Source organism: Stomoxys calcitrans, chromosome 1 (assembly GCF_963082655.1).
Source record: "Stomoxys calcitrans chromosome 1, idStoCalc2.1, whole genome shotgun sequence".
NCBI classification, from domain to species: Eukaryota; Metazoa; Arthropoda; class Insecta; order Diptera; family Muscidae; genus Stomoxys; species Stomoxys calcitrans.
The window spans coordinates 268,902,025-269,169,853 of NC_081552.1; the positions used below are offsets into that span (position 1 = coordinate 268,902,025).

A 267,829-nucleotide genomic window follows, 5' to 3' on the forward strand; every position below is an offset into this window, starting at 1 on the left:
ATTTTGCGGATGACAGTAATTTCTGCCATTCGTACTCATTCGACCATAGGCCGAATCTTCGAGAGATTGAGGACAAGAGGCGGGTTATGGATGATACACTCTGCCAGGATTTGCTGGCCATTTCTGAGTGGGGTCGAATGAATCGAGTAGATTTTAATGCACGAAAGACTCAGCGCTGCTTGTTATCACACAAACGATTCGCTGATCCATTACAATTATCTTTGTCTATCAACGGTGTAGATGTTGAGCAATCAGAAGCTCTTGATGTTCTTGGCATGAAAATACAAAGTGATGTTCGTTGGTCTAGACATGTATTTGAAGTATCGAAAGAACCATTCAAGTGTTTAGGCTTGCTTAAACGATGTAAGAATTACTTCACTCCATCTGATCTTCTTAACATCTACACCACTTTCATAAGGCCGAAAATGGAGTACAACTCACAGGTATGGGCTGGAGCTTCAAAATCATCCCTGGAGCTACTGGACCGTGTACAGAGGAAAGCGACGGCGTTGATTGGGGTCAGTGGGGTATCCAACTCTGTTGCCTCCCTTCATCATCGTCGCAATGTGGGTTGTTTGGCGCTGTTCTATCGGTATTTTCATGGTGTGTGCTCGTCTGATATTCCTCTTCTTATTCCTGATGTATGTCAGGGATACCAGACATTCGATGAACTCACTCCCGTTTGTAATTCATTGGTCAGCGGACTTTGATGTTGAGTATGTTACTAGTTCGCGCCATTTTCGTTGTCTGTGTGTGTATGGTTCTTAACTAGAATGCACACACACACACAACTAAAACTCGTTGACAGATAGTGCACTTTGCGAGAAAAAATTGTACTCAGCTGCTTACGGTACACTACCTGGTAATTTTGTAATGTGTCATATACAGACAAGCCCCCTTAAATTGAGGCATTGGAAGGCAACATTGAACCATTTATTCGTGAGATACCGGCCGAAATGTTGGAAAGAGTATGCCAAAATTGGACTAAGCGGATGGACCATTTGAGGCGCAGTCATGGTCAACTCTTGCATAAAATAATTAAGATTTCATGCATTTTTTAAATTTTATGTGTTTGTGATGGCTTTCACACAAGTGTCTATACCCTAAATGCTGTTACTACATTCTTTTTTAGGGAAAATTTTCCGAAAATTGTTCTTTCGGTGGTTTGACAAGGTTGATTTATTTCTGGGGTTCTTTGGCCAAAATGTTGCCATTTACATATAAAAAAATAATATGGCATCAAACAATTTATCAGCTGCTTACGAGCATGTATACACACAAATGTAAGTGTATGTAACGTGGTCGTACTGAAATTCATGTATGTTTTTGTAATTTCAACCATAACCCACACCTTCGTAATTAATATGTAATGAAACACAAAACAATTTAAAAAGAGACAAATGCAGAATTTATTTGTAAAAATAATTAGATTTTGTAGTAGTAGGCACAACTTTCCAAAAGCCTTTGTCAGCATCTTCCACTTTTATCCAAATATTGTTGTTGTAACTGCAAAACCAAGAGCGCAACACATTCTTTCACAAACGTTATAATTTCGTACAGAGTAACCCTGCAAACATTTTCTATCGTGCTAGTCACTAAATCTGCACTCAAGGAAGTTGAAAACAATCTCAGGCGATATCATTTTTTACACTAATTAATGTCTCGGTACGGGAGAAAACGTGCCAATTGGCGATATATACCCATGAGTGACTAATTAGGGACTAAAAAAGTTTAAAATTTAATTATCAACGAAAAACATTAGGCAAAAAAATATTTATTTTTATTAATGGCGTTGATAATCGAATTTTAAACTTTTTTTAGTCCCTAATTAGTCACTCATGGGTATATATCGCCAAGTGGCACGTTTTCTTCCGTACCGAGACACTAATTAGTGTAAAAATGATATCGCCTGAAATTGTTTTCAACAACTTCCTTGAGGGTAGATTTAGTGACTCGCACGATAGAAAATGTTTGCAGGGATGTGAGCAACATCACTAACACTAACAAACACCCATTTACAATTAGAAGTTTGACGATCGCGTTTATTTTGCGTAAGAAAATGACTTGTTGCACTTGTTTCCCTAGATGAAAAAACAAGTTATAACGAAACAAACACATTTCGGCAAATTTTTCCGTTTATTTTTTTTATATGGAGTTTCAACGCGAAAAACGAATATTGTATCGGCCTTAAATGGTCATTGCAATGTGAACAAGTAGTTTGCCTCTCAATTGTATTCATTCCCTCCAAACATTTTCTATCGTGCGAGTCACTAAATCTGCACTCAAAGAAGTTGAAAACAATCTCAGGCGATATCATTTTTTACTCTAATTAGTGTCTCGGTACGGGAGAAAACGTGCCACTTGGCGATATATACCCATGAGTGACTAAATAGGCACTAAAAAAAGTGTAAAATTCGATTACCAACGTCATTTATAAAAATAAATTTTTATTTGCCAAATGTTTTTTTTACCTTTTAGAGTGAGGCTTATTTTTATTTCTCTTTCAAATTTATTTCTTTTCCAAATCAGGATTAATAATCGAAGATTTTATTTGCAATGATTTTCCCTGACTGGGATTTGAACAGCCAACCTTACGATTGTGAGGCGTATGCTATCCCTCTGTGCTACCGGCCTTTCTTCATTACAGAAGGCTAAGTTAACATACATTCTCTTGTTTGGGATTTTTTGAGTTAGCGTCCAAAACAACAACAAAAAATCTATTTTTAAATTTGCAGCAATAACAGTTGATTATGAGAAACTAATTAGCGAAACATGAATGATAGAATTCCGACACTAATGTATTTTGTTGTTGTAAACCTTGAAATCTCTACAAACTATCATCCAAAAGGACCTAAAAAGTGACTATTCTGGGAGGGAGTGAGAAAGTCACTTCCAAATGTTTGGAGGGTTTATCTATCTATGCTAGCATGTACATTGGTTGTTATTCGTCAAACTATATCGGCTAGCTCTTACGCTGGTGTATGCGTCGACGAAATCTTTTACCTGCAATGAATTGGATTGAATTTTTGGACAAAACGGTTTCGTCTTAAGAGCATGGGAAAGAATTAACGAAGTTTGGAAGAAGATGCAATGATCTGATTTTGTAACGAAAAGGAAGAGGATAAATCACGAGGGGCAGTGTGGACTGACAAAATCATTAGCAACTGTAGTCAAGACCTAAGCGCAATAAATCTTAAATCGATTTTGAATCAGGACTGTTTGTTGGGAGTTTTTACTAAAAGAAAGTTTGATGTTTGGTGAGAACATCTGTGTTCCTTTGTGATTACGCAGGAAATAAAACAACAAATGTTTCCTTTTGATTTAACATTTTACTTATATATTTTTTTTGTTTTCTGGTAAGTATTAATTTATCATATAAGCAAATAAAAAAATTCTTCTTGATTCCTTTTGTATCTCGAATGATGGATGATGTATGTATATTTGTTTGTATGTATGTATTTATTACTAGGTATGTTTTTAGATTACTTTATGGGATGCATTTGTTTTAATCATGTTTTAATGTCGTATGTATGCTATAATTTAAATGTAAGTCTTACAAATAATGATTTTTTTGTTTTTTTTTTGTTACCCATTTAATCAAATGTTCCGTTGTGTTTGTCTTCTGGGGAGTTGCTTGCTGCTTTTATACAATGCTTGTAATAATATACATACAATTATTTATGTATGTGTGTGTGTGTGTGTGTGTGTGTAGTATATAGAAGATAGCTAGTTTTATGTAAAATAATAGTCATATTATAATAATTTCCGAATACGTATGCTAGGGGGGGTTGTTGTAGCTCTGTTTCAGTAGTGTATTTTCTTCTATTTTATTTAGGATTATTCTATACAAAAAATGGGAAACACTTTAAGTGTTAAGCTTGATTAATTAATTAAATAATTTCATATATTTTTTTCGTATTTATCCATAGCATATTGGTTTTAGCTAATAAATCTTCATTATAAAGAAATGTGGTGCAATTTTACGATTTCTTTGGGGGGTTATTTTTTCAGTTGGGATGGGGGAGATTTGAATATCGGTAACTTGAATAGCAACAATCAGTTGGGGATGTAATAAAAAAAATGTTTTTCTTATTTGTTTTTTGCATTTTGTATATTTAAGATACATACATTTTAAATGTTAACAAAAGAACACATTTATATTTATATATAATATAATCAAAACGGACACGTACATATAAAGGCATTAAAAATATCATTCATGTATTATGGTACTATTATAATTATATTACTAGCTTTCTTGCTTTCTCGCTCATTTTTTTTTTTGTGTTTACTTCTTTAAGAATTATTTTTTTCTTTATTTGTTTTTATAATCACACCCTCATTCCGGTTAGCGATGGCGTAGTCGAATTGCTTAGTTTTTACAAAATGCTATTACGGTCATTGAAGACGATTTGTTTTTTAGTTTTGGTATCACACTAAAGACGAATTCAAAAGTTAAATTTGACGAAAATCATCGATCGATAAGTTAATTGTACTCTAAACTTCTAAGTGCCTGTTTGTCGAAAGAGTTTGAAGCCTACTTTTATATTATTTTGTTATGTACCACAATACGAAGGCGAATGGGTTACAGAATACCACGAATTGTGAAATTTGCTGTCGACTTTCGCCTTCGACAACGGGAATAAGGTTGCATATATAATCATCAGCTCATCATCTTCGCAGCTGGCCTGTGTGCTAAACAGGCGAATTTCTGTCTTCTCTCTTGAAGATTTGATTTTTGATTTTTTTTTTTTTTGGAAATAGGTTTAGAAATAGTATTTGAAAACGTATATGCTTACATTACATTGTTACAACAACACAACACAGAGAACAAAAGTGTTGCGCATAAAATAAAAGTACAGGTTTTAAATTAATGCTATTTTAATTTTTTTTATTATAAAAAAATATTTCTCTCCTCTTCTCTCCTTTGGGTGATCATAAATCATCATATCAAGTATATTACAAAAGTTAGTCTATTTCTGCTCGCACAAACTCAAAGTGGGTTTGTTTGAGTTCACTTTGAACCTTTTTCTCTGTTTTTTTTTCTCTCTTGCATTAAAAAAGTAATAAAGTTTAAACTAGTTGGGCATTAGAAATAACATAAAGATAATAGTTTAATGTATATATATATATATATGTATGTATATCATTTTTTTTTTCGTTTTGATTTTGTTTCATATTAAAGACAAAAAACAAACATAGGTGTGTATAATTAATATATATGTAATATTTTTGCTTGTTCTTTAACATGTAATTTTCTCTTGAATTTTTAAATATATATTTTTAATTTTATTTTGTATTATAAATTGTTTTAGCATTAGACTATATTTACACAAAACACAAACTTGAATCGTGTCGAAGAAGAAGAGCAGGCGGCGGTGGTGGTGTTACCAACGAGAAACACCTGCTCTATCGATCGGTCGTCGCCTGTATTTAGATTTTCATGAAAAACCTTTCTCACAATATGCCATTGGTGTAATATTGGTAACCGTCGTATAACTTTGTTGACAAACTTTTCAATGAGTCCTGGACTAACTGCTCTACCTTGCGTTCCATTTCCTGTTCGGTTAAATTCATATGGAAACGTTTGCGGAGATTCTGTACGGTGCCGGAACAGCCATTCTTGAAGCAAGGTAATTGAGCATCTGCAAATACGAAGAAACGCAAATCAAATATTGAGTTATGCATCAAATGATGAAACAGATAATAGCAATAATGACGTCAATGAGAAAAAGATAAAGGACAAGCGCGCAAAAGTTCGACTGGTAGAATTCTGGTATACCTAACACCATGACCATAACACAACATAACATTAGACTAATATTAAATATTTATGGGGAACCTTGGGCAAACTACTCACCCATCAGTGAGTGCTGTCCGATTAAAATTTAAGGGACCCCTTTTTAAGGGACCCCCTTTTTAAGGCCGAGTCAGAACGACGCACTGTGGGTAATTTGAGAATATCTATAGGGTACCTTGGGCAACCTGCTCACATACCAGTGAGTGCTGTCCTATTAAAATTTAAAAGCCCCCCTTTTTAAGGCCGAGTCCGAACGACGCACTGTGGGAAATTTGAGACCTTAAAAAGTGTCGTTTAATTCAAAATTGAAATTTCAAGCTACAACAAAATACTATACCCCATTCAATCCCATAGCAGCCGGTTGTACGTACCGGATTGAACCAATCGATTCCTTCATCGGCAAGGGCGGCCGGGCCGAACTTTGGATACCCACCATCTCGGGTGTATATGTAAAGCCGAGGGTTTACATGGGCTTCAGACTCTTCATCGGCAGATCGGTCATTATCGCAGCTATATCTGAATATAGTCCGATCTGTACCATATTTAAGTCCTATATTGGGAGGCGTAAAACTACCCACTGTTTCAAATTTCAACGAAATCGGTGAAAAAGTAAAGCTTTTATGGGCTTCAGACCCTTTATCGGGAGATCGGTCTGTATGACAGCTATATCTAAATATTGTCCGATACAAACCATATTCGGGACGAAAGTCGGGAGACCTGAAACTACCCACTGTTTCAAATTTCAACGAAATCGAGTAAATAGAGCTTTTATGGGCTTCAAACCCTTTATCGGGAGATCGGTCTATATGGTAGCTATATCTAAACATAGTCCGATCTGAACCATATATGGGTCAGTTGTCTGCAAGCCTTAAACTACTCACTGTTTCAAATCGGATAATAAATAAAGCTTTTATGGTCTTCAGATCGGGAGATCGGTCTATATCGTAGATATATCTAAATATAGTCCGATCTGAAACATATTTAGCTCAGACGTCAGGAGGCTTGAAATAATTCATTGCTTTAAATTTCAGGGAAATCTGGTAATAAATAAAGCTTTTATGGGCTTCAGACCCTTTATCGGGAGATCGGTCTATATGGCAGCTATGTCTGAATATAGTCCGATCCGAACCAAATTTAAATCCTATGTTGGGAGGCGTAAAACTACCCACTGTTTCAAATTTCAACGAAATCGGGCAATAAATAAAGCTTTTATGGTTTTCAGACCCTTTATCGGGAGATCGGTCTATATGGCAGCTATATCTAAACATAGTCCGATCGGAACCATATATGGGTCAGTTGTCGCAAAGCCTTAAACTACTCACTGTTTCAAATGTTAGCAAAATCGGATGAAAAATAACGTTTTTATGGTCATTAGACCCTTTATCGGAAAATCGGTCAATATAGCAGCTATATCCAAATATGGTCCGATTTGGCCCGTTCAAGAATTTAATCAGCGTGCATCAAAAATACGTATCTGTGTCAAATTTCAGCTCAATATCTCAATTTTTGAAGGCTCTAGAGTGATTACAACAGACGGACGAACGGACAGACACACGGAAATCGTTTAATCGTCTTAGAATCGATCCGAAATATATATACTTTGTAGGGTCGGAAATTGATATTTCGATGAGTTGCAAACGGAATGACTGAATGAATATACCCCCTATGGGTGGGTATAAAAAGTAAATTTCTAAATTTGTTTTTCCCAAAAACCGTTCCGTTTTTGTTCCGTTACATATGACCGGGCGCCGCGGGATCGTGATGGCCTTGGTTATTTAATGGCGACAAAAACTAGCCTTATCACAACTCAAAGTTCCGGCGTTTATATTGGGTTGCCCAAAAAGTAATTGCGGATTTTTTAAAAGAAAGTAAATGCATTTTTAATAAAACTTAGAATGAACATTAATCAAATATACTTTTTTACAATTTTTTTTCTAAAACAAGCTAAAAGTAACAGCTGATAACTGACAGAAGAAAGAATGCAATTACAGAGTCACAAGCTGTGAAAAAATTTGTCAACGCCGACTATATGAAAAATCCGCAATTACTTTTTGGGCAACCCAATAGTTATCCCGTGCTGGGACTAAAGGCCTTCGAGTAAAGCAATGTAGCTAATGTTACCTCCTTTGGTTGCTGATCCTGGGAACGATTTAGCGGCAAGGCCGTTGGCGGTATGAAATAAGGCATCAATGCAAAACACCCTCAAATTAAATAAGGCCCTGCTTAAGGGCTTTATTTCATTTTAAAAATTGGGGCTTAATTTCATATGAAATAAGATCCTACATTTGGAAATAAATAAAGCGCCACACTAAATTTTTGTGACATTATTTCGTTTTGCTAACCTTTTTTAATAAAAAAAGAAATATCAGCAAAATTTTACAATCGGGGTTCATTTTAGAATTGGGGCTTCATTTTAAAAATTGGGGCTTAATTTCATATGAAATAAAGCGTCACACCAAACTTTTGTGGAAAGATGGAGGAGCAAAATTTTTAAATCGGGTTTCATTTTAAAACTGGGGTTTTATTTCATATCAAATAATGCCCCAAATGTTGGAGACTTATTTCTTTTTAGTTTGGAGTATTTTATCATTCCGTTGTAGCATTTTTTCATGTTTACTTTTGGGATCGTATTTCATTATGAAATAAAGCCCCATTGTCGGGTCTTAATTTCATTTTACGTATGGGGCTTTATTATATTGGGGGCCCTATTTCATACCGCCAGTAATGTATCGGGTGCATACCACTATATCGGTGTTCATGGTTCAAGAAATTGTATGGAGGGCATGTTCTAGTTTGAAAAATCCATGAAATTATTCTAGAACTATGGAGCGAATAGAGATATCTACACGAATCTTACAATAGTCAATGTTGAAATGTTTTCGATGTAAAATTTGGGGATCATAGTGGATCCAGGAGCTAACCCATGGGGCTTGCAATTTGATCACCTCGTGCATGTCAAATTTGGAGGTGCTTTTAAAGTACAGCTATATCAAATTATGGTCCAATCTAATTAATCTTGGCATGGATGTCGAGGGGTCTAATATAATTCACTGTTCAAAGTTTCAGCGAAATCGGATGTAAACCCGCCTTTTTTGTCGGCTCAGAATTATAAATCGTGGCATCACTCAATATGACAGCTATATCAACCGTACCGGATTGACCCGATGAATTCCTTCATCGTCAAGGGGTGCCGCTTCAGTGCACAACACACTGCTACAACAAGAACAACGGCTATATCAAAATCTGGTTCGATATTTTTTAGACTCAGCGTGGATGTCTACAATTCACTTTCCAAATTTCAGCGAAATCGGATAAAAAAACGACTGATGCCGGCTCCAGACCTTCAATTGAGAGATTGTTCTATATATGAAAACCGTATCCAAAAGGGGTTCCGATGTGAATCATACTCTCAGCAAGGTGTAGAGCCCTAATACAACGTACTCTTCCAAATTTCAACAAAATCGGATGAGTAATGTTCTTTTAATCGGCTCAAGGCTCTAAATCCGGACATTGCTCTACATTACAGCTATATCTAAATACGCTGAGATCTTGGCCAGGCTTAGCGTGTGTGTATGTCGAAATTTCAGAGAAATCGTGAATAAGCCTTTTATCAGCTCAAGACCTTCATTTGGAAGATCGGTCAACATGGCAGCCGTATCCAAATTTGATCCCATCTAAACCATACTCAGCGAGGATGGGCGGGGAAATGAGTCTTTAAAAACTCTAAATCGGGACATCGGTCTATATGGGCTATATAAGATAATTTTCTTCTTAACTTTTATGGTAAACAATTTTAAGATATAAAGACCTTAAAAAAGAAACAAAAGTTCTATAATTGATAAAAAAAAAACAAAACATTTTTATTGCACTTGGTAACCCTAAAATTGAATTTTCCACAAATGCGGTCTTCGATTACCCATAACTATGACTAGCAATCCCATGGCAGCCGGTTGTATGTACCGGATTGGCCCGATGAATTCCTTCATCGGCAAGGGCTGCCGCCTCAGTGTACCACACACTGCTACTACAACAACAACAACAACAACCCATAACTATGCACCTACAAAGCGTAGCACCCTTTTCAAACATTAATGATAGCATATGTCTATCATATGCCGTTTAAATTATATGAAAAAACCCGAACCGCGCCACGGTGCAAAGTTAATGGAAATAGTCGAAACGAACAAAAGAGAATGGACGAAATAAACGACTTGCTTGCGATACAACACCATATGCTTACAATTAAATAAATCCAAATGGAAAATATACTTACTGCTTCGCATTATTTCGACAAAGTTTATAATGCGATCCATGTGCTTGCGGGCGGTCATCATGCCCACTAATAACAGACGATTGAATTCTCGCCAATGTTCAGTATTTGTACCGCCCATGACGTCCACGAATTCTGGCGTTAATTTAAAAGGCGATTGCTCAAAACCTGTGGCGGACAAAGACAGAAGAGACAAGAAAAACATTTTTACTCATAAAATCAATCAATTTTTAAGTAAGGCGTTATTTAGACTAACCCAAGTTTTTAGGTGATATGCTTAGAATAAAACCGAAATCAATATGAATGATGTGGCCATCAGAGTGTAGCAGGATGTTGCCATTATGCCTGGAAACAAGTAGTGAAAAAATTGCGAAATTTAGAAATCCGTCCACACACACACAACACCATTGGTGTACATACCTATCTTTGACTTGCAATAAATACGATATCAAGCAATATGCTGCACAACTCTGAACGAAATTCTTCTGGGCCAAACGGAAGGCATCACTGTCGGATGGCCCATACTCATCAATGAAATAGTCTCTCAATGACTTATTTGAATTCTTCTTGATTTGATGCAGTGACACCGTGTTAAGAATTGGCTCTATAAGACCACTGTCATTGGAGAGACACACGATTTTGTAGGGGCGAACCCAGAGATCAACATGTTCCTCCTGCCATATTATTTTGAACATCTAGTGGTAGGTAGAGGAGGTAGAATGAGGAAAGTTGTCATAGGCAAAATCAAAACTGGCATATTTTCGTTCGTTTATACTCACGTGCAACAGCTGTGTGGCCATTAGCTCCTGCCTCAGATCATCACCACATTTGACAATGGCCGATAGCAATCGCCAGTTGGATAAGTGCCCGTAGGGGGATGATTCACGAATCTGTTTCTCCTTCTCATCCCAAGGTTCCTGTGGAAATTATGGAAACATTATACATTGTTGCCGGCTTATTATAAATGGCAATTGGATTCACCTTAAGCGCCGCCGCAGAAGGATCTTCAGGATCATTGCTAAATGATTTCGTATTTTCGCAACTTAAATTATTACAATGGCGGGTACGGACATCTCCAATGTTGAATAAAACTGGCATACCTATAAGAAACGTAACGTTACGTTAACATTATATTTGCGTTTAAACCAACACTTTGGTCAATGATGATTACCTTGGTCTCTGGAATCACACGAATCCAGTGACATTTGCGATATGGCATCCCTATCGGAATTTGCTCGCATTTTACGCATGTGCAGATATTGGGCTGTTATTTCATCATCTTCCTGGGACCAGACATCATCCTCGTTAAGTTGAGGCGGTGAGAGCAGGTTGTTTCCACCACATTGCATATGTTGTTGTGATGGCTGGTGCTGCTGATGCTGATGCTCTGCGCCATTGTTATCGGTCGATGATTCCGATAAAAGCTTTTCCTTCTTACGTCGACAACTGGAATTGTGACTGCTGCAACTGGATGTACGGCTGCATGTGGCGTGTTGCTGATTGTTATGGTTGTGTTGGCATGATCCCGCTCCCACCTCCAAATGTTCCTCAGACTTTGTGTGCCTCAGCGAGGGCATCATTTTGGGTATAAGCGAGGAGGAGTAGATGTCAGGCACTTCTACTACTTCCACATAGATGATGTAGGGAGTTTTATCCTTTGAGTTTAGAACAGCAGTCTTCTCCTCTGTAATACGTACAACATGGTGTGGAATGTCAGAATACAAAGGTAACCAAACCCGAGCGGGTAGGTTTTTATTGATTAAATTCAAAAACATTCGCAGCGCTGATGTTTTCTCGGCCTTCGAGGGCAAATTGGTGAGGTTCTTGCCCACATTCATGAGAGCTTTCATGAACTCCTTTTGTGGTGCTGTTTTCGGAGCGTTGCAGGAACACACAGTTTTATGGCCCAAGAGATCGTTCACTTGTCCTCTTACCGTCTCGAAACAAGTACAACCATTGTCGAAGGCTCGGCCGGAAGTGAGGTCTCCCAAGCATAATTTGGCGGGTGTAGCGGGCAAGGTTTGTGTCGTGTATGGTGGCTGTTGGTACAGACGGTTTGCTATACTCAAGCTCGAAGTGTTTCTACGCGAGTCAGCGAGTAAAACTGTGGCATCGGATTGGGATCTATGATGGGTTTTCTTCGTAATCGGTGATACAACTACGCTGGTCCCACTGGTGGGGAGGACCAGTTCCTTCGCCTCGGGTTTCGTCAGTTGCTTGCGCTCCTTCTTCGAATAGATCTCCTTCATTAATGCCAGCTGCGACTTTCGGGAGCCCATGGTATCAATGTGCTGATAATTATAGGCCTCCAATAGCCAAAGGCACTTTAGTGAGAAGTCTACCGACTTTCGGCATCGAATAGTCAGATAGGGATCTAACACTTCGGCTAATTCGTCCATTTGTATGTACATGACAATTAGTTGCGGTATATAAAGGTCCACCTCCTGGTCGGGAAAACTGAAAATTTTATTGCCAATAAAACTTAAAACGCCAGGTTCCTTTGAGTAGAAGAGATAATGAATTGCGAAATGGATGTTAAAAACTGGTGATTCAAAAAATCTCAACAGTCCACTGGGACCTTTTTCAGTCTTTTGTTGATTTGCTTCCTGCAAATTGTTAGGACGCTCTTTGATAAAACACTTAACGACACCGGGTACTTTGAGCTTGTTCAACGATGATATGGAAGATGATTTAGATATCGAAGAGTTGGAAGTGAAGGTGGTGGACAAGGCTGTTGCGGCATTAGGTACTTGTAGACTTAATGTCTTCTCTAAACAATCGGCGGAAGCATTTTCCTTCTCACTGGACGACTTTTCACCACCAATTGAATGCGATGATTGGTCCGTGGGCCCAACAGGCGCCAGCGGGGTGGTAGCAGGAGAATTTGTGGCAGAACTGCTAGCAGCTGCCGCTGCCAAAGCAGCCTTTTTGCTGGCGTTTGTTGAGAGTAGACCAAAAAACTCTTTCTTCTTCGAAATGTCAGTGGGTGATTTAATTTGCTCTGTGGGCGTTGATGCGGACGTACTTGCAGCAGTATCCTCTGAAGATTTTTGACTTTGCTTCGAAGCATTCTTCTTCTCGTGATTCTCAATAATGCTTTGAGCAGTGCGGAAAATAGCATTTTTGGTGGCACCAAAGAAATTCTTAAACAAAACATCGTTCTTCGACGACTCTATGGGAGTGGAAGGAGTTTTGGCGGCGCTAGCATTGGAGTTTTGGTTTGCCGTTGGCGTTGGGCAATCGACCACATCGCTGGAATCTGTCGCATTGCCTATGCCTGTGTCCGCTGGAACTTTACACTTTTCCAAAGTAATGGCAGCCTGAGACATATTCATGTCCCTGTAACGCTGGCGTTCGCTTAACGTGTCCGCATCGTTTACAACCGAAGCGGATATTTCGCCAACAGCAGGACTTTCCGTGGTTGATTTTTTAACCTCACGCTCCGCCGACTGTCTACTTGCCTTGTTTTTCTTTGATGGTCGTAACGTGCGACAGTCAGTTTCGGGCGACTGATAGAAACATAAATCCGATTGCAGCATATTGTATTCCTCATCCATTGAATTGGTCTCCAACATATCAATGCACTCTTCTTCGTTGTCCATTTCACCGGAATCTAACGATTCGTGCGAATGCCGAATGCGATTCAAAGAAATCTGATCTGAATCAGAGCCGCAAATAATTCCTGTGTTAAAAATGTATTCGAGTTAAATATTGAAACTCGACAAAAGAACAAATGTGTTCTTCAAACTTACCCGAATCGTCCGAACCCAAACTAGTTAGATCTTCCCGTTTTTTACCACCATTTGCAACTGGGCCATTGATTACGGCCAAAACGTTATGCGAACTGCTTACAAATGAAGAGTTCGTCGACGATGATGCCGTAGACGAGGCGGTAGATGCTGAGGAGGCAGCTCGTTGTACTGTTGTTGCTGATGATGTTGCGGAATCCGATGATTTAGGTCGCGGACGAGTTGCGGGGCAATATGGTTCTACTGAAATGCAAAAGGGGACAACATGAGGCAAAACATTACATGGCATAGGAATCTGGATCACGGGTGTTTTTCCATAGCCCACCTAAGCATGTGTGCAAGAATATTTGTATACATACCTATGACACTGCTGCTAATATTGTTGTGTTGTGATGTTACTACTCCTGTTTCTCCTGGGGGCGCTCCAATTAACGTTCCTCCTGGTGATGAAGATGACGCTGACGCTGCGGCTGCGGCTGCAGCTAGGCTAGCCTGTGTTGCCATTATACCCATCGGCTCGGTTGTGGATACAAATTCCATGGCGTTGGCTACATCCGCACAGGCGTCCGATGTCGACGACGCTGATGCTGCATTTAGCCCTGTGTTTGTTGATGATGACGTCAGTGCGGGTGTTTGGGTGGTTGTTAACGCCGCCGTCACATTCGCCGCTGTCGTTACAATTTTCGAGCACATTGTTGACCCAAGTATGGATGGTGTGCAAAATGTATTCTCACTCTCGGCATTGGGTGAAGAGACTTCAACCTATGCCACACAAATGAAATGTTCAAGAGAAACACACAAGTCAGAAAATTAACAAAGAGAATGCGAGAGAGTGAAAGAGAGAGTGAGATAGAGAGAGAGAGAGAAAATTGGAGATAACCATTACGGTATGTAAATAATAGTAAACATTGGAGGCTAAAAGGGGCTTTCATTGACGAGCAATACACCCCTCCAGCCAATATATCTGAGTACAAATTTGAGACCCTGCTATTATAAGAGTGCATATAGCCTATACTTCGCATTAAAGCCAACAATTGCATATCCCAGTAAAGAAATTCCTTATAAGAGAACGTTAAAGTTGCAAAAAATGCACTGGCAAAGCACCCATTTAGATGACGAATTCTAATGGTGAGAAATAATTAAAAATAAAGTCCGCTAGATAAATCAAATCAAATCAAAAAAAAATAGAACATTTTACTCGTACACACATTTGAAGTTATTGACGTGCTCCCCAGTACAAGCCAAGTAATCGAAGATAACGTTTCGAATAAAAACAAACACTTTTGTTGAAATTTCAAGGTTATTTGCATTCATATATCTTTTGGATTTTGGTTTTTTGTATACCTACCTACATACCTATCTTTCTTATGTGAAGATCGAATATTTATTTCGCACTAACAAAGACAATGAACTTCACTTTGCAAAAACTATGCATTACATGAGTATTGTACGATAATTAATATTTAAGGAAATGCAAAAGAGGAGCGGTGCCGACTATGTAGTGTCCTACACCTGCCCACCTAGAGGTTAGCATGTCAGCCTATGACGCTGAACGCCTTGGTTCGAATCATGGTGAGAACATATGAAAAAAATTTTTGGAGGCGGCTACCGCCTCCTAATGCTGGCGACATTTGTGAGGAGTAATGCCGTTTGGTATGACAGCCATGTAAAAACTTCTCCACAAAGAGGTGACGCGCTGCGGCACGCCATTCGGACCGTTATCATTGAGCTTAAACTTGAATCGGACAGCACTCATTGAGCTGTGAGAAGTTTTCCCCTTTTTTGCTTTTGAAGCTTCATCATGTTATGGATCGATTCGGGCCACACTTGCATTGGAAGTTGGAGATCATAGTAGAAGTCATTGTGCTAGATTTCAGCCAAATCGGATAAGAATTGAGTTCTATGAGGCTAAAGAAGAAGAAGAGGTTATGAACCGATTCATCAATCCCGAGGACCGGATTGACCCGATGGATTCCTTCATCGGCAAGGGCTGCCGCCTCAGTGTACAACACACTGCTACAACAACAACAACAACATGAACCGATTCATATCATAGTTGACATAGTCGTTAGAAGTCAAAGCAAAATACTTCATGCAAAATTTCAGTCAAATCGGATAATATTTGCTCCTCTAGAGGCTCAAGAAGTCAAGATCAGAGATCGATCTATATGGCAGCTAAATCAGAATATAAACCGATTTGAACCCTACTAAGCGCAGTTATTGGAAGTCATAACAAAAAAAAAAATTGACAAAACTTCAGTCAAATCGGATAAGAAATGATCCCTCTAGAAGCTCGAGTAATCAAGATCCGAGACGGTTTATATAGCAGCTATATCAGGTTTCAAAGCATATTTAGCACAGTTGTTGGAAGTCATAAAAAAACCTCATACAAAATGTCAGGCAAATTGAATAAGAATTGAGACCTCTAGAAGCTCAAGAACTTTAATCGGGAGGTCATTTTATATGGCAGTTATATCAGGTTATAAATCAATTTGGACCATACTTGGCATAGTTGTTGACAGTCTTACCAAAATACCAAGTGATTTCAATCAAATCGAATGGTAATTTCTAATTTCTAGAGGCTCATGGAGTAAAGTCCGAAAATCGGTATGTACGGCAGCTACATTAGGTTATAGACCGATTTGAAGCATGCTTGAGACAGTTGGTATTCGAAATGATAACTTAACGCAACGTGCAAAATTTCAGTCAAATCGAGTAGAAATTGCGCCTGGTTATATGACAAACACGAACCGATATGGCCCAAATAGGAAGTATTTGTGGAAAATTTAAAGCGCCTTGCTTTATTCCTTCGACAGCGTGCTTTCGGCAGACAGACAGGCGGACGGACATGGCAAAATCGACATAGAATGTCAAGACCATGTTGTTGTTGTTGTTGTTGTAGCAGTTTGTTGTGTTCTCTCTTTTGTATGCTTGATTCTGTTGAGTGTCAAGACCCAGGAACTCTGCGACTAAGATGGGGTGGAAGAGCATATTGGTCGCAGCGATCCATGTTAAGACGATCATGAATATACATACTTTGTTGGGTCTCAGATCAATATTTTGATGTGTTACTAACGGAATGACGATATTAGTGTATGGTGGAAGGTATAAAAATAGTGAAGAAAAAAATGCTTTCCGGTGAAGGACTCCATGGGGTCAATTCGGTACGTACAACCGTCTGTCATGGAATTGACCTTTATAGTAGCAACATGTCGCTTCGTTAGTAGGTATATATTTCGCTTCAATTAATTGCAATTGCCATTAAATGGTCACGAAATAAGCACCAATCAACTCTGCCTCAATGAATGCTGTTGTCTTTGTTGTGTGTTGTTGTTTGTCTTTTGTATGCGTTCTGGCGAAGAGTAGAGTCCGTCGGATTTCGCAATAGTTTAAAATTTGGTTTTAAAAAACACTGATATGGACAGGCGGACATACAGACTGGCACAGCTAAATGGAATCATAAAGTGATTGTTAGTCGATCCGTATACTCTTAGTGGGACAATCTATCTTCTTTTTGGGTGTTACAAACAAATGCACTTAGTTATAAAACCCTGTTACACACCCAGAGAAAATTTTTAGTAAAAACAAAAAAATTTTTGGCTGTTACAGTAAAAGATCTACTGAGCACAACAGTAGTTTTTTTGCTAACACAGCAAACATTTGTCCTGTTTTCAGTTAGTACAAATTTGACTGTAGCCTAAAAATGTCACGGATACTATAACAACTCTCTTAATTCAAAAGTGAAAAGAGCACAACATTTTTTTCTAATTTTCCCATGGCAGCCGGTTTTTTTACAATCCCATGGCAGTCGGTTTTACATATCGCATTGACCCTCAATGCTTGTTTAGAGCTTCATCGGCAAGTGCTGTCGCCTCAGTGTACAACAGACTGCTACAACAACAACAAAGTTCTGCAATTTCGTAATTTCTAACGATTTCAGATAACAGCAGGCAAAATATCTACTAAAATTATTATCTTTATGGCTTTAAACAAAAAAAGGAAAATGTTAAAAGAAATTGGATTTTTACTTGCAAAATTGAAAAATGTTGATTTAAGATCAACAGATAGTGTTTGCTGACATCAGCAAACTTATTTTTCTGGGTGCACAGGAGTGGTGTAAGGTACAGAAATGCAAATCTGCTATGACCCTTAAGGAACAGTCGGCAGATTAATGATTGCTGTTCGAAGGGTTTGGCCATTGAAAAGTTTTTATATTCTCGCCGGGATTCGAACCTAGGTCAGTGTTTTAGAATGACGTGCTAGAATATGGCTTGAACTCGGTATTCTGTGGCGTGCAACCCGGGCGATTGGTTTAAATAGTGATTAAAAACTTGTACTCAAAACACCTTCAGTCTCTAGACAAACCTTGTGAAAACTCTAATGCTGCAATTACACTTTGTAAACTTACCTCAGGTATTCTCTGCAAAGCACTATCCAAGCTGCGATTGCGATGGTGTTGAGTTAAATTGATGCGGGTGTTAGTCACTTGAGAGACAGGTGGCAATAAAATTCCCATAGATCTGAAAGAGAATAAAAAAAATACGGACCATTATTGTATGGGCTATGTTACACAAACATTTTACAAACTTAAGCAACAGGACAATAGATAGACATATGTTTCAAATTGCAATTTAGAGAATTTGACTTTAGCTCGAGACTCATATAGCAATGTTGGCTTGACAACAGCGTTAAGTCTTCTTGGATGTCTCAAATTAGTGATAAACAAAATAATACAACATGAGCCAGCCACTACTCTGTTGATGCATATTAGAAAAAATGGTTTTAATTTGACGATAGACGATAGTCTATTCACTCTCATTTTAGTAGAATCTCAAAAAGAACTTCAATTGTTGAATACGAGTATAGATATAGAACAAAATTTCCATACACTGTCTTCCATTGTATTAAACTGCTATTTGCCATTCATCACCATAACACAATAAAGCAAAGCAAGCAAAAACGCAAAAAAAGTTCGCAAGCTGACAAAGTATAATCAGCTGTTTTTATTGTTATCCAGTTATCATCCACTACGAAGCTAAATGCTATTCGTGCTCATCAGATGAAACGAGTTTTTTTTTTATTATTTTTTGGTTGCGTCTTCTTTTTCACTTAAAGTTTTTTTTTTCATTCGCCACAAAGCATAAACGTCACAAATATTTAGAAAAACTTCGAAGGCTTGCAATGAACTTGTTAATTTCGATATTCAAACAAACTTAAAATTGCAAATTTAGAAAAAAGAATATTAAAAAAAAACTCGGTACTTGTTTTCTCCACAGCTTTCTTTATTTTGCTTTGTTCCGCTCTTGTCGTTCATTTGTTGTAGAAAACCAAGTAAAGCTGCCCACAAAAACACAGCGCTCATTTGCTGAACGGGGACGGTGACAGCCGCTGACTAATACACCAAGCAAAAGAGTCGTGGTGGGATGCGAGGATGACATATGACAGACCAGAATAGAGCACAATAAAGAGTCAGAGAGACGTTTTTTTTTTTTTTTTTTTTGGGGGGGGGGGGGGTTGTGGGAGAGTAATATAACAGAGTATAACAAATACCATGTTCTCAGCGAAGCGGACAAATAAAAACAAACGAAAAAAGAAAAATAATAATAATAATAAAACCAAACAACAAGTTGGGAAGCACCAAGCAAAAATAGTGTGGGTATAATATTAAAACAAACAAATAGACAGACCGAACTTGGAATACCCAGCAGCATGGATCAATCATCCCCGAAATTTATGTTAATATCAAGTCACATAAGACGGCTACATGAAATATGACTTTTATAAGCTCAAAGAGAGCTTTATTGCACAGTACATCTATGTATATGATCCTATATTTGGCACAGATGTTGGCCGATATGATGCTCTGAATCGAAATCGGACTAAAGAGACGTCTTATGTGATCTGAAGAGATCTCATTAGAAGAAAAAGGCAAAATGTGTACCGATGTTTTCATTTTTGGCATAGATGTAGGAGGTATTATCACCTCCTCTTTACATCGAAATCGGAAGAAAAAAGTATCTATAGCTATGTATAGGTATATCTATATATATAAAAGAGTTGCGTGACTGATTGATAATCGCGCAGCTCAAACGGTTAAAGCTAGAATGATAGGTACGGGATAAGGCTTGATTGGGTGATATTCGTACGTTAAGGAACTAAAAAGTACCAAAAAGTACAAAATGCCACATATTTGCCCAGCACGATTAGAGATCTGAATTTTGTAACATAGGTTACATACTATGGCAACTTTAGTTGGGTGACTATAAGAGCTTTTGGAAATTTGTACATTTAGGTCCTAAAAAAAGTACGAAAAAGGCACGGCATGGGTGAACTTTGCACAGGGTGCATGGATAGAGGTAGTAGTTTGAAATTTGACTTAAAAGACATCTGGTACAAAACGATCAGGGTAAAAAAAAATTAAAAAATTTTACTCGTAACGGGAAAAAACATACGTTTAGTACCGCAATTGGTACCATTTGGTACTTTCTTTTCAGATAGAGCTAGAGGTCTGAGATTTGGCATAATGGTAAAACCAGGAAATATATAGTGGTGACTATATGATAGATTCAAAATTCGAACATTGTGGTACCAAAATTGGCACCATTTGGTACATTCTTTATAGATGGAGCTAGAGGTCGGAAATTTGGTATGTAGGTACAACTAAGATATGTATGATCGGTGACTAAATGATGTTTCAGAAAATTATAAATTTTGAGCTAGAGGTACTTTCTTTACAGATTGAGCTAGAGGTCTGAAATTTGGCATGCAGTTACAACTATGAAATATATGATATTGGACTATATAATCTATTCACAACTCGTTCATTTTAATACCATTTGGTACTTTTTTTAACATACAGAGCTAGAGGTACTTTCTTTACAGATGCAGCTAGAGGTCTGATATTTGGCATGCAGGTACAACTAGGAAATATATGATAGGTGACTACGTAATATATTCACAACTCGTACATTTAAATACCATCTGGTACTTTTTAGAACTAGAGGTCGGAAATTGAGCATGTAGGTACAAGAAGGAAATATGTAATGGGTGACTAAAATATCCATTTAAAATTTGTACATTTTGGTACCAAAAAATTAAAAAATTGTACGAAATAGCTCATCTTCGCCTTCAGCGAAGGGGCAATTAAAATTGAGCAATTTTACAAACATTAGAGTAGTTTTGACAAAAATACGACATGTGGAAGAAAACGTACTAATTGTGGTGCAATTGCTGCCTTGGAAGTATATATTGGGCAACTAAAAGATATTTTTAATTCGTGTATTTAGGTACTAAAACATACAAGATGGAACTTTCTTAACGGAGTGAGCTAAAGCTCTCAAAACTGGGATACAAGTTCACCTTGACTATACATTTTGGGCGACCAAGAGATTATTCAAAATCGTACATTTAGGTACTAAAACATACAAAATGGTACTTTATTTACGAATTGAGTTAAATCACTCAAAATTAGGATACGGTTACACCTTGACAGTAAATATTGGGCAGTTAGAAGATTTGTTTTTAATTCTTGAATTTAGGTACTAAAACATACAAAATAGTACTTTCTTTTGAGAGTGATCTTAAGCTCTCAAAATTCGGATACAGCTACATCTTGACTATAAATTTTGGTCGACCAGAAAAAGGGTTAGATTCATGACATTTTAAAGGCAATTATTACAAAACTTCATGATCTTATGACTACCTAGATTTTTGGAAGTCCTACACTAAAAAGGGGCCATCAAAAAGGGGAGCAGCAAAGCGTTATTACAACAGAAACGCTGACGCACAGACATAGACGTCCTAAGATTTTTTAATACGGTCAAGTATATACATACATATAAACTTTATAGCACCATAAGCTAATATTATGATATGTTACAAACGGAGTGAAAAAAATTATATACAGCCAAAAATAACAAGTGAGTGATAATTGGGGAATTCGTTGTTCTATTACGTTATATACAGTCGCAGTTAAAGGTCTATGTGGACTCGTGCATGTAGTATACGAGACTACATTCCGACTATCAAGAATGTTTACATCATTTACTTGATACAATTTAAGCAGCTAGCTTGAATATGTTGTCAATTTGATCTAATTTATCGTTCAATATGACGAGGGATTACATATGGAATTTATTTACTAACTTTATAACCAAACTGACCTATGGTTAATATGGGGCGTAATGGCACATTTTAGTGTATATATCAGCCGCATCGTTTACTAAAGGAAATAATTCATAAATTAGAAATGCACGCACATATATGCATGTACACCATACATGGGCTCTAGCACACAAACGCAATTAACACGAATGAAAGCAAACTTACAGTGTAAGCAACTTTATGTGGCTTTGTTCGGTTGACACACTGTTGTTATTTTACAAAGACACTTCACTTAGTTGAATGTTCGAGTTTAACGGGTTCTCATACAAACATAATGTAGTATTTCCTACTGTATTAGTGTGCCCATCACTGATGTTGACTCATGTATAAAAATCCAATGTACTCTTGTATAAGACATTTGGTTTGCATAAAATTAATGTAACTCAAACGCATAATTGTAAACATAAAAGGTTGATGCTAAACCGACTTGACTAAATACCGACTAGTTTTCATTTTGCAGGTGGTTAATGTCGTTTGAAAACATCATGGTGCAACATAAATGAATAATTTCCCTCTCTTGCCTGTGGAGTAGACCATGTTAGTATTTGTCTCACTAAAAGAAAATCAATAATTCAAACAAGTATTTGGTTAGATGATGGGTGGCCTGTTAGTGTTGTTGAATGTAACAGCTAAGGTGACTGGCGGCGGGCGGCGGGCTTGGTTTGTTTATGAGAGAAATACAATTTTAATTGACCTAGTCCTTTGGAGCATTTTACGCACCACCAAATAAAAGGAAGTGCAGATAGAGAAAGTTCCACCGTAGACAACAATCGCGCAGCGCAAGAGATTCAAGTTGAAAGAGTACATCGACAAGTTCTCTTTGTTGAAAGCTCAAGTGTTGGGAGTAAAAGAATAGCGTAAATAAACACTCGAATATTTACGTTAAGTTATATCATACACACACTCACACACGTAGATACATCGATAAAAAAAAAACACTCATAGTATCTCTCTACAAATGTGTGAATACTAGAAAGGCATAAAATGGAACCAAACAAGGGCAATTGTTTAAAAACTGTAAAGCAAATTAATATTTTTGATATAGAAAAACAAAACAAAATGATGACACTTGAGAAAAGAGCTAGAAAAAAAAATGTGCAAACGTATGCAAGGTGGTGAAAACAAAACCAATTTAAAATTATTACCGATTGGTTTCATATCACACTGTGAACGAAAACACAAATACACACGCACACATATGCAGTACAATTGTATTGTTGACTTGTACCAAGTGGGGTATTTTTGATACCACACCAGTGGGTGAGTCTTCGCCAATAATTGTCTACCATATGACAATTAAAATATTATTAATTTTTTTCCTATTAATTTCATACACACTTCCATTTGTTGTTGAATACGTATATACGGCTTGTGCTATTACATTTTCGTTTTTAAACACACTTTATGTTTTTTGGTATTCCATATTTTCAATTCTCATAAACAAACCCACGTACCACATTTTAGAAATCTTTTTATTCCTAATTTACGTTCAAGTAAACTTTTGAACATATGCTTAAACTATCTCGAAAAAAGAATTTGTAGAAAATATAAAAATTATACAGTGATTTTCTTGTTTTTCTTTTTGGTATTGATTTTTTCCACACACTTTGTTTTCCACTAGACACCAAATAAATGTACAGGCCAAGAGGCAACAAAAATCGAATACTCGTTATGTGTATTATATACCGCACCCAGGAGGAGTAAATAACAAAGTACAACTAAACTAAGAATACCTTATCACATTTTTGCTAAACCTACTGCAGATTGCTGCTAGCCACAATACCCACAAATGAATTCTCACGCGCGCTCCCTATTTTTCTCTCACAACTACTGTTTGACACTGAAAAAGCTTTCTGCTTATGTTATTTGTTCTCTTGCCATGCCAAAACATAAGAGAACAATTTATAGAGAAAATGAACTAAACATGAACGGATAAGAGCGTATCTATTGAAAATGCAAAAATAGGAGAGAAGGAGTCATAACAATAATATAACTAAAAAAATAGGTATGTTCGGGTACAAATGCATAAGAAGCCAATAACTAGTCACATATAATGGTACTATTTAAAATGAATCTTAGCAAATGGCGGGCTCTAATAAAAAAAAAATAGATGGTACCATAATATTGTTGTTGCTTTGAAAAAAAACTATAAAATATTTTTTTTATTGAACAAATAAAAAAACAGGATAAGGAGAAAGGGTTGGCTTGTAATATATGTGCTAAATACAATGACGGACAAAATTAAAGTACTGACGGAAAAAATTAAATAAAGTTCTGTCAGCCAGCATTTCCTTCAATAAACATTTCAATATGACACTTATACAAAAATGGGCTGCTATTATTATAAAAAATGGGCTTTTGCCAAGCTTGTACATAATTTTGAGAGATAACTGGCTATTTAATCCATCTCTTTAGCTCATCTTTGAACCGATATATTTGAAATATCGGACTGTAAATCAGTGTTGATCGATTTTGAATTAGTGAGAGGATCTTTTTTTAATGATCTCCGTCATTGGTTAGTCTTCAGGCTTAGTGGTACTTCGCGGCAATATAAAAAAGGCTTATAATACGTTATATTACGCGGTGGTGAATGCCATTTTTTTCAAATCTGAACACCAATTGCCATTCATCAATTATTTTTATAATTTTTCCTTAAATGTTTCACACCATTTTCTGTTAGCATTTAAAAAAACTGGATAATGTTTCAGTTTTGCTCTCCAATAAGAAGTATAAAGGCCCTTCTAGTTGATTCAAATTAGGAACTCGTTAAGGAAGTAAACAACTTCACATACGTGATTAAGTTTTGTCGCACCAGTTTTAGACCTTGGATTACTTTTCGTAATAAAAATTCAAAAATTATAGTGTGAAGTGTTTATGCTATTGTTTATTTTTCTTCAATGTGGAAATTAGGCAACAAAAATAAATAAGAAGACATTTTTGTTTAAGTGTAATATTTTTATTGCAGGATATGCTGGCTGACAGAACTCCATGCTGTAGTTTTGGAGTAAACCAATTAAATTTCAACGAAATTTTTTTTAGTCAATGAGGCAGATGCTGTGTTCCATTTCAGTATTGCAAATGCAAATTTGCCCATGAACATTCCATTAAGGAATGGGGGCAAACCTCTCACATATCAATGAGTGCTGTCCGATTCAAGTTATAGCTCAATGGAAATAAACCTGCTTTTTATAGCCGAGCGTGCCGCAGAGCGACACCTCGTTGGAGAGAAGTTTTTACATGGCATAGTACTTCAAAAATGTCGCCAGCATTAGGAGGGATAACCACTGCTGAACATTTTTTTCTGATGTTCTCGCCAGAATTCGAACTCAGTCGTTCAGTTTCACAGGCGGACATCGTAACCTCTGCACTACGGCATAGTGCAAATCGCTATTAATCGGTTATTATTATCTGTTATCGCATTACATCGATAACTATCAAGTACAACCTTGCAAGGATATTTTATTCAGAACATTTGATTTGTACTGAATAGGACTAAAAGAAAAATTAACTAAATGTTTGTAATATTTACAAGCATCCCTATAAAGAATTGTAGGTGAATTTGATTTGGGATAACCAACATTAGTTACACTGCGTTCCGAAGTATGGTTTGCCCATTCCATGATGATGTTTAAATGCCACAAAAAGAAAAAATAGAAAAAAAGCAAAAAACACAAAAATTAACGCTAATCAAAATTTTTACTTTTTCATTTGGAAGCTATTTGTTTTTTTATGTTCGTTCTGTTGCTCTATTAAAACTCCACATGAGATGAAGGTCAATCAGTCAGTCAGTTGGTCGGCCGACTACTAGAGTTTACGCAAACTAGAGTTTAGCGATTGGTTTGCTATCTGTTTTGCTTTTTTAGTACAAAAGCATATGAAAACATTTATTGCAGAAAAGATCAACAAATGTTCGAGAATTTACAAAGCGATGGGGGTTTACGATCTGGTTTTTTAAAACGTCAAACTACATTGTGTCGTTATATGTCGAAAATTCAAAAATAACGAACATCACCATCAATAGTAGAATGCCTTGTGTTGAACAATTTATAGTGACCACTGGGTCTCCTTCTAAGTTATCGACGGCCAAGAGTTTAGTTGAAATTGTGCTAATGCTTGATTAATCATATTCGCACTTGTACGAAACAAGGTCAAGTTTAAATGATCTTTGCAAATAAAATTTTAGCGAGTATATCGTGGGTATACTGCATTACCGTGAATGAGTAATGTGAGTTTATTACGTTAAGCAAGGGAGAGAACACAACCGATTGGAGAGAACACAACCGTTTGGGATTGTAAACACATGCCATTATTTGTAGCACTACCATTCATAAACATAACATTACCATCAACATTGCTTGTGGCTAAAAAATAATGACTTAAATAATGACTAATACCTCCGGTTTTAACAGTAATTCAAGAGAATATTAACGGAGAGAATAAGAATATTTTGTTTCCGCTAACAAATGAGTCAACGGTTATCGTGCGCGTAAGTACTTACTTCCTAAGCCAAAAACATGTAAAAGTAATTCAAAGAGTAATTTAGGCTTCCCTTAAAAGTAAGAAGTTGCTACGTTCGTTTTTCACCGATGAAAAACCTTTTTTTTCGCGATAACTTTTTTGAAACATTACAAAATAGCAATGATAAAATAATAATTTTATTAAAATTTTACCTTAAGTCATAAAGGAATGTCCTACTGAACTAAATCAGTTAGTTTTTTTTGCTTTAAAATAGATTTTCTCAAAAAAATAATGGGCGACAAATTTCGCGAAAAGCGAATATAGTATCAACTTTAAAAAGAATGACAGTTTTTGCTGGGTGGCGGACTTTTTTACCTATGCGCCATCTACATTTGCTAACGAAGTGAATGAAAGGACGGTATGTTAGTACAGAGCTGAAATGAGGTGGCAAACAAATGCCAACATAGATTTTAATTGGCAATGTTTAAAGCTGTGAACGTAGTGCTATGATACTAGCTATGAGGTGTTTGTATTTGCCAGGTTTTATTATGGAACTACATATGGTTTCTACACGATTAATGGTTTCTTATTATCTTTTATTGCACGTTATCGATAACTTACCAACACAGCTTTGCACTGATATTTTATCCAGAACATCTAACCTGCACTGGATAGGACTAAAATAAACAGTCCAATTGGCGTCTTTAAATAATCAATGACCATTATGTTCCCATGGCGATCGGTCCAATAGACCTAACAGGCTTGTACACCTATGGCAGCTTGACGAGGATCGCTACCTCCAAATTTAAGTATGTGGCTACTACAACAGCGGAAGAGCTCTATCGTTGAAATGTTATTGATAAAAAGTTTTTTAAACAGCTCTATGCAAATGAAATGAGCCTTTAATTCAACACGGTAGCTAAGATAGTCGCTTTGACAACAATGCCCATTCGGATGTTAAGGGATGTCGATTTAATCGGCAATGAGAAATGTTTCGTAAATAGACCACTTTCAATCAGTTGGGCTTTACCGAAGAACATAACATTTCTGTAATAATTGACGTCGGTTTAATTCACTCTTGCTTACACACCACTACAAGTACACATTGTTGGATTTTCCCTTTCTAGCGTCAGATACCTATTGCGCTTTTAAGATTAAATAACCTCTCTGCCTCTCTTCTATCAGACTTTGTTGTATTGCATTTGGTATTCTTTTAAAATACAACAACAAAATGCTAAGAACACTAAATGTGTTTTATATGGAAAAGTTGCGAATCAAAAAGAATGGCATTTTGCATGTGGATGGATATATGTACATATGTAGGTATACTCGTATGTACGTGCGTTTAAAGATAAATGCATCCCAGCCAAGCAAAACGACAAACAGACAAAGAGACAATAGAAGAGTGAGCGAGGACGGAAAATACGCTGATTCCAAACAATCTGGTTTGAGTATCAAATTGTTTGTTTGCCTTGTACGACAACAAAATAAGGCATGGCAAGAGATTGCAAACAAGGGGCGAATGAAACGAAAGTCGACTGAGAGAGGAGACGTTAACCAGTTTGCAAGTGCAAGTTTTCTCAAGCTGTATGTTGTTATCATATGGGTTTTTGTTGTTGTTCTGCATGCACCATAAAGTAGTTTGTTGTTCCATTATCTGTGTATCTCGGTTGTTGCTGTGTAATTTTCTTTAACATACATAAATGCATTAAATTGAGAGCAGAGCTTTATTAAAATCAAACCACCACTTCTACCCGCCAACACGAATGCATGCTTAAGACGATTCTAGAGCATTTTCTTGCTTCGTTGCACATTCGAATGTACTGACCTGCTACATATGCATACATCCATTGGGCTACTAGCTATTGGGGATTATTCTATGACCTGACTTTATGACCCCGTATAGAAGAAATTTTCTTTGAGGTGATCACAAATGTTACTGTGTCGTTGTGTGCTTTCGCCGATCTTTGCTTACTGAGAAATGTTTACAACAAAATTGGTTGGTAGTATGGGCAGTAAAAGTCACACACCCGTATCAAAGTGCAAAACTTCATACAAATTTGCTATAACATGAAAAATTTTGGCTAAATCGGATAGAGATTGTGCCGGAGTCAAATTGGAGATTTGCTTAAATGGAAAATACATATATTTGAATATGGACCGATTTGGGGATGTTATAATGCCAAATAATGTGCATCAACAAGAAGTATTTATGAAAAGTTCTGAGCAAGCAGCCTTACTCGTTTGAATGTTAGTTGTTTTTGTCATTCAGATTAACCAAGGTTGTTGTTCGTGGGGAATTAGAAAATCTGAAGCATATAGGAAAGAAATATTCAGTATGCTTTGTCTTCGATTGCGTTCGCCATGTTATCCGGGGTTGTACTTTTTATAAGTAAGACGTATGTCTTTTAGGGAATATGTGGGAGCCATATTCGATAATAGTTTCATTGACAAAACCAATGTTTATTGATCAAATCTCTTTTGATAATACCGCCCTCTAGTTACCCAAGAACTCGAATTAGAATATATGTATGTTATAAATGGATGCTTGTTATGAATGTTCGAAATAACTTTACATACTGGTATTTTCCGAAAGGATCAGACAATTTTAGCTAAATCAGTAAAGAATTTTTTTGTCGGGATGTGCAAGAAGTCTGACTTGACTTGACTTTACTTTACTATACCCACATTCTATGGTTAGAAAAAACGATATAAGCGTATTGCGAGTTATTCTATTTCTGCAATGTTTTAAATAAAATACAAACTCATCATCTTTTAATTCAGAAAAAATGTAATAAATATGAGGGACAATTGCTGTTGCCATTTGTTTGCATTAATGCTAATGCCATGAGATGGCGTTGCTTAGTGCCTCTGTTGGCTTTGCTTAAATTACTGTAACGTAAATCTTCAATTTAAGTTGGCAAACATTTGACGCTTGATTAACTTGCATTGATAACAATTTACCAAAATTTATTAGGTTCTAGACTTGTTGGAGTTGTTGTTGTTACTTTGCTATTGTGTTTATTATTAGATTTGTTCCTTAGGCGGTACGTGTGTGTGTGTGTTTGTGGGTATTTGTCTATTAGACCTTGGAACTACGTAACCATTACAATGAGAGAGAGAGAGAGAGAGAAAAAGAGAGAGGGGTGAGAAAACATCTTTTTTGCAATATCGCCAAATGGACGCACAAGCAGTGATGCCAACAGTTAAACAGCAAAACTTGTAAAATGGGTAAAAGAAAAGAGTAAAATCTTGTGTAAAGAAGCGTAAAACATCGATTTTTGGACAAATTTACAAATATAATATATACTTTTATATAATTTTAAATACAAATATTTACGATCGAGGATTAGAATCTGAATAGTTCTTGGAGTAGTCGAAAATGCCCAAAAAATTACAATCAGGTTACGAATGGATGCACAATACTGGGGCATAATCCTCGAATGTTTTCGCTTCTACCTCACTGCTATTGTTTTTGTTTACACATCCGCACGCCTGGGTTCAAATCACGACTAGCACAGCAACAAAAATGTTAAGGGGTGGTTATTCCCTCACCAATGCTGGAGAAATTTGTAAGGTATTCAGCCATTTTAAAATTCGGAAGTGTCTCTAAGTGGCCCGCCATTCAGTTTCGGCAAAAAATGGTGCGATCATTGAGCTAAAACTTTAATAGGACACTGGTCATTGATGTGAGCGAAGTACCTCCTGTCCCTCAAAGGATTTTTTAAGGGAAACTTTTCAAAAATTGATTCAAAATTGTCGGCAATCTAAGGATTTTGGCTTTCTCAATCCATCGTCCTTCAATTCAATTGAAATCTTGTGTTTAAAACTCGAAATTTTATGTTGATGCGATTATAAAAAATTTTAATTTGTTTTATTAAATTCTTCAAATTTTATGAAAAAGGGCTTTTTCACCAGTAGTCGGCACCATTTTAAAATGATCGGCATGACATGTTGCTATAATCGGTATATGTCGTAGGAAAAGTCATCGTGCAAAATTTCAACCAAATTGGATAAGAACTGCGACCTTTAGAGGCTCAAGAAGTAAATTTCGAGGTCTTACAAACGGAATAAAGAAATTAGTATGCTCTTATCCAATAGTGGAGGGTAAATATGCAAATTTTGCCCATGAACATTCCACTAAGGAACAGGGGCATCAATGTCCGATTCAAGTTTTATGCTCAATGTTAACGGACTCCCTTTTTATAGCCGAGTCCGAATGGCGTCACGAAGAACGACACCTCTTGGGAGAGAATGGCATAGTTCCTCAAAAATGTTGCCAGCATTAGGAGGGGAATACCAAATTTTTGCAAATTTTGCTCATGGACATTCCACTTAGGAACAGGGGCAAACTTCTCACATATCAATGAGTGAAGTCCGTTTCAAGTTTAAGCTCAATGATAAGGGGCCTCCTTTTTATAGCCGAGTCGGAACGGCGTGCCGCAGTGCGACACCTCTTTGGAGGGAAGTTTTACATGGCATAGTACCTCACAAATGTTGCCAGCATTAGGAGGGGAATGATGGTCTTGCCGGGATTTGAACCCAGGCGTTCAGCATCAAAGGCGGACATGCTAACTTCTGCGCTACGGTATAAAAAAGAAAAAGAAGCCAAAAGAAGTCTCGCGGAACAAGGATTGAATACCTACAACCACAGGGTGCAGAAAGGTCAATAATATCCTATTTTTAAAATTTCAAGGAAATCGGTTGCAACATTCGTCACTTACGAGGTCAAGAAGTTCAATCGAGAGATCCATCTTTATATAAGGTATATATAAATATAGTCTGATCTGGATTATATTCGTTGCGATGCGAGAGCACCCTCCATCGCTCTCTCTCTATTACTCTCTACAACGCATTGATTAAAATTTCATTGAAATTGGGTAAAAAATTAGACTTTAATAAGCTCAAAACCTTCAATCGGAAGATGGGTGTCTATGCAAGCTTTATCACAATATGATCTGATCTGGACCATTTCCGATTAAAGGGAGATCTTATATAACACATTCTTGCAAATTTCGAATTTCAAACAAATCGGGTCATCGGTTATACAGAGGCTATATAAATCGAACCAAAACTGACTGCGGATGGGTAAGTAATCTATGCCAAGTTTCAATGAATTTTTTTTATTTTAAAAGGCTCAATTTCTTAATTTTAAAGATTTAGAGTCCTGGTGTTGCGAATCATCATATGTTAACTTCTGCGCCAATGAGAATTCAAACGACTTTTGTCCATAGGCAGTTCAATTTCAAAAATTGGATATTCCGGACTAAATTTTGATGTATCTTTCTAATACCGATCTGCCAATTTGATTTCTGAAGAGTGCAAAAAACCCATTTTCCATGCGCCACTCAAATGCCAACACTGGAAAATTAAATTTTTTATGGTCCCTAAAGGCGGCATCAAATAAAAAAAAAATATATATATAAAATAATATTTTGATTGTGCTTTACAATAAAAAATTATTTTCGATTCAAAATTTAAAATTTTTCTTAAACTTAAAAAGCGACAGCAAAATTATGACTTTGATGGAAAAACTCAAAGGGTTCTAAAAAGCACAAACTAATAATGCAAAAAGCGTCCACTTAATGCATTTTTTTCGTTTGGCACTAGGTGGTGCTTTTTTGGGTTTTGCGCGACCTAAAAAGCGCCAAATCTAGTGCAAAAAACACTAAGTTGGCATCCCTGAACAGAACACAAATACATTAAAGCAAACCATAAAATGCTTCTGTCACTGATAGAACAGCCTGCTGCTGTAGAAGAAAATGGATATTTTTTTGTTCTCCTTTCAGCGGAAGAGCAATAACAATAAAAGCCAACAATGGAGATGGTCACAAATATTTGTGGAGGATAAGTATTTTGGACAGCTTCAGTTAGCAAACAAAGACCGATAGCATAAGGCCATTGATAACAGGGTAAATTTAAGGGAATTTTTATGTTTTTCTTAAATTATTAAAGTCAACAACAAACACTTCAAAGATGCTCTCTCTTCAATTGCCAACATATCTGCTGGGAAGCTGAACCAAATTCGAACTCAAAATCTATTTCATGCAGATTTGCCATATGGTAAAACTCTTATAAACCAAAATCCAAGGATGACCTAAAACAACATGGCAAAGAAATGTTAATAATGAATTTTCTCAACTCAACAAATAACATGAAACGAACTGAATCTTATATACCCTCCACAATGGATGGCATTTGTCGAGTTCTATGCGCGGTATTTCTTTTTAGGCAAACAAATAATATTGAATAAGAACTGTTAGGCTATTGGAGCTATATCAAGTTATAGTCCGATTCGGACCATAAATGAATGCTGAACATTGTAGAAGTCATTGTGTAATATTTCAGTTTATTTGGATAAGAATTGCGTCTTGTAGGGGCTCAAGAAGCATAATCGGGAGATAGGTTTGTATGGGAGCTGTATCAAGCTATTGATCGATGCAGACCATATTAGAAGCGTATGTTGAAGGTCATGAGAGAAGCCGTTGTACAAAATTTCTGCCAAATCGGAGTGCGCCCTCTAGAGGTTCAAGAAGTCAAGATCCAATATCGGTTTATATGGCAGCTATATCAAAACATGGACCGATTTAATCTATACTTAGCGCAGTTTTTGATCGGTTTATATGACAACTATACCAGATTATGAACCGATTTGAATCATAATTAACACAGTTGTTGGAAGTGATACCAAAACACCACGTGCAAAAATCGGACGAGAATTGCGCCCTCTAGAGGCTCAAGAAGTCAAGACCCATCGATCGGTTTATATATAATTTTACAAATTTCGCTTGTTTCTCTTTGGAGACGAGCTCAATGCAATGGAAAAGGTAAGACAGAGATCAACACGCACACCAACCGCTATGGGACGCCCCGGCACGGGATAGCTGAGAGCATTTGTGTGGAGCTACAAGGTTTTGTCCACAGTTTGCGGGTAGTGGAATGCTCCATACGGAGTAGCGGCAACGGCAGTAGCGCACAATCAGCTGTATCGAGCGGAAATAATCAGTGAGAGACCGGGCGGCACCGGCTCTTGCCCAAGTATTGAGTGCCTATGATGTTTGATATGACAAGGCGAGTTATTCGTGTCTTTAAATAACCAATGGCCACCCTGTTCCCTCGGCGATCGGTCCTTTGAACCGGAATGAGCTTGCTTACCTACAGGAGCTTGACGAGGATCACCACCTCCATTCATGAGAATTTGGCTACAACAACAACTGTGGGACGCGTTTCGTCTTTGGTTAGAAGACTTTTCAACCATATGTTGTACTCATATGGTATTTATTGCGAAAACGCCTCCATGGTACAAATACCACACTACCCACGCTGTTTCTTTTCCCAATGCATGTGTTTGTGTATTGGCAGATTTATTGTCCACACAATTACCCTACTCCCATGGCATACACATGATTCTGTGCACCCTTTTGAAGTTGTACTAATGGCTTCGAACGCTAGGTTCGAATCCTGGCAGGGCTCTGCCGAGTTTTTAATTTTCAAGTTTTTTTTGCCTGTTTTGGGGAAGATGATTTAAAATTTACAATGTTTGTTTGTTTCTTTAAGCGATGATTTTTATAGTAGAGGCCAAACGGTTAGTAGTGGAGAGGTTTTACATGGCTAAGGCGATAACTACTGCTGAAAATAAATGTCCAATGTTGCCGTCTTGCTAGGATGTGCACATCATAATATTTACGGCAAGTTGCCCTTTTAAGGTAATTTTGATTTAAGCTAATCAATCTGTTATTGGCATGTTTTGTTTAAAACGAAAAAAAAATCCGTATTTATTTAGCAGAATATAACAATTGCTCCACTGGATGTTGGGAAAAATGTTATTTGTCTGTATGTATTGCCTGTGGGTATTAGCCCATCATACAATACTTTTTTCATTTGGGAATGTGAGATTTATGAAAACCATTAAACAAATACCTTAAGCCCTTACTCAGCCCACTGAAATTTGCACGGTCAAGACCTTATGTGCGCTGTGGTCGTGTGGAGGGCACCATTCATCACTGTATTTGCAATTAGTTGCGAGCACCTACACTGCTGGGCTAGTTTAGACCGATGTTATTGGCCCGAGAAAGGCCTGTGTTGGCCGGCCACACTAACGTTTGACACCCTTTTCTGCAAATCGATGAAATTATGACATTCTGCCCAGAGGATTTCACACACGAGTCGATGACAGAAAATGCAGTGCCGCAAAATGCCACAGTGTAACCCAACGCCACACACACAGAGACGTGATATGTCCCATTACGAGACATTACCTTATCTTATTATGCAGCAGTCTTGCAGGGTATTTGATTAGCTGCTGTCTGCAAAATGATACAATTCTGTTTGTTGGTTGGCTAGTCACACATACACACACACACAGACAGACAGAGAGATAGTCAGTCATCATAATAGTCTTTGACGACGTGTGTGAACAGGCATTGGTATGATAATTGTACGTACGAACATTTTGCCAGTGCTGAAGATATATGCCAAAGTAGTATTGGTCGTTGCTTGTGGTACGTGCAAAGGTTTTAATGAAACCCATTAAGATAAAGTCAACGTTGTAAAAGAGCGCAAAACAAACAGTGTTATGACACAATCAGTAGACCCAAACAAACACCAAAATGATTCGGCAAAAATGCCCTCTTCACATTGTGAACGAAATATACGGGTGTACATATAGTGTAAATTATTATTTAATAACAAATATTAAAACATTGTTGCTATTACGTTTTAATGAATGACACACTGGCTGAATGTGAATGCCCAGTAGGGCATTTTGTCATGGCGGAGATTAAAATGTAGTTGGAATTTGTAAGATTAACAAAATGGAAATGGAGAAAAATTTTTGTTTCGCCTACATGGATGTAGGTCCCCCCTTTTCAGATTTTGAACCCCTTAAACTTCCATTTATACTCCAATGTGACCTTTTACAAAATAATTCTCATATAAACTGAGAAATTTAATGATTGAAGTTTTATATACCCTCCACCATAGGATGGGGGTATACTAATTTCGTCATTCTGTTTGTAACACCTCGAAATATGCTTATCAGACCCCAAAAAGTATATATATTCTTGATCGTCATTTTAAGTCGATCTAGCCATGTCCGTCCGTCCGTCTGTTTGTCGAAAGCACGCTAACTTTCGAAGGAGTAAAGCTAGCCGCTTGAAATTTTGCACAAATACTTCTAATTAGTGTAGGTCGGTTGGGATTGTAAATGGGCCAAATCGGTCCATGTTTTGATATAGCTGCAATATAAACCCATCAGGGGTCTTGACTTCTTGAGCCTCTAGAGGGCGCAGTTCTCGTCTGATTTGACTGAAATTTCGCACATGGTGTTTTAATATGACTTTCAACAACTGCACTAAGTATGGTTCAAATCGGTCCATGTTTTGATATAGCTGCCATACAAACCGATCTTGGGTCTTGACTACTTGAGCCTCTAGAGGGCGCAGTTCTCGTCCGATTTGACTGAAATTTTGCACATGGTGTTTTGGTATGACTTCCAACAACTGTGTTTAGTATGGTTGAAATCGGTCCATAACCTGATATAGCTGTCATATAAACCTATCTGGTGTCTTGGCTTCTTGAGCGTCTAGAGGGCGCGATTCCTATCCTTTTTGGCTGAAATTTTGCACGACGTGTTTTGGCATTACTTTCAACAACTGTGCTAAGTATTGTCTAAATCGGTCCATAACCTTATATAGCTGTCATATAACATGTTTTAACTTGTTGTATTTTAAAACCTAATAATCATTGGGCAATGATGAATCTATTCTCCATTCATGTTATCAAATATTTTCGACTCATTTCGTACAAAAAAAAGTTTGTTTGTAGCTTTTCTCTTCTAAATATTTAAAGTGGTCCTTAAAATTGTGAGAAATGTTTCTTTATGACCTCTTCCCAAAACGATATATTTAGCTTTGCAACAAAGCTAACAATGGAAAGCATTTTAATATCATACCAAGATTTACTCTGTCCAATGGCATTGTCCTGCTTTGTCATTCATTGTTGATAGCAGTACCTTTTCAAGGTATCATCGAAGCAACGACCATCATATTTTGAGCATTTGGTCTGCAACAAATGATTTGGGCAAACAAGCCACACCAAGCCAAGCCAAGCCAACAAGTAACGACAACACTTTCAGCCACAAAGTGTACAAATTGCTCGAAATAAAACAAAAAAAAAAAAATGGAATTCTAATGGCAACGAAACGAAAAGAACACCCATTGCAAGGCGGTAGCCAAGACTGTGAAAAAACTAAACTTCCTAGAGAAAGTCAGCCAACGAGCCAGACGGACAGATAGAGATGATAAAAAAGGCCGGATGCCAAAATGACATGAAATACTACAATGGATGGGAATGGCAACAACGACAATAGTACAACAACGAGTACTATCACTATTCCTACAAATCGTTGTACGTCATACAGCATGGGGAAGAGACAAGCGATGTCCGTGAGTAGAAATACGACTGTACGACTACAACAGGGAACAAGAACATGAGTAGGAGTGCGAGTACGAGTACGAGAACGAGGTCGAATGCGAATGCGAATGCCAACCCGAATACGAGTTGGAATCCTCTCGTACTCATGTCATAGCTGACGTTGTAGTACTACAAATACCATCCCCCACCCCACTGTCATCTAGGAAGTGTTTCTCTAGTACTACGAGTATCTTAGCTATATGGAAATTTTACTATACGTACATAGTTCATGGAGGATTTGTCCAACAACAAATCTAAACAATACGCCAACAACAAGAGCTATGCTGCTACAACGCAAAGCAAAATGCAAACAAACAAAAAAAGACACCATACTCGGGGAGTATGGTGAAACCGTTTTTCTTTGCTGTTTTGTCGACACAACAGAAACGCCCAACAAAAAGGCTATGCAATCATTTTCATAGACCGAATGGCACGTTCAACGAACTTGCGGCATGTATAAGACTCACAGACTTTCTTTCCTTTACGTTGCACGGACAGAGAATAAAAAAACTAAAGAATTTTCAAACAAACCAAAACAACTCCAAAGTTGTGTAGAGAAAAGAAAACAACAAAAGGGGGAGGCAAAGGACACAAAGTAATAAAGTTGAAGTGACTTAGGAAATCAATAGAAATTTTATTTTCATCACAGAAATGATGGTACCACCACTCATGGGGTGGTCTAACAAATCGGTTAGGAGGACAAGAGAAAAGCATTTCATATGGATGAGTTTGAGGAAAAAATTAAAACGCTCTTAAAGGCGCTGCTAATAAAGCAGATGAGGCAGTGCTTGGAATTTCTTCTTCGTAAACTATTTAAATCAACCTACGCAGGAGGAGAATATCAGCACCGAATGGACCTCTATAGGAGAGGGGTAGTAAATATCCCCTGTTTGTGTTTTTTCATAAAATTTTCTTTTGCTAGAGAGGAAAAGCGAAATCATTTACAACTATTGAATTGAATTTTTAAGCAAACGTCATTATATGCATTATTGTTGTATATGACTTGAAGCAGTGTACATGGATTTTGCGCCACGCGTTGTGCCCGCACCATTTGTTAATCTAATTAGTCATGGTTAGCGTATGAGCTATGCGAATTCACATCAACCATACGCTACAATGTTCCACACATCTAAGGGATACATACCCAATTGCCTAAAGTAAACCAAGTACGGGTTGGCCAGTTTGTGTTAACATATCGTTCCCTAACCGCCAAAAAGATCTAAGTGTGAAAATCAAAACTTTACAGGAGAAGGTTTTTATCTAACAAACTTACACAGAAAAAAAAATAACTCTTAGAAAAAACCAACTATCAAATTTGTATGTGAAACTTTAAAATTCTCAACGAATTTTAGCATTGAATCGAAAAATTATTGAAATTTTGTTGCAAATTGCAAATTTTGCCCATGCACATTCCACTAAGGAACAGGGGCAAACTTCTCACATATCAATGAGTGCAGTCCGTTTCAAGTTTTAAGCTCAATGATAAGGGGCCTCCTTTTTATAGCCGAGTCCGAACGACGTGCCGCAGTGTGACACCTCTTTGGAGAGAAGTTTAACATGGCATAGTACCTCACAAATGTTGCCAGCATTAGGAGGGGAAAACCACCATTGAAAATTTTTCTGATGGTCTCGCCAGGATTCGAACCCGGGCGTTCAGCGTCATAGGCGGACATGCTAACCTCTGCGCTACGGTGGCCTCCTGAATTTTGTTGACTTTCGAGAAATTCTTTAGTTGAGGTAGTTGTTAAAATAGACATACTACCATGTAGAGCACAAAACTCCCATGCCATTTCTGCCTTGCAAACCCAAGTTCGAGTCCCCCGGGCGGCCAACAAATTTTTTTTTATTTTTTTCATTAAACTTATTTTAGAAAATTCGGTATAAAAAAAAGAAATTTTGTATTCAGGTGATTTTTACCTTTTTATACCCTCCACCATAGGATGGGGGTATACCAATTTTGTCATTCTGTTTGAAACACCTCAAAATATGCGTCAGAGACCCCATAAAGTGTACATATTCTTGATCGTCATGTCATTTCAAGTTGATCTAGCCATATCCGCCCGTCCGTCTGTCTGTCAAAGGCACCCGAACATTCGAAGGAGTAAAGCTAGCCGCTTGAAATTTTGCACAAATACTTTTTATTAGTGTAAGTCGGTTGGGATTGTAAATGGGCCAAATCGGTCCATGTTTTGATATAGCTGCCATATAAACCGATCTTGAGTCTTGACTTCTTGAGCCTCTAGAGGGCGCAATTCTCGTCCGATTTGACTGAAATTTTGCACATGGTGTTTTGGTATGACTTTCAAAAACAGCACTAAGTACGGTTCAAATTGGTCCATGTTTTGATATAGCTGTCATATAAACCGATCTTGGGTCTTGATTTCTTGAGCCTCTAGAGGGCGCAGTTTTCGTTCGATTTGACTGAAATTTTTCACGTAATGTTTTGGTATCACTTCCAAAAATTTGTGGTAAGTATTATTCAAATCGGTTCACAATCTGGTATAGCTGCCATATAAACCGGTCTTGGGTCTTGACTTCTTGAGCCTTTAGAGGGCGCAATTCTCGTCCGATTTGACTGAAATTTTGCATGAGGTGTTTTGTTATGACTTCCAAAAACTACGCTAAGTATGCTTCAAATCGGTCCATTTTTTGATATAGCTGCCATATAAACCGATCTTGGGTATTGACTTCTTCAGCCTCTAGAGGGCGCAATTCTCGTCCGATTTGACTGAAATTTTGCACAAGGTGTTTTTTTATGACTTCCAATAACTGGGCTAGGTATGGTTCAAATCGGTCCATTTTTTGATATAGCTGCCATATAAACCGATCTCGGGTCTTGACTTCTTGAGCCTCTAGAGGCCGCCATTCTCATCCGATTTGACTGAAATTTTGCATGAGGTGTTTTGTTATGACTTTCAATAACTGTGCTAAGTATGCCACAAATCGGTATATAACCTGATATAGCTGTTATATAAACCGATCTGGGTTCTTGACTTCTTGAGCCTCTAGAGGACGCATTTTTCATCCGATTTGGCAGAAATTTTGTACAACGGTTTCTCTCATGACCTTCAACATACGTATCTAATATGGTCTTAGTCGATCCATAGCTTGATACAGCTCCCATATAAACCTAACTCCCGATTTTGGTTCTTGAGCCCTTACAAGGCGCAATTCTTATCCGAATGAACTGAAATATTACACAATGACTTCTACAATGTTCAGCATTTATTTATGGTCCGAATCGGACTATAACTTGTTATAGCTCCAATAGCACAACACTTCTTATTCAACATTCTTTGAGTACCAAGACCCAAATTTTAATACCATATTCGTCTTTTGTTCTCCAATAACTTTCATTTGATACCCACTTTTGATTTTTGATGGTGTGTTTGGGTAACGGGGTGGGTCCGCCCCCTTCCGAAATCAACAAATTAAAAAGTCTATTTCTCCTTCCTGACCATATTCGTAATCTACTCCCGAATACCTTTCATTTGAGTACCATATCGTCCAAAAACCCTATTTTAGGGGGTTTTGGAGTTGGGGCGGCCCCCTTTACTTACTTGGACCCCATTTTTATTATGAAATTCGTACTCTACTCCTGAATACCTTTCATTTGAGTCCTATATTGTCCCGTTCGGTTCACTTTTATTTTTGGGTAGTACTTTTAGGATAAGGGGGAGGGGGAGGGGTGGGGACGATATGTTTTTGTAGGTTAGACTCAATTTCAAGAATCTGAATGTTCTGCTTTTTTTCTCAACTTTTGTTATACCTCCCTCTTTAACTGTTTGACCATAAAATGGTAACAGATTGAATGTCGGCGGCGTCTAACTTGCTGATTTCGATAAGACAGACACCGCAAACACCCGTCCATAACCACCTGCCAGTTCATGTTCATGGATTACTTGAACATGAAGAGAGCATTTGGCGTTTTTTTTATTGCCTTCATTCGTTCGTATGTTCTTCGTTCTTTGGCATCATCAACATGTCACTGGATGTTTCTTTATTGGGTCTGTGGATGGGGGGTTTGGGCACACAATGTTCTCCCTAATCTTTTCCAAGTTAACCAGGGAAAGAAAAAAGCTGGCAAACACATGGTGAATTGACTGTAAGGGGGTGGTGGGTGGCCGCACTAACTAACAGTAGCTTAATATGAATAGCAAGCAAAGGAATTTGAATCCTTCTGGCGGCAACATAGCCGCCATCATATTTTTGCCTGTCGATATACTTTTTGCTGTCATGGCATGGTTATCTTCATCCTATTGGGTCTCTTTCTTCGTATCAGCCAACGCCAACGAAAACCTTTTTTCCTGCTTGCCAATGGGCAAATTTTTTTGCTACTGCCTATCTTATTCCTCTTTACCAAGTTTTCTTGCGGAAAGTCGTTCCAAAATAACAGTTCGCTTCCTTGTTGGGGAGGGAAGTAACACCATTCAACGTGACTAACCCCAAACAAAAGCGTGGAATTTAAGTCAAGTGTTTTGGCAAGGATTCCGCATTGAGTTGCGTCAAGCCAAAGAAGATGGGCGACGAAGGAAGATGCGGATTGCCAGCCGCATGTGATGTTTACGAAATTAAGTCTGTGATGACAAAAGAAATTAAAAGTTTTTTTTCCACGTAAGTTGATACTTTCGCTCTTAGGGATAATGAAAAGATGTTGGCACAAACACACACAGACTTACACATACAGCCGCATAGACTCTTACACATCCTTATGAATTCCATGCCAAAGTAGACGGACAGGTAGGTAGCATAGTGTGAATATTAGGTGTTCGGCTTTTCTCCTTTCTTTTTGCTGCTAGGGCGAATTTTCCTTGAATTAACTTTTTTTATGATGGTAATTTGGACAAGTTGATAAGTAAAAGTCTCTCGATGAGAACTGTCAATATGTTGGGGTCATTGCTGACGAAAAGTTTTCTTATGAATCACCAACAAGACTTTTCGAACTAAGAAAAAAAGTCTATTCAAGTCTCGTTCAAGTTTTGACGAGAGTTGTTTTCCGTTTGTTTGTGGTCGATGACGTGGTCAAGAGGAAGATGGAAGAGGGCCTAGAAGTTGGCAAGGCAAACGATGATGAATTGATAGAGTAATTATTTTTTGGATGTCGTAGGTTTTACAAGAAAATATTGGCAGCCAGCAAAGGATATGTAGAAGGTCTGGGGACAACATTTGTAAAAAAGATGGATTAGTATTTCGTGAAAGTTGGTAGTTTGCATAATTTGGGAATATCATTATAATATCATAAACAAAAGTAAAAACGTGCCACGTTCGGCCGGGGTGAATCTCCGGAGTCCACCACCATGAATTTTGCTAAAATCTTTTACAAACTTTTCACATATCAATGAGTGCAGTCCAATTCAAGCTTAAGCTTCATGATAAGGGGACCCCTTTTTATAGCCGAATCGGAACGGCATGCCGCAGTGCGACAGCTTTTTGGAGAGAAGTTTTTACATGGCATAGTACCTCATAAATGTTGCCAGCATTAGGAGGGGAAAACCACCGCTGAAATTTTTTTCAGATGGTCTTGTCAGGATTCGAACCCAGGTGTTCAGCGTTATATGCAGACTTGCTAACCTCTGCGCTACGGTGGCCTTCTTCATCTCTGTATACAAAATTTCTACGAAATCAGGCAAAAATTTAAATTATTAACCCATTGGACCAAGTATGCTGGAATTCGTAAACATTACGTGCGAAATTTCAACTCAATCGGATAACAAGGTGCTCAAAATGTCAAATGGGGAGATTCAAAATTTCATCACAATCGGACAACAATTGCGGTTTCTAGGGCCACAAGAAGTCAAATCAGAAGATCGTTTATATGGGAGCTATATCAAAATCTGAACCGATATGGCCCATTTGCAGTCTCCAACGATCTACATCAAAAAGAAGTATCTGTGCAAAATTTCTAGCGGCTAGCCTTACGCATTTGGCCGCTATCATGATTTGCACAGACGGACGGTGGGGTGAACGGACTTGACCAGATCGACTTTGCATTTCAAGACGATCAACAAGGTATATACTTTATGAGGTCGCAGATCTATATTTTTCGAGGTATTGCAAACGGAATGACTATTTTTAGACCCACCCCACTGGAATTTATCATAATTTTTCTATTTCAGATTCTTTTTTTATCCATAAGCAGGGTAATTTCGAAGATGGGCTATATCGGACTACATCTTGATAATGCCCCCATATAGACCGATCCGCCGATTTAGGGTCTTAGGGCCATAAAATCCTGATTAATTATTCGATTTTGCTGAAATTTGGAAAGTCAGTTATGTTGGGTCCCTCGACATCTTTCCGCAATTTGGTCCAGATCGGTCCAGATTTGGATATAGCAGCCATATAGACCGATCCGCCGATTTAGGGTCTTAGGCCCCTAAAAGCCACATTTATTATCCGATTTTGTTGAAATTTGGAACAGTGAGTTAGGTTTAGCCCCTCGATATACATCTGCAATATGGTACAGATCGGTGGAGATTTGGATATAGCTGCCATATAGCCCGATCTCTCGATTTGAGGTTTTGAGCCCATAAAAGGCGCATTAATTGTCCGATATCGCCGAAATTTGGAACAGTGAGTTAGATTAAGCCCATCGATTTGAGGTTTTGGGCCCATAAAAGGCGCATTTATTGTCTGATGTCGCCGAAATTTGGGACAGTGAGTTCTGTTAAGCCCCTCGACATCCTTCGTCAATTTGGGCCAGATCGGAATAGATTTGGATATAGCTGCCATATAGACCGATCTCTCGATTTAAGGTCTTGCGCCCATAAAAGGCGCATTAATTATCCGATTTTGCTGAAAATTGGGACAGTGAGTTGTGTTAGGCCCATTGACATCTTTTTGCAATTTAGCCCAGATCGGTTCAGATTTGGGTATAGCTGCCATATAGACCGATTACTGATTTAAGGTCTTGCGCTAATAAAAAGGGCATTTATTGTCCGTTTCTGCCAAAATTTGGGAAGGTGAGTTGTGTGAGGATCTTTGACATCTCTCTTCAATTTGGCCCAAATCGGTCCAGATTTGGATATAGCTGCCATATAGACCGATCTCTCGTCTTAAGGTTTTGGGCCCATAAAAAGTACATTTATTGTTCGATTTCGCCGAGTTGTGTTAGGCTATTCGACATTTTTCTGAAACTTGGCCCTAATCGGTCCAGATTTGGATATAGCTGCCATGTAGACCGATATCTCGATTTAAAGTCTTGGCCCCATAAAAGACGAATTAATAATCCGATTTCACTGTCACAGTCACAGTAACTTATGTTAGGCTTTCCGACATCCGTGTCATATATGGTTCATATCGGTTTATTTTTAGATATAGCTACTTAAAAGACCAATGACTTGAACTTATAAGTATTTGGTCCAAATCGGCACATATTTCGATATAGCTACTATGTGGCATAAGGTATAGGCATATTTTTCACCGGATTTTGATGAAAAGTGGTTTACCTATTTATCCGAGGTGGTGGGTATCCAAAGTTACTTAACGCCTTTTTGCTTGTTTAAGAAACAACTACAATAGTAAAGTCATGGATGTGGTTTTCAATCGTGACCCTTTCATGCAATCATGAAAACAACAAAATATGATACAATTTTTAATTACCCACATTCTTCTTGGTGCGGAGATTATCAAGAATATCTAAATATTGTGTGTATAGAAAAATAAAGTCCGATTAAGTAAATTATTATTCCTATAAGCTAATAACTCATCATTGATGTTTTCGATATTCATCATCAATTTTCAATTAAAAAGCTCTCTATGGGTGTTGTTTAGTCTAGAGTTTATTACACAATAAAAAACAAATTGCCACCTCAGTAAACAATTATTTGCAATAGTCTATCGTATATCGGAGAAACGTGCCAGGCACACAACACCTGGGCAAATTCAATGGCTATCTTAATTCCCAAATGAATGCAATGAGTAAATAAACAAGGAAGAATTAATTGTAATTGCAACCAAGTTGGTAGTAAGTTTTGCAAATTTTGCAAAAAAAGTAAACAAAACAATTACCCATTTGAAAATACATATCGTATGTAGCTCTAGCACTGGCCATAGGACACCCTTTTGTATTTTGGGAAGATTCCAACAACATGTGTTGGAATTTTTTTTTCCATTATTAATTTATTTCATTAATATGAATAAATTTACATATTTTGGAAAATTTTTGCTCCAATTGACGCCATAGTCATTTGCCATGTCCGAAGCCAGCTGCAGACATTCAAGACAAATTGAATTTATTGTTCTTAATCAATCAGGACAAGCCTGTCTTGAACTCTTGCTGCCATTTTCACCTGTTCAATCAATGTACGAAAAATCTGAGTGGATACATATTTGTGTGTCTGTGTGTGTGTGTGTGTGGGCTTGTTTTTGTTCCGTTTTTTTGGGCAAGGCAAATAAACAACAGTGATAACAATAAAGTGAGCGATATTTTCTTTTTATAACAAAAATTTGCACAATAACTGTCAACAATGGCAAATTAAAAGTCGAACGAATGAACCAAACAATCATTTATTTGTTCGATTAGTTTTGTTTTTTAATGGCAATCATTGAAATTCCATCATGTCCCACCGCATATGGGGATACATGTATATGTTGATACAAACAAACATTGACACGCACACACACACACACATACTAATGCATATATGCAAATTGCGAAGCTTTGGTGTTCAAACAGATATGGACAGCAACCAAGTCGAGAATTTTCTACACCAGCATTTTGACGTTGAAAGCGTGAAGTTGAACAGTGTTGCCAGTGTTTTTTCGTTTCTTGTCCGCATATTTGCAATCTTTTGTCCCTAAAATTCCCCAATTACTAGTAAATTTTCCAAAGAAAAAGAACAATCGTTTTATATAAAATACTCGCTGAACATGGCCCGCTTCGCTGCTCCTTCTTTTACTTTATATGGAACAAAATTATCCTTTGAATATTTATGCTCGACTATTAAAGAGCTTTTAGTGAAATACCTTGGCCGCCTCGGTAGCCGAGTCGGTAGCGTGCTTGGTTTACCAGTGCAGGGGTCGTGGGTTCAATTCCCACCAGAAGCCTTGACCTGTCGCTACTGTGGTATCACAATGGACTTAAAATTGTCTAAATGAGTCTGCAAAGGACTGCCACTCTTACCTAAACCTAGTGAAATACCATGCTATGAAAATAGTATATGTATATCGCTTGACTTACAGTATAACTTTATCTGAATCCGATATGATCTTTATTGGCCTATGTATTTGGGTTGAGGGTCATTTACGTTGGAGTTTTAGATATACTCCACTCTTAAAAGTCATTATTTTAGCCCGATATTGTCATGATGTCCGATTAAGGGGTGTTTTCGGGGGTGAGGTGGTCCTCTAGACAATTGGCCCTGAAAAAAAATATGAGCATCGCGCTTTTTTCTCAAATACCATTTATTTAAACCCCATATTGCCATTGGTTTAAGCGGAGTTTATGGAATGGAAAAAAATTTGCTCATGAACAAGAAACAGGGGCAAACATCTTACATATCTATGAGTGCAGTCCGATTCAATGATTAGGGGCCTCCTTTTTATAGCCGAGTCCTAACGGCAGTGCGACACATCTTGGCGCAGTGCGACACATCTTGGAAGAGAAGTTTTACATGGCATAGTACCTCACAAATGTTGCCAGTATTAGGAGGGGAAAACCACCGCTGAACATGTTTTCTGATGGTCTCGCCAGTATTTGAACCCAGGCGTTCAGCGTCATATGCGGAAATGCTAACTCTGCGCTACGGTGGCCTCCGGGATGAAGCGTACTCAAACATTTGGACCCAAAATTTGTACTCTTTGGGGGGTGTTTTGGCAAGGGGCGGTACCCCAAATACATGGTCCTACATTTGGATATCAGATTCATATTCTACTCTCAAATACCAATATCGAGATGCACTCCCTTTAAGACCCAAATTGTCATGGTAAGCAAATACGTTCTAGTTGGGGGGATGGGATGTGCCCTAGGCAGTTGGTCCCGAATGTTGATATCAGATTCGTGGTCTACTCCAAAATACGTTTCATTTGAGCCCCATATTTCCATAGTCGGCAAACATGACCGGTTTCGGGGATGGGGCGGCCGTTCAGTGACTTGGCCTTGAAAATATATATCAGATTCGTGTTCTACTCTAAAATTCCTTTTTTAACAGCCCCATATTGGAATGGTTAGCAAAGACGTCCTATATGGGTGGTGTTGTGAGGGTGGAGTGGCCTCATAGCCACTTTTTTCCGAATATTGATATCAAATTCGTGCTTTACTCCCAAAGACCTTTCATTTGAGCCCCATATAGCTATGGTCGTAAATTTTTCCTCTTTGGGGGGTGTTTTTGGTACGGCCGACCCCCAAACACTTGGTCCCACAATTGGATATCAGATTCGTATTCCACACTTAAAAACCTTTTATTTAAACCCCATATTGCCATGGTCAGTAAATAAGTCCTGTTTGGGGAAGGGGTGTACCCCCAGAAACTTGGTCCCACATTGGGATATCAGATTCGTATTCTACTCGCAAATAACTTTCATTTGAGTCCCATATTGCCATGGTCGGTAAATATGTCCGATTTAGGTGTGTTTTGGGTTTGGGGTGGTCCCCCAAACACTTAGTCCGACAATTGGATAGCAGATACGTTTGCTACCCTGATTTCATGATTGGTATATTTAACGATATATTTAACAAAACTAAGCGAGTCCTTTAAGCTATATTGCGCCTATAGAGGGCGTAATTTTCATCCAATCGGGCTAAAATATTGTACACTGATTTCTATCAAGACTTCCAACTGACTTTATTAAATTTGATTTTATTCGATCTGTGCATTGAGGTGGCTTCTAGGCAATTAACGATAGTATCGAAACTATCGATATTTTTGATAGAAATATCGAATATTGCAAATATCGATAGTTTGCCAAGTTGAATTGGATAGAAAGTTATCGATAACATTCGATAACACTTTCTTTGTACTGTGTTGTTAAAAAAAAGGGACATAATTTCTTATGGTACAGTTACTATGCTTTATTTTTGTGCTATGCAGTGCAAGTCAGATGTTCTGGATAGAATTTCAATGCAAAATTGTCCTGAATAGTTATCGATATCATGCGGGTACAGATAATAATAACCGATTAATCGTGATTTGTATTTTATAGTTATAGGAAAGTTAAAATAAAAATCCAAAATCCCCAATTTTTGCTCTGGGTTCGCACAAAATCCCAAAGCCCTGGTTAAAAAATGTCACCCCCATTTTCGAAAATTCATCCCCGATTTGAAAGAAATCCACAATATTGGCAACATTGACGATGGCAGTATTGTTATTGTCGCCGTGACTGTCTAACACACGAAGCAATTTAAAAGCCCTGAAAGCCAACAATGGTATTATTTGTTTTTCATTTTACAATTGACAATTGTTTATTTATCTTAGATTTCAAATAAACAATGTGAAATTATTTGAACGATATTTTGTAGAAAAATATATTGGCCCTGTTTTATTACAGCACTAATCACGCCGCAAGTTATGGAGAAAAAATAAAAACCGCAAAAAAGTTATCGAGTCGAAATTCGTTTATTTGTTGTGAGGATGGTAACTCTGGTTTCTCAAATTTTGTGGTATTACAATTTATTAAGATTAGTTTACTTTTGTTGCAGTTGCAGTCACATCTCACATAATACAAAAGTCAGAATTTTCAACAGTTGTGTGTCTCCAATGGATTTTGACACAAGCGACTGCCCACAAAATCCAAGTTTTTATAAATCGCTGCCTGCGACAAATTCTTTGAATTTTCCCACCAAACTGTATTTAAAATGAGGAATGGCAAATAAGAACAAACATTTTCCCTGTCCATGTAGAAATCCAGAAGAGAAAATACAGCCCATAAGAATCACTATAAATGAAAATGGACTTGTTTGGGTCATATCCTACGCCGACCCGCTCCGCTGCGCCTTCTTTCACTCTCTTATTTTATCTGAGCCCAATACGTTCACGTCAGGAAATAAGTCCTGATTGAGGGCGATGGTAAGGCCTTTCAGATATTTCGCGCCAATGTGGATATTATATTGGTGCTCTTCTCCCAAATACCTTTTATTGGAGCCTTATAATGATATGGTAGGTAAATATTTCCGGTATGGTAATGTTTTTTGGGGTGAGGCGGATCCCCCGGATCTTCTCTCAAATACCTTTTATTGAAGGCTAATTTTGCTATGGTAGGTATATATTTCCTATTTCCTATTTTATTACAAACAAACTAAATTTCGCTTAAATCGCCGCAACCATCTCCAAGATCTGGCAATTTTGAAAATAGGGTAAAGGGAGGGTCCGCCCGTTAAAGTTTGGAAGTTGGATCTACTTCAATCTCTCAAATTTAGTGGTGGATTGCAGTAGCCAAACTCTCTGCCTCGGAAGTGGATATCAGATTCATACTCCACTTTCAAAAACCTTGACCTCTGACACGTCCTTCCATTTGAGTACAATATATTCTCGGTCATCCTACATAACAGCCGACACTTGGGAGCAGAGTGTAGGTCCCCTCGACGCTAAGAACTAAACGACAATTTATTTGAGTCTTTTATTGTCGCTATCTACTTGTCCTGCGGAACGGTAGGACGTGACCCAGATACGCGGTTTTCCCAAAGATTTCGGGTGTCGGCAAGGGGTGCCGCTTAGATTTGTTGGCGTATTGAGTTTAAGACCACATTTTTCTATTTCATTAAAGAAATTGTTAAAACAATTAATTTTTTTCAAATTTTAAATCACATATTCTATTGTTAATTTTTTCAGATACAATTAAAAAATGATTTTTCAATTCAAAATAGCAAAATTTTCAATCGATATTGTGATTGAAAATTCTTTTAACAAATTTATTGATTCAAAATGGCAAAATTTTCAATCACGAATGCGATTGGAAAAAATCATATTCAATTAAAAAGATGATTGAATCAATTAAATTTTTATTGAAAAAATATTTTATTTTTATTCAAATTTTTTTTGGGATTGTTTTTTCTATGCGTGTCGTTGTATGACTTTTTTTTGTGCTACATCGTCCAATAGAATGCGGCCTATTTCGCAATCAATTAAGAGACAATTTTCGTGCGAATGAACTTAGTACTAGAGTTAATTTAGTGTGACTTCCATACATATTTTAATTGCTTGCACTGTATATTACAAAAATAAAACAGGGCTATTAGTTTTCGTTCACCAATCGGTAGCCGCTGAGTATTTAAAAATTAGCAATCACAACATTCGTATACGACGGTACACGTTTACTCGGCAATAAACGATAGCAGTGTGGTGACCATTGTTGCCGATATTTGCTAAATCACTTTATTCTGTCAATACAAAAACCCTCTCTGGCGAGACACGACATTGACGCGGTGTGTGAGTGTGGTGAATATGAATTTGTACTCTTGCAAAACAGATACAAATAAACGGCAACAGAAATTCATGGAAATTACCAGGCAAATGAAGAGCCCCAACCGTATGGTGGTGTATTGCTGCTACCTCTGAACACGTCCGATGACATCGTCAAACGACAGCGACATTTAGTTTGATATGTGTCAATATTCGCACTCTTTCATTTGATTTGATGGTTAAAGCCGCACAAAAGCAGCAAAAATGGCAACATTTTTCATACAATTTGTATTGCCTGTGCGTGTGTGTGTGTGTGAGTGTACGTACATAAATTTTCATTCACAGCATGTAACAATGAACACAGCCATGCATAAACATGTTGGCTGGTATGAGAGGCGGCTAAAACGTAGTTAAAACCCCAAAACAAGCATAACAATGTTATTTTACATGAAAATAGCAATGACACTTTGTAACTTGGAAAGTTCATAATTTAATCACATCGTTTGACAGATGTCAAAAATGTTGTTGATGCATGTATGCACATGTCTGGCTTAGAGCAATACCATTCAGTGTGTGGGTTGATACAAGACTTTAAACGACATAGTGGTTTTTTTGGCAAAACATAGGTATCAGGAGCAGTATTTGGTTTATGGGAAAGTAGGGCGAATGGTTTTGCGATAATCATACTTGATAAATTTGCAACATCTTTAAAGATGTTTGCTTTTTAAATTAAAACAAGTAAATAGGCGTTAAGTTCGGCCGGGCCGAACTTTGGATACCCACCACCTCGGGTATATATGTAAACCACCTTTCATCAAAAACCGGGGAAAATTGCATACCTTATGTCCCATAGCAGTTATATCAAAATATGTTCCAATTTGGACCAAATACTAATAAGTAAAAGTCATTGTTCAATTGTGTATAATAAAATATTGGTCTTTTTAGCAGCTATATCTAAAAATAAACCATTCTAAACCATATACGACACAGATGTCGAAAAGCCTAACATAAGTCACTGTGTCAAATTTCAGTGAAATCGGATTATAAATGCGCCTTGTATGGGGCCAAAACTTTAAATCCAGAGATATCGGTGTACATGACAGCTATATCCAAATCTGGACCGATTTGGACCAAGTTGCAGAAAAATGTTGAAAAGCCTAACACAACGCACTGTACCAAATCTCGGCGAAATCAGACAATAAATGCGCCCAAAACCATAAATCGAGAGATCAGTCTATATGGCAGCTATATTCAAATCTAGACCGATCTGGGCCAAATTGAAGAAAGATGTCGATGGGCCTAAGACAACTCACTGCCTCAAATTTCAGCGAAATCGGGATCCAGATCGTGAAAAGAGGCTATTACTAAAAGGAGGCAAGAAGGAGGTCAGTATAGCTATTGGTACCATAACGGGGCACATAGGACTACGAGCTCACTTATGTAAAATCGGTGCGGCAAGTGATAGCATGTGTAGGGCAAGCGGGGAAGATGATGAGACGTTGGAGCATTTCCTTTGTCATTGGCCGACTTTCGCGTCCGATACAGATACCAGTACTTAGGTGGAGACATCATATCAGACATGAACCAACTTAGGGGAGTGGTATTGAAAACAATTAAGGATTTTATAAGTAGCACGGAATTCCTAACTTAGAATTTTCTTTTTAGAGCTTACTTTATAGTTGTATGCCCATAGTGGCATGGGGCGGATTAATATCAGCACCCTCTTTTCAACCTAACCTAGCCTAACCTAGCATGTCAAGTCGTGGCTAGAAAATCAAAATAACTGGTGGTTATAACCCCATAGTGCTGGCGACACATTTACTAAGTGGTATCCCTCTGCGGCTAGGCTTTCGGACTCAACAATTTTGTAGCGGACACCACTCGATGATATGAGAGAAGTGTCCCCGCTGTTCCTTAATGAAATGTTCATTGGCAAATTAGCAATTAACTCTTGGGAGCAGATGCCTTATCCATCTAATAAACAAATAGAACTTTATTCCCGATTCCCGCTGGGCAATGGAAGAGAGAGAGAGAGAGAGAGAGAGAGAGAGAGAGAGAGAGAGAGAGGTCGAGGGAAGGTATACCTTTTCTATTCTCTTTACACCTCTCTCTCTCTCTCTCTCTCTCTCTGATATTCATACTGGTCCCTGGCGTTTCTTAAGCTTAACTAAAGGAAAAGTTTTTGGCAGAGTATGTTATGAATGTGCAAATGAAATCTAATCTAAGGCAAACACATGCCAAAGGTAGCGAAAAGCCATCAGCTAATCTAAAGAAAAAACCAATTAAAATTCATCGTCAGAATGGTAAACAGAAAAGTGCTAGAACTTTACAAAGAAAGTTCAGCAAAGATTTCCAGAGATATGAGAAACGATCTCAAGTACGAACATTGCATAGGTTCCTTCAATTTTTAGTCTTGGATAAAAGGCGCTAACTGCTATTGATGGGTCTTGTTGAAGAAATGACAATGCTTTGCTGTCATAATGAACTATCTACGTAATAATTTTATTATCCAATAGTTTTATTGTCATCTAGCCATACAATTATATTATTTACTACCAATGGGACATGTGACGTCATCAACAGTAACATGGTGTATTTATGAAACGAGAGTAGTGGTCTTTTAACTGTGGTCAAATGGCTTTACACCAACTTTCACTGTCTCCCCCTAACAGCAACAAAATTTGATACAAATGAAAAAAAAAAACTATCAATTAATTAGTTAATTGAAGTGAAGTTAATGACAATAATTAAAATACGTTAATGCACTTAAACGAAAATACCCATGCGATGCTGTCGGCATATCATAGACCAACAAAAATGCGGGGTCTTTAATCTTTTGAACTGGCCAACAGCCAGTCTATCATCAGCTAGAAAATAAAAATAATAAATAAAGAGGCATTTAAGCACCAGCCCACTCCATAACGAGTCTGGCTGGCAAACAAATTACCTCCCGGAAAGATGGACAGGCTGAAATTTAAACTGTTCCGCATTTCGCAGATTTTGATGTGCAACACCGGAAAAAGTTGTCGTCATGTCGATGTGCTTTGTTAGCGACAGTCGCGCTATGGTAATGGTTTGGTAGTGGTTTGGTAGTGGTTTGGTGGCAGTGGGGGCCCGACTATTGGCTCATAAACATCCATTTGACAAATTATGGGCCACAAATCAAAATGTTGCCATTTCATTTGGTGTTTTGTCCGTCCCGTGGACTGGATTCGATGGTGTTTGTCATGGTAGTCTATGTAGCACTCAACCACAATATCAATGAAACCAGTTGGCATGTTCGAATACTCTTCCCAATGATGGAACTACAACACAAACATTGCCAACCAATAAAACAAGCATTTGAGGAGGAAAATCCACACGACGACGTTATGTAAACAACACAAATTGGGTTTGGGAAAACAAGAAAAAAAAAAAAATAAATGATACAAAAAACACACATAATTGCATTTAATAAACAGCAGTGGCCACAGCCAGTATCATGCAAAACAATCAAACAAATCATAGAAAATCAATTTTGAAATTTCAGGAAATCCATTTGTTTCTTAAGAAACTGTTGGGTTATTATTTGCCAATCGCACACACGCATCCAGTGTACATGCACCACTGGTTTAAGGCAGGAATTTTCAATCACTACCGATAAAAACGATTTTATTATAACCTCCACCATAGGATGGGGGTATACTTAATTCGTCATTCTGTTTGTAACTACTCGAAATATGCGTCTGAGACCCCATATGTCCGTCCGTCTGTCTGTCGAAAGCACCCTAACTTTCGAAGGAGTTAAGCTAGCCGCTTGAAATTTTGCACAATGGGCCAAATCGGGGGGCCAAATTGGGATTGTAAATGGGCCAAATCGGTCCATGGTTTTATATAGCTGTCATATAAACCGATCTGTTTGGTATCACTTCCAACAACTGCGCTAAGTATGGCTCAAATCGGTCCAAGTTTTGACATAACTGCCATATAAACCGATCTTGGGTTTTGACTTCTTGAGCCTCTAGAGGGCGCAATTCTCGTCCCATTTGAATGAAATTTGACACATGGTGTTTTGGTATCACTTCCAACAACTACGCTAAGTATGGCTCAAATCGGTCCATGTTTTTATATTGCTGCCATATGAACCGATCTTGGGTCTTGACTTCTTGAGCCTCTAGAGGGCGCAATTCTCGTTCGATTTGACTGAAATTTTGCATGTAGGGTTTTGGTATCACTTTCAACAACGGTGTTAAGTATGATTCAAATCGGTTCATAATCTGGTATAGCTGTTATATAAACCGTTCTTGGATCTTGACTTCTTGAGCCTCTAGAGGGCGCAATTCTTATCCGATTTGGCTGAAATTTCACACAAGGTGTTTTTTTATGACTTCCAATAACTGTGCTAAATATACCGCAAATCGGTACATAACCTGATATAGCTGCCATATGAACCGATCTTGGGTCTTGACTTCTTTAGCCTATAGAGGGCGCAATTCTCGTCCGATTTGACTGCACGTGGTGTTTTGGTATCACCTCCAACAACTGCGCTAAGTATGGTTTAAATCGGTTCATAATCTGGAATATCTGCCATATAAACCAATCTTGGATCTTGACTTCTTGAGCCTCTAGAGGGCATCCTTCCATCTCATCCGATTTGGCACAAATTTTGTACAATGGCTTCACTCATGACCTTCATCATTCGCGTCTAATATGATCTGAATCGATCAATAGCTTGATACATACAGACAGGCGGATATAACAAACCGAGTTAGAAAGTGACTCTCTGCCGCTCTGTATATTGGTCAATGGTTCTATCTCTTTTCCCATTTGGGCGTTCCAAACAAATGCACTAAGTTATAGTGAGTAGTGAGTTGTCGTATCAAGCGTGAGTCACGTGATTCGTGAGTGAGATTTAAATCCAATCACGTGATCGTGAGTGACCAACCACGGTAACGAAATTTCAATTCAACCACGAATTGAAATTCTTCGTGCGTGAGATCCTGATCACGACATTAATCACGACTCAGGAGAAAATCACAACTAACCGTTAAAAAATTTCGTAAAAAATATCAGGCACGCTGTCCCAATTAATAAAAGATTAAAATACCGAATGATTTGAGACGCTTGATAAAGATTTTTATTCGGTTCATGGAAAATTTTATTATCAACCGTGAGTTGTGAGTATTTCGCGAAAGTTTTGTGAGCCGTGCGTGAGCAAAATTTTTGACTCGTGAGCGTGCGTGAACGCACTCACGTGCACATCTCTAGGGTAGGTTATACATGTGCAATTGTTATACTGTATACAAATGTGACAGTTATTTCATTGTAGTGGTGTTCGTCTGAATGATTTCCATTAACATAAAATATTTAAGTAATTGAATTGATTATTTCTTCCGCGGACAGATATGATGATATGATATGTTTGAAGCTGTTAAGTACAGGAGACTTTATTACAATGCGTAGAAAAAAATATCTGCTTGAACTGACTTTCCTTTCATAAGGTTTTTTTTGGAAAAATTTCTTCAAATTGTCTTACCACTTCCTCTAGAGTTTTATCTCTGCCTATTGCAAATGAAACACTTTGCTGAATGATGTGTAGCAATTTCTTAACAAACATTTTATGAGACTATGGCCAACAGACATAGCACTTAAAACACTTGTTTCAACGCTTACGAAAATGCACGGTTTGGTGTTCGCTGCAATTATTATACGTTTGAAAAATGTGGACATGGCATTCGAAATATTTTGCATGCCACGGCAAATAGTTTCTTTTTTTCATTTAGGGTTAATGACTTTGGCTTCAATTAGTTTTCAGCCAGCTGCTTGGTCATCAGACAGTGTGTCGGTCGGTAGGTTGCTCGGGCTTTGAAATGTAATCTCAAATGTAGACACAGCAGAAATATTAGCGCTCATAGCTTAGCTATCGCAATGGACAAAGGTTATCTAAATTATTATGGCCTGGCAGCAACTTGGGAATGCAATGACAAAAAGCTTTTAAATTAACGAATAATGGTCCGACTGCATACATACCACAGGCAAAACTCATTAATTCGCCTTAGGCCTAAATCAGGTGAAGGCTTCACTCACATACGCCCCAATGTCGTTAAACAAGAGAGTAAACTGTGGGTTTGTTACAACAAACAATATTTTTCTATGTAAACTTACCGACTTATGTTAGTAGACAAATGAAGCGATAACTCACCTGGAAAATACAATAAAAAAAACATTGATTAATTATAAAAACACTTTTTGATTTCATCATTAAAATGTTTAATATGCTCGCATATTTAAATAAAATGTTTTTTTATTGCCAAGAACATTACATTACCCGATTAAAAGACTATAAAGGATGGTCCAGCTTGAAAACACGAGGTTTAATGTTACGACAATCAGAAGGTTTCAAAGAAATTTATTGACATTTTAGGTTATGTTATTATTAACGTTGATATCAATTTAAGCAAGTAAAAGCGTGCCAAGTTCGGCCGGGCCGAATCTTGGCAACCCATCACCATGGATTCGGTTAAAATGTGGGAGCTATATCTGGTTATTGAGTGATTTGGACCGTACTTGGCATAGTTGTTAAAAGTCATAATAGAACACTATATGCAAAATTTCAGCCAAAAATTGCGGCTTCCAGGGTCTTAGGAAGTCAAATCGGGAGATCGGTTTATATGAGAGCTATATCAGGTTCTTGGCCGATTTGAATCGCACTAAACACAGTTGTTGGAAGTTACTACAGAATACTACACGCAAAATTTCTGCCAAATAGGACAAAAATTGCGGCTTCCGGGGGCTAAAGAAGTCAAATCGGGAGATCGGTTTATATGGGAGCTATATCAGATTCTTGACCGATTTGGACCGCACTTAACACAGCTGTTGGAAGTTATAATAGAACACTTTGTGCAAAATTTCAGCCAAATCGACAAAAATTGCGGCTTCCAGAGGCTCAAGAAGTCAAATCATGAGATCGGTATATATGGGAGCTATATCCAAATCTGAACCGATATGGCCCATTATCAATCCCCAATGACCTACATTAATATTAAATATATGTGCAAAATTTCAAGCGGTTGGCTTTACGCGTTCGACGGCAATGGTGATTTTGACAGACGGACGGACAGCTAGTTCGACTCAGATTAGCGAGACGATCAAGAATATATATACTTTTTGGGGTCCTAATCGATATTGCGCGATGTTACAAACGGAATGACTAGATTAGTATGCCCCCATCCTATGGTAGTGGGTATAAAAATGACCTGTCAAAATTTCACCTACTTCAAACCTTAACCGTAAGTTGGCATTTATTAAAGCGTGGACGAAACGTTTTTCAACTTGGGACAACATGATAAAAATAGGAATTTTCGTTCATTGTCTTTTAAATAAAAGACAATTGTTAGCAAATATAGCCTTGTTAATTTTATTTTTTGTTGTGATAACACCGCGCAAACAACACAATTTACCAAAATAAAGCTGGTGGTAAAACATATGATGGGAGTGTTGCCAATGAGTCTTTTTATTGCAAAAAAAAACGCTGATTTGATTTCTACATTTCTGCGTGACATTCATTTAACGTTTTTCAACTTGATCCAAAATCATAAAAAAAAGTTTTAATCGCAAACAATAGGTCTGTTCGCGTACTTTTCTAGTAAACATTTGCTGGAGTATAAGCACATCCTTTACTGTCTTTTATTATTTATTTGAATAAAACCGGTGGTGCTCATAGAACAGCTGTTCGATGCTCCAAAAAAAAACTCTAGTAGAAATTCTCTCAATTACCAAACTCTCAAAATTTTGCTCGCTCTCATGCACTTTCCCACTTTCTCCTGCTGACAAATAAAGTACACGAACGATTTCCAGTAACAATTTCTGTAAATTTGCAAACAAATTTGAGTTCGCGAACACACATAATCACACAAAATCAATATTGGTGGTGGATCATATGATGGGGTTGCCAAATAGTATTTTGCTTGCAAACAACCCTTTTGGAGTTACAAATCAGAATCAGAAATGAGAGTTGACTTCTACTATTAGTGAAACAACGCTTTGTGAAAAATGTCATTGGTGAACGAACTTAATCCCTCCCTTAAAGGGAAAAACAGAATGAGCGCGTTGAAAAATGCAACTCTGCAAACAAGTCCCACAAAAGCAAGTGAGTGTCATTCTGTGTTACCATGCGTCAAGTAGTGTAGCGTCAAACTTTTGCCCTATGCTTTTTTTGAGATTTCTCTGCGCTCTTCAAGGCGCTCATTCTGCAATCGCCTTAAGTTTAAATTATAAATTTAATGTAGAATTGTAAGTAAAAGTCTAAAGCTTTGATATTTAAACTTATTTCTGGGTACAAATTTATTGCGATTTTCTTTTTGCCTTATTTTCCTTTATGGGGATAGTCAAGTTAAAACTTAGAACTAGATTACAACATTCAATGACTGCATAATCCCCAGGCGGGGTCTGCAAAAGCGGCAAACGCAACAAGAATATCATCACACATAGCACACAAACACGCCATGATATCTACTAAACACTCGCAGTCATCATCATCTTTGTATAATCAACGTAACGGTACAACCGACAGACATTACCAAATGCCAGTGTATCTTGTGTGAGAGAGAGAGTGTGTGTGTGTATGTGTTTGAAGTTTATGCGGTAATCTGCTCAAGTGGAGTTGAGTTGGCGTAGTAGTGGCGATAGTATATTTGACTGTGAACTTCGCAGGTTCCAAGAGCAACAAAGAAATGTGGGCAGGTAGGTATAGGTGCAGCAATCGGGAGACCTAGGCGAACTAGGCATGCAATGCCCATATGAACATTTCTTTATGAACGTAGTACACATGTATGTACATAGATGCGTGTGTGCAAAGGTAGCGGTGCCCATGTGCAATGCTTTACGCATTGATGTTGGGATACCCACAGTAAATGTGTACCTTGTCACCCCACGAAACACACCCTCGGTCTTTTGTATTTTTGCATATTTCCCTAGAGCTTGGTGGATAATAAATTGCACTACTATCCTCATTGAGTCAAAGCGGGAGCAGGAGAATCGCATGCTATGTTTAATCGCATTCGAATGTATGTGTGTGTGTGTGTAAGTATGATCATACCCAAGTTTGAATGACGGTGCAGTACCGTGTAGACCAAAGAACAAAGTGCAGTTTTGCCGTGTATGTTTGTATGTACAATATTTTATGTGACGACGATGGCTTGTGTGTCCACGCACACATCTATGCTTGAATTGCTAAGTGCGGTGTATACGTGAATGTTAAAAATGCCATTGAACTTTGATTTGAATATTTCGCTACCGCTGCTGTTGTAGCTGCAGTTGTTGTTCTTGTTTTTGCAGTGCATGGTTTGTGTTTAAACTTTAAACGAAAGTTGGTCGCATATTAATAGAGAAAAAGAGAGAAAGAGAGAGAGCCACACATTTGTGGGAGAGCAACTGCAGTCCCCCACATCAGATGAACTTAAAACTTTTAATTGCAATTTGAGTTACTATATAAACATAAGTACACCGAGAGAAAACATAAGTTCGAACTGCCACGGGGCAAGGTTATTTCGTTTTTGCCTTAATTGATGTGGATAAACATGAGAGCTGGCAAAATAAAGGGGGATTTAAAGTGTGCTTCTGAGTTTTGAGATAGTTCAAGAGGACTAGGCGTTCACTACAAAATTGCAAATTGCAAACATTGCAAAGTCTATGGCAAGAGTAGGCCAATTAAAGAAAAATGTAGTACAAAATTTTCATATAAGTATGGGTTATGGATTTGCATTTCCTTCGCGGCCACTCTGGCGCATAGACTAGCATGGCCTCTTAGGACGCTAAACGCATGGTTCTAAATTCTTGCCTCTGAGTTCTCATGACTAATGCTGGCCACATTTTTGGGGTGTCCGCCTATAGATCTGAAAGCCTGGATTTGGATCCTGGGGGGAGACGAGACAATTTCGCAGCGGTGTTTATACCCACAACCTTGCTTTGTTTTAGGCCTTCAGCCATGTACAACTTCTGTCCAAAGAGGTGTGGCTGCTTGGACTTGGCTATAAAAATGTGGGTCCTTATCCTTGAGCTAAATCGGATAGTTGCTCGGAACTTATTGGGAAAATTTAAAATTCCATTTCCATAGCACCATAATTTCAGTCTGCCTATATTAATTTTTTTTTTTGTTCACACTAAAGTACAACATTCAAAGATTGATTTTCGTTTCATATTTCGTTTAGCGGCCACCCTTACTCACCTCTCCAATCGGGGTAAAGCAGTGAACCTGTTCCATGACGGTGTCACACAAACGCCTTTCGCTAGTTTCTGTTTAAGTGGTAATAAAAACACTTTGCCATGAATGGCTTTGAAAGAAAAAGTGACTTTTTGTGTGGCACCTCAGCCCCAGTAGCAGCCAGTGGCAGACCCATTTGCAATTTTAATAACATTTAAAACAAAAACTCGCCTCGAACAAACGAAACTAGTGCAGCAAAAGCACCAACAAAAAAGAGCCCGAAAAAAACTAAGGGGTTTGCTTAAAGAGTTAATCGGACTAAAATCGCTTTTGCAGCTGTCGCTGGTTGGCTAGTGAGCGAGGCATACAACAGTGGCCATAAAACAGATCACACACAGACACGATGGACCCCAGCTGGACATTATAAGCATGGCCAAAAAATGAAAAGTGCACTAATGCAGGGATTTGCAAAAAAAAACCAAAAAATATTTTAGGAGTATTTCGGACAACAATGATGTGCAGTAAGGAAGAAGTAAGGAGTTCCTTGTTTTAAAGGCAGGTGCTGTTGTTGTAGTTTGCTTGGTTGCTTGGTGGAAAGTACTTTTTGGTTATTCGAAATTGCATGGCCACAGCCACAGCCACAGCTTTAGTTGCAGGCAGCAACATTGTCGTCTGATAGAGACAATAAGCAGCTGCATTTGGACCATTATTTGCTGACCATAATCCCAAGTCGTTTGTTGCCCAAATGCCCATAAATTGCCATACAAAATGTATGACATTGTGTTTTTAATTAGATTGAAATTGTTGTTGATGTTGTGTCTGTTCAAAAAGAAAGGTGTTTCTTTTTTTTGGGTTGATATCCAAACTTATTCACCATAACATTTAACAGATGGTGGGATGGTTCATGGATTTTGCCAAAATGGGTTTTTCGTTTAGGGGTTAGTTTTGAGTTTTTTTCTCGTATCAAAGCTAAGATTTTGCATTATTTTATTGCAGTGAAAGGTTTAATTAATGGGCACATCAAAAGTCTAGTCAATATAGAGAACCAGTAGGGATATTTGGGGTCAAAGCCTACCTTTTGACCACCACCATTGTTGTTGATTAAAAGAAGTCAGTTGAATAGAAATCGGTTCTTAAAATAATTTATGTTTAGCAGTAAATCGAACAATGTATGCGTGGTGAGAGGTTAAGAGTAATGAATGCTCTTTAAGCGAAAATCATATCTAAATCTGCAGCATTTTTTGTCAACGATTTTTGGGGATCAGGGAAAGAGTTATTGTGCGAAATTTTGGCAGCATCAATTGTTAAACGGGCTTGCTGACACAAAGTGTTACCAATTCAAACAGCCCATTATTTTTTTATACAAATATTTTTTTTACTTCAAATAACAAAAATATGTGAAAGTAATCAAAATTTCAGAACCCATTCATTCAGTCTAATTTGACCATGAACTTTCCATTAAGGAACAGGGGCAAACTTGTCACATATGAATAAGTGTTGTCCGTTTCAAGTTTAAGCTCAATGATAAGGGACCCCTTAAGGCTTAATCGTAGAGAACCCTCTGTAGGGTGGGCTAAGCACCCTACCAAAAAAGTTTTAGCCCTTCAGAATTTCAAAAATTCCTTTGTTTTCGATAAAATTTGCTCATTTTATTGCTGTTCAAAGGGCTTTAGCCCCCCCAGAAATTTGAGCAGGCTTCGCTAATGGGGATGGGGCGGCCACGGAGTGACTTGGCCTTTCGGGTGGACGTTTGTAGGCTCTGCTAAGGTTGGGGGGGGGGGGGACTTAATTGTAGAAATGCCTCTATGGGGTGGGCTAAGCACACCCCCAAAAGAGTTTTAGCCCTTCAGAATTTCAAAAATTCCTTTGTTTTCGATCAAATTTGCTAATTTTATTGCTGTTCAAAGGGCTTTACCCCTTTCATAGAGCTGGGCAGGAAATTTGCGCTAATATGGATGGGGCGGTCACCGAGTCACTTGGCCCTGAAAATACTTATCAGATTCGTGTTCTTCTTTAAAAAACCTTTTTATTTAGCCCCATATTGCAGTGGTCACCAAATACGTCCTATTTGGGGTGTGCTATAGGGCTGGGATGGCCCCATAGACACTTTTTCCCAAATGTCGATATCATATTCGCGCTCTACTCCCAAAGACACTTCATTTGAGCCCCATATTGTTATGATCGGTAAATTTTACTTTTTTGTGTTTTGTGTGGTGGAGAGGCGGCACTCTAAATACTTGGTCCCACATTTTGATATGAGATTCGTATTCTACTCTCAAATACTTTTTATTTGAGCCCCATATTGCCATGGTCGATAAATATGTCCGATTTAGGGGTGTTTTGGGGGCGAAGGAGGTCCCCCGAATTCTTGGTCCCACAATTGGATACGGGATATGTTTTATACTCTTAAATACCTTTCATTTGAGTCCCATTTTGTCGTGATTGGTCTATATATATATATATTTGGTGGATTTTCGGGGTGAGTTCCCCTAGGCACCCCACCCCAAATTTGGTTACAAAATTTTTGTTTTTAAGTTACAAAATTTCGATTAAAGCGCACCACCCATATCCGAGATCCGGCGTTTCTGACAATTAGGGTCCGCCCCCCCTTCCGATATCAAAAAATGTAGTGCCCTATTTTCTCTACGGGATCATTATGCGACATCTGTGGAAATTTCAAGAAAATCAGTTGGGCCGTTTTTGAAACTATAGGGCACAGAACAACCCACAAACACAAATTCCAAAATTCGATTTCTAGGTAACACACCCTATAGCTCGGGAGCAGTTAGAAATGGACTATAACATGTATCTTAAACTCTTGTTTAGCAATGATACGCTTCTCATTTCCAATGGTTAAGATGCTTCGGAACGAATTTGTTACTCGGCTTGTTTTGCGATGAATTCCTCTCTCCTCTATGATATAGGGTAAAGCAAATAAAGCGTATAGATTGATAAAATCCACTCTAAACCATGTTTTCCCCCTTTTCCCGAGGGATTATTTTTGCCCACCGTACATAAACATTGGCCTAATTTGGCTGTTACTGTTCAATAACTCAATTGAAGAAAAGTAATGCGATTCCGTTAAATAAAAACTGAATGTTTCACTTACAACACTTGTGTGTATTCTACATTCTCTGAGCTCACTTTTCTTCTTCCTCTTCCTCCTCGTCTCAAGAACGGTGTGTCTTCCAGACTCAAGTGTTTACAAAAGGCAAATAAATAACTTTTACACACTCTCCTCCACACTTGGTAATGGAAACCTGGGGCCTCGGCTGCTGCAGAGGCAGGGAGTTGAGTTTAAACAAAAGGAAGTTTCGCTGTTGGTGTCTTGTTACAAGCGACAACAAAGGAGGTCCAGATGTTACTTGGCTGCTACTTGTGTTCCCCAGAAATTTGACATCCAATAAAAAATCTCAATCGACAATGAACACAAAAGGCAGAAAATTCTATAACACCCTGAATGAAAATAAAAACGGCAAACAAGCAGCATAAAGAGCTTTGCAAAACGAAATCGAAATAAGCTCCTTAACAATTTGTTACTTTCAAAATGCCTTGTGATGCCTGGTAAGAACTACCATCAGGGCAATCAGTGGGTCGCAATGGGACATTGGGACGAGATAGGACGAAACGAAAAACTTTTGAAGTGAAGAATTTTATCATTTTTAAATTCCATATGCTTTGCTTTCGGACAAATATTCATTATAAAAACCAGTAAAAAGGCATTAAGTTCGGCCGGGCCGAACTTTGGATACCCAAACCCCTTTTCGTCAGAATCCGGTGAAATTCGAAACGGACATTAAATGGTCTAAGGTGACTAAATGACACTATTCAATTTTGTAGAACAAAATATTGGTCTTTTTGGCAGATATATCCAATTATAAACCGATCTGGACCATTTTAAGGTCAGATATCGGGAGGCTCCGAAAAACTCACTGTTTCAAATTTCATCGAAATCGGGTAATAAATAAAGCTTTTATGGGCTTCAGTCACCTTATCGGGAGATCGGTCTATATGGCAGCTATATCTAAACATAGTCCGATCAGAACCATGTTTAGGTCAGATGTCAGGAGGCTTTAAAAAAGCCACTGTTCCAAATTTCAGCGAAATTGGGTAATAATAATAAGCTTTTATGGCCTTCAGACCCTTTATCGGGAAATCGGTCTATATGGTAGCTATGATTAAATATAGTCCGATCTAAACCATATTTAAGTCAGATATCAGGAGGCTTAAAATAACGCATCGTTTTAAATTTCAGCGAAATCGGATACTAAATAAAACTTTTATGGGCTTCAGACCCTTATCGGGAGATCGGTCTATATGGCAGCTAAATCTAAACATAGTCCGATCAGAACCATGTTTAGGTCGGATGTTGCGAGGCCTTAATCTACTCGCTGTTCCGAATTTCAGCGAAATCAGATAAAAAATTAAGCTTTTATGGGCTTCAGTCCCCTTATCGGGAGATCGGTCTATATGGCAGCTATATCTAAATATAGTCCGATCAGAAGCATATTTAAGTCGGATGTTGGGAGGGCTTAACCTTCTCACTGTTGCAAATTTCAGCGAAATCGGGTAATAAATAAAGCTTTTATGTTCTTCAGACCCTTTATCGGGAGATCGGTCTATATGGTAGCTATAACTAAATATAGTCCTATCTGAACCATATTTGGGTTAGCTGTCGGGAGGCTTAAAATAACCCACTGTTTCAAATTTCAGCAAAATCGGATGAAAAATAAGTTTTTAAGGGCATTAGACCCTTTATCGGAAAATCGGTCTATATAGCAGCTATATCCAAATATGGTCCTATCTGGCCCGTTCAAGAACTTAACCAGCGTGCATCAAAAAGACGTATCTGTGCCAAATTTCAACTCAATATCTCAATTTTTTAAGGCTGTAGAGTGATTACAACAGACGGACAGACAGACGGATAGACGGACAGACACACGGACATCGTTAAATCGCCTTAGAATTTTACGACGATCCGAAATATATATACTTTGTAGGGTCGGAAATTGATATTTCGATGTGTTGCAAACGGAATGACTAAATGAATATACCCCCTATACTACGGTGGTGGGTATAAAAAGAGAAATTATGTATAAGCCGTATTTGCTATGGGTGTGGTGTGTTTCTTTCGTCAACTGTGGTGAGAACAACACTTTTAAAATGTGTTTAAAAGTCGAAGGAAACGCTAGCCATTGTGCAAAAGACAACAACGTAGGAATGCCTACCTCAAGGTGTGGTTGACTGCATGACATACCGTGGTAAACATCCTATGCCACCCGTGCCACCCATACATACGCACTATCAACAAAAGGGGGTGAAAGGTGGGGCCGGCAATGCCAACAAACTCTCTACGCAACAAGCAGCCAGCCTCCAGCCAGTAACCAGCCGGCAGCCATAGCGCGTATCGCACATCTCTGCACTACAAAGTGAATGATGCGGCGATGATGATACGCAGTGCGTGCTATGTGATACCTTCATTGAAATCTCGGCAAGGTAGTCCCACACACAAAACAGCACACGAGCAAAGGTGTGAGAATAAAAAAACTAGGGGGAGAGGCGATGTGGTGGAGTCTTTCACACGTACAACGGGCCGAGGTGTTAAAATACATTTAACATTTCCATCCACCTCCCCCACCCTTCAAAAAATTAAGAAGCAACATGAACAACATTACAAACCCACAGTGGAATGCTTTGTATGGATTGATCAAAATATGCTACACTGCTACCCAAACAATTCCACAAAGAACACAGCTCGCTCTCCGCTCTGTGTGGTAGCAATGCTTTTCAGCCAAATTGGGTGTGGCTGCCTGGCTGTACAACTGACAGATGGATGAATAGAAGGAAGTTTTAAAAGGACTCCCCATCATCGTCATCATCATAGCCAACAACCCAGTTGTCGTCATTGCTTTCCATACTTTTTTTTTTATTATTAATAACTTCAATGGGAGTTGCAACTGGAGGCTTGGAGCCTTGGTTGTGGGTGGCGGTTGGAGCGATGGCGTTGGTAAAACAAATGCCCAACAAACGTGCAAAATAATGTAACAATTAATTGAAAAATTGTGGCTCGTTGTATTACTGACGTCCTTTTTGCCGGCTGGATGAATTTCCCCCCCAACTCTGGGTATTTAGTGGATGTTGTTGTTGCTGTTGTGATGAGTAATCTTCCTACGGCAATTTGGCGGATTATATTTTCATTACAGCAAAGTTGAGCAGAGTGAAGAAGAGGAGTGTAAGGGTGTGGTCGTTTGAAGTTGGCTTTTGGCTGGGAATGGGAGTCCAATTTAAAGCGAGAAAATGTTAAAATGCTAAACATTTTTGAGGCTTTTATGGATGGCTGCATGCGGTAGCCGGATAAATGGTTCGGCAGCCTAATGCCGGCAACAAATTACAACATTCTTTAAATTCATCAGAAAGAGTTACATGGATATTGAAATGTTTACTGTGTGATTTCCAAAAAAATCGTTTGCCCGAGACTATAAAAATTTAACGACTGCACATTAGAGCTGCAACATAATTTCCGCGAAGATGGTCAAATTTTATGATTACAATGAAATGAAGAAGTTAGGCATATAAAGAGGACAGTAACGCAGGTATGAAAGTGCTCCCCCCCACAAGTTTGACAAAGAGTAGCAATACAACCATTCCAGCGTCGTTTAAAGTTTGAAATACATTTTTGTAGATGGGTTAATGTCTTTGTTATACCAGCGAGCCTATTGTGGTGTTCCGTAAAGACTCAAGAACCGATCTTCTTGATGAAAAAAAGGCACTGGAAGTGGAAATTCATCCTTTTAAGGTAATTTGCAAAGCTTTAGACCTCGACGATAGATAAAATGATAAGAATGATTTTTACACCTCATGCTGCTCATAAAATTAGCTAACCATAAATTCGAATACTTGGTAGTTGGATCAGGTGAAGGCTACTCACTCAAAATAGGTGTGGCGGGTATGAATACCTCTCATACGGATTAAAATAAAAGTCATTTGAGAGCAGATCACCATTATACGAGGGAAATATAAATATGTTTACCCAGGAGGGAACCAATCAAAACAAAAACAAAACAAGCAAGAGCGTGTTAAGTTCGGCTGGGCCGAATCTTATATACCCTCCACCATGGATCGCATTTGTCGAGTTTTATGCGCAGTATCTCTTCTTAGGCAAACAAAGAATATAGAATTAGAACTGTTGTGCTATTAGAGGTATATCAAGTTATAGTCCGATTCGGACCATAAATGAATGATGAACATTGTAGAAGTCATTGCGTAATTTTTCAGTTCATTCGGATAAGAATTGCGCTTTGTAGGGGCTTAAGAAGCAAAATCGGGAGATCGGTTTATATGGGAGCTGTATCAAGCTAATGATCGCTTCAGACCATATTAGACACGTATGTTGAAGATGACGAGAGAAGCCGTAGTACAAAATTTCAACCAAATCGGATGAGAATTGCGCGCTCTATGGGCTCAAGAAGTCAAGATCCAAGATCGGTTTATATGGCAGCTATCTCAAGTTATGTAACGATTTGAATCATATTTAACACAGTTATTGGAAGTCATAACAAAACACTTTATGCGAAATTTCAGCGAAATCGAATGAGAATTGCGCGCTCTATGGGCTCAAGAAGTCAAAATCCAAGATCGGTTTATATGACAGCTATATCAAAACATGGACCGATTTGAACCATACTTAGAGCAGGCTTTGAAAGCGATACCAAAACACCACGTGCAAAATTTCAGTCAAATCGGAGGAGAATTGCGCCCTCTAAAGGCTCAAGAAGTCAAGACCCCACATATAGCAGCTATATCAGGTTATGTAACGATTTGAATCATACTTAACACAGTTGTTGGAAGTAATACCAAAACCCCACGTGCAAAATTTCAGTCAACACGGACGAGAATTACGCCCTCTAGAGGCTCAAGAAGTCAAGACCCAAGATCGGTTTATAAGGCAGCCATATAAAAACATGGACCGATTTGGCCCATTTACAATCCCAACCGACCTACACTAATAAAACGTATTTGTGCAAAATTTCAAGAGGCTAGCGAACACAACAAATTGCTACAACAACATATGGGAGCTATATCAAGATATGGATATCTCAACACCAACATTAATTTTTTTTATGTATTTTCAGTTATGCAAAATCAACATGAGCAGAGGCCTGACATGCAATCTACTTTCATTTCATGGAAATTCTTTGGAAACACTTAATTATAACACAAAAGGTCCGCTCTGTGTCCGTTAACCATTGCAATACAACATATCTGCTGATGTTTCTGTCACTGTCACTGTTACTGTTGCCGGTACTGGTACTGGTGATTATTAATCATAGTCGCATTCATTGCTTTGCTTGCATGCAAGTATGGGGGCACAGCATGGATGTACTCGCACAAGTATTTATTATGCCACAAGTATCTATCTGCAGATCTACAGAATCAGAAACAAGATATAATATGGCGTCTTTGGCATTTTATTGTGGCCCCAAACAATGGCACAAGCGCATATGTCGTACACGATACAATTCTCCCTGCCCATATGCCCAGAGAATCAAAAGGAGACGACGATGAACTAAACAAACAAATAGTTCAAGGATACCTTGTCCACCACACTCACAAGTCAACTCTACACACTTTGAACACATCAGCGCATCGTCCCCGTCCTCGATTTGTTGTTCGCAATGCACTTGAAATGTAAGACAAGTACTGCTGCACACAATCGTAGGCTTTACAAGCTCAGGCAGCTACTATGTATGGCTTCTAGGGGACGTGTTTGTCTCTTGGGATATGCCAGTGCCTTTCCACATTACAAGAAATTTCCATGATTATGAATGCAGTGGAAAAGTGAGAAGAGAGACGTTCTTAAAGGGAATAAAGGAAATCGGAACGAAGATGAAACAAACAAATGCCATAGAAAATAATTTTTATTATGTTTAGATCTATTTTTTGTGCATCAAATTTCCAAAATAGCAAAGCAAAAGGTTATCTCTATTCATATTCAAATATTGAAAGAGATATGAAGAAGAAGAAGATGGAGTTTTATCATCCAATTCCAAATATTTTATATGACATTTTCAAGTTGTGAGATGAGGTAGCGAAAATTCAAAATATGTGCCATTTTTTACAGAAAGATTCTATGCAAGTCTTCGAAAAACAAGTAGAAGCGGCTTAATTTCGCTAGTGTTGTAACTTGTTTACCCTCTACTAATGATCGCGTTTTAAGGTTCTATAAACGATTTAAATTTTTATTAGCAGAAACAAATGTCAAAACGGACTTTCATTACTTGGACAAAAGAAAGACCATCGGAAGATTGGTCAATATGGGAGCTTTATCAGTTGGATCATAATTAAATTCAGCAATACTAGCTATTCTTTTCCACCGCATGTGTTCTCTTTGTAGTGGTAGACTTATTTTCTACACGTCTACATAGCTGCCATGGCATACACATGTCATTTGTGCGGAAGCTGTATTGATGGTTTCGAACACTACACAACGGCATCGGCTCTCGTTGTTGCTCCATGTGCTCAGGTTCGGTGGGAACCTTAAAAAAATTCACAAAAATTGCGTTAATTCTTTTGTACTCCCACTGAGTCACTAACATGGCATCATGCAACTGCTACAGGATTCCAGTTTCCGTATTTATACAGTGTGCCTTGCATATATCAAGTGGAAGTGTATTCACATCCCCTTACCACTGTATAAATGTTTACTCGGAATAAATTTGTGATAATTTTTTTGTTTCATGCTTTAAAATGTACGAAAACCATTTCTGTTTGTTTGGACTTTTGCACCAGGATAATTTATTATTCGCAATGAAATTGCTTATTTAGCAGGTGGAAGTGGTGGTGTGTGGTTGCTGCAATTTAGAAAATGATGTCGGTCCGTTTTTAACAGGCTTCCTTTAAACAAAATGTAATTATAAACATTATGTGGCATTTAATTTATTTAGCCAATTGAATTTGAAAAATGGAAAACATGAAAAAAAAAAAACAATAAAATATATCCTGGAGAGTGAGCAAGTGTACATATATGATATTTTCCGGCCATACCTGTGCAACCACAAGAACAGAATTAATAAATAAATTAAATAAAAAAAACATTAATTTCTGTTAATTTTTAAAACATTTACTCTAAACAAACAATAGAAGTTGCTCATGAAAGCCCTTATAATGGATGACAGAGTAATTTGTGTAACAAATGGGGTTAAGGACAAAATGAAACGTTAGGAAAAAGTGTTTAATTTGCGGGCATAAGCAAAGAGTTTAAAATAAATTAGTCCATAACCTATGATCGCCAATGGTAATGGGATGAAAATGTTTACCCAAAATTGCTGAGGAACTAATGAACTACAATTTGTGGATTTCTTAATACTTCATCAATAGTGTGTTTCCTCTATTCACTTTGTCAATTATCTGTTGAAAACTTTAGTTTCTTTAATTTTTCACCAACAATTGAGGTTTTAATGTGAGCGAAACTTTGTGTGACCTTCTCAATAAATGTCGTAACAAGGTTTTTGTCAAGTCTTCCATATTACTGATGGTTCGCCTGGGTAAACTACATTAGGGAATTTGGAGGAATTCGGGTAGGTCCATTTTGTGGTTACTTATCCTATTCTTGGGCCACCCTATTCTATTGAGAATGCTTTCTGATGCTTTTAAGTGGCCACATTAACTGCTCTTCTTTATTCCTATAAATTTCCCAAGAGCAGCATTCACTAAAAGGAGGTTGCATTACTCGCGATTTATCTTAAAGTGGAAAGACCCCGTGAACATTGTGAACATCAAAATGTGCCGATTGAAAATGACACAATTGGCAAAAATTAAGGTAAACAAAGGGAAAATTGGCATTCCTAATGACGAGAACCATTATAAAATTTAAAAAATTTTTGTGGGGCGATTACTTTCTGTGACCTTATCAAGTGAATCCTAAGAAGTTGGATTCCAATATTGGCCACTGCAAGAAAAATTCAACAACTTTATTTGTATGTGCAAACAATTGATGCTCAACAAGTTTGGTAATCGAATTAATGATTTCAGTTGTTGAAGTGTGTCCATTGATACTTGACAAAGAAAATTTTGAAATTTTAAGGATCTTCAAAAAAAAAAAAAAAAATCTGTGTTTGAGTTAATCGTTGGTAGTCAAGGGACATATTTTCAACAAACAACAAATATTATTGTCAAATAGCAAATCTACGCCACAACAAACAAATATTTTACAATGTTTTGCGCTCAACAAACTTTATACAAACATTGTTGTTGAGGGTACATTTTATTTGTTGCATTGCTGATTTTTCAACAAAAGTTGTTGTTTCTTAAAAATTTTATTTTTCTGTGTATGGCACTTAGACTAGACATCAGCTTTGGTTTGAGCATTAAGGCTTATGTAGGTATTACCAATATATGTCCAAGCATTGATTAACTCCAAACTAGATAAAGCTGCAATCCATATTCTCCCCATGTTCCTTCTAAGAGACATACCACTGTCAAATAGTTTCCCATTTAGCCATTTAATTGTTGTAGTTGCAAATGCTTTTTAAACCAAAACCACAATGAGACAATTCATTAAACCGATTCGATGGTCTCTCTCTTCTGGGCAATGTTGCCCAGAATGTCGTGTATTGACATTTTGACATTTCAAATTTTCGCCCATTGCACTAAATGCAATTCCGAATATATTTTGGGCTCTCGTTACGTAAAAGGAAAGGAGGAAATGCCCTTTATTTAAATGTAATTCGGTCAACTCTATTAGACATTTTTAGATGAAATGTTAGGAATTGGGTTGTAAATGCGATCAACAAAGCAGGACAATAAACAGGTGATATTTTGAGAGTAGTTTTTTTTTCAATATACAATAATAGAAAACCCAAATTTACAACACATTTTCAACAGTTTTATTGGAGTCTTTAAATCGGTCTTTGCCATTTACTTTTTAAAAATAACTTCATGAAAATGTTGGCCTCGGCTGCGGTTCCGAAGGTCCATTCCGAAGGTCGCGTATTATGGTTTAATATCATTCGTAGTTGGCGGTAAGGTTTCTTCGAGGTCGTATTTGAAGAATAATTAACCAATGACCAGCCCATAAAACACACCATACTGTCGTTTTGAACGGTATGAGTCGGTAATTCTTATACGGCATGTGACTGAATTGCACTCCAGATTTGACAGTTTTGCTTGTTAATGTTATCCTACACCCAGATATGAACCTCATAAAGAAAGTCGTAATAGACGATGGACATTTGTCACAGAGCACGAATTTTTATAATAAATTTCATTTTGGGAGTTTCTCTATGATGAAATGGCAGAGTAAACTGAGCAGTGTTCACTTTTACAGAGGGCGTTAGTAGACAATTATCAACCCTGACTCTTAATAAGGAACATGGATTTGATCTGTCAAGGCGTTTCTCCAATGTCCTTGAGCGGCTCGTCGTGGAATGGAATTTGTATGCTCTAAGGTATTATTATTTTGAGAATTTGTTTGCAACGTTGAGAAGAAACATTGATTGATCCACCTATAGGTGTACTTCTCGTGACTAACCCAGATTAGAAAAGCGGAATTTGGTAGATTGTAAAAAAGCGGGATCCCTTAAACACAATAATAATTACAATATAATAATTACACAATAAGCATTAACAATCGGCAATCATTTACATGTGTTTTCATAAGGCAAAACAGCTGACACGCTTCTCTACATTTACGTTACGTTACGAGAGTATAACTACTTTAAAAAAATTTTTACTTAAAATGTCATCAGCATCTCACTCAACGTCCTCCCACATCGGCACTTCTTTCAATAAAATTCATTAAAAATTTGAAACTTGAGAAGATTTTTTTGTAGAGGTAATTATACCCACCACCGAAGGATGGGGGTATATTTATTTTGTCATTCCGTTTGCAGCACATCGAAATATCCATTTCCGACCCCATAAAGTATATATATTCTTGATCAGCGTAAAAATCTGAGACGATCTAGCCATGTCTGTCCGTCTGTCCATCTGTCTGTTGAAATCACGCTACAGTCTTTAAAAATAGAGATATTGAGCTGAAACTTTGCACAGATTCTTTTTTTTGTCCATAAGCAAAAAAGTTCGAAAATGGGATATATCGGACCATATCATGATATAGCCCTCATATATATCGATCGGCCGATTTAGGGTCTTAAACCCATAAAACGCGCATTTATTGTCCAATGTCGCCGAAATTTGGGACAGTGAGTTAAGTTAAACCTCTCGACATGCTTCTGCAATATGGCACAGATCGGTCTAGATTTGGATATAGCTGCTATATTGACCGATCCGCCGATTTAGGGTCTTAGGCACATAAAAGCCACATTTATTATCCGATTTTGCTGAAATTTGGGACAGTGAGTTGTGTTAGACCCTTCGACATCCTTCTTTAATTTGGTTCAGATTTAAATATAGCTGTCATATAGACCGATCTCTCGATTTAAGGTTTTGGGCCCATAAAACGCGCATTTATTGTCCAATGTCGCCGAAATTTGGGACAGTGAGTTAAGATAAACCGCTAGATATACTTCTGCAATATGGCCCAGATCGGTCCAGATTTGGATATAGCTGCCACATAGACCGATCACTCGACATAAGGTTTTGGGCCCATTAAAGGCGCATTTATTGTCCAATGTTGCCGAAATTTGGGACAGTGAGTTGTGTTCGGCCCTTCGACAGTCATCTTTGATTTGGCTCAGATCGGCCTAGATTTGGTGATAGCTGCCATATAGACCGATCCTCCATCTTAAGGTTTTGGTCCCATAAAAGACGCATTTATAATCTGATTTCACTGAAATTTGACACAGTGACTTATGTTAGGCTTTTCGACATCCGTGTCATATATGGTTCAGATCGGTATATTTTCAGATATAGCTACTAAAATGATCAATCTTTTGTTATACACCATTGAACAATGACTTGTACTTATTACTATAGATAGCAGATAGATTTCTCAACAATGCATCCAGCACTTCTCCTTTTCGGCTTTGCTTACAAATGCCTGTACCACAGTAGTGCTGTAGTGTACACAAATTTTCAGCTGCAGTTCTCCCCCCACAAATGCTGACGACAGCATCCACCTCTCTAAAAAAACGTGCTAATCAGCTAGCACCACCTCTACAAAGAGATGTAAGTCTGCATCGTACCATTCGGATTCAGCTATAAATAAAAAGGATGTATGAGAGAAGTCTCCCCGATTTCCCTTATGGACTGTTTGTGTGAAAAATGTTCAAAATCTGCCTTCAACGCTTCATAGTTAGATTTGGACCCATACAAACCCAATCATCGATTTGACTTTTTGCATCATTAGAGGCCATTTATTCGCACCACATACAATACCTTTATTGATCATAATTTTGTTGAGGCCTTAAAAACGTAAGGCCTAAAACATTTCTTAGTTTTTGGTAACCAAACTTAAAAGTCTACAATGACTTCATCCCAACGAGACACTCTTAAGCAATCAACATAATTTAGCACACGTTCATGTCTCGTGATTGCTTATTTATGTATCGTAGGTCATCAGAGGAAGGAATATAAAAAGCCAAAAAATAAACTTTAGGTAGGCATATCATCACCAAGCAATAATAACTCAACATCTTTGCAATTTATTCCATAGTTGTCACCCCGTCTCTTCGTGATGCAACGGCATACTGCTTTTTTCTACACTTTGCAACTTGGAGTGGGTGATGGTTGAAATGCAAAACAATATAAATGACATATAAGCAAATTAACTAATATGGTAGCCTATTGCCTACCACGATGAAATTGTCCTACATATGGATTTTTCTATATCAGCTCGTTTAAGCGATGTCAGTGTAAATAAACTTTAATGTACAGTCGAATCCGCTTAATTGAAAACAGCAAAACACAAGAACTTTGTTGCAATTATCCGACGTTTGCAACTATGCGAAGTCCGGATAATTGCAATTCGTTTCAATTAACCAAAGTATGTAGAGTTAAGAATGTTTTGCGTTAGCAGAATTTCAATAAGTAAACGGCCATATCTTAACAATTAAAATAATGAGCTGAAAATTTACACAAATTCGTTTTTAATCCATAGGCAGGTTAGGTTCGAAGATGGCCTATATCAAATAATATCTTGACTAAGCCCCCATACAGGCCAATCTATTGATTTAAGGTCATATGTGCTTAAAAAACGAATCTATTACCCGATTTTACTGAAATATGGTATAGCGAGTTATGTTACGGCTCTTGAGCAATTCGGATTATATTTGGACATAGCTGCCATATATACCGTTCTGCCGATTTAAGGTTGAAAGTTCACAGAAGCCGCACTTAGCCGATTTTGCTGAAACTTGGCACGGTCCTAAGCCAATTTTGCTAAAATTTGGTACGGTATGTTGTACTAGATCCCTACAGATATTTCTCCAAATGGTGTTGATCGGATCATATTTGCATTTAGCTGCCATAAACACCGATTTCGCGATTAACGGACTTTCACCCACAAATTCCGTTTCGCTTAATTTCGGAGCACTGATCTGTTTTAGGCACTCGACGTTCTAACTGGGTTTGGCCTAGATGGGATTTTATTTTGACATAGCACCTACGGTTTCATAAATGGTGCATTTTCACCGGATTTTGTCGAAATCTGGTCGTTGTTTGTTTTGCATTGAAATTGTTTTACTCATGCACTCATCAACCAAGACATTAAAACCCTTTATTTCATACTCTCCACCATAGGATGGGGGCATTCTAATTTCGTCATTCTGTTTGTAACACCTCAAAATATGCGTCTGAAACCCAATAAGGTATATGTATTCTTGATCGTCATGTCATTTTAAGTCTAACCATGTCCATCTGTCTGCCCGTCCGTCCGCCCCTATGTCTGTCGAAAGCACGCTAAATTTCGAAGGAGTAAAGCTAGCCGATTGAAATTTTGAACAAATACTTCTTACTAATGTAGGTCGGTTGGGATTGTAAATGGGCCAAATCGGTCCATGTTTTGATATAGCCGCCATATAAACCGATCTTGGGTCTTGACTTCATGATCCTCTAGAGGGCGCAATTCTCGGCCGATTTGACTAAAATTTTGCACGTGGTGTTTTAGTATCACTTCCAACAACTACGCTAAGTATGGTTCAAATCGGTTCATGTGTTAATATTGCTGCCATATAAACCGATCTTGGGTCTTAATTTCTTGAGCGTCTAGAGGGCGCAATTCTCTTCCGATTTGACGGAAATTTTGGACGTAGTGTTTTAGTATCACTTCCAAAAATTGTGTTAAGTATAGTACAAATCGGTCCATGTTTTGATATAGCTGCCATATAAACCGATCTTGGGTCTTGACTTCTTGAGCCTCTAGAGGGCGCAATTCTCATCCGATTTGGCTGAAATTTTGCACGTGTTTTGGTATCACTTCCAACTACTGCGCTAAGTACTTCCAACTACTGCGCTAAGCAATTCTCATCCGATTTGGCTGAAATTTTGCACGTAGTGTTTTGGTATCACTTCCAACAACTGCGCTAAGTATGGCGCAAATCGGTTCATAATCTGGTATAGCTCTCATATAAACCGATCCTGGATCTTGACTTCTTGAGCCACTAGAGCGCGCAATTCTCATCCCGTTTGGCTGAAATTTTGCATGAGGTGTTTTGTTATGACTTCCAATAAATGTGCTTAGTATGGCGCAAATCGGTACATAACCTGCTATAGCTGCCATATAAACCGATCTGGAATCTTGACTTCTTGAGCCTCTAGAGGGCGCAATTCTCATCCGATTTGGTTGAAATTTTGTACAACGGCTTCTCTCATGACCTTCAACGTACGTGTCTAATATGGTTTGAATTGATCAATAGCTTGATACAGCTCCCATATAAATCTATCTCCCGATTTTACTTCTTGAGCCCCTACAAGGCGCAATTCTTATCGAATCGGACCATAACTTGATATAACTCTAATAGCATAACAGTTCTTATTCAATATTCTTTGTTTGCCTCAAAAGGGGATACCGTGCATAGAACTCGACAAATTCGATCCATGGTGGAGGGTATATAAGATTCGGCCCGGTCGAACTTAGCTGGCCTTACTTGTTTTTATTTGCTATTTGCAAATAAAGTTAAGTCATTTTGCAATTGCCGACTAATGCCCAGCCAGCCTACCATTCTCCTTTGCATTTATGAATTGCTGTAATGTTGTCGTTGTTGTTGTTGTTGTTGTTAGTAAATAATAATCATTGTTATTGGACGCCAAACATTTTGACGCCAATGTTCCTTTTGCATGCGGACTTTGGGGGCACATGTGCAACTAAATTAGCCCGCAAGCCCTGCCGTCCTGCTGTTCGCTCTCCATGTTTGTTTGTATGCCAGTACCGTCTGATTGATACGCTGCTTGGTGGTGGCGGCAGCAGCAGCCTGCATGCGATAGCCGACAATTTATTGTATATTGACTGGCATAGCTTATGGGGGATTGCAAAGTGTTAGCCGTGATGGGTTGGTCTCCTCCACCATTACGCTTTTCCGCTTCTTTTCTTACATCTGCTAATGACAAATGCAGCAGACGTCTTTTTGAGAGTTGGCACGAACGTCTCGCTCTATGGTGTCTGTGTGAGACCAAAGTCGGTTATGTTTTCCTGGGCCTCACCTATATTTCCCTGCCTGTCAACTCCACGAAGAGCGTGTTTGCGTGCTAGCGAAAGGAAGGAGGCAGCCAACCTTGCGTGTGCAATGTGAATATCTTGTCTACCTTACAAAATTCAAGAGTTGTTCATTGCCTTAACATTGGTCGTATCGAGAAGGTCTTCCAAAGGCTGTGGAAGGGGCAGAAAAGGGAAGATCCTTTAACTATTAAGGATGAATGCGATATTTGGTCTGGTATTGGGTTTGGTTCTGTTTTTTTTTTTTTTTTGAGTGGAGACCTATGGCAGGCATGTTGTCCTGTGCTGGCCGTTTCGGCAGAAGCTTCTCGTCTTAATCATATTACAAATTACTGCTTGTCTCAATTTCCTTGCCAAGTCTCCAGCAGTGGGGCTTACATTGGTGGTCTGCTCCTGTCGTTTTGTTATTCGGTTGTTTGTTTAACCGTAAGTAACCTTCCTCCCCCCCCCCCCCCCAAGATTTTTGTGCTTTGCAACGATGCCTTGAATTTTCTCGATAGGAACAGAGCGAGACACAGATGACGGGCTGCCCTACAAAAATGCTCTTATCCTTTGGAAAATTTTGGTGTTGGCAAAAAGCCAAACTTAATTTATCAGCTTTTGAAATGTCAGGCTGGCAGGCAGGCAGGCGGAAAGCATCAGCATCGGTATTTGCTTGCGAAAAAGGTAGCATTATTTAAAAGGCTTTTAATGGTTCTATAATTCACTTCCTTTCGCTGGGAAGTAGGCTAACAGGCATCAAACAAAGGAAGAAGCCGGCAAATCAATCAGTTTAATTCGTAAACATGATTAAGTCGTTTGTCTATCGCCAGGGAGGGTCGCAAAGGAAACACCATTAACTTTAATGGAGCATCCTTAAATGCTTCACAAATAAATGCAACGATTAATTAAAAGAAGAACTCTGTGGCAAGTCAAAGGCCTAAGGCAATTGACCTCTGAACGAAGTGGCTGGGGGAGGGGCACAATATTCCGATGTAGCTAAATATTCGCTAATTATCGAGAGATTTTGTAAATTTCCTTCGTGGAGGAAATCACACTCATAAAAAATGCAATGCCAGTTGTAACTTTAAAGGGAATTTTTGTTATACAAGCAGACGACAGGGGGTTACCCTGTCGAATACTGGAGAGAACATTAGAAATAAGTATCAGCGGTGGTTTACCCCGCACTAAAGCTGCATTTGTAAGGGCTTCAGCCATATTAGACTTCTAAGCTCTGCTTCACACATTCGGTCTCTACTTTGAAAACCCACGATCGATGAGCTTAAACTTGTGTCGGACACCACTGATCTACACAGAAAAAATAAAAATCGGTTTCAATCACGAAATTAATTGATCCGATTAATTTATTATTGCTTCAATCACGAAAATGATAGTATCAATAGTCGTTTTCGAAGAAGTAGTTAAAAAATTCTTCAATTAAAAAAATTGTTGAAATGTTCAAATGATTGAACATGTTGAAATTTTCAATTAATTTTTTAATTGATTTAACAAGTATAGTTCGGCCTGGCCGATTCTTTTATACCCTATACCATGGATCGCATTTGTCAAGTTCTTTGCAGGATGTCTCTTTATAGGCAAACAAAATATAATGGATAAGAATTGCTATGCTATACTAAGTTATGAACATATTGAGGCAAAATTGCAGCCAAATCGGATAAGAATTGCGCCCTCTAGTGGCTCAAGAAGTGGATCATGATTTTTGAGCCGCTGGAGGGCGTAATTCTCATCCGATTTGGCTGAAATTTTGCATGAGGTGTTTTGTAATGACTTCCAATAACTATGCTAAGTATGATTCAGATCGGTTCACAACCTGATACAGCTGCCATATAAACCGATCTGGGATCTTGACTTCTTGAGCCTCTAGAGGACGCAATTCTTATCCGATTTGGCTGTATTTTTGCACAAAGTGTTTTGGCATCACTTCCAGCAACTATGCTAAGTATGATACAGATCGGTTCATAACCTGGTATAGCTGCCATATAAATCGATCTTGGATCTTGACTTCTTGAGCCGCTGGAGGGCGTAATTCTCATCCGATTTTGCTGAAATTTGGCATGAATTGTTTTGTTATGACTTCCAATGACTGTGTTTAGCATGGCGCAAATCAGTTTATAACCTGATATAGCTGCCATATAAACCGATCTGGGATCTTGACTTCTTGAGCCTATAGAGGGCGCAATTCTCATCCGATTTGGTTGAAATTTTGTACAACGGCTTCTCTCATGACGATCTCCCGATTATGCTTCTTGAGTCCCTACAAGTCGTAATTCTTATCCGAATGGGCTGACTTCTACTACTTTACATTCTTAACATTCAATTCATTAAATTCATTAATGGTCCGAATCGGACCATGACTTGATAAATAGTATAACAATTCTTATCCACTATTCTTTGTTTGTCTAAAAAGAGACACCCCGCAAAGAACTCGTCAAATGCGATCCATGGTTAGCAAGCTCTTACTTGTTTAGCAAGCTCTTACTTGTTTTTAAAACAATTTTTTTTTTTCAATAACCTTTAATTTTTTCTGGGCAGAAGAAGTCTCTTCGCCTTTCTGCAATGTATTCCGAGAGCAACTTTGTAAAAATTTCCGGAATCTTTACACTGATGCTGAAGGACCTACCTCAAGGGTGCAACAACTGTCCTCAACCTGTCTTGGAATACATTTGAGGATAAAACGCCGAAACACCGCAGATTGAAACAGGGAGTTCCCCAAGGCTGGGTGATATCTCGGGCACTGTTTAACCTCTACCTGCTTTACCATTTCACCCCCTCCAGACGGCATAGAGATCGTATTATATGCGGACGATTGTACGATCATGGCATCAAGCCCCCCACCCATTGTTGACATCGTCTACTTCAATAAACTTGCCGCCTATTTCGCTGCAAGAGATTTAAAGATATCTGCCACCGAATCTTCAGCCACATTATTCTGTACACACAAGCATGAGGTGAGTAATGAGCTAAATGGAGCAACGATTCCGACCAACAAGTGTGCCAAAATACTAGGTGTCACTTTTGAAAATTTTTGTATATTCTCCTCACATTGCACTGCAATTTGCGATAGGGTTAGAAATATAAACAAGGTCCTCAAGTGAGAACACAGTTTTCGAGATAGTGAAATTTCCAGTTTAAGTGAATTGAGACTTTTTTTTGGCGGCCATAAGTTGTGAGGGGGCATATTGAAGACAAACAATTTTGATCCCTCTAAGTTTAGACGTGGATATTTCTGAAAATGCCCCTACATGGACTCCACACAGCCTTAAAGCCCACAAAAGGAGAAAAAACTTGACAACTTCCAAAAGATGCACAGATAACACGAATTTACCATGGAGGAAAATAAGTCCATCACTACCAAGAAAAATATATGAAGTGGAAGACAAGAACTTGTGTGAAAGGTGTAAAACTTGGTTAGTGTCACGCTTTCGCGATATATCCAATATAACTTATGTGTGGCCCTTGAAGCCTCCTAATATTGTTGAGGCTTCAAGGGCCTCCTAATATGGTTGAAGTCTTCTAACGAAAGACGAAATGCGTCCCATATAGAGCTAGCAAACTATCGATAATCGCAACATTCGATAGTTTTAATCATAAATATCGATAGTATCGATACTATCGTGAGTAAAAATCAGGATATCGATTTATATACAAGCAATTCCAATGCACAGACCAAACAAAACCAAGGTTAATAAAGTCAGTTGGAAGTCATGAGAGGAATGATTGTACAAAATGTTAGTCTAATCGGATAAAATTGCGCCCTCTATAGGCGAATTGCTTATTTTTATTTAGTTTTGCAAAAAATTTAACTTTTGCGATAGTATCCATCGGAAAAGTCAATCAATCGACATTCAGTCAAAAAATTAAATATCAAGCCCATCTCTAGTCCCAGAGGGCTTGGTGTGTTGTGATCTCTGACCTTCCTTTTCCATTGCAAAAAATCTTCGATTTAGTTCGTCTCGTAAGAGAAACAAACGGAAAATTGTGAAACAAAAAATGATCTTCACCCTAACAGGCAAAAAACTCGAAAATAATTTCACTCGTTGTTTGTCCAATTTATTTACCACATGGTTTAACTCAAATCGTTTTGGGTTAGCATATTTCTTTGAGTGTATGCTTAATTTACAGCGTCGTTACAGAGTAAATCAAGGTGCGCAAGGTAATGAAGCGATAAAGCTTTTTTTACGGCCATTCGGCTGGCTATGGGGAACTGGCTGCAGAGTTGTATGCCATATCATAATGATAAAAGGCTTTTATCAATTTATTGGACCATGAATATTGAATGAATAATTCGAGCAGAACTTTTCGACAACAAAAGCAATTAGCACTAATGCTGGAAGCTGACGAAATGCCCTTAAGTTATTCAATGGAAGTTATTCACTTTGTGTAAACTTTGATTATCAAGAGCAAGCAGTTGGGTGTTTTGAAGACCTAGTACACCATGTAACAACAATGTTCATGGTTAAGAGTAACAAATGGAGAAAATATGTTGTAACTTTAATTTAAGGGATTTTGGACAGCCTTAATTGGCCGTTACAGGCCAATTGGTTGAATTAAAGGACGTTGAATACCAAGCAAAGGTTTTGATTGACTAAATTGGCAATTTTCATACACTTCCCCCCACAAAGGGGGGAAGTGTACGGCTGAACCGATTACCTTGAAGTTTTCACAGATTGTGTATGTGTTTTTGATGTCGGGAGGGGGGCGGACCCTCCCCCTTACCCTAAAAGTACTGCCCAAAAATAAAAGTGGACCGATCAGGATAATATGGGATTCAAATGAAAGTTATTCAAGAGTAGAGTACGAATTTCATAATAAAAGGGTCCAAGGACCTGGGGGGCCGCCCCAGCCCCCAAAACCCCTTAAAATAGTTTTATTTGACGATCATGACAATATGGGACTCAAATGAAAGGTATTCGGTAGTAGATTACGAATATGGTCAGGAAGAAGAAACATGCTTTATAATTTGCTGATATCGGATGGGGGCGGACCCTTCACCGTTACCCCAAAAACACCACCCAAAATCAAAATTGGACCGATAAGGGCAATATGGGTATCAAATGAAAAGTATGCGGGAGTAGATAACGAATCTGGCATACAAATTCATGTCGAAGTATAGGGGGTCACCCCACCCCCACAAAAACACCCAAAATGGGCACATTAGCCAATCACGAATACATGGGTCTTGGTTTGATTGTTCCATATAGACTTAAAAGCGGCAGAACAGATTTTCTCGAAATTTTCGCATATTGTGTAGGTTGGTCAGGAAGGAAACATAGGCTAAATTTGTCGGTATCGAAAGGGGACGGACCCTCCCCCTTATGCCAAAAACACAACCTAAAATCAAAAGTGGACCGATCGGGACCATATAGTAATCGAATGAAAGGTATTGGAGAGTTGAATTCGAATATGTTATTAAAATTTGGGTCTAAGTACCCATCGGGCCGCCCCATCCCCAAAACTCCCCAAACAAACATATTGGACGTTCATTTCAATACGGGGCTCAAATGAAAGTTATTCGGGAGTAGATTTCGAATCTGGCGTACAAAATCAGATCGTAGTATAGGGGGTCAGAAACTCAAAAACACCTTTAGACCCATTATGACTATTTGCTACTTGGCTGAACCGATTTTCTTAAAATTTTCATAGTCTGGGAGGAAACATAGGTTATATAATTTTTAGATATCGGATGAAGGCGGACCCTCCCCCTTACCCCAAAAAACGCCACCCATATCCGAAAGTGGTTCGATGGGCACAGCAAGGGTAACAAATGAAAGGTAATGTGACCAGAAAACGAATATGGTATTAAAATTTGGCTCCAAGTACCCAGCGGTCCTCCCCCAAACCCCAAAACTCCTCTAAACAGATATATTCAAAGTTCATGTCAATATGGGACTCAAATGAAAAGTAATAGGCAGTAGACTACAAATATGGCATATAACTTTAGGTCCAAGTAGTGGGAGGTCGCCCACCCCCAAATATCCCCAAATGGGCATTTAAACCGAACATGGCTATATGGGACTCAAATGTTCAAGTCTAGGTGGCGCTTTTCCTCCTTAAGATACGCCAAATGGGTTATTTGACAATATGGGACTCCAATGAAAGGCATTTGAGAGTACAAAACTAATTTGATATCCAATTTTGGAGCAAAGTGTTTTGGGGTACGCCCTAAAGCATCCCCTAAACTGAACTTTATTTTCTTTGGGAATAAAGAACGAATTTGATATCTATTGTCAGTGCAAAGTGCCAGTAGCCGCCCCAGCCTCAAAACACCCTCCAAACGGTTCATATTTATCGGCCATGGCAATATGGGCCTCAAATGAAAGGGATTTGGAAGTGCAATTTGATTTGAATTTGATATCCATGTTTGAGCCGAAATGTTAGTTCTCCCCTAATGAGAACATTACCCTAAGGAAGAACATTACCACCAGGAACCGAGAAGGGCAAATTGTCACACATCAATGAGTGCTTTCCGATTCAAGTGTAAATACGGCGTCCCGCAGAGCGACACCTCTTTGGGGAACATTTTTTAAATGACCATGCATGGCATTTTACTAAATGTCGCCAATATTAAGTGGGCGCTTGTCCGATGTTCTCTCCAGGATTCGAACATGTACAGCGTCTAGGCTACAATGGCACGAATTCGATATCCGCATTCAGGACGAAGTGTCCCCACCCTAAAAAGATATTAGAGTGTTAAAAAAGGCGCAGCGAAGCGGGCCCAATTCGGCTAGTAATAAATATAAACAAACTACTTTGAAAAAAAAGAAGAATAGTAAAATTTGATCTCCCAAAAGAGAGTCTAGCAAATAGAAATTAACTTCTGGACATCTATTATTTTATTTCGCTTTGGCCTCATTGGTGGAACCAAATATAAATTTCAGAGAAATAATGATACCATCTTCCCTACAAAATTCGTACATTGGCCTAAGCCCAAAAAGTTGCCCAATCTGGTCAAGGATAACATTTGGTTTCGCAGAATGCTTTCAAGTTTTGCAACGAAAAACAGGTATTTATCCCCATACCAAGTAAAGGGAAAATGTTAATGACAGTCTCTACGAGAATTAAGTATTCCTAATTTCCTAGTAAAACCCTACATCTTAGACAAGGCAGGTATTTCTAAACATGGTCACTTGTTACTTCTTGGAAAATCCTAATGAATGAGTTCGATTTTTGTTCGCTTTTCCCGTTCCTTTCCACCGCTCTTAGAAGAAGACTTCCGTTTTTGTTTGCAAAATTTTAATGAAATTTCTCTCTAAGCCTTGGCACGCACGCACACAATCTCTTGTTATAGCCAAAATAACCTTCGAACCTTTAGCATGAACTACAACGTACGAATAACATGTTAATGCCATATTTCCTGCAATCAGGCAGACACGGACATTCTGGGACATATACCTGTCTTGGTGGAGGAAATGAGCGAAAACAAAAAAAAACTTTTTGACAGGCGTCAATACAGCGGCCACAAAACATTGAGTGGACGTGGTAGCTACATGGCCAATGACTTGGCGAATGATGGATCCCTTGTTAAACAGTCATGCAGCTCACTTGGAAAACCCCCCTATACAATGTTTACTAATGTAAGTAATTGCATTAAATAAAAACTCCTGTGTTTGGCCCTGACGACTGTCTGCAGCTTTAGTCTGACCACAGAGCCAATATGTTGAGGGGTCATATATTTGTCATAGACAATAGTGGACAGGGTTGCCATTTCAACGAAATAAAATAATACTGGAGAAATTTTTCGAATTCGAATGTGGAGTTTCCCAGAGTCATTTACTGTTCAAAATTTCAGCGAAATCAGGTATAAAATGCCCATCGTTCTCCAATCGAGAGATAGGAATCAATAAATAAATGGCCCCTCAATTCAGACCATATGTGGCACGTATGTTGAAAGTCATGAGAGAAGCCGTTGTACAATATTTCTGCCAAATCGCATGAATTGCGCCATCTAAAAGCTCAAGAAGTCAAGATCCAAGATCGGTTTATATGACACTACGTGCAAATTTTCAGTCAAATCGGTCTAGAATTGCGCCCTCTAGAGGCTCAAGAAGTCAATATCCCAGATCGGTTTATATGACAGCTATACCAGATTATGAACCGATTTGAATCATACTTAACACAGTTGTTGAAAGTGATACGAAAACATTACGTGCAAAATTGCAGTCAAATCGGACGAGTATTGCGCCCTCTAGAGGCTCAAGAAGTCAAGCGACTAGATTTATTCCTTCGAAAGTTTGTGTGCTTTCTACAGACAGACAAACGGACATGGCTGGATCGACTTAAAATGACATGACGATCAAGAATATGTATACTTTATGGGCCCTAAAAACTATGAATATCGAGCTCCACTGTCTTGAAGACCCAAAATGTCTTGGTGAGCAAATACGTCCTACTTGGGGGTTTTTATGGTGGAGGGACGTCCCCTAGACAGTTTGTCCCGAATGTTGATGTGAGATTCATGGTCTACTCCCAAATAACCTTCATTTGAGCTCCATTTTTCCTTAGTCGGCAAACATGACCGGTTTGGACGGTGTTTTGGGGGATGGGGCGGTCACTCAGTGGATTGGCTTTGAAAATATATATCAGATTCGTGTTCTACTCTGAAATACCTCTTATTTGAACCTCATATTGCAATGATCAGCAAATACTTCCTATTTGATATCAGATATCAGATTCGTGCTTTACTTCCAAAGACCTTTCATTTGAGTCCCATATTGCTATGGTCGTACATTTGTCTTCTTTGGGATATGTTCTCGAGGATGGGCGGCCTCCCAAAGACTTGGCCCCACATCTTCATATCAGATTCGTATTCTACACTCAAATACCTTTTATTTAAGCCCCGTATTGCCATGGTCAGTAAATAAGTCCAGTTTGGGGCTGTTTTGGGGAAGGGGTATTTTACACGCAAATACCTTTCATTTGAGTCCCATATTGCCATGGTCGGTAAATATGTTCCAATTAGGGGTGTTTTGGGGGATGGGGTGGTCCCCCAAACACTTGGCCCGACAATCGAATATCAGATACGTTTTCGAATTTTAAATACCTTTCATTTGAGTCCCATATTGGCGTGGTTGGTGTATATATACATTTGGTAGCTTTTGGGTGGGGCGCTCCCCCTAGGTACCTCATCCGAAATTTGAGTACCAATTTTTTATGTAGGTTACTTTAAAAGAGCACACAAAATTTCGCTTATATCGCACCACCCATCTCTGAGATCTGGCGTTTCGGAAAATTAAGGTAAGGGGGAGGGCCCGCTCCCCCTTCAGATATCAAAAAATTTAGTACACTTATAGGAAGCACCTCAAGCACCTAGTTCGACAGATGGACAGACGAACTGACATGGCTGAAGCGACCTAGAATGTCAAGGAGATCAAGAACATACACACGTTGTTGGGTCACAGATGGATATTTCGATGGTGGAGGGTATAAAAAGAAAACTTTCGTTTTCTTAAAATCTTTTGTTGGTAACCTGCGGCCCTTTCTGTATTGTTTTTGTGTTCCAAAAGCATGGCAGCAGGGAGTTGCTGGTTTGAGGTGCAGGGTACCTTCATTTCTTTTGTGCCCATGCCTGTGCTTTGGGCCTACTACGGCTGGTGCTTTGGAGCAAAATTTGCGATCGCAGAGTGCGAGTGAGTATGAATAGTGAATAGCAAATAAATTTATGGTAAATGTGATGAGAAGAGTAGCCCATTGTTGCTGGTGCCATTTCCCATTTTCCTGGTGTTTACAAGTACTCCATTGGTTCGCTTTTTAATTAACACAAAATGTAATGGTGACGACGACAGCCGAACGACTGCAAAGGGACAGGTCTAGGCGCCCTTTTATGACAGCAGCAGGTATTATTAGTAAAGCCCAGTGAAATACATGACCATGGCAGGGCAGCACCCAAGCGAGGTGGCTGGGTATTTACGATTCGCATGTATTTCATTACTTTGAGTAGGCTTTAAAAAAAATTGAGTCTTTGTTTTGGGGAGGGAGGAGGTGGGAGACAAAAATTACACAACGACAGAGAGACTTTTACTACGTACAATGCCATCAAGGACATTTCTTTGGTCATATAAATGTTGATGTCATTGCAGTGAGTGAGAGAGAACCGAAAACAGAAACCATTTTCATTTGGCCACTGTGATAAAATCAAAAAAGGAAACCATGTTGGTTGGCTGTAGATGGCTGTGTAGCATGTGAATTATTGATTTTCTATTAGGATCTGAAAAGCCAGACGTTTTGCCTTAGCCAGTTTCTGCGGCTACATTTCCGTTTCCTTTGAATGCAGCAGCCTTTATCTCTTGTCCGTTTCGCTGTTGCTTTACAAACAGAGATGACTGGGATTTACATTTCTCTTGCTTGGCAGAGGCCTGTTTACCACGTTCTCATTGTTGGCAAGAATGGAAAATAACTCACTGACCTAGTTTGAGGATTACAAAGAAAACTTGCAACGAGAGGGATGATGCCATCAACTTGCTGCATGTTTGCTTTACGTGTCCAAAGCAAGCAGAAGCATTTCTAAAATTGGGGCCTAGGACCCCAACAAACATTAGCGATTCCTTCCTTAGCCCAGTGGGATACATTTGTGAAATGTTTTCTTCTCTTCTATTTTGGCGAAATTTAATTTGGCAACTTTTCAATTGGAGTGCCTTTACAACATTTGAAAAATAAATTCATTCCGTTGTAGTGGACTCAACCACATGCATCTATATTTTGTTCGCTCTTGCAGAGTGGCGGCTTCCTTCGGAGCATTCTTTGCTTTAATAAATTTCAAATTAGGCAAACGGATTTGGAGTGAAATTTAAGGCCATATTTTCTTTGTCTAAATAATAGGAATGATGATGGCTGTCGGTTGATTTGATGATGAAAAATTCCCCCTCCCCCCGCCCTCAAAGGGGAGTAGCGGTTTGATGACCCAATTTTTTGCCCTAGCTGGTGTGGCAAGAACCCGCTGGGGTGTTTGGTGAGGGTGCTAAAGATTCTTTCCAAAATAAATGCATCTGTTTCGAATCTCATAAACTTCCGGGTACATGCCCATCATTCATTCATCAATCTGTTGTAATTTAACAGGCGAAGAAGAAAATTAACAGCGGTTCTTTGAAATTTTATTGTTTACCGTGGCCGAACTTCAACCTAACACCACACATTTGTATGCTCCCCCTACTCTACCCTACCAAAGTGTGCCAAGACAACAAAAAACGACAACCACTAGTGACAAACTGTAGCAACAACAACAACCAGTTGATGGAAATTCCCTATTGACATAGTTGGCATGCTACACTGTCGTTTTCATCCCAATTCCAACAAATGTTAGACAAATATTTTCTCTGTCGTTGTGAGACCATGTTGCCAATTCAAGTAATTCAATATTATTTTAGGTAATTTTGTGTAACTTGGTTTAAACCCACCCTCTTCAAAGCTAAGCTAAAATTTGTTAAAATGTTAGCATAACGAATAATTACAGTGTCCAGCACAATGTGAAGCCAAAGACAAGTTATGGTCCGATTCAGGGATCAAGAAGCAAAATTGGGAGATCGGTTTACTTGGGAGCTGTATCAAGCTATAGATCGATTCAGACCATACTGCACACGTACGTCCAAAATTTGTGCCAAATCGGATGAGATTTGCGCTCTCTAGAGGCTCAAGAAGTCAAGATCCCAAATCAGTTTATATGGCAGCTATATCAGGTTATGAACCGATTTGCGCCATACTTTGCACAGTTTTTGGAAGTCATATCAAAGCATCTCATGCAAAATTTTAGCCAAATCGGATAAGAATTGAGCCCCCTAAAAGCTCAAGAAGTCCAGACCCAAGATCGGTTTATATGGCTCCTACACCAGATTATGAACCGATTTGAACCATACTTCGCACAAATGTTGGAAGTGATATCAAAACACCACGTGCAAAATTACAGCCAAACCGGATAAGAAAAGCGCCTTCGAAAAGCTCAGAAAGTCAAGACCCAAGATCGGTTTATATGGCAGCTATATCAGGTTATAAACCGATTTGAGTCATATTTAGAACAGTTGTTGTGATATCAAAATACTACGTGCAAAATTTCAGTCAAATCGGATGAGAATTGCACCCTCTAAAGGCTCAAGAAGTCAAGACCCAACATCGGTTTATATGGCAGCTATATTAAAACATGGATCGATTTGGCCCAAGTGGCTGGGCCATAGCAAAATCATGCACCAATGGTGTTATTATATTAAACAGGCCATATTATAACTAAAGGGTGATTTTTTAAGAGCTTTAGGAAAGTTTTTCAAAAAAACACATAAAATTCAGAAAAATGCATGAAACTTTTATTTGAATCGATAGTACGGTCCATATAATTTAATGTTTGAAAATTATGTCAGGTAAATGTTGACCGTGATTGCGTTTCATATGGTCCAACCGCTAGACACTAACGAAGAAGTTAAGATAAAAGCTCATAAAGTTTGCCCAAATACCTTTTATTAGTGTAAGTCCAATTGGATTGTAAATGGGCCAAATAGGTCTGACCCGTGTTTGCTCTGAATCGATGTATAACCGGATATAAGTCGCTTAAAAACCGATTCCTGATTTGGCTTCTTGCGAACCTAGGAGGTGCAATTTCGATTCTATTTCATTAACATTTTTCATATGGCTTTCTGTTGTGACACTTCAAATTTGTGCCGAGTTAGGTCCGAATCGGTACTTAACCCAACCGTTTCCCGATTTTCGTCTTAATTTGTGGCAAAAAACTTAATAAAGGCGATTTATTCGTTTTTTAATTATCAACAAAAATTCTGCACTAGACGTTGTCAGATTGTGAACATTTGTGGTTGATTTTATAACATTTGGGTGTTGATTCACTTTGATGAATAAATGGGGTCAATTTGACTACGGCGTGGTTGATTTTTACAATGGGTGTAAGTTTTAAATACTGGATTTTTCAAAATAGATTCTTTAAGACATTTAAAAAGTTTCAAATATATTTTAAAAAGTTTAACTTAATAAACATTTAAAAAATTTTCAACCTTTTTCTAACTGGGTCAATTAAAAAATTAATTGAATTTTTTTTTATTGAACTAATTTAATTACCTTTTTAAAACGGGTGGTTAATTTTATCATTTTGGTGATTGAAGCAGTTTAAATTAAAAAAGTAATCGAATCAATTAATTTCGTGATTAAACCCGATTTTTTTTTTGTGCCTAATATCGACATCGATTAAGTTGTTGAAATTGTTTCGATTAATTTCAGAAATACATAACGATTTTTGTAGTCCAAGCGGATGTAATTAAAAATTGATTGCAGAAACCATTGTGGTGATTAAAATGAGGGTTTTCTATAAAGTTTGACTTAGCCCGATTTCATTGGACACTCGTGGTGACTTTCGTTTACTATGACACTTTAAAGCATATCTTGCTACGAATTCATTCAACTCTTCTCCCCACTCTGCCTGCGATATCGGCAACAGCATTCATTCACTTTCTCAAATGGCAAACAATGAATTGCAGCAGCATGTCAAAACTTAAGCAAACAATAAGAATGCCATCCATGAGATGGCATTCAACATGCACTGATACCGGCATGTGTGAGGCATAAAAGTAAAACACACTTGCCCATGTTTGCACATTGCAAACAGAGTTTGTATCCAAATGGGGAGTACCACCGCGATTTATAGCATTACGAAAATATCCCTCCACACATATATGTAACTCACTAATACAGAATGTAGTGAACAGCTTCTGTAGTTATTACAATGCTCTATTTCTCTCTCTCTCTCTCTGTCGCTATCGCGCATACCAGGGCAAGACCCCTTGTGTGCAATGATACCATGACAATGTGTGCAATTGTGAGAGGGGCTTGTCAATGTGGGAACATTTTTTGCATCATGAAGAGAAGCTTTGCCATCAATTGGGGGGGCAATTTAGGTGAGGGCCAATGTAATGTTTAAATTAAATAAAAAGAGTTAATTTACTCGAAAAAAAGCACACAAATACTTGACGTTTGCATTTTAGTCAACAACAATGGGCCACACACTTACGAGTATGGACATATGTATGTGTGTACATACTTTAGCAATTAAAGTGTTAAAAGGCATAACTGACAAAACATTAAAAACGTTTTCATTGATGGACAGTCAAGTGATGCACCGAAATTTGTATTTATTTTTTTAACACCAACGTTTTGAACCAGTGAATGTTACCACATTTTAACAAACACAGCCAAATTAGCTTTGAAATAAGAAGTTTTTTTTTGATTTTTTGTTTTATTTTTCATGGCAAATCTTTTGTTTTTTTGAAAAGTGATTGTTGCAAAGTTATGCTATTTAGGCGATCATGTTTGAAGGTATGCTTATTGCATGGAACCCTCCAAACATTTGAAAGTGACTTTTTCACTCCCTCCCAGAATAGTCACTTTTTAGGTCCATTTGTATGATAGTTTGTAGAGACTTGAAGATTTACAACAACAAAATACATTACTGTCGGAATTCTATCATTCATGTTTCGCTAATTAGTTTCTCATAATCAACTGTTATTGCAACAAATTTAAAAATAGATTTTTTGTTGTTGTTTTGGACGCTTACCCAAAAAACCCCAAACAAGAGAATGTATGTTAACTTAGCCTTCTGTAATGAGGAAAGGCCGGTAGCACAGAGGGATAGCATACGCCTCACAATTGTAAGGTTGGCTGTTCAAATCCCAGTCAGGGAAAATCATTGCAAATAAAATCTTCGATTAATAATCTTGATTTGGAAAAGAAATAAATTAGAAAGAGAAATAAAAATTAGCCTCACCTCTAAAAGGTAAAAAAAAAACATTTGGCAAATAAAAATTTATTTTTATAAATGACGTTGATAATCGAATTTTACACTTTTTTTTAGTCCCTATTTAGTCACTCATGGGTATATATCGCCAAGTGGCACGTTTTCTCCCGTACCGAGACACTAATTAGAGTAAAAAATGATATCGCCTGAGATTGTTTTCAACTTCCTTGAGTGCAGATTTAGTGACTCGCACGATAGAAAATGTTTGGAGGGAAATAACAAATACATGACATGAATATCGTTTTATACGCTTAAAGGTTGTATGCAAAAATGGTAGATGTATTGCGATACAATCTCTGTAAAGATTTTAGTACATAGTATTAAAACATTAACCCAATAGTAGCAATGATAAATTTATTTTCTCTTTGCAGCTAATTAATTCGAGTGCTAAGAAGACCAAAATTGTTTTTTTTTTGAGAATGTATGATAGTTGGCTTGTTTGTAGCAAAATGCCCTCCTGAGAGGACATTGGTAGTCAATGGAGTCAGTCTAAAGAAAAACCCCCAATGAATAAATTATAAGAAGATAAAGCAATCGATACTTCTTTTGGTGGAGCTGGTTGGGGATTGAAAATGAGCCATATCGGTTCATATTTGGTTATAGCTCCCATGTATACCCATCAACCGAAATGGCTTTATAAGCCCCTAGAGGGCGCAATTATCAACTGATTTTGCTCAAATTTTGCCCGTTGACTATTCTTATGATTTTGAACTTACGCGAAAATTTTGTTCCAATTTATTCTATTACCCGATATAGCTCCCATATATACAGATCCACCAAGTTGACTTCGCAAGTTTTATGCCACTTTAGGCAAATCGGTTAATAATTGCGCCCTCTAGAGGCTCTATAAATCAAATAGGGTGATTATACTAAGCGTGAATCTTGAAAGCCCAAATAAATGTGACCGAACAAAACTTAAGTTAAAATGGAATATAATTGCGCCCTCTCGAGGCTCTCGAAATCAAATCGGGTGCTAGTACTAAGCGTGAATATTGAAAATTATTCGTAGGTAATTTCATTGCTGTTGAAAATATCTCAGCACTTTTTTTTTTTCTATAGGACGATAGTTGGAACTTAGTTTTGCTGCTGTGCTTGGCTTGCCATCTAAACTTTATGAAGGCTTATAAAAGGGAAATCGCTATTTCATTGGCCTTAAACTTAATTGGATAACTCATTGATATGACAAAAGTTTCCATCCCTTTAGAACATATATATTGTGGCATGATATCCATTGTAAAGTGAAACTATCGTTGCAAAAAAAAACTAGAAAATTAAATTAATTTTTAAAAAGCGCCTATTTTTAGGATTAAAACTTTTTGCATTACATTGTGAAAAACTAAACTACAGTTTTTGATTGCATTACCCTCCTCGCCTTTCGCCTCTTCTCGTGGGTTTTGTTTGGAAACTTTCCATTACAGAACTTTCCTGAATAGAGTTAAAACTAAAACTGTTTATGATTGGACCATGAAGGAAATTGCATTTCAGCTCTGAAATGATGTAGTGTGGTGTGGGTGCAGCCGTTTCTTTCGATGCTGATTGTTGTTCCCAATCTGTTTTGCTGGGAAATTGATGCTTAATACTCTTCTCAACTAAAAGTTTTTCGCAATTTCCTTTGCTTTTTGCATACCCATGGCGTTGCAGCGGGATATACGCTTGTCTATTCTGGGCTATAAAAAGATAGGGGCGATTGGAGGTATGGTGTTTCCATAAGATTGCTTCCCCTGCCGTTTCAATGGTCTCACTAATGGCTTGGAAAGGTCTGCTGCAAAGAGGAATTTCAATGAAGAACCTTCCTGTTCGTTTGCATTCGTTTGGTAGCTGAATCAAATTCCGGTTATGTGTGGTATACTGCATGAAGTCAGTTAGTCTTTTGTCTTTCCCCCACACCCTAACGTAGATTCATTCAGAGTACATTGAAATTTGTTTATTTCCATGGCTTTTAGTAGGACAAAAGAAATGGTGTGTGAGGCAGAAGCGTGCTCCTTGATTTCTTCTTTGGATGTTTTCTTTAGAACTGCTGCTGTGTGGCTATGCTGGTTTAATACTTTTATGATTTGAATTGGAAAATGTCCTGTGTGTTTCCTTCTTAGCTGTGCTAAAAATAACACACCCCATAGAAATGCGTACATCTAAGCAACGTTGAAAGAAACACTCTCACAGGAAGAACACATTTCAAATTGAAATCCCTTTTAAATTTCTAAGCTAACGACTTGCCTATGTTGCATGAGTGTGGGTGAGTCATTCTAATCACCATTAGCCCTCCAAACATTTTCTATCGTGCGAGTCACTAAATCTGCACTCAAGGAAGTTGAAAACAATCTCAGGCGATATCATTTTTTACTCTAATTAGTGTCTCGGTACGGGAGAAAACGTGCCACTTGGCGATATATACCCATGAGTGACTAAATAGGGACTAAAAAAAGTGTAAAATTCGATTATCAACGTCATTTATAAAAATAAATTTTTATTTGCCAAATGTTTTTTTTACCTTTTAGAGTGAGGCTAATTTTTATTTCTCTTTCTAATTTATTTCTTTTCCAAATCAAGATTATTAGTCGAAGATTTTATTTGCAATGATTTTCCCTGACTGGGATTTGAACAGCCAACCTTACGATTGTGAGGCGTATGCTATCCCTCTGTGCTACCGACCTTTCTTCATTACAGAAGGCTAAGTTAACATATATTCTATTGTTTGGGGTTTTTTGAGTTAGCGTTCAAAACAACAACAAAAAATCTATTTTTAAATTTGTTGCAATAACAGTTGATTATGAGAAACTAATTAGCGAAACATGAATGATAGAATTCCGACGGTAATGTATTTTGTTGTTGTAAATCTTGAGATCTCTACAAACTATCATACAAAAGGACCTAAAAAGTGACTATTCTGGGAGGGAGTGAGAAAGTCACTTCCAAATGTTTGGAGGGAGGCACTGAAAATCACGTCGAGTCAGATTAGTTTGCATTAACGATTCAACATGATTTCATGGTTTTCACACTGATACCATACAACACAAATAAACATTTACCCGATTATTAGGTTGAGAGAGACTCTCTCTCTCTCTCTCTCTCTCTACCTACCTACCTAATAATCGGATAAATGTTTATTTGTGTTGTGTAGTATCAGTGTGAAAGTATGAGAGTGAGAGTAGAAATGGAGAGGGAGCCAGCATACCATTAACGGTATTTTTATGCATATGTACATGTGTAAAGCTGATATTATGATGTGTCTAAATGTGTGTTCGATGGAACAAAAGCTCGATTTAATCGAAAAAGCTGCACATTTATTCCAAAATCCATTTGTCACATTAAATTTTTCGTACATACCACACGGTGTGTACCACCTTCAGAGTTGATATTTTTGAAATTACATATGACAAGCCTTATGGTGTAATAGCAGCTTAAGTAAGATGGGCTCAGTAGAGCCTGCAGCATATTAATTTCTTATATTTAGTTGTTCACTTAGACATTCTTTCTTTGTCCTAGTTAGGCCTTTAAATGTTTAATCATGAGGTTATTAGGGCACTTACCTAAAATCCAAGCTCAAATTTCTTTGATGTGTTGATGTCCTTTTGGGGGGATTTGCTCCGCCTGCTGCCGTTCCCGATTGGCCATTTAGACCGGCACAACTACCCGCGGCACCGCTCGCTATGCTCAAGTTGGGTCTACCATGCACCGAGGGCATTGAGTGATTTATGAAACGACTCAGGCTCAGACGTGGCTTCGAGTAGCGTGTGTGTTTGGGTGTTGTGGTCGCCGAATTGGCCGCCACTGTCTGTTGATTGGGTGGCAATGAGGCCAGACTGCTGTTGCTGTTAGGCATGATGATGGGCAATGTGACGTTGCTGGTTTTGAGGAAAGCCGGAACGTACTCTGCGTCCGTTGCGGCATTCCGAATGACCATGGTGGGCGATGAGGGTTGCGAGTACTCGTTGCCGGATACATCGCAACCGGTGGCAGATGATGAACACGAACTTGGACCGGAATTTAAAAGTGCCAAAGAATTGGTGGAATTGGAAGATACCGAAATTGACGATGACAGTGATAATGATGTATTACTACTCAGACTCAAATTCAGACTTTTGGCGGGACTTGGATGTGTCAGTTGCAGTTGTGAGGTGGAAGTCGAAGCGGAAGTTGCAGCGGCTGCTGCTGCTGCTGCTGTGGGTGCTATGGGACTGTGAACAACCGTGCTGTTGCTCTGATCGCTGGAGCTGCTGCTGGTGGTGCTGGTACAGTTGGCGGTCGAATGCTCCGATTCATCGTCCTCAGCTTCAACCAAATGCTGCGTTGGACTATTGCTTAAACTCTGCTGCCCATTAGTGAGGGCGGTGGCACAATGCTCCTCCAATGTTTCGTTGCCATTTTCCAAGGCCGTCGCTGAAATATCGCCCAACAACTTGCTGCCATTCATATTGCAGTCTGTGGCATTCGCTGGCTCAATGGGCGGCGTCAATCTAAGCGTTTGCAAAGGAACATGGTCCACAACATCAATACCATCGGCCACAGCTGAGGGCGACACTGGCACAACCGGTGTCACCGAGGCCGGTCTAAAGTTCAGCATATCCGTTTCCAGCAAGTCGTCTGGCATTACCACCGGCGACAACAGCTTGGTGGCCGTATCGATTTCTCGTATATGCCTCAGATACTGATAGCCATTGTCCTGGGCATTTATGGCGGCCTTTTTCTTCGACGATGAGTTATTTAAGCTGCTCGTGATCATGCTGAGGTTGTTGTGTTTTTCATTGGGGGCGCTGATGCCATTTTGTGTCGCCAAGCCATTTTGGCTGGAGTTCTTTTTTGTTTTAAATGCAGATATAACGGAATTCATGTTGCTTGAGTGGGTGTCTTGAGTCTTCGATGTGGTGCTAGAAGAGCAATGCAGTCAACAATGAGAAGAACACACGCACACTGAGTGCCAATGAGTATTGTTTGATAATGAGAATTGATAGTAGTCGTCTTCCTCGTTTGCTGAATGCACTCTTCTTTGTTCTCTTGTTTATGTAGGTGTTTCTCTTGCTGCAGTTTTGTTGGTAATGTGTTTTGATTTCGATAGGTTTTTTTTTTTTTTTTTTTGATTGGTGAGTAGGGAAAGCAAGTGGAAAGGTTTCAGAGCGAAAGTGAGAGAGAGAGAGAGAGAGACAGAGTTATTCTGAGAGTAGTAGTCTTATGCCATTGTTACGGAAAATCACAACCTTACGTTCTAAACTAATTCGCATTGAGTTCAACATGTTTATGACTTTTGCTTTCGGCTCGTGCACGCTCTTCTTCTACCAAAATCAAGACATTTTGCCAGCAAGCTTTTGAGTAAATCAGTTTCGATAGCAGCAATCTTTATGTGGTCTGATTACTGATTGGTGTGAATAGATCCATTATTTTTTCAATGCAGACAAACCACACTGTAACGAGAGAAGAATGCAAAAATTTTCAATTAAAATAATGTGAAAAAAATTAAGAAAACCGAAAATGTGTAGGCGCATGTTAAAATAATATCAAGTTATTCATTGTTAGAAAAGTAAGTGACAGCGAGTGGGAAAGCCACTTCGAACGAGCACCGATATATCTCAAAATTAAATTGCACTACAAAAACCTTGGGATTTTATTGCAAAAATGCGTACGAAGGAAGTGAAGAGGCACATTTCAAAACGAAATGAAGATATTTTTCTAGGTGTGGGGATGTCAGAGTTCTCATGGAAAATAGTTTCAAATTGCAAATGTGTCCAGCAATAACGTACGGAAAAGAATGTTTAATGGAAGGGGAGATATAAAAGGGGGAGGAGTTTTGTTTTAACTCTCAAAAACTGCGCCAAGTATAGTGCAAATCGGTTCATAACCTGATATAGTGCTGTCATATAAACCAATCTTGGTTCTTGACTTTTTGAACCTCTAGAGGGCGCTATTTTTATCTGCATATAAACTGAATTTGAGTGAGTAAGTTCTAACCGATTGGGCTGAAATTTTGCACAAGGAGTTTTTGTTTTGACTTTCAACAACTGTGCTGCTAAGTATGGTTCATATCGGTTCATAATATGATATAACTGTCATATAAACCGATCTTCGGATCTGATTTCTTGAGCCTTTAGAGGGCGCATTTACCATTCGATTTGGATGTAATATTGCACTTAAAATGTTGGTATGACTTCCAACAGCCGTACCAAGTACAGTTCAAATAGGTCACTAACATGATGTAGCTCCCATATAAACCGATCGGGCAATTTGACTTCTTGAGCTACTAAAAGGAGCAATTATTATTCGATGTGGATGAAATTTCGCACAATGAATGAATCTCCCATGACTTCTAACATACGTGCTAAGTATGGGCAGAATTCGTCTATAACCCGATATAGCTCCCATATATAAACCGATCTGCCGTTTGCACTTCCCGAATCAGTCTATATTCTGATATAGCGTAGCAATTCTCATACACTGTTTGCCTATGAAGAGATATCGGGCAGAGAACAAAGTTTTATTCCCTTTTGATATCTACAAACCAAAAATGCATTTCCTAACAAGCATTTCCTTTCCTTTTTGTTATTCAAGCAATGCCATGGGGCGGCCAAAGTATGTACATTAATTAGAGTACTACGCACCAAAAATTATGTTAATAAAGTAAAAGTTTTGCGAAAATAGGTAATTGAATTGATTACATTAACATGTTTTGGTTGTTTATTCAAGTGACAACATTAAATCCCAAGGATACCAGCAGTTAAAGAAGAGAGCAAATCTCAAAACTTCTCATTTCCCTCCAAAAAAACGAAAAAATGACATGACACAACCAGAAAGACACGAGAAAGTCAGTCAGTCAGTCTGTCATCAAAGTCTTAAGGAGCGATGTACTAGCCATTTGATTGAGACTTGGTGACGGCGCCAAGCTGCTGCTACTACTGTCTGTTGTGACCATTGATGGTAGTTGCCATGGCCTAGTCGGTGGGCTGGTCGGTCGAACAGACTTGGTGACGGAATGTTTTTTTTTTTCTCTTAAAATATCATTCGCTTCATTATGGGCTAAACATTGTCATCTCGCAAAGCCCACATTGTTGATGCCTAAGGAGAGCTTATGGCAGCTGACTCGGTTGGTGCTCGTTAACTGGGCCCATATTCGGTAGAATCTGACGTCTTAGCTGACGTTGCGATAACAAGAGGAACAACCAAACAGTCATAGGTACGACTACAACCTGCTGTTGTTATGGCCACCATCGTCGTCATTGACATTATCATCGTCATTATCGATGAGGGCGGGGGCAAGGTGGCAGCTCGGGGCCAAATCATATTTGCCTAAGGCAGTGACTCATTACCGCGTCTACATCGACATCTGCTGCGTTGTGCAAAAGGTTGTTCTGGCCGCCAAGCATTTGCTTGCGCCTAATTTAATATTAAATAATTTGTTGACAATTTTCATTGTTTTTGTTTTGATTGCTTTCATGTTATGCTAGCTGTGACTGTGCCTGTGCCTGTGTATGGTGTTGTCCTTGGCAATGTTCAGTTGCTGCCGCTCTTCTCGTCCCTGCATACAAGGGTCAATTTCTCCATGCGCCGTTTGTGTTTTGCGATATCATTTCAACGAGAGTCCTTTACACAGGAAGGTTGTTACGGCGTAACACTGTCCCTGCTATTTGACATGGGATGACAAATGTATTTCTTTGAAATCTTTGGGGTTTATTTGCCATTGACTACTGTGCTGTTGGACAATGGATACAGGAGTGATTTATTCGAATTTATTGATGAATGGTCATCAATAAGTGAAGATTGGTTGGCAACAGGCCTGTAATATTTATCCAATTCATAAGATTGATTGGCATGGCTAAAGAGGTGGGCGAAGACAAACAAAATTGAAAAATTAAATGCCATAAAATTGATAATGGAATCAATGCCACAGATAACAACAGTGTCTGCACCAAACTGCATAAAAGGTCGAGAAATTTTATGTAGTAGCGAAAAACAATTACATGGCGATATGCACCATCTTTGGCAGAGATTTCCAGAGTTCTTATGAACAAGTTTAGCAAAGTCGAGAAAAATGTTGTGCACCTGTTTTTTCCACTAACATTCTTAGTGTTAAAGTCATTGTACAATTATAGAAGGTAGCGTCATTTGCCCAACAACAACGAAATCCACGATACAACCCTGTGGGGATGGGGGTAAAAATGTCCACTCTTCTGTCAAACTTCTATACACTGCCAAATTGACATGAAAGTTTTGAAGTTGCCACATGCAGCAGAAAAAAGCAATAAAAAGGCGTTAAGTTCGGCCGGGCCGAACTTTGGATACCCACCACCTCGGGTATCTATGTAAACCACCTTTCAACAAAATCCGGTGAAAATTGCATACCTTATGTCCCATAGCAGTTATATCGAAATATGTTCCGATTTGGACCAAATACTAAAAAGTACAGTACTATATCTAAAAATATCCCGATCTGAACCATATACGACACGGATGTCGAAAAGCTTAACATAAGTCACCTAAATCACATTAAATCGAGATATCGGTCTATATGGCAGCTATATCCAAATCTGGATCGATCTGAGCCAAATTAACGAAGGAAGTCAAAGGGCCTAAAAGCCTACTCACTGTCCTGAATTTCAGCAAAATCGGATAATAAATGTGGCTTTTATAGGCCTAAGACCCTAAATCGGAGGATCGGTCTATATGACAGCTATATCCAAATCTCAACCGATCTGAGTCAAATTGAAGAAGGATGTCGAAGGGCCTAAGACAACTCACTGTCTCAAAAATCAGCAAAATCGCATAATAAATGTGGCTTTTATGGGCCTAAGACCCTAAATCGGCCGATCGGTTTATATGGGGGCTATATCGAGATATAGTCCGATATAGCCCATCTTCGAACTTAACCTGCTTATGGACAAAAAAAAAAAAAAGAATCTGAGCAAAGTTTCATCTCAATATCTCTATTTTTGAAGAATGTAGCGTGATTTCAACAGACAGAGGGACAGACGGACGGACATGTCTAGATCGTTTTAGATTTTTACGCTGGGTTGCCGAAAAAGTAATTGCGGATTTTTCATATAGTCGGCGTTGAAAAATTTTTTCACAGCTTGTGACTCTGTAATTGCATTCTTTCTTCTGTCAGTTATCAGCTGTTACTTTTAGCTTGCTTTAGAAAAAAAGTTAAAAAAAAGTATATTTGATTAAACTTCATTCTAAGTTTTATTAAAAATGCATTTACATTCTTTTAAAAAATCCGCAATTACTTTTTGGGCAACCCAATATATACTTTATATGGTCGGAAATGGATATTTCGATGTGTTGCAAACGGAATGACAGAATGAATATACCCCCATCCTTCGTTGGTGGGTATAGAAAGGGAACAAGTTGACATCCTCAATGCCAAGTACAGCCAAAAATAAAAAATAAAAATTGTATGTCGGCTGATCCCTTGGCTTAATCTTATTCAGTGAATCCTAGCTACGTACGGAAGCTATTGAAAAATCAAAAGACACATAGATCTTACAGAATATGTAGGTTAATAAGACCGAACATGTTGGCTGGACAAAAGCAATTTTTCAAAAATTTTGCTGTCATTCTAAACATTCTTCCTCACAATTTAAAAACTTCCATAATTCTTTTCAAAAAGTTTATCAATAGCAACTGACAGCTGATGCTCGCAGTATTTTCGTATTGGATATTGCATCGCAAAGATTTCTTCACGACTTTTCCACCCGCGTCTTGTTAAAAATCTGTTGACGTTTATATTCAATGCTGATTTAAGGCGGCTTATCAACAGAGCACCCTAAAAAAAGTGCGTGCTACAATGTGATTTAAATAAAAGATTTCCTCCAACGATAGTTTTTGGCAACTTTTGTGGCAAAAACGACACAAGAACAACCAGCAAAGAATTTATTTCATACACCAAAAGCAACATTCTACCACATTTAACCCACACGCGTGCCTGATAACAGGGTTGGCATTCTTTCTTAACTGACTCGTCGCCCCCCTGAGCTATGATGGCAAAGAATTGTTAACACTTAATCTCAGTGGCATGAGTACGAACGATCAAACGTACGAACGAACGAACAAACAAACGAGTGAGGTCTATGAATTGCCAACGAGTAATGGCATGCCAACTTCAAATCGCATTCTTGGCATGCTGGGAAAATTCATATCTCGAACAATAGCTAGCAAGAAGAAAACCAAAAACAGACTCTCAGGCTTATAGCAAAGAATGTACGAAGAAGTAATAAAAATGGCAACATTTAACCCATAACCTGAACTCTGCCAAAGTTAATTTGCCATCGTTTCAATTTGTCTCCTCTCCTGCGTTTCTCCAAGGTTCCTCTTGCTTAGTGGATTCTAACTAAGCCGCATTGTTTCCACCTTTTATTAGATTTTGCAATAGCAGGTTAAGTCTCTCGCGTCAATTCCCAGGGAAAAAACGGGAGGTACATAACCAACAAACATGCCATTAATGAAGAATACATGGTGTGGTGTTTCCTGTCTTCTTCGTTTTATTGTCATTTAAGTGTTTCAAATGTCGAAGAGAATCAATTGAACCTTGTCGCAGTGCAATCAGTTGGAATACTTGTCGCCAACTAAACTAAGAACATTGGTAAAATGTTTGATGCCATTGTTGTTGTTGGTTTTGTTGTTTTGCACTTAAATTAATTGAAGATGAAATTCAAGCTCATGCCACGCTCTTGGTTAAGGGGGGGTTGTAGGGGCGAGGAATTAAAAAGAAGACAAAAAAAAAAAGAAATACAAATACGACAAATTTATGGCGTTTTGGCCCAGCAGAAGAATCTTTGAGTGGAATTCATTGCCATGAAGAATAGAATTTTTATTGCTGATAATTATACCCTCCACCATAGGATGGGGGTATATATATATATATATTCTTGATCGTCATGTCATTTTAAGTCGATCTAGCCATGTCCGTCCGTCCGTCTGTCTGTCGAAAGCACGCTAAAATTCGAAGGAATAAAGCTAGCCGCTTGAAATTTTGCACGAATACTTCCAATTAGTGTAGGTCGATTGGGATTGTAAATGGGCCAAATCGGTCCATGTTTTGATATAGCTGTCATATAAACCGATCTGGGATCTTGACTTCTTGAACCTCTAGAGGGCGTAATTGTTGTCCGATTTGGTTGAAATTTGGCATGACGTGTTTCGGTATGACTTCCAACAACTGCGCTAAGTATGGTTCAAAACGGTCCACGTTTTGATATAGCTTCCATATAAACCGATCTGCTATCTTGACTTCTTGAGCCTCTAGAGGGCGCAATTCCTATCCGATTTGGCTGAAATTTTGCATGGCGTGTTTTGTTATGACTTCCAACAACTGTACGAAGTATGGTTCAAATCGGTCTATAACCTGATATAGCTGTCATATAAACGGATCTGGGATCTTGACTTCTTGAGCCTCTATAGGGCGCATTGCCTATTCAATTTGGCTGAAATTTGGCATGGCGTGTTTTGTTATGACTTCCAACAACTGTACGAAGTATGGTTCAAATCGGTCCATAACTTGATATAGCTGTCAAATAAACCAATCTGGTATGTTGACTTCTTGAGCCTCTAGAGGGCGCAATTATTATCCGATTTGGCTGAAATTTGACACAGTCACTTTATCTATAACCTATAACAAATGTCCCAAATATTGTCTGAATCGGTTTATAGCCTGCAACAACATCGGTCTATAGCCTGAAACAGCACAACAGAGATACCGGGAAAAGAACTCGACAAATTTGATCCATGTTGGAGGGTATATAAGATTCGGCCCGGTCGAACTTAGCACGCTTTTATTTGTTTTTTAGTATTTAGAGCGCACAACAAGCCGATTAGTGACTCAGGTGTATGTCCATAGTGGCATGGGGCGGATTAACATCCGCACCCTCTTTTCAACCCAACCTAACTGCAATTCTTATCCGATTTGGTTGAAATTTTGCACAATGGCCTCTACTATTGTCTTTAACATCCAAGCCAAGTATGGCCCGAATAAGTTCATAACCTGACATAGCTCCAATATTATAGCAATTCTTATTGGTTATCTTTTGTTTGCCCATAAAGAGATACCGGGCAAAGAACTTGACAAATGCCATCCATGGTGAAGGGTATATAAAATTCGGCCCGGCCGAACTTAGCACGCTTTTATTTGTTTCATATAAATGCCATATATGATCCACATCAGTCAACTTGGGCCCGGCTGAGCTTAATGTATTTTTCTATTGGAAGGAATTTAAAGGAAATCCCTCTCCTACAATGTCACCATCTAGCGATTTATGATGGCATCATTACTCAAATTTCGCTTTCTGTATGTACCACCTCTACCACTGAAGCTAAAATCGCGATACACTGTTTATTTATAAAAATTTTTTATTATTTTTCTTTATTCGACATATAATAAAAAAATAGTGGTTTCAATTTATTTGGAAAAGATTTAACACTCAATTATTTTTGTTACCTTTTTTTATTTTTTTTTCTTTAATTTGGAACTTTTTGCCTACTTGCAAACTACAATCTGTGCACAAAATCAAAAAAAAAACTTTTTGCATTTATTTTTACTTATAATCTCATCAATGGAATTATTTTCAAAGTTTTTTTTCTGTCTGTCTGTCTTCCCAGATGATTTAAATGACAAAAAAAAAACAAGTATAAAGGCATTAAGTTCGGCCGGGCCGAACTTTGGATACCCAACACCTCGGGTAAATATGTAAACTCCCTTTCGTCACAATCCGGTGAAAATTGGATTACTTATGTATCCAAATTCGGCACGGACATTGAGTTGTCTGATAAACATAAGTCACTGGTGAATTTTGTATTTAAAATTTCAACAAAATCGGGTAATAAATAAAGCTTTTATGAGCTTTATTCCCTTAACCGGCATATCGGTCTATATGACAGCTATATCTAAATACAGTCCCACTTTTTCAAATTTCAGCCAAATCAGTTAAAAAATAAAGCTTTTAAGGCCATTAGACTCTTTATCGGCAGATAGGTCTATATAGGCTGTAGAGTGATCACAACAGACGGACGGATAGACAGACAGACACACGACACATTCATACCCATATTGTGCCCATCAGTCCTCTTTTGGTTTTGGGTGGCGTTTTTGGTGTAAGGGGGAGGGTCAGCCACCATCCGATATCTAAAAATGATATAACCTATGTCTCCTTTTCTAGATTCTACGGAACAAACAAACAAATCGAGTCTCATATAGTCCCCATTTGGGGGGTGGGGTGACCCCCCACACTTCGATCTGATTTTGTATGCCAGATTCGTAATCTACTCCCGCATACCTTTTATTTAAGCCCGATATTGATATGGACGACCAATTTGTCTGTTTTTTGATATTTTGGGGTTAGGGCGTCTTTGTAATACCTTATTCGTATTCTACTCTTCAATATCTTTCATTTGATGTCCATATTGTCTTTATCGGTCCACTTGAGATTTTGGGTGGTATTTTTGGGCTAACGGGGAGGAGGGCCCACCCCCTTCCGATATCAACAAAATATAAAGCGTGTTTCTTCTTCCTGAGCATATTCGTAATCTACTCCCGAATACCTTTCATTTGAGTACCACATTGTCACGATCGTCAAATAAACCTACTTTAAGGGGTTTTGGGGCTGGGGCGGCCCCCCAGGTACTTGGACCCAACTTTACTTTATGCAATTCGTACTCTACTCTTGAATACCTTTCATTTCAATCCCATATTGTCCCGATCGCTCCACTTTTATTTTTGGGTAGAACTCTTGGGCTAAGGGGGAGGGTCCGTCCCCCTCCCGATATCAAAAAATTGTACAGCCTATGTTTACTTCCAGACCAACCTAAACAATCTGTGAAAATTTCAAGGTAATCGGTTCAGCCCTTTTTGAGTCTATACGGAACAAACAAACACAAATTGAATTTTTTATATAAGATAGGGTCGGAAATTGATATTTCGATGTGTTGCAAACGAAATGACTAAATGAATATACCCCCCTTTCCACGGTGGTGGGTATAAAAATGCAAAGGAATAGATTTCAAAGCTGCTACTCTATTTCACACAGACGGAATGTTGTCTACTAGTATGACATACTCATGGCTCATGGCTATTTTCGTTATGTCCATGGCCAGTCAGGCATCAGTTTGAGAAGCTTCATCCATCATGATTTTAATTAGCGTTGAAATGTTTATCTTTTGGGAAGAGAGTTGTTTGTTTCGTCCTCAGCGAAATGTGCAAATGGGATTGTTTGGGATTTTGTACAAAAAAAAAAACACACACACACACAAATATTCCGAGAAAACAAATTATTTGTAAAAAAAAGCTTAACATTTTTACGTTCTTGCCCATTTGTGGAATTCCAGATTTGTTTTTATTGTTCGAAAAGTTTAATTTTAGAAACGAATGAACGAGCACACGTGTCTCACATACAGGCAAACTATCGCATATTAGAATGTGGGTTGGTTAGGTTGTTTTTTCTGAGGCTGTCTTGCATGTACGAGAAAAAAAGTAATAATTTTTTAAAAATCAATAAACCTGGGGCAAATTTTAGTGTGATTTATCTAACAAAAACTTCATTTTCAATGCCTGCCTTTACTGTTTCAGACGTCTTGGTCTGTGCGAGATACTTGTCACATCACCTCTGAAACACCCTTTGCTTGGTTGCCAGCCATCCATGTTCCATCTCTAAATTGCTTTTAAATTGATATTTTTTTTTCGTTCACTCGTTCACTCATTTAGTCATTTATTAAAATTATTCTTTTAACGACTCTTTGCCATGAACTTGACTCTAAACGTTCTCGGATGCTAGCCCACCCATATGGCCGTTCTTCCGTTCCACCTTACGTCTGTTCCTAATGGTTCTCCAAGTTTATGTTGAAATTATTTTCAGATTTTTTCCCATCTTGCCATCGAAAGCATGTGCGGAAATATATACTCACGTCTACATATAGACATTCATATATTAATAACACCAACATTGATGTATAAATGAATGAGTGTGCTCACAAATTGAATATGTATAATAATAATAATAATAATTATATATTTATTAGAGATATTTTACAAGTGTTGCTTCACATGTGCAAATAAATTATGAAAGATTTGTGTAACATTCCAGCAGCTTGGCAATTAACGTAGAGCATGACGTAGGAAATATATTTTGTTTACTATTGCTCAACATAAAATGTATGCCACGATAGATAAACCTCCATCACAGCAAAGGGTGATATGATTAAGAAGCATTTTTTAATGGTCTTAAGTACCACCGATGCCTACCAAAGACATGTTTCCCATGGCCACAACACATGGCAAATTATGCCGCCGTTAGTGAAAGGTTCGCCACCACTGAAAGATGTTTTGTTTTTATCAGGGATTTGAGATCAGGAGTTTTCACGATTCACATTGCCTAGGTCAAATATTTGAAACACTAAAACACAATAACGTCGTAAAACCGCCCTCTACCGGCGATATTGACACAAACGAGCCATAACATGAAAATAATTCACATAGGCAATTTAATGGTTCGTTAACACGTAAAGACAATTAGTCCAGTATAGTTGTGCAATTTTTGTGAAATTATTACTTTTTTCTTCAACAAATCTAGCAATTAAAGTAGCAACGTCCATGACTCATGTTGAAAGAATTTTAATTAAACTAACAATGGGGAAAATTATTTGCAAATTTTGGTCATTTAAAAGGGGAAGTCGAGTGACAAAGAAAAATATTTTACCTCACATTTGTGGCAACGGCAGACAGTCTTTTATGGAAGTGCAAACTAACAGAGGCTGAAGTTAATCACTATCGGAAAGGAGTTTCAATTATAGAATGATCCAAATAATGGGAGTATGCAAATGATGGAACTTTTTGAACGAAAAATCAGCTTCGCCGTTCGAAGCTAAGCTAGGTTGGGGTTAAGTGGCAGTCTGCCATCAGACTCACTTAGACGTTTTCGTCCATTGTGATGCCACAGGAACAAAAGAAGGAAGATGCCTTCTAGTTCCTACCGTTGAACAATCCAGATCGCTTTATAAAGCCCAATAACTTGCCATCGTTCACATTGACTAAATCAGACAGGTTCTCAAAGAAATGAGAACCTAAAGTGGAACTGATGCTGACTGCCAGTGCGGGACACACACACAGAAGGTGTCCTCACAGCTTCTGCAAAAGTCGTTACTTCAGTCTATGAGCATGTTTTTCAATTAGACAGTGACCTGTCATGACGGACACAATGACTGAGACGTCTGTTCTAGCCAGTGACAGTAAAGCGGTAGACCTTTTCAAATCTAGATTAGGTCACATGGTAGTTTTGGTATGCTCACAGTCCCCAATTTGTGACTATCTATCATACGTTGCCCTTCGGGTCTGATGCTGAAAATTTAGTTCACATGTTGCTAGAGGTATACCCACAGATTCCAGTTTCCCTGGAAAGTGCAGATAGTTCCGAGTCTTGCAAACTCATCTACTTTACAACTAGGATATATCTGTGGCCCGGCACCCAGAATATTTGAATATTGAACTGTTCAGTTCATGGGCAAATTTGCATTTACTTTTTATCAAAAAACGACTCAGGCAATGTAATCCACACTGCCTGGAACATCGGACATAGTATCAAGGATAACACAGTGTCCGTAGCCGCCACATGACCAAAGAGAAAGCTCGCTTGGCCTCACGGCAGTCGCATTAGTTTGTCTAGCCACAATGTCCAGAGGCATTAGATGTAGCATTAAATTTAGTGGATCCGATGGTGTTGTCCTCAGTGCGGCTGCACAAACAAGCCATCCTTTGGATCCGGTTGACTATTGAACAGTAGGTGGACTTTTGAAGCGTCGTCCACCAAACCACAACACCATAAAGCATAATAGGTCTGACAACTGCAGTATATACCAATGCTTGACGCGCGGTCTAAACCCCCAACTTTTGTCAATGGCTTTGTTGCCCTTTCCAAAATGTTGGATTTGAATTTCAAATTCCTGTCCAGCAAAACATCCAGGTATTTTGCGCTTTCTGTAAATGGAACATTCTCTCCTCCCAAGGAAATAGGTGCCAGTGTAGGCAACTTGTAACTCCCGTTGAAAAAAAACTACTTCAATCTTGCACGTATTTACGCCTAGACCACTTTCGGTAGCCTACTTCGCTGTCGCACGTAGAATTTCCTGAAGTATATCCCTAAGAGTGCTGAAAAATCTTTCGCCTCCGTGTGGTAAGGATTTCCTGCTTTCGGAATGAAAATGACCTTTGTGTCCCTCCATCCCACAGGTAAATATGATATGCTGATATAAGCAGAGTATATCTCCCTATGTCAAAGAACCGGTCTATCAGACATAGCTTGTAATTCAACTGGTGATACAACATCAGGGCCTGGCGACTTAAAGGATTCGAAACTTCTTATCGCCCAAAGGATTTGCGGCTGAAACACAATTTCCCCAATTACCTCTGACAAATGCATACCAGAGACAACCTCTTTTAGAGCCACTAGTTCGCTGGAGAGTTTCCCGGGAAATGTAGGTCAACGAGTAGTTCCAGTGTTTCTTCACTAGCGATGTCCATACATTCTCTGACTTCTGAATAAATCCCACCGTAATAGGTATCAAAGATAGGATCTTCCTTAGCCTAGAGGCCTCGGATAAATCCTCCATGGAGCTGCAGAATTTCATCCAGAATTTGTTTTGAGCCTTTTTCAGCTCGCCCTTGTATTTTCTTAGCTCAGACTTATAGACGTTCCAAGCGTCTGGTGCCCTTTTGGTTTTCGCTCTGTGGAAGAGTTTTCTGCAGTCCTTTCATAGACCAACCAGTTCTGGGGCCCACCATGGCGGCCGCTGCTTGCCGCTACTGACATGCTGACACAAGCGAGTCATTCAGGGCCTTCGTGATCCGCTTGACCATTACGAAGGTCACCTTTTATATTTCGGGACTGAAAAACCCTTGTGTTGCAATCTGTCGACAGATAGCTCTATCGTAAAGCTTGACATTTTTAAGGTTATACGTACTCAGAACGTTTTGACATACGAGCACTATTTGTGTTGTTTACAGTAACATAAAAGTTTCATCTCGTCCAAAAAATGGAATTAAATCGTAAAAATTTTCGTGCGATTATTTTTTTACAACTAACTCATGAACAGTGCATCGATGAACTTAATTAAATTTTTGGCGATGAAACTCCATCAAGGACCAGTGTTTATCGATGAATTCAACCGAGGTCGTAGTTCACTCCAAGACGAATTTCGTGAAGGACATCCAAACTCGTGTCGATTGGTCGAAAGAAGTGCCCCAAAAATACGAAACAAATGCATTTTTATACCCTCTACCATAGGATGGGGGTATACTAATATCGTCATTCTGTTTGTAACACCTCGAAATGTGCGTCTGAGATCCCATAATTTATATATATTCTTGATCGTCATGTCATTTAAAGTCGATTTAGCCATGTCCGTCCGTCTGTCGAAAGCTAGCTAACTTTCGAAGGAATAAAGCTAGCAGCTTGAAATTTTGCACAAATACTTTTTATTAGTGCAGGTCAGTTGGGATTGTTAATGGGCCAAATCGGTCCATGTTTTGATATAGCTGCCATATAAACCGATCTTGGGTCTTGACTTCTTGAGCCAATAGAGCGCAGAATTCTCATCCGATTTGCATGAGCTGTTTTGATATGTCTTTCAATAACCGTGCTAAGTATGGCGCAAATCGGAACATAACCTGATATAGCTGCCATATAAACCGATCTGTGATCTTGACTTCTTGAGCCTCTGGAGGGCTCAATTCTCATCTGATTTGACTGAAATTTTGCACGTAGTGTTTTGGTATCACTTTCAACAACTGTGTTAAGTATGACTCAAATTGGTTAATAACCTGGTATAGCTGCGATATAAACCGATCTGGGATCTTGACTTCTTGAGCCTCTAGAGGGCGCATTTCTCATCCGATTTGGCTGAAATTTTGCATGAGGTGTTTTGTTATGTCTTCCAATAACCGTGCTAAGTATGGCCCAAATCGGTTAATAACCTGGTATAGCTGCCATATAAACCGATCTGGGATTTTGACTTTTTGAGCCCCTACAAGGCGCAATTCTCATCCGAATGAACTGAAATATTACACAATGACTTCTACAGTGTTCATTAACCGTGCGAATCGGACTATAACTTGTTATAGCTCCAAAAGCTGAATAATATTTGTTTGCCTAAAAAGAGATACCGCGCATAGAACTCGACAAATGCGATCCATGGTGGAGGGTATATAAGATTCAGCCCGGCCGAACTTAGCACGCTCTGACTTGTTCAATTTGAAACAACGCACTCTCTTTGATGTTCCTAAATTATAGTCTACAATTTCAAAAATATCTACAAACGTCTGTGTATCATTTTTTTTTAGGATTGAAATAACACATGTTTGGATATTAAATGTCAAAATTCATGTTTTTGGCCTTATACAAGTCCACCAAGATGTAACTCAAGCCATTTGTGCCAACTAATGGAAGATGCTATACCAATGCCTGCCCTTTCGTAATGCACACAGTTCCACACCTTTTCAACACAAGCCCTCCCTAACTTTGCTCCCCCAGATGAGAGACAAACTATGATTTATGACCCAAAATCTAAACACATCCGAAATGGGGTTATCTAGACGACTTGTTTTCATATTCCATTTTGTAAGTCAAGGTAAATAAAGATGTCGACTTTCCCCCTGCCTGCCCAACCAAGTTAGGCACAATGAACCTTTTGTTGCGTCGAATGACACAAATATGGCCACATCGAGGACGAGAGCAGCTTTTATTAAATGTTCTACTTTCCTTGCAGCGAGTGAGTGGTGGATTCACCAGCACAACGCATAGAGGGCCGCCACGAGGGCCGAGTCGACGTGGCATTTCTCTATGCAGCCTTCAGGGCTTTCCGTTTACTTTTTAATGGTGAAAATAAAAACACCCCTCATTTTTATGACTGAATTACTAATGCTCGAGAGCAGTGTTGACTAGAAAGTGTTGCTTGCCTTCATAATTTCGTAGTGCGAGTTGTGGCCTTGACCCATATTGGGGTTGTCGAAAACTCAATCGGAAAAAATTATTAAATGTCAGTTAGTCAGTGTCGAAAGCGATTTTATTTTTGTTTACATGAAATATTTATCGTGGTTATTCATTCGCTAATAGGTTGTCAATGTTTCATCCCACACCCTATACGAGATATGACACATATCAACCTGTGCGTCCGGTTTTTGTTTTACAAACATTAAACTAATTAACAATGAATTGACGGAAGTTGTTTAGTTTCATGGACATTTCAGAAGATATTTTTTTAGTTATCTAAAGGATACAAATTTTGAAATACATTTGGACAGAAATAACGTGGAGAAGTTCGGCCGGGCCGAATCTTATATACCCTCCACCGTGGATCACATTTGACGAGCACTTGCCACGGTATCTCTTTTTAGGCAAACAAAGGATAAAAGAAAAGAATTGCTATGTTATTGGACCAATATCAAGTTATGGTTCATTTCGGACCATTATTGAACTGAATATTTTGAGACCATAGTAGAAGTCATTGTGTAAAATTTCAGCCAAATCAAGTAAGAATTTACGCACTTTAGGGGCTGAAGAATTAGAATAGGGAGATCGGTTTACAGGGGAGCTGTATTAGCCGATTCATGCCATATTCCACACCTATGTTAAAGGTCATCGAGAAGAAGCCGTTGTACAAAATTTCAGCCAAATCGGATAGGAATTGCTCCTTGTAAAGGGTCAAGAAGTCTAGATCCAGATCGGTTTATAAGGCAGCTATATCAGGTTATGGACCAATATGAACTATTCTAAGCACAGTTGTTGAGAGTCATAACAAAACACCTCATGCAATATTTCAGACAAATCGGAAAATAATTGCGCCCTCTAGAGGCTCAAGAAGTCAAAACCTCAGATCGGTTTATATGGCAGCAATATCAGGTTATGGACCGATTTGAACCATTCTTAATTCAATTGTTGGAAATCATAACAAAACACCTCATGCAGAATTTCAGCCAAATCGGATAAGAATTGTGCTCTCTAGTGGCCCAAGAAGTCAAGACCCCAGATGGGTTTATATGGCAGCTATATCCGGTTATGGACCTATTCGAACCATACTTGGCGCAGTTGTTGGATATCATAATAAAACACGTCGTGCAAAATTTCATTCCAATCGGATAAGAATTGCGCCCTCTAGTGGCCCAAGAAGTCAAGACCCCATATGGGTTTATATAGCAGCTATATCAGTCTATGGACCGATTTGAGCTATTCTTAGCACAGTTGGTGAAAGTATTAAGAAAAGACTTTATGCAAAATTTCAGCTAAATCGGATGAGAATTGCGCTCTCTAGAGGCCCAAGAAGTCAAGACCCCAGATCGGTTTATATGGCAGCTATATCAGGCTATTAATCGATTTGAACTATTCTTACCACCATTGTTGGAAGTCATAACAAAACACCTCATGCAATATTTCAGCTAAATCGGATGAGAATTGCGCCCTCTAGAGGCTTAAGAAGTCAAGATCCCAGATAGGCAACTATATCAAAACGTGGACCGATATAGCCCATTTACAACCCCAACCGACCTACACTAATAAGAAGTATTAGTGCAAAATTTCAAGCTGCTAGCTTTACTTTCCTCCATGCTGTTTGAATTTGAGCAGTTCGCTGGATGTCCTATTCTTTATCATGGTGTCCACGATATGTTCCATAGTTTGGAGTAGAAAGGACGTAAAGCTAAGGCCTTTGGTGTCGCAAAACTTATCGTGCTGCACTTGGGTATAAATAACACCCTTGCCTTCTGTAAGGCTTTCGAAGTATAGGCACGCTGTGAAAATAGAGGCCAGATGGGGCGCCAGATAGTCGTCCTCCTTCTGTAGACACTTCGGAAATATTCCTTCAGGTCCGGATGATTTTAATGGATTAAAGCTCCTCAAGGCTTTCTTTACCATAAATTCTCTAATGATAAGTCTTCGATCAACATTCCACGTATCATGTGGAAAATGGATTTTCATCAAAGCCTTCGTTGTCTCTGCTCCCACTGCCATGCTCCACAAGCCCATTTACTTAAGATTTGGAAGTGTAGGATAGGCAATCATTCTAATATTGAAATATCAGCCAGTACAGAGATGGGAAACTTGATACAGCCTACCGAGCAGGGTTTCGACGATGGAACCATTACTGACTTTATCGGAATTCAGAAGACTAGGATAGGCAAAGTCTTCTGAATTCCGATAAAATCAGTAATGGTTCCATCGTCGAAACCCTGCTCGGTAGGCTGTATCAAGTTTCCCGTCTCTGTACTGGCTGATATTTCAATATTAGAATGATTGCCCATCCTAGACTTCCAAATCTTAAGTAAATGGGCACGTTGGGAGTATGTGATGGTCTCGTAGTCGGCTCCCTGTTCTTAAGGCTGCATTGAGATTCCTGTCGCTGCACTCGCCTGATCTTCACCTATCCTAGTCTTACGAATCTTGAGAAAGTCGGTGATGGGTTCGTCGCCGCATGACTGTTCGTAAGACTGTTTCTCAGAGTTCATAAATGTGATTGTATGAAAATCCTAAGCAATTTTTGCATTCCAGAACGTTTAATCATTGAATAAATATGTTGTGATCTTCCTCTTTTAGTTTTGTCATTCAGATTGAATGATGACACCATATGTTTGAATAAACGCCGATAGTAAGTAAGGCAATAAGACTAGCCGCTTGGTTAATCGTTGATAGCATTTTTCTCCATGCAAACCAAGCGAGAAAAACCGCAGCAACTATTTGCTGATATTAAAATTGGCTCGGAAATTAACTTACCTGATGACGCGTTTATATTTAAAACTAGGACGATAAATCTGTAAAGCATTTGCCTACCCCCTAGTTCCAGTCAAATATTTTACGAAATTAAGAAGCATGACTAATAGCGAAAAACATCCATATTTTAAGAGCTAATTTGCTATATTGGAAGAGCTATGCGACTTTCTTTTTCTAGAAATGGAATGTGTTTTTCATACAAAAAAAAAAAAAAAAGAAAAGAAAGACAGAAAAAAAATAAGCCAAGCTGTTTTCACAGCATTTTATGAATGTAAGGCTGGGCCGTGTAGCATAAACAAGGAGAAGGCACTTTTTCTTCTTCACTGTTCACATTGAGCACTGCTAAATAATTTCCATTTTCTTTGGCATAAACAAAACTGAATTTAATGACGTGGAAAAAGTATGCCTGCCTGCCTGCCTGCCCATCTTGACGTCGTTGGCGCAATGTTGGGAAAGCATAAAATTATTAATTTTTTTTCTCCAATGTTTTCCACGCGTTTTCTTGGGTTATTGCACAAAAAGAAAAGGAAACACATACTAGGTGCACATGTTGTGGAAAATGTCCATGTGGTGGTGTTTCACATACCCACTACATTTGAATTTGCCAGCAATGAGAACCGATCAATGGAACAACAACCAACAAAGTTCACATAGGAGAAAAGCAACCAACACCAGCTGTAGTAACAGGAAAAAGATAAACGGCCACAAATATTAACTAATTAATGGAATTTTTCGAAAATACAAATTAGGAAAGCAACAAATCGGTGGTGGAGGGATGAAGACCATCAGAATAGTGCACTGGTCTCACTAACCACTAAACCAAAAAAAACTATCCCTAATAGATTTTCAAATACTTGTAGACCGCTAAACAAAGAAGAAATTCTTAAATTGGGTCATTGGTGGGTCCTCTGGTTTTTATGTTTCAATATCTTCAACGGATGCCATGGATGACTGACTGGAGCTGTACTCACTCGTCTATGTGCCTTTGGCTATTCCATAATTTAGGGGTGTTAAATTTCAATGGCGTCTTATTCTTTAAGGCGTCTTATTAAAACTCTTTAAAGATAAGTGGCTTCAACCATGTACCACAGTAGGGTGGGTAGAGAGGGTTGCTGCTCTACACAAAGGCCATTGAGAACGAAATCGAGCAGTGGAATCGTTACAGTGGCATGCATTTTAGATAACACAAAAAATCGATATGATGGGAAAAATGTCTTAGCATTGTAGGAGGCGAGAGTGCACCATGGTCGATTGAATCTTTAACTTATCACCGCTAGATTTTGATGGCTTTCAGGAAAATTCAGTAATAAAAAATCACTTCTAAATACTTAAACACTTTAAAGTGAATGATAATAAAATTTCGATACTGCATTTGCTGTGTTCAATGCGTGGGATAATGATTTTTTTTTTGAAACATTTTGTAGTCTAGGAAAACGTAATGAACGATTTATTTAACCATATCCAAATTGATTTTATCAAAGTTTCTTACCCACCACTTTACACATGTCTCTGAAACTCTCCAAAGAACAACGTGGCATCAGAAGAGGTTATCACTGAGACTTCGTTGGGGATTGTCAATGAGTCAAGAATTTGTGTGCGATCAAAAATGCTGGGAGATCAAACATTGTATATTGTGAAAATAGAATACTACATTTTTGATATCTAAAGGGGGGGCGGACCCTCCCCCTTACCCTAATTTTCAGAAACGCCAGATCTCGTAGATGTGTGGTGCGTTTTAAGCGAAATTTTGTGTGCTCTCTTATAGTGCCCTAAAAATAAAAATTTGGTATCCAAATTTCGGATGGGGTACCTAGGGGGGCCGCCCCACCCTAAAACCTACCAAACATATATTTACACCAATCACGACAATATGGGACTCAAATGAAAGGTATTTACGATAAGAAAACGTATCTGATATCCAATTGTCGGACCAAGTGTTAGGGGGGGACCACCCCAACCCCCAAAACCCCCCTAAATCGGACATATTCACCGACCATGGCAATATGGGACTCAAATGAAAGGTATTTGCGAGTTCAATACAAATCTAATATCCAAATGTGGGACCTCGTTTCTGGGGGTCCACCCCTTCCTCAAAACACCGCCCAAACAGGACTTATTTACTGACCATGAGAATATGGGGCTTAAATAAAAGCTATTTGATTGTAGAATACGAATCTGTTATCCAAATGTGGGACCAAGTATTTGGGAGGACGTCCCTCCCCAAAGAGGACAAATTTATGACCATAGCAATATGGGGCTCAAATGAAAGGTATTTGGGAGTAAAGCACGAATCTGATTCAATATTCGGGAAAAGTGTCTATGGGGCCACCCCACCACCACAACACCACCCAAATAGGAAGTATTTGCTGACTATTGCCATATGGGGCTCAAATAATTTCAAGGCCAACTCACTAAGTGGCCGTCCATCCCCCAAAACACCCCCCAAGCCGGTCATGTTTGCCGACTATGGAAATATGGGGCTCACATTTAAGGTATTTGGGAGTAGATCACGTATCTGATATCAACATTAGGGATCTACTGTCTAGGAGACGTCCCATCACCAAAAAAAACCCCCAAAATTATGTATTTGCTCATCATAGTTTTTAGGGCCCATATCCCAAACCGGAAATATTTGCTGACTTTTCCAATAAGGGGTTTAAATGGAAGGTAAAACACCTTCTAAAAAGTAGGGTTGCCCAAAAAGTAATTGCGGATTTTTCATATAGTCGGCGTTGAAAAATTTTTTCACAACTTGTGACTCTGTAATTGCATTCTTTCTTCTGTCAGTTATCGGCTGTTACTTTTAGCTTGATTTAGAAAAAAGTGTAAAAAAAGTATATTTGATTAAAGTTCATTCTTAAAGTTTTATTAAAAATGCATTTACTTTCTTTTAAAAAACCCGCAATTACTTTTTGGGCAACCCAATATATTGTTCTACTGTTAGTCAAGCGATATACATTTACTATTTTCGTAGCATGATATTCCCTAAAAAGGTATTGAGTTGTCGAAAATAAATATTCAAAGGAATATTTTGTTTTATATAAAGTAAAAGAAGGCGCAGCGGAGCGGGCGCGGGTCAGCTAGTTTATTATAAAACCAGCATATCTCCGGTCACTTCGCAAAAAAATTGTTCTTAACACAAAATTTTAATGAAATTAAATAAAATTTCTCTAAAAACAATATTTCGATAAAAGATCGTCTAAGAAAAATTCCCCTGAACTTTTGAAGGTTTTTTTTATTATGCTGTCGAGATAATTTTCTCGACTCCGACTTCGGGCAAAAATTTCTCGACTCCGACTTCAAGACTTGGTCCGGAAATATGGACTATATCGAAGAAACGATCTAAAGTCACAAGCAAAATAAAAAACCGAGTACTTTTTCCCGATTTTAGACCACAGATATTCGTCCATCAAGGGAAATATTTACAAAATCACCATGTGAAAATGTTCAAATCTGATTAGTTTTCAGCCTTTTGCAAAACTGTAAGATTGGCTTGGATGTTTTATTTGTGGTCATGTCACAAGAGACCTATTGAATTACCTGATTGATTGACTTCTTGGCGGACCATACTGTTTCAACTTTCATACACACCTGAAAAAAAAAAATAAAACATTATTTAAAAAATGTGATAAATACGAAATTAATTGGAAGAAAAAAAACCTAATAAAATAAATAAAAAAATTTTTTTAATCGTGAAAAGGACTTGTTTATATTCTTAGCTATTCAAACAAAATAAATTTCTTCGCAAACATTTTTTTGGTTATTTAATTGCAATTAGCATGGAGAAATTCTCCCGATTCCAGATAATGTTCTTGGTATTATTCCAGCAGTAAGTTTGGATGACTAATTATACGGAACATCAACAACCTAATTTTTTTTAAGCACATCGTTGCAAGCATTTTCACAGAACATGGGCTATAATTAAATTTAGAACTTCAACAGAATTTTTATGTTTTGCGAGATAAGTTTTACACGGTTGTTTATATTTTGGCTGTTCATCACTCGGTTGAAGCTGCTGCCCACTTTGGATCTGTGGCAAAAGAAAGAATGAAAGAAAAGCAAAAAAAAAAACCATTCCAACCCATTGATAATTGGTGTCTTCAAGCAGCTTCACAAAAACACAATGTGGTTGTGGGGCCAAGCATTCATTGCTGTTCTGAGCTGTTCTCTTCTTTCAGCATCAAAGTTTTTCAGCCAGTTTTTATGATTTATTTCCCCCCCCCCCCCCCCCCCCCCCATTTCATTTTAGCTCGGTTTAGTTTACTTGAACAACTGAAGGTCTAATTACACAGTCTCAAGTCTTGTTGGGCCCTCACCTCACCTCAGCCGGTCGGGCACGGAGGCACGCAATTGGGGTCAAATAAATAATAAATGTAGAGTCAAACGCTGTACAATCTCAAATCTCGGCAAGGCAAAATGCGCTGCTACAGACCAATCCGACCAACCGACTGACTGACACAAGCCAAAAACGACGCACAGCGCCGTTCAAAATGGCCATAATGCCGTCGAATAGAAAACAAAATCAACTGCACCAGATTGATGTGGAAGGTCCAATAAACACAAATAGCATAACAACAAATAAACGATGGCAGCAAAGCCAGCAAGCAGAAGCAGCAGAAACGCCAAGAGCTATAACCACCGAAACGCTCGTCCAAATACCTTTAGCAAAAAAAGCCTGAACGGATGGATGGACGCACTAAAACGGTGCGACTGACAACATTTGCGGCTATGCCTTACAAATGGTCATAACGACACTTAATTTTTCGACCTTTCGGCGTTACAAAGACAAATTCAAAAATGGCCAAACAGCGAGAGGCATGTTTGCCTTTGTAACCAGTGGTGACATCTGAAATTATGAATGAACAACGTTGCAGAAAAACAAAAATTAAATGAGAATCGAGCACTACTACGCTTGCCTAAATGGCAGCGCTACGTGTGTGCGTAGAACATGCATAAATACCAAACGGGATTCCAATTTTTTGTAATCGAAGGGAACATGGTGTTTGAGTTGGAGTGATATTTAAGAGGTCCGCAGTGCAAGTTGGGAATAGTTCAAACATCGATGCTGCATCTAGAATCGCTTTCAAGGCAGAATGGCAACCCTTAAGAACAGATAACAAGGATTAAATGGAGAAAAGCCAATATTGGGCTACGGAGACTGACCTTGAAGCAATCTTGCTCAACTTTGTTCCAGACTAGGACTCTGCTTTGGCAATGAGGTCGTGTGTCTAAACATATCCTTATTTATTCTTTAACAGACTACAACTAAGCTAAGAGAAACAGAATTTGTTAGCAAAAATAGAAAAACAAGTAAAAGCGTGCTAAGATTGGGCCGAATCTTATATACCCTCCACCATGAATCGCATTTGCAAGCTCTCTTCCCGGTATCCCTTTTTAGGCAAACAAAGGGTAAAAGAAAACAATTGCTATTTATTGTAACAATATCAAGTTATTGTTAATTTGAGACCGTAATTGAATTGAATATTGGAGACCATAGTTAAAGTCATTGTGTAAAAGCCAAATCTAGTAAGAATTACGCCCTTTAGGGGCTGAAGAAGTACAATAGGGAGATCTGTTTATAGGGGAGCTGTATTAGGCCATAAACCAATTCAGACTATATTCGACAAGTGCGTTAAAGGTCATGAGAGAAGCCGTTGTACAAAATTTCAGCCAAATCGGAGAATAATTGCGCACATTAGAGGCTCAAGAAGTCAAGATCCCAGATCGGTTTATAAGGCAGCTATATTAGGTTATGGAACGATTTCAACCATACTTATCACAGTTGTTGGAAGTCATAACAAACTACCTCATGCAAAATTTCAGCTTAATCGGATAACAATTGCGCCCTCTAGTGGCTCAAGAATTCAAGACCCCGGATCGGTTTATATGGCAACTATACCAGGATATGGACCGATGTCAACCATATTTGGCACAGTTGTTGAAAGTCATAACAAAACACCTTATGCAAAATTTCAGCTAAATCGGATAATAATTGTGCCCTCTTGTGGCTCTAGAACTCAAGACCCCGGATCGGTTTATATGGCAACTATACCAGGATATGGACCGATGTCAACCATATTTGGCACAGTTGTTGAAAGTCCTAACAAAACACCTTATGCAAAATTTCAGCTAAATCGGATAATAATTGTGCCCTCTTGTGGCTCCAGAACTCAAGACCCAAGATCGGTTAATATGGCAGCTATACCAGGATATGGACCGATTTCAACCATATTTGGCACAGTTGTTGGATATCATAACAAAACACGTTGTGCAAAATGTCATTCCAATCGGATAAGAATTGCGCCCTCTAGAGGCTCAAGAAGTCAAGACCCAAGATTGGTTTATATGGCAGCTAAATCAAAACATGGACCGATATGGCCCATTTACAATCCCAACCGACCTACAATAATAAAAAGTATTTGTGCAAAATATCAAGCGGCTAGCTCTACTAAAGGGTGATTTTTTTGAGGTTAGGATTTTCATGCATTAGTATTTGACAGATCACGTGGGATTTCAGACATGGTGTCAAAGAGAAAGATGCTCAGTATGCTTTGACATTTCATCATGAATAGACTTACTAACGAGCAACGCTTGCAAATCATTGAATTTTATTACCAAAATCAGTGTTCGGTTCGAAATGTGTTCATTCACCGTAACGTTGCGTCCAACAGCATCTTTGAAAAAATACGGTCCAATGATTCCACCAGCGTACAAACCACACCAAACAGTGCATTTTTCGGGATGCATGGGCAGTTCTTGAACGGCTTCTGGTTGCTCTTCACTCCAAATGCGGCAATTTTGCTTATTTACGTAGCCATTCAACCAGAAATGAGCCTCATCGCTGAACGGTGAATGAACACATTTCGAACCGAACACTGATTTTGGTAATAAAATTCAATGATTTGCAAGCGTTGCTCGTTAGTAAGTCTATTCATGATGAAATGTCAAAGCATACTGAGCATCTTTCTCTTTGACACCATGTCTGAAATCCCACGTGATCTGTCAAATACTAATGCATGAAAATCCTAACCTCAAAAAAATCACCCTTTACTTCGAAAGTTAGCGTGCTTTCGACAGGCAGACGGACGGACAGACATAAAATGTCATAACGATCAAGAATATATATAGTTTATGGGGTCTTAGACGAATATTTCGAGGAGTTACAAACAGAATGACGAAATTAGTATACCCCCATCCTATGGTGGAGGGTATAGTAATTGAAATTTAGTTATATATAGCCGCTATATAGACTCATCTCCAGACTTCAAGCAATAAATTGGTAATTTTTCAAGCGATTTCGATGAAAATTGGCACAGTGAGTTCTGGTAGACCCTTACCCATTCCTGTCAAATGTGGTCCAGACTGAATCAAATTTGGATGTAGCTGCCATATATACCGATTTCCCGATATAGTCTATTAAGCCTATAAAAGGAGCATTTTTCATCAGATTTCGATAAAATGTGGCAAATTGAGTTCTGGTAGAACCCCTTCACCTATTTGTTGAATGTGGTCCAGATCGGACCATATTTGGATATAGCTGCCATATTGACCGATCTTCCGATACAAATATACCGATTTCCCGATATAGTCTATTGATCCTATAAAAGGAGCATTTTCATCAGATTTCGCTTAAATGTGGCAAATTGAGTTCTGGTAGAACCCTTCATCTATTTGTTGAATGTGGTCCAGATTGGACCATATTTGGATATAGCTGCCGATTGACCGAGGAGTGTAGTAAGCCTATAAAAGGATCATTTTTCATCCGATTTCGATAAAATTTGGCAAATTCACCTATTTGTGGTGCAAATCAGACCATATAGCTGCCATATTGACAGATCTTCCGATATAGAGTATTGAGCTCATAAGAGAAGCATTTGTCATTCGATTTCGATGAAATTTGGCACAGTGAGTTTTGGTAGACCCCTCCCCATTCTTGTGAAATGTGGTCTAGATCGGATCGTATTTGAATATAGTTGCTACATAGATCGATCTTCAGACATAGGGTTCTGACATAGTCTGGAGATCGATCTATATAGCGGCTATATATTGTAGAATTATAGTCAGATTTTTTGAATCAGAAAGTCAAGAATAAGAAATTATAAAAAAATTTTGCATAATGATTTCAATTACCAAAAAGTCTGAAAATTTATTAATACCCAAAAAATTTATTTTTCGGTTATGTACCCAATAACTACCCAGGTATTGGGTTTTTTCCCGTTAGGAACCCATCTCTATTCATAAACTGTGATGCTGCTATTGACGCTGGTGACTGCCTATTTTCCTAACAGCATCACTTAGATAAAAGAGTTTTAATTATTGCACTAAGTTTATTTTTTTTTATATTCTCATATTATTTTTAAATTTAAAATGTAGTTTAATAACAAACAGTGAGAGCCATCGTAATTTGCACCTTGAATAATTTTTTGTGTTTTGGAGTGTGAACTGGTGCGTGCGTTTTTCGACTGCAAAAAACAAACTCAACAGCTGCCACAATTTCCAAGTTAATTACGTCCAATATTTCATTCACAACCAAAATAATTTGCAGTGGTACATGGAGGAGATGGAGATCTTTTGGGCTCGATTTGAATTGTTTTGCTGCGGCAATCACGAACAGCAAAAAATTAATTAATTAAAAACAAACACCACACAAATACACGCAGCAGCAGCAGTGGTATTTTGTTGAAAAGTTATTGTGCTGTTAACGCAGCCCAGGAGGGAGACAAAGGCAAGAGAGAGAGAGAGAGAGAGAGATAGAGATAGAGAGCGAAAGAGCGAGAGGAAAGAAACACAGTAATTAAACAAGTAAAATGCTGGGCGTACGTACATGTGCCACCAAGCGATGGACATTTGTGGGTTAGGGGATCAGGGTTTTTATGTTATTCGGATGCTGTTACTGTTGATAATCACTTTTTTTTCAGTCTCAATTCGCCGATGAAGCGAGCGATTGAAAACGGAAGGGAGAACTTGGCAACAGAAAAAATGATTCACTTGTGTTTTTTTTTTGTTTTTGTTTGCTGCTTCTAACAAATTAAATTCATTTCCGTATGCAATGTTTGCTAGATTGACCTCTCGCTCTCGCTCTGATCGTCGTCTACTAACGATAAACCATTTGAATTGTAATTCTGATATGTGCTGACCTTCTCGATTGAATGAATGGATTAAAATGTTTTTTTTTTTTTTTTATATAGCGAAGCAATCTTGTCCCTCTAACACCACACACTCATACATGCACGGACTGAGTACTGGAACAATGTCGAAAGCATCATCGATAATCGATTTGTGTGAGTTGAGTTCCTAATTTTGTTTGTTTGGAAACAGCCGGTGGTGCGTGAGTGCAAAATTATTGACCAATAAATTGCCTAATGACTCCATTAAAATTGTTGATCTACTTTGCGTACGAATATCAAATATTTCATTGATACAAAGTAAACATACGAGAGTGTGGGGTTGGGGTGGGTGTGCTGAGACGTACAACGACTCATTGATCGTCGACACTTACGCATGCCTTCGCTATTCATGCCAGGGTGTTGCCACATGTGCCGGTGTTTGAAAGTTCAACAACATTTTTCTCAAGGCCCAAAACTTAGAACTAATCAGGTGTGAATATGGCAAGAAAATTTTATTTGGGATTTTTGTTTTTTCTTTTCTAGAGGTCTTTAATATTTGCTCTTAGAAGGCACAAAATATATGAAATACATCAAAGGAGGCCAAGAACCAATGAATGAATAATGAAATGTTTAAACATACATTAAAGGAATGTTCATGGGGAAATATAATTTATCATTCTCCAAGAAGATCAAAACACTTTTGCTGGGTGCTCACGCCAATTTTTGAAGATATTTGAGTTGTCCTGTGTACATGCGCAAGAAACTTAATGGTGATTGTAGAGAGACAACAAAAGCTCACTGAATGAATTGGACTATTTAACTAGTTCAGTGAACTGAAACGAACTAAAGTGACAGCTCACACTGTTTTGAGCTGCCATATATGACATTTGTGAGGGCACTTCGCCCTTGAATGCGGATATCGAATTCGTGCCATTGTAGCCTATGACGCTGAACACGTTCGAATCCTGGCGAGAACACGCTAAGTTTTGAAGAGATTTGAGTTGTCCTGTGTACATGCGCAAGAAACTTAGCGGTGATTGTAGAGATACAACAAAAGCTCACTGAATGAATTGAACTATTTAACTAGTTCAGTGAACTGAAACGAACTAAAGTGACAGCTCACACTGTTTTGAGCTGCCATATATGACATTTGTGAGGGCACTTCGCACTTGAATGCGGATATCGAATTCGTGCCATTGTAGCCTATGACGCTGAACGCGTTCGAATCCTGGCGAGAACATCGGACTAAGCGGTGTTTATACCCTCTGAATGTTGGCGACATTTGCAAGGTAATATGTCATGCATGGTCATTTAAAAAATTTTCCCAAAGAGGTGTCGCACTGCGGGACGCCGTTCGGACTCGGCTATAAAAAAGATAGGAATCTCATTGAGTTTAAACTTGAATCGGAAAGCACTCGTTGATGTGTGGGAAGTGTGCCCCTGCTCGGTTCCTGGTATTTTTAAAAATTAGGGTAATGAGAAGTGCTTTAAAGGCGAGGGGTGCCACATTTCGACGCTGGGTAGATTACACTATACAAGCCACAGATACTACCCGTGTTGTTATATGGTTCTGAAGCATGGGTACTTGTGAAAGCAGATGAGGCAGTGCTTAGAGTATTTGAGAGAAAGATTCTTCGTAAAAGATATGGACCAGTTTGCAATAATGGAGAATATAGGCGACGTATGAATTACGATCTGTAGGAGCTGTATGACGACGATAGCATAGTTAGACGCATCAAAATCCAACGGCTTTGTTGGCTAGATCATGTTGTGAGAATGGATGAAGAAGCTCCAACAAAGAAGTCTTTTGAAGGCAAACACGGTGGTACACGCAACCCTGGAAGACCAAAAGCCCAATGGAAAGATCAAGTGGTGGGAGACATCTCGAAACTTGGTGTCAGAGATTTTAGAATGAGCGCAGAAGGTCGAGGCCCTTGGAATGCTATTCTACGTTCGGCCAGTGGAACAAATATTCTGTCATAGCCAATTAAAGTAAAGTAGGTAGGGTAGACCGGTTACCAATGTAATATGGCCATTTTTGATTGGGTGTAAGCTAAATTCATAAAATGTCGTATAGTTTCATAGTAGACGGATTGTATGATGTTACATGCGTGTTCATCACCTTACAATGGAATAAACTTCAGATACTTCACCTTGAGTCAGATATGAAGAAAAGTTTCATTGTTTGATAATATTTTCAGATGGTGTAATTATTCCATTTCTTCAAATTGCTGCTGTAAACATCTGCTGCGAAAATATATTGCCCTTCATTCATAGTCTTTGTGATTACACCGTACAAAAAAAAAAGAAACGATTTCCTTTGAACAAAATGTTTGCAATAAAGATTTTACGATTTTTTTTCTCCTTTGCTGCCATTTATCAAAAGAGAAAAACGTATCATCAAACAGAAAACTTGAATTATTTTTTTGTGTTTAATGGCAACAGCAGCCTTTATTCGACAACTACGTTGTAATGGTGAAATTCAAAAGAATGGATTTCAATGAAACTCTCTTTACATGGGAGTTGGATTCTTTATGCCCGACGTGTTTATAGAGGGCAAATATCTGTCAGTCTGTTCATCTATCCATTGGTCCGTACGTCCTCCTGTTGGACGGATGTTTAGCATGACGCATATTTCCGTTTTTTTTTTGTTGATTTCATTTCGTTATGTTTATGTGAATGACTGCTGTAATCGTTGTAAGAACAAAATGTATTAACAACAACAAATATGCAACAATGTAATTGTTGTACATTTCAGCTGGGCTGCCACCACAAGCAGCAGCAGCAGCAGCAAGAGCTACAGCATGGACATATCATGCAGTTGAGCATAGTGCGAAGTGCAGTAATACCCACCGACCAACCGACTATCTGCCACCCGAACAGAAGATATATTAACTCTGGATTTTCACACCACAACCATTCACACATCAACGGAAAACTGGAAAAACGGTGACTTTGGGCCAGAGTGTTTGGATTGTTTTCAAAATCAACAACGACAAAGACAATGGCAACGGCAGCGGCAACGAAATCAGGATGTGAACCATATTTTATGATAGCATGGTGTACAAGGGGACCCTATGAAAGGGAAAAATCTTTGTTTATGTAAAACTGGTAGAACTCTCCCTTGTTCTCTGGGAGGGGACTTTGGACTTTTAGTTTTTATGTGCTTGCACAAGGGCTATGGATTTGTTTTTTTTTTTTTTTTGTACATTTGCATGTACTTCGAATAGGATGACCAGGTGTATAACTTATGAGTTCGATAATTATAAAGACTGATGAGAATATACAGCAAAAAGAGGAATTCTGAAATTTACTGTTATTACAAAAAACAAATCTCTTAAAGGATGTTCTTAAAATATTTTAAAGTATATCTATTCGCGCCTACCAATCATTCGCATTTATGTCAAATGCGGTCTCCTGAGCCCCTAAGCCGCAATTTTAACCGATCTTAAAAAACCAGTAAGGAAAGGCAAACGTCGGGCAGAGCCGTCTATATAATACCCTACACCACCTAGTCTACGTACTAATTTTAATATATAAAACTCCTATCCATGTCTAGTAAGACTTTAATTTTGCACACCTCTTGAAATATCGAATAAAACCTTATACGATTTTCTTACGATTGAACAAAAATTCGGGATATCTGCAGTCTTAAAGAGTCATATCGGATTAAAGATAAATATGGGAGCAATATCTAAATCTAGAACGTCAAATATAATATCTCACACCTAATATAGTAGAGATCTGACAAAACTTGGGCTTCTACTGCCTTAAAAGTCCATGTCGGATAAAAGATATATATGAGAGTTATATAAAAATCAGGTCCGATTTTATTGAAATTTTGCGCATGTATTGGAACGCCAAATAAAACAACTCATGCTAAATTTTGTAAAGATCGGACCAAAATTGAGGATTCTACAGTCTTAAAAGGCTATATCGGATGAAAGATATATATAAGAGCTATATCTAAATCTGATACGATTTTCATGAAATTTCGCACAGATATTAGGACGCCATATAAAACACTTCGTGCTAAATTTTGTAAAGATTGGACCAAAATTGTGGCTATTACAGCCTTAAAATTCCATATCGGATGAAAGATATATATGGGAGCTATATCTAAACCCGAACCGATTGTCATGAAGTTTTGCACAGATATTAGGACGCCAAATAAAACACTTTGTGCCAAATTTGGTAAAGATTAGACCAACATTTTTGGCTTCTACAGCCTTAAAATTCCATATCGGATGAAAGATATATATGGGAGCTATATCTAAATCTGATACGATTTTCATGAAATTTTGCACATATATGTAGACACCAAATAAAACACTTTGTGCCAAAATTGGTAAAAAATGGACCAAAATTGTGGCTGCTACAGCCTTAAAATTCCATATCGGATGAAAGATATATATGCGAGCTATATCTAAATCTGAATCGATTTTCATTAAATTTTGCACACATATGAAGACGTCAAATAAACACTTTTTGCTAAATTTTGTAAAGATTGGACCAAATTTGTGGCTGCTACGCCTTAAAATTCCATATAGGATGAAAGATATATATGGGAGCTATATCTAAAACTGAACCGATTTTTTTTTCAAAATCAATAGCGTTCGTCCTTGGGTCAAAGAAGTGATATATGCAAAATTTCATGCTAATTGCAGTAAAAATGCGACCTGTACCTTGATAACAAGAATACATGGACAAACAGACAGACAGACGGACATAGCTAAATCGAATCAGGAAGTGATTCTAAGCCCATCGGTATACTTAACAATGGATCTAGCTCTTCTCCTTCTTAGCGTTGCAAACAAATGCACAAACTTATAATACCCAGTACCACAGTGGTGGGGTATGGTATAAAATCTATCCGATCTTCAAAATATCGAATTTAAGGCGTTGCCGCTAGGACTCTCTCTCAGACTCTCCACTCGATTCCGCTGATTGTCTGTGACTGCCGTTGCAGCTACTCCGTTTACGTAGCTTTCTGCTATCCGCAACCTGTGGACCCGCCCATTAACCCTCTCAGCTGAGCTTCTTATAATAACGATGATCACAAATCGGAGCTCAGAGTTGCCGGCCATGTGAGTTACACATCTATGTCAAGGATGATCCGAATCGGTTTTAACCCATTATAACTCCCATATAAAACCATCTTCCGAAATATAAATTCTTGCACCTTCTTATACGATTGGGTAGAAATTTGACATGTGATGTCAAATTCTATGCGATAATCAAAAACCATTGCGATGCCATCGTCCGTTCCATTCCTTCAAAACAAAACGGTGTGCAATACGATGTGCAATACGATAGGCATACAACCACCATTGTATATCTTGATGTCGCACTGCCAATACATCTGTTGGGTTATTGTGTCACTGTGGTGAAATAATTGAAAACACACGGTGCAACAGCGAGAGCCATTGCCGTTGTCTTAGCGTTTGAAGCCATCAATACAACTCCCAACAGATGAACAAAAATCATGTGTAGTACGGAAGAAGTGTAATTTGCCACAGACAGAATGTCTGTCATTACACAAAAATATTCTTCTTCTTAGAAATTCTTAGAAATTAAATGTGGTATATTCTCTGCAATCAGTTTCATGAAAGTGTTTCTTGCTCAAAGCTCACTAATAGTAAATTCACTCATGAAATTCCTACTATACATGAAACTACCTTCGACCTGCGTAGATCGTTACTTTGTTGTTCGCGGCCCCGATTGATTGTAAATGAATAAATCTTTGGGCACCATATGCAGTAGTTGTAGCCTATATCTGTCTTGCAATTACTACAGCACAGCGGAATAGTGCAATGTCTTGGTGTCTCAATAATCATTCACTTTGGCCCTTTCAGCTTTCTTTATAGCTTTCATATACACTGATCATTTGATTTGATTTCCTGAGTACTTGCATCTGGTACAGCTAAAATGCAAAACTACATCTGGTCACCCCAAAAATACTTGAGTATCATTAATTATAATTCATGACAATCAACGAAGCATGCAACAAATTGTAGCAACAACAGTAGCAGCAGCATATTTTAAATCTCCCAACACTTCAAGGGTCTAAGGAAGTGCCAACTGACAAGAGCCCCATCATTACACCACCACACAACACCAACAACACCACACTACAACAGCGAATATGCGTCATACCTGGGAACCTACTGCACTGAGAAAGGGGCTTTCATGGTTTCATGGCGATTTGAGTGTTTTCAAGAAATGACCATAAACCAGACACGAAAGGATAATGGCGGCGGCAATACGACTCCACAATAATGGAGCTTCTTCTATAGTAATTATGCCGTCTTCAACGGTAGTGAAGAGTAATTTTCTTCATTGTAGTTGTCTCTGTACTTTGTGAAAAAGTCCAGCAGTACAAGCAAATGGCACAGTCAAAGGAGACATTTTGATGATTAAAAATGAATGACCATCCATGCGAGTTTCGGTTTTTTTTTTTGGAGTTTCTCATTGAAATGAATGGCAAGCATCTAAGAAGGCAACGGCGAAAACGAAAGAAGTTCTGCCAGAGAAATGGAACAATGCATTTCATGTAAATCCCTATTCTATTGCAGGAGAAAAAAACAACAACAGCAAAGTTAGCTTTCTTTGGCATTCAAAAGCTGCACAGCAAGAAATGAAGACACAAAGGCATAGTTATGTGGTTGGTTGGTTGGTTGGCTATGCAAAAATTGGATGGCGATGACGAACAAAGCCAAGTTCTTGACGCTTTTGTTGTTCGGCTCCATGGTAGTCTCTGCATTAGACTCCTTTCCTTCCCAACTTCGAGTAGACAGGCTTTTATTAAAGTTTGCTTGTATTGAACTTCTGCTTCTGTTATTCCATTGTTGGCTGCTGCTTCTGTCGTTGGCGTTCCTTTGTGGCAGCCATTGTTTTGCTTACTTTCTTCAATTAATTTTTCCCCTACCTAATTTGGATTTATTGACATGCAAACTTTTCCTACACATCATTCAATTTCAATTAGCATTCCATTTTTAGCCAATGGCAATATAGTGAACAAAAACTTTAGGCCCACTACTGAAGGGAAAAGAATCATGAAATTATCGCCAGTTGTGCACAAAGTTGGGAATTGAAAAAATAAACATAAAAAATGCAAATATATACCCGTCTTTAAATATAAGTGCAGAAGAAAGAAGACCACTATATATTAGGCAAATAAAGATGCTATAGAAATAAACATACAAAAGAATCGTTCAATATTCAAATGCGACCGAAGTACGTTAGACTGTTCCATACAATAAAAGGAGAAAAGTTTATTCGAGTACAAAAATTTATTCCCTTAATTTTCCCCCATTTTGATCCCAATGAGCAAAATACGAAATATAATGGAGATAGCTTCACGATATTCCATGCCAACCAGGGCAATTTCCCCGAAGTCAAGACAAAATTTGGAGGTTAGCATGTCCGCCTATGACGCACAATGCCTGGGTTCGAATCCTGGCGTGACCATCAGAAAAAACTTTTAGCGGTGATTTTTTCCCCTCCAAATGCTGGCAACATTAGTGAAGTACTATGCCACGTAAAACTTCTGTCCAAAGAGGTGTCGCACTGCGGCACGCCGTTCGGACTCGGCTATAAAAAGGAGGCTCCTAATAATTGAGCTTAAATTTAAATCGGACTGCACTCTTTGCAACGTGAGAAGTTGGCCCCTGTTCCTTAGTGGAATGTTCATGGTCAAAATTTGCATTTTTCATTTGGAAGACAAAATTTTAAATCAGAAAATGATTCTGAGTCGATCGGTATACTTACCCATGGGTCTAGCTCCTCACCTTCTTAGCGTTGCAAACAAATGCACAAACTTATAGTACCCTGTAACACGCTAATGGTGTAGCGTATAAAAATTCATCTTAATATTTTATGAGCATTTGGCGAAGATTTTATTGAAAAATTTTATTCATTATATTTTTTTAGTAATATTTATTTCAATAAAACTCTTTATTTTTTTAAATTTCAATGAAATTTTTGTTGAAAAAAAATATCATTGAAACTTTCGGCGAAATCAGACAATAAATGCTCCTCTTATGGCCCCAAAACCTTAAATCGAGAGATCGGTCTATATGGCTGCTATGTTCAAATCTGGACCGATCTGAGCCAAATTGAAGAAGAATATCGAAGGGCCTAACTTAACTTACTGTTATAAATTTCGGCGACATCAGACAATAAATGCTCCTTTTATGGCCCCAAACCCGTAAATCGAGAGATCTCTCTATATGGCAGCTATATTCAAATCTGGACCGATCTGGGGAAAATTGTAGTAGGGTGTCGAAGGGCCTAACACAACTCACTGTCCTAAATTTCGGCGACATCGGACAATAAATGCGCCATTTATGGGCCCCTAACCATAAATCGAGAGATCAGTCCATATGACAGCTATAACCAAATCTGGACCGATCTGTGCCATATTGCAGAAGTATGTCGAGGGGCTTATCAAATCTCACTGTCCCAAATTTCGGCGACATCGGACAATAAATCTAGAGATCGGTCCATATGACAGCTATATCCAAATCTGGACCGATCTGGGCCAAATTGAAGAAGGATGTCGAAAAACCTAACACAACTCACTGTTCCAAATTTCACCAAATCGGATAATAAATGTGGCTTTTATGGGCCTAAGACCCTAAATCGCGGATCGGTCTGTATGGGGGCTATATTAAGATTAAGTCCGATATAGCTCATCTTCGAACTTAACCTGCTTATGAACAAAAAAAGAATCTGTGCAAAGTTTCAGCTCAATATTTAAATTTTTGAAGACTGTAGCGTGATTTTAACAGACAGACGGACGGACATGTCTAAATCGTCTTAGAGTTTTACTCTGATCAAGAATATATATATTGTACTTTATAGGGTCGGAAATGGATATTTCGATGTGTTCCAAACGGAATGATAAAATTAATATCCCCCATGCTTCGTTGGTGGGTATAAAAAAGAAGACAGAACGATTTCGAGATTGAATTAAAAAAAAAAAAAAACAAAAGTGAATACAAAAGTCGAGTATTAAAATATCAACATTTTATTCTAAAAAATGTTTAGAATTAATTTTTGTTTGTTTTTTTTTGTCGATAAAACTACTTCGACTCCGACTACGGGAAAGCTTGCTCGCCTTTTTTGGAATTCAGTTGAGTATTTTATAGTCCTAGCATAAAATTCGTAGACATATCCAGGACATTCATGGTTAAAAAATTAACTTTACCCTGTCCCATCACTGTGGATTGTGATAAAATGTACGGTTCAACTCAGAAATATTTCCTGATTTAACTTAGCCATGTCCGTCTGACCATAAATGCCATATAAATAAATAAATGCTCAAAGCACTTTGAGCACGAATTTCATGCTAGCACCTAAAATGCTCAACGGGGGGATCCTTTGAAAAGTACCACATCTAACTTCGGTCGTCGTGTCGCTATGGGATATCGTTAACCGATCGTCACAATATTTCCTATTTTGCTTATTGGGATCAAAGACGAAGTGGTATTTGAAGTATTTGAGAGAAAAATTATTTTCAGAATAACAATCTAAGTGAACGGTGTCAGTGTCGTCGATTGTTTAGGCTAAGCCAAGCAAAGAGGTGGAAAAAAGATACCCAAATGACTTAGGATTTGCTTTCGTACCTCAAAATGAGGAGCCATTTACGGTCTAAGGACAAGAAGTCTTCAATAAAATGAATGCCAAAGATTCGGGTTTAAACTTAAAAGTGTTATTTGTTATGTCATCATTAAAGAAAAAAGAATAAGAACACATAAATATGAGGAAGAAATTGTGTCAATTAATAGCGTAACGCAGAATCGTGTATGAATTGGTTTGGCCATCTGAGCAACTTCGTATGCAAATGTTTAATAAACAAACAGAAAAATCTCTTAAGAGCATCCTCATTTATTGTGTGTGTGTGTGTGTATTTTTTCGTTTATGGTTTACTACCACTGTTTTCTTTGTATGAATAAATACTCGTTTGTTGTCGTTTTTGTTACTACTGGACGAAGCTAGGCATAGAGAATGAAAAAGACGCTCTTTTTAGCCAGAGCACTATGTATGGATATAGGATGAATGTTCATTTTTTTTAAATAAAAATTTATATTTTGTTTTGCTTTGGTTTTTGTAATCATTCTAGCACACTGACTGGTGATGATACACCATTGGAGTAAAGCAAAAGACCAACCCTACATCATGAAAACAAAAAACATGCAACAGAACCACAACAACAGACACAGTGTTTTGTAGGGCGGGGGGGGCGCTAGGGGGAGGACAAAAACAACAGCACCCTGTAACGAAGCTGTTTTCACTTACACTGGATGACTGGCTGTTGTTTCTATGAATGTTCATATCACACTTTTCGTTCTCAATGTTGTTGACTGTCAGACGACCGCCACCGCTGTTGCGTTGATATCGGCCATTAAAAGTGACAGACCCCAAACGAAATGCAACACAAAATCAAAATAAAACCAAAACAAACGAAGCCGAGAAAAGCCGAGTTCTTTGTTCAAAACTTTGTCTCCTGCCTGAGCTATTTTTATGCCATAAGGGGGAAGTATGTATGAACACAGAGAGGGAGGGATGGGGAGCGATGAGTATGACGGGGGTGGTTGTGATGTTTTGTTTTTAAAGGCCCACTGAATAAATGGCAGTAGGCGGGGGTTTTGGACTGCATGAAAACCACAACAGCAACAACATGTGCAGGGCAGATGCAAGTGGCGTTGCTGGATTTTCTACATTCTTTTCTTTTTTGGGACCTGTTTTTCTTTATGGAGAAACGTTTGCATGCAACAATTTTTGCTTCATAGACCTCTGCCTGCTATTGTTGTCGCATTTTGATTGATGATGAATTCGAAACGACAACTGGCATTCAGTTTCAGGGGAGTTAATCTACAGCAGATACTCACATATGTACGACTTCCTGGCGACTCCTTTAGGGAAAACACTGACTCAACCCGGTATGCAGCAGATAGGAAACAAACATGGACAATTTTTTTTTTCTTTCTAAAGGAGAGTAAATGTAAAATTTCATTATTTTCGTAAGATTGTTTACCAATAAACCATACAAATATCGGTTGTTATTTTTAGAAGTGTGAATTTCAAGAAGATATAAAACTTAAATAATTAAATGTAAAATTTTGCCCTTGTTCATTCCACTAAGGAATAGGGGCAAACTTTTCACATATCAATGAGTGCAGTCCGATACAAGTTTATGCTCAATGATAAGGGGCCTCCTTTCTATAGCCGAGTACGAACGGCGTGCCGCAGTGCGACACCTCTTTAGAGAGAAGTTTTACATGGCATAGTACCTCACAAACGTTGCCAGCATTAGGAGGGGAAAACCACCGCTGAAAATTTTTTCTGATGGTCTCGCCAGGATTCGAACTCAGGCGTTCTGCTTTTCAGGCGGACATGCTAAGCTAAGGTGGTCTCCAAAAATAATTGAATGTTATGGTCAAGTATTTGGATTATCCGTAAAGATAAGGTCTTACCATTATGTTTTCAAAATGTTTTCCAGCAAGAGGCCCAGCAGCTGGATGCAAATTTCTATTATTTTTTGCAGCATTTGGGACCTATGTCAGTCTGCATACTCATTATGGAAGGGCAAATCAAACTGAGCATAAATCAAGTTTCTGCTCTCAAAAAGACCAAACCTGAAAACAGGGTGGCCAGATTGAATATCATACGTTAAAAATAGAGTATCTTTAACAAGTAAAAGCGTTCGGCCGGTCCGAATCTTATATACCCTCAACCATGTATCGCATTTGTAGAGTTCTTTTCCCGGCATCTCTTCATAGGCAAAAAAAAAGGATAAAAGAAAAGATTTACTCTGCTATTAGAGCGATATCAAGATATGGTCCGGTTCGGGCCACAATTAAATTATATGTTGGAGACCTGTGTAAAATGTCAGCCAATTCGAATAAGAATTGCGCCTTTGGGAGCTCAAGAAGTAAAATAGAGAGATGGATTTATATGGGAGCTGTATCAGGCTATAGACCGATTCAGACCATATTTGACACGTATGTTGATGGTCATGAGAGGATCCGACGCACAAAATTTCAGGCAAGTCGGATAATAATTGCGACCTCTAAAGGCTCAAGAAATCATCCCAGATCGGTTTATATGGCAGCTATATCAGGTTATGAACCGATTTGAACCATACTTGGCATACTTGTTGGATATCATAACAAAATACTTCGTGCAAAATTTCATTCAAATCGGATAAGTATTGCGCTCTTCTAGTGGCTCAAGAAGTCAAGATCCCAGATCGGTTTATACGACAGCTGTATCAGGTTCTAGACCGATTTGAACCATTTGAATCTTATTTAGTACAGTTGTTGGAAGTCATAGCAAAATACTTCGTGCAAAATTTCTTTCCAATAGGATAAGAATTGAGCCCTCTAGAGGCTCAAGAAGTTAAGACCCAAGATCGGTTTATATGGCAGCTATATCAGGTTATTGACCGATTTGAATTATATTTAGTACAGTTGTTGGAAGTCATAGCAAAACACGTTATGCAAAATTTCATTCCAATCGAATGAGAATTGCGCCCTCTAGAGGCTCAAGAAGTCAAGATCCAAGATCGGTTTATATGGCAACTATATCAGGTTATTGACCGATTCAAACCATACATGGCACAGTTGTTGTGAGTCATAGCGAAACACTACGTGCAAAATTTCTTTCCAATTGGATAAGAATTGAGCCCTCAAAACATGGACCGATATGGCCCATTTACAATCCCAACCGACCTACACTAATAAAAAGTATTTGTGCAAAATTTCAAGCGGCTAGCTTTACTTCTTCGAAAGTTGGTGTGCTTTCTACAGACATACGGACGGACATGGCTAGATCGACAAAAAATGTCACGACGATCAAGAATTTGTATACTTTATGGGGTCTCAGATGAATATTTCGAGTAGTTTCAAACATAATGACGAAATTAGTATACCCCCATCCTATGGTGGAGGGCATAAAAAAGGTTTAAGATTTTAGTGTGGTCCTTTAAACATAGGTTACAGCCTTCAATCTGGACCCCCTCTGATCCCACCGAAATTATCTCCAATTTGAGCCATTTTGATTTGTTTTATCCCAAAATTTTAGATTACATCACAACCAATCCAGCAGATTTTAATCATCCCTCAAATAAAAATCTTGTTCATAGGTATAATCAATCTTAACTCAATTCGGTTGACCTACATTCCTTTTGCCCATGTTAAAGAAAACGAAAAATATTTTTCTTCTCATAATTAATTTATTATCAGAGGAGAAATTAAAACTTCCCTCCAAACAGCGTAGGGAAATGCATGTTTGGGACTCACTCAGCGCTCTCTTCATCACTTCCTCCAGTCAACGATGTTAGCAACACAAAAACATTTCAATCATTTTGGTAATGCATTTCTTTTCATCCCCAGCCTCTGTCTGTCTGTGCCTTGTTTTCTTTGGGCGAATGGTATGGTCGGTGCGTCGCACCTAATTAATCTGAAATGTTTACACTGTGTTGTTTCTTTTGCCATTCTCATTATGAGCATCATCCTCATTGCCATCAGGCATTGTTGACCAACGCTGGCAAGCCATACCAAGTCACCAAGAAAATTTCTCTTTTCCTAATTAATGAAGTCATTATACGAATACAAAAAAATGGGTGGATGTGCAAAACTTTGGGTTTTTGTTTTTGTTTGCATTGCGACAAAAATATCAAATTTTTGAAAAAATATTGACAAAAATAAAAAGAGGTAAATTGCAAAAAATATAAAGTTTGCTGATTTCCTCGTAGATTATGGGATAAGGTAATATGCCATTTCCCATTTCAAAACCGAAAGTATCAGTGATTAGAGTTTATGACCAACTAAGGCAGATGGTAGCACTTTTTACACAACTCGGATGTTTCCGGTACTAAAGGAGCGTATAACGTATAACAAGATGAGTAAAAAGTTACCAATGATTATTCAAACGAAAACCTGTAAAAATTATCTTAAATGACCAGACCATAGTCATGTTTATAGCCAACATAATAAAAATAACTAGCCCACGCTTTGCTGTGCCTTCTACAATACACAGAATAAAAATTTACTTACAGCGGTCAAAAAAAGTATTCATCATTCAATGTTTTTTTTTTAATAAGTCTACAAAAGACAATTGGAATAAAAACATATTAAACTAATGATGCAGTAGTGCTTGTGTGATATATATGTACACAATTTCATTGTTTTTAAAGAAAAAAATAGTATTTATTGGAACAAAAAGGGCCATTTTACAGCTGAACACAAAAAATTAAACAAAAAAAGTATTCATCATTGCAAAAAAACAAAAAAATAAATAACATAATTTAAAAAAATTAATACTTTGTTATTCGACCACCGCGTTTTATAACTTCTTTTAAACGGTTTGACATCGATTGGACTAATTTAGCGGTTATATTTTGGTCTATATTAGTCCATTCCTCCATTATCACCTGTTGCATTTGACTCTTGCTCGAAAAATTGCGCGTTCTCAATTTGCGTTCGAGATGTTCCCAAAGATGTTCAATTGGGTTCAAGTCGGGACTTTGAGGAGGAGTTTTAATGACTTTGGGGCAGTTATACAGCATCCACATCTTGGTATTTAAAGCAGAATGTTTGGGGTCATTATCTTGATAATATTGAAAGTTATTACCAAGCCCAAGTTTTACAGCACTATCTTTTAAATTCCTCTTTAAAATGTCAATGTAATACTTATGATCCATTACTCCATTAATAATTTCAAGATTTCCCGCTCCTGAAGCCGCCATACACCCCCAAACCATTAAACCACCTCCACCATGTTTTACAGTAGCAACTGTGATTCGTTCTTCAAGCTCTGTATTTGGTTTTCTGTACACTATGACCTTTCCATCGCACCCAAAAAGATTAAACTTGCTCTCGTCTGCAAAAATGACTGTTTTCCAAACTGATTCGGGCTGTTTTACATACATTTTTGCGAAGTTTAGCCTTTTCACTCGGTTTATTTTATTTATAAAGGGCTTCTTACGTGCAGTTCTTCCTCTGTAACTATGCCTTTTGAGTGTATTTCGAATTGTTTGTGTAGTAACTTCCTTCCCTAAATATTCCATAGTGTTTTTACGAAGAATGGTCGCATTTGTCTTCGGAGTTTTCTGAACTTGCCGCACTAGCCAACGCACATCTCCAACTGAAAGTGCTTTTGGTCGACCAGATCTTGGTTTATTGTCAACAGTTTTCGTTTCTGTCCACTTTCTGATGATGGATTGTATAGTAGATCGTGGTCTATTTAATATTTCACTGATAGTTTTTTGAGTTAAACCATTCCTGTGGTGTTTTATTATCAAAACTTTTACCTCATCAGAAACCTCGTTTTGCTTACGACCCATTTTGTAAAAAACTATATTTTCAATGAAATTAAATATTTGCTGTCAAGGGCAAAGCCTCCTTTACTAAATAAAACAGAAAAGGGGGATTCCCAAATAATATTTGAATTTGACTTTGATGATAGCACATCAATGATGAATACTTTTTTTGTTCTGTTTTTGGTGTTATTATATAAAATTGCATTTTTTGCGCTAATTAAATTTATTTTTTGAATTTATTTTAAAACATATTACGAAAAATAAACTATTGCATAAAACTGCATTATTTGTTTACTTTAAATTTTCTTCAATTACCCAAAATAAGTGAATTTATTATCAATTTTGCTAATGATGAATACTTTTTTTGACCGCTGTATATTTATAACCTAAACTTCTAGGTCTCATGGGTGTATCTTGACTTCAAATATACTCCACATTGTTGGCATACACAGCTTGTCAATACCTTTCGGTTGAATGCAGGGCATATTTCAAAAAGTTAAGATTCTTCAGCCGCACAGGCACTGATATAGGATTCGTACACCTCTTCTTTAATTTATGTCCCATATTGCTATTATTGGTGGGAATTGAAGTAGGTGAGTACCATACTTTCTGTTTTAAGCTTTTACATGTGGACAGAACAAATTTTTACCCCACTGCCATATAACCTTCATTTCAAAATCATATTGCCATTAGTGGGCTACATGTCAACATAAGTATAAAGGGGACTCTCAACCACTTATTCAATGTTTGATCGTACTCTACTCCTAAAACCATTTCATTTAAATCCAGATTTTTTTCTTTAAATCGGCAACATGTCTTTCGATCAGACTTGGAGGCCTCAAGGGATTGTTGGCCCAAAATTTTGAAGTCATGCATTGAATTTGAATTTTTCATAGTAAGGCTATATGTGCATTGATGCCTTTTGGGTTGAACTTCTCTGAAAGTTGAATCAATGTATCAAAGTAAGATTCCTACTCTTCTTGTAAAACCCTCATTGTCATGATAGGTGTTTTAAGGATTAAGGATGATCCCCAAGCAGCTATATGTCAGATTCGTTCTGCCTTCCATCCGAGACCCCCATATTACCAGATCTCGCTACAGGCTTCTTTGGGTTGTTCAGTGGCAGGACAATCTCTCACACAACCCCCTTTTGTTATTGAAATATAGTGTACTATTTTCTTTACACGACCATTTTACACGATCTGAATATTGCCAGTAAATCTATGTCTATACAAACATAGAAACATAAAAACAGATATTGATTTTTTTTTTACCTTAAAACATGTGGGACCCATCACATAATGTAAGCAAAAATATTGCACCCTCTTTTCTTAACTTGTTTTAACTTTTCGCCAACTATTTCATTCTTTAAGTACACAGTGTAGCCGCACACAATTAGTTAATTTGCCATCTTTTTTTAATGTTTCCATCAATTTTTTAAATAAGTGCGTTGCCAAAGTTGTATTTAACCGTTGCCAAAATATTAAACCGCAGACGTTATTATCCATAGCCACAACTTAAGCTACTAAAGAAAAGTTTAAACTAAGAACACCGAGTAGGGTCACACGCATTACATCACTACACACCCGCACCCCAAAAGCCACCTCTCTTAGCATACTCTTTTTCTCGTGCATACCAGTCAACTCTCGCCCTCTCACCACTAGTACTCCCATTTATGGCTTTGCATTCACACCAATAATGATGCTGAAGTAAATGCAAAAACTATTTGGGGTGTTTCTGCTTCTTCTAATGTTATTAAAAATTAATTCCTCATTTCATGGATTTTCTTTTCGGAAAATCAGTTTTCATATATATTGTTCACTTCTCTGGAAAAATATCTTTCGATTGATGCCAACTTCATTAAAATCCATTTAGCCGTTTGGACGTAATATGTACCACAAAATCGCCTTTATAAAACCCACCTACTGCATGTGACCTGTTGTACCAAACATATGCTCGCAACTCTATACAAACTACAACAAACTGCAAATGCCTCAAACGCTAAAGCCGAGCCTTAAGGAATTGGCTGGCGTACAATGCCAAGTAAGGCCACCCACATCATTCCTCCACAACAACCTCACCTAAATAGTGATACTCTTTTTCTCGCACCATTTGTTTTTCTTATCACTTATACTCCCACCTATGGCTTTGCATTCACATCCATAATGCTTTAGAAAAAAACAACTCCAATTTGCTGTGTTTATGCTTCTTCTTCTTTTATTAAAAATCAATTTCTCATTTTCATGGCTTTTCTTTAAGGAAAATTAATTTTCATATATATTCCTCGCTTCTCAGGAAAAACATATTTCCATTGATGCCAACTTCATTAGAATCCATTCAGCCGTTTGGCCGTAATAAGAACCACAAACTCGCCTTTATAAAACCCACCTACTGCATATGAGATGTAGTTATACCATTTTTTGTATTGTTATGCAGCTTTGTCAAACATATACAAACAACAACAATGCAAATGCCTCGCACACCAAAGCCGAGCCTTAACGAATTGACTGACCTACATGCCAAGTAAGGCAACACACATCCCACCCCCACAATATCCTCACCTAAATAGTGTTACTCTTTCTCTTGCTCTCACCACTAATACACCCGCCTATGGCTTTGCATTCACACCCATAATAATTGCTTTAGAAAAAAAACAACAACAATTTGTTGTGTTAATGCTTCTTCCTCCGTTATTTTTAAAATTAGTTCCTAATTTGCATGGCTTTTCTTAAGGAAAATTAATTTTCATATATATTCGTCGCTTCTCTCTGGAAAAATATCTTTTGATTGATGCCAATTTAAATCCATTCAGCCGTTCGGCCATAATACGTACCACAAAATCGGCTTAATAAATCCCTTGGCCGTTTAATGATATAATATTAAAGAACTCTTCTGGAAAAGTTTTATATTCGGTTTTCGCCAAAAATTGTTTTGCCTATACATTCCAAGTCTTCTTCTTTTATGGTATGATATCACTTGAAGTTTCTCTAACTATATAGAAATTTAATAATAGTAGGCATTCTAATATAGATATGGCATGGTTTACAAGTTATAAGGCATACAAAATATTTCGTTTTGCTATTTCGAAAACCGGAACAGACCGGTACATGCAATGAAATTATGTGAATGCTCCGTTGTATACACTACGTACCCCGTAAAATATGTCATTGTCGTTTTCAATGGCCTTCTTCGTTTCTTTCTTTCCCCCCAACACCATTGGTTAAAAGGTCTTCATTGTTCTTCCTTTCTCTCTGACCCTTTAAGGGTTGAACCATCTTGAAGACGTTTTAACAAAACAATGACTTTTTATCACTTCCACTTGATTAGTTGCCAATGTTGTCATTTCAGCCGAGTTTTTGTTGCTGCAAACATTTTTTATTGTATTATGAACTTCACCCTCCTCTGACCAGGTTAAGAGTTCCACTTAAACTTTTTCTTTGCCCCACCATGATCACAAAGTAAATTCAAAACAAAAAGAAACAGAAACAGAAAAATTTCCAACAAACTTTGACATTGTCATAGAGCAGACGAGCTGGCAGTTGTTTGTTAAAAAAAAACTCAAAAGGCGAAGTCAGTTCCACAATGCTGCAGTATCTTGAAAATGCAAAGAATTCCTGTTCAATTACCTGAAAGGCCTCTATGCAAAAAAAAAAAAAAGACTTCTCTAAAACTTAAGTTTCCAAAAAAAGGTCAAAGTGCCTCTATGGCAAAGGCCACCCTATTGCCAAATGAATTATAAAAGAAATGCAATTTGGCCACAACTAAAACATGAACGATCATAACTAGGTAATTTAATAAATATTTGTGATCTTTGTACAAAAAGGCAAACTCATTATCCACAAAAGCCTGAATAATTGCAAATTTCCATTCATTACTTTTGTTGTCCAAGCTTCATGGGGCAGATGTGTTTTCTTTTTTTTTTTTTGTTCAATATGTGTGTTTCTTTATTAACGTTCATCTATTTTCCGCTCCCCTCGACGCTATTACGACGCCTTTTAATTGTGCCGTATTGAAGTTTGGCATTGTTTATTTCCGCTTTGTGGCGTTCGCAGCAGTTTTAGGCCTCTATCTCTCCCATGGAATTCGGTTGCCCATCACAAGTCGAAATTAATGAACATTTTTGCACGTGCAAATTACTTTGTTAGAAAACCCAAGACCATACATCTATGGTTGTTACTTCGTTGCACTTATGACTGTTAGTAGAGTAGAAAAAATTCAAACAAAAAAATTATTTAAATTACAGGCAACAGGCAGGGATTAACCATATGCAAAAGCAGTAACCTATGGGGCTATAGACCGATTCAGACCATAATAAACACCAATGCTGATGATCATGAGAGGATTCGTCGTACAAAATTTCAGGAAAATCGGATAATAATTGCGACCTCTAGAGGCTCAAGAAGTCAAGATCTCAGATCGGTTTATATGGCAGCTATATCAGGTTATGATACGATTCGAACCAGTTGTTGAAAGTCATAATGAAAAACGTCATACAAAAATTCAGCTAAATCGGATAAGAATTGCGCCCTCTAGTGGCTCAAGAAGTCAAGACCCGAGATCGGTTTATATGGCAGCTATATCAGGTTATGAACCGATTTGAACCTTATTTGGCACAGTTGTTGAAAGTCATAACAAAGTACGTCACGCAAAATTTCAGCCAAATCGGATAGGAATTGCGCCCTCTGGTGGGTAAAGAAGTCAAGATCTCAGATCGGTTTATATGGCAGCTATATCAGGTTATGGACCGATTTGAACCATACTTGACACAATTATTAAAAGCCATAGCGAAAACGTCATGCAAAATTTCAATTCAATCGGATAAGAATTGCGCCCTCTAGAGACTCAAAAAGTCAAGACCCCAGATCGGTTTATATGACAGCTATATCAGGTTATGGACCGATTTGAACCATAGTTAGCACAAATGTTTGGAAATCATAACAAAACACCTCGTGCAAATTTTCAGCCAAATCGGATAAGAATTGCGCCTTCTAGTGGGTAAAGAAGTCCAGATTCAGGATCGGTTTATATGGTAGGTATATCAGGTTATGGACCGATCTCCCCCTTTCCCCAAAAGTACTACCCAAATATAAAAGTGGACCGATCGGGACAATATGGGACTCAAATGAAAGGTGTTCGGGAGTAGATTGCGAATACGTACAGGAAAGAGAAAAACGATTTATAATTTGTCGATTTCAAAATGGGGGCAAACCCTCCCCCTTTACCCAAAAACACCACCCAAAATCAAAAGTGTATCGATCGGGACAATATGGGTATCAAATGAAAGGTTTTGGAAATTAGAATACGCATGTGGTATTCAAATTTGGATCTAAGTACCCATCGGCCCGCTTGGGAGTAGATTACAATATGACATTAAAATTTGCGTTCAAGTCCAGTTGGCACTTTTCCTCCTAAAAATACGTCAAATAGGTTAATTGACCCATTATGACAATATGGGACTCAATTGAAAGGTATTTGTTATCCAATTTTGGAAGCCAAGTGTTTGTGGGGATAGGAGGTTCAGTTTAGGGGGTGCTTTAGAACAACACTACCTAAACTGAACTTCATATCCGACTATGACAAATTGGAGCTTAAATCAGTGGTATTTGGGGGTAAAGAACGAATTTGATCTTTTTTCAGGACAGGGTACCGGTGGCCGCACGAATTTGATATCCATATTGGAGTCGAAATTTTTGAGCTGCCATCGCTCCCCTAAAAAGAACTTCTCATTACCCTAATTTTTAAAAATACCAGATCTCGAAGTTTGCTGATCCGATTCGTTCGAAGTTTTTTTTTTTTCATTCTTACAGTCACCAAGGAGTGTAAGGAGATTAAAGCCCTCTCTGAGGATGATACAATCCGCATCGTTTGAGTGGCGGGCCATAACGGAGTAAGAGGGAATGAAACGGCAGACGATTTGGCAGTAAAGGTCAGACTCTTTCCGGTCGGCGCAGTCCGATTTAAGCTCGTGGACGACAAACGCATGTAACGCTGTGGAACACGAAACAGTCGGTAGGACGGCGAAAATCCTATAAGGTGATCCGGATTGTGAGAGGACGAGGCTATTACTGAAAGGAAGTAAGAAGGAGGTCAGTATAGCTTTTGGTGTCATAACGGGACAAATATTTCTTATTTTATAGATATTATAGTCCGATTTAAGTTTAAGCTCAATCATAAGGGGCCTCCTTTTGGCCGAGTCTGAAAGGCGTGCCACATAGCGACACCACATGGCAAGGTAGCTCACAAATGTAGCTAGTATTCGTAAGGGGATAAACATCGTTGAAAAATTTTCTGATTTTTAAGCGGGGATTTGAGCCCAGGCGATCGGCGTCATAGGCGGATATGCGACACGGTGGCTGATATAGTTCCCATATAAACAGATCTGGGATCTTGACTTCTTGAGCCTGATTTACTAGCTCCCGTATAAACCAATCTACCGGTTCTATTTCTTGAGCCTCTAGAAGGTGCACTTCTCATCCCACTTGGCTGAAATTTTGTATGAAGTGTTTTGTTACGACTTCCAACACCTGTGCTAAATATGATCCAAATCGATTCATAACCTGATGTCGCTGTCATATAAACCCATCTCAGATCATGACTTCTTAAGCTTCTTGAATGCGCCATTGTTGTCCGGTTTGGCTGAAATTTAGCATGAAGTGTTTAGCTTTGACTTCCAATAACTATGTCAAGTATGGTCTAAATTGGTTCATAACCAGATATAGCTCCCATATAAACTAACCTACCGACTTTACTTCTTGAGCCTCCTTAGGTGCGCAATTTTTATCCAATTTGGCTGAGATTTTGCACTAAGACTTCTACTATGTTCTCCCAAAATTTAAGCCAAGTATAGTCCATAATCGGTCCATAAACTCCAATAGCATAGAAATTCTTATCCATTATTCTTTGTTGGCTTATGCGATCCATGGTGGAGGGTAAACAAGATTGGGCCTTTTACATGTTTTTCTAAAATTTGAAGATTTTTTCTGAAACACTTGGCAGCACTGCTGTGATGCTACCTTAACCTCCTCACCTAACCATGCGAATATTATTTTCGTTTTTCTTGTAAATAATTGGATTTTCATTGAATTTATTTTGTGTCGCATTCATTGAGTCCTCTCTGTGGCACTTGAAAAATATGCAAACACTTGAGTAAAATCGATACCACTTCAAAATGCAGCTGTTCAGTTGGGCTTGAATGCCGAGCTGAAAATTAAACGCTTGCGGCTCATAAATTGTTTGACTACATCGTCTATGAGGCCGTTGGTGGAGGTTTCTTAAAGATATGGATGGATATTTCTATGAGGCCGTTCGTTCGTTTCGTTTTTTTTTTTCAAAGGTTTACCCAATCAATGAGATTCTCTGGTTATGGCGGATTAATCAATCCATTGTATGGAAAATGCTAAGTCAATCCGCCATAAAGTCAATGATGATGATTGCAATGCGGTTGATTAGGGACGGCAGCAGACACCAGCGAGAAGACAGTCCATGTCTAATAAATATTTCATTGTTGCAGCATTTTTGTAAAGCAGGAAATCATGAACAGAATATTTTTTGACAATTAAAAATTCTTTGATTAGCAAATCAATTGAATGCCTTGGTTTGACTTTTGATGGAAACATCTAAGTCATCCTCTGGAAAGATTTGTTTTTCTTTTTTTTTAATTCTGTAGTTGAACATAATTTTTTTTAATCCTTGCTTTCCATATAAACCGAAATGGTAATTAAAAATGGTTTTGCTTAGCAAGAAATTTCTTCAAACATAGGGTGGATGGGCATACATTTCCTAATAAGGTTTAGAGATAATTATCCGTTGTCATGGATTCTGCCACATGTTCACATCCCAAACTATGCTTCCACCGTAATTTCTTACTGAGGCAATATATTCCAGCGTCGCTTGCCACATGCTCCAGTGCGAATTTTGCACACAGTTTTGCCCTGCCTGTGGAATAGGGCTTTGGACAAAAGGTCAAGAAAATTTATTACCACGATCTGCATCAGTGCAAAGTTTGGCCCTCTTCGCTGCAAAATTCATTGCAAGTCAAGCGAAGCAAATGAAACGTGGAACCCTTCTTCATCAGCGCCAGTGGAAATGGCCGTGTTTTTGTGTTCTACTTCAAGCAGAAAATAATAAGTTTCAATGGTCTTTCGTCCTATCCCATCGACTATTTATGGGACACTATTCGAGAAGATAAACAATTTCATAAAATTTATATGTGTGTTAGCAGTTTTTACAAGATTTTTACGCTAGCTGCATATTAGGGTGGCCAGCGGTGGCAATATATTTTGCTTACGGTGGTACCAAGGGTGTTGGTAGGGGATGGGTGGGGGGCACCGTTGATACTAACCTGCAACGAGAAAAGAAAAAAAAGTTTGGAGTTTTAATCATACACATAACTTTTGAATAAAAAAAAGAATTTTCTTCCCAGTTTTCCTCAAAATAAATAAAAACAAGTAAGAGCGTGCTAAGTTCGGCCAAGCGGAATCTTATATACCCTCCACCATGGATAGCATTTGTCGAGTTCTTTGCGCGGTATCTCCTTTTAGGGAATTAAAGCATAATGAACAAGAACTGTTATGCTATTGGAGCTATATCAAGTTATAGTCCAATTCAGACCATAAATGAATTGAATGCTGATCATTGCAGAAGTCATTGTGTAATATTTCAGTCCATTCGGATAAGAATTGCGCCTTGTAGGGGCTAAAGAAGCAAAATGAGGAGATCGGTTCATATGAGAGCTGAATCAAGCTATAGTTCGATTCAGACCATATTGGACAGGTATGTTGAAGGTCATGGGAGAAGCCGTTGTACAAAATTTCTTCCAAATCGGATTAGAATTGCGCCCTCTAGAGGCTCAAGAAGTCAAGATCCAATATCGGTTTATATGACAGCTATACCAGATTATGAACCTATTTGAACCATTCTTAGCCCAGTTGTTGGAAGTGATAACAAAACACCACGTGCCAAATTTCAGTTAAATCGGACAAGAACTGCGCCCTCTAGAGGCTCAAGAAGTCAAGACCCAAGATCGGTTTATATGGCAGCTATATCAAAACGTTGACCGATTTGGCCCATTTTTTATTCCAACCGACCTACACTAATAAAAATTATTTGGGCAAAATTTTAATCGGCTTGCTTTACTCCTTCGAATGTTAGAGTGCTTTCAACTGACAGACAGACGGACGGACGGACGGACATGGCTAGATCGACTTAAAATGACGATCAAGCATACATATACTTTATCGGGTCTCAGATGCATATTTCGAGGTGTTACAAACAGAATGACGAAATTAGTATACCCCATACTATGGTGTAGGGTATAAAAAAAAAATAATATTGGGTTGCCCAAAAAGTAATTGCGGATTTTTCATATAGTCGACGTTGACAAATTTTTTCACAGCTTGTGACTCTGTAATTGTATTCTTTCTTCTGTCAGTTATCAGCTGTCACTTTTAGCTTGCTTTAGAAAAAAAGTGTAAAAAAAGTATATTTGATTAAAGTTCATTCTAAGTTTTATTAAAAATGCATTTACTTTCTTTTAAAAAATCCGCAATTACTTTTTGGGCAACCCAATACTTTTTATACTTTACACCACTTCTGTGGTACAGGGTATTATATATTAATGAATTTGTTTGTAACGCCCAGAAGGAAGAGAGATAGACCCATTGATAAGTATACCGATCGAATCAAAATCAGTTTTTGATTCGCTTTAGCTATTTCCGTATGTCTGCCTGTCCATGTTAATTTGTGTACAAAGTTCATGTCGCAATTCTCATCCGATTGTCTATAAATTTGGCACAAGCATTTCCTTGGGCCTAGAGACGAAGTCTATTAAAATTGGAAAAAATCGGTTCAGCTTGGATATATCTCTCATATATATGTTCGTCCGATTTGGAGTGAAATTGCAATTATATCGTCATTCGTTAACCCATTCTTACGAAATTTTGCAGGAGGGATTCTCCTATAATTCTCGATATTATTGGTGAATTTCATAGAAATCGGTTCAGATGTAGACATAGCTCCCATATATATTTTCGTCCGATTTTGAATAATACTCTTCCTTTTTGGGGAAAAGTTCTTAGATGGCAAAGTACCTCACAAATGTCGCCAGCATTACGAAAGGATAACCACCGCTGAAATTTTTTTGGTGATGTCTACGCCAGAATTCGAGCGCAGGCGTTCAACGTCTGCGCTACGGTGGCCTCCCGTATTAAATATATTTTTTTGGGTGTAGTTTTTTTTCTCAATACATGGCCACCTTATTAATCTCCACCTCTTTCGGCCAAAAATTATATCAAAAAATAAAGTAGAAAATCAAAAAAAAAAACTGTAAAGCATGAAAATAAATGGCTTTGTCAACGTTGTTATTTAATCTCTTTATTGTTTGTCTTGATTGTTGTTGTTGCTGTTCGTTTATTTGTCCTGCCACAGTCACTGTTCTTAAAGCTTCTGGTTTTTGTTCCATGATGAGCATGATGATGACGATGCCATGAAAAGACAATATGAAGTCTAATGTGGTTGTTGGCGCTTTCATTGTTGGTCATGTTTATTCTCCCCTTTCTATGGAGGAATGTGCACGGCTATAACCATCCAAATGGCTCAGCTCTCCTGGGATTTGCAGAGGAAATCTCAAGGATTATGGCGAATAAATTATGGCCAAAAATAGAGCAGACCAACAGGAAAGAGCCCCAATGATGCCTGATGAGAACTGAGTGGGGGAGGGGGGAAATTGTATAGCAAATGGTTGACTAGGAAACGAGGGGGGGAGGGGGAACATATTTCTAGTGGTCCCCTTTTTGTGTGATTCGTTAACTGTCATAAGCATATAAATTCAGCTAAGTGTCCTTGACAATTGCTACGTGCCCCAGCCCCAGTCGATAAAAGCAAAAGACAAATTTTTAGCTTGCAAAGGCAAAAGCCCAGTTAATTTAGCTTTGTCCTTCAGTTGACAAGCAAAGAAAAGTCCTTGTCGTCATCATGATTCTTGTTGACGGCGCAGAATTTTGGATTTTCTTTTCGTTCGCTGCTTTTTTTTTTGAATAATTTTCAAATTTACAATTTGCATTTAATGACCGAGAAATTAAAATGTGTTAAGACAAAACGGGAATAGAGGTTGGGGTGGCTGGCCAGCACACAGACAGACTTGATGATGGGCGATAACACAAGGACTTTGTTAACATAAAAATAAATGATTAACACAAATTGCTGTCTGTTGCCAAGTGGCAGGAGAAGTAGATGTGTAAGGACACTCATTGGCTATGCAAAAAACGAGAACCACAGCCACATAAACTTTTAAAGTGTCCATTTAATAGGTCGGCAGTAAAATTAAGTGGCCAAGTCAGGGGAGGTAGTGAGCGAAGAATGTGGTTGTTATCCCAACAATAGGGGCTATGTGGGAATCGAATGGTTAAATGTTCTTGCTCTCCTCTAAGTTCAGGTTAATTATAAAATCCTGAAAGAATTTTTATGACCAAAATTTCGGATAAAGTTTCGAGAATTGTTTTAACGTCTCTTCATTCTTATATCAACTACCATTTGAACAAAAATTTGCAATATTATCATATTAACGAATCAGTAAATTCACTTTCAATACACCAAGTAGAATCAAAAACAGAAAATATATTTGCTCCGTAAATTCCATTAACTTTGTTTAATGGAAAAGGAGAATTTGGAAATATCTCAAAAGGTTGGGGTATTTTAATGTTGGCACACTTGCCTCGAATACATGCCTGTTATTGAAAAATTTGTTTGTTGAGAGTGCAATATATTGATTGTACTCAAGACGAGTGTCCTGGAAGATCACAGCATCAAAAAACTTTGCGATTGTTGAAAAATTACGAATATTATTCTGGATAATCATCGAAGGCCACCGTAGCGCTAACCTACCCCCTAAGCGGCAAGTCCGCCTATGAAACTGAACGCCTGGGTTAGAATCCTGGCAAGACCATCAGAAAAAAATTTTCAGCGGTACTATGCCATGAAGTACTATGCTATCAGGCACTATGCCATGAAAAATGTTCACGGACAAAAGTTGCAATTTGCAATCATCGAATTACGTTTGAAGAACATGCAAGGAAATATCAGTACGTCGGTAACTCATGCCATATAATCAGCCCAATTCTGAAAACTCCCAGGGAATTTATTTCTCCCTCGAAAGGAAAAATTTGGTAGAGGGAATTTCGAATTATTGAAAACAGCTGTTTTATTATGCCTAAAAATTTGACTACTATTTTTTGGAAAAAAGAACATTAAATCGAAGAATAAGCAAAAAGAAGTTATAAAGGTAGTTAAAATAGTTAACAACCATGTTTAGTAATGTTTTTTTTTTTACTTTTTGTATGTCACAATAATTCTGTGGTGCCATAACAACTTTCCATCTTCATCCCACAAACGTTGGCTAAAATGAGATGCTTCCAAAGTGGTCTGGTGGACAGATAAATATTGGGTTGCCCAAAATGTAATTGCGGATTTTTTAAAAGAAAGTAAATGCATTTTTAATAAAACTCAGAATGAACTTCTGGACAACCCAATAGTTTATTTGTATCGTGTTGGCCCTTGTTGCAGGTGTGGCACACATTGTGAACGTTGGCATTTTCCCTTGCCAAAAGGAGTTTAGGTGGCTAAATCTAACGGTTCGTTCATGGGCAGAACTATTTTAGTGTGTAGTATAGAGCATTGCTTCTACTTCGTCGTCACGAATGCTGTGATGATTTGCATGATACGCTGCTTTATCTAAAGGCCTACTTTTATGGAGCTAGACTTGATGATCTAAACGATATTTTCGGTTGGGACGGCTGCTGGACATAGTGCTACCGAAAAGCGACCTATGGATTTATTCCTACTCCTGAGGAGTAAATGCTGCCAAATGGGGAATCAAGGATTTTTGAATAAATGATGGTCTCAAGTGCAACGTTGCAAATTTGCCCACGAACACTCCATTGAGTGCTGCCCGATTCAGCTTTAAGTTTAATGATAAGGTACCTCTTTTTAGTATGCGACTCCAAACGGTGTGCCACGTAGCGACATCTATGGGTCTAAGAATATTAAATATGAACCACATATTTTGATACCCACACAGATAAAAATAATTTTGAAAAACAACAACTTTGGTCGAAAAAACGACTACGAAAGTTGTTAATTTTACTGCAACAATTTATTTTAAATCTCAACGACCCAAAGTACAAATTTGTTGTTGAAAGGCACTATTTGCAAGCAAACATAAAACAACAACAATCTATCCATAAGCAAGGCAAAAAAACATTTAACCAGGCAGCACATGTGCTTTGCTTCGAGTGGTGGTGGTTTTGTTTGCCTTGTTCGGCTCGCGCTGCTTTGTCTAGTTCGTTTTACGGCTGCTCTCTGGTTTTCCTCTGTCACTCCCTACTATTACCCTTAAAAAAACAAATTTTAATAATTTTGGTGCCGCAGAGTATTGGACTCATGATCTCATGTTTGGTAGTCTTGCACGCATCCTCTAGTCTACCAACAATTAATTAAATTAAAAAAATCTAAAAACCACTCCAAAAAATTTTTCTGAAAACGAATTTTCTAAAATATGCCGAATTTTCTAATATAAGTTTAATGAAAAAAAAAATTTTTTTTTGACCAACCGGGGGACTCGAATCTGGGTTCGCAAGTCATGAATGGCATGGGAGTTTTGTACTCTACATGGTAGTACGCCTATTTTTACAATTACCTCAACTAAGAACAAGATACTTGACAAGCAAAATTTCAATAATTTTGCTTATCAAGTATCTTGTAGAGACTTACTTACGTATATCAATAAATAATGTCTTCGATTCAGTGCTAAGATTCGTTGAGAAAAGTCTCACATACAAATTTAGTAGTTGGTTTTTTTTTCAAGAATTATTTTTTTCCGTGTATGTATATTCACTCATTAATTCGAGATTTTGTCGTCTTTTATTGCCAATAAAACTGATAAACTTAGGCAAACCTTCTATGGGTACATGGCAAATGTAAACCGGGAGAATTTACTTGAGAAAAGTAATTTTCGTACATAATAAATTGTTCGTAAATAGTAAGAAGTGATATCATTTTTTTTTTTTTGTAAAAATAATTAAATTCATGAATTTTATTGAATGTTACCCTAATTCCCTACCATATGTTTGGGGAAATTTTTCCCAAATTTTGTCGTCTCATTCTTCCTTTTATTTCGAATCAGTATACCTACTTTTTTCCCCTGGGAGATATTTCACTATTTCGAAGTTTGCTTAGAATAAGGGAAAAGGGAGTAGGGAGTAGTATAGGGCTGAATATTTTCGATAATGTGACATAAAGCATGCGACAGCATGGTTTCTTGAAAAATACCTGAATTTTTAACAACAAAAAAAAAACGTCGCATTGGCATCACTTAGAAAATGTTGAACGGCGTTTACGACGATATGCCGCATATTTTATGCCCAATTTCGTTGAATTCCGAACTTGTAAATAGCTTAGTAATTTTTCCCAATTTCCCTGAAATTTTAAACAATTTTACAACTATCTACAAGCAAATATTGTCTAATTTTTATTTGGATAAAGCTGCCACATGAAGCGATCTCTGAACTTCATAAGGTCCTACAATTCACAAACTTAATGAAACTTCCGTCAACACCTTATCTCCTCTTCTACAAAATGCCACTTTTCCATTTTCGCTTTCTCAGAATTAATGTGTGCGATTGGAACTTTTGGTAATGTGGTAATGCTCGACATTTTTCTTTTGCTTTCAGTTATTAGCGTTGTATGAAGGGATGCCCTTGCTTGACGCTACAGTTTCGCCATAAATCTTCAACCATTTTTCGTAGTTGCATTCGGTGTGTCTCCTCTGATTTTACATTAAAAGATAAGAAGGAAACCACATGGGAGCATGTATCATACAACATGCTTGTCTGCCTGCAAGTGTATCTATCTATTTATCGCAGTCGCTGTATATTTTCCCCATTTTTCTTCATCTTTGTTGTGGCAGTTTATCAGAAGAAAAAATTGGTTAAGGCAACTTTTGGGAAGTTTTCATTTTCGTCTTCTGCCGCGAGGAAATTAATTTCAATTCTTTGCCAGTCCCATCGCTGGGAGAGGTGCACTCATCAAGTAGCTGTGTAATGGTTTAGAGAGAGAGAGAGAGAGAGTGTGTGGGAGTGCACGCAAGAGGAGCTAGGAGAATGTTCATTATATTGCAAATATGAAGTTGCTATGAGAGCCCCCTACATGATAATTTGTAGTGCAGTGCACAACAATGCGTTTAATTTGTGCAGGGTGGTGTGTGTGTGTGTGAGTGTGTTACCTTGTCTCTTATTTATTGTTGCTGTTTTGTTGCTATTTACAACTCCCACATTTAACCGTGAATTTCAATTTCAATGTTTTTTGTTTTTGTTGTGCCTTGCCTTTCTTTGCTACCATTTTTTCCATTTTGTTTGCATTATGGCAAACTTTTAAAACATATTTGCTGGTACATATGTTTATCAAGTCTCCAGGTTCTTGCTGGTTGGCAATGCCGAGCTAGCCCGCCATATCATCGTTACTTGCTGCTAATGCGCGATTGTTGCTGTTGTTGTCGCTGATGAAGATACATTATCTTAATGAGTTCGTACTCCCATACCTTACATAATAACTACCAACAATAATAAATAAATATAATGATGCTCTTGTTTCGTTGTTGTCTGTTGGCCTGCCCCCCGCTCCAGCTCCCTTTTATGGTGCACCCACACGGAGGCGAGTAAACGCCAATACACCGTACAGAATTCCAATGTCTGGGCCATTCGTTCTTGTTTGCCTTGGACTTCTGTTTAAGTTTTTCAAACATTCGTACATGTGTGACGCAGTGTGTTGGGTGTAATTTTTTTTTTTTTTTTGGAGGGAATCTGAGTGTGTCAGTGCGGGTTTGTCCCTATCCGCCGGGAGTTAATTTCATTTAATGTCACATTATATTTCTTTAATGTGTAGATAAGTATAGTATTTGAGCAGTGCTGGGGATGTGTGGGTGTGATGACTTGTTTCCCCCATTTGGCAAGAGACCAGTGGCAACCAAACAAAAGCAACAACTGTTGGGCAAAGTTCACATCGTTTTATGGCAAATGCATAAATGATTCAGTGTATGTTGAGTTGTGTGTCAACCTACAACTAACAGCATGGGAATATGATGAGATCAAAAAACAGGAACGCAGTTCAATTTTAAAGTGATTTTGCAAAAAGAAATCTCTTAGAAAATTATTAAAGAAGCCGAAATTATTGAAAAACAAGAAGGAGAAAATGGGGATATCGGTTTATATGGGAGCTGTATCAGGCAATAGACCGATTCAAACCATATTTGACACGTATGGGACGTATGGGTCATGGTAGAAGCAGTTGTACAAAATTTCTAATCGGAAAAGAATTGCGCCCCTCTAGTGGCTCAAGAAATCAAACTTTAAGATGGGTTTATATGACAGATTTATCGGGTTATGGAACGATTTGAACCATACTTAGCACTGTTGTTGGAACTCATTACGAAAAACGCCATGCCGAATTTTAGCCAAATCGGATAGGTTTTGCGCCCTGGAGAGGCTCAAGAAGTCAAGACCCCAGATCGGTGTTTATGGCAGCTATACCAGGTTATTTACCGATTTCAACCATACTTAGCACAGCGGTTGGAAGTGACACCAAAACACCATGTGCCAAATGACAGTCAAATCGGATGATAATTGCGCCCTCTAGAGGCTCAAGAAGTCAAGGCCCAAGATCGGTTTATATGGCAGCTATGTCAAAACATAGACCGATTTGGACCAATCTCGACCTACACTAAAAAAAAAGTATTTGTGCAAAATATCAAGCGTCTAGCCTTACTCCTTTCAAAGGTAGCGTGCTTTCGTCAGACAGACGGACGGACATATTCTTTATGGGGTCTTAGACGCATATTTGGAGGTGTTGCAAACAGAATGACGAAATCCTATGGTGGAGGATATAAAAATAAAATATGACTAACTTTTCAATGAACATAATAATCTTGAAATTCAAATTTGGGTTTAATTTTGTAAATTTTTACGAAAATTACATTTCCATGAAATTGCATTGCAAATGAAAAACTAAAAAAAAAATCGATAAAAATTTTTATGAAAATTTTATCTTGACCTATTTTCATATAAAACTGATTTTAAAAATATTAATTTGTCGAAAATTTTCTAGGCATTTTGAGTTTTTTTCCGAAACTGCCCATGAAATTCAAGTTATAAAGCATCTTCCCATGAAAATTAATTTGATGAAATTGTCAATAAAAATGTTTTTTGTAAAAATTAATAAACATTTCGACGAAAAAAAATCAAATTGTGATGGACCTTTGACGAGTTTTAGTGGTCGTTAGTTACAGAAAGACACTCGTCTCTATTTGAAATATCAACAGTGTTGTGGATATGTTAGCAAAACTTTTGTTCTTTATGTGAAAAAAAAACCTAGAATTGAATATCTGCATATGACATTTTCTTTTCAAGAAGAACTTTTTTTTTAAAACTTTCTTTTACCCACAAACGGAAAGAAAAACGTGTGCAAAAATTCAGTTTAAAAATAACCAGCTGAATACAGCCTGCCTAAGGGTTTGCTGCGACAAATATGGATTTAATAGCATTCACTTCCATAGTGGGTATGTACTTGGAAAACAACCATAGAGCGCAGAACAAAGTAAACTCCCACGTACGCCCCCATCTCTCGCTGTATCTGAAAGGAAAAAAGTTTTGTTTTTGCTCTTTATAGCAAAGTTACTTTCTTCCTGTTTGCTACACCAAACAAAAAACCCCTAAGCAGGTGCAGGTGGGTAGGTAGGTGACTGCAGTGATCGGCCATACCTTTGTGGACCGAGCTACAACTTTGCTCCCAACGAATGCAAAGTGTTTACACTCCAAAAGTTTATTTGTGGAATTCTAATGAAATGAAAATCATTTACATAACGTTTCCTGAAGTTAACAAGAAATGATGAAGCCGGAATGCGGCGAATGCAGATTAATGGGGAGATGGAGAGTTGTCGCAGGTTACGGAATCGGTCGACTGGTAGTTGGTGGTTGGTGCACAGTATCAATTTCATTTCGTTTAGTTGTGCGTTCACAGCAAATTACAGCACTTTTTCGAATTCTCACTCGCATTCGCATTCAAGGGAGTTCTGCTTGTGTGTTGTAGAATTGTTGAGAATGTGTTGGTGTGTGTGTGTGTGTGTTTTTATTGAATTCTAAATGGGCATTCGTTTGCAAAAAAACAAACACCGCAGGAAAAACATCGCTCGTCATTTCTTCTCTCATAGAAATATTGCCCGCCCTTGTGATTTGTTTAACAACTTTTGAATTTTGTATTTGTTTTGCAACGAGTTTTGTTTAGTTTTCTCTTTGCTTTTTTGCGTTTGTTTTTTGCACAACAAATACAACAAAACAAACATAATGGCATATATTTCGTGTACGTTTTTTTTTGTTATAGTAGTTGCACTCCACCCACCCACTTGCATTTGTTAATGCAGAGCACATTCGCACATCTTAACTCTATCGGTGTTGCACAGTGGGAAGAATTTAAGAGAAAAAAAATCAAACATTGCCAAATACTGTCAGTTGACATAATATAAATTTTAGTCATTCGATAGGAAGTATAGAGGGAGCCAAAGTATCTAGTGGAGTTAAGAGTCATTTAATCTTAAGGTTGGTATACATACACATTTCGAAAGGATGATGTCCACAACGGTCATTCCATGAATCAACAACGCTTGCTCACAAGATCATTCACGCTTGTTAACAATATTTCCAACAACGCCCGTGTATGATAATGGCAACGTTGGCGCATGATTTTGAAACATTTTTTTCCTATCTGTGTACTACTGCTTTGAATCTACTTAGAAACTTTGTACACAATTGACAGGCAGACTAATGGATATGACTAAAACGAATCAGGAAATGGATCCAAGTCTATCGGCATAGTTATCAATGGGTCTATATCCTCTCCTAAGTTATTATGTCCTGTACTAGGGATCCCAAAGTTGACTTTTTGTGTAAAAAAGTAGAAAAGTCGAAGTCGACTTTCAATGAATAAAATGTCGAGTAATCGATTTTGAAATCGAATATTCAAAAAGAAAGCTGCATAGAGAAACAAGTTTTGCTTTGCGTATGTTGCTGCTAGGTAAGAATTGTTTCCAAGTTTTTTTTAGATGTATTTGGATATTATATTCTCAAGTGCAACGATTACCTTTTTGGTTTATTCTTGTTGCCATAGATATAGTTTTTAAATTGGATAGTTAATCTATTCAACGTAATTTTAGAAGGAAAAGAGCCACCTTGACTTGAACGCAAATTTTAATGTCATATTCGTAATCTTCTCCCAAATACTTTTCATTTGAGTCCCATATAGTCATGGTGGGCTAATATGACCATTTAGGAGTATTTGGGGGTGGGCGACCTCCCATTACTTGCACCTAATGTTGTATGATATATTTGTAATCTACTGCCTAATACTTTTCATTTGAGTCCCATATTGACATGAATATTGACATAGTACTTTTGGGGTAAGGGGGAGGGTCCGCCTCCTTCCGATATCAAAAATTTATATAGCCAATGTTTCCTTCCAAACCAACCTGCACAATCTGCGAACATTTCAAGGTAATCGGTTCAGCCGGTTTTTAAGTCTATACGGAACAAACAATTTTAAAATTAAAAAATTTTTTTAATTTATATACAGAAAAGGTGAAGTAAATGGGAATGGGAAATCTTTTGGAAACTAGTGGTTTTGATATAAAAATGCACCAATTTTGCATTTTAAATTCTTCTCAATACACCCCTTTATGAAAATACAAGGAAATGATTATATTTTGATGGCAAAAGTCTACAAAACCTTGTAGGAAAACAGATTTTTTTTAGAAAATTTTAGACAAAAAGTCAGAACGTCTGCTTTTTCCATGAGTCGAAAAGTCGACTTTTTGCAAAAATATATGGAAAAGTCGAAAAATCGACTTTTGCAATTTTGAAAAAAGTCGAAAAGTCGACTTTTCTTTTCAACTTGGGATCTCTACCCTGTACACGGCAATTGTGGTGCAGGATATAAAAAACTAGCTTTTCTTCCCCCCTTACTCCTTTAATCAACGAGTGGTCGAGTGGTTTACCAACATCTATGGGTTTCTTGAGAATTATGTCAAAAAAAAATAAAAACACTTCTCTGTTGTAGAATTTCCATATTTTCCCTACCGCTCTCGCTTTCATGTTGGCCAGCTTTTACATTTAAATACGAGGATACTTTGCAAGCATTGAAACGCACAGACAAACCTGACATACAGACGAACATTTGCTTTAGAGATGTAAATATTACGCAGCAGCGAAATGGATGGATACATTTCATTTTTGTGGTCTCAACTATCTGAGCTGTTGTGTGGCTGGTTGCCACTGTTTGCATCTCTCACATTTTTCCATATTTCACCTGCCCTTCCCTCGCACATACATCTCCAACACCTTGTCTGCGCTTCCTTTGCGCTGACGTTTTTCCCAACTTGGCTTTCATTGGGACAGACAGTAGTCGAGAAACATCCATAACAGCAGTAGCAGTTGAAATTCGCTGGCTTTGCGGTTTCATTCTGAACTGGGGATTTGGATGCCATGGCATCCACGCCCCTCATCAGCCACCAATTTCTTTGGGAGCTGCGAATGCAAATTGCACAAAATCTCCAGAGATTAGCTCTGTGGCATTGTCGGCGTTCTCATGTTGTTGCCTTACATAAAACTATCCGATGATAAATTTAGAATCTAATTGGCATTGGTTACCCGGGGGGGTAAATTCATAACGAGTAGCCACAATGCTGCTGCTGCTACTCATTACGCAGTCTAGTTCTGACTATGACTGTTGCATCACCATTGGATGGATATTGGAAATTATCCTTGCGGGATATCAATGGATTGCCTAAGTAATTTGTTGCTGAATATGGGTTGGTAACCAAATTTTTGGAAAATAGCGTTTTTAAAAACTACTACAAAAGTTTGTAAAATATTAAAAATTTTTGTTTTTCGTCATTAATATTTTAACTAAATATTTTGCTTTGAAATCTAGAAATCGTTCCAAAATGGGTCCATATCTGAAATAGTGTTTTAGTTTAGTTCTACCAGTACAAGTCAGATGTTCAAAGAGATAGTTATCGCTATCATGTAATAACCGAAAAATCGGGATTGGCACAAAATAGTACCGAAATAAAACACAGCAATACACCAAAGTTGTTTAAAAGCAACAGGGTTACCAGGTGAATGGGAAATATGCCAACTGTGAGGACAATAATTCAAATCAAACTTTGATCGAAAGACCAAATGTCATTGATGTGGAAGAATAACATACACAAGCAATGAAAATAGAACCAAGAGTAGAGTCATTTTATAAGAGTTGACACTATGCTACAAAACTGTTATACTGTCATACATTAATAATTTTTATACTTAAATACAACTTCAAATTGTAAACAGTGTTGCCGTTTTTGTTAGGTTCCTACCAAAACTGGTAGGTTCTTATTCTCATGGTAGGTTGACCTCAATTTTTGGTAGGTTTTTCCAACACATAAATACCAAGTTAATCGAGGAGGATGACTCAAAATTAGTTCTGTGCATGTGCAGAATTTAGCCAAGGATAGCGAAAGCCCAAGGGGTTACTAAGGGTCTCATTGCTTCAAATTTCAAGAAAACTGCCATAACTGCTGGTACGAGTGTTAATGGATATCTTCCAAACTTCGTAAATTCTGGTTAAAAATACAGCTTTTGTGAGTTCAATTGCATCAATCGGAAAACAGGGCTAAATGGGAGCTGCATACAAATATGGTCAAATGTGGTCAACACTCAAAAGTTGAGCGGTACATGCATCTCGCTGTAACGGCGAAAATGGGAGGTAAAAGCTCATTCAAAATGGAAAGTAAAAGCGCATCGCTTTATTCAAACTCGGGACGGTTGTTCAATGAAGACTTCATAAAGTCTTATTTTGCCCCGATTTGATACCCATCTTCGGGACCAAGAATTAAATTCAAAATAGGCCATATTTGAATTTAAGGCTGAAGAGTGACTTCAACCAACAAACAGATGGACATGTCTGGATCCCATTTGAACAACGGCGATCTAACCTTTGTAACCTTGAAAATTCAAATAATTTGATGCGTTCCAAATGGAATGCTAAATGGCCAACTCTTCGGTGGTGGGTATAAAAATCATATACCCAATTTTTGGTTGTAGAACATTTGGTAGGTTTTGGTAGGATTTTTCTTAAATTTTGGTAGGAAAGTAGGAGATCGATCGACCGAAAAAAAAACAAAATTGAACAAAGTCGGTTGGAAGTGATGAGAGAATTATTGTACAAAATTGTTGGCCAATCGGATGAAAATTGCGCCCTCTATATGCGCAATGTATTTAAAGGAAACACACAGTGCAGGATCGCTCAAATTGAACTTTGACGATAGTATTGGTAAGAAAAATATCAATCGGTATTCAAATAAAAAATAAAATATCGATATTTTGTCATGTATGTGAAAATTATAATATAAGAAATTCACGATAGAGCGCCACCTATATGTGAAATTTAAAATTATAATACAAAAGTAATAAAAACCAAATACAAATATGGAAAAATCCTAATATAAAAAAAGAAATCCAAACACAAATATGATGAAAAATTGAATTATAATAAAAATCAAAATAAAATACAAATCGTAAAAGAAATATGGATGTCGGTTAATTCATCACTCAATAGAAGAAACAATTACACTGTGGTCAACTGAGAAAAAGTGGGATGCAACTGTTTACAGGAAATATAACATGGACCCCGCTCTTTTCGATTCTATTCAATTTGGAGCTCTTAGTATTAAAGAAACCAAGGTATTAACCATTTTTGGCAAAATTTTGACATTTTTCCATATGATGCCCCATTTTTCAGAGATAACGGCCCACTGTGGCCAACTGGGAAATAGTGGGCTGAAACGGTTTGCAGGAAATATAATATGGAACACATTCTTTCCGAATCTATTCACTTTGGAGCCCTTAGTACTAAAGAATCCAAGATATTGGCCATTTTTGGCAAAATTTGGTAATTTTTTCCATATGATGCCCCATTTTTCACAGTAAATGGCCCACTTTGGCCAACTGAGCAAAAGTGGGATACAACTGTTTACAGGAAATATAATTTGGACCACGCTTTTCCGAATCTATTCAAAATAGAGCTCTAAGTATTAACGAATCCAATATATTTGGCATTTTTGACAAAATTTGGTAATTTTTCCATTTTCCCATTTTTCACAGTAAATGGCCCACTGTGGTCAACTGGGAAATAGAGAGCTGAAACCGTTTACAGGAAATATAATATGGAACACATTCTTTCCGAATCTATTCAATTTGGAGCCCTAAGTATTAAAGAATCCAATATATTGGCCATTTTCGGTAAAATTTGGTAAATGGCCCACTGTGTCCAACTGGGAAATAGTGGGCTGAAACCGTTTACAGGAAATATAATATGGACCACTCTCTAAGGGCTTCAAATTGAATAGAATCGGAAAGAGCAGTTGACCACAGTGTGCCTATTTCTTCTATTGAGTGATGAATTAAATTCGACATCCATATTTCTTTTACGACTTGTATTTTTCTTTGATTTTTATAAATTTTTTAATTTTTCGTCATATTTGTGTTTGAATTACTTCTATTATTTTAGAATTTTTCCATATTTGTATTTGATTTTTATTACTTTTGTATTATAATTTTAAATTTCACATATAGGTGGCGCTCTATCGTGATTTTTTTATTTTAATATATATTTTCACATACATTATTTTGCCAGCTCTAGTTTAACATCGATATTTGCAAAACCTAATACAGCTTTAAAGTAATTTTATTTGACTTTTCTGTAAAGGAAATCTGTCAAATAAATCTACTTCAAATCGGCATTAGGTTTTCTGAATACCGATGTAAGTATTTTTCAACTTTAATCCCTCTCCTCCATACAATTGCAGAATACCAACCAGAGTTTTGCAGACACAACATTGAAATGCTGCCATTTTCAGACGTTTCCGTTTTGAAGGGCTTACCTGCAAATAGAAAAAAAAACAACAACAATAAAAACATTATTATAAAACCAATCTCAAGTTGAAAAGTTAAATTAAAATAAATACAACCAAGCAACTTTGCCTGGCTTGCTTCCCCTCCTTGAAATTCATCTCTATGGAGGAGCTTCGTTGTTTCATTTTGTTTATGGTTTTTTGTGTTTTTTTTTAAATTGCTATAAATTACAGATAATTGTGGTTAAAATGGAGCACAAAACACGCGCAGCACAATCAGAAATGGAGTCGAGTGTTAAAGGCATGCGACACGTCTCTATGACGCTAGGCGAGTTTCGTTGAGATATGAGTACGAAATAAAGTGAAATTTTCTGTCCCAAAAGATACTTCAATTACAAATTTTTTTTATACCCTGCACCATAGGATGGGGGTAAACTAATTTTGTCATTCTGTTTGTAACATCTCGAAATATGCGTCTAAGACCCCATAAAGAATATTTATTCTTGATCGTCATGACATTTTAATTTGAACTTGGTATCACTTCCAACAACTGTGTTAAGAACGGTTCAAATCGGTCTATAACCTGATAAAGCTGCAATATAAACCGATCTGGGATCTTGACTTCTTGAACTTTTAGAGGGAGCAATTCTCATCCGATTTGGCAGGAATTTTGTACCACGGCTTCTCCTCCAGATTTTGCTTCTAAAACCCCTACAAGGCGCAATTCTTATCCGAATGGATTGAAATATAACACAATGACTTCTACAATCTTCGGCATTCAATTTATTTATGGACCGAATCGGACTAAAACTTGATATAGCTCCAATAGCATAACAGTTCTTATTCAATATTCTTTGTTTCCCTACAAAGAGACACCGCGCAAAACAAATGCCATCCATGGTGGAGGGTATATGAGATTCGGCCCGGCCGAACTTAGCATGCTTTTACTTGTTTTACTTAACAGCGCCAAAGTATTGCAAAACGGGAAACAATCGAAACCAGAGTATAGACAATACACAAACAACAACAGCAAAACATGTTGAAACCGAATAACCACAGAAACCGCAATCAAATGCAAGAAATACGAATACCATTTGGGGTGCTCTAACAAGGAAAACTCAGATATTTTAATTGAGCACAGTAATAATTAGAGTAAAAAAAACAAATGAATGAAATGAGGTATATATGAACTGTAAAATATTTGACTAACTATGGTGAAGAAAGTGTGGCTAAATGTGGGAGTTTAGATTTTACAGTGAAACACCAAAAAAAAAATAGTGGACAAAATCTATGTAATCATTTTCATTTGTGGTACTAAATTCTTCACTGAGTAAAAATTTGACATTCATTAAAAGCGTGAGCGGAACATTTTTCAAATGCTGATGGTAAAACATGTGATGGGGTTGCCTATACGTCTCGTTATTGAAAAAACAATGTGTTCTGGAAACTTTCTACAATGAAGGAACTTAATACCCATCATAAGTTCACAAAATTAAGAAAAATGTCTTAACCTTAAAGTGGGTATTAAGTTGTTCACTGAAGCATTGTTTCACTTATTGTAGAAATTCTCCAAAAAAAAGTTTATTTTTTTCAATAAAACGACATACGACATCGTATAGGCAACCCTCCCATCATATGTTTCATAGATAAATTATGTATGGGTAAAGAATTAACTAATTTTGTCATTCTGTTTGTAACATCTCGAAATATGCGTCTAAGACCCCATAAAGAATATTTATTCTTGATCGTCATGACATTTTAAGTTGAACTTGGTATCACTTCCAACAACTGTGTTAAGAACGGTTCAAATCGGTCTATAACCTGATAAAGCTGCAATATAAACCGATCTGGGATCTTGACTTCTTGAACTTTTAGAGGGAGCAATTCTCATCCGATTTGGCAGGAATTTTGTACCACGGCTTCTCCTCCAGATTTAGCTTCTAAAACCCCTACAAGGCGCAATTCTTATCCGAATGGATTGAAATATTACACAATGACTTCTACAATCTTCAGCATTCAATTTATTTATGGTCCGAATCGGACTAAAACTTGATATAGCTCCAATAGCATAACAGTTCTTATTCAACACTCTTTGTTTCCCTACAAAGAGACACCGCGCAAAACAAATGCCATCCATGGTGGAGGGTATATAAGATTCGGCCCGGCCGAACTTAGCACGCTCTTACTTGTTTTGTTTAACAACGCCAAAGTATTGCAAAACGGGAAACAATCGAAACCAGAGTATAGACAATACACAAACAACACCAGCAAAACATGTTGAAACCGAATAACCACAGAAACCGCAATCAAATGCAAGAAATACGAATACCATTTGGGGTGCTCTAACAAGGAAAACTCAAATATTTTAATTGAGCACAGTAATAATTAGAGTAAAAAAAACAAATGAATGAAATGAGGTATATATGAACTGTAAAATATTTGACTAACTATGGTGAAGAAAGTGTGGCTAAATGTGGGAGTTTAGATTTTACAGTGAAACAGCAAAAAAAAAAAAAAACAAATAGTGGACAAAATCTATGAAAACATTTTCATTTGTGGTACTAAATTCTTCACTGAGTAGAAATTTAACATTCATTAAAAGCGATGGTAAAACATGTGATGGGGTTGCCTATACGTCTCGTTATTGAAAAAACAATGTGTTCTGGAAACTTTCTACAATGAAGGAACTTAATACCCATCATAAGTTCACAAAATTAAGAAAAATGTCTTAACCTTAAAGTGGGTATTAAGTTGTTCACTGAAGCATTGTTTCACTTATTGTAGAAATTCTCCAAAAAAAAGTTTATTTTTTTCAATAAAACGACATACGACATCGTATAGGCAACCCTCCCATCATATGTTTCATAGATAAATTATGTATGGGTAAAGAATTTGAAGTTCGCACCTAGACTGATTGATGGCGCTTGTGAATATAGATAAATGAGAGTTATCTAAGAACATGTGGTCAGCTGAATTCCTCTCTCAAAGGCTCGCTGCTTGCGTCGTTTGAATTTTCTAAATATTCATCATTTCCTTTCCCGTGAAGGAATCTATGGTAAAAAATTTCGTTTTTTTATCATGTTGGACCAAGTTGACAAAACGTTTTGACCACGCTGTTAATGAATGTCAAATTTCCACTTAGTACAGCAAATGAAAATATTTTCACTACCTGTTTTATATGAAGTTTCACTGTGAAAACTAAACTAAATATCCACCCTAACACTGAGCACTGAACCTGATATTCCTAGTGTCATTTATACGTCCTTAGGTTAAAAAAAATTGTTAAAATCATTAGATACAAATATTTGCAAGACATCTTTGTTTAGTGACACAGTTATGATAAGATAGAGAGGCATAGAAACGCCAGTAGAGCGCGTAAAAAATCTCATAGAAATCAACGTTTAATGCATTTTTATTAAAACTTGTATAAAGATAAAATGTTGTCGAAACGGAAACAAATGTAGATAAAAATTAATAGCTGAAGATGTTGTTACACTCGAGGAAAATATATGTGCATTATAATTTTTTTTTTGTTAAAGGAAATTCGTAAACAAATAATCATGCAACTTTTAAAAGTTCTTTAAAAAATCATTTAAAATAGGATTTTGGAAGAGACTTTGTGGATATTTTATGTTTTTGTACCCTTCGCCATTGGACGGGGGTATATTAATTCCGTCATTCTGTTTGTAACACAACGTAATATTGATCTGAGACCCAACAGGGTGTAAGTATAATCCCGAACATCTTGAAATTCTAAGTCGATTTAGCAATGTCCGTCAGTCTGTCTGCATGCCAACTTTTGAAGGAGTAAAGCTAGACGCTTGAAATTTTACACAAATACTTTCTATTATTCAAAGCAAGCTCTTACAGTATATAAACTCTTTAGAATTGGTGTGTCACATAAAATAGTCTGAACAATAGAGAAGTTTTGCAGCAGCTATTCGCATATTTTGAAACAAAGAAAAGCGTAAAACAAGGATGCCTTTTATCGCCATTTCTTGAAGGTCGTCCAAAATCAGTTTTTGTTCCAAAAACCATTGTGCGATGTGCGCGCTCTGACTTTATGATCAAATGTCACTGCAGATGGGTCAGTTCGTGCATCCAAAAGCGTCCACAATCTTCAAAAAAAAAACCAATTTGAGATAACTTTACCAATTTCACAGTACCAGAAGAATTTTGTCAATTTTCGATTTTGAAAAAAATTAGGAGTGCCCCTCCCAAAAAAAAAAAAAAATTCTGACTACGTCCCTGGCTGCCGATTTAAAGTCTTGGGCTTATAAAAGGCGCATTTGTTGTCTGATTCCGCTGAAACTTAGGACAGTAAGTTGTGTTAGGCCCCTCGATATCCTTCTTGAAGACGGGCCAGATCGGTCTAGATTTGGATTTAGCTGCCTATAGACCGATCTCTCGTTTTAATGTCTTGGCCCCATAAAAATTGTATTTATTACCAAATTTTGCTGAATTAAGGCTTTTCGACATGTGTGCCCTAAATGGATCAGATCTAAAAAGACCAATATTGAACCAAAAATTAACAGTGGCTTGTATTTATTAGACGATTTATTAGACCGCACTATGGCACGCCGTTCGGACTCGGCTATAAAAAGGAGGCCCCTTAGCATTGAGCTCAAAACTTGAATCGGACAGCACTCATTGATATTCGTGGGCAAACTTTGCAATGTTGAGCTCCAGATCGCTGGTCTCAAACTTCTATTTCGAAGAAAGATATGCAAAAAGCTTTTTTTTTAAGTAAGGCCAAATTTGCTGTTGCCAGTAGCTGTTTGTATCGCCTTTTTCTAAGGCTTTCCATGGAGGTCAGCCAACCTTGCCAACTGGAAAATTTTCGTAATTATTTATAAAAATAAAATTTCCGCGTCATTCATTCACTCATTCAATAAAAATGAATTTTCCAAGAAATTTAAACATCATATTCGGATTGTATGAAAGGTAATTACCTTTCATTCAAGTCCCATTCTGGCCCGATCGGTGTAAATTTCGTTTGGGGCAGGTTTCCGGGTGGGAAGCTTTGTATACAAGCTTCATACGGAGCTTTGTATACAAGCTTCAGTGTCGCATGGAAATTTTATCTGCATTACATCCTTTTGATATTTCATATTCGATAGAGAACATTTCAAAAATTTTTATTATTTTTCTTTATAAAAATAATTTTGAAATTTGATTGCTCAGGCGAAAAGTCAAAGTCAGTACTAGGCTTTATACAGACCTTTTATCTCCAGTGTTGCCGCTTTGTCACAAGAAAACAGTTTCAAACATTGACAACGGCGGCTTTGGGGTTACCGCCTTTTCTTGCTACTCTCTCTGTTTCGGCTGCTGCTGCCTCCAGCAGAAATACCTGCCAAAGTCAAAACGTTTGTTGTTCGTTCGTTGGTTGGTTCTTATTGAGAAGAAATATTTTCGCTGTCCATACATTCGAATTTTTGTTATTGTTATTGTTTTTGTTTTTTATTGCTTCTTGTTTTGCGAGAGAGTGAGTCGTCTACAACGTCGCATTGCCCATTTTGATCTGGTTATGCCCACAGGTTATGATGTCATAAAACTTGTGAACGTTTTAGTTGGCCCATGATGACGGGTTTTGGACTTTATTTTCGCTTTTTTTTTTGTTGTTGGTGCTGGCATTCATGGAAATGCAGAATTTATTCAAAATATTTGAACGTTTTTTCACTTTTGTTTTGTTTCCAACGTCTCAGATGTTGTGGCTGATACCCGTTTTCGATGACAACAAAATTACGGTGCTATGGTATGATGATGCTGTTCAAATATTTTAAGCTAAGCTGCCAAAAAGAAAAAAGAGAGCATTGTAGCTGGGGTATTCACACATTTGTCATTTATTCAAATAAAGTCAACAATCGCAAATTTGCCAACATTTTTGTGTGCTTCTGTCCAAAAAGTAACCGTCACTCACATCACAGGTATGGTTATGTAAAGTGAACACATACCAGAGTTTTGAGACCGATATTTGTATGGCAGGTCATTTGCATATCCCAGAGACAATGGGCAAAGAAACAATGGGCTAAGAGGTTTAGCGGGAATATATCGAATATTTCGAAAATTCACGCAAAGAAGCGTGAATGGTCATCTCTATTGGGCTACACCAGCCTCTTAGGCGTTAAGTCTCATTCATAGTTCGCTTGAAAGTCAATTGGTAGCAATCGTGGGGAGGGAAAGATGCCAATTGTTGTAGCCAGCCTCGAGTTATCTCTTAATGTGGTATCAGACTATATGTACTATCATCAGTATTTTTAAGTGCGTTCACACAGAAAGTCGTACAAAACGTGTGATATGTAGCAAACTTTTAATATGGAAAATGGATTTTGCAATAAATAAGCGATTCTTTCGATTACGGTACAAGGCTCAATCGAAAGTTCATTCGCACGAAAATCGTCTATTTGTTCAATGCGAAATGGACGTCAGACACACGACATGCAACGGCACACAAAAAAAGCAGCTACATTGAAAGAGAGTTGCTTGTGACCCAGTTTATATTGACGCTGCGACATGTCGCTGACATTTTGCCCATAGAATTCCTTACCACTTCTCGTCGCCATTATTATACCCACCACCCAAGGATGGGGATATATTCATTTTGTCATTCCGTTTCCAACACATCGAAATATCCATTTCCGACCCTATAAAGTATATATACTTTTGATCAGCTTAAAACTCTAAGACGATCTAGCCATGTCCGTCCGTCAGTCTGTTGAAAACACCCTAAAGTCTTAAAAAAATGGAGATATTGAGCTAAAACTTTGCACAGATTCTGTTTTTGTCCATAAGCAGGTTAAGTTAGAAGATGGGCTATATCGGACTATATCTTGATATAGCCCCCATATGGACCGATCCGCCGATCCGAAAATTCGAACTCAGTACTAGGCTTTAAGCCGAGCTCTTATTTTTTCAATTCTCTATTCGTGTTTGACGTACATGACAGGAAAGTCATGTGGATACAGAAAGTGTCAGCACCTACATATGTAAAGTACATGTCGTGTAATAGCAGCTTTATAGATTTTATTTATTTAGTTGATTTTGCCAATGTGGCAACTCTATGCACGTTTTCTTGCATATATCTATATAATACAATTAATACTGCTGGAAACACATTGCGGTCGCATATTAAATTAAAATTTGCTCTTCATCTGTTTAACCACTGACACATTAATTTTATAAGCATTCGTGCGAAAAATGGAACCAGCCAACAACATTGAGTTGTGCCACATAGTCATTTGGTGTCCACACAGGGTGGGCGCTGTGACCTTAAAAGTTCACTCCCACCGCCAAGAAGAATCAATCTTTGGCTTCCTCCTTCAGCTGCTTCCGCAGAATCACTTGAGCACGTGACATGATTTTCCAATGTAAACGCTAAGGAGTGCTGCTGCGTATGGATTCTGTCACAAGAGGAGAATTCAATTAAAAATTCTATACAGCTGAGTTCGGCTGATTACATTCGCAGTCATTTCAGCATTTATAGCCACCGAGGCTTTCGCTCTCTTTTTTGGCTTGTCATTAAACCCAAACCCGCTAACCTTCGATTATCTAATGTTTGGCAGCAAAAAAATAAAAAACATCGAGACGCCAATACCAAAACAAAACAAAAACGAAAAAAAGTAAATGGCCACTTTTAAAATAGTCCGTCATGCTTTCAAAATACGATAGTAACCAAAAAAAAACAAGGCAAACCAAAATCTAGCACACGCAAAGAGTCAATAAACGATACAAAAATTAAATTGATCTCAAAAACAAACAAAGCATGTATAGCCAAAGTTTACAACGCAATCAAAATTGTAATTAAAAAAATTTCGCCGAAAAGACCAAAGTGATGAGAGATATTTTGGAAAAATTACAAAACCCAACCAATTATTAGCCAACACCAAAAACAGTTCACAAAAGATTCGCAATGAAAGAAAGTTTTCAAGAAAAAGGGTGTAGCGAGATGTGAAAAGATATGGCAACCCAACAGTAGTTGTCAGCCAATAATCCCAAGTGGAAACAATCTCCTCGGACATCCATCGATGCAATCTGTCACCATTTTTTTTTTTTTTTATCGAAATTGCTTCCCTTTGGTATTGCATTTCAGATATTCCCAAACTCTCACACTGTACCATCACTATTGACTTGTCTTGCTTACATACGTATGTGTGTGTGTGTGTGTGTGTGCAGTATCTTACTCATTATTGTTATTATAATAATGACACAAATTTCTGTATGTATGCATGCAAGTTCAATCTCGTTTTAATTAACTGCCACAACTTTTGATTATATTTATGGCTCATTTGTTTTAAAACGTGTACGGTGGAGCATATTTGTTTTTAATTAGCAATCATTAAATAGAAATAAATCATTTACGTGGGTATATGATTAAATACCAATTTTAGGAATCTAATGTCCAAAAATTAAAACGAGTTATGAAAATCTCTGAAAAAATAACTCTTGTTGGAACAAACTCAGTGCGGAACTGTGTTTAAAAATTTGGAGGCCTTTTTTATGAAAAATTATAGGACAATACTCCCAACAGAGAACTCATATATATTTAATAGAAATCGTTGGAAAAAACATTGAGTCCATATAAGCCAAGCCACTTTTGCCTGTCACGAACTGAGCTGAAGTCGTTCGCAGATGGATAATTCGATACGGAAAGCTTTTCCTTTCACTTTGGTTTGCCTAGAAGCTATTTCTTCCTTTTTACGAAATTCCAAAATAACTCGCTTTTTCCGATCACAGATGAAATCTCCTCCGATAATAGCAACTGACAACTATAGGTTGGTAGCCAATGACAAGTCTCTACAACTGCAAATTGAAAATTTTTCCCATGAATATTCCACTAAGGAACAGGGACAAACTTCTCAATGATAAGGAACCTCCTTTTTAATGGCGTGCCACAGTGCGACACCTCTTTGAAGAGAAGTTTTTACATGGCATAGTACCTCACAAATGTTGCCAGCATTAGGAGGGGAAAACAACCGCTGAAATTTTTTCTGATGGTCTCGACAGGGTTCGAACCCAGGCGTTCAGAGATGGGCTGTCTTCTTAGTTTTCACTAAGACCACTTCTATCAGCAGACAAAGATCCTAACAGTGCAACTACATGTTGTCTTGACAATATTTTTGGGCTGTTACCACAGGGACCATCCTATTCATCACCTTGTGGACAGGCATACACCGCCCCGAAGCCTTAAGGTGGAGCGAGAGGTTCACCACTATAAGAGAGAACCTCTATGTGGGGTCTAGACAACATTCATGCAGACACGCTAGCAAATGCGGAAAACAGCTACCGGGTAAATGTGGTCCTTGGAGAACGAGGGCGTGCTTGCGTTAAGACACAGACAAAATAATCCCTTTTCTTATCCAGAAATAAATTATACTAAATATGATACAGGTACATATTTGTCAGGGAGATTAAGAGAAAAAATAATAAAAACAAAAAAAAATACAACCACACTGCCATTCATTGGGTTCAGTGATTTCCCATGTAACCCTTAATCACCCCATTGCACGACAGCAAATTGACTGAATGGCACAGGGGCAATGATCTAATATCAAGGTGCGTGTACTGACAATTTCCGACTCATCAGCCGTTTGTCGTAACAAGTTGCCATTGCTATTTGTGGGTTATTTGGAGGGAGGTTATCTTAATCGATTCCACTACACTCTTTGCCACTCTTTGCACAAATTCCAGTCCCTGCTCAGTTTAGTACATCGAAAAAGTTACATCAACCAATGGAGGTTATCGGTAATCGAGCAAACCTGAAAACGCTTTGAAACTGAAAATGGTTTAAAAGCGTGCGACACTGCCCATGCTACAAATTGACATTGAAATTTCATTGCACTGAGGCGTTGTTGAGTGTTGTTTTGTTTTTGTTTTTGTTTCTTTGCTGAACTTGAACTTTTATTTTGGAACACATAAAAATAATTAAAAGGCAGTCGCCGTCATTGTCGCCGGTTGTGTCATTGTCGCCATGACAAAAAAAAAAAATTTCATCAGAATTTATACTGAAAACAAAAAAAAAACACTAAAATAAGCCTTATACTCTGGCGAACAAATAGATGGTAGGCTATAACAGTAAGAAAAAAAAAAGCAGAAACACACGAACAAATGTAATAAAACTTGAGGATGACAAGTTAATCTGCTAGTGCACATTGGGATGAAAATTGGGAAAATATTGCAGTTCAACAATGTGTATACTGACGGTTATAGTTATTGTGTTATATGGCGAACATTCTATTCGTGGAAGAAACATACCGAGATAAAATTCAGATATCAAACTTCTCCTCAAAGAGTTGTCACCGTGCGGACTCGGCTACACCATGTCTTGGTATAAATTTCGATGGAAATCAAACTAATATTTTGTTGATTTTTAATCAGGTGTTTGAAAATAAAAAAAGTGTAATGTTGAATCGAATTGAACTTAAGAACGTTTGACAAATTCGAATGTGCACGAAATAAGTGGTTAAAAAAATACATACTTAAATAACATACGAGGGTTGCCTTTTATATTTGGGGATTGGACAACCCTTGTGTTGCAATCTGCCAACTGACAGCTCTATTGTAAAGCTTGACATTTTTGAGGTTATACGTACTCAGAACGTTTTGACATACAAGCGCTATTTGTGCTGTTTACAGTAACTTGGAAGATTCATCTAAATCGTGAACATTTTCAATGTGGATTAACTCAACAACAGTGCATCGATAAACTTAATTCAATATTTAGCGATAAAGCTCCATCAAGGGCCATGTGGCAATCGTACCACTACAACAACTCAGAACAATCAATTCTGAGTGGTACACAACCATTTGTTTGCCAATTGTCTTCCAAAAAAATTACGAAAACCAAACGCCGAAGACGGATCACTCTCCACCACGACAATGCGAGCTCTCAAACATCGGCTCAAACCACTGCATTTGTGAGCACTCAAAACATCGATTTGGTGAGTCATCCGCCTTATAGTTCTGACCTGGCACCGAATGACTTCTTTTTATTCCCGTACCTAAAAAATAAAATGAGAGGTCAATGTTTTTCGACACCTGAAGAAGCGGTTGATGCGTTCACAATGTTTTGGAGATACCCCAATCAGAGTGTCAAAAGTGCTTCAACAATTGCTTCAAATGCATGCAAAAGTGTATATATCTTAATGGGGAATGTTTTGAAAAACAATAAAGCGATTTTCGATGGTTAATACTAATCCCGAAATATTAAAGTCAAGCCTCGTACATATATACAAAGTTACGACACAAGTCCATTGAGATGCCATCTATGTTTGCTGAGATTAACTAAATTGAGCTACTTTTAAAGATAGAGAGCAAATGTCTCATCACTAGCCCAATGTGACGAAGATGCCTTAATTTTTTTGGATTCTCGTAATGTTTTGTTGTTATGATTATTGTTGCTTTTATTATTATTATTGTGCACGACATCATTGAGATAAAACAAGAGAGAAACCAAACTGAAAATAATAAAGTAATTAAACCATTTATCATCACATCAGGCGCTTCATCGCCATCTAGAGATTGTCTTCACCAATGCCATTATTATTCGCACAGTGCTAAAATCGAGAAGCTGTTGATGGCGATGACATACTGAGTGAGTGTGTGTGTGTGTGTGCGTTGTGCAGCATTACGCTGCACAATTATGCAAGGCTGGACACCAAGCAGCACGACATTTTAATGAGACAATTAAAAGAAAATTATATTTTTATTTCACTACAAAGATAATGAAGTAGAAGGAAGGGACATATTACTGTGAACTGGGTAATTGAAATGTCGTCATTTACATTAGAATTGCTTGCCACGAACACTTCAAACCTCCGAATCACAAATCGCTAGAAACATTAACTGGCAAAGAGGAAGCATTAAATTCGAAACAAAAACGACAGTTGATTTGAATAGAATTAACAACAACAATGTCCCTCTGTCTGTCAGTTGTAGTAACGACACACTCTACACCGCAACGGTGACAATCAATTAAAAAACAAATCATTACAACGCCAACAGCGGCAGCGGCACCAGCAGCAGCAACAACAACAACCATTGGTAAAACATTAATGCCATACACCTTGAGTAACTGAGAATCTGTAATTATTGTTGAAAGAAATAGAGAGAGAAGGAAAGAAAGAGAGGGGGGCAGAGAGATTATACTTGCATGTTTATTTTTTAATGCAGAATTCTCTGCTTTATTTATTCATATGCAACTCAGGCCTCCGGAAACAACATTAAAAACGGTGCCGTAATTTTAACTGTTCGAATGTGAACGCTGGTCAAGAATATCAAATTGAAAAAGAATTTATTGTGGAAAATCATTGGTAATGGTCAATTCAATTGAAAGGCCTATACTACTGTTGTATACATTAATAATAGGTATGCCAAATTCGACTTATTGTATAAATGGGGAAATTGAAAAAACCCAAAAAGAAGGCAAAATTTAAAATTTTGAAGGGTTATGCCAAAATAAGTAAAATAAGAAGTCAAAAGTTACTTTTATTAAATTTTATTGAAAATTGGTATTAAGTGATACTGTTTTTGTCAAGTAAAAGCGTGCTAAGTTCGGCCGGGCCGAATCTTATATACCCTCCACCATGGATCGCATATGTCGAGTTCTTTTCCCGGCATCTCTTCTTAGGCAAAAAAAGGATATAAGAAAAGATTTGCTCTGCTATTAGAGCGATATCAAGATATGGTCCGGTTTGGACCACAATTCAATTATATGTTGGAGACCTGTGTAAAATGTCAGCCAATTCGAATAAGAATTGCGCCCTTTGTGGGCTCAAGAAGTAAAAAAGAGAGATCGATTTATATGGGAGCTGTATCAGGCTATAAACCGATTCAGACCATAATAAACACGTATGTTAATGGTCATGAGAGAATCCGTCGTACAAAATTTCAGGCAAATCGGATAATAATTGCGACCTCTAGAGGCTCAAGAAGTCAAGATCCCAGATCGGTTTATATGGCAGCTATATCAGGTTATGAACCGATTTGAACCTTATTTGACACAGTTGTTGGATATCATAACAAAATACTACGTGCCAAAATTCATTCAAATTGGATAAGAATTGCGCCCTCTAGAGGCTCAAGAAGTCAAGACCCAAGATCGGTTTATATGACAGCTATATCAGGTTATGAACCGATTTGAACCATATTTGGCACAGTTGTTGGATATCATAACAAAATACTACGTGCCAAAATTCATTCAAATTGGACAAGAATTGCGCCCTCTAGAGGCTCAAGAAGTCAAGACCCAAGATCGGTTTATATGACAGCTATATCAGGTTATAGACCGATTTGAACCATACTTGGCATAGTTGTTGGATATCGTAACAAAACACGTCGTGCAAAATTTCATTCCAATCGGATAAGAATTGCGCACTCTAGAGGCTCAAGAAGTCAAGACCCAAGATCGGTTTATATGGCAGCTATATCAGGTTATGGACCGATTTGAACCATACTTGGCACAGTTGTTGGATGTCATAACAAAACACGTCGTGCAAAATTTCATTCCAATCGGATAAGAATTGCGCACTCTAGAGGCTCAAGAAGTCAAGACCCAAGATCGGTTTATATGGCAGCTATATCAGGTTATGGACCGATTTGAACCATACTTATCACAGTTGTTGGATGTCATAACAAAACACGTCGTGCAAAATTTCATCCCAATCGGATAAGAATTGCGCACTCTAGAGGCTCAAGAAGTCAAGACCCAAGATCGGTTTATATGGCAGCTATATCAAAACATGGACCGATATAGCCCATTTACAATACCAACCGACCTACACTAATAAGAAGTATTTGTGCAAAATTTCAAGCCGCTAGCTTTACTCCTTCGGAAGTTAGCGTGCTTTCGACAGACAGACGGACGGACGGACGGACAGACGGACGGACATGGCTAGATCGACATAAAATTTCACGACGATCAAGAATATATATACTTTATGGGGTCTCAGACGAATATTTCGAGTAGTTACAAACAGAATGACGAAATTAGTATACCCCCCATCTTATGGTGGAGGGTATAAAAAGAATTTATTGTGGAAAATCATTGGTAATGGTCAATTCAATTGAAAGGCCTATACTACTGTTGTATACATTAATAATAGGTATGCCAAATTCGACTTATTGTATAAATGGGGAAATTGAAAAAACCCAAAAAGAAGGCAAAATTTAAAATTTTGAAGGGTTATGCCAAAATAAGTAAAATAAGAAGTCAAAAGTTACTTTTATTAAATTTTATTGAAAATTGGTATTAAGTGATACTGTTTTTGTAAAGACTTAACTCTCTTAAACAGTTTTAGCTTATTTTGCAATTTAAATTTTGTATTTCATATTTCTGAAAAACATTTTTTTTCAATACAAATAAATGTAATCCCAATCTCTATTGAATCAAATCAAGAATTAAAATAAATTTATTTGTAATAAGGGGCAAACTTTTCACATATTAATCAGTGGTGTCCAGTCGGGGAAAAGCTATAAGAACACCAAAGTTCTCAAACCTCAACCACCGTGTGACAAATTTAAATGGCGATCCAAAAAGTTGTCGGAAATTAAATTGCCTTCTTGAAATCAAGGCTTCAATTTACGCCTTCCGAAACATTTACAGTCTCATTTGAAAATACCAATAATTTCAAGTTTGTCTGTCTTATAAAATTCCCGGTTTACTATGTTCATAATTATCGCATAAAAAACTTTCAATTAACTTCGAAAGTGGCATCCCTGTTTTTTAAGATATGAAAAAAAGTAATCTAATCGCTTAACTTAAACTTCATTACCGGCGTTTTAAAATTAAACATTTAAAAATATTTGAAGATAAAACAAGTAAAAAGGCATTAAGTTCGGCCGGGCCGAACTTTGGATGCCCACCACCTCGGGTGTATATGAAAACCCATGACATAATTACCAGGTAGTGTACCGGCTGAGTAAAATTTTTTCTCGTGAAGTGCACTATCTGTCATCGAGTTTTGGGACGAATATCGGGAGACCTAAACCTACGCACTGTTTCAAATTTCAACGAAATCGTGTAATAAATTTAGTTTTTATGAGCTGCAGATCCTTTATCGGCAGATCGGTAAATATCCCAGCTATATCTAAATATAGTCCGATCTGAACCATATTTGGGTCCTATGTTCGGAGGCGTAAAACTACTCACTGTTTAAAATTTCAGCGAAATCGGTTAAAAAATAAAGATTTTATGGGCTTCAGACCCTTTATCTGGAGATCGGTCTATATGGCAGCTATATCTAAATATAGTCCAATTTGATCCATATTAACGTCAGTTGTCAAGAGGCTTAAAGTAACCAACTGTTTAGAATTTCAACAAAATCGGATGCAAATAAAGTATTTATGGGCATTAGACCCTTTATCGGAAAATCGGTCTATATAGCAGCTATATCCAAATATGGTCCGATATGGCCCGTTCAAGAACTTAACTAGAGTGCATCAGAAAGACGTTGGAGTCAACCCTAGTGCAGAGGTTAGCATGTCCGCCTATGACGCTGAACGCCTGGGTTCGAATCCTTGCGAGACCATCAGAAAAAATTTTCAGCGATGTCTTTCCCCTCCTAATGCTGGCAACATTTGTGAGGTACTATGCCATGTAAAACTTCTCTCCAAAGAGGTGTCGCACTGCGGCACGCCGTTCGGACTCGACTATAAAAGGAGGCCCCTTAACCTTGAGCCTAAACTTGAATCGGACTGCACCCATTGATAGGTGAGAAGTTTGCCCCGGTTCCATAGAGGAATGTTCCTGGGCAAAATGTGCAATTTTTGCATCAATAAGACGTCAAATTTCGACTCAATATCTCAATTTTTGAAGGCTGTAGAGTGATTACAACAGACGAACGGACAGACGCATAGACAGACAGACAAACGGGCATCGTTGAATCGTCTTAGAATTTTACGAAGATTCGAAATTTATATACTTTGTAGGGTCGGAAATTGATATTTCGATATGTTGCAAACGGAATGACTAAATGAGGGGTATAATGAAACAGTAAACATTTTGCCGTATAAAATTCTAAGGGATTTTCCCATGTTTTTCGTATCGCCCAAGCTGGCCGCTTATCAAAACATATCATTGTTGGAAGCATTACAGCATTCAATGCCATCATACTTGAAATTTCGTCGTAAAAATTACGAGTACTCTTACAAAATGTAAGTGGAGAAACGTGATTGGATTATGGAAACGTACTCAAAAAGCCGACGATTCTCTTCAAGCGAATAAATGTGGCTGATACATTTATTGCGGTACAAAAGCGAAAAGAAAAATCGAAATGTCGCACTCAGCTACATATGAAGGCATAAGCATTTCAAATAAATCCGACCAATGACCTCCCAATATCATAAACACGATAAGTAGGTGTATGTAGAAAGGTAAAACCCTTTACTTTATCCTCTAGCCATCACATCTGCATAAATTCCCCCCAGCTACACAAAACTGGTTCAAGTACAGCACATTAACAATGACATATTGTCAATGTTCGGTAAGCAGGCAAAGCCAATTGTTGTATGTTGTACGGACGGCTAAGCGAAATGAAAAATTAACTGCCAGCCTTCGTTTATAGGCAACCTTGAAGTTTTCAAATGACCGTTAAATCAAAAATGTTCAAGGGTCAAATATAGATTTAGTGGTTTGGTTAAAGAATAGCTTAACTCAAATGTTATTGTTTATTAAGTTCAGAAAAAAAAACTGAACCCCATCGTTTTTTTTTTCGTTTAGCACTTTTGATCCTACACATCAAACTTTCTTCAATTGTATCGTATATTAAAAAATTAATTTAAAGAAGAATTATTATTTTAAGTCAAATGTTTCTTAAACTGAATTGAGTTGAATATATCTCAAGATCACTGAGTTGAAAAATCATCTTAAATTTTCAATTGTTTAAGGTATTGTGGTTGAATCTGGGTTTTCGCCAATTTTTGTTGACATTTAGTCTTTATTTTAGTTAAGTTTCAACTTTTAACTTTGAAAAACAAAATTCAATAGCAGATTTTTCACAGAAAATATTACACTGTTTCAGTGATTGTTCCTGCCCCAAACACCATGAATTGTCATAAACCAATTGATTTAGACATGGTCTCATTTGATGAATACCCTTGCTTGGCAAGTAGAAAAATACTCGCATCAGCCTATTGGATACTAACTATAAAATGAAAATAGCACATATTATATTAAAATAAAAATATTTATGAGATTTAAACCATGAAATTCCGGCTTTCACAATAAAACAGGACAATAAAGCCCTAGCCCTCATACGATACCGTCCAGCAAGCTGAAGAATATGATAATTTAATAATAAACAAGAAAAACGAAAGAACGCAAACAACGTTCAACGCACAACATCCAGATGTCATCCAAAAAGGACGGACAAAATGACAAGCATCGTGGTCGTCGACGTCAATGAGACGGCTCAGGCTGTCAATAAACAATAAAACTAAGCTTAAAAATTTAACAACAAGCAATAAATGGAAAGAATAAAATACGAAAATAAAGCAAGAAGCAGCACCCAATACACAATAACAACAGCTTATAAACAATAAAAAGAATTGTGTAAAGTGAAAAAATTTCGCCACCACAAAAAAAAAAAAACATTAAGCTAAAGAAGTAGGAGAAGAATGCCTTGCCAGTCAAAATGGAAATGGGCCACCCTCCTTGGCCGGGCTCTCATTTAAAAGGCAGATAAATCTTGTCTTTTTCTTTTCTTCTTTCTTTGTATGTAAATAAACAAAAAAATCCAAATGGAATGCATTATGAAATGCACAAGATGGAGCTCATACATAGATTTAATTGACAGAAATATTTTTTTCCCTCCCTTAGCTCGCCCACCACTCCCCCAGTCGTGAGACTTACACATTGCTGGTTAATTGTTTAAAGTTACAGCCAACGAAAAACGATTTTTGAGACCCACAACTGCAGCCTCCAGATGTTCACTTTGTGTCAGGGAGTTTGTTTGTTTTTTTTTTTCTTCAGTGTTGCTCATGCTCATGAATGACTTAAAGAATGTGAGAAATAAAAACACACACACACACACGCACAGTAGAAACATTAAAGACAACCTATAGAGATAATTAAGTGAATAGAGGAACAGGGTGGAGAGAATGGGGCCCCCGAGGGGTGGGAGTATGTGGCAAGGGGTCGGCAATATTTGTGCAGTTGAACAGTAACATCGTTTGTTCGTTCGATTGTTCGCAGGCAAAACAACAGCCGCAGCAGCAGCAGCCACCAAGCATGGAGCATTACCACCGGAAAACGATTCATCTTCCAGTGGCGTTTCGAGACATTAAATATTTCTGATTTGTGTGCTGAAGCTGAAGCTGAAACTTCTCCGGCATTGCCTGCTTGCTTACTGTTGATGCCTCGCTATTGTTATGGCGGCTGCGGCTGATGCTTTATGTCTGATGATTAAGTGAAATCGCCCTCATGAGGTCAGTTATGAGATATTTTTATACAAAACCAAAACAAAAGTCCAAATCAAAATGGAGACGAAGAAGCAGAGGGAAATATTATTTTTCTTTTGATATTTTCAGTGTGGCTGTTAATGTGGTGTTCAAAGCCATCTCTTCGGTGTCATTTTTCAATCTCCAAGCTATAAGTTCAGAAATCAGAAAAAGGGGGGACTATTACATTTAGCAGACAGCGGCATTCACAGTACAATATTTGAAATGTTGTTAAACAGCAGAATTCTACACTCGAGTGGTGTTGAAAGGAAAAATAGACTAACTCCAACTTTTTGCAGTTTTCAACAAAAGTGAAAATAAAAATCTTTTCCGGGTAATAAAACTATTTATTATAGAATATGATTTAAAGGTTCAAGACAAAAGTTTTAAGATATTCCTTTTACCGTTGCGTTGTGTACAAAATTATCTAATAGCTAAGTTTCCTGATGTTTTTGAAGGTGTTTTTCAATATGGGCTAAAAAGAACCATATTCCAAAGTGATAGCTATCAATAATACTTGTAATATCAACTATTGGTAGTTAAATTACTATTTTTATACCCACCACAATGGGATGGGGGAATACTTATCAGTTTGTAACACCTCGAACTATTCCTTTAGACCCCATAAAGTATATATATTCTTGATAGTCTCGTCGTTCTGAATCGAGCTAGTCATGTTCGTCCGTCCGTCATCATACCGGTCGAACGCGTAAAGCTATGCACAGATACGCGTAAAGTTTTGCACAGATACTTAATATTGATATAGGTCGTTGGGAATTGCAAATGGGCCATATGGCTACAGATTTAGATATAGCTCCCATATAAACCGATCTCCCGATTTAACTTCTTGAGCCCCTGGAAGCCACAATTTTTGTCCGATTTGGTTGAAATTTTGCATGTGGTGTACCACCAACTGTGTTAAGTACGATCCAAATCGGTCAATAACCTGATATAGCTCTCATATAAACCGATCTCCCGATTTGACCTCTTGAACCATTGGAAGTCACAATTTTTGTCCGATTTGATTGAAATTTTGCATGTGGTATTCCGTTATGACTTCAAACAACTGTTCCAAGTAAGGTACAAATCGTTGTATAATCTGATATAGGTACCACATAAAGTGATCTTCCGATTTGATTTCTGATTTTGCATGTAGTGATTTGTGATGACTTCCAAAAGCTGTGCCAAGTACGGTCTAAATCGGCTTATAACCTGATCTAGCTTCCATACAAACCAATCTCCCAAAATGACATCTTTTGCCCCTGGAAACCGCAATTTTTGTCCGATTTAATCAAAAATATTGCACAAAGTGTTCGGTTATGACTTCCAACAACTGTGTCAAGTACGGTCCAAATCAGTCCATAAACTGATATACCTCCCATATAAACCGGTCTCGCGATTATCCTTGTTCGGTTCCTAGAATTTAAATTTTTGCTAGTTTGACAGAATTTATGTAGAATTAATTATGCCCTGTATGTAGAATTTAATTATGCCCTTCAACTAAATGTAGTTTGTATAATTGTATCATTATAATTAAATGTTTGGTAGACTTCAAAGTGTAAACACCCATTTTCTTTAATCACTTTTTAGGGTGAACACTGATAACCTTATTACATTTGAAAAAACCATCTGATGAAAGTTATCGAATGTTGGAAAATGGATACATTATGATATCCTTCAGTACAAAAAATCAAATGCAAAGTCCGGGCAAGCAGCCAAATTAACGCCGAAGTGGAATATCCACATGACACCATGGACAATCTCCGGCCATATTCACAAAACTTAATGAAGCCAAGAAAAATTGGTTATTTGACAGTTCTTTAAAGTAATGACATTGGGCCGCCTTTTTATAACCGAGTCCGAAGGGCTTGCCGCAGTGCAACTCCGCTTTAGAGAGGATAACCACCGCTGAAATTTGTTTCCTAATGTTCTCGCTGGATTCGAAACCAGGCGTTCAGCGTCAAAGGTGGATCTGTATATATATATTTCAATATGAACTCCTATTCTGGAAAAACAAATTTCTTCTTTTCGCTTATATAATCGCACTTTTTTCAAGTTTCAACAAAGCATTAAAAAGCCAAAATAGCACACCCTATATTATTAACAGGGTGGCCATTTCAAGCATTTTCTGAAAACTTATATCCTCTACTCCAAAACGTTAGAAGATTGCAAAACGATTAGCTTTCTAGTTTCAACGTTATAAAAGCTTTACAACTACAAATAAAATGCTGAAATACCTTTGGCCAGAAAAACAGGGGGTTGAGACCATAGTGCAAAGGCTACTGTGGTTATACCATTGACTACAATTATCTAAGTGAGTCTATTTAGAACATAGACTGCTAATCTAACCTAACCTTCAACCAGAACCGACCTCATTATCTCCCATTATGATAACGCTCGGCAATATGTTGCAATAACGCCCAAAAACTATTTGGATGGGAATCTTATAGGCCGGAACACGGCCCTTCTGATTTTCATTTGGTTCGACTACTAATCAGTTCTTTTGCCATGGATACCAATCAGATGAGAAAATTAGTGGCTACCGCTGGACAATATATTGAATAGATGTACATTAAATCTATCAAAATATGAACTTGAATGTGTAGAGTCTCAAGATCAGTTCAGAACAGCGATGCCCAACCCTTTACAGAAACGTTGATGGCAAATCACACGTATTCATATACTCTTTGTTTCATTTGTTGTTGAAACAGCAGCGAATAAACATGCGCGGGGCTATCGTTTCTTTTTTTATTTTAGAAACAATGATTTTAATTAATTAAACGCTTGGAAGGCACACAAAATTATTTATGTTCTCTATTTTATGCTTATTTTTGCAAAACGCCAATCATTCAGTCCAAAAAATGATTTTTTTACATATTGAGAGGATTAAAAATACTTTAAGAGAGTATTTCACACACACACAGCCACTTTGTAATTGTGGGCGTCGCTGGTTTAGAATGTCAAGATGACGACGAGTACATATTCTGTAGGTTCCCAGACAGACATTTTGAGATGTTACAACTATGGAGGTGGTACTAGTTCTATTTATTTAAGTTGTTATTTCTTTGAGCTTTTTAAATCCATAATTTTATTCAAAGGCCTATATATAACCCTCTTATTAGAATATGTGTTTGTAACGTTGTTGAGAAAATTCGCTCGATTCTAAACACAAAACAAAGTCCATTTCTTTGCCTTTCATTCAAATTTTGACATGAAACTTCAAATTTCATATTGCGAATGCAATGGCAGTCCACTTGTGAACTCATCAACTGTCAAAAGAAATGATTTCTCACATACGTTTTGTGTGGGGACGCAAGCAGTACAGATTGCTGTAATATTTTGCAAATAAAGATATGCTCTAATTCATCACAAGTATTTTTTTCGGATTGTTCAAAGCGAACGCATTGAAATTTGAAGTGGGTTACTCTGAAAATAGAATAACAACCCAATATTTAAGTGGGAGTTTTCGCACATTGAAAGTGGCCGCCTTTGTGCAAGGCAACACAATTGCCACTCACATTGAATGACACAAATGAATATGGTTTGTAACTGATAAGGGAGTGAAAGAGAGAGAGAGGGAGAGAGAAAAAGAGATGGACAAAAGCGGAACAGAAATGTAAGTGGGTTATTAAAACAAAAATTCTACAGTTAGAGGGAGAATTACATTGAATGACCAGAGCTGGGATTTATGTATCAACTTGTAGATTTCTTAGGAGATGGCACATCTTAATGGACATTACAAATAATCAAAAATGATAAGTCCTCAGCAAAACCATTTTTTTGCAATTGCTTGGAAACAATTTCATTTAGAACTTGGTTTGCTATAAAGCATAAATTCAAATAAGAAAACATCTCTTGACCTTTTCTTGAATTGTTCTTGTATCAATAGGCATGTGACACATAGTGTAAGGTTAGGGTGGCATTGTTAAACGGTATTTTGTGTGTTGTTTTTTTTTTCTCAGAAACATACATTTTGCATTAACCCCAACGCTTACAACAGCATCAACAAAAAATGGCCAAAGACCATAACTGAAGACATCTGCTGCCGATAATGCTGTAGTAGAGGGTGTTGTTTTTAAGTGATTTCAAAACTCTTTTTAACTGCTGATGGATGATGGTTCATGTTTAATGGTGATGGTAAAGGCTTTATGTAATTAAAAATATTTCATTTGAGCAGCTGTAAGTAAACGAGATATTTTCACCACAACATAAACAAGCAAACGAACAAAAGAAACGGAATTTTCGAAAAAAAAACACAACAAGAGAAAATTTGTTACAAAAGCTTTTAAACTTACCCAGCAAAAAACAAACAATACCATGATGCGTCCATAAAAAGTGTTAAAAAGTGTATTTACTAACCTGAAAACAATAAACAGAAATTATTTTATTTAACAAAAAAAAAATACTTAAAAAATTAGAAAGTAATACGAAGAAATAGAGACTGTTGTTAGGGCTATAAATATGAAAATTGATATAAATGACATGTTCACCTGAAGATGAGTAATATTGGGTTACATAGTTCCCACGCAGAATAACAATTTGCTTCTTTAGCTCGCAATCATTACCAAAGTCCTTCGACCAAGGAAAAAAATCCTTAAACTTTGAATTTTCTTTTTTTAGTGTGCTTGTACATAAATTTTTTCGAGTTTTCACAGCATTCACGAATATAAGGCGTAAAGTGGATAGGCCCCATGAACATAATTAAGGATGTCAAATGTGCGAATTAAAATGCTACAAATAGAAGGCAATGTAAAAAGATAACATTTGACATCCTCAATGCCAAGTACTGTCAAAATTTAAGTCAATTGTATGTCGGCTGATCGCTTGGCTTAACCTTATTCAGTGAATTCTGCATTGTTGTGTAATATCTATGTTGCTTTAGATGTTGATCTAACCATAGTGTTTAACTGGCTGTGTATTACCCTAACCCGATACTGTAGCCAGTATTACCCAAACCCTCCTTAGTTCGGCCTATGGGGTGTATGCATCCCCACGTAATGGGAGGTGGCCCCTCGGTCGTCAGGGGCGGGTATGAGTGGCGTAGGAACGAACGAACGATAATGCTAGCGACTTTTGTGAAGTACTTTGCCATGTAAAAACTTTTCGCCAAAGAGTTGTGGCACTACCGAACGACGTACGGACCAGGCTATAAAAAGAAGGCTCTAATCATTGAGCTTAAATGAATCGGACAGTACTCATTGATAAGTGAGAAGATTGTCCCTGTTCCATAATGGAATGTTCAATTATCCAAACGAGAATCCTCTTGTTATTTTCAAGTTTTTTACCTGTTGAGCGAATATCATTCAATTTCACATTTGTTTTTTTTTTTTTGGTTTCTCTTGCGAGACGAGGTCCATGGTCGGAGATCTTCTTTGTTAATGGAAAAGGAAAGCCAGAGATCGCAACACACACCAACCACAATGGCACGTTTTTCGTCATTTGGTTAGAATAACTCATCGGCCATATTAGGTGTAAAGGCTTCACGTTGATATGCTGTACTTATACCGAAATTATTGCGAAAACGTCTCTTTGATATAAATACCACATTAACCACACTCGACAACCCTGTCTGTTAGCTGTACTTTTGCCAATCAATGTGTTTTTGTGTAATGACAGATTTTTTGTCTACACAATTACACTACTCCCATGGCATACACATGATTCATCTGCTGTGCATCTGTTGGAAGTTGTATTGATGGCTTCAAGCGAACCTCTTCTAATGAGCTCAAAATGCCTACATTTCCTTATAATAAATCCTCAAAATCTGATCCAATAATGGCAAATAATTTTAGAATGAAATTTTTTATACAATTTTTTAGGACATTTCATTATTTTTTATACCCATCCTATGGTGGACTATAGGATGGAGTATACTAATATCGTCATTCTGTTTGTTACACCTCGAAATATGCGTCTAACACCCCAAAAAGTATATATGTTCTTGATCGTCATGTCATTCTAAGACGATCTAGCCATGTCCGTCCGTCTCTCCATCCGTCCGTCTGTCCGCCCGTCTTTCTGTCGAAAGCACCCTAACTTTCGAAGGAGTAAAGCTAACCGCTTGAAATTTTGCACAAATGCCTCTTATTAGTGTAGGTCGGTTGGGACTGTAAATGGTGTAGGTCGGTTGGGACTGTAAATGGGCCAAATTTAGATGTAGCTACCATATAAACCGATCTTGGATCTTGACTTCTTAAGCCACTAGAGGCCGCAATTCCTATCCGATTTGGCTGAAAATTTGCAGCAGGTGTTCTGTTATGATTTCCAATAACTATGCCAATTGTGGTTCAAATCGGTCCATAAACTGTTATAGCTGTCATATAAACTGATCTGGGGTCTCGACTTCTTGAGCCTCCAGAAGGCGCAATTCCTATCCGATTTGGCTGAAATTTTGCGCGTAGTATTTTGTTATGATGCTAAATATGATCTAAATTGGCCCATAACCTAATGTAGCCGTCATATAAACTGATATTGACTTCGTGAGCCACTAGAGGGCGCAATTCCTGAACTGGGCTGAAAATTTGAATGAGGTGTTTTGTTATTTGGCCCGGACGAACTTAGCACGCTTTTACTTGTTTATTATTCTAATTTTGTTTATAAGCTTTCTATTACTGCTACATTTTTTTTTTTGTATTGTAGACAGACTCATTTTGAGTTCAATATTGAAAACATTTGTAAAACATATGTGGAATTATGTATGCATGTTCTTAAAATTCCTTATTTATTGTTTCCAAATGCAGCTTGTTAAAGCTTGACATAAGTTATTGGACACACACATCTTACATTAGAATCTTAAAGGCAATCTCAAAAAATTTAGAAAAAAAACATGGGATTTACACAAAAAAAAAAATCCACAAAACAAAAGATGACGGCGGAAATGTTTCTCTCAAACAAAACATGGATGGATTTATTTGTAAATGACCCATTGGAGAACGGCGATGGATGGAAAACAGGGAGAGTAGGTTAAAGGGGGTATAGAGACTAGACAACTCTACAAATTAAAGAAAATTGTAATTTTATGCTTGATTTGAGAGACAACAAAAAAAAAATACCTAATGTACATGTGAAAGATAATCAACCAACCGAAAATGAAAAGCACACTTCTTTCTCACACCAAGAGTCAGTCGGGCAAGTTGTCATGAGGCATGCCAATGATGGTCACAGGATGACGGCATAAAGTGATGTTCACACCTTCTCGCTAAAATGTTTGACACTAAAATTTTATGCTTGGGCACGTAAAGAGCTCCCCCGAGGCAACATTGTTTCAAACGACAGTCATAAGAAAATAAAGTGACCATAAAAATTCAAAGAAAAGAACATAAGAGAAGAATGTTTCTGTGCCCAACTCTTTAAATGGAGGGGAGTTGAAAAAATAAATTAAAAGTAATTTTCTTATTTTGTAAGACCCAAAAGCAAAATAATATACTTCCCCGTTCATAATAACAAACTCTCCTCCTTCATTCAGCACCCCCCTAGAAATACAAGTCATTCCAATTTGCCGATAAGGGTTTCTGCTTTCGATGAAAACAAAAAAAAAAAAACACAACACAACAATGAATTACAGAACTATTTGAAAGCGACTATATAATCTGTCTTTTACACTTCACCCCACTCCCCTCTACAGAGGGTGTTTATTTATAGAAATGCAGGCAAGTATGTAATTATGATAATTTGTATTAAAATATGTAAATAATTTCATCCGAGATTTTATGTTGTTTTGGTTGTTGCTGCTGCTGCTGGTGCTGTTTCACTTAATCTGCACCACTTGCTGGCTATGAATTCATTCATCTGCAGTTTGTTTTGTTGTTGTTTTTGTTTTGTAGAACAAAGTTCAGAGTTATTTTTTCTGTATATCTCTCGCGGAACAAACTCAAGAGCTGTGCTTTCATATATTTATTCATTTTCATGATATCTTTAGTGTCACGTTTCACCCCTTCTGCAGCTCTCCTCTCTTTTCGGTAACCATTTTACATTTACATGAATTATAGAATTACAGCGTGCGAAGCCCCCTTTCTCCTCCTCTTTGCGAGAACAATGACCGTTTTCTGTTTTGCCTAAAAGTGGAAGAGTTTCCCCAACGCCCGCCCACCATTGACTGAATGGATGGATGCTTTACAATTTCCGTTGGTTTGTTTTTCCTTTTTTTTTGCATTACATGAATGGGAAGGAAGAACAAACTATCTTCACACTCGTACATGAAATTATTTTTATGCAGGTTTATTTTTTTTTTTTTCGTTGTTTTTGTACTACTGAACAAAATAATTGCATCAAGTTGAGCTGGAGATTAAGCAGAAAGTTGGTAGATGCACCAGCGGCTGCTACACAACAAGGCGTTTCATGATTCACAACGATTTCTGGTGAATTGTTGTGATATCATTTGAGATACACTACTACTAGAAAAACATGGAAGGATGGAGTTTATCATGTTTTGAGAAATGGCCTCCACCAAGAGTTTAGGCATTTTGGTAGCCGTCACCATTCGCTTTGGTTTTGTATGGCCTCAACATTTTAGTCCAAGTCCATATATGATGTGAATAACTATGACATTCTGAGTAGATATAGCCATGTCACAGATTGTGCAGCATAGTCTGAAAACAACAATTTTACTTCTGGAGAGGCGAAACTTTCTCCTACGACAATTTTTGAAAGTCTCATATCTCGGAGATGCAAGGAACTATTTGTACCCTTATGCAAATTGCAAATTTTGCCCATGAACATTCCACTAAGGAACAAGGGCTAACTTCTCACATATCAATGAGTGCAGTCCGATTTAAGTTTAAGCTTAATGATAAGGGGCCTTCTTTTTATAGCCGAGTCCGAACGGAGTGCCGCAGTATGACACCTCTTTGGAGAGAAGTTTTACATGGCATAGTACCTCTCAAATGTCGCCAGCATTAGGAGGGGAAAACCACCGCTGAAAATTTTTTCTGATGGTCTCGCCAGGATTCGAACACATGCGTTCAGCGTCGTAGGCGGACATGCTAACCTCTGCGCTACGGTGGCCTCCAGTCTACAAACTGCACCAAAATGTGACTTTTTTTCCGGATGCATTGGTAGCTCTTGCAATGTTTCTGGCTGATCTTCACTGCTTATTTGCGTACCATTGAGCCATAAATCAATCAATAGAAGAAGCGCGCCCTTAACAGACCACGCATTTTTATAATAAAATTCAAATATTTGCACCTGTTGTTAGTTTGTAAGACGATTCATGGTAAAATTATAGCCCAAACTGTGAAACAACAAACGAAACGTGCGTGAGCTGTATAAACCAGTGTTGCCAAAAACATAATAGCTAAATAATAACCCTTTACTATTGACACCAGGTGCGATTTTATGTCAAAATCATTAAAATCCACTTTTCTTCGCCAAAAGATGATACAACGTAAAGAATATGTTTTTATACCCTCCACCATAGGATGGGGGTATACTTATTTCGTCATTCTGTTTGTAACTACTCGAAATATTCGTGTGAGTATACATATTCTTGATCGTCGTGACATTTTATGTCGATCTAGCCATGTTCGTCCGTCTGTCCGTATTGAAGATCTGCTGTTGTACAGTGTAATTAACCGGAAATTTTGCACAGCTACTTCTTATTAGTGTAGGTCGGTTGGGATTGTAAATGGGCCATATCGGTTCATGTTTTGATTTTGCTGCCATATAAACCGATCTTGGATCTTGACTTCTTGAGCCTCTAGAGGGCGCAATTCTTATCCGATTGGAACGAAATCTTGGCTCTTGATTTCTTGAGCCTCTAGAGGGCGCAATTCTTACCTGATTGGAATGAAATTTTTCACGAAGTATTTTGTTATGATATCCAACAATTGTGCCAAGTATGGTTTGCATCAGTCAATAACCTGATATAGCTGTCAAATAAACCGATCTGGGGACTTGACATCTTGAGCCAATAGAGGGCGCAATTCTTATCTAATTGGAATGAAATTTTGCACGAAGTATTTTGTTATGACTTTTAACAACTGCGCCAAGTATGGTTCAAATCGGATGATAACCTGATATATCTGCCATATAAACCGATCTTGGATCTTGACATCTTGAGCCAATAGAGGGCGCAATTCTTATCTAATTGGAATGAAATTTTGCACGAAGTATTTTGTTATGACTTTTAACAACTGCGCCAAGTATGGTTCAAATCGGATGATAACCTGATATATCTGCCATATAAACCGATCTTGGATCTTGACTTCTTGAGCTTCTAGAGGACGCAATTCCATTCTGATTTGGCTGAAATTTTGCATGACGTATTTTATTATGACTTTCAACAACTGTGCCAAAAAGGGTTCAAATCGGTTCATAACCTGATATAGCTGCCTTATAAACCGATCTGGGATCTTGACTTCTTGAGCGTCTAGAGGTCGTAATTATTTTCCGATTTGCCTGATATTTTGTACGACGGATCCTCGCATGACATATATGTTTATTATGGTCTGAATCGGTCTATAGCCTGATACAGCTTCCATATAAATCGATCTCTCTATTTTATTTCTTGTTTTTGCCTAAGAAGAGATGCCGGGAAAAGAAATCGACAAATGCGATCCATGGTGGAGGCTATATAAGATTCGGCCCGGCCGAACTTAGCACGCTTTTACTTGTTTGTTGTAAAAACATAGCAGCTTAGGAAATAATTTTTTAAATTAAATAATGACTACTTCAATATAAATGCTCCAAATAGTGAATATATGAGATTTCTGAGGAAGAAAAACGGGTGGTGTTCGAAATATTGGATTTTCAATAATAAAACAGTTTTCAAAAACAATAACATCAGTTTTTTTACAATTGTTTCCATGACCTCGAGCCGAACAAACCAAAAAAGTATATGAGTTTTCATCAAAATCGGACAGGAGAATCGAGGGTCAGGCATTAATGGGTTAACCACTGTTTCATTCGCTTTTGTGAACATTGCAGTATAAGATTATCATACCATGGGCTAAGAATATAAACTCCAATTTCATTGCCCATTGTTTTCCAATCTTAAGAAAACAACAAATAATTTTCTCAGTAATTGCATTCAAATAATTTAAAACTCCGGAGGGGCCTACAATTCTGTTGAATTGTTAAGATTTTCTTAATGATAATATGCCAGTAAAGTTGTACTGTCCAATGTGAAATGACGGATATGGTTCAATTTTAGGAAAATTATTTGAAATGTTACTTCCTTGATTTTTGCTGTCATAGGAAAAAAACAGGCGCTGAAAAACTGCTATCACAAGCACACTTGTAAATTTACATAAATATGCTAAAGCTTTCCTGTGTTTACGGCCAAAAAAACCGAAAGAAGGCAACAAAAAAAACCATAAAGCAAAAGTAGAAACAAAAACAGAAACATCAACGTCAACATCAGCTAAAGCCAAATTGGGTGCTTAATGCGGGGAACTGTTTCACATTTCAACGTTCGTGCAAATCAAGCCAAACCAATCCAAGCCAGCAGCACCTAGCACTGGAGCAGTAATGCCATGGCATGCCATGTTAATTAACCGTTCCTTTGGTTTAAACTGTTGACGTATTCCGCAAACGACCTATTATGTCGCTCAAGACAACAGACGAGCAGACCAAGGGGAATAATGGGCAAAAGTGGCAGGAATAAGGTAATTTGTAAGACTCCTGATGAGATGTCGACATGCTTGGGAGTTTATTTCACAAAGAGAAAAAGGATTTTCAAAATAATTCAAGCTCTCATTTTTGAGCATTGTAAGGTGGCCGTTTCGATTTGCAGCTTCTTCTTCTGGCATTGCGCTTGGCATTCAAGAATCGTCTTTTGCGAAAAGGATCACCAATGGGTCGCCTATAGGTAGAAACGCGACGACGTCGCGGTCTCAACCCCAAAACATTCTAGATGAGAAAAAAATATCTTTATTGAAATCATACTTGCAAATCGTAATGAGATGTCGATCAGATCCTGATGAGATGTCGACATGCTTGAGAGTTTATTTCACAAAGAAAAAAAGGATTTTCAAAAGAATTCAAGTTCTCATTTTTTAGCATTGTAACGTGGCCGTTTCAATTTGGAGCTTCTTCCTCTGGCATTGCGCTTGGCATTCAAGAATCTTCTTTTGCGAAAAGGATCACCAGGTACACCAATGGGTCGTCTATAGGTGGAAACGCGACGACGCCGCGGTCTCAACCTCAAAACATTCTACATGAGAAAAAAATCTCTTTATTGAAAGCATTCTTCCAAGTAGTAATTTTCACCTTTTGCGTAAACAACTCCTTATCATCGGCTTCTAAATTTCTCCATGCCCTTGAGCCATAGCGTAAAATCTGCTTTAAACCATAATGGGAATGTTGGGCTTTATAATAGCGCAAAAAATTTAAGTAACTATTGCGGGTCAATTCACGTGAATTATTTTCGAAAATGTGAGCAAAGTTCCGAACATGGGTACAACCAAAACTTATTGACATTGTGGACTTTGAAGCTTTTGTCGTAGTTTTATTTAGAAAATTTTCCACTGGAAAAATTTCGGGAAATATCTCAGAGGGCAAATTGCCAAAAGACTTAATAAAATCAAGTGTCACTTTCTAAATACCTAGCCGAAAAAAAAACAATTCGAAATATATAAAGAAAATATTTATAGATCATGACGTACTATGATATGGGGATACACTCAGTGTGTTTTTGTATTTCAATGATGATTTTCTAATTAAATGGTTTTTTTCTCTTGTTGTTTTACTTTTGGGGGGCATTTCTCATAAAAACGAATACTAATCACGTTTTGCCAAAATTCAAGGGGGAACGTAGAGACTAAAGCAGCAGGAGATGTACAATGTGCTCTCATGCAGTATACATAGAATGATTGACAAACATTGAGAGAATAAACTAAACGTGCGGAGAGATAATGAAGGGGAACCAGAACAGGCTTCATTATTTTCTTACACTACCATTTTGTGAAACTTCTTAACTGCTGCGAACCAAATGAACAAAACACCATCTAGCAATTGAATGATGAGTTGTCTTCTGACAGATAGGATAGTGCGAATCAAGGGGTATTTAATAAGGTGACCGCATCAGCACAGCTGATGGAACTTGATTTGTCAATTCATTTTTGAATCTGCCTTATTAAAATGTAATTTTCAAAATAAAAATTCTCTAAATTGATTTTGGTGTTTACTGCCGTTATGGTTCTTAAACTTAGGTTATATAATGGTACGCGTCTAACAACCTTTTTCGCTTTGTTGCCCCCCAAAAAAGATTCAAAAAGAACTGAAGAACACAGACAAAATTTACGGCAGTACAATGGCAGACATTAGAATGTGGAAGATAAAGAGCCAACATGCATCACAATAAATGCGGACTGGAGAAGTGCCCTCCTAACTGCCATTTCTAGCCCCTATTGTAGTCAAGAATGGTGAAAGGACTATGTGCCAGGAAATAGTTAGACAGGGTAAAATGTGTTCATTTAGCCATAGTCCTGCAGCTACCCCCGCAATTTCAGGCTAGTGCCACAATAGGTGCTCAACCGTCTATAACTCCTCCTCATCCCCGGGAATCATGTAACGTCAAAGTCCGTAACGTCAAAGTCCTGACATTGCAATGGCTTGTAAGTACCCTTATCAGTAGTGAGAGCGGCATGTAGGAGTGGTTCCCTGAACACACCAAGTTACCTCATATTGGTGAATGGCACCAAATGTATCTTTCGGTTTTTAGCATTAAACCCGTTGGTCAATCTTGGCAGCATACTATATGCACTCTGAACGGCCACATAACAAGATTAAATTGTCATCTTCGTATCCAGCTAACTTTAACCTTTAACATTCCTTTTCAAATGATTTAAAAATCCCACCAATATCCAAAAGCCTCAAAAAAGGGTAGAGAAAACGTCCTTGTGGTAATTAAGCTCAAATCACAATATTCCTATTTGAGTTCTTTGCTAGTGGTACGCTAATTATACTGCCCATCAAAATAGTATGAACTTAATTCAGGAGGAAACCTCATGTTCACCACCATGCATTTGACATTTGTGATGGGACCAGGGACCACTGGTTATAATCGAGGCACACGCCCATGAAGTTGGAAACAATTTCAGCCCAATTGGAATTGAGCTAGAACTAGCCTGGTCTGCACTTGGTAGCTATTTTATCGGAACAATAACCCAGTGAAAAACTATTAAACCTGCAATCTAGGTGGTTTTGTGGGCAAAGCCTCTGTAAAGCTTCCTCTACAAATTTTGACACATCAAGTTCCCAAAAAAATATGCTCTGTTGTAGCAATTCGCCGATGCGGCCACCTTATAAATACGCCTTGGTGCAAATGATTGTAATAGGGTTATGTGCCAGAGAGTTTTCGACTACAAACAAAGCATAATAGTGCGTTTACACTGGACGCTAAAATGTGCTTTGAGGCCCTTGTGCATTGTAAACGGCTAGCATTTGGTCGTGATTTCATTTAAATCCATGGCTGAATAATAAAGATTATCTCACTTATCAAAAATAAAAAAGTAAGAGCGCGCTAAGTTCAGCCGAGCCGAATTTTATATACCCTCCACCATGGATCGCATTTGTCGAGTTCTTTGCGCAGTATCTCTTTTAAGGCAAACAAAGAATAATGAATAAGAACTGTTATGTTAGTGGAGCTATATCAAGGTATAGTATGATTCGGATCATAAATGAATTGAATGCCGAACATTGCAGAAGTCATTATGTAATATTTCAATCCATTCGGATAAGAGTTGCGCCTTGAAGGGGCTCAAGAAGCAAAATCGGGAGATTGGGTTATATGGGAGCTGTATAAAGCTATGGATCTATTCAGAGCATATTAGACACGTATGTTGAAGGTCACGAGAGAAGCGTTGTACAAAATTTGTGCCAAATCGGATGAGAATTGCGCCCTCTAGAGGCGCAAGAAATCAATATCCCACATCGATTTATATGGCAACTATACCTGGTTATTTACCGATTTGCGGAGTTTACGGTACACTACCTGGTAATTATGTCATGATTTCTACGTTCTTGATTTTACTATGAACAGGGATAGGATGCAAATGTTTTTTTTTTTTTTGCACAAATATCTTGGTGGGTGAAGACCCCACAAATGGCAACGTCCCTGATTTAAAAACATGTGAATATCAATTTAGATATTTTTTTGTTGCCTTGATCATGATGTGGTTTATAAAAATAGCACAAATTTCGCAAAATAAAGGAGAAAAAGCAAACAACTAAACTAAATGAGTTAAACGGCGTTTTTGCATATACTCGTACGTATGTAGAGTGAAAAAGTGTGTAAGAGAGAGAGAGAGAGAGAGAGAGAGAGCGAGAGAGCAGGAGATTTCATGTTTGAGGGACAGTTAATAATAAAACAAAACAGACACATGTTTCAGCTTTTTCGAGGAAATTTATCAAGTCTACACGAAATTAGCGTTAGCTTTTAGCGTCAGCAGATCGTCATGCTTTGTTTAGGCACAGCAAGATTGGCTGTGAGTCTGACCATGAGAGTGCTGAAGATGACGATGACGACGACGCCCGCCGATGATGGATAAAATGCATCATAGCATCACAAATTCTCTTATTGTTGGTATAAAGTTTAGAAAATATTCAACAGCAACTTGTTGTTTGGTGTCTTCTCATTTTCTTTCGTTGTGGATTTCGCCCCATGAAACCAAGCAAAGAATGCTCAACGCTGATGCGTACACCTAGCGTATAATTAAATTATTATTATATGGCAGAATGTTTCATTCGTGGCCAAGGCATCAAACGAAAACCAGTCTCAAACACCATACCACTTGCCGATCGATTAGTGCTGCCGTTGTCGATGAAAACAACCAGCCTGCCACTTTGCGCCGCATCGGTCCATGGTTTGCCCATTTGGTTGGCTTTATGTTTGATTCGAAAAAAGATTTGATTTCCGGTTTCTTTTGATTCTTTTGTATCCAGCCGTCATCTGGTTTATCGGTGGCTTCGTCATAAAAAAGTGAACGGATTTGGCATTCATTTTAAGAAATGATCCACTTTAAGAGGAATTTTTTGAGATTTTTTTTTATTTGGATTTGATATGAATACCAATTTCTTGTTTTTGTTCATAATGATAATGATGATTTTTTGCAAATGTGTGTTTTGGAAATTGCATAACATCAACATCAAGCGGCAGAGAGGGTAGTCAACTATGAGGCAATAGACGGTAGTTAACTTGAATGGAGACCATACCGGTTTACCTAATCAAAATGCGTGTCATATATACCTTTCAAATGGTGTGCTCCTCAAAGAGATGCTAAAACTAGGCACCAATAAGGAAGTTACAATTGTGCCCGAATTGAATGCAACTCTATTTGAGCCTATTGGAAATGCGTGTCGCACAATAGTTGTCCTCAAACAGCTTGTTATGAATTTTTAGTTACCTACATACATGCTGGGCCCTAGTTTCCCACTGCTCAAGCATAGACCTTCATTCACCAATCAACAACAATTACCAACCATGCAAGACCAAGATTTGCCATGTAATCACAACAAGGTGTATCGCAAGTTGGCCTCCCTCCCAAAAGATCTCTCGTTGGCATATGGTATTCTCGTCCAATAAGCGGCTTAAGCAATTGTTATTGTTTGCCAATGAAGTGAGGCAACGGCAACAGCAGTGGTAGCGGCTGCGGCGGTGGCTCATTCCGTTTACAGTACAGATTTCAGTTTTCTTTACCGTTTTTTTGCTCTTTGGGGGGGGGGGGATGGTTGCTGTTTGGGGTAATTCCATTTCCGTTTCAGTTATTGTTATTATTACGGCAAATATGGTTGGCTTGCTTGTTGGCTGTTACGTTATTATTGTTGACAATTTTTTGTTGAATTTTTCTTTATTTTTATTTTTTTTTTTTTTTTTGAAAGTTAAGTATGTTATTATTGCTATTGTCATCGCCATCGCCATCATCATCACCCACCAACTAACCGAGCAGCCAACATTATCGACATTGCTGTTTACACAGTATGTATTTTTATCAATTGCCAGTGGTGTGTTTTCCATGTTTGGTTTCTTCTTTGCTTAAGAATTCTGTTTGCTGTTATTTATTTCCGTTGTCTAATATTTTTTGACAAAGGAAAAAATATTGAATAGGTATACAGAACAAAACCAATCCACAAGAAGTCGGTTTGAAAGCGCTACAAGTCAGATAGATAACCGTAACTGGTAGGGAAGGCCAAAAAAAACACAAGCAAATACCTCCTCATTTTAGTTTTATAAAGAAACAAAATAAATGCGTCAATCTATGATACGCAAAAAAAGAACCAGAATTATTTCTTAGCATGTGTTTTAAAATCGTCAAAACTACAAAAACGTTTCCAAAGTCTCCAACCACTATGGTAAATATCGTCTTACTTGATGTCGACAGTATTTAAACATTTTCTTATCAAAATTCCATCATTCTTCCTAAAGCTATGGCTAAAATAAAACTTTAAATCTGGTTGCAGAGACACTGATGATGCAAAGAACGCGGGACGTTCAACATTAAAAGAAACAAGTAAAAGCGTGCGAAGTGCGGCCGGCCCGAACCCTGAATAGGAATTAGATTTAACTGCGCGGGGTACACAGTTTGTTATTTTTAGATTGAATTTGCATTCTACTTGAATGTTGGAGACCATGCTAGATGCCATTGTGCAAAATTTCAACCAAATCGCATAAGAATTGCGCCCTATAGGGGCTCAAGAAGTGAAATCGGTTTATATGGGAGCTATATGAGGTTTTCAACCGATTCGCACCATACTTGACACGTGTGTTAGCGGTCATAAAAAAGTCACTGCCCAAAATATCAACCAAATCGTATAAGAATTACGCCCTCCAGAGGTTCAAGAAGTAAGATCAAGAGATTGATTCGGACCATATTTGGCAAGTATATTGAAGGTCACTGGAGAAGTGGTTATGCAAAATATCAACCAAATCGGATCGGATGCTCTCTCTACAGACTCTAGAAATCAAAATCCGACATCGGTTTACATGGGGGTAATATCTAAATACGGATCAATATGCCCCCTGTACAATCCCAACCCACCTACTCCAATAGGAAGTGCAAATTGCAAATTTTGCCCATGAACATTCCACTGAGGAACAGGAGCAAACTTCTCACCTATCAATGAGTACAGTCCGATTCAAGTTTAAGCTCATTAATAAGGGGCCTCCTTTTTATGGCCGAGTCCGAAAGGCGTGACGCAGTGCGACACCTTTTTGGAAAGAAGTTTTACACGGCATCTTACCTCACAAATGTTGCCAGCATCAGGAGGGGAAAACCGCCGCTGAACATTTTTCTGATGGTCTCGCCAGGATTCGAATCTAGGCGTTCAGCGTTATAGGCGGTCATGCTAACCTTTGCGCTCCGGTGGCCTCCAAAGAGCTCGCGCTACAGAATCAGCTAAAGGCGAAATCATAAATTTCTGGCTGAAGAAATTCGAACCACGACGAGGCGGAGTGAGTAAGTTAAATTTCGGTTATACTCGAACTTCAGTTTCTGCGCTTTAAATCTGAAACATACATGGAATATACAAACTTCAACGCACTTGTGTTCCCAGTCTGGCCTTCTTTATCTACGAACACCTGAAACTTTTATCGCTAAATTCAAATAAAAGTGTGCCCAGTCTTATGTGTGCGTACGAAAACAAAAATTTTTCAAATATTAAAACAAAACTACATATTTTTATTTGATTTGATTTTTTTTTTGAAAGTCGCCAACACCCTAGAGAAACACTTGAAATGATACGGTATGCGATTGTTTCTAAGGCGTTGGATAAAATGCAATGTTCCAAAGTAGTAGAAAGGCACATACCCAGCCGTATATTTCCAAATTCATGACTTAACACAGATTTTTAATAACAATTCCGATGTACCAAGGAATGGATATGAATAGGGGAAACTAAAATCTTTGTGTAATGGACAGAACAAGCGAAACAGTAATCAGATATTTACGAAAGATGCCACAACAAAAAAAAAATATGTAAACCCCATGTCGTCACAGTCCAGTTAAAATTGGATAACTTAAGCACCCAAATTCGGCACGGACATTGAGTGGTCTAATATATATGCCACTATTCAATTTTGTAGAACAAAATATTGGCCTTTTTGGCAGATATATTGAATTATAGACCGATCTGATCCATATCAAAGTCGAATATCGTGAGGATCAGAAAAAAAACTCGCTGTTTCAAATTTCAGCGAAATCGGGTAATAAATAACGCTTTTATGGGCTTCACTCCCCTTATCGTCAGATCGGTCTATATGGCAGCTATATCTAAATATAGTCCGATCAGAACAATGTGGAAACAATGAGCATGAATAAACAAATAAGGAAAATGAAAGACAAGTACCGGTACAAATATTTCCTTATTACAAGAACTACACCCAAGTACTCGTCATTAGAAGGCAGCCCACCATTTGACCATCTTTTGAATGCTACACTCAGAGTCTAAACCGAATCAAAGAGTCAGCGTCAAATTGATTTACATGCATTTTATATGGGAAAGCAAACAACCGCCGCGGCTAGAGTCAGAGTCTAGCGTCACGACGTTGTAAAAGAATCTATTCTCTTTCTTTGGCAACGTCCCTCTCAAAGTTCTCTTCTCTCAGCACATTTCTCTCTGGAATGTTGCCACATTTTCGTGAAAATTCTTTGCGTTGCCAATAATTTTCGGAGAATTTTACTAAAAATATGGTAACCTTATTTAAAAAAAATTTACATGTTTACAAAATTGCAGATGTTTGTGTTAAATTTATAAAAAAAAATTATGCAAATTCTTTTAAGTGATAAAAATTGCTATACAATTTAAATGCATTTCGTGTAATTCAAAATTATTCAGAAGTGTAAAAACTGTTATAATAAACTAACATCTTTACTAGCAGTTTCTCTTTCATCCCTCAAATTTTACTCCAGATTCCGCGTCTCTTATTTGGTTGGTTGGCCTCTAGCGATTTTTGACTGTTGACTCTTTGGTTGGGTTTAGACTTTCACACACTAATATTTGCTATTGACAACAAACAACGTGTGTCGAATGAGACGCCTACCAATCCCCCTCAGATTCTAAACAGAATCAAAGAGTCAGCGTCAAGTTGTTTCATTAATGCAAAAAAAAAAACGCCGCGGCTAAATGAGAGTCTAGCGTCTTGACGCTTATATAGATTTTATTTATTTTAACAACGTCACTACCAATGTTCTTCTCTTGGCACATTTCGCTCCGAAATTGTTAACACATTTTTATGAAAATTCGACACATTGCCAAAAATTTTCAGGGAATTTTACTAAAAACATGGTAACAACACATTACAGAATTTACGTGTTTACAAAATTGCCAATGCTTGTGTATAAAATTTACAACACATATGCAAATACTTTTTAATTACTTTCAAGTCGATTACACCATTGTAAGTAAAAACATAGATTTACCATCAGTCTCGCTGTTACTCAAATTCGATTCGAGGCTCTGCCTCCCCTATCGGTTTCGCCGCTAGCGATTTTTTTCGAATCTGACTCTTTGGTTGGTCTTACACTCTTAACTCTCACTTCTGCGAACTGAAGATTGTCGCAAGAAAAATGGTGTAGCGTGAATGGGGACTTAAGTATCTACGCAGCAATCAGTTTTTACAACTGTACCTCGAGATATAAGTTTGCTGACATCAGCAAACGCAGTCTGCTGATTTTGCATTACAATATTTTATGAGTTTGGGGGTGACAGCACTGATTGATGATTGTGTCCAAACGCCAACTATGAAGGTAAAAAGTGTTGGGTATACTCTGCCATTTGGGGCCACCGTAGCCTACAGGTTAGCTTGCTCATCTTTGAAGCTTAATGTCTGGGTTGGAATCCCGGGAGAACATGAGAAATAATTGCCAGCGGTTGTTATTCCTTCCCAATGCTAGCGACATTTTTGAGGTACAATGCCATGTAAAACTTTCCCCTAAAGAAGCATCGCATTGCGGTGGCGTTTTAAACCTCTGTAAGCGCAATAAATACCACAATTATAGCAATTTCTCCAATTTCAAAAAATTTATTTTGTAAAAAAACTAATGAATTTCCTATGTATACGTAATTCAATTTTTGGAACGATTCCCTCAAAACCTCATAACACTTCCTTGAAGTCTAGTTTATATTTTTGTATTTAGTGGCAAAAGTATTTTTATAATTTTTTATTTTAAATTAATTTTTAATTTATAACTTTATTCCCAAGGCATATTATTATACAAACGTTTATTTTTAGTATTCATTTCATTTCTGAACTTTTTTTTTTATTTCTAAAAATTAACATAATTTTCACATTAGAATTATTCTGTTTTTAGATGGTTTTGTTGCTTTTTGATATTACGTTTTTCGTCTGCCACTTTGTTTTTTTTTTCCCACTTTTTGACGGCGGCATTCTAAAAGATAAGGAAAACTTTCATTTTTCATTGGCCTTTATGGTGGCTCCTGAGTCAAAGTGTTAGCTTTTTGTTTTTTTTTTTTTTGCTTTAGTCTTGCGGTTGACTAAGAAGCAGCAGGCAGCAAAGTATATGACGGAGGAGGGAACACAAATTATATTTTCATAAATTTTACATAAATTATTCTTAGTGAAGGGGAGAATTTCAAAGCGAAGACAGCCTTTGAGAAGCCTACGTAAACGCTGGCACAAAAGAAAACGAAACAAATTGTTAAATGGAATTGGGTGCAAATGTTTGTCTGTCTGTCTGTCATCTAAATTCTCAGCGAATGCGGGCGTTCTATAATAAAAAAAAAATTTCTAAACTTTAAATGCGTTAGAAGACTAATTGTTCAGTGATTCATTGCCTTCAATTGAAATAAGCTATAATAAAGGAAAATAATTCAAAATACTTCTCAATTTAAATAAAAAAATGTATATTACAACAGAAAATAATCGTTGATAATAACAAATTGGTAGAAATGTTCCCAAACGAGAAAAAAAAAACTAGAAAAAATCGGATGGAGACGAGTACACAATACTCTTTATACTCAGACGCAAACAAAATAACACGTTTGGGACATTTTCACGATAAACAAAATACTTTTACACCATAAACGTAGCGTTATTAAGCCTAACTAACTGTGTTTATTGTAAACCCTTTAGCAGCCTCGTCTAAGGTTTGTTATACAACCTCCTCTATGGTTATATAACAAAAAAAACTCTTTAATGGCAAACATGTTTCGATAGCCGCAAACGATTATTCGTTTACTGAACAAATAATTATTCTCTTGTGTCTCTCCTACCACAGAGAGAGGGTGAGTATTTTAGCGCATAGATCAAAAATACTCACACTATTGCACATTACTGTGTACGAGAAAGTAATCCTAAGCAAACCCATGGACTTGCACATCATTGCAACTGTGTGCTAGCCACTGTTATGGATACATTTCTACACACAACATTTCTCTTTCGACTGGGCAAAGAGCGGCCAGTTTGTTGAGCAGCTCGTTCGTAGGCGAACATTTTTTAAACTTTCGCCTTAGGTACAACAATGCTGGTATGTCCAATGACAAAAATCATTGGAGCAACAAACAATGACTCTATCAGAATGACTCTACAGCACATACCTACATTGTTTGGTAATATTTACGCGATAAGGAAATATCCATTCCCAAAGCAGGTGTTTAAATGTGCCAAAAAAAAAACAACTCCCATAAGTGTTTTAATACCCACCACCGAAGGATGGGGGTATATTCATTTTGTCATTCCGTTTGAAACACATCGAAATATCCATTTCCGATCCTATAAAGTTAATATATTCTTGATTGTCGTAAAAATCTAAGAAGGTCTAGCCATGTCCGTCTGTCTGTTGACATCACGCTACAGTTTTTAAAAATAGAGATATTGAGCTGAAATTTTGCACAGATTCTTTTTTGTCCATAAACAGGTTAAGTTCGAAGATGGGCTATATCGGACTATATCTTGATATATGGTCCCATAAAAGGCGCATTTATTGTCCGATGTCGCCAAAATTTGGGACAGCGAGAGTTAAGCCCCTCGACATATTTTTGCAATTTGGCTCAGATCGGTCCAGATTTGAATATAGCTGCCATATAGACCGATCTCTCGAATTAAGGTTTTGGGGCCATAAAAGGGACATTTATTGTCCGATGTCGCCGAAATTTAAGACAGCGAGTTAAGTTAAGCCCCTCGACAAATTTCTGCCATTTGGCTCAGATCAGTCCAGATTTGGATATAGCTGCCATATAGGCCGATCTCTCGATTTAAGGTTTTGGACCCATAAAAGGCGCATTTATTGTCCGATGTCGCCAAAATTTTGGAAGCGAGTAAAGTTAAGCCCCTCGACATATGTCTGCAATTTGGCCCAAATCGGTCCAGATTTGGATATAGCTGCCATATAGACCGATATCTCGATTTGAAGTCTTGGCCCCATAAAAGGCGCATTTATAAACCGTTTTCACTGAAATTTGACACATTGACTTGTGGTAGCCTTTTCGACATCCGTGTGGTATATGATTCAGATCGGTTTTTTTTAGATATAGCCACTAAAAAGATCAATATTTTGTTATACACAATTGAACAATTTCTTGTTCTTATTATTGGGTTGCCCAAAAAGTAATTGCGGATTTTTTAAAAGAAAGTAAATGCATTTTTAATAAAACTTAGAATGAACTTTAATCAAATACATATACTTTTTTTTACACTTTTTTTCTAAAGCAAGCTAAAAGTAACAGCCGATAACTGACGGAAGAAAGAATGCAATTACAGAGTCACAAGCTGTGAAAAAGTTTGTGGGTATCCAAAGTTTGGTGGTGGGTATCCAAAGTTTGGCCCGGCCGAACTTGACGCCTTTTTTCTTGTTTTGTTCTGTTTATAGCATAAGAAATACAGGAAATTTTCAAATGATTCTGAAAGCCCTTCTTGGCAGCCGAGTTTGGTTCGCCAATCTATGACCAGTCCTCTGAAGAGAGCGATTTAATTTAAACCGAATGTTATGTGTTCTGCTTTATGAGTCGCGTATGTTAAAATTATGGACTTCTGGTTCCCAGGCGGAAACTAGAAGCGAAAGAACACATACAGCTTTAGACAATCCCTCTATCAGTGTGACACATAGTAAAAATAGATGTGTGTGAGCCACAGTACGTATCTTCTCCACGGAGATAACCATTATTGTCTTCCCAGGGAACTTTTTCTAATACTACTGAAATATTTATGTCTGTTTGATTATATTTGTCTACGAAATTATAGACTTTCCTAATGCTGAATTGCAAAAATTTTGAGAAATGATCGGCGTTCTGTTTCCAGTGGCTATTTCTTTGTTGTGATCTAGAGGGCAATGGCACTTGACTCGGCAACTTTGCGACTGTTTATCAGCGGCAGCATCCAAGTCCCCTTTAGATTTCCCACAAGGGGGACCACTGATATCGCTGCTATCAGCATTGGCACGCATTGTAGTTGAATGCATCACTCATGTGTGAGCGAGTGTAACATCTTTGCGATTTTCCTCACCATTTACAGTGCTTTTTCATACACCATTTCCACACACACACACACACACATAATCTTCAATCTCCAAATATGCTGGAGAAAATTAAAAGAAAAATGAAATGCAGTGTAAAGAAACATTGCAACAATGCTTGGCTTATGTTTCCATTGCCATTCACGGCTTGGTGAGTTTTTGTTTTCAGTTAGGGAAAGAAAGAAAAACATACTCAAAACTTACCCTCACTTCAGGTTCATTGGGTGGATGTGGAAAGAGTATTGTGATTGCCAGTGAGTAAGACTTTCACTTTTAAGTAAATAGAAACATACACTGGTACACCTGTAGCTACCACACAGATATCTCGTCGCATCCCATGCCATAGTGAAAACAAAAACATTGGGCTTATAATGGCAATATAAGTTTTGGCAACCCCCTTGTGTAATTTTTTATCCTACTACAACAGTATTATGTTAAGTCTGCTCTGCTATATTTGCAAGTGTATGTGGGAGTGTGAATGGCCCTCATTACCCTACTCATTATTTTGCTCTCTCCCTCTCATGTGCGAAAAAATAAGTCGTGTAAGTGTTGAATAACGATGTTATAATACCCACCGCTATAGAATGGGGGTATACGCATCAAGTCATTCCCTTTGTAAAACCTCAATATATTGATCTGCAACCCCATAAGTACGAGGGCTGCTATACAAATGTCTGGCCTAATAAGGAACAATCAAATTTGTATCATCAGCAAAGGGTTAAACATTTTCGACCATGCCAATATGTGGTTCACATGAAAGGTATTAGAAAACGAAATTGATAAACAATTTTGGGGCCATGTAAATCAAAATCAAAACCAATGACAATATGGGGTTTAAATAAATGGTATTTGAGAGAAGAGCACGATGCTGATAATTTTTCAGGGCCAAGTTCTCCCCCTCATGAGAATTTCGGGCTGAAATAAAGTATTTTAAGAATGGAGTACACCTTACATCCAAATTTAAATTCGTAGATCATTCAAATTTAAATTTAAAGATCATTCAGATAAAGGAAGTTATATTGTTAAACTGTTTGTCAAGCGAACATGTAGCATGGTATTTCACTAAAAGCTCTTTAAATGTCAAAAATAAATATTCAAAGGAAAATTTTGCTCCATATAAAGAAAAAGAAGGCGCAGCTACATAGGTCGCAAAGTACCAAAATAACCAGCAAATCTGTATGAGGTGGAAAACACAAAAATCGAGGATGTAAGTGAAAATATTTTAAATAATACTTGCGAAATATGTGCGGTATCGGCATACAATGCAATTTATGAAGATTTGTGCTACTAAATTTTCCATGAAGAATCCATTAAGGAACAGGGGATACTTCTTTCATATCAATGAGTGCAGTCCGAATAAAGTTAAGCTCAAAAGGTTGGCCCCTTACTCCTTTTATTCTAATTCAGTAAAGAAATACATGATTTAGAATTGAAAGATTTCGAACGATTTTACTCGTCCTCGTATGCGGTAAAACGCCCCATGGACAAGTAGGGTATTCGGTCGTGCTTTCGGAATTGTTTTGAAAAACTTTAACTTTAAAATTTGTTTTGTTCGCACACAATATTGCCTTCATGTTACACTATGTTAAATTGCCTTTAAATTCTGTCTTTGAATCTCAGGCGTAAACTAGAGTTAAAAAGTTGTTCATGTGTTAAGACGAATAGAGTGCCAACACACAGATGTTATTTTCATAAAATTTCCACTGTAGTGCTTAAATAAAACACTCCTATTAACTTCATGCCCAAAGCGAATATTTCCTTAACGAACCTACACAGGTTATGATTTGTCTTACGATTAACGATTTTGACAAATAAATCTACAAAATGGAAAAAATCGTTATTTTTCCAATTTCAATTTAACTTTATTCGATAATATTTCTTTGCATATTCAAATCTTGTCCCAACGCCTTAGAAGCTATTTTGGGGCTAGTTTAAATTTAAAATGTTATTTAGCAAAATTGTTCAAAACGCATATTTTCAAAAATTAGATCTTTTAAAAATTGTTATAAAAATTTAATTGTCCCTTCCATGTTTCCGATACATTGGAGAAAATAATGCAAGAGATCTTTTGAGAAGACTTTGGGGCTTCTTGCCAAATGTGGTATGTCTCCCATGAGGGTTTAGAAAATTTGTAAATACTGGTTTGCTGCTTTTCGACAGTTTTGGTTTATTTTCCAATAACACAATGCGTCAACTGATTCTCAACGCCGTCAAATACAGTGAGGACGATTTAAACAAAGTGGCGGAGAAGCAGTTTAAACCACTTTGGGCCATAACTGTTGCCAACATGCTGTAGGTATGACGTTCTTGAAAAAGTTCAATGACTTGGGCTACGGCTACTGCTGCTGCTGCTGGTGCTGGTATTTATGTTATGTTACAAGACGAAAAAACCCCACAATTCCAAAACACAGCCAAAACAAAAAAGCACAACAGACCCCTTAAAAAATATCTGAAAACCAAAATTCGTAGTTTTCTTCTTTGTGGAAAAACAACAACACCAGCAGCAAGCGACTTAATGGATGGGCTCCAATCACTCTCTGGCTTCGGTCGGGTCGTTGTTGATAGTTGCAGTACTTTTTTGGTTGGTAGTTTGGTAAGTTTTCGTTTTATTTGATTTACTATTTTTTTTTTCTTTTTGTTATTTTGGTTATTTTGCTGGCTGGTGCTCATTGAATTTGTTTTGGTTTCTTTTTATTGTTGTTTTGAACTGGGAGCTTTACGAAATCACCACGATTTAACAATAGACAATGACAAGTTGTAAAGTAAACGAATAAGAAAAAAAAACACACAAAATTTTCATCATAATTAAACGAATGTTAGGCAAACAAGTAGACGGTAGACGGATGCAAAGACGCATGGATGGACGGACCCACTAGCTGCCGTTGTTAGCCGACAGCAAACAAATGCATGAATAGCAATATGGCCAAATGGAGCTACAGAGCAATAATGCATTGTTCAATTTCAATCATTAATAAAAATTAGGAACATTGTCTAAAGGTATTCCGGTGGTTCAAAACCTGTTGTGTTCAAAGATATTTATTTAGTTTCTAAATTGGCAATTGATAAAATATTGCAGCATATGACAAGACTGACAAGACTTAGCAGCCTCTTGTCTGTGGCAGTCAATCCTATGCTCAACTTAAGTGGCAATTGCAGAATTGCTATGGTATTTCCTAAAAAATCTAAAACTATAACATAACATGAAACGAATGTCATTAAGAAATTGAAAGAAAACACTACGCCATTTCAACAAAAACATTGGGCGCACAACATTGGATTGCAAGTGTTGAAGAAATGAAGATGAAGGTTTTTTAAACTCCTACAAAATACGTATTGATGCTAGAAAACACAAACAGGAATAGGAAACAAAAAGAAAAATTGTAAAATTTAATGATCTCGCCCCCACAGGCAAAAAAAACTTGAAAAATTAAAAATTCGGCAGAGCCCGGCCAGGATTCGAACCTGGGCACACGGAGCAACACAGCGAGAGCCATTGCCGTTGTCTTAGCGTCCAAAGCCATCATTGCAACTTCCAACAGATGCACAAAATCATGTGTACTGCGAAAGAAGTGTAATTTGTCACAGAAAGAATGTCTGTCTTGAAAAATGTAAAAGGTTTGATTTAATGATTTCTTATTTTTAAATGGTAATATTTTCAATCACATTTTTAATTGAAAACAAACTTGGTACGATGAGTTTTTTAATTGAATGCATTATAATATTCAATTAAACTTTTTATTGATGTATTACTGAATGAAACCAAAAAATTTTTTTGCTTCAAAATCGATTATCTTAAAAAAGTAATCGCTTAAAAACCTGTCAGAAGTGGTTGGATTGTTTTGTTTCCTTAGATATAAAAGACGAAGAAGAAAATTGAAAGTAAAGATTCAACCGAAGCAAAAGAAGACTCTAAAATTATTGAGAAAATTACGCAGAACTTGGATTGGGGTCCTAAACTAGCAAATTAATTCAATAATAGATACCTGAGTGTTTTCGTTGCCGTAGTTTAACTCGGAGTCGAAGTACTAGCCGAAGTCGGAGAGTCGGGGCAAGCGTGGTCAACTCCGAACCGAACTGCGACTTCAGCTGAATATACAGATCTCCGGCCTCAAAACCTCAACTCCGGTCGAGTCCGCAGCCCTGATTATAGCTTAGTACATTTGTTTGTTATACCCAAAAGGAAGCGACCAACCCCATCCTTTCTGATTCCAGGTTGTTATGTCTGTCTGCCTGTCTCTCGTTCAATCTATCTGTCTATGTTAATTTGTGAAATTGGAAAAAAATAGCTCCCAATTTCCACTTATAGGGTAGGTGTAGGGCATTGTATAGTCGGCACCACCCCACTTTTGCCTTTTCCTACTTTTTTTTATTTGATAACCTGCCATGAGAACGTTTACAGCGATAATTTTAAAATTTGGAAAAATTACTGATAACTCGCAATGAACTTCGCATGTAGGCTTATCACAGCAAAATGTTCAATTAACGACAAAATATTCGACATTTTATGATTCATGGGTTAAGGGAACTTCCATCCTCCATTATTGATTAGTAATTAAAAAAACACACACACGCACAAAATGTTGGTCCTAGTTTTTTCTAGCCAAAGATCAGCAAACTTAATTTTAAAAAAAAATTATAAATTTTCCAACTTTTTAAGGAAACATTTACTTTGGTGAAAGATATTTTTCTCGATACCTTCTGAGGATTTTTTTTTAAATGGTAGGTTTAAAGATCCTTGAGAGAAGAAAGAATTCTACAATGAAAATCAAAATATCGTTGAAAGTTAGGAAATTGAGCTTGGGACAAGACAACAGTGTATCTTAGTTAGAGACGCAAAATAGCCTTAGAAATACGGCCGTCTATAAATGCTTACTTTTTTATACCCTCCACCATAGGATGGGGGTATACTAGTTTCGTCATTCTGATTGTACCACCTCGAAATATGCATCTAAGGCCCCATAAAGTATATATATTCTTGATCGTCATGTCATTTTAAGTCCATCTAGCCATGTCCGTCCGTCCGTCTGTCTGTCGAAATCACGCTAACCTTCGAAAGAGTAAAGCTAGCCGCTGGAAATTTTGCACAAATACTTTTTATTAGTGTAGGTCGGTTGGGACTGTAAATAGGCCGAATCGGTCCATGTTTTGGTAAAGCTGCCATATAAACCGATCTTGACTTCTTGAGCTTCTAGAGGGCGCAATTCTCGTCCGATTTGGCTAAAATTTTGCACGTGGTGTTTTGGAAACACTTCCAACAACTTCACTAAGTATGGTTCAAATCGGTTCATAACCTGGTATAGCTGCGACATAAACCGATGTCGGATCTTGATTTTTAAGCCGCTAGAGGGCGCAATTTTTATCCGATTTAGCTGTAATTTTGCACATGGTGTTTCGGTATCACTTCCAAAAACTGTGCTAAGTATGATTCAAATCGGTTCATAGCCTGATATAGCTGCCATATAAACCGATCTGGGGTCTTGACTTCTTGAGACTCTAGGAGGGCGCAATTATTATCCGATTTGGCTATAATTTTGCACATGGTGTTTTGGTATCACTTCCAACAAATGTGCTTAGTATGAATCAAATCGGTTCATAACCTCGTATAGCTGCGACATAAACCGATCTCGGATCTTGATTTTTGAGCCGCTGGAGGGCGCACTTCTTATCCGATTCGGTTGAAATTTAGCATGAGGTGTTTTGTTATAACATCCAATAACTTTGCTATGTATGGCGCAAATCGGCACATAACCTGATACAGCTGCCTTATAAACCGATCTGGGATCTTGACTTCTTAACCCTCTAGAGGGCGCAATTTTCATCCTCGATCGATCGATCTAAACCTTGATACAGCTCCCATATTTTGCTCATTGAGCCCCTACAAGGCGCAATTCTTATCCCAATGAACTGAAATATTACACAATGACTTCTACAATATTCAGCATTCAATAATTTATGGTCCGAATCGGACTATAACTTGATATAGCTTCAATAGCATAACACTTCTTATTCATTATTCTTTTTTTCTGTATGTAGGCACACACAAAACTTGGGAATTGTTTACAAACATTGTTTTATTAGCCCGAAATTTTCTTGGTGATTGTTTTATCTGTTCATAAAAATTGAATTTCATAATGTTTTGCGGACAATAGACCCACTAATTTCTGACAACAGACAAACAATCGAACGACCATGAAATTAAGGTTTTAAACAAATAAACAAATGAAAAAAGTTGAAATTTTCAATGTTATCTCCACCTTAACTTGGTTGCCTGTCTCTGGTCGGTCTGTCGCGTCTCGGGCCTTTCGTTGTGTTTATAATTGTTTAGTTTTATTGTTTGTTTGATCTTCCAAAAATAAAACAACCGCACCGCACCGCACCGCACAGCACCACTCCATTAGGAGTTGGTGGACTGCAGCCTATCCCCGGGAAACCGTGTGGTGACCCTGCACTTGTAATTCTTGAATTTGTGTAAATATTTGGAAGTTATCACTCTTATCTCCTCTGAATCTGTTCTGGCTGGTGTAAAATGGAATGAAAACAACCAGACTACAATGTCGTTATCGTCATAAGCACAGCCGCAGCAGCAGCCCCTCTTTGTCTCCCTGGCATGTGCTGGGCGGGCGTATTTTTTGACATTATTTACACTTTTGAAGAAATTATTGCTCTTTTATTTAAAATTCTAAATTCCTAATTTGTGATGGCGTCTTATCAAGCACAAGATATGGGACATAAGGAAGGAAAAAAGGGTTCGTCTTTTAATGACCAGCTTGCCACTCATATTTCCTTGGCATTCCAAGGAGGTATTCCATTTGTGATAATGTCAGCAACTCATCAAAAAGCGCGGCGTTTTTCTTAGATTTTTTTTTTTTTTTGTTATTCAGCTCCTCCATTATTTTTTGTAATCGGTTACTTTTTTTCGAAATTTCTTTTGTTAGTTTAATTTTTTGTCCATTCTTTTGTTTGGTAATTTTTCCACACAAAAAAATGTGCGCCCTGTTTTCAATTTACTTTTGATTTTCCCCAATCAAAAGCAAAGGCCCTTCCAACTTCGGAGAAACCTTCTTGGGTGCGTAATCAATTTCATAGAAGATAGATAGAGATTACCTTCATCAAAGTCATTGACGGACACAATGGAAATTTGGTCAAAGTAAGCGACAGACAAAAGTGGGTAGATACGCGTAAATGGACAAAGGTTGAATAAACAAGAAAAAGCGTCTAAGTGCGGCTGGGCCGAATCTTATATACCCTCCGCCATGGATCACATTGGACGAATATTTCGAGACGTTACAAACGGAATGACGAAATTAGTATGGGACTATACTATGGTGAAGGGTATAAAAACATAAAACCCTCAAAGAGGTTAAACATTCGAAGCTACAGCAAATCAAATAACAGCAGCATAAGGGAATTCATTGATTGAGTAGAAATTAGCTATTAAAAACTTCATTTGCTGGAATGTCCGCTTGTCATGTATCACTACTTGGCAGGCAATATGTCTAGGCGTATAAGACTTCACTTTATATAACGTAAAACATCTAACAAATATTTCACGAAAATTGTTTCAATCAAAGCAGTGCCTACCACAAAAAAACATCTACAATTGAGAAAATGAAGTATATTTTTGGGGCTGTGATTTATCACTTTACTAGATTAGGTTGTACACACCAAAAAAAGTTGGACCAAAATGTAAGATTTTTCCAATGAAAACGAGCCAAAGATCCAAAACTTTATAACTAAGATGCCATCTTCAATTTTAATTTCCTATGTATGTAGGTACTGACGGATAAACCATCTGTTAAAAATTAAAAAAAAAATCCTAAAAAAGAAGGAAAAGTGGGTTGGGACCATTTTGGGAGGTCTACTAAAATTCAAACAATCGACGTTCCGGTTTTAAACCACAAAATCGAAAGTTATCGGATACAAAAAGGTTTGTCGTTAAAACTCCTTCGATTTTGATTAAGACCCATGACCCATTGGGAAATTTTTCACAGACAATCGCTTGGTAAGAGTTATTTTGGAAAGCCATTCGGATTCGATTATAAAACGCTTTTCAGTGTCTTGCAAGTATTTTCGCACAATACACAACTTTCTCAATATAAAAACTGATTTTTCGGATTACCTTCCGCTTTTTAATTAAATGATATATTTTATTCTTATAACAAAGCTTATCTTTGCCCCATAAATATTTACAAAGCCATTCATTGCAAAAAAAAAAATTATAAAAACGCCTTTTTCGAAGCGAATTTTTCCTAACAATAAGCAACACTGTTTCGCACACGTTCGTCAAACACGAAACACAAACACTCAAAATTGCAACAACAAAAACAAATATTTAACGACTTTAGCTGGAAGGGGTGAGGGAGAGCAGAGACCGAGAGTTTGCCACAAAATGAATGGCAAAAGAGAATACCACAAAAAACAAAACATAAAACACTGAGCTCATTTGTGGGCAACGGCATGGCAGGGGCAAAGACGAAGCAACGACGAAGGATGATGAAGGAAAACAAATACGAAAATGAATGAGTAACACAAAAAGGATTCAACGAAAAAAGGAGCGGCGCCCTTTTTACAGGAAAGTAGTTGTGACAAAGGAAATGAAAGCAAAAATATTGAAAAGAAGATAAATCAAACAAAAAAGAAAGAAGTAAGCAGCAGTCAACAGTATGCTAGACCGACCACCCGAACAAAACCGATAAAAATATTGCAACAAATACAAAGGTCAACAATGTCGATAACAGACAAGCAGCAACAACGACGATAACTATGAAAGGCGTGTGTAGAGCCCCTATAAACTTGAGATGATTTTGAGAACCTACCTTTGACAAACTTGCGTGGGAATTCGGGAATTCTTGTTAATCCTTTTGGCACATGAATTTGATTATATGGTGTGGAGTGGTTTTGGTTTTTTATTTCAATGTATGCTAGATCCGATTGGCAATGGAACAGACTTTCACTTGTTTCTATTATTTTTTTGTTTAATAGGTATAATTAATTTTTCACTATGGTTTTGCTGTCTGGTTTTTAGACTGTATATATTTTTTGATTTCGTTAATATGTTTGATTTTGTATTCCTTTAATAGATGCATACAGATGTAGCTGCTAAATTGTATTATTGCTTGACGTAGCGGGCGGTTCTATATTTTGTGTGGTATTTGCAAATTTTTGTAGGGTTTCACTCACTAACACACTTTGCCAATAAATTCACAGTGATTTGTTGTCTCGTTTGTTGTCGTTGTCGTTGCTTTTGCATTGGTTTTGTATCATTTACACAGCTGCACACACTCGCACATTGAACTGGATTTTTTAATATTTTTCTTTCAATTTTTATTCAAATTAATAAATCTGTATGTCCAGAACACGTCTGGATGCGAAACATTTAAAGAATGCAAAAAACAAACACGAAGAACACTTGATTCACAATATGGCAAACCGATTTTTCTGGTTTTTATTTCGGGTTTGCGAATCTTTCTTTACGTTTACACCCAATACGACTATGACGACGGACAGCGCCTTTTTTCTGCCTTTGGGACTCGCATTAAAATTTTCTTCGTTTACTTGTACAAATTGCTTTCGTTTATTTATTTGGACAATTCTGACACATTTACTGTAGGACTTTGCAAATCGGATCACAAGAAACACTCACTAACTAGACTCCTTCAAGTTATGGAATTAAATTATTTTCTTTTAATTTTTGTTTTGTTATTATTTGTCCGCGTTCGCGACACACACGGCGGTCCCCAAGTCTTTACGCGTTGAAAAAACGTTATCGAGTAATCATGAATCGAGCAACCAGCAGAATTAACATTGTGAATCGTTAAATCGTTCGTTCAGTTTTCCCCTTCGCTCGCCTGAGAGAATGAGAGCCACTCAAACAGCCACACCAACGCAATAACAGAGCAACTGTGGCATTGCCTTCTTCGTTGAATCTTCGTCAAGTGTATCTCGTAAGATTTCCCCTTTCGCTCGGCTGAGAGAATAACATACTCACAGAGTCACAGCAACAAGAAATTGTGGATTTATTTGTCTTCTTCGTTGAATCCTCGTTATGTGTATCTCAATGGGAGTGTATGTGGAAATAATTGATGAGAGAGTGCTGCGCTCGGTGTGTGCGTGTGGGCATCTCACAGTTATCGATAACTATCTCTATTGTTATGTTTTTGTGTGCTTTTCGGTATGCGAGGAATGCATTTTCAGTGTTGTCAATCGTATGAAATAGTGTTGTATAGTGGTAGTGTGGTGTTTTATTTATGTTTACAAGAGTCAAGAGCCCTTATTTCGTCATTTATGTGTGTGCATGTGGATGAGTGCGTTATTTATTATTCACAAGTACAGTGCGCTTAACACTCGGATAACATACCAACCGTTATAACTATTACACTTCCTCTTTGTTCATATTGGACAATTATGCAAAATTGGTGTAAATAATGTAATTCGAATTATTACGGCCTTATTTATGGCTGTTACAATTTTCGGTTTTCAGCGTTTAAAACCCATAATTTTCCCGATTACTTTTTTGTAACACCACACAAATAAAAATGGCAAAATTAGAATTTTATTAAAATTTTACCATAAGTAAAAAGGGAATGTATTACTTAATGAAATCAGCTAGCTTTTTTGCTTAAAAATTTATTATTTAAAAAAGGTAATCGGCGAAAAATATGGCGAAAAACGAATATAGTGCCAGCCTTTATTCACAAAATGTAATGTGGTGGTGATCCCCTCTTAATGCTGGCGACAATTGCCATACATGGTCATGTAAAAAATTCCCCCCAAAGAGATGTCGCAATGCAGCATGCCATTCGGACTCGGCTATAAAAAAAGTCCCTTATCATTGAGTTTAAACTTGAATCGAAAAGCTTTCATTGATGTGTGAGAAGTTTGCCCTTTCTCGGTTCCTGGGTAAATGTTTACTTCATTCCCAAATATCTTTCTTTTGAGTCCTATATTATTGTATTGGTAAATATTTCCGGTTTAGAGAGACACTTGTTATAATGTTATTATGCGCTTCGTGCTCTACTTTCAAATACATTTTATATGAGCCCCATAATGGCATGATCGGTAAATAAATTCTGTTTGGGGGTGGGATGGACCCCAGGGACTTCGTCCCGAAAATAAGTATAAATTTCCCGAAAATTAATCAATTTGAACATCAAATAGCTTTTATATAATAGGGAGGCTAACCCATTTGGGGGTACTTGGGGGTGGAGCGACCTGCCATTTTTTATGCAATATTTGTAATCTACTGTCGAATATTTTCATTTGAGGCCCATATTGGCATGAACGGTGAATATATCTGGTTAGAGGAGTTTTTGGGTTGGGGAGGCCCACTGGGTACTTGGACCCAAATTTTAATACGATATTCGTTTTCTATTCTCCAATACCTTTCATTTGATACCCATATTGTGTCTATCAGTCTACTTTTGGTTTTGGATGGCGTTGTAGGGATAGGGGGGTGGGAACGCCCCCATTCGATATCTAAAAATTATATATCCTATGTTTCCTTCGAGACAAACTTACACAATCTGTTCAGCCGTTTTTGATTCTACGGAACAAACAAAAAAAACCGAGTTTCATATAGTCATGATGGGTCATATGCCCATTTAAGGCGTTTTTGGGGGGTAGGGTGACCCTCTATACTTCGATCTGATTTTGTATACCAGATTCGTAATCTACTCCCGAATACCTTTCATTTGAGGCCCATATTAACATGAACGCCCAATATGTCTGTTTGAGGCAAATTTAGGGTTGGGCGGCCCGATGGCTACTTAGACCCAAATTTGAATACCATATTCGTATTCAATTTTCCAATACCTTTCATTTGATACCCATATTGTCCCGATCGGTCTACTTTTTTTTGGGACTCAAATGAAAGGTATTCAGGAGTAGAGAATGAATTTCATATTAAAAGTTGGGTCCAAGTAACTGGTGGGCCGCCCCAAAACCCATTAAAATAGGTTTTTTTGGACGATCATGACAATATGTATATATCATGACTCAAATGAAAGGTATTCGGGAGTAGATTACGAATATGGTCTGGAAGGAGAAATAGACTTTATAATTTGTTGATTTCGGAAGGGGGCGGGTCCCCTTTATCCAAAATCGCAAGTGAACCGATCGGGGCAATATGGGTATCAAATGAAAGGTATTGGAAAATAGAATACGAATATGGTATTAGGATTTGGGTCTAAGTACCAATCGGGCCGCCTCAACCCTAAAATTCCTCCAAACAGACATATTGGGCGTTCATGCCAATATGGGCCTCAAATGAAATGTATTTGGGAGTAGATTACCTATCTGGCATAGAAAATCAGATCGAAGTAAAGGGGGTCACCTTACCCCCCAAAAACGCCTTAAATGGGAATATGACCCATTATGACTATATGGGACTCGGTTTTTTGTTTGTGGCGGAGAATCAAAAACGGCTGAACCGATTTTCGTAAAATTTTCACAGATTGTGTTAGTTTGTCTGGAAGGAAACATAGGCTATATAAAGGGTGATTTTTTTGAGGTAAGGATTTTCATGCATTAGTATTTGACAGATCGCGTGGGATTTCAGACATGGTGTCAAAGAGAAAGATGCTCAGTATGCTTTGACATTTCATCATGAATAGACTTACTAACGAGCAACGCTTGCAAATCATTGAATTTTATTACCAAAATCAGTGTTCGGTTCGAAATGTGTTCATTCACCGTAACGTTGCGTCCAACAGCATCTTTGAAAAAATACGGTCCAATGATTCCACCAGCGTACAAACCACACCAAACAGTGCATTTTTCGGGATGCATGGGCAGTTCTTGAACGGCTTCTGGTTGCTCTTCACTCCAAATGCGGCAATTTTGCTTATTTACGTAGCCATTCAACCAGAAATGAGCCTCATCGCTGAACAAAATTTGTCAAAATTTGAACACATTTCGAACCGAACACTGATTTTGGTAATAAAATTCAATGATTTGCAAGCGTTGCTCGTTAGTAAGTCTATTCATGATGAAATGTCAAAGCATACTGAGCATCTTTCTCTTTGACACCATGTCTGAAATCCCACGTGATCTGTCAAATACTAATGCATGAAAATCCTAACCTCAAAAAAATCACCCTTTACAATAATTTGAGGTATCGAATGGGGGCGGTCCCTCCCGAAAGTGAACCGATAGGCACAATATGGGTATCAAATGAAAGTTATTGGAGAATAGAATATCGAATATCGTATTACAATTTGGGTCCAAGTACCCAGCGGGCCTCCCAAACCCAAAAAATTCTCTAATCAGATATATTCGACTTTTATGCCAGTATGGGCCTCAAATGAAAATTTTCGACATCAGATTACAAATATGGCATAAAAAATTAGGTCCACGTAATGGAAGGTCGCTCCACCCCCAAATACCCCCAAATGGGCATTTTCGCCGACTATGTCTATATGCAACTCGAATGAAAGCTATTTGGGATTAGATTACGAATATGACATTAAAATTTGTGTTCAAGTCGAGGTGGTGCTTTTCTTTCCAAAAATAAATCAAATAGCCAAGTGTTTGGGGGTACGCCCTAAAGCGCCCCTAAACTGAACTTCATTTCCGATTATGGCAATATGGAGCTCAAATCAACGGTATTTGGGAGTAAAGAACGAATTTGTGCCTTTTGAAGCCTTAACTATATTCGTAGGGCCAAAGCATTACAAACATCGAGTGTCAGACTTCCATATATGATCTAAAAAACGATAAATGAACCTAATTTAGATGTTTAATTGTATTATCCATTATGTGAAGAGTAGTATGTATGATAATAGTTGTTATGGATTAGTGAACATAAACGGCATTCTTGTCACCCAACACCCACAGAAGGAAGCGATGGGCTTGTAGCACTTGGGCAGCTGTTCTAACGGAAGTCCTCATTAAATAACAAAGAATTCAATTCAATTTGCATAGCTCAATACATCAGTAACATCTGTCTAGGTACGTGTGAAATATTCCTAGTGGATCAAGTCAGTCAACGAAACTTTAAAGAAATTCCTATTGAAAAATTTGATACGGGAAACTAACAATTAACAGCCATCCATCCATCCATCTTGCCATCCATCCCAAGCATTCATTCAGTCGTTGCTACATGGTAGGCAGCAGTCACAACACCAACAACATAACCAAACTCAGCTCTGACCAGCCACCATTGATGTAGGAATCACGGATCACTCGCATGCATATTCCACTCCGCTACAACAATTGAAATTCCAATTCAGCCATTCGTATCTCATGTTTGCTGCTGTAAAGTGAACAATTCTTGACAGAGTATGATCCATTTCTTAGTCTGTTTGTCGGTCACTTAAGTTATAGTCGACAATAAACATTTTCTCCAATAATAGACATAAAATCACTCGCAACGCATAATCATGGCTGAAAATTGAGACAAAGAAGAGCACAAATAATAAGGAAAACTTTTAAAATTCCAGAAGGCATCTAGGGTAGTGTCTGTCTATCCTAAGTGTACGTATCCTAAGAGGCAGACCTTCCTGAGATTATAGAAAGCCTGAGTCAATATTTGTGTCAGGGTTCCAACAGAGAAACAGATTTTTATGCAAATGCAAATTTGCCCATGAACATTTTACTAAGGAACAGGTGCAAACTTCTCACATATCAATGAGTGCTGTCCGATTCAAGTTTAAGCTCAATGTTAAAGGGACCCTTTTTTAAGGCTGAGTCTTAACGGCGTACCGCAGTGCGACACCTCTTTGGGGAGAAGTTTTTTCATGGCTTCCATACCAAATGGTACGGTACAAGCGTAAGCAGGAGAAAACCACCGCTGATAATATTTTCTCTGACGTTCTCGCCAGGATTCGAACCTAGGATTTCATGCTAACCTCTACGCTGCGGTGGTCTCCATATATATATATATATATGTATATATAATGCTACATTCTGCCCGATTTTCTGTACTTGAGATTGGTGGGTACATAGATTAGCCACAAAGAGTTTAAATTTCCGCAAAAACATCTGAACTGCTATCAAACAAGTAAAAAGGCGTTAAGCTTGGCCGGACCGAACTTTGAGTTTTCACCACCTCGGGTATATATGTAAACCACCTTTCGTTAAAATCCGGTAAAAAATGCATACCTTATCCCGATAGATTCGGACCAAATACTTATAAGTACTAGGCATTGTTCAATTGTGTATAACAAAATATTGATCTTTTTAGTAGCTATATCTAGAAATAAACCGATTTGAACCATATACGACACGGATGTCGAACAGTCTAACACAAGTCACTGTGTCAAATTTCAGTGAAATCGGATTATAAATGCGTCGCTCATGGGGTCAAGACTTTTAATCGAGATATCGGTCTATATGGCAGCTATATTCAAATCTGGACAGATTTGGGCAAAGTTGCAGAAAAATCTCGAAGAGCCTAACATAACTCACTGTCTCAAATTTCGGCGAAATTGGACAATAAATGCGCCTTTTATGTGCCCAAAACCTTAAATCGAGAGATCGGTCTATATGGCACCTATATTCAAATCTGGACCGATTTGTGCCAAATTGAAGAAGGACGTCGAAGAACCTAACACAACTCACTGTCCCAAATTATGGCGAAATCGAACAATTTTTGCGGCTTTTATGGGTCCAAGACCTTAAATCGAGCGATCGGTCAATATGGCAGCTGTATCCTAATCTGGACCGATCTAAGCCATGTTGTAGAAGTATGTCGAAGGGCTTAACACAACTCACTGTCCCAAATTTCGGCGACATCAGACAATAAATGCGCCTTTTATGGGGCCAAAGCCTTAAATCGAAAGATCGGCCTTTATGGCAGCTATATCCAAATCTGGACCGATCAGTGTTATATTGCAGAAGAATGTCGAAGGTCCTAACACAACTCACTGTCCCAAATTTCGGCGACATCAGACAATAAATGCGCCTTTTATCGGCTCAAAGCCTTAAATCGAGAGATCGGTCTAAATGGCAGCTATATCTAAATCTGGACCGATCTGTGCCAAATTGAAGAAAGATGTCGAATGTCTTAACACAACTCACCGTCCCAAATTTTGGCAAAATTGGACAATAAATGCGCCTTGTATCGGCGCAAGACCTTAAATCGAGAGATAGGTCTATATGGACTTTATCTTGATATAGCCCCCATATAGACCGATCCGCCGATTTAAGGTCTTAGGCCCATAAAAGCCACATTTTTTATCCGATTTTGCTGAAATTCAGGATAGTGATTTATGTTAGGTCCTTCGATATACTTCTTCAAATTGGCTCAGATCGGTTCAGATTTGGATATAGCTGCCATATAGACCGATCCGCCGATTTAGGGTCTTAGGCCCATAAAAGCCACATTTATTATCCGATTTTGCTGAAATTTGGGACAGTGAGTTGAAGTCTTTCTTCAATTTGGCCTACAGCGGTCCAGATTTGGATAAAGATGCCATATAGACCGATCTCTTGATCTGAGGTTTTGGGCCCATAAAAGCCGCAATTATTGGCCGATGTCGCCGAAATTTGGGACAGTGTGTTAAGTTAAGCCCCTCGATATACTTTTGCAAGGCCCATAAAAGCCACATTTATTATCCGATTTTGCTGAAATTTAGGACAGTGATTTATGTTAGGTCCTTCGATATCTTTCTTCAATTTGGCTCAGATCGGTCCAGATTTGGATATAGCTGCCATATAGACCTATCTCTCGATTTGAGGTTTTGGGCCCATAAAAGACGCATTTATTGTCCGATGTCGCCGAAATTTAGGAGAGTGAGTCAAGTTATGTCCCCCGATATACTTCTGCAATATGGTATAGAAGGGTCCAGATTTGGATATAGCTGCCATATAGACCGATCTCTCGATTTAAGGTCGTGGCCATATGCTTTTCGAAATCCGTGTCGTATATGGTTCAGATCGGTTTATTTTTAGATATAGCTACTTAAAAGACCAATGTAAGTATTTTGTCCAAATCGGAACATAAATCGATATAGCTGCTATGGGGCATAATGTATGCATTTTTCACCGGATTTTAACGAAAGGTGGTTTACATATATACCCGAGGTGGTGGGTATCCAAAGTTCCGCCCGTCCGAACTTAAGGCCTTTTTACTTGTTTCATATTTTTACGTTTTATACAAGTATATGACGCTTACGACCTTTACAACATTTTGACAGTCGAAAACTTTAAAAATTAACTTACATACAGACCATCTCTGCTTATGACATGTAAAACTATTCTTTTTTAAATACAAATGAGAACGCAGATCTTAATAAAACTCTTCACTTAAGCAGGACTTTGAATTCCTATCTCAACAAGTAGGCACTTCAAGCTTAAATAACTTAAGCGTCCGTAGGCAGGCGTGCAAAATAAGACGCAATATCTGGAGTGTGCTGATGCCGTCCAGGCCGATAATTGTTGTACATCGTGAACTAATGCTGCAAATTGTTGTGGGCAGTTGTTACAATGCCTTCACTTTGAGAGCAAATTAAGTGAATGAATACCCCCACAACAAGGAGAGGTCAACGAACGTTTTCCAAGAGCTGTGATCGCCTCTAACTCGCACATTGTCCAATGCGTCTAGCAGAACACTGGCAGAAAAAAGCAAGTGATGTAAGTCATCATAAAAATGCAGTCTACATCAGATTGGCTATCCTTTCTAAAGCAATGCTGCGGGTAAATTGCAATCGTATATTTTATCACATACCTATTGAGTTAGTCTTTGATTGTTTTGAGCCTACTTGGTAATATTTTGTATTGCTCAGTGTGCCGATAAAAATCAGCTACATTTTTATATTAAAGGCAATTATCTTATTTTTAACGACATATTTATTTATCTAAACTAATGCTTGTGTAAATCAAGAGGACTTTGAGAGTGGTTAATCTTCATTTAACTATCTTTGCTTTAGCCGCGTCCCATGGGCGTACCAAAAATTAGGGACTGTGCCAATTTTTCATATTTCGAAGTGGGTAAAAACTCTGTTCCATTGACTTTTTCACTTAAAATAATTCTTAAAAAACCCAAACAAATGCCTTGCAAGTGTGCTGACACAGAAAAAAAGTCGGTTACAATCACGAAATTAATTGATCCAATAAATTTTTTTAATTGAAACTGCTTCAATCACGCAAATGATAATATCGATTACAGTTTTTTAAAAAGGTGATTGAAAAATTTTTCAATTACAAAAATTGCATATTTAATAAAAAAATTTATTGAAATTTTGTGAAATTTCCAATTAAAACAAGTGAAAAGGCGTTAAGATCCGCCGGGCCGAACTCGGGTATATATGTAAACCACCTTTAATCAAAATCCGGTGAAAATTGCATACCTTATGCTCCATAGCAACTGTATTGAAATATGTTCCGATTTTGACCAAATACTAATAAGTAAAAGTCATTATTCAATTGTGTATAACAAAATATTGGTCCTTTTAATAGCTATATCTAAAAATATACCGATCTGAACCATATACGACACGGATGTCGAAAAGCCTAACATAAGTCACTGTGTCAAATTTCAGTGAAATCGGATTATAAATGCGCCTTTTATGGGGCCAAGATTTGAAATCGAGATATCGGTCTACATGGCAGCTATATCCAAATCTGAACAAATCGGGTCCAAATTGAAGAAGGATATTGAAGGGCCCAACACAACTCACTAATCCGAATTTCGGCAACATCGGACAATAAATGCGCCTTTTATGGGCCCAAAACTTCAAATCGAGAGATTGGTCTATATGACAGCTATATCCAAATCTGGCCCGATCAAGACCAAATTGAAGAAAAATGTCTAAGGACCTAACACAACTCACTATCCCAAATTTCGGCGACATCGGACAATAAATGCGCCTTTTATGGGCCCGAGACCTTAAATCGAGAAATCGGCCTATATGACAGCTATATCCAAATCTGGGCTAATCGGGTCCAAATTGAAGAGTGATATTTAAGTGCCTAATACAACTCACTGCCCCAAATTTAGGCGTCATCGGATAATAAATGCGCCTTTTATGGACCCAAGACCTTAAATCTAGAAATCGGTCTATATGACAGCTATATCCAAATCTGGACCAATCAGGGCCAACTTAAAAAAGAATGTCGAAGGGCCTAATACAACTCACTGTCCCAAATCTCGGCGATATCGGACAATACATGCGCCTTTTATGGGCCCAAAAACTAAAACGAGAGATCGGTCTATATGGCAGCTATATCCAAATCTGGCCCGACCTGAGCCAAATTGCAGAAGTATGTCGAGGGGCTTAACTTAACTCACTGTCCCAAATTTTGGCGACATCGGACAATAAATGCGCCATGTATGGCCCCAAAACCTAAAACAACTTACTATCCCAAATTTCGGCGACATCGGACAATAAATGCGCCATTTATAGGCCCAAAACCTTAAATCGAGAGATCGGTCTATATGACAGCTATATCCAAATCTAGACCGATCTGGACCAAATTAACGAAGGATGTCGGAGAGCGTAACACAACTCACTGTCCCAAATTTCAGCAAAATCGGATAATAAATGTGGCTTTTATTGGTCTAAGACCCTAAATCGGCCGACCGGTCTATATGGGGGCTATATCAAGATATAGTCCGATATGGCCCATCTTCGAACCTAACCTACTTATGGACAAAAAAAGAATCTGTGCAAAGTTTCAGCTCAATATCTCTATTTTTAAAGACTGTAGCGTGATTTCAACAGACGGACGGACAGACGGACGGACGGACATGTCTAGGTCGTCTATCATGAATACATATGTTTTATAGGGTCGGAAATGGATATTTCGATGAGTTGCAAACGGAATGACAAAATGAATATACCCCCATCCTTCGGTGGTGGGTATAAAATTGGAAGGGGAAAGCACAGAGCCTTGTGGAACACCTGCGGTTAATGTATACTCATCTGATGAGAACCCATCTACAAGAACTCGTATAGTGCGATCTCTGAAAAAGCTCCATATAAATCGAACGAAGTTATTACCGACTCCAAAAGCGACTAGTTTTGATTAAAGTACACAATGCCAGACCCTATCAAATGCCTTGGAGATATCCAGAGCCACGACCTCACCAAACTGGTGGATAGAGCGACTCCATCGTTCCGACAAAAATGCTAGGATTAAGAACGCATTTCAACAAATGAAAAGTGGTGCTTTTGAAGCCTTACCTTCATAGGGAACTATTACATGCTTGTCACACTTCAATAAAACCTCAAAAGCACTAGAGTTGTCAGACTGTTATTATGTAATGTAAAAGCCTAAAACTAAAGCTTCTATCACACGATCAGACACGTGACATGAGCTGTCACTTTCTGTATTAATAAGACTTGTCTTATGTACCTCATATATTGGGTTGCCCAAAAAGTAATTGCGGATTTTTTAAAAGAAAGTAAATGCATTTTTAATAAAACTTAGAATGAACTTTAATCAAATATACTTTTTTTACACTTTTTTTCTAAAGCAACATAAAAGTAACAGCTGATAACTGACAGAAGAAAGAATGCAATTACAGAGTCACAAGCTGTGAAAAAATTTGTCAACGCCGACTATATGAAAAATCCGCAATTACTTTTTGGGCAACCCAATACAAATAGAGCGCGCTCTAATCGGCATGTATTCTCATATGTATTGTACTTGTTTTCATAGACATGTGTGTACATGTGTATTCGATGAAATAAAAATCCTTTTTAATCGAAAAAGTTGCATATTTTTTCCAATATCCCTTTGTCATATCTAATTCTTCGTACATACCACACGATGTGTAAAACTTTCAGAGTTGCTATTTTCGAAATAACATATGACATGTCTGATCGTGTAAAGGCAGCTTTAGCCTTTACACGATCTTCGTAATCCTGCTGCGAATATCAAATATTCTCGGCAAGATTCTGACATGCTAACCTTTGTCCCAGTGGTCAAGACAACTAGGGCAAAATAACATTACAGGAAACGAAAAGGCAGACAAGCTTGTGAGATCCGAAGCAAGCATTTCTCTAATGGCGGTTGCAGACATATGCCAACCTAACTCGAGAAATTTCTGGAATGAAATATCAGACTCTAAATGTTTAGCGTTGACGTGCCATCAAGAAGTAGAAGAGAAAAAGCTGCGGGTGAGGGATAGAGAAGAGAAGAGGGTCATAATAGGCCGATCCGATGGCCTCGTCAGATACCAATGCGATATGTTTATTTTCTTACATAACCCAATCTTCTCCACAATGGAGGCTTCACAACAGATAGACCGAAAAAATGAGATGGACCCCAAATGGTCCCGAACTGGTGGCCGGTACATTATAACTCCAGATAATATCAACTCAGACGAAGGGGAAAAAATCTAGCTTGGGACTGGAACCGCTTTGCCACATCTAAGCTACGCATGTGACCAACATCAGCATCAATGGAGCATAATATCGTCTCTCTATTTAGCCTATTAAGTCCCAGAAAACTGTAACATGCCACTTAGTGGGGACATGCATTGCATTGGAATAAAAGGAATGCAACACAAGATTGGCTTAATGAAATGGATGCATTGCGTTCTTTAGCACCGTTCCTTAGCATCGAAGACCCAGTTTGATTCTAAGACAATGCACAATGAAACCTCCACAAATGGTCAGTCAACCTACTCACCCACACTGTGAAGAATAATCATAAGTTCATGTGGCATCCGTTGGATAGATGTGTGCTCTTCAACTCAATTGCTTGGAATTGCTCAAAGAATGCGTCTCGTCCGGCCGTCTAAACATCATCACTTAAGAAAACACACTTTCATTGTTATTCAAATGCTCCAGGAGGAGTTGGGGCTGGAAGGGAGAGGTAATATGCGTCCCATTATGGACGTGGGACAAAAATACAAATGTAACAAAACCTATCAATTCAAATTAAGTGTGCAATTTTGATATAATGCCGGATTTCGGCATGGAAATGATGTCATTAAACACTGTAGCTATGTCATGTAGATGGCATTCATTGAGTTAAGTGAGTCCTTTGTGCACAAACAAAATCAAAATCTGCTTGTTTTCTTCATTTATGCTCCAATAAATAGGCAGTGACCTGATTCCACCACTCATACTTGCCCAAAAATACAACACCCTTGTTGGGTACAAACCCCCCCCCCCCAAATGGAGCAATTACAACATGCCCCCCTCCGTAAGATTTTGCATTGTTCTGGAGCGTGTGCCAGAATAACAAACCCCACTTGGAGGACCATTAATCACTCGTGCTCACCCACCCATATGCATTCAATAATCAAAGTGATTGCCAGTTATTCGAACAATGCCAAAAGAAAGACCAACAACAACCCCCACCAACAAGATATTCTCCCACATACCCACAGAGGGGTGCGGGCAATATTTTTGGAATCCTTAAAATTCGCAACAGTTGCTGAAATTCCAGCTACCCTTCCATTATTTACCACTGCACTCCTGCCTTCAGAGCAGGAGCAGGGGAGCGATTTTCATATGATAACGACATGGAACAACCACAACAAAGGCCATTTAATTGGTTCAACCCAGTCCGCTCATCAAAGTCTACGCCCTGGCAGGAAAGCGTAACTGATGCTCCTCTGCCGGCATACTTGAAACCCATGTTTGCGGATCCTTTAAGTTTGTTTGTACACCAAAAGTGGTACATTTATTTGGCTAAGCCAAGGATATGTGTGAGTGAGCAATGTCGTCATAAGGATTACAAGCCAAGGAATTTACATACTCGTTGTTATGAGCTACAACAAGGGCAACAAATGAAACGGCCACCACCACCATCATAGGGTATGGTTTGTAGCTGCAACCACTAAGGATAATCCAAGTACGAAGAGTACATTTCGATATAAACGACCAAGCCAAGATTATTGTCGTCGCCCTCGCCAACATCATTTTAAATGGCATCGCACCATCCTCTGCTGAACTCAGATGTGGTCTTTCTTATTGAAGCGCTAAAAACAGGGTGACCATGCGTGGCAAACGGCAAACTTTGGCATATTAGTAAAACAAAAGTGGTCGGAATTCTGAAATTAATGAGCAGTGCTGTGCGAGCAGCTTGGCGCAGAGCGACATCTCTTTATTGAGACATATATCGAGTAGTTCTTTGCGCGCTTACACATAGGTAAGCCGAGTCAAATTCAAAATCGTCTTTGCCCGAAGGCGAACTAAGCCTGCATTTGCACAAGGAAATGATCTGTACCAAGATTTACCTCTAAAGACTGAAGCGCTATGACCACATACGGACAGAGGGACAGTCAAGCGCGGCCTCTAGGCTCGGTAATTTGCGGCAAATGGAATGACAAAATGAATATTCCTCCATCCTATGCTGGGCTATTCCAAATATCTCTGGTCACCTCTGTGTTGTTACACCCAAAGTTCAATAAACAGCGCAAGGTCTTTGCAATTTCAGCATTTACAAGTTGACAAACAAAAATTATATTTATCCTCTAGCCCTCCTCCTTTCAGTCCGTCTGCCTGCCAAATGCCGCTCGGCCAAACCCAGCCCCACCACCACTTGCCAACTATGCCGTGGCGCATGAGAAAGTAGGCCGTCGGCGTTCACAGTTCATGAGTCTAGAGACGTCAGTGCCTTTGATGATGGCTGATGGCTGATGCTGGTGATGGCGAATGGCGAATGCAATGACACTACACGTCGTGGCAGTGGCTGTCATTGATGGGCTAGTCAGTCAACATGAACTTGGCAACCGGAAATAGTAAATGTCAAACAGATTCATTTCAGCCGTTAATCGTTCACTGCCTTATCGGGCGAAGGCGAAGCGAAGTTGATAAAAGGACAAAACGGTAAGAAAAGCATATACTAAACTGCAATCAAACACAAACTTTGTCCATCGATTGCCACATATCCTGTGGGATCTGTATACAAGTCAATGAAGTTAAATGGCGGCAGGATAAAAGACATGAAGTGGCATCCTAATGGCAAACTAAGCACTTGGGTCATCAAACAGATAGCAAAGAGCATTTTCCGGTTATTGACCCTATGGAAACCACAGCAAGTTGGGTGGTAAAGGGGCGAAGGTGTAATCCCATATGCACATACTTGTACAACATCACCACCCTGTGACTTTTGCCCGCTTATAAATTTAATCCTTAATATCCTGGGGTTATTGTACGAAGCTCTTGTTGAAAGCCACACCTTCTAAAGTGAAGTTTTACACCTCATGAGGTTTGATGCTCGCATACTCGCTGATTGCGGCGCGCATATCTTTGCAGCAACTTGCTCTTCCTCCATAATGAGAGTGGAGTGAAAGGGGGCCTACATGTACACGGGAGTGTAATCAAATATTGTGCTGTTTACACTTAATTGATTTTCGTATTGGGCCCTACTGCCGCCCAGAACGTCTCCTATAAAGTCAAACGACTTCATCTCTGCCTTAGGCTCATACTCGCAAAGCCAACACCACATCCTTCGCCTTCTACATTCACTTCAAACATGCGATTCCGCGTTATTAATTTTTCACATAACCATGGGCAGCAAACGGTTGGGTTGGGCAGACACTCACCTTCGATGTTTGGCGTTCCCATGTCCTTCGTTCCCTCTCCTTCAGCTTCTTGCGTTTGTTGGTTGTGTTTATTTCAAATATCGTTGTAGGTTGATTTCCTTTTTCAAAATCTTGAATATTTGGAGCACATTTCCGTTTCATTTCAAGCATCTGTGGGCTTCCATTAGCCCTGCCCCCCGCCATTCGCATAACTGTGTATGCCAAAAACAGTTGAAGTTGCACAAGTCTCCCAAATATTGCAGTGTTAGCAACAACAATCACACAATAAAATAAAAATTACTGGAATAGATTTGAGCTTGGGTTCGGCGACTCGAAAGTAAAAGTCGTCACAGCAAAACACAGAAAAGTGAAATAGTTTTGCGTTTGTGATCAGCAATTTTCGTAGAACATTTACCTTTTGGCAGCAAAAGGAAATGTTAGACACAAAAACTTCAATTATAGGATTTTGGCAAGCAAAGAGTGTTTGATCCGCCGGATTCACGAAAGTAGAGGGCATATGAACCTAATATTCCTACCACTACCACAAGATGTGCAGTGTTTTGCTTACATTTATCTTTATCAATTCGCAATACCTTCGGAATACTCTTGGGGTAATAGAGTTTTTATCCCTTCTTATTCAGGAACACACTCTGTTTTTTTGGCCGAAAAAATGTTGCATAAACTCACAGCCAATGTGTTTTCACCTGAGTGTAAGATCCAGAAATTAGAATCGTCTGTTCTCTCATTCAAATAGTTTCTAAATCAACACTACATGAATCCAGCGGATCTATCAGAGTATGCGATGAAGATTGTTTCCCTACACCCATAGAAAAAATCAAGCACGGCGTTGACAAAGCGGCCACATCTTGTATATAAATTTGAATTTGTGTTTGTTTGTTTGAAATGTTCACAGATTATGTAGGTTGATCTGGAAGGAAACATAGGCTATATAATTTTTTGATATCGGGAGGGGGGCGGACCCTCCCCCTTACACCAAAAGTACTACCCAAAAATAAAAGTGGACCGATCGGGACAATATGCGATTCAAATGAAATGTAATAAAGAGTAGAGTACGAATTTCATAATAAAAGTTGGATCCTGGTACCTGGGGGGCCGCCTCAGCCTCAAAACCCCTTAAAATAGGTCTATTTGATGATCATGACAATATGGGACTCAAATGAAAAGTATTCGGGAGTAAATTACGAATATGGTCAGGAAAAAGAAATATACTTTATAATTTGTTGATATCGGAAGGGGGCGGATAGGGGAGGGTCCCCGTTACCCCAAAAATACCACCCAAAATCACAAGTGGAGCGATAAAGACAATATGGATATAAAATTAAAGGTATTGAAGAGTAGAATACGAATATGGTATTAAAAATTGGTAAAGAAAGTCGACCTAACCCCAAAATGTCTAAAAACAGACAAATTGGTCATCCATATCAATATGGGGCTTAAATGAAAGGTATTTGGGAGTAGATTACGAATCTGGCATACAAAATCAGATCGAACTCCCCAAATGGGCATATGAACCATCATGACTATATGGGACTCGCTTTGTTTGTTTGTTCCGTAGAATCAAAAAGGGGAAACATAAGCTATATAATTTTTAGATATCGGATGATGATCCCCCTTACACCAAAAACGACACCCAAAACCAAAAGAGGACTAATGGGCACAATAGAGGTATCAAATGAAAGGTATTGGAGACTAGAAAATGAAAATCATATTAAATTTTGGGTCCAGCGGGCCGACCCAACCCAAAAACTCCTCTAAACAGAAATATTCGACGTTCCTATCAATATGAGACTCAAGTAGATTACAAATATGGCATAAGAAATTAGGTACAAGTAATGGGAGGTCGCTTCACCCCCATATCAGCTGACCATGGCTATAAAGGATTCAAATAAAAGATATTTGGGAGTAGATTAAAAATATGACATTAACATTTGCGTTGAAGTCAAGGTGGCTCTTTTCCTCTGAAAAATACGTCGAATAGATTGACTCATTATGGCAATATGGGACTCAAATGAAAGGTATTTGAGAGTAGAAAACGAATTTGATATCCAATTTTGGGGGTACGCCCTAAATCACCCTTAAACTGAATTTTATTTCCAACTATAGCAACATAGAGCTCAAATCTTCGGTATTTGGGAATAAAAATCGAATTTGATATCTTTTTACAGGGCCGGTGGCCTCCCCAACCAAAAAAAAAAAAAAAATAGTTTCAAGTTTTTTGCCTGTTAGGGCGAGATCATTAAATTTTACAATTTTTGTTTGTTTCTCTTTCGAGACGAGCTCAATGATCGGAGGTGCAAATGGAAAAGGAAAGCCAAAGATAGCAACACACACCAACCACTATGGGACGCGTTTCGTCTTTGGTTAGAAGACTTTTCAACCATATTAGGTGTGATGGCTTCAAGGGCCGTGCGTTAATATGTTGTATTTGAACATCATAAATAAGATGATGTCGGTAGGCTAGAGGATGCGTACAAGACTACCAAACATAAGATCATGAGTTCAATACCAAAATTATTAAAATTAGTTTTTAAGGATAGGAGTAGAGAGTGACAGAGGAAAACCCGAGAGCAGCAGTAAAATGAACGAAACAAAGCAGCCACCACCCGTAGCAAAGCACATATGGTGTGGCTGGTTAGTTGGTTTTTGCCTTGCTTATTGATATATTGTTGTTGTTGTTATATGTTGGCTTGCAAAGAGTGCCTTTCAACAACAAATTTGTACTTTGGGTCGTTGAGATTCAAACTAAATTGTTGCAGGAAAATTAACAACTTTCGTAGTTGTGTTTTCGACCAAAGTTGTTGTTTTTCAAAATTTGTTTATCTTTGTATATATCGGTGCAATATCCAAATCTGAATCGATTTTTTCCAATTTTAATAGGATTCGTCTCTTCACCAAAAAAAAATGTATGTGCCAAAATTGAAGACGATCGGATGAAAATTGCGACCTGTAATTGGTACACAAATTAATGTGGACAGACGGTCATAGCTCAATCGAATCAGAAAGTGATTCTGAGTCGATCGGTATACGCATCAATGGGTCATCTCTCTCCCTTCTGGGTGTTACAAACAAATGCACTAAGTTATAATACCCTGTTTCACTGTAGTGGTGTAGGGTATAAAAATCTTGAAGTCGAGGGGAGCGGATTAGGATTTTATTTTAGATACATGGTTTCGTCGGAGAAACTTCTTAGAATTGTATGTAGATTACGTGTTTGTTATAATATATTTTTTTTTTCATCCATACAAATCAATATTTACTCTTGTTTATATTTTTTTGTAAGGGGATCAGAAAAAAATAAAACCCCAATTTTGGGCCTTTATTCTATTTTCAATTTGGGCTTTATTGGATTGGGGCCTTATTTCATACTGCCGCCGCAAAAAGGGTAGGTATTTCACACTTTAGTCGCACAACATTAACAGGGCTGAGCGCGATTTTTACCCGAATTTGGAAAAAATATTTTATGTGTCATATAGAAAAAATCCTTCCTGGAACTGCCGAACGTGATACATGATAAAGGGCTACAAAGATTCTAATATTTGACCATAAGACTTAATAACTTTTATTGTGCCAGCAAAAAACCGGGGAAAAATGATTGATTTAGGCTTTAATATCAACCTTACCTTTTTTTTAATCGAATACCCAACTGTCTCTTTTTTTAAGAACGATATGACAACCGTTAAACTTTGTTGTTGGTAATTGGACATTGGGCATTTAATACTCCTCCCCCCCATTAAACAGTTAATGATCCTGCTAAACCGAGAACTAGGAGAAATTCAACGGAAACGTATTAAAGTTCCAGTTAATTTTACATCTTTTGCTACTTTACCAGCAACCGACGATTATCTTTCCCCGGAGGGAATCAATGGGGGTGGATTTTGTGCTTTAATGCTTGTTAACCAAATTAAAGGCAATGGAGTTTTGGGCCAGAAATGTAACCTTTCTCTTCACAATGCATGCAATCGCACAATCTCAACTTTTTGTTTTCACAACACTCGCAGCAACAACATTTACTAAACATTTCTTATCAGCAATGCCCATTTCGTATGGCCGGCCCCCAAAAAGGGAAAACAAAACTTTTCAATTTAATTTTGGAAAATTTATTAGTTTTTTTCCCAACTGCCTCTCACGACATTTGGGGGCAATACGGGTAGAAGACCAATGGCCACTGCCGAATTGCAACATAAGTCGAAGTAGTGGCAACAACAATCACAACGCCTAATACTACCCGTAGAGTCATAAAAGCGGGTAGCATATCTTTAAAAGCAACAAAACCAAATTGTATATCGATTTGTATTTTATTCCTTCATTTAATATGGTTATGGTACAGAGTTTCATATGATTTCCAATTTCAGTTGAATTCCAAAAGAAGAAAAAGGAAGGAAATTCTTGCAACAATATCATCCGTAATTGTTGGTTGGAACAAATTTCCCCTATTTACGGACGGACAATAGCCCTGTCTACTTTGTACCACAAAGAGACATCCCTGCCCCAGACGAGGGTCCAGCTAAGAAAGAGAAACCGAAACGTTGGAACAATGAACTGATGGCGGAGGGCAAACTGCAGTACAACAACAATTCGAGAGTAAGGAAAACAAGAGAAATAATTGAGATTTATTGACCAAAATTTCTTTCGTTGTTTAAAGAAAAGAAAATCCATTGAAATGTAATGGGTTTTTCATGCATAATAAACAAGGAAATCCAAGGTACTCCATAGCAATCCATCCCTTTGTGCCTTTTTGTGGCAACCAAAGTTGCGTCAATTGTTCGAATTCTACGAAATTGTGAATGGAACAATGATGAATCGAGCTGTATAATATTCAATGTCATATTGATGATGGAGAGTGGGGATGAATTGACGGCAATGATGTGGAGCCTACACACGATGCTAACATTGCCTTAGATTGAAAGTTGGACCCATAGACATTATGTACAAACCATCGAAATACATTCAAATCTTTCATAAAATTTTTCAAGTTTTTCTGCCTATTAGGACGAAGATCATTTCTGCAATGGAATGTAATTTTTGTATTTCAAAATCATGTTCGCCATTCTCCATTTGTGATGAGGACAACTCTAAATCTTCAACAAGAGAAAAAATAAAAGTGAAAAATGTGTGAAATAATAAAAAGTCTTGACTTGAAAAGAACGACTAAGGTCCATTAACCCTAGCCCTCTGAGGCAAAGAATTGACCCCTCGATAAAGGTTTGGATTTTATTGCATACATTATTCGAACTTAAAGTGATTCTATTTGCCAAGTAATGTGTCGCCATAATAGTAAAAATGTCGCAATGGTATGTTCGGCCGGGCCGAATTTTATATAGCCTCCACCATGGATCGCATGTGTCAAGTTCTTTGCCCGATGTCTCTTTTTAGGCAAACCAAGGATATTGGACAAAAATTTGCCATGCTATTGGAGCTATATCAGGTTTTAGACCGGTTCGGACCATACTTGGTTTGGATGCTGGAAACCATAGTAGAAGTCATTTTGCGAAATTTCAGACATAACGGAAAAATATTGAAGAAGTACCGGTTGAAAAAGTAAAGTCGGTAGATCGCTTTATGTGGGAGCGGCTATATCAGGTTATGGAACGACTCTGAAGGTCGTAGGGAAAGTCGTTGTACAAAATATCAGCTAGGTTAGGTTAGGTAAGAGTGACAGTCCTTTACAGACTTACTTAGACAATATCCAGTCCATTGCGATGCCACAGTAGTAACAAAGCAAGGCTTCTGGTGGGAATCGAAACCAAGGCACTTGCACTGGTAATCCAAGCATGCTACCAACTCGGCAACCGGGGCGCCCAAATATCAAAATATCAGCTAAGTCGAATAAGAATTGAGCCCTCTAGAGGCTCATATCGGTTTATGTGGAAGCTATAACAGGTTATGAGCTGATTTAGACCATACATGTCATAGTTATGGGAAGTCAAAACGAAACAATTCATGCAAAATTTCAGCCAAATCGAAAAAAAATTGCGCGCTCTAGAGGCTCAAGAAATTAAGAATTGAGATCGGTTTATATGGCAGCTAAATCGTATTATGAACCGATTTGGAGCATGCGTAGCACTGTTGGTAAAAGTCATAAAAAAATAGCTCATACAAAATTTTAGATAAATTGCATAAGAATTTAGGCTAAAGAAGTCAAGATCCAAGATTGATTTGTATGGCTGAAAAATCGAAATTTGGACCGATAAGACCCATTAGCGAACCTATCCCAGCTTTCTGGGGGATGGGTTGAAAACAATAAATTCTGTAAAATTCGGGGGAGTGGGAGGCTAAAACTTTTCTGGGGATGCTTAGCCCACCCCCCAGAATCCTATCTATGCTTATGATCCCAACTGACATACACAATTAGGAGGTATTTAGGCAAATTTTTAAACGCCTAGCTTAAAGTGCTTTCGACAGACGGACGTGGCTAAGTCGACTTAGAATGTCAAAAGATCAAAACAGCAAAACTTATTGCTTAAACAACAGTTTTTGACTGCTGAAAATGGAAAAGCAGACATTACTGCTGTTTCATCGAACATGGCTCTGCTATATTAGCAAACATTTCAGTCAGCTAAATCAGCAAACAAAATCTGTTGTTTTTAGGTGCAAAAGACACGTCTTTGCATATGTATTTTATTTTTATACCCTCCACAATGGGATGGGGGTATACTAATTTCGTCATTCTATTTGTAACACCTCGAAATATGCGTCCGAGACCCCATAAAGTACATATATTCTTGATCGTCATATCATTTTAAGTCCGTCTAGCCATGTCCGTCCGTCTGTCTTTCGAAAGCACGCTAAATTTCGAAGGAGTAAAGCTAGCCGCTTGAAATTTTTTACAAATACCTTTTATTAATGTAGGTCGGTTGGGATAGTAAATGGGCCAAATCGGTCCATGTTTCGATATAGCTGCCATATAAACCGATCTTGGGTCTTGATTTATTGAGCCTCTAGAGGGCGTAATTCTCGTCCGATTTGACTGAAATTTTGCACGTGGTGTTTTGGTAGCACTTCCAACAATTGCGATAAGTATGGTTCAAATCGATACATATAAACCGATCTTGAATCTTGACTTCTTGAGCCACTAGAGGGCGCAATTCTTATCCGATTTGAATGAAATTTTGCGCGCAGTATTTTGGTATCACTTCTAACAACTGTGTTAAGTGTGATTCAAATCGGTTAATAATCTGGTATAGCTGTCATATAAACCAATCTGGGATCTTGACTTCTTGAGCCTCTAGAGGGCACAATTCTCATCCGATTTGGCTGAAATTTTGCGTGAGGTGTTTTGTTATGACTTCCAATAACTAACTAACTGCGCTAAGTATGGTGCAAATCGGAACATAACCTGATATAGCTGCCATATAAACCGATCTGGGATCTTGAGTTCTTGAGCCTCGATTTGGCAGAAATTTTGTGCAACGGCTTCTCTCATGACCTTCAACATACGTGTCTAATATGGTCTGAATCGATCACAAGCTTGATACAGCTCCCATATAAACCTATCTCCCGATTTTGCTTCTTGAGCCCCTACAAGGAGCTATTCTTATCCGAATGAACAGAAATATTACTCAATGACTTCTACAATATTCAGCATTCATTTATGGTCCGAATCGGACTACATTACAAGTTATGTATAAAATTTTAACAGAAACCATGGTAGTGGGTTCCCAAGATTCGGCCCGGCCGAACTTAGCACGCTTTTACTTGTTTCTTCATCCCCCTTCATAATTAAACAGCAGTCATTTTCAGCAAACAAAAGACTTTTCAGCAGTAAGCCTGCTACTCTGAACTTGCAGTAATACTGCTGTAAAAGCAGAACTACTGCTATAATAGCAGCAAAATTAATTACTAACAGTCAGTAGACAGTGTTTGCTATTTTCAGCAAACTTTTTTTCTATGAGTGTAATTATAAGCTCTTTGGGTTGAAAATCTATATTTTTCACATAATGTAGCAGGGTTTACCGAATAAGGTTAAGTCAAGCGATCAGCCGGCGTCATTTTTTTTTTTAATTTCTGGCAGTACTTGGTATTGAGGATGTCAGCTTTGTTCTGTTTTTACATTCATTCTTTGTTTACGTTTTCTCCTATTTGATGACATTTTCATTCAGGAGATTTGACATCCTTAACGATGTTCATGGGGCCTATCCACTTTATGGTTTCGAAAATAATCTAACCTTCTATTAGTGAATCCTGATAATGTAGTATACCTTCTATTTGTGAATCCTGATAATGTGGTATATCATAGATATATGTCTATCGTATGAAAATGTCAAACTATGCCTTATAGAAGTTGTGAACAATAGAGATGGGAACTCCAAGCGACACCATAGCAAAAATATTCATTTTTTTTCAAGGCAAAATCAAACTTTTTGTAGAAATTAATTAAATAATTTCAATAAGAATTGTGCGTGTTCATGTTTGTACAACGTTTAAATCAGAACACCGAAAACATTCTGAGATATAAAAAAGGCAGTTGCTTTTAAAAACTCATTAGGTTTTCCCTTTGTTTTTTCACGGTCCAAAAATACATTAAGAATTCATTTTTGTCCGATATTTTTAGACAATCCCTAAAGGTCGCTCATGACCATGGACAATTAGCAGAAATGCCACAGAGCATGTGGTCTAATCGCACGTTGACAATGGTCCTTAAAAGTAGCTCAAATGAAATCATTACTTAATCCTCATGTAATGTTAACTACACACACACACTCACACAATCACCCACCGCAATTCCCTGCATGCACACATACACTAACACACTAGCACACAAAACCCTTATAATTGAAGTCATAAACAAGGCGAAACCCATTTGTCCTTTCGTGCCTTTGTTACACTGAGCCTTCTTTTGGCTATTGTGCCAAACAACTCGGGAAGGAAATGTAACAACCCAAAAAGTTAACTGGCAAAAAATTAAGCCCTCTCTCTCTCTCTCCCTGTTTAACAGATATGTGGAGTACATACAATAATCAAGGAGAAACAATGGCGAAAACTGGGGTAATAATAGAGCTAAGACTACAATATGACTCTGGTTTATATACCAAAAAAGTACCGTATACTTCTGTCAGTCTATCCAAATCATGATAGTGCTCGAAAGAGTTCTGACTTTAAAATTTGGACAAATACTTCATATTGCTCTAGGTCGATTTGGATTGTAAATGGGCGATATTGTTCAGTTCATGCATTAAAATAGCTCCCATATACTGAGATAGGATACAAATTAAGGCTTTTTGGGGCACAAAAATCTAGTTGTGGACATTTCTGAATCGTATTCAAGATTTGCTGTTGTACAGTGTACTTAACTGGAACAGTATCATATTAGGAACGTCTTAAATATTTGAATTCAAATCTCCACTTTGACTTTCTCTGGCACTCTCTTCACAGTATTTGACAGTATTTGTATCAAGTCGTTTCCACATTACAGAAAATCCCCCATTGTGTTGGGCCGTATTCGTAATAGACCTCTGGCTTTCGGGTATTTACACATTCCATTAATTAACTTGCAAATGACAGAGTAAAGGACCCTCAAACGTGAAAAAGGTAAACCTTCCACAACCGAACAGTGTGTGTGTTTGTTTCCTCGCATGTCTCTCTATCTCTCTCACCCTTTTTCAACGATTACCTGACCTACCTTCATATTCAACCGTCTCAAAAGCAATGTTCGAGCTTTGTTCACTTTATTACATCAACAGAGTCTATTAAGGTGCAGTTAAAGTTTCATTAAAAAATCTTGATTAAAATTTTTTAAAAATTAAACAAATGAAACAAAATGACAAAAATTGCTATACGGGTAATTTGGATCACTTGAATGAAGTATAAGCGAATGTAGCTGTGAAAAACTTCAGGGAGAAACAAATGAGAAACCCTCCAAATGAATAATAATAATAACAAGTAAGAGCGCGCTAAGTTCGGCCGGGCCGAATCTTATATACCCTCCACAATGGATCGCATTTGTCGAGTTCTATGCGCGGTATCTCTTTTTAGGCAAACCAAGGATAATAGAATAAAATTGCTATGTTATTGGAACAATATCAAGTTATGGTTCAAATCGGATCCTAATTGAACTGAATATTGGAGACTATAGTAGAAGTCATGGTGTAAAATTTTAGCCAAATCTAGTAAGAATTGCGCACTTAAGGGGCTGAAGAATTAAAATAGGGAGATCGGTTTATAGGGATGCTGTATTAGGCTATAAACTGATTCATGCCATATTCGACACGCATGTTAAAGGTCATGTGAGAAGACGTTGTACGAAATTCCAGCCAAATCGGAGGCTCAAGAAGTCAAGATCCCAGATCGGTTTATATGGCAGCTATATCAGGTTATGGAGCGATTCGAACCATTCTTAATACAGTTGTTGGAAGTCATAAGAAAAAACGTCATTCAAAATTTCAACCAAATCGGATAGGAATTGCTCCCTCTAGCGGCTCAAGAAGTCAAGATCCAAGATCGGTTTATATGGCAGCTAAATCAGGTTATAGACTGATTTGAACTATTATTAATACAGTTGTTGGGAGTTATAACAAAACACGTCGTGCAAAATTTCAGCCAAATCGGATAGGAATTACGCACTCTAGACGCTCAAGAAGTCAAGACCCCAGATAGGATTATATGACAGCTATATCAGGTTGTGGACCGATTTCAACCATACTTGGTGCAGTTATTGGAAGTTGGACCAAAACACCACGTGCAAAATTTCAGTCAAATCGGACGAGAATAGAGCCCTCTAGAGGCTCAAGAAGTCAAGACCCAAGATCGCTTTATATGGCAGCTGTATCATAACATGGACCGATTGAATGACGAAATTAGTGGAGGGTATAAAAAGAGTACAAAATTATTGAAATTTTGCATCATTTAGCATTGAAATTAGCGAATTATAAACATTTTGCAAATTTTTCTGCACTTACATAACTGTTTTGTAGAGGCACTCTGGTATCCGAGTTGGTTGCGTCCTCGGATTATCAGTGCGGGGGTCATGGGTTTGATCTGTTTGATTTGACATCAGACAGATTGACAGATTGAAATAATTTCTCAAACTGCAGCTGAAGCCAAAAAAGCATTAACGACCACGCAATGGATTTAAATGACTGGTGATATGACCGGTAATTTTTCTTAATAGGATTAAATTTGCCTCAACCATCCTGCGGGGATATTTGGAACATGGTTTTTATTTTATTTCAAATATGAAGCACTTTCCGTTTGTTCAAAATTTAATTCAGTTTGTCATTAAATACCAAAAGTGGGTAGGCGATTTTACAATGCTTTAATTTTCAGACACTTTAATATCACTATTTCAATATTATCCTCGCTCGATGGCTGCCTTTGAATCCTTTGGCAGGAATCGAAGTGAATTAACTCCTTGCCATATTTACACATAAAAATTAATACGTTTCGGTGTTTCCTTTTTTGTTGTAATCACCGCAGTAACATCGAGATAATATTGAAATAATGAAGATAAATGTTGCAGCGGGATTTCGCAAAAGCCAAAGCCAAAGCCCAAGGTTTTCGAAGTAAGGACATGTAAGCAAATGGGGAATACAATACCAACCAAAGTAGATTCTTGCTTCGGGCTTCAGACAAATAAACCAGAAATTAAATGAACGAACAACAAAGAAGAAGGATAATAAAAAACAACATTAATTGCGATTGCATAACAAGGAGCTTCAGATGGAGATAGGACCAGTTCCCAAAACTAAAAAGAGGCTGACATGTAACAGGCTGTAAATTGCCATCCTAGCAAATGATAAAAGTAACTTTTGCCAAAATGTGCGAAAAGAATGTGCGAAAGTAGATGCGTTAGCTCCCTTTTACTCAATCGAAAAATATATCACAAAGAACATGCGAGTTGAAAATAATATAGGACTTGTAGTTGAAAAATTGTTCTTAAAAAAAAAGAATGTAAGTGTTAAGTTAAGTAGGGCCGTATATCACTTACCATTCACCATATATGGCGTTTAGAAAGTTCTCAAGACGATTTCTTGCTATAGCTGGGTATGCACCTCTTGCGAAATTTTCGTTTGCAGCAAAGACATTTATGTCGCCCCTCCTAATCCTGGCAACATTTGTGAGATGCAATGGGTGCGGATATTAATCCGCACATACAACTAAGCCAGTAATCGGCTTGTTATGCGCTCTCTAGGGATTAACTAGGGAGGGATTAACCGCCACTGAAAATTTCTAATGCCCTCGCCAGGACTCGAACCTTGGCGTTCAAATAAAATCAATAAAAATTTTTTTTAATGGAATGCTCTTTCAATTGAAGGTCATCGTAGCGCAGAGGTAAGCATGTCCGCCTGGGTGCGAATCCTAACGAGACCATCAGAAAAAATTTTCAGCGGTGGTTTTCCCCTTCTAATGCTGGCAACATTTGTGAGGTACTATGCCATATAAAACTTCTCTCCAAAGAGGTGTCGCACTGCGGCACGCCGTTCGGACTCGGCTATAAAGAGGAGGCCCCTTATCATTGAGCTTAAACTTGAATAGGACAGCACTCATTGATATGTGAGTTTGCCCCTGATCCTTAATGGAATGTTCATGGACAAAATTTGCATTTTTACATTTGCACTTTCAATTATCACCTTTTGGTGATCATTACTGTAAATTTAAAAAATGAAAGAAGATCCCCACAAATAATAATAAAGAAAATATGTAGCTGCACTTTTAGAACAGAGCATTCGAGTTACTGATTTGGTTGTATTAAAGATTTTTAATATTGCTTCCCAGTGTATGTATATTGCATAAATGTAATACGTCGTTGAAAACGTCGTAAATTGGGTTTATTATACCCTCCATCATAGGATGAGGGTATACCAATTTCATCATTCTGTTTGTAACACCTCGAGATATGCATCCGAGACCCCATAAAGTATATATATTCTCGATCATCATGTCATTTAAAGTCGATCTAGCCATGTCCTTTCGTCTATCGAAAGCACGCTATCTTTCGAAGGAGTAAAGCTAGGCGCTTGAAATTTTGCACAAATACTTTTTATTAGTGTAGGTCGATTGGGATTGTAAATGGGCCAAATCGGTCGGATTGTAAATGGGCCAAATGGTTTTGCACGTGGTGTTTCGGTATCACTTCCAACAACTGTGCTGAGTATGGCGTATATCGGTACATAATCTGATATAACTGCCATATAAACCAATCTGGGATCTTGACTTCTTGAGCCTCTAGAGGGCGCAATTCCCATCCGATTGGACTGAAATTTTGCACGTGGTGTTTAGATATCATTTCCAATAACTGTGGTAAGTATGCTTCAAATCAGTCTAAGTTTTGATACAGCTGCCATATAAACCGATCTTGGGTCTTCTTGAGCCTCTAGAGGGCGCAATTCTTGTCCGATTTGGTTGAAATTTTGCACGTAGTGTTTCGGTATCACTTCCAACAACTGTGCTAAGCATGGCGTATATTAGTACATAACCTGATATAGCTGCCGTATAAACCGATGTGGAATCTTGACATCTTCAGCTTTTAGAGGGCGTAATTCTTATCCGATTTAACTGAAATTTTGCACGTGGTGTTTTGGTATCAATTCCCACAACTGTGGTAAATATGGGGTAAATCGGTACATAACCTGATATAGCTCCCATATAAACCGATCTGGAATCTTGACATCTTCAGCTTTTAGAGGGCGCAATTCTTATTCGATTTGGCTGTGATGTTGCACGTGGTGTTCTGGTATCACTTCCAACAACTTTGCTAAGTACGATTGAAATCGGTTCATAATCTGGTATAGCTACCATAAACTGATCTTGGATCTTGACTTCATGAGCCTCTATAGGGAGCAATTCTCATTCGATTTGGCTGAAATTTTGCATGGGGTGTTTTGTTATGAATTCCAATAACTGTGCTAAGTATGGCGAAAATCAATACTTATCCTGATATAGCTGCCATATAAACCGATCTGGGATCTTGACTTCTTGAGCCTCTAGAGGGCGCAATTCTCATCCGATTTGGCACAAATTTTCTACGATGACTTCACTCATGACCTTCAACATGCGTGTCTAATATGATCTGAATCGATCTATAGCTTAATACAGCTCCCATATAAATCGATCTCCAGATTTTGCTTTTTGAGCCCCTACAAGACGCAATTCTTATCCGAATGTTGAGCATTCAGTTCATTTATGGTCCGAATCGGACTATATCTGATAAAGCTCTAATAGCATAACGGTTCATATTCAATATTCTTTGTTTGTCTGAAAAGAGATACCGCGCAAAGAACTCGTCAAATGCGATCCATGGTGGAGGGTATATAAGATTCGGCCTGGCCGAACTTAGAACGCTCTTACTTGTTGTGTACTGTGGCAGATGCTAACGCTGAACTCCTCAGTTCGAATTTGCGGACATTTTTGCTAGCAAAACTAGCTTAAACTTCAATCGTACAACACTCGTTGACTTGAGGGACGTTTTGCTCCTCTTTCTTAACGAGATGTAAGTGCAATAATTTGTAATTGGTATTGCATTGATGTCTACTTTTCTGAAAGATTTTTCACAGTTAACATATATGACGTTCTCGACGTTTTCAAACGTTTAACAGCTGAAAATCCCAAGAAAACCTTCATATAGATCCTTGAAATATTTATCGGACCATGATCTAAAATAATGCATTGGCGATCCTCTGATTTGACATCTATTGGGCGCATGGAAACCCGAATTCCTAGTTAACCATTAACAGTCTCATCTTAAGGCTGGTACTACGTTTTTTGGGAGGAACTTTCCCTAAATCGTTCTTTAGGTGCTTTGACTAGGTTACCACATTTGATTTTTTTGGGTTTCTTTGGTCAAAATGTTGCCATTTACGTATAAAAACTCATATGGCACCAACCAATTCATCAGCTGTTTACGTACATGTTTACATACAAATGTGAGTGTGTGGATTGCACTCAAATTATGTTGTTGCAATTTCAACCAAAACCCACCCCTTAGAAATTAATAAATAATGAAACACAAAACTATTTAAAAAGAAACGAATTCTGCTTTTTTTTTGCAATAACAATTAGATTTTGTTGTATTTTTGTTGGTATAAGTTAAATAAAAACACCTTTCCAAAAGCCTTTGCCAGCATCTTCCACTTGTATACAAACAATGTTGTTGTAATAGCAAGACCAAAAGCTGAACACGTTCACAATCGTTGTTACTTTGTACAATAGTTTGTTATTAAAGAAACATTTATTATTTATTTTTTTAAGAAGTATATTTATTTATATTTTTATAATTATATAAAAATATTTTCTTATTTATGTATCCACAAACAATATTGTCTTTTCCACCCCGAGTAAGAACATGTGAGCAAGATCACTAACACTAACAAACGCTTAGTTACAATTACAAGTTTGGCGATCGCGTTTATTTTTCATAAGAAAACGACTTGCGCAGCAACTGTGATTGTCGTGAAGTGTAAATTTTCACTAGATAAAAGTCATAGGGAAACGAACAATTTTCAGCAATATATCCGCGAAAACCGAATATAGTACCAACCTTTATATCTAATTCCAAAGTTATTGCTTTGGGATTTCTTGTTTACTCAATGATGAAAGGTTCGTATTTTATTATCATCCTGTGGAAAATTGTATGCTGCTTGTTGCTATCAACCCCCATCTGAAACGTTATGCAACGTTAATACAATACTCCGTACCACAATAGTGGTTTTGGGGTATAAAAACTGATAGCATGGTGAATGGTATTGAGAGGTACAGGAAAACTAAATAAACTATTGGTTTTTCTTTTTACTTATCTTTCGATTCAGAGTTGCGTACTGATAGCAAGTCAGCCCTTATTCTAATATTTTTCACATTTTCTAAAAACTCCCCGCTTGTATGGGAGCTTTGAAACCTCACGCTCTCCCTCTCGTCCATTTTCGTTTGCTTCACTGCTGCCCATCATTGATTAATGGGTATCATCGTTGGAATGAAAACCATTTGTTGTACAATTTCATAATGGGACATTAACTTTTTTGTCGTTTATTGACAGGCGTTTGGTGCGTCGCATGGCGCAATGCAATTGCGGGTATTATGAGGGCTGTTGAAGTTTTTAGTTTACGCTAAATTGAAAACTATGGAAAAAACGCAATGAATGCAATTAAAGAATTACTTCACTTCATTGCACTCAGCACAAATTAATTGATTAATGTTGTTTTCCATCCAAAGTCATTGAACTTTCGCCATAGTGCGCCACGGGGAGTAAGAAACAATTGAAAATTGGTAGATTTTTCTCCTAATAGACAAATGATTACTTATCTGCATTTTAAGTTCGACTCAACATTTCGAATAAACGCTTTCCCTCTTTTTGCATATTTTTTTTATAAATGTGCACATGTTATACATTAAAACTCAACATTTTCATGTAAAACAACATTCAATATCTTTGAATTTACTTTCAAAGTTGTAATCACTTAATTATTATTCACTTTGCAAAGCAACGACGTGAAAAGGCTTCTAAGAGCTGATCTGCAAACTCCATCCCAAGTAGCAATAAAGAGTTTTAAATTACCATTACATGACCCATAAATATACGGCATATTTGTTCCACTGAAGAAACTTTTTGCAAGAAACAACTTTTGCTACAACACTTTGCATATGGATACGCAATAAGGGAAAATGTTTTTGAAATTGTTCAGTATCAGCCCATTTCGAATGTTTTTATACCCTCCACCATAGGATGGGGGTATACTAATTTTGTCATTCTGTTTGTAACACCTCGAAATATGCGTCTATGAACCCATAAATTATATATATTCTTGATTGTCATGACATTTTAAGACGAACTAGCCATGTTCTTTCGTCCGTCTATCGAAAGCACGCTAACTTTCGAAGGAGTAAAGCTAGCCACTTGAAATTTTGCACAAATACTTCTTATAAGTGTAGGTCGTTTGAGATTGTAAATGGGCCAAATCGGTCCATGTTTTGATATAGTTGCCATATAAACCGATCTTGGGTCTAGACTTCTTGAGCCTATAGAGGGCGCAATTATCGTCCGATTTTACTGAATTTTACTGTGCTTAGTATGGCGCACATCGGTACATAAACTGATATAGCTACCATATAAACCGATCTGGAATCTTGACTTTTTGAGCCTCTAGAGGGCGCAATTCTCATCCGATTTGGCAGGAATTTTGTACCACGGCTTCTCCTATGATCTTCAATACACGAGTCCAATATGGTCTGAATCGATCTATAGCTTAATACAGCTCCCATATAAACCGACCTCTCGATTTTGTTTCTTGAACCACTACAAGGCGCAATTCTTATCCGAATGGATTGAAATATGACACAATGACTTCTATATAATGTTCAGCAATCAATTTATTTATGGTCCAATTCGGACTATAACTTGATATAGCTCCAATAGCATAACAGTTCTTATTCGATATTCTTTGTTTGCCTAAAAAGAGATACAGCGCATAGAACTTGACAAATGCGATCCTTGGTGAAGGGTATATACGATTCGTCCCGGCACACTCTTACTTGTTTCATTCAGCTTAGGAGGTTTTCAAAGAAAACCTTGGTATTTGGTTATGACGTTTGGAAGAGCCACAACTTTATGATCTCTACGTGCTGTATTATACTTCCGAGTTGCGTACTGTATCATTTGGAATACATTTGAAGAAACATATCCAAATTCCACTTTAAATAAGGAAGTATTTACATACATATGCAACTCAAACAGACATATATGCTGATTTTCTCAACAATGCAAAAACAAGAAGCTAAAATTTCAATACACTCTTTGAAAAAAAGTCTGCTGAAAATAGCAAACACCGTCTGCTAACTGTTAGTAGTTAATTTTAATGCTATTGCAGCAGTAGTTCTGCAATTTCCGAACAGCAGGCTTACTGCTGAATAGTTTGTTGTTTGCTGAAAATAACTCCTGATTAATATGAAGGGGATGCACAGTGGTCCCGCGCATACGACAAAGATAACAAGTAAGATCGTGCTAAGTTCGGCCGGGCCGAATCTTATATACCCTCCGCCATGGATCGCATCTGCCTCTTTTTAGGCAAACAAAGAATGCTGAATATTGCAGAAGTCATTGTGTAATATTTCAGTTCATTCGGATAAGCATTGCACCTTGTAGGGGCTCGAGAAGCAAAATCGAGAAAGGTGTCATCAGAAAAAATTCAATATCTCAGTGAAAAATCGTCATAATGGATGTTGTAGGACAAGGAAAATGGTTTTTCCCTGGAAATATATGCACATAAGGTGTTTTTTGACAAAATATCCCTAAAGTTTTAACAACTATCACAGCCTGAGACAGCGACCGTGTTGACATCGTTTAAAAGCGGCCTCTATATAACGAGTAGTATCCTCTTTACAGCTTCTGTAGAAACCCCTACTTGTAACCTTCAGTTTGTCAGTATGTTTTTCAATCAGACAGTGCCCTGTCATAACGGACACAATGACTGAGACGTCTGTTCTTGTTAGCGATTAACAAAGCGGACCTCCTAAAGTCTACATTGGGCTACATAATTTTGAAGTGTTCACAAACCTCACTATGTGGCTATGCGCCATTTGTTGCCCTTCGGGCCTGATCCTGAAGACTTAGCTTACATGTCGCTAGAGGCATAACCACAGATTCCAGTTCCTCTTAGAGTACCTTCTATCTCTGTGGCCCGGCACCAGAACGATGAGTTTTGAACTATTCAGCCATCTCAAGGGCGCTTTTTGAATTCAAAAATACGTTCCCAAGGATTAAATGACTGACAGAGAAGATAGATAAGACTTTATACCTTAGCCATTCCACCTCTTCTGAAATTGCAAGGATATCCATCCGCTCGATACACACTACTGTGGTCGGTAACTTTCTCGATGTTTTCTAATACAGTAGCCCTATGTTTGCTTAAACAGCAGTAATTTCTGCTTTTACATTTCAGCAGACAAATACTGCTGTTTTTGCAAACATTGTTGCTGTTTTGAATAACAAATTTGGTTAAGTGTATATATAGATATTTTTTGAAGCAATATACCATGTTTTATCTACAATGAAATAGGAGGCCACCTAGCGCAGAGGTTAGCATGTCCGCCAATGACGCTGAATGCCTGCGTTCGAATCCTGGCAAGACCATCAGAAAAAAAAGTTCAGCGGCATTTTCTCCTAATGCTGGCAACATTTGTGAGGTACTATGCCATGTAAAGCTTCTCTCCAAAGAGGTGTCGCTCTGTGGCACGCCGTTCAGACTCGGCCATAAAAAGGATGCCACTTATCATTGAGCTTAAACTTGAATCGGACTGCACTCATTGATTTCTGAGACGTTTGCCCCCGTTCCTTGGTGGAATGTTCATGAGCAAAATTTGCAAATTTTACCTCTCCAAGTAGACCTGAAGTACTGTGATAATGGAGAGGAAAACCACCGCTGAGAATTTTTTCTGATGGTCTCGCCAGGATTCGAACCCAGGCGTTCAGCGTTATAGGCGGACATGCTAATCTCTGCGCTATACATGGAGAGGTATAGAAAGAAATCGCTCGGTTTTTTGTCATATGGTCTCCCTCAGTAAATGCTTGCAACATTGATGAGCACTTTAGCCTGATAAAACTTTTTGCTATTGGCCATCGCTCTGCGACATAGCATTCGTACTTGAATCGAGCTGCACTCATTGGTATGAGAGTATCGGTATGAGAGTATCTCGAATAGAACATTTCGGAGAAAATCAGTAATTTGTCAAAATGAAAGCTCTCATAAAAATAGGCTATTTTAAATTTCTATTATAAATGACTTCCTAGGCCATACAGATCTACAAGTTTCCAAATAAGAATCCAAGTAACATCACAACACATGTGTTCTATCGCTTCCTTAAAATCTACTCAAAATGATAAACCCACAATTCTCATATAAAGGGATGTCTAAGAAGGAGTGGGTGTGTGGGTTCTTTTTTTCGGTTGAGTTATTTCAATAAATCATAAAGAATTTATTAGAATAACATAAAAATGCCATTAACTTCACAACAACCGAGGAAGAAGACAAAATTGTTGGTACTTAGGCCAGGAAAGGTGGATGATGATGCGTGTGATGCCAACACACATGTCAATGTCGAAAGGAGCAGCATGGAAAACATCAGCAGCCCTACCCATCAGCGGTGAAGATGGAAAACTTAATATCCGGTGCGGTGCTGAGAGAAAAGCTGAATTCGGAATAAAACATTTTACATTGGGTTAGGTTTCAATTTCCAGGCAACCACCATTCTTTATGGAGCGAAAGTTCCTCCGTATCAGCATACCACAATAAGGTGTTGACAAGGTTAATGTATGTAGCCATTTCATATTTAAACAAGACAAAGAAAACCTCACAGAGAGACGGTTGGCATCGGCTGAAAAATGCAGGACTCGTAAACAAATGTCAGCCAGGGAAGAAAATTTCTCTGGATTTACACAGCCGCCTGTTCCTTGGGACGTTTTTTTTTTTTTTTGTCGAATTCCAAACAAATTTTCCCTTTATGGTAGATGCCAGTGATGAGAGAGATGGCAATGACGAGGGTGTCGATAGCGATGCCCGTGGATGGTAAGTCAATCACGTCTGCTTTATGTAATTGTCTCGCACCGGCATTCTCACTTGCAGATACTTTACATGTGCCCATCTCATTCATTCACTTCAGCCCTTGAGGGATGGATACTTTCGTGTATTTGTTTGTCTCACTTCTGACTTTTGGATATTCACCAAACAACACAACACCCGTAGCATTCCAATTCAATTATTTGTTTGCTCTTTGCGGCATCTGTTTCTTACCAGCGTACCATGCTTGTTTTTCTACGCCACAGAGAAGCTAGGGGAGTGGGATTCTGGCTACATGGGAGTCTTTGTTAAAGTTTTTTTTAATTTTTCCTAATTGATTTTCCGTTGACTGCCATTGTTTTGGTCTGATAACTGTCATCTTTTTAAACGATTCCAATGAGACCCAATGATTTGGATTGACAGTTTAATGGCTGCATTATAGACATGCATTGTCATCAGCATGAAAGGCATTTATTTGCCCAATCACTCCTTATTTGATAACCAGTCGACAAAATAAGAATGGAACTTCATCGGGAGAAAGCTGGCCAACTTGTTGTTTCTTCCTAGATGCATCTCAAAAAGAAAATTGAGTGAAAAGGGTCAATTTCGTCCAAGCCGACTCGTTTTGGTAGGACCTCTGGACACTTTCTTGCTGCAGGCAGAAGCTAAAAGTTTATCTTTTAAGGATATTAAATGCGCCCTGCAGGTGCTGAAGAACATACTTCGCTTGGCTAGTGGAAGTCATAATACTCAAACCAATCAGTTCAACCAAATTGAAAAAGATTTGCACCATGCGGGTATTCAATATTGGGTGGTTCATTGATATTGAAGTTTTATCTAACGATTTAGTCCATTTTCGATCCCAAGGAACCTACATCAAGACAAAGTATTGCACTGGGTATTTCAATGCAATCCAAAGGACAATATTAATGCACCCCCATCCTTCGTTGGTGGGTAGAACCAACGAAAATGGGTTAAGGTCGTCCGACCCGAATTCCATGTACCCTCCACGATGGATCGCGTATCTTAAGTTCCCTACACGATAATTCTGTGTAGGCAGAAATCAAAACGAAATAACTTGAAGGCCTAAACGGCAACGGTTTAGAGTTTTTGGCATACCAATCCAGGTTGTCCCCCCTCCAAAATAAAATCCTGGCAACGTCCCTGATAGAAGGTATTCAGATTGTGAAACGATTGTCACATCTGCCACCGATTATGAATGTCATGACAGAACACAAGGTTTTGACAAAACCACCAAAAACTTCTCATGACCTTTTTTGGCATTTTTTCTTGCTAGCCTATGTATATGGCAATCAATCTTACTTCAACTGTATGAATTGATAAAAGATTTAGTTTTTTTACTAAATCGTTAAGTTTGTTTCATTTGCCACACTTTGTGCAGCAACATGTTATGAGACACGTATTCCCAAAGGAACCGAATCTTCGAGGAATTTTGCCTCATAAGGACTATTTTTCCTACGCCTCTGAGCCAAGCAACACACACATACAGCTCCATTTCTTATTTAATTGGAAAAATATAATCCTTCAAAATATCAATCACCCTGAAAAGATTATGACTCTAGCTCTCATGTGTGGCTTAGGTTTATTCAGGGTTTTCATTACAGAACAGACTTTATGTTACGAATGACACGAGGCCATTTCGCCTAAAGAGCCCTGCAGCTCTTTTGCGAACAAAGAAAACAAAAATCTAAAACACCCCTAATTCCGTGCCCTTGTTGTGTAGCGCAGTACTATGGCAGTCTATGTTTGCAATGCCAAGGGGTAGGACTCCCTCAATCATTAAATGCACTTTTATATGGTTTTTAAATATTCTTTGCCAAACAAAGTGACTTTCGTTTTCCTCATTTTTTGGTCGCCGCACAGTGGTCGCTTTCATTCAAAAAATGATCATTGAATGAATGATCATTCAAAGGATCGCAATTATTATCCGATTTGCCTGAAATTATGTACTACGGATCCTCTCATGACCATCAACATACGTGTTTATTATGATCTGAATCGGTCTATAGCCCGATACAGCTCCCATATAAATCGATCTCTCTATTTTACTTCTTGAGCCCCCAAAGGGCGCAATTCTTATTCGAATTGGCTGACATTTTACACAGTTCTCCAATATGTAATAATACAATAATTGCAGAGCAAATCTTTTCTTATATCCTTTTTTGCCTAAGAAGAGATGCCTGGAGTAGAACTCGACAAATGCGATCCATAGTGGAGGGTATGTAAGATTCGGCCCGGCCGAACTTAGCACGCTTTTACTTATTTTTTTTTTTTTTGTATTTTTGGCCACTCTTACTATACAAGTCCGACCACAGTGCGCTGCTGTTGCTGACATTGCTGTCGTTGCTCTCAAATAAAAGCTAAAATGCAATCTATCAAAAGGGGTTACAGGACGAGGGAACTGCAACAGTCACCACAACAACAACAACAATAATAATTGTAACCAGAAAAATTCCATATGTCCCAAATAGAGTGGTGGGTTTCGAGTTACAAGTAGAGGGTGTAGTCATCACTCAACCATTCATATCCTCAGTCTGTTAGTCAGGCAGTGAGTCAGTTTGCCAGGCAATTTTTATGTTTCCATCATTGAAGTGGAAGTGTTTGATGGTTTCCTTTATCCCCTCCTCCTCCTCGCATGATTCGAAGTATCACATTTAATTTGATAATATGCATGGTTTTCGTCCTTATTTTGGCACGCATTCACTCACACTTTCATACGGTCACAGTCAGTCATTTGGAAAGTCCTACCAGCGTTCGTATTTACATGTGTGCAATACGAGTGTGCTCAAGTACCCAGTTAAGTGGTTGCTGTTAAGACAAGTTTGGTCCCTATTTGCCGAGTGCATAACATCCAAGCCCATGATGTCGAATGTGTTAAAACGATCCATTTGGAAATGAATACACCCACCCTCGGCTCTTCAGTCTGGGCTCACATTAAGGTTATTGGAGAACGTCATATTTTGTGTGTTTAAGTATGGTTGGAAAGTCGATTATGTCCTTGCGATATGATTATTTTTCCCGCTTGGCATGCCATGTACATTGAAGAGCCTGTAATTGCAGACAGAGCAAATATGATTGAAAACACATTGTTCTGACAGCACAATAATTTAGGGGATTAATGAATCGTTAGATGCTGCAAACAGTCAACTAGTTATTTCAAAGGGGTTTTTAAGTCCCTTTATTTATTGCTACGCCAAATTTGTGAACCATATACAGCCAAATAGGATAAACATAAATAGTGACAACTTTTACAACATTTTATACATCGGAAAGAAAAAAAGTTAGAGAAGAAACGCCTGCACTATAAGTAGAAGAAAGAATTGAAAAACGTAAATGGGAGCAGTTTGAGGGATGCCAAGGCCCACCATCCTGTATAGTTAAAGATTGCATTATGGTATCAGATAAGGAGAGGGTGTTGAAAATAGGGAAAGAATGCTGTTTATAACTTTTGTTACTCGATAGCAGCAGTAGCGAGGATACTTCGCCTAACCACAAGAAATTCAAATAAGGAAAACCCCGGCTAAAGAATAACAAGGCAGCAGGAGCCTATAAATTGCCACCGACATCATGAAACGATCAAAGCGAAAAAATTCTTCCAAAGAGGGTCTAACAGTAAACAGAGGTAAATGTTTTAACTATAAATTATCATGCGAAGAACACCTAAATCCAAATGATTGCTGGAGGGATTATTCTTCAGCAATCAGCAGTTAACTTGGCATTATCCTTCCGCAATCGGCAGTTTGTTTGGCATTCCCAAGCAAACTATGATAACTTCTTTATCAGATCATGACGCTAAATAGAAGTATCAGTCTAAATGCCAACTATATCCAAATATGGTCCGATTTAGAATATATTTGGTACAGATATACTTTACTTTAAGCGGCTATGACAACAGAACATTTGTCCCAATGACCGAACTAAGGATATATTTCTCAGCGCCTCCATCTTCTGCGCTCCTTTTCCTATCTCTGACGCCTAGATTCGAGATGTCTTTCGTCACTTGATCTTTCCGCCGAGCGTATAACACAGTGCTTCCTTAAAAAAAAAACTACTTCACTGGAGCTTTATCACTCACTTTGGCAACATGACCTAGGCAACGTAGCCGTTGTATTTTGATACGTTTAACTATGCTAACGTCTTCATACAGCTTATATAGATCGTGGTTCATACGCCGCTGATATTCTTCATCAATGCTAACTGGTCCATAAATTTTACGAAGGATCTTTATCTCAAACCCTCCAAGCACTGCTTCATCTGATTTCACAAGTACCCATGCCTCGGAACCCTATAACAACACGGGTGGTATCGGTGTCTTGAATAGTGTAATTTTCATCTTTCGAGAGGTGGCCTTGCTTTCAAATTGCATGCTAAATCCAAAGTATCATCTGTTTGCCAACATTATTCTTTGCTTTATTTCAAAGCAGATGGCATGCGTTTCGCTTACGGCGGATGGCATGCGTTTCGCTTTCTCCATATTCTTTATCTACTCGGGTGAACAAGACGTTGTGGGAGTTAATACCATCCATTTTGTCGTAAATCCATTTGCTGCCCGACCCACTTTCACTCATCTTCCTTCGATACTTTCAAACGCTGCAGTCGTCGGCATAGGCATGCGTTCGCTTGTAAGTAGTGTGCCATATTTATTCGCATCTGCATCTCGTATAATCTTCTCCAACAGGATATTGAAGAGATCACATGATAAGCTGTCTCCCTGTCTGAAACCTCTTTTAGCATTGAATGGTTCGAAGAGATTCTTTCCTAATCTTACTAAGGAACGCGTATTAGCAAGCGTCATGCTGCAGAGTCTTATTAATTATGCAGGTATACCAAACTCAGACATGGCTTCATATACCTTTGTCAAAAGCGACATTATAGTCAAAGAAGAGACAGAAAGTGTTGACCTATCCTTCTCAGTTCTTTTTTAGGATTTCGCGCAGTGTAAATAAGGTGGATTTGCATGGTCTAAAGCCGCATTGATACGGTTCAATTATCTCATTGACTTAATCCTTCACACTATCTACATCAAAATTAAAAAAAGTGACTAGCCATGTACGTCCGTCTGTCTGTCGAAAGCACGCTTACTTTCGAATTGGTAAAGCTAGCCGCTTGAAATTTTGCACAAATACTTATTAGTGTAGGTCGGTTGGGATTGTAAATGGGCGATATAGGACCATGTTTTGATATAGCTGCCTTATAAACCGATCTTGAATGTTGACTTCTTGAGCCACTACAGGGCGCAATTCTTATCTGATTTGGCTGAAATTTTGCATGAAGTGTTTTGTGTGCTAAATATGGTTGAAATCGGTTTAATAATCTGATTTAGCTGTCATATAAACCGATCTGGGGTCTTAATTTCTTGGACCTCTAGAGGGCGCAATTATTATCCGATTAAGCTGAAATCTTGCCTGACGTGTTTTGTTATTACTTCCACCAACTGTGCTTAGTATGGATAAAATCGGTCCTTAACCTGATATAGCTGTCATATAAACCGATCTTGAGTCATCACTTCTTGAGCCACTAGAGGGCGCAATTCTTATCCGATGTGGCTGAAATTTGCATGAAATGTTTTGTTATTGCTTCCAACAACTCTGCCAAATATGGTACAAATCGGTCTATGTTTTGATATAGCTGTCATATAAACCGATCGGGGATCTTGACTTCTTGAGCCCCTAAGGGACGCAATTCTTATTCGAATGGCTGAAATTTTACACAATGACTTCTACAAAGGTCTCCAAGATTCAATCGATTATGATGCGAATCGGAGCATAACTTGATAATGCTCCAATAGCAAAGCAATTATTTTCTGTTATCCTTTGTTGGCCTAAAAACGAGATACCGGGAAAAGAACTCGACAAATGCGATCCATGGTGGAGGGTATATAAGATTCGGCCTGGTTGAACCTTGCACGCTTTTACTTGTTTTGCAAATATTTACCCAAATTTCAGGACGTTTCACGCTGCATGTTGCATGGCCTATTTGATTCGGAAGCGATTACAACTAATTTCTGCAGCATATTAAATTTCTTCCGGTAGTTATATTCTGAGACAAGAAAAGAAAATATTATTTGAACACAAAGAAGAGATGGAGATCATAAGTCTGTTCGCGTACTTTTCCAGTAAAAATTTGCAGGAGAGTAAGAGCGATTTAATATTCTTTAAAAAATTCTTAAGCAAAAGTACGCGAACGACTTCCAGAGAAAATTTGCAGAAGAACAGCTGATTTTTGTTTTGGTTTGCTTTTTATTTGCTTGCATGGAAAACATTTTTTTTAAATAAAAAATGCTGGCGATACTTTTTAGGTATTTTTCTTAGATAAACGTCAATTTATTAACCCTAGAGTTAAAAGGCTGGAAGGGGAGCCATTTGTATATCTGTGATCTCTGTGTCGCTGGACAGCTATCACAAATTACCGTGCAATCCAATGGTGGCCTGTTGTACATACCGCATTGGCCCGATGGAGTCTTTCATTGGCCCGATGCAGTCTCTCAGTGTACAACAAACTGCTACAACAACAACCGTGTATCATCAGTGGCGCCAAATAGCGCAAGGCGCTGATTCCAGACAGAATCTCTACACTGATGCTGAAGAATCGGTATCTGCCTAAAATCGATGACCTTACAACTGTCCAGAGCCTATCTGAACACTATTATAGTACCCGATGTTTGGAAGATGGGCAGTCTGATCTCACTACTGAAACCTGAGTTATTTGAGGCTAAGGGAGCTTTCTATTTGCTCATGTGGCGGCTACGGAAACTTTGTTATCATTAAAGATATCTGTATCCGTTTACAATTGGCAGACTAAGTTGCACTTATTTATTATATTTTCATGTAACGGCTGAATATCATAAAACAGCTGATTTTCATAAAACAGCTGACCTTTACAAAACATCTGTTCAAAGTTGCACATTTCTGCTGGAAAAAAAAGTCCCAGTAAAAATTTGCAGGTTCCCTATTTTCTGTTAAAATTTTTATTTAACTTGTTGAGAAGAAACTTGGTTAAGTAAAATTACTTTCCAAACCCAAGTTAGTGAACCATTTGCCACTAATTACAGTTGAGTAAAACTTACCTAAAATTTGCATTGTTTTCCTTGTTTTAATCAAAATTAACCAAATTAGATTAAAATTTGCTAACATATTTGGAACAAGTGTTTTACCTTTTTTTATGCGCACCATTTTTCTGAGTGTACAGCTACAAAATATTTGGCGACTTGCAATAATGCAGCTAGCTATTTGAGCCATATTTGGCGTGGGTATTAGGAGGTCATAAACTAGAATGCTAAAACTTTATATGGGAACTTTATCCAAATATTAATCGATATGGGGCATTTGCAGACCTAAACCTACTAAAGCAGTAAGTTTGTTCTATCCCTACCGTAGTTCCTCCAAACACGGCAACTCAAAGAAAACAGGGCAAATGCCTCTTTTGCCTTAACCACAGAAATGGGATGTGAACATGACCCAAATTAATGACAGAAAAAGACTCTTTTAAAAGATAGACATGTTTTGGAACGAATGGCATAGTCGTTTACGTATAGCGAAATCCGAGGAAAGGACGTGGCAAAATAATGATTTTAAACGCACTTCCGTTTGCAAAGGGACAAGCAAGCGAATGACCAAGTTCACCAAAAATTATGAAACAAAAACAAAACCAGCGAAAGAAAAACGGAAAAAGGACTAGGCAAATATACACACGCCCTTTCCATTCTCTCCTACTCATATTTCCTCCTGAGAGTATTTAGGTCTTGACCCACTCACACTCCTAGCACGCGAATTTCAGCACAAATAGATACACATACCAATGCATTCTGTCACTCTACGCATGAAACCAGCAATGATTTCAGAATAATGATAAAGGATAACTGCCATAAAGGATGACACACATACTAACACGCATATGTATTACAGGTAATGCCACTGAAGGAGGGCAGCAGCAGCGACAGAACAACTGACGCATAATAAGAGATGAATAAAATATTTAAGGCTTGTTTTCGAAAGTTGACAATTGAATGGACTCTGGAGACAGAGAAAGTTTGGCGTTTGCACACTGCCATCCCTTATGGGTGGTAGTGAAGAAGGATGCGTTAAAGCGCTAATTTTATTTTGTAACTATTCAACCGATTCTAGTGAATTTATCAACTTGCCAAGCCAATTGAATAATTGTGATCGCCACTTTCCCATATGGCCAGGAGGCATCGCAACAGACACGCTTTTACTTTTTGTAATGCATGCGTCTAATAAAATTTCGATAAGTGCTTTCCCTGCTGAGAGTCGCCCTGCTGTGACGTCTCGTGACTTCACGGTATTAATAATGACCGCAGGCATCTGCCATCATGCCAGGTCTCTTCTGCACTACACCTCTGACAGCTGGAATTGAGTGATCCTTTTTTTTGGGCATTAAATTTTCAATTTGAGTTGGAAACATAAAGAAAGTCTTCATTTGTTTTATGTTGCTCACAACAAATGATATGAAATATATGAGTGTGGGTAAGAAGTTAGTTGCAGATGCAGAAGGGAATGTGAATGCTGTATATGGTGACATAAAGGTAAAGCAAATTACCTGAATTTTCGAGCAGGATATCAATTAATGCATTCCAATCATGAGCTGTATGAGGCATGTACCAGCACATTGACTTAATTATTAAAAAAACGACGCAGACGTTGTGAAAATCAAGGAACATACTCTGCATAAAAGATGTGCTAAAAAATTTTATATTACTAGCCAACCGCTGCGCCTCCTTTAACTCTCCAATATCCTTTCAGGGTGGGGACACTTCGTCCTGAATGCAGATATCGAATTCGTGCCATTGTAACTGATGACGCTGAACGCGTTCGAATCCTGGCGAGAACATCGGACAAAGCGGTGTTAAGCGCCTCTTAATGTTGGCGACATCATAAAGGTGTAAAAAGTGCCGATGGCCGCCATAGTCCTAAAACACCCTCCAAGCGGTTCATATTTACCGGCCATGGCAATATGGGGCTCAAATTAAAGGGATTTGGAAGTGCAGCACGAATTTGATATCCATATTTGAGTCGAAATGTCTGAGGTGCCATCCCTTTCCTAATGAGAACATTACCTTAAGGAAGAACATTACCACCAGAAATCGAGAAAGGGCAAGTTCTCACACATCAATGAGTGCTTTACGATTCAAGTTTAAACTAAATGAAAAGGGACTTTTTTTATAGCCGAATCCGAACGGCGTCCCGCAGTGCGACACTTCTGGGTGGACAATTTTTCAAATGACCCTGCATGGCAGCGTACCTCGCAAATGTCGTCAACATTAAGAGGGCATAAACACCGCTTTGTCCGATGTTCTCGTTAGGATTCGAACGCGTTCAGAGTCATAGGCTGCAATGGCACGAATTCGATATCCGCATTCAGGGCGAAGTGTACCCACCCTAAAAAGATATTATAGAGTTAAAGAAGGCGGAGCGGAGCGGGCCCGTTTCGGTTGGTATTTTATAATTTTAAGTAGAAAAAGAACAATAATACTGAATGTGACGCCACCAAATTTCAATAGCCTTCTTCGTCTGGTATTAAATGGATACCAAATGGTTTTAAAAATATTTGCCAAAGTATCATCCTTTTTTATTTTATCATAATTGATAAAATTAAAATGCTTAAAACAGAGTATCATTACCAAAAATATTCCAACAAATTCTCCTTTTGATTTAGACATAAGATTCGCAGGAGAACCATAGCAATGCGTTTTCTACTTGTTGCCTATACATTTGATTTTTTTGGCTCTTTCGATTCGAGTTCAATGAACTCTAAAGCTGTTAGATCGCGTCTTTGCATTACCGAAAAGTTTCCCAAATATGGCCTTACAAGGCGGGAAGTATTCAAAATTGAAGATTCATTTTATGCATGTCGAAAGCCTTTTAATGTTGTTGTTATAAAGTCCTCCAAAACAAATTATACTGAAAAAATCTCATAACAATACTTCCGTTTAATAGCGTTTGGTGATGGCATAGCAAATGCCATTAACGCCATGCCACATAACCCCACCACTCCAGCCACCATCATGAGCCATCGCAGCATTTCTCACACGCTCCACAACCATCCCAATTCCCACATTCCAACCACCCGATTCGAGTGTTTCGATAACAACATAAATTTTCAACGAACGCGTCTGAAATGGCAAATAAACAAATGATTCTGGAAATGTGTGAAGTTTTTACAGTCATTCAAACACATGAAGTTGCATTCGATCAAAGTGCATAGGGTCTACAAAGAAGAAATTCATTTCGGTTTATGATTATCGCAGTTTAGGTTGAATATGGGATTGGGAGATTTCAAAGCCCAATAATGAGTATTCGCTAGAAGCTTTACCTTCGTTGCAGATTCTACATGAAAACAGAAAGTGAATGCAAAATGCGTCGAGGATGGAATTGAATTGGAAATGAACGTCCAATTTGTCCGTTTGGGGAGTTTTGGGGATAGGGCGGCCCGATGGGTACTTAGACTCAAATTTAATAACATATTCGTATTCTACTCTCCAATACCTTTCATTTGATACCTATATTGTCCCGATCGGTCCACATTTGATTTTAGATTGTGTTTTTGGCACAAGGGGGAGGGTCCGTCCCCTTTCGATACCGACAAATGTAGCCTATGTTTCCTTCCTGACCAACCTACACAATATGCGAAAATTTCAAGAAAATCGGTTCTGCCGTTGTTAAGTCTATACGGAACAATCAAACCAAGTACCATAAATATTCGTAATTGGCTAATGTACCCATTTTGGCCGTTTTTATGGGGGTGGGGTGACCCCCTATACTTCGACATGAATTTGTATACTATATTCGTTATCTATTCCCGCGTACTTTTCATTTGATACCCATATTGTCCTTATCGGTCCACTTTTGATTTTGGGTGGTGTTTTTGGGGTAACGGTGGAGGGTCCACCCCCTTCCGTTATCAATAAATTATAAAACCTATTCCTACTTCCTGACCATATTCGTAATCTACTCCCGAATACCTTTCATTTGAGTCCCATATTGCCATGATCGTCAAATAAAACTATTTTAAGGGGTTTTGGGGCTGGGGCGGCCCCCCAGGTACTTGGACCCAACTTTTATTATGAAACTCGTACTCTCCTCTTAAATACCTTTCCTTTGAATCCCATATTGTCCCGATCAGTCCACTTTTTTTTGGGTAGTACTTTTGTGGTAAGGGGGAGAGTTCGCTCCCCTCCCGATATCAAAAAATTATATAGCCTATGTTTCTTTCCTACACAATCTGTGAAAATTTCAAGGTAATCTGTTCAGGCGTTTTTGAGTCTACACGGAACAAACAAACAAACATACAAACAAACACAAATTGAACTTTATATATTGATTGACCACCACCCGCTAATTCAGCGATGCCAAGTGTGCAAATGCGGAAAACAATGCAATATTGTCAGCACAAAAACTGTGAAACATCCAACGAAAACTTCCATGTCAGACAATAATCTTGATGTTGCATATGCTGACGTTAATGAATCGTTTACAAATTTTCCCTTCAAAAAGAAACCCCAGACATTTGCCAAAGAGGAAGTTCGGTCCGATCTAGCTGTGCAAAGGACAACAATGCTGATGGCGGAATTGCTCTGAACAGCAATGTCTGATTGCATGTATCTTCTGTTCTAAATTACAAATTGGATACCAAAAATTGTTGTGGAAACTGACAACACCAAATACGCTGGCTGTTGGGGTGGGAGTTCCATTGCGATGTCTTCAACTGAAATCAGACTTCAAGCATTTACAGATGTATGGTACTAGATACTATCAATAGTGGCTGATGATGGGCACTTACACTTTCTTACTTACACCCCAGCAATCACTTGGTAAGTGCATGTCATTATTTTTGGCGTGTAAAATAATGGATAACTTATTACCCTTAGATTTACTAGCTGCTAAAATGTAACGCGTTATCAACAGGAATACCATCTGTGTTACCGGTAGTACAATGTCATTCGATGAAGCTCAAGAATAAGCACTTATTTGAAATAATAGAATTATAAGAAATTATTATTACTTTGGCATTGATAAAAATGCCATTGAGAAAATGCGGGCAAAATTATCTAATACCCATGAGTGCTGTCCGTTGCAAGGTTAATCTCAATGATAAGGGACCTCCATTTTATTGACGAGTCCGAATGGCTTGCTACAAAGCCACACCACTGTGTCGTTATTCATATGAAAAATATTTTTAATTGTCTTCTGCCTCCCCACAAATCTGTTGATGGTTCCGCATGCTGTGGTCGTAATTTTTAAGAAATAAAAAATAATTTTGCTGGTCCAAGATTCGAACTCGGGACCTTTGTATTGTAAATCTTCTAATGTACACTCTGTGGCACAAAACCACTAAAATCACGCCCATGTGTTCGAATATTGTGTCTATAAATAGAATATGCCAAACAAACACAAAAGCATGGTCTTCTTTGATGAAATAGAATTAAAGTTTGCTTTTGTGTTGTTAGTTGATATTGAAAGGAGAAAATAGTGTCTTACTCGAACAATAGTAATGTTGATGAATGCTTTGAAAACGGAAGGTTCTTGGCTCAACTCTCGGCTGAGATGAAGGTAAAGTTTTAATTTCATTTATAATTTGAATTATTCATACAAAATGTGTCTTCTTCAAAGAAACTGAGCATTGAGAACGTGGTGGAGGGGAAAGGCTCAAACAGGTTTGAGTTTGAGCAACGTTAAACTAAGATAATATGTCATTATATTTTTGTCAACTTGTATGCTTAGGCATAAGTACTTATTTTTGAACTATTTGTAGGCTTGTGCGGAAGGAACGATTTTACATAAGTGAGCTTGTAGTCCTATGTGTCCCGTTATGATACTAATAGTTACACTGACCTCCTTCTTGCTTCCTTTCAGTAATAGCCTCATCTTCTCACGATCTGGATCCCCCCACAGGATTTTCGCCATCCTACCGACCGTTTCGCTGTTTCTAATATAATATGCCTAATAATAAGTAGTTCTTAGTTTTCGAATGAGCTTACCTTTCTGGTTATTTGGTAATGAGAGTGGAAACAGTTAAAAAAAATATGGCATTGCTGTCATTAAAGGGTTAAGCATTATTAACACATTTAAATCGAGAGCAAAGCACGTCCGCCTAATTTTATGCCATATAAAAGCTTCTTCCCAATTAGGTGCCTCACGATGGCACCTCATTCGGGCTCGGCTATAAAACGGAGATATCTTATAGTTGAGCTTTAACTTGAATCGGACAGCACTTATTGATATATGAGAAGTTTGCCCTTGTTCCTCAATGGAATGGTCATGGGTAAGTTGTTTACCCTTCCAATTATACCTTATTATTGAGTGTCGCTCAAGGTCATCATATGACCCATCATCCGGGACTGTTTGAATATTTTCCTATTGGATCTTCCCTTGGCTCTGGTATTATATGAACATCGTTTATGATGAATTGACATGGTCTAAAACCATACTGATGGGGCCCAATTGCATATGTTATTGACATTAGATCTCAATTTTTTGCAGAACACGATCGATATTTTGTGTGTGATGCGTTTAATCTCATTACTTGTTCACTGGGCTGTCTATATGCTGAGGTTGGTGATCGTACAAGTTATGCTTGCCCAACTGTTAAGCTAAGTTAAAGCCCACGACCGCCAGCGGTCCTCAAAAGTTCGGCTTGCAACCCATCGGTTCCTGTTGGCTTATTACTCGTTAGTCGGTTTCGCATCATTTTGATCTTGTTGTGGCTTGGCGGTATAAGCATAATGCCGTTTTCATCGTTGGGTCTGAGTTATCTTCGTTAACGCTAAAATCCGATACCAACAGCTTTTTTGAAAACTGTAGATTCATTACAACTGCAGAAGCAAACCAATAGACTGACAGTGGAACATAAATGGCCCAGGAAAAGGTTAAACTTTCAAGTTGTTATTAAAAATTGTTTGTTTAATTTTGTTCGACCATTTTAGTTGATTTCACAAAATCTAAATATGTTATTAAAACTTTTTATAAATATTTTAAATCATTTTGCCTTCATATAAACGCCGGTTAATGATGCAACATCTTTTACAAACCTTGTGCGTATAAATATCGAACATATCCAAAATATATGCTCTTTTATTGTAGTCCTATCCAATGCAAGTCAGATGTTCTGTGTAAAACATCGGTGCATAGATGTAATGGTGAATTATCGATACCTTGCGATAACAGACAATAAGAAACGATCTTTCGTAATTAGCACTGTATAGTACTAAAATAAAACACAAACACACAAAACAATAATTGAAGATTTCAAAGCTTAGTTGTTGTTGTAGTAGCAGTGTATGGTACACTGAGGCAGGCAGGCCTTGCCGATGAAGGAATTCATCGGGTCAATCCGGTACATACAACCGGCTGCCATGGTATCACTTCCAACAACTGTGTTTAGCATGGTTCAAATCGGTTCATAACCTGATATAGCTGCCATATAAACCGATCTTGGGTCTTGACTTCTTGAGCCTCTCATCCGATTTGGCACAAAATGAGATGATCCATGGTGGAGGGTATATAAGATTCGGCCCGGCCGAACTTAGCATGCTCTTGCTTGTTTTTTTGTTGAAATGTCCACCGTTTTTGATAGAATTATTGCATTAACCAACAATGAATTATAAATTATGAACAGTTGGTTTTCATAAAACAGCTGTTCAATGCTGCAAATTGCTGCTGAAAAAAAATTCCATAAAAATGTACAAACTCTCAATTAGCAAACTCTCAAAATATTGTTCACTTTCCCGCTCCCTTCTGCTGACAAATATAGTACGCGAATGACTTACACTAACAATTTGTGCAAACTTGCACAATTTTTTGAGTACGCGAACGAACACACATAATAAATGTATTATGTTATCATTGAGATTTTTGTAGCGTCTCAAAAAGTAATCGCGAAAAACGTGTGTTTCCGACGCGTTTTTCGTGTTTTCTTTGAAGATATTTAAAAAGGTGGTCTCACGCGAACAGCTGTTAACAGCCGGCCTGGTTTGGCGGTATAAAGATGAGATGAAAATATGCATATTTAACAAGTTTGTCGATACTTTTGATTGTTGCAAAGAAAATTATCGAAACTATCGAATATCGAGCGAATATCTACGCCATGGTGATCCCGATGAGGGTTTATGGTAATAATCTTGCACTTTAAAGTGTAACATGCGTTGCAAATGTGTATAATTTTTGCACTCATACACACGTAGCAACAAACTTTCGCTTTCTCATTTGTTATTTGGATAATCATACGTACTGCTCCCATATGAAACGCAAAGGGTTAATAAATATGGGAACACTAGTAACTTAACTGCAACTTTATATCTTCATATATGAGACCTCTGGTTTCCGCAGTGATTCTTTAAGAAACTTAAATTTGAAACAAGAGACATATTTTTTCTTAATTTCGACTGGGCGTAAAAATGAATTTCTTTTTCCATAACCCCACAAGAGAGTGGGTGGAGACAACTGCATCTTTTTGAGGGCGAAAGCTAAACAAATCCATATAGGAAGTGCTGTGTGTGGCAAACAGTGACGGTGATTTCTTTCTTCTTTGTGCATTCCCTTTGTGGATGGCAGTTTGGCCTTCGAAATTTTGGAAGAAATGTCTTTGCAGTGTGAAAGCATGAACATGTGTAAGCTGTTAGTTTTATTTTCTAAGGAAATAAACGACCAAATGGGAAGACAATCATGATGCTATGCATTATGCAGGCAGAACAATTTTATTGAAAATCCATTCAGTCCACAAAAATCTTGGAAAATTCCTTCGATAAAAACACGCTCAAGCTTTGGGTGATTTCAGCAATAAATAAAATAAAGCAGACCGTTCGATGCCGGGGTGTATTGTTGGGACCGTCTTCTTAGAAGCATTTATTTGACTCGCAACGAACGGAACGTTAAGTACCAATACCCCTTATAATAGCTAATCTACATTGAAAGCCAACAAAGTAAAAATCGTTATGGACTCTTTAGACTGGGATTATATTCGTTTTTCACAGGCGAAAACGCATCTTAATCCGCGTTTACTTTTTTGAAACACTACAAAAATACCAATGATAACTTAACACTTTTATGTTTCATTACTAATGAAGGAAAGTCCTACTG

The 267,829-nt window shown here is 37.9% G+C and overlaps 2 protein-coding genes and 1 long non-coding RNA gene across 10 annotated transcripts; 1 reads left to right on the top strand and 2 right to left on the bottom strand.

Annotated features, from left to right (window-relative positions):
• Positions 1-3,309: 3,309 nt before the first annotated feature.
• Positions 3,310-216,563, bottom strand: LOC106090024 (phosphatidylinositol 4-kinase beta). Of its 7 annotated transcripts, XM_059361175.1 has the most exons (13): positions 215,612-216,563; positions 98,015-98,213; positions 96,345-97,833; positions 18,228-18,339; positions 14,179-14,581; positions 13,823-14,062; positions 11,242-13,752; positions 11,052-11,170; positions 10,850-10,987; positions 10,491-10,765; positions 10,327-10,415; positions 10,074-10,238; positions 3,310-5,645 (listed from the first exon to the last, which is right to left on the bottom strand). In XM_059361175.1, exons 3-13 carry the CDS (start codon positions 97,643-97,645, stop codon positions 5,458-5,460), a joined length of 5,541 nt encoding a protein of 1,846 aa, XP_059217158.1. In that variant the 5' UTR covers positions 97,646-97,833; positions 98,015-98,213; positions 215,612-216,563; the 3' UTR covers positions 3,310-5,457. The 7 variants fall into 7 exon arrangements, with proteins under 7 accessions (XP_059217158.1, XP_059217159.1, XP_013111558.2 ...); XM_059361176.1 differs by having other exon boundaries at positions 13,823-14,059; positions 96,345-98,213; XM_013256104.2 differs by lacking the exons at positions 96,345-97,833; positions 98,015-98,213; positions 215,612-216,563 and adding an exon at positions 23,589-23,697.
• On the bottom strand, positions 193,996-194,952 carry LOC131994343 (uncharacterized). Of its 2 annotated transcripts, none has more exons than XM_059361178.1 (2): positions 194,599-194,952; positions 193,996-194,238 (listed from the first exon to the last, which is right to left on the bottom strand). In XM_059361178.1, exons 1-2 carry the CDS (start codon positions 194,806-194,808, stop codon positions 194,083-194,085), a joined length of 366 nt encoding a protein of 121 aa, XP_059217161.1. In that variant the 5' UTR covers positions 194,809-194,952; the 3' UTR covers positions 193,996-194,082. The 2 variants fall into 2 exon arrangements, with proteins under 2 accessions (XP_059217161.1, XP_059217160.1); XM_059361177.1 differs by lacking the exon at positions 193,996-194,238 and adding an exon at positions 194,285-194,542.
• LOC131994344 (uncharacterized) lies at positions 199,235-236,294 on the top strand. The gene is made up of 3 exons (XR_009396644.1): positions 199,235-199,306; positions 235,593-235,821; positions 235,883-236,294. It is a non-coding gene; the product is annotated as an uncharacterized LOC131994344 (long non-coding RNA).
• Positions 236,295-267,829: the final 31,535 nt, after the last annotated feature.

Excerpts from the sequence above, each read along its gene's own strand:
- LOC106090024 (XM_059361175.1), bottom strand. The coding sequence starts at position 97,645 with ATGAATTCCGTTATATCTGCATTTAAAACAAAAAAGAACTCCAGCCAA. Across the intron at positions 14,582-18,227 it reads CTTTGCAGAGAATACCTGAG|GTTGAAGTCTCTTCACCCAA; the intron begins GTAAGTTTACAA and ends TGTGTGGCATAG. Across the intron at positions 10,766-10,849 it reads TGGCCACACAGCTGTTGCAC|ATGTTCAAAATAATATGGCA; the intron begins GTGAGTATAAAC and ends ACCTACCACTAG.
- LOC131994343 (XM_059361177.1), bottom strand. The coding sequence starts at position 194,808 with ATGTCAATAAGTTTTGGTTGTACCCATGTTCGGAACTTTGCTCACATT. Across the intron at positions 194,543-194,598 it reads AGGAGTTGTTTACGCAAAAG|AATGTTTTGAGGTTGAGACC; the intron begins GTGAAAATTACT and ends TTTCTCATGTAG.